The sequence below is a fragment of the Gasterosteus aculeatus genome, chromosome 8 (genome assembly GCF_964276395.1).
Source record: "Gasterosteus aculeatus chromosome 8, fGasAcu3.hap1.1, whole genome shotgun sequence".
In the NCBI taxonomy this organism is placed as follows: domain Eukaryota; kingdom Metazoa; phylum Chordata; class Actinopteri; order Perciformes; family Gasterosteidae; genus Gasterosteus; species Gasterosteus aculeatus.
In genome coordinates, this window is record NC_135695.1 from 4,931,139 (window position 1) to 5,216,547 (window position 285,409).

At 45.9% G+C, this 285,409-nt stretch overlaps 13 protein-coding genes and 1 long non-coding RNA gene across 35 annotated transcripts; 7 read left to right on the forward strand and 7 right to left on the reverse strand.

Moving 5' to 3' along the window:
- Positions 1-2,788: 2,788 nt before the first annotated feature.
- On the reverse strand, positions 2,789-6,313 carry LOC120823842 (uncharacterized). Its single transcript, XM_040184256.2, has 5 exons — positions 6,159-6,313; positions 5,747-5,860; positions 5,243-5,641; positions 4,229-4,439; positions 2,789-4,132 (listed from the first exon to the last, which is right to left on the reverse strand). Exons 4-5 carry the CDS (start codon positions 4,407-4,409, stop codon positions 3,918-3,920), a joined length of 396 nt encoding a protein of 131 aa, XP_040040190.2. The 5' UTR covers positions 4,410-4,439; positions 5,243-5,641; positions 5,747-5,860; positions 6,159-6,313; the 3' UTR covers positions 2,789-3,917.
- A 3,597-nt stretch (positions 6,314-9,910) lies between these two features.
- dipk1ab (divergent protein kinase domain 1Ab) lies at positions 9,911-17,285 on the forward strand. Its single transcript, XM_040184356.2, has 5 exons — positions 9,911-10,158; positions 14,976-15,110; positions 15,214-15,321; positions 15,407-15,583; positions 16,037-17,285. Exons 1-5 carry the CDS (start codon positions 10,105-10,107, stop codon positions 16,847-16,849), a joined length of 1,287 nt encoding a protein of 428 aa, XP_040040290.2. The 5' UTR covers positions 9,911-10,104; the 3' UTR covers positions 16,850-17,285.
- A 14-nt stretch (positions 17,286-17,299) lies between these two features.
- On the reverse strand, positions 17,300-21,476 carry rpl5b (ribosomal protein L5b). The gene is made up of 8 exons (XM_040184357.2): positions 21,210-21,476; positions 20,689-20,758; positions 20,477-20,592; positions 20,043-20,177; positions 19,747-19,949; positions 18,474-18,651; positions 17,621-17,709; positions 17,300-17,453 (listed from the first exon to the last, which is right to left on the reverse strand). The coding sequence occupies exons 1-8, from the start codon at positions 21,210-21,212 to the stop codon at positions 17,354-17,356; spliced, it is 894 nt and encodes a 297-aa protein (XP_040040291.1). The 5' UTR covers positions 21,213-21,476; the 3' UTR covers positions 17,300-17,353.
- Positions 21,477-24,224: 2,748 nt separating this feature from the next.
- Positions 24,225-49,150, forward strand: evi5b (ecotropic viral integration site 5b). Of its 12 annotated transcripts, none has more exons than XM_040184107.2 (20): positions 24,328-24,549; positions 29,972-30,198; positions 33,887-34,076; positions 35,625-35,849; positions 36,017-36,091; positions 36,250-36,375; positions 36,670-36,813; positions 37,548-37,637; positions 37,836-37,933; positions 38,261-38,321; positions 38,419-38,472; positions 39,370-39,402; positions 39,748-39,891; positions 40,810-40,941; positions 41,067-41,207; positions 41,514-41,672; positions 41,984-42,130; positions 42,386-42,481; positions 45,813-45,908; positions 47,478-49,150. In XM_040184107.2, the coding sequence occupies exons 1-20, from the start codon at positions 24,472-24,474 to the stop codon at positions 47,772-47,774; spliced, it is 2,613 nt and encodes an 870-aa protein (XP_040040041.2). In that variant the 5' UTR covers positions 24,328-24,471; the 3' UTR covers positions 47,775-49,150. The 12 variants fall into 12 exon arrangements, with proteins under 12 accessions (XP_077963778.1, XP_040040041.2, XP_077963775.1 ...); XM_078107649.1 differs by having other exon boundaries at positions 40,813-40,941; XM_078107651.1 differs by lacking the exon at positions 24,328-24,549 and adding an exon at positions 25,286-25,584.
- A 1,835-nt stretch (positions 49,151-50,985) lies between these two features.
- gfi1ab (growth factor independent 1A transcription repressor b) lies at positions 50,986-56,149 on the forward strand. Its single transcript, XM_040184108.2, has 6 exons — positions 50,986-52,993; positions 53,615-53,800; positions 54,122-54,498; positions 54,653-54,790; positions 54,938-55,103; positions 55,258-56,149. The coding sequence occupies exons 1-6, from the start codon at positions 52,882-52,884 to the stop codon at positions 55,434-55,436; spliced, it is 1,158 nt and encodes a 385-aa protein (XP_040040042.2). The 5' UTR covers positions 50,986-52,881; the 3' UTR covers positions 55,437-56,149.
- Positions 56,150-70,436: 14,287 nt separating this feature from the next.
- LOC120823687 (glomulin) lies at positions 70,437-76,518 on the forward strand. Its single transcript, XM_040183885.2, has 18 exons — positions 70,437-70,687; positions 71,127-71,252; positions 71,667-71,777; positions 71,856-71,964; positions 72,534-72,783; positions 72,877-72,967; positions 73,037-73,203; positions 73,298-73,351; positions 73,437-73,467; positions 73,543-73,632; positions 73,851-73,892; positions 73,987-74,060; positions 74,455-74,539; positions 74,667-74,776; positions 74,851-74,914; positions 74,998-75,133; positions 75,219-75,313; positions 75,388-76,518. Exons 1-18 carry the CDS (start codon positions 70,646-70,648, stop codon positions 75,481-75,483), a joined length of 1,773 nt encoding a protein of 590 aa, XP_040039819.2. The 5' UTR covers positions 70,437-70,645; the 3' UTR covers positions 75,484-76,518.
- On the reverse strand, positions 74,346-77,199 carry c8h1orf146 (chromosome 8 C1orf146 homolog). The gene is made up of 5 exons (XM_040183886.2): positions 76,956-77,199; positions 76,493-76,586; positions 76,138-76,309; positions 75,943-76,021; positions 74,346-75,836 (listed from the first exon to the last, which is right to left on the reverse strand). Exons 1-5 carry the CDS (start codon positions 77,019-77,021, stop codon positions 75,729-75,731), a joined length of 519 nt encoding a protein of 172 aa, XP_040039820.2. The 5' UTR covers positions 77,022-77,199; the 3' UTR covers positions 74,346-75,728.
- Positions 77,200-78,154: 955 nt separating this feature from the next.
- btbd8 (BTB domain containing 8) lies at positions 78,155-98,702 on the reverse strand. Of its 6 annotated transcripts, XR_013468518.1 has the most exons (20): positions 98,538-98,637; positions 97,625-97,743; positions 96,079-96,258; positions 94,823-94,947; positions 94,409-94,523; positions 92,966-93,055; positions 92,241-92,321; positions 92,054-92,150; positions 91,067-91,155; positions 89,999-90,101; positions 89,369-89,551; positions 89,120-89,275; positions 87,155-87,284; positions 86,257-86,318; positions 85,110-85,644; positions 84,570-84,657; positions 82,980-83,104; positions 81,065-82,888; positions 80,132-80,274; positions 78,155-79,011 (listed from the first exon to the last, which is right to left on the reverse strand). XR_013468518.1 is itself a non-coding variant. In XM_040183883.2 (19 exons), exons 2-19 carry the CDS (start codon positions 97,726-97,728, stop codon positions 78,521-78,523), a joined length of 4,578 nt encoding a protein of 1,525 aa, XP_040039817.2. In that variant the 5' UTR covers positions 97,729-97,743; positions 98,217-98,702; the 3' UTR covers positions 78,155-78,520. The 6 variants fall into 6 exon arrangements, 5 of the variants coding, with proteins under 5 accessions (XP_040039817.2, XP_040039816.2, XP_077963787.1 ...); XM_040183883.2 differs by lacking the exon at positions 80,132-80,274 and having other exon boundaries at positions 98,217-98,702; XM_040183882.2 differs by lacking the exon at positions 80,132-80,274.
- Positions 98,703-99,744: 1,042 nt separating this feature from the next.
- On the reverse strand, positions 99,745-108,173 carry ephx4 (epoxide hydrolase 4). The gene is made up of 7 exons (XM_040185009.2): positions 107,234-108,173; positions 105,872-105,957; positions 104,610-104,767; positions 102,918-103,046; positions 102,502-102,605; positions 101,238-101,386; positions 99,745-100,716 (listed from the first exon to the last, which is right to left on the reverse strand). The coding sequence occupies exons 1-7, from the start codon at positions 107,474-107,476 to the stop codon at positions 100,476-100,478; spliced, it is 1,110 nt and encodes a 369-aa protein (XP_040040943.2). The 5' UTR covers positions 107,477-108,173; the 3' UTR covers positions 99,745-100,475.
- Positions 108,174-108,425: 252 nt separating this feature from the next.
- brdt (bromodomain, testis-specific) lies at positions 108,426-121,891 on the reverse strand. The gene is made up of 20 exons (XM_040184946.2): positions 121,472-121,891; positions 118,386-118,654; positions 118,098-118,235; positions 117,673-117,811; positions 116,789-116,907; positions 115,978-116,328; positions 115,776-115,904; positions 114,727-114,912; positions 114,447-114,622; positions 114,073-114,362; positions 113,860-113,973; positions 113,667-113,786; positions 113,080-113,138; positions 112,811-112,991; positions 112,417-112,487; positions 111,738-111,798; positions 111,551-111,657; positions 109,788-109,969; positions 109,408-109,627; positions 108,426-109,314 (listed from the first exon to the last, which is right to left on the reverse strand). The coding sequence occupies exons 2-20, from the start codon at positions 118,575-118,577 to the stop codon at positions 109,249-109,251; spliced, it is 2,901 nt and encodes a 966-aa protein (XP_040040880.2). The 5' UTR covers positions 118,578-118,654; positions 121,472-121,891; the 3' UTR covers positions 108,426-109,248.
- A 5,224-nt stretch (positions 121,892-127,115) lies between these two features.
- Positions 127,116-182,884, forward strand: tgfbr3 (transforming growth factor, beta receptor III). 2 transcript variants are annotated; one of them, XM_040184155.2, is made up of 17 exons: positions 127,116-127,406; positions 132,392-132,544; positions 147,098-147,285; positions 156,130-156,267; positions 162,105-162,285; positions 164,551-164,713; positions 165,119-165,266; positions 166,716-166,905; positions 167,184-167,467; positions 168,429-168,584; positions 169,809-169,940; positions 170,117-170,302; positions 170,963-171,256; positions 171,813-171,939; positions 176,149-176,184; positions 176,409-176,519; positions 179,513-182,884. In XM_040184155.2, exons 2-17 carry the CDS (start codon positions 132,484-132,486, stop codon positions 179,629-179,631), a joined length of 2,514 nt encoding a protein of 837 aa, XP_040040089.2. In that variant the 5' UTR covers positions 127,116-127,406; positions 132,392-132,483; the 3' UTR covers positions 179,632-182,884. The 2 variants fall into 2 exon arrangements, with proteins under 2 accessions (XP_040040089.2, XP_040040090.2); XM_040184156.2 differs by having other exon boundaries at positions 176,415-176,519.
- LOC120823810 (uncharacterized) lies at positions 148,200-152,320 on the reverse strand. The gene is made up of 2 exons (XR_005712880.2): positions 151,830-152,320; positions 148,200-149,428 (listed from the first exon to the last, which is right to left on the reverse strand). It is a non-coding gene; the product is annotated as an uncharacterized LOC120823810 (long non-coding RNA).
- A 13,991-nt stretch (positions 182,885-196,875) lies between the features above and the next one.
- On the forward strand, positions 196,876-220,305 carry znf644b (zinc finger protein 644b). 5 transcript variants are annotated; one of them, XM_078107665.1, is made up of 8 exons: positions 196,876-197,148; positions 197,964-198,066; positions 201,961-202,163; positions 211,721-214,285; positions 215,013-215,540; positions 216,836-216,949; positions 217,125-217,215; positions 218,267-220,305. In XM_078107665.1, exons 4-8 carry the CDS (start codon positions 211,735-211,737, stop codon positions 218,442-218,444), a joined length of 3,462 nt encoding a protein of 1,153 aa, XP_077963791.1. In that variant the 5' UTR covers positions 196,876-197,148; positions 197,964-198,066; positions 201,961-202,163; positions 211,721-211,734; the 3' UTR covers positions 218,445-220,305. The 5 variants fall into 5 exon arrangements, with proteins under 5 accessions (XP_077963791.1, XP_040040669.2, XP_040040673.2 ...); XM_078107666.1 differs by having other exon boundaries at positions 196,961-197,148; positions 197,959-198,066; XM_040184735.2 differs by lacking the exon at positions 197,964-198,066 and having other exon boundaries at positions 196,888-197,148.
- A 57,137-nt stretch (positions 220,306-277,442) lies between these two features.
- On the forward strand, positions 277,443-281,079 carry barhl2 (BarH-like homeobox 2). Its single transcript, XM_040185140.2, has 3 exons — positions 277,443-278,465; positions 279,187-279,412; positions 280,410-281,079. The coding sequence occupies exons 1-3, from the start codon at positions 277,859-277,861 to the stop codon at positions 280,720-280,722; spliced, it is 1,146 nt and encodes a 381-aa protein (XP_040041074.2). The 5' UTR covers positions 277,443-277,858; the 3' UTR covers positions 280,723-281,079.
- Positions 281,080-285,409: the final 4,330 nt, after the last annotated feature.

The following is a 285,409-nucleotide window of genomic DNA, read 5'->3' on the forward strand; positions in this document are numbered from 1 at the left end:
CTAATGAGACCGGCAGCCAAGGAGTCGCTGATGTACTTCTCCATAGTCCTAGTCTCAGGGGCCGACAGAGAGAATAGTCGCCCTCTTGGGGGCGAGGTGCCCGGAAGGAGGTCTATAGCACAATCGTACGGGCGGTGAGGCGGTAGTGAGGTGGCCCGAGCCTTGTTGAACACCTCCTTTACATCGTGGTAATCCTCGGGTACGCCCGTGAGATCTGGGGACTCAGGAGACACGGAGCGGCTAATGGCAGACGCCGGCTTTAAACAAACCGCGTGACAGTGAGGACTCCACCCAAATATAGTCCCAGTAGCCCAGTCAATGTGCGGATTATGCCTCCTAAGCCATGGAAACCCCAAAATGACTGGTTGTTGAGGTGCATGAAGTACATGAAAGGTGAGTGCTTCACTGTGGTTACCTGACATCTCCAAGCGCAGCGGGGTGGTTTGATGAGTCACCCTGCAGAGTAGCCGACCGTCCAACGCCGTGGCCCGGATGGGTCTTTCCAAAGCGATTTGCTCAATCCCCATCTTGACGGCCAGGTCTTGGTCGAGGAGATTGGCGTCTGCACCCGAGTCAATCAGAACCGGAACAGTGTAGCTCTTATCCTGGAAAAACAACTGGGCATGGATTTGGGGTCGAGAGGGCATTTCTAATCTAACTTCCCGGCTCACCAGCGCCCTCTGGTTGACTGGTGAGCCCTGTCTTTTACTGGACAAGCGTTCACATAATGACCGCTTTGACCGCAGTACATGCATTGGTTGGCCTGCAGGCGGCGGTGCCTTTCAGCCGGAGCGAGTCGAGCCCGTCCCAGCTGCATTGCCTCTGGCCCCGCGATAGACTCAGAAGGTCCACCCTCGGTTGGTGCCCGTCGCGGTTCCGGCCACTGGCGCGGCGGTGATCCTGAAGCTGCGCAAGCGACCCTCTCTCTTCTCCGCTCCCGCAGACGGCCGTCGATCCGAATGGCGAGGGCGACCAGCTCGTCTAAACCAGCAGGGAGATCCCGAGCTGCCAATTCGTCCTTTACGCGGCTGGATAATCCGTGGTAGAAGGCATCGCGAAGCGAGGCTTGGTTCCAGTCACTCTCCGCTGCCATGGTGTGAAAGTCAATGGAATAGTCGGAAACGGATCGTATTCCCTGCTGCAGACCAAACAGTCCCCGGGCCGCCTCTCGTCCGGGAGTGGCATGGTCAAAAACCCTCTGCATCGCCTCGGAAAACGACGCGACGGAGGAACAGATAGAAGTCTGTTTAGCCCATTCGGCCGTTCCCCAATCCCTTGCTCTCCCTGTGAGCAAGGAAACAATGTACGCTACCCGGGACCTCTCGGTGGGAAACGCGGACGGCTGGAGCTCGAAGGCGAGCGAACACTGTACCAGGAACGGTCGACAGGAACCGGGAGCGCCGGAACAACGCTCGGGTGGAGGAAGACGTGCGTCGGACATTGGAGCGGAGGTGGGTGCTTGGGCAGCAGCGGGGGTGACGTCCGGAGTACGCGTCACCACGGCGAGGTTCCGCAGGTGGTCGCGGAGGGACTCCATGCTGCTCTCATGGCGGGCCGACATAGACTGCATGGCCTCAGCCATGAAGTGGAGCTGCTGCTCATGGCGCTGCAACATGTTGCTTGGATTCGGGGTTTCGGGCTCGGTACGTTCTTGGTCGGCTGGGTTCATGTTTGGCCAGATTGTACTGTCACGGTTACTGATACCGGAGTACGGGAGAACCCAAATGCACGACTCGTACACGATGGACAAGACAGGAGGGTTTTAATCAAGGTTCAGGCAGGGTCAAAACCGGGAGATCCGTCAGGAGGCAAACAAGTCCAGAGGGGCAGGCAGGTAATCCGTAGACGAGGACAGGCAGGGTCAGAATCAGGAGGGCACACAGACAGGCAGACAAATCCAAAACGGGGCAGGCAGGTAAATCGGGGTCGAGGAACAGACGAGGTCGGAATCGAGAAAAACAGGATGGCTTCGGGAAACGCTGGAAAACTTGGTAGAACACACAAGACAATCTGGCAGTGAGCAACAGAATGTGACTGGCTTAAATAGTGAGTGACTGACGAGGGAAGGCACCACAGGTGAGGGTGAGGAGAACCAGGTGCAGGAAATCAGGTGACGAGGTGGGAGGATCTGAAATGACAGGAGAGTTAGTGAACATGCAGTGGAGATGAATAGACTATGATGTGAACACCCAGTGAAGATGAAAAATAAACTATGATGTGGACGTATGTGTGACACAGTCTTAGTGAGGGAATACTTACTTAACACAATGAAAGAAAGGCGACCGCTGCTCTTTAGTCGTCCATCCTTCTCATCTGGTCCTGTAGTGGGCTTATCTTTTCCGTTGTCAAGGAGATCCTAGAGTAATTTTTATTCTTAAACATTGACAAATGAAGAAAAGATTGGGCTGCAGCAGAAGGGGCACTTTTCTCAGCCAGGGGGAAAAGGAAGGTGCTTGAGCACCATTAGGGGTCTATCTGTGCACGTGACTGGCACCACACAAGAAGTCACATGAATCGAAGGCACAGTGGCTTGTATACATCTTCAAACAACAACAATAGGCACAGTAAATAGACCTTCATTGTGCACAACAAAACCCACAATTAATTTCTTTGTGGGTTTTGTCATTGTCATCATTTCCTTTTAATAGGCTCTGACAGTCAGAGGTGGACAGGTCGCTCGCTAGTGAACTTCTATGTTGAAGCACACACACCATCACATTGTCTCATAATAAAATGAGTTTTGACATTGATATAAAATCAGCATGTACCCAGAAATAGTCATTGCATGGTTGTATATCACTCCTTTAATTGCATCTTTTGTTTATTGTTGGTCAATGAAGAATAAGCACACAAAGGAAACCTGACAGAGATGCGTCTCATACACCAAAACCCCTGTAAACCCCCCAGTGTCCTTAGGAGTTGGCAGAATGAGACCCTTGTGAGAGACTTGAAAGTGAGGGTGTCTATTTTTACGCCCTCGGCTGTGGGTAATGAGCAGTCTTCCCCTTGACATGGTGTTATAATTACAGCTACGGGTCAGGGTCTGTGAAGAAAAGTCTCACATGATGTCAGGCTGTGTGAATCAAGCGGTGCTTAACAAGATGTATGTGATCACAGCTCAGCCACAGGGAAGGAACAAACACACTTTTCAGCTGACTCACCGCAGGAAACAGACAAAAGCCAATGACCCCGGAGCGAGTCGAAACACTGAGTGTTTTCCTCCACCATTTAATGGTCAGGATTGTTTATTTGTGCACTCCCGACGATACATTGTAAAAGAGTTCATTTAAAAGACACATTTTACTCCCCACTTACGCCCACACAAATGGGCATTTATGTTGCTATTTTTAACATGTGCATGCATGGGCCAGGAGACTAAATCCACTTTTTTTTTGTTCTAAAATGGTTACAGATTTAGATTACAAAAAACAACACACATGTTATTGTTGGCAGGGAGGAATTCATTAAAAGTGCGTCAATAACGTGGAGGGGATCTATGTTATCTCTTTCCTGTCATAAACGGATGGACATGCTAAGCCAGAAAAACACAAATGATCATGACAGCTTCTCAGAGTATATGTTGCTTCTAAAGCTGCATATTTCAGACTTGAAGAAGAAAAAAATGATGTGTATTTGATTGTATTTTAAAACTGAGGACATCAAAAGCGTTTCGACATGTAGCCTTCAAAATATTGTATTAATAATAACAGGACAATAAAGGGAGGATAAAAGGATGAAGAAGCCACCTCAGACGTTTGTGAGAGAGCACAACCAAAGTCTGAACGTTAGATGCCAAACAATGGCCTCACCGCAGCAGCTCACGTCTCTTCCCTCGCGTTCAGTGGCCTACGGGTGTTTGATGTCATCTCTGCCCGGCGTCAGCGTGAAAAAAGGCCAAAGCCTCGTCTCGCCGCGCTTCACCTGAGCCCCGACGCCAGCTTCTCCATGGTGGCTTTGCGCTCTTCCGCTTTCTGCTGCGAGCGGCGCAAGACGTTCCTCAGCTCCTGGAGGTGGTCCAGCGTGCCCACCAACTCGCCCTTCACAGTCTTCATCTGGCTCTCCAGCATCTGTGTGTGATGGAGGGAGTTCCTCCTTTGCCGTCTGCTGGATCTTACTCTTTCCTCCAGGTCTTCTATTGCGACCAGCGGGCCAAGGAAAACAAACAGTCACTCACCACAACCACGGGTTAAAGCATGAAGGGTAACGTGTTTCCAATAGCAATACAGACCCATGTTCTCCTGGAAGTCCTGGCTCTCTGAACCGCTCTCCGTCTTCTTGTCCAAAAGGTTCTTGGTCTGCTGCAGCATCTTCTCCATCTTGACAAGCTCGGCTGCCTTGGTGTCGCTGTCACGCCGGATTTTCAGTAACTGCTGCTCCCTGCGAGTGAGCTCGCCATCGAGGTTACTCATGTTGAGTTTTAAAAATGGGAACAGCACGACCTGCAAGTCAACACCAAGACAGAGTGTCCTGCGATGCAACAATCAGTGAGCATAAGACACAAGGAAGACGCCTCTGAACACGATTTCAACGTCCAATCATGATCCACTCTGAAGCATAGATTTTTTTTGTGCTGCTGCAGCTCATAAAATGTCTTTTTTGTTTTCAAATGAGTGCTTTTTATAGCCTTTTGTAACCTCACATGTCTGCAAGTCATCTGGAAACCGCCTGTTCTCAGTACACACCATTGCAATTGACAAGTCATAAGACTGGCTGCAGGCAAAATGGATCCTTTTTACACTTACTCATTTTTGACCCGGCTCCGCTTTGGAGGATTCAAACAAAGGAGACGAAGAGGAATGAGGTTCAAAACAGCTTGCAAACATGAGCCGGCAGTATGTTATACTGGACATACCATTAGAAATATAAAGACATATATACAATAAAGACACAAAAGAAAACAAAAACATAATAAAAAGCCATGCTTCCACCATTTTTGATCATATTCAGTCAGTGTGTTACCAACTATTTAATTGTGTTACAATTGAAAGTAGTCAGTATATGTGAAAGTAGTCAGGCAGGTTGTGGATGACTGTGTCAAAGACCGTGCAACAACTTCCAGAAGGGTGTGCGGCCCTGCTTCTCTAATGGAGGCTACGGCCCTCTCTAGCCTCTATTATGTATCTGTGTGTGCTTCTGTGTGTGTGTGTGTGTGTGTGTGTGTGTGTGTGTTTATATTTCTATCAGGCACAGAGAGAACAGACGGCCCACAGAAGGCTTTGTGTGGAGGGACGGATGTTCTTACCAGTCCCTGAGAATGTAAGCGCTTTGTTCCCACGCCTCTTCATTCACCCTCAACCTTAATCCACCGCGGTGGAGAGTGTTACATTGTTGGTTAACAAACTAACAATGTGACAATAAATTGTACCTCTAACAGTAGTCTAATCATTCATATTTACAGGAAAAGTACTTTGAGGGTGCCAAACCCTAACCAAGAAAAATTGCAATTGATACTCATGCTTGTGCTAATTATTGGCAGCAAAGTGTTGTTCCTGCACGCCGTATGCTTCCAGTCTGCCTCAGGTGGCTTCGCGGATCACGGCCCCTCTGTCTTGGCTGTTTGGGCTGCAGCGTTGTGTTGGCGTCCCGTGCAAGGTGGGAATAGAGGCGCAGCCGGGCATCAATGGAGACTGTGTGACTGAAGCTGAGATTTGGAGTGTTTTGTACTCATGTAAAGTCTCTCTCTGCTCTTGATCAGTGACCACAACATATTTCCCGCATTAATTCACAAAATGTGTGTTTACCTCACCTGCTACATTTGAATCAGTAATCTGTTAGTTAGATATCCAGGATTTGCCACAAATATTACCAGCAAAGTCAGTGCCAGGAAGTGCTGTAGAGGTGCTGCAGGGGGGGATGTCAGCTGTAGGAAGGAAAAGAGACAGCAGGCACTCGATCAAACTGTCAGCTCTCCCTTGTCAGCTGGGACTCCCTCCAAGACACCCACTCCCATCACAAACATCATGTAATGACCAGTAAATGTGGCCTTCTAGTACGACAGCAGGGAGGCTTGAATGTTACGCCAACAGGTGAGCAGCGTAAATGCTCACCTGTTGGTATTATTGCATTAGATTTCTTTCTTCTGATGTTTACAACCATTAGCAATGTAAAGGCGCTCCTGATTGTAGGGAGATAGAAAAAGGCCCGTCCGTGTAATTCACCTTTCAGCTTTCCTGTGCTGTTAATAAGAGGCCCTCTCCTGCAGGGCTCCCCGGGGCTTCTTTCGTCCTTAAGCAGAGCTCCTGCAGCGTGACCAACGCAGCCTCCGTCTCCCCATCCTTCCTTCCTTCCTTCCTTCCTTCCTTCCTTCCTTTCGGCCGCTTGTAGGAACAAAAACAAACTCACATTAATTTTATTTTAAAAACATAAACCACACCTATATGAAACCAAGGATTGCGCAATGTAAATTTGATTTTTAAAACAGTCACATTTTTGTTTATTTCAGAAAGCTTGTCCAGTGGGATCTCTTCCCTGGGGGGTAATGAGCAGACCCATTAAAAGCTGTTGTGTTAGACATTTCCTACCCTTCTCTATAATGAAGCGATTGTGTTAAGAAATATCCAAACACGCACATGACCAAACAGTGAATATAGCAGTGATGATGGCGTATTTTGACCCTGATCCTGCAATGTCCACAAGCCTGACCAGCTTTGTGCGTTGTGCATCTGCTGCCGTGGTTAAAGTATAACTATACGAATTTAGGATCAACTTGTTCCAACTTGTGATCTACAAAGTCCATCACAAGGAGAGGACAAGTGTTAGATAAAAGGGTTACTCAAGATCTCATTTTTGCCGTCTCACTCAACACAATATTTTGAGGGACCTTCTAACGTTTAAATCGTCCATCATCTATCATCAATCATCTACTTCAGGCTGGAGAACACATCAACACAAACACTCAAACCATCTGTGAAGTCAGTTGTAGAGACTTTACTAAATGGATGGCATCTTGGGGTGAGTTTGCAGATTGCAAACAACTAGATACTCCTCCTCCCACTCCTCCCTTTCTGAGAGTGTGATATCGTGAGCAACGCTGTGGTAATGACGTTGGCCTCCACCAGAGGCCAGCTTTTGCAAAACAACATTATTTAAGGAGCTGCAGGAGATTGACGGGATTCAAGGCAACATGTTTTTTGGGGGGTTCATTAAAGTACCTTTTTTTGTCTAAAACTCTGCATTGGAGTCCTCATTCTGGGAACCCCACACCGCTGCGTGACAGCCACGTGACAAGGGCTGGCCCTTTAATTAAAAACAAACCCCGTCCAATAAGCAATACGCTATAAAGTAGGTCAGCCAGGGCTCATTCATTTGTTTTTAGGTTTTGTACCACAAAAATAAACAATCAAGCACGGATAGATCAGGTTCTGGATTCGCTGACAATCCTCCTAAAACAGAATGTTACCAGACACACTCTACAAAGGCTCTTCAGCTCTTAGAAAAGGCAGGAATCACTGAAAAAGTAACAAATAAATACGTTCTTGGTGTGATTTGTCGCACATTCTCTTAGCTCATGAACCCGCTTTCATTCTTATCCGTGTGTTTTGTACACAAGCTAAATATAGCTCTATGAAGTTGTAATACGGGTAAATCCCCATGAGGGGGAAGGCTAATCCCAGTAATTTAATGCAAGTCTGCTGGCTTCATCTCAACACAGCACTTTTAATTAAGGAAGCAATATTCCTTTTTAGAGGATCATTTCAACATCTGCTTTTAAATCAACATCCCACATCCCCCGTCCGCGCCATCTCTATTAAAGACAATTTGCAGCACAGGTACAAATAGTTCCAAATCAGAAATTATTTCTAGCGGGCGGTTGGATGGGAAACGTCCTGTCATTTGTTGCCACGGTTACTTGTTGACTTGCGACGGATGTGAGTGGGACGAAGAGGTAATGAGCAGGTGTGGGCTGCAAGAACAAACAAGGATTGATGGAAGGTAAACTGGCTTCAGGCGTGGACGTCTCTGTGGATGCAGTGTTGAAGCGTCGGAGAGGTTGTGTTTGTGGAGGAGGCCTTCATCACGTTGGACATTGTGATTATCTAAACCAGCCATCCAGAGGAATATTTCTGAAACCACAATCTCAGTTTTGGTGCCACATCTGCCTTCCTCTCCGCATCAAGGTTGTTGTTTGTTTGTTCTTATGTAGAAATAGATTTTTCTATCTGCCCACTCAAAGTGCCTCAAGGTAATCGGTCTTGCATAATCTCAGGAAACACCACATGTGCATCCAGTTTCCTTCATAACTCCCACATCTGATCTCTGAGCTGCTCTCCGAGTGATGCCAGCTTTGTTTCTGTCTTCCCTAATGTGGTCTCTATAAAGAACTTAGCAGTGTGCTCTGTTGTGATGGATGCGTTCTGGAGTCTGAGCAAATCAAATCTCTTTCATCTCTTACTGCAAAGACATTTTGCGTTTTAGCTTTTACACTTGGTAAAGCTTTTATCATGACATGCAATCGCAGATAGTTTGGCTGTTTTGATGGATGATAATGGGCATCGTGCTGCACATGACGATGGGCTCTATGGCTGAACGCTGGTCCATTCATTGAGAGCACTCTTACCATCTTATATGTCTTCCTTTGTAGGAAGCAGTAATGTGATATTACTGCTTTTCACATGTCACATTAATATGCAAATCTCTATTGTAAAGAAGGATGGTCTACAGATGTTCCTCTGCTCGCCACTAGTAGGATTCAATGATGGAAGAAAATACATACATGGTGGCACAGGCTAATCCCAATGAGATGTAATAAGTAAAAGAAAGATATATCAAAACAAGGATGAAGGGATTCACAAGCGTTGCTGAGACGATGGAGCCGAAGGCTTCGTATTCTTCATCAACAGGACACAAGCTTCCCTCTGAGCTGTGAGACGAGTCCACGAAGAAAACCTGGAGACATCTGGCTCATCTCCCAATGGGACTTCTTCCTGAAATTACTTTTTTTTTCACGAAATCATCAAAGCATTTTTTCCCTGAGGCAAGTTTCATTGGAAGTTGAAGTCCATTAAACAGTCTTTGATTACTTTGATGTTGTCTTGTTTCAACATCAGTACACATTCACTCTACTTTTAGGTCTGCTTTATTGTCCTGCATCTCCTTATGGTAATATGTGGTATGTGGACCATGAAAGCGACTGGCTGAGAGACACTAAAAAGCTCAGTTTAGGTGAGAAGAACCAAATATTATAGTGATAATGGTGTAGCTACGCACCAGGAGGGAAGAACTTAAACCCAAAACCCGACAAAGCAGCAGGCGACACAGAGCCAGTGGCAAGCTGCTATGCAATGTTAAAGATGACCTTTCTGCCAATCAGTGAGTAGTTCTGTGTCATTTCAAAGTCTTCCTACTGGTTGCGGCACTTAACGCTGCTTTTGGATTTACTGTTAAACTCGGCATAAAGAATGTTCAGATTTCTTTTTGCAAACAGTGCATCATTTAGAATGATGTTCATTCCGAATGATGTACAGACGTTTTACTGGAAAGATTTAGTGTTTCCATTTTCAGGAACGTACTTATCCTCTGCAGCCACTCCGAGTCAACAGGCCCATTCATCCAGATCCATACAAACGTGCATGAAGCAGTTTATTGTAAAGCACATTTGTCATATGTGTGTTGAATGCCCATATGTCATCTTTGTTTCGCAGTAAATTACATTAAATAGCAACTCACACACGTGTTTTTCACAAACTCGTCAATATTGTGTAACTTCTCTTTTTTTTTTAACCGATACAAAACACAACCAAATTCTCTGTCACCTAAAAATAGACATCAATTTGCTTTGGAAAACGAATCTGCAGATTGGCGTTGGAGTCAGAAGGCACCTGAAGGCGCTGACTGTGCGCCATCCTCTCCTCCTGTAATTGGTCGGAGCGCCCCGGGGGGGGGGGGATGAGCGCGGCCAACGTGAGTCTCACTTCGCTGCAGTCCGCGGGTCGTCGCGCTTCTTCCGCCTCCGAACGCGCAGCGTGCACGATGCCGCCGACGGAATGACTGACGACTGCTCGCAATGCGAGCGAGATGTGCAGGGTTAACCGTTTCCCCGCACCGCGCGAGCCGAGCGCCCGATTTCCTCCCGTGACGGGTTGAGTGAGATGTTCTCCGTTCGCCATGGCGAGAGGACGGTTTCCATGGGGACTCTGCAGGAAGCCGCTGCACATCCAGGTAAGCGCACCCCCCCGGTGTCCATCTGTCTGATGTCACCGCCTGTCACTTCTTTAAGATTCCCCTTTGCAAACGCATCGGTGGCTGTGTAGGCAGGGTTTTTTTTTTTTTAGACTGAATCATAAAGTCACTTGATGCACGACGGCTCAACCATCCTCCTTGATCCCCGTTGCCGTAGCAACCACATCCATGATACACGGTGCTGGTGTACACTACAGTCACGTTAAAAAAAAGGGGGACGGCAGAACTTATAATAGCACAAGTACTTCCTCGTTTCTTTGGTACTTCCTCTGGGTTGTTAACAGAACAAGAAACACTTCATCATCAGTCACCCCCACGCCGCTGCTGGCCTCGTTATCCTCATTATGTCGGCGAACGTTATGTAACGTGTTCGATGTGAGTGAAATTAGATGAAGTCCACTGTGGCTTTCCTGAGAAGTCCAATTCAACTCTGCTGCTGTAGGGTTGCTCCTCAAGAACCGGTGGAGGCCCCCAGGAACCCTCAATTAACATCCACACAGTTAGATCGTTGATAGAAGGTCAACTCGAGCACATTCCCCCGGCTGGCTGAAGTGTCTCAAAGTGTCTCCCTGCTGCTGCGTCATCACACCAGAGTCTCTGCTTCTCCTCTTTGAGACGTTCGCCTACTTTTGGTGAAACGTCTCCTCTGGGCTGCTGGGGTGTGCTTCCAGAGCACGCGTGCCCGTGCATTTCAGAGTCAGAAGCTGTCAGATGCAGTGAGTAGCGGGAGCCGCCAGTCTCCGGGGACGGTCACCCGCATGGCGCAGGTTTCTAGGCCACCTCAGCCTTCCAGGGACAACTTAAGAAGTGTCAGTCCGTGGTCCTTGGAGAGAAGCTATTTTCTCTGAAACATGAAAAGCCGACGTGTCACGCGAGCTGGTGATGTTGGTGTTGTTCCTATATGATTCTTTTTATATCCGCACCACAGAAGTCTTTGGATGAGCACAACGTCTGCGCTCATCCAGGTAATGCAAAGAGGATTTTGTTTCTGCAGTCACACTGTGTAAACGCCTCCAGTGCCAATCGAAATCTTTGAAGTCCATTCTGTTTCTTTTTTTATTTTTACTTAATATTTCAACAAGGGACACATTAGTTTCTTTAGGAATCCTTTGCGTTGCTCAGGGCACTAGTTGTGCTGTATTCACTTCATAGATGATTACCTTGTAAATGGCAATCTTCTGCATTTTACATTTAACTTAATTTATATAATTGCTTTTTGTTCCTAATCTAATTATTACTTCTTAAATCTAGGTTAGATACTTTTGATAGAGGCACACATATATGCAGCACACACAGATTTACTGAGTCTATTTTTGTTTTACACAATAAATAAATGACATACAGCATTATTATCATTATTATTATTATAGGGGTCGGTAGACCCTTTGTTAAATGCGTTGGTAGAATGCTTATATTTAACAAGGATTGTTACATATTGATATTCAAATTCAGTCAAAGAAATGTCACCAAACAGGAGAATTTCCAACCGGAATAATTTCCAAATCTACGATGATTTCTGACATATCCGCTTTCGGTTGATGCATGCATGCATGCCACTTGCATGATGCATGCATGCCACTTGCATGCCACTTTAGTTGCTCGACATTAATTGGTTTAATTAATTAATTACGAGTTTTCTACATATTCATTTTAAAAAAAAGACCCGCATGTGTTTGCCCCATACAGGAAGCCGCAGTCGCCGACTGTTTGGGAACTCCCTGCCGAGATGCACAGCAGCGTGACAGACAGGACAACGGCTGATAAAATGTTCACGTGTGTTATTGTCGCAGCATTGAGTCAGCATGGAAATGCGGGCTTTGTATGGGGGGTGGCAGCGTGTGCGTGTGCGTGTTGCCTTCGGTCTGGACTGGGATAAGTCAGCTCTTTAGTGTTTGTGCAGACAGCGTGGCATCCTTTCTTTCTTTTCTTTTTTTTTCTCTCCGCCTCTACTGGTGCAAAACTCTCTCCGGTTGTCCTTGACATTTGACAAACAGCTGGCCTCGCCCCGTCCATCCTCCGCTTCTCGGGCCATCCTGTCTTTCTCGGCTCGGCACAGCGGCCCATTAACCGGCAACCTCTGAGGAATAGCTTCATGATCATACATAATGGATGAATGGATGAACGCTGTTGCAGGCTGCGAAAGCCAAGTGCCAGGACAGTGATGTGCTGCTCTTGATCAGCTTCAATCTCCTCTCTGCCTCAGTGGTTCAACGTGGAATCAGCTTCAGTCTTACAAACTAGAACTGAACCTTCGGGGGTGAGATGGTCTGAATACACGACCCCCCCTCAACAGGCCTGTGAGTGGGTGTAGACTAGGAGGGGGTTGGAGCAGATGGAGGCCCGGCGCTTCGTTCCGGCCACAGCTCCCAGTCAGTCTCTAATTAATAGCGGTCACATCGACCACGGTCGATATCAGCTCATTAGCCATGTTTGTGTAATTCTCTCCCTTCACATGGGGGTCAATACATATTTCCGGTGATAGAAGTGCAGTTGAAATGAAAGCCACAAACCACATTGATTATAAAAAGCGATAGCATACCGTGTTATTTCCATAATACTTTTGCTGTTGATGCATTTCACCCACAGAGAGATCGATATGGAGGAACTATGGGCGAACTAGTGTGGTCATCGCTTTTACGTTTTATGTGCGCCAGCACGGTCAGATTGGGAAGTAAACCAATCAACACATAAAGCAGCCCCAACCATATATAAATAGCCAGAGTTAAATGCCTCGTCATGGACTATTTTATCATTTCCTTTTTCCCAGAGGTGTTTGTGAGATGATTAGTGTTCTATGTACAAAATTGGCATCAGTCAATTTGAGATCTAAAATGTATCGAGGTGACGAATGCAACGTGTTGCTGTGTTACTCTCAGGAGCTGTAAGCTGCTCCCTGTCATATATACATATATAAGGGACATACAGTATACTGTATAAGGGACATATATACCGGTATGCTCATTTTGGCTTTAAACCCAATCCAATATTTTTCCTAAAGTAGCTTATAGCAATGAAGTAAGATAATGTATGTTTGAAGTGTTAAAATGATCAGAAATTGGCTTCGAATCTTGTGCCACTAAAGAGTGTAAACTCCTCATGCTGTTGGATTCTCAGTTATGGAGAAGAAAACACGACCTCTGCTGGTCCCTACGGCCCTGACAGCAATGGTAGAAATATACGTTGACATGCTTTCTCCTAAAAAAACACAGAGCAACATCAGATTAAAGGCCGCTGCTTGGAAAGGAATCAGACGACAGCGCGCAATATAGATGCTGCCTAGAAGCTATATATCAGAATGATCTGCGGTGTCAACGGTACAAAATGGATGGGAGATGTAAATGTAATCTCTTAGTCAATACTGCAAACAAAACTACATTCTGTGCTTCTAAAAGAGCTTTTTTTAAATTAGTTTAAGTGCATAAAAGTGACCAATGAACCATTTTACGCTCATCTGTCAGCGCTACGAATCGAAAAGCACGAGTCTTACTGAAAGTAAAAGTAGTGTGTGTGTGTGTGTGTGTGTGTGGGGGCAGGGTAATAAAGCCGACCCGAGCTGAAGTGGGCAGACAGTGGAAGCAGGGGGAGTCCATCACTGTCAAGTACAAGAATCCATAATGGAAGCACTGTTAAAAACTCCCCTTCTCCACTTGGAAGGCCGCCATTATTGATCGCAGCAGACTGTATTCATCAGCAGGGGAATTAGAAAGAAAATTGAAAAGCCGCGGTAACAAGGCTGGAGTTGCTCTAAATGTTCCACTGTTGCTGTTAATCACGGAGCACCTATTCAGAGGCAACGTGCACTAATGACGTCGGCCTACTCTATAACACAACTCTTAGTAGCTCATTTGTAGCCCACCACCCGACTCACAGAGCAAAGGACTCCACTGTAAGCATCAATTAACACATGGCGTGTCGTCGTGGATGTGTTTTGTCAGGTTGCTGACAAAATGCTGAGCACCGATGTTCCGTTTCATCAAACGTGATCTAATAAGTGAGCAAAAAGTGTGCAACCGGATTGTTTGGGAGATGCAAACGTTACAGGTTTTACAGACTGCATCTCCCGGTAAGTGGTTGAGTCTGGACGGGCTGGAAATGGTAGACTGGGGAAAGCACTTTGATGCTCTTGTCACGTCACTATGGCAACATCAAAAATGAGGATGTGCAAGGGAGTATTTCATAAATGTTACTACCTAGGTTTTCCAGGTTCTTAAAATAAATGTTTAAAATAATGTTACCATTTTTTAATTAAAAAAAGCTTTGATGTGAAAATGAAATATTTGATGAATAAACAAGTATCTTACACCTGATTTCATGTCTTTTTGCTCCAATATTACAGGCTTGTAATGTGTGCCATCCTTTTACCTTTTATTCTTAACCTCCAGGCTCATTCCCTTTTTAACATCACATTGCAATGAATTGTGGGTAATTCCCTCGGCCTCATGGAAAGGGGTTCATAAAGGTCTCAAAGCTCACCGATATGACGGACGCACGCTGTGAAGCTTTATTCCCTGCTCACCGAGGCCTCCTGTTGGCCGTGCACGTGCACTTTGTAAAGCATCAACGTCAACACTGATTTCTACACTATTCATTCTCATTCCTGGATTGTGCTTCTCAGAATACTTGCGTCAACGATTTGCTTGAACAAACACAAGAACCATTATAAAGGCTCACTGTGAACATGAAAAATCACCTTTGATGCAATCACCCCAGAGAGTTTGATGCACCGAAACATCCACACCATGATCCCATTGAGTGATTGAACCCCCCCGCCCCCCCCTGCATTCTGTCTCCAACAGGCCAGGCTTCCCTACCTGCACATGAAGTACCTGTTCTTCTCCTGGCTGGCCGTGTTCGTGGGGAGCTGGATCGTGTACGTCGAGTACTCGTCCTACACAGAGCTGTGCCGAGGGCACGACTGCAAAAATTCGATAGTGAGTATGCACATGCGTCGTGTTCTTGCCGCCTGATGCCCTTGTCATCATCCCCCCCTAGTCCCCTTGGTGCAGCTTACCAACATTACCAGTCATTTTTCAGTGCAATAAATACAAGAAAGGAATCATTGACGGCTCGGCCTGCAGCAGCCTCTGTGAGAAGGACACGATTTACCTGGGGAAGTGCTTCACCGCCCAGCCCAAAAGCCAGGTCGGTCTTTTATAATCACATCGTTTCTCCCCACTCTGCTCGTAGTGAATCCAGATGCAGCTCAGGCCTCCCGTGTTTATTTCAGGTGTACTCGGGGAGCTGGGGGGACCTGGAGGGAGTCATTAAGTGCCAGATGGAGGAGGCGCCTCATTACGACTTGGGGAGCGAGATGGAGCCGAGGAAGGAGGCTGCGGCCTTCACGCTGCCCACCAAGGGGACGTCGGTGGAAAAGTTTAGAGAAATGATCCTAAACCACGTGAAGGTCAGGAAGCCACTTATTCAAGTTCCAGCTGGCAACTCAAAGAGAAATAACGCAGCCACGTTTGTCAGATACTTGGTCCCTTTTTGTTGGCATTAAGAGTAAAACGCAGCGGCCCATCACTGCTCGGGAAGCTCTTGAGCGCAAACTGTCAAGATTCCAATACTGGATGTTTTAGTGGACCGCTTAGCTGTAAAATGAGTAATTTTCTCATTTTCATCATGGCAGCCACGTCTCATTTAAGCTAAACAGTAAAATAAAGCATGTTTTGGAAACGTTCGAGGTGAGAAATTCCCTCATGAATCTTTCAAATGCCATTAGCGTTACAAAGCGGCATTCTTTCCCTCCGTTTATCCGCCTCGTTTACTACTGTGCAGACGTTGCAACAGTAACTATACTTTTGTTTTTAAAAGTCAAACTTCAAAGCTTTTTGTCTGGTTTCCTTTTCTTCCACAGGCTAAAGTGGGGGATCAGGCCAACATCGCGGACCTGGCAACCCAAGTGCTGTCCATAACGGACGCCAACAGAGACGGCCACATCTCGCTGCCCGAGGCTCGCTCCACGTGGGCTCTGCTGCAGCTCAACGAGTTCCTGCTGGCGCTGGTCCTGCAGGACAGAGAGCACACGCCCAAGCTGCTGGGCTTCTGCGGCGACCTGTACGTGATGGAGAAGGTGCCGCACACGCCGCTGTACGGCATCAGCCTGCCGTGGATCGTGGAGGCGTGGATCCCGGCGGGCCTGCGCCGCAGCGTGGACCAGTGGTTCACCCCCTCCTGGCCGCACAGGGCCAAGATCTCCATCGGGCTGCTGGAGCTGGTGGAGGACGTCTTCCACGGCGCCTTCGGCAGCTTCCTCATGTGCGACGTGAGCGCCGCCAGTTTCGGCTACAACGGCCGCCACGACCTGAAGGTGATGGACGCGCGGTACATCGTGCCCGAGGCCGTCTTCCAAGAAGAGGTCAGGCAGCGGCGCTGCGACGCCGACGAGGATTGCCTCTACGGGGTCGACTGCGTCACTTCCTGCGACCTCACCAAGCACCGCTGCACGCCAGAGGTCACCAGGCCCAACCTGGCCAAGGCCTGCGAGGCGCTCAAGGACTACGTCCTGAGGGGCGCCCCGGCCGACGTCAGGGAGGAGCTGGAGAAGCAGCTGTACTCGTGCGTGGCGCTCAAAGGGTCGACTGAGCAGATGGAGATTGAACACTCGTTGATTCTGAACAATCTCAAGACTTTACTCTGGAAGAAGATCTCTCACACGAAAGACTCCTAAGAGGCTGGAGATGGATTCCTCGGGTCGGGATGTAAATATAGGACCGTTTCCCCGCGTCGGTCAACCTTGACAAGTGTAACTCACGTTTTATCCCGTCAATGTCACTTCATTTTATATCCAAAGTTGACGTCAATGTACTGGAGCCACGTGAGTAGGTGAATTTCAGAATATTGTAATCAATAAATTTGACCAAACTGTTCCAGCCTGAATGGAAAGCACTTGTTTAACGCATCGCAGCTTTGTTTGTGCGCGCTTTCCTTTTTAATTCCAACTGAACAGTCAACCGGTTTGGCTCCGTCTGCATAAATCATTTTAGGACTAGTTTAATCACAAGCCTATTAAAAAAGTGCTACTTTTCAAGCAATTGTATTCAAATAACACATTGCTGTAAAATATAAAAGAGACCCAACACTTAATAAATATATGAAAAAGTACACAAGAGGCCGTGGCTCCTTTTCATTATTTATTAGAACAAATTTCCGAGGAACTGAGCAGACCGACACCTCAATCTGCGTCCTCCTGTTCCTGAGCCCGGAGGAAGCTGGCCTTCTTCTGGGCGATACGGTCCTTCCTCTGGGCCAGAGAGAGCTTGGCCCGGTTCCACCTGGGTCACACACACCATACAAGCAAACCATTAACTTTTGCACTTTCTAAAAGTCTTGATTAGTTACAGGTACTGAGAAAATTAAATGCAGTTTAGCATCTAACCAGAAGTGCAAGCGAGCCGATAAAGACCTAAACAAATGAGTTTAAGGCCACAGCATTTCTCACCTCTTCTTCTTGACTTCTTTGGGAGGCTTCTTTTCATGGACTGGATTCTCACGAATGGAAGCATGAGCCTTCTTGTACATTTCCTCAATCTGAAAGAAAGATAAGTCAACATCTGATTGGTGGATGCAGCTTATCCTTCACTCACTAGTTTAGGGGAAGCATCATTTTGTATTTTGATTCTCAATTCAAAATGTTTGTAGTTTCCCCATCAGACATTTGAACTGAAGACTTTAGTCATCTATTGTGTAACGTTAAGTTTACTCTTTCAATATTCTTCGCGTCGTCATTTACAATAACCAAGCCAGTACATCATGACGTGATTTAAGCAGCCTAATGAAGTCAATACAACATATTTAACAAAGCATTTCCTAAATGCTGATTCTTGTGCCAAGAGACACAAGGAAAACTTGAGGGGGCAAATTCAGTTTGTGCAGCAATTCATAAAAAATGTAATAACCAGGGTAAGAACGTTGGGAACGATTGACAGAAATGAAATTCTTTTAGATGACTAATGCTTTGTCAAAAGGATTATGGGGTCATGATCAATATGAATTACTGGACAAATGGAGCAGAGGACCAATTACACCGGCTGAAGCTGGATATCGTCTTTTTTATGTCCAAGTTTTATATATTTTTAACATCGGTGCAAGCAGAATCATTGTGAGCAACAACGGGAACAAACCCAGAAGAACTATTCTGGGATTCATTTTCCTGAGTGAAAGACCGATCGCTTTTCCACAACTCGAGCCCTTTCTCATGATTAATCACTAAGCCGCGTGGGAAATCTGCCACGAATGCACCATCCAGAGGAAATTCAGTTTGCACAATGTCTCGCAAAACAAAGTCCACTTGCCGAATCAGCGGTGACTCCGTTCTTGATGAAGCGCGAGAACTGCTTCTTGAAAGCGTCCTCGTCCTCTTCCTGCAGGTAGCTCATGTACTCTGACACGTTGACGCCCATGATGTGCTTGCGGTGGACCTCTGCGTTGAACTCCTTGCTCTCTGGATCATACCCAGGGAAGCGCTTGGTGCTGGAGGGGGGAATACAAATTAAACAATGTGCGCATCCCAGGAAGATCTGTAAGCATTTATATGACTTTTCATAGTTGAGCACAACCGGGGGACTTTATGTCAGGGCACGTCTCGTGTGCCTTATCCAAACAGCGCCGCGTGAGATTGCGTATGAGCTCCGTTTACGGGCGCATCATCATGACAACATCTTAGTCTTCTGCCATCAAGCTCTGCTGCCGTTCTCTTGCTTCCTCTCAAACAGGATGTTTTGACTGAGAACAGAACCTGCCACAGGAGTCCATTTGTAACCACAGCTCCAGTTTCACAACTGAATGAACAATTCAGTATGAAGTCCATGCAATTTGTTCTCAATAAATGTAATCATCTCCTAGGAAGACAATTCAGCGCTGGGTATTTTATTCAGCCAACAACTGCACAGAAAATAATAAACTCAGTGTCCTAATCGCCAAATGTGGACAGCATCGGACAGGACGAGTTGACCATAACCCTGCCCCACTTGACAAGCAACTCAATAACTTTTCACGCCGCCATTCAGCCTGTGCTGGTCCCCTTCATACAAGCGCCTCCCTCTTCAAACCCTTAGTGTTTAGATATCTCATGTATTAGAAAAGGCCCGAGAGGTTGGCAGACCCGATTACACCAACTGTAGCTCAATATCTGTCAAAGCAGTTACAAAAACATGCCTTCAATTACATTCACATCAACATGACGATGAGTTAACACCAACTAGCCACTTAATCGACTTCACCGATTCAGCCAGTATTACAAGTTCATTTATGTGCACTTGGACTGGAGTGCCATTTGAAAAGAAAGCTCACTGGAAGATAGCGTTCATTAAAACAGTTTTGACTCAAAAGTATGAAAATTAGTGCTACTTTTGTTGAGCCAAGTCTCCTAAAAGGAATCATGAAAGTAATTTACAATCATGTACACGTTGAATATTTCAACGCTACCAGCCGCAAACACTTAAGTAGAAATGATCCAACTTCCAGTGTAAACCAACACATTGCATTCAAGGTGTTGCTTAAGAAAAAAGGACAAATCTTTTCTTCGACAGCCAAGAAAAGCATCAGCTCCTGGACGCGGCAGGTTACCTGTGTGGGATGGACAGGCCGCCATCCACGGCACCCTTCAGGGCACCAAACACCTTGTTGCCAGTAGTGGTTCTGGCAAGCCCAGCGTCCAGGTAGCAGGTGAACGCGCCCGGCTGACCGTCGACGCTCTCCACGTTGAACTCGTCACCGGTCACCTCCACCTGGCCTTCGTACACCTTATCCAGGCCGAACTTGTGAAGCAGCTGAGGGTGACAAGCAATTCAAGATCAACACCCGCTACAGCGGAACTGATCTCATTCAGGGTAGCGTGTGCACACAGAGGAGCTGGGACGTACTCTACGGGCCAGCAGCAGACCGGTGGTGTAGGCGGCTGCGTAGTTCGTCAGGCCAACGGAGATCCCGTACTTTGGCAGCTCGTGCGAGTAGGCAGCACACACGATCATGTCTCCCTCAATCTTGGCGTAGGCGATCTGCAACGCAATCACAAGTAATCAATGAAAAGCACGAGTACGTTCATCGGCCACCACGACAACCGGGTATTTCCATGACGGCGCACGTTGTAAAGCAACTTGTATTGCTGCAATGATGGAGGTGTCCCAAAAACTCCATACCTTGCTTTTTATGTTTGTATGGGCACGTTCTAGTTGGTCAGAAACTAGCGATTTGGCGTCATGGAGGCCATATCAACGTTACGTCAGCTTCTAAACAGGTCAAAGCTGATCTCTGGCCTTTCAGATTAAGACACCGGTTCATCTCGGCAAGCACTCACCTGGCAACAGATGTCCCGGTTGGAGAAACGGACAATCATCCGGTACTTGGGTGTGTTGTACTTGTTCTTGTCCTGTACGACCAGGCGCTTGCGGGCAAAGAAGTCAGTCTTGCCCTCTGGATGAAAGCGCAGGAAGAATTAGCAAAAATGACACCATGCTTTACTTTGACAGGTCATCAAACCCCGGCATGGCAGTCAAGAGGGTGTCTCACCTCGCCTCCTCCTGAACTTGACCTGGTACCTCTTGAAGTAGGCCTTGTTCTTCACTACCTTAACAAAACCCTGCAAGCAGACACGCATCAACTTCAGTGTCGCGGACAAAAACACACAGCCACGGAAAACACGTCCACGTTACTGCACTCGGTGCTGTCAGAGCGCGTTAGCATTAGCCGGCTCAGCCAGCGCAAACGGACACGTTAGCACGACGGCTACGATCGGCCAAAGAGACGATAGCGAATCCGCGACGTGGAAACTCGGGGCGTGTTAAATTGGCGACTCGGTGGTCGCAGAATGGGGAAAATATCAAGGGACAACATCGCGGAGGAGAAATGAAGCGCTGGCTCTGTGAGGGCAGCCATTAGGCCACGTTTGAGCAGACCGGGTTAGCCATTAGCCGGACTCAATCTACCTTCATCTGAACATCAGCGACATGATTCTAAACGTCTGACACCACACAGCACACGATGTGTGTCTCAGGCACGGATGTAGACGCATATTGGGACAAATTACAAACCATTTTTGCAGACTTTTTGTCTCCTTAAGGAAGGAGCCCGGAGCCAAAGACAGGGCTTGACTCCGCTGCACTGGAAAAAGGAAGAGCTCGGTGCGCGTGCTCCGTAAGTAGCGCGTCACAGGATGAGCCGGTCGGCCGCGCGCCGCCGAGGATTCAACACTCTGCCCCCTGTCGACCTGGTGCTGCCATTTACCCAAATAACAGCGCTCCTTACTCCACTCTTAGGACTGCCTTTTGCCCGGAATATAATTATTATGAGTGTGATTCAAATCTGGACACGGTTTCTCTTTTTTTTAATCATCACATCATTTTTCAAATTTTCAAAGTTTTTCAAAGTGTGTTTTTTGGCAACCTATTTCACTGAAACGACAACACATGTATATCATTTATTTCATTGTATCTATTCTATTCATACTGCCAGAATGGGGGCGGTTTGAGAGGGGCTTTCCACCACATACTCATTCACAACTTTGATCAAACATTAAGCTGTTCACCCCCTTTGGGATGCGTCCTCACTCCCCGGAGACATGCCACATAGCAGCCGGCCTCAAGGCCTCCACCATCATCCCCGTCCCCCAAAAGCCTTGGATCACAAGACTTAAGGACTACAGACCCATCGCCCTGACCTCTGTAGTCATGACATCTTTTGAGCGCCTTGTCCTGTCCCACCCAAAAACCTTTACCAATCCCCTCCTGGACCCCCTGGAGTTTGCCTACAGAGCCAACAGGTCATTAGAGGACACGGAAACATGGCCCTCCACTGGTGGTGTTATAGGGAGAAGAACAGAGGGGAAAGAACGCAGGCCTGGGGGGAACCGGTGCTGATGGACCGAGAGGCTGAGACATGCCTCCCCATCTTCACGTGCTACAGGAATTCAGTGATCCACTTGCAGGTGGAGTCGGGCACGTGCAGCTGGGAGAGTTTGTCCTGCAGCAGAGACGGGATGATGGTGTTGAAAGCTGAGCTGAAGTCCACAAACAGGATCCTGGCGTAGGTTCCTGGGGAGTCCAGATGCTGGAGGATGTAGTGGAGGGCCATGTTGACAGCATCGTCCACAGACCTGTTGGCTCTGTAGACGAACTACAAGGGGGTCCAGGAGGGGGTCAGTGAGGGTCTTCAGGTGGGTCAGGACTAGCCGTTCAAAAGACTTCATGACTAGAGGTCAGGGTGACGGGCCTGTAGTCATTGAGTCCTGTGATCCTGGGCTTCTTGGGAACAGGGATGATGGTGGAGGCCTTGAAGCAGGCTGGTACGTGGCATGTCTCCAGGGAGGTGTTGAAGATGTCAGTGAACACCGGAGACAGCTGGTCAGCACAATGCTTCAGGGTGTGGGGGGCAAACGGAGTCCAGACCGGGGGCTTTGCGAGGGTTTTGAGACCAATGTGTAGTATTAATCGTGTTGTGGTTTCAATAGATCTTATGCCATGACATTGTGCATTTTCTTTAAAAAGTAATCAGGGTAAAGCTGAGGACATCTCAACATTTTTTATAATTAACTGGATACACACAGAGGTATATTAAAGGGATGCCGTGGTATGAATGGAACGTTGGAACGAAAGTTGTCTCACTTTCACCCAACCCCAAATCCACTCATCTCGCCGTTCCTTCTTTTGTTTTCTTTCAAACAAAGAGCAACACTCCTACTCTTTCAACTCGTCTGCCTCCTCGTTTGCAGCATTCATGCTGAAAATAGACTCTCAGCTGTTGATTATGAATACATGAACTCTCAGATCAGTCCCTTAATTTGAAATGGCAAAAACCTTTTGTGTTTCTATATTTATCAGGATGAGGACACATTTATTACCAAAATATGTCAGACATACAAGGAATTTTACTTGGCGGTTGGTGCATAACAGTAGACAATGGGCAACAAGACAGATAAGACGACATAGTGCAATAAAATAAAATAAAATATAAGGCTATGGGTTAGTTAAAAAATAAAGGAATACAAGTTAAAAATGAAGTGCAACAGCGAACAGATCTACACAACTGTGTTGTGAGTGTATGTGAAAGTGACGTGTGTATGTGTGTGTGCATGTGGAGTGTGAAGGGAGTGACCGGTGGGATGTCAGAATCAGTCAGTCACACGGGCTCTGTTGATGAGGAGGAAACTGTTTGTGTGGCCGGAGGTCTTGGTCCTGATGGACTTCAGCCTCCTGCCACATGGGGGCACAAACTGTTTTTGTCCGGGGTGAGAGGGGTCGGCTACGATCCTGCAGATTGCTGCCGTCGACCCTTTCTGCACTCTCATTATTAGTATGACATGTCAGTAAGTTGCAGTGCCAGTTTTAGGTGCACTTTGCAAATGAAAGCTGAACTAAAACTCTTTTGGTGCCTTCAATGTGAAGCTTGTCTTTTAGTTTATACTGAAGTATCCCTTTGTTCAATCAAGAGTAGATTCAACCGTCTACTCCTAGTGGACTCTGGAAGATAGTGTCATTGGTGCTATTCAGAGATAATATCTACCACTACAGCTTCAGGGGTCACCATGCTGAGTCAGGTATTATTACCCATCGAGCAGAAACTCCATCCTTTATTTAGCCAGTGAGCATCAGTAGAGAACATCTGGGGATGAGGGCGGGACTGCAAACAATACCAGCACAGCCACACTTAAACGAGTAATAGGTCAATTTCAAATCTAATTCCAATAAATGATTTCGGCCTTTGCTCATCTGCCCAACACAAATCTACTGATATTTGTTAGCGTTCATTTTCATTGCATTTGAATAACTTTTGTGGCTTTTAACCTGCATTACGGGCAATTAGTACTCCGCCCTGTGCTCGTAGCTCTCTAATTATTTACGTCTGTCAGACGGAGATGTGATTGTTGGGACGGGGTATCAGATGGCGTGGTACACAGTCTCCATGTTGTTTCCACCTCCAACCTCCAACGTCAGCTGCTGTTCAGCTCCTTCAATGGGCAGAGGAGTGTTCAACCACCAACAAAAGACGTGCGTCACTGCTCCCACGGAAAACCTGAAAAGTAAGCTACAAAACTGTTCGGTATGTGAGTCGAGGCACTCGGCTTTCACCAGAGGAGGGATGTGGTCACCTCATGAGTTTCAATTGACAGCTGAGTTGAAGTCAGCTTAGACGAAGAGAAGGAGCTCCTCGTCGGTTTCCACTTTACATGAGTTCATTTGGATTTCGGTTGATGGTTTTTATTTTTTGAGGACTGTCTACTGCCGAAGATCAGACTTTTCACAAGTTGATCGCCGGTTATTTTCCGATTTAACTAAGAGGATAACGTCCATTAATTGAATGTCCACTGACGCGCCGGTGTTCGAACCTCAAGTCTACCCGAACAAAAGTATATTTTTTCTCAGCAATGAACTTGAGGTAAGTGATCAAAGAGTACTAACAACGAAGCTGGAACCTAATATGCTTGGCTCAACCTTCACTTTCACTTGAATAAATCTCATAGATGGGGGGGACACGCAGTCATGTACCTGGTGAACGTGTGAGTAACAGGGACTTGGCTGAGATGCTCCCTTTTCATAACACATGGTCTCATACGCTCTGCCCTCCTGTCTTTGGTGCTACCATATTTGAAATATTGTATCCTATTGTTGACATTGAGGACAATTTCAATGCATCCCTGACATGTAAAGTTTCTAAAATTCAAGATAAAATGTCTAAATAATGTTCTGTCTGTGCTCTACAACAGTGCTATACATAGAAAAGGTGACTTATGAACCACAAAGTAAGTATCAGTATAAGTGAAGATCGCTCTGGTGGGAGCTCAGGCCTCCAGGAGGTGAATGTTAGTGGAAAACCCTAATGACATAGAACACACTCCACTAGTTACTGGTTTTAAGACAGCGATTACAGATGGTCCAACCAGGACAACATGCGTGACCCTTATTTAGATTTTACAAATCCAACTCAACGTCGGCTGTGCTATACAGAAAGAGGTTAGTTTGCGAAATAAAACACACTTCTATTTTCTCTTCCACCCACAACAACAAGTATTTTCAATCTTTACTCTTTTTGGAGAAATGAAAAAAAAAAGTGGAACTAGTTCGGGGTTTTTAAGGTGCGGTTCTTCCTCACGAACACGTGGCGGTGCTGTCGAGTCGCGTGAGCTGACTGCGCATGCGCCGTGCGATGTAAACATTTGGTAGGCCGCCGTGTGTCTGCGCTCCGCAGGCTGTTGTGTACACGTATTATACTACTGCACGGGCTGGACCGGGAGTCAATGGGAACTAGCCAGCTAACTCAGTAGTGGCTAGCTTTTCAAGTGGAGACCTAGCAATGCTAACTCTGGAATAAATAGCTAATGCATTGTGGTCGTTGGTCTGGTAGCAGTAGCTCTGTACTTCGGTGCATGAGGAGCAGACGACGTTTGCTGCTGCTGGTTTAAAACGCTTCAAGGTAAAGGATGTTCTTGGGTTTTTGGGGGTTTTGGGCTCTGACTAAGTACTGGGGTGAACACTAACTCATAAAACCGGCTGGAAGTTACCGCTTTATCAGTTGAAGTAAACGCTATGACACTACATTTAGGAAGCAGACCGAGGTCCATACCGAGCTCGTGCGTTTGGCTCGCGGCAGTATTCGCTTCGGTCACCGGCTTTCTGTGAAGCCACCGTACGCTCGGCTGAGAGTTGGAAAAACTAACGTCGGCTAATTAACTGGCCGCGACGGGCTCCAGCTATCGCCTGGAACGAAAATATCATCGACGGTCGTCGGAGATTTTTTTTTTCTTCTTCTTTTTCTGCTCGGTGAAGTCCTGTAAAGTAAAGTTAAGTTAGTACGTAGAACTTTCCAACCCTCGTGGAGCTCTGCGAGCAACGCGCTGCACGCCGTCGCTTTGGATGCTAACGTCTCCATTCGGGCTCCGTGACTTCCAGCGGCGACCCGTAACGGGACGTTTCCTGCGTCCCGCCGGAGCGAGCGGCCTCCGGCTTCGGAGCCCGGTGGACGTGTCGCTCGTGTGCCAATGATTTGAAGTGCTCGGCGGGGGCATTCGAGCCAACGATATATTTAACTTTAACATTAACAGAAGTGACTTGCAAGTTACAGCAAAGACTGTGCGCTGAGGCCCCAGAGGGGAAGCGGGCGGTTTATCGCGTTTAACACCGTTTAACACCCTTAAAACACGTAGAAAGTAACGTCACTCCGTTAATCGGCTGCCACGAAGTGTTCCAGTGAGCCAACCGGGTCTGGTGGTCCCATGTGAGGGTCGTGGGAGAATAGTTTTCTTTCCACGATGACTTAAAATACGGTACCGCTCACATTGGTTTTGGCTGTGTGTCCCACGACGTGTTGAGACATTTAACTGGGGGGGGGGGGGGGGGGGGGGGATGTCCCTGTTGACATGCAAACCAAACCAATTGCAACCACAACGTGCTGTTAAATGTAAAGCTAGAGTTGTACTGTTACTAAATGCCTCAACCCCAACCTGGTCGTTTCTGAGCTCGGATGCTCTCCATCGTGCTCCACCTGTGACCGGAGCTCAGAAGTCAAAGACTTAGTCCAGCCGATTCAACCCTGGCTGATTACACACAGATGTATTTCCGTTATCACATTACATCTGTGTGAAAGGCTTTGCTTCGTCGAGGTGCCCATGAAGCCCCACCCCCCCCTCGCCCCCCCAGAGGAGGACCGTCCCTCCATCACCCACACAAAGCCGAGCAGTCGGTGGGCTGCAGTGACCGTAGCCGTCACTCACACACCCAGTAAGCTCTCCCAAGGCTAAAGCCCGCGTGTGGGTGAGTGTACCACCATAAGGCTTTGCAGCAGTGTGGAATAAGAGCCGGGGGGGGGGGTGCACTGCGCTGCCGATTGTACGCTGGGACAACGTGAGCCTCCTTCCGAGTGAAGCGAAAGGCCTTTCGTAGCTCTTAAAGTCAGGCCGGTGTGCTTTAACACCCCCACACGGAACATGGACGGCGTGTCTCCCCGAAGACGGCCGCGCTCTCTCCCCACCCCCCTGCTGGGGGGGGGACAGGTTTGCTGTTACCCGCTGCCAGGCGATGAAAGGGAAGTAACAGCGGGCACGGCGAGATGAATGCACCCATTTTTCAACGCGCCTGTAATGCCGTTGGTCTTTCTCAGTTCCCCAATCGTCTCGAAGTTGTTCTCCCCGCCCTGCTGGGTTTTATTAGCGATGCGCGCTGCGTCTCAGGGCCCCCGGGAGTCGTTCAGCAGACAAAAGCAGAAACGGTGTCCTGCAGGATTTGCGGGGACGCCTTACTTCAGCTCGCTGGGCCGGCCAGGAGGAATGTATTGGACCTGGACGTCTCTCCAAGCACGTCCCCCCCCTGGCCTGACTAAGCACATTTGGTTTGCTGCTCATATTTTGTTCACTGAATTCAGCATTTGGGTAGAAAAACTGTGAATACGGCACACTGCCATTTGAGTTAATTATCAATAGGTGCATCATTAATCAGACCTAATAAGAGCTTCACCTCCTCTCTCTGTAACGAGACCCCTCACATGTTCCTCTTTGCTTTCACAGAGGAAGGTTGCAGTCGTGCTCAGTGATGCAAAGAAATATTCAGGTTTAAAATTGGAGGTTGTGATTTTCTGCTTTATTGATTTTTATTTTGTTAACCATATACCAATATTGGTGATTACGTTTTAACACAAATAACGTAAATCATTTTTGCTATCCTTTTTTGAAGTGAATTATTATCATATAAGTGTGTCTGTAAGATGGATTAGATGTCCTGTATTCATCAGATGGATCTAGTCACTGTATTAGTTTCTTTGTGATCCCAATCATGTATTAATGAACTGGACTCTCGTTACTGCTTTTGTTGTTCTGCTGCTGAGATGGAAAAATGTGGAGATTGACTTCTGAGTGCACCGCGCGCGCGCGCGCACACACACACACACACACACTTTCACATTGTGGCTGTGGGCGCACATGTCTGGTGCTGGTGTTGTTTCCTAGTTCTGTGAAAGGCAGTGGACTGCAGGAAATGCAAACCGCCTATTCCAGGTTGCCGTCTTGTTTGTTGTTTGTGTGAATGTACTTGACTACAAATGAGGTCTTATATTTCCATTACAGGGACTTAGAGATATCATCTGTCGTCCCTATTTCAAGACAGCAATGTTGTTTAGTTAAAGTGGAAATGTAAGTAATCAAATGAAGAGAAATCCAACCTTTTTTTAATCTCAACATTATCCAATAAAGCCCCGCAATTAAATTACAGTGACCCAGTACAAAGGTCGCTGCTTCATTAAAATGGGTTCAAGTTTTTCTGGATTGAAATGAATCCTCATGCATGTTGCCGTGATCCTCTCTCCTCCCACGGGCGCGTTGCTCCTCTGGCCACGGTGTCGTCTCTGCAGGCTCGTTCGAATGCGGCTGCAGGATGTGAATCTGTTAGTTTAGCTGCCTTTCATGTCACATGGCTGATGAAGGTCAGTAAATATCTCCCCTCCACCCCCCGCAGTGAAAGCTCATGGAACAGGGTGTTATGAAAATAATGAAGGTTTGGTGGACCAGCTTCCCATTTCTCTCCGCACCGGCAGCTAGAGAGCCCTGAGGCTCTTTTTAAACTTTAGATCTGCTCTAGAGCGGATCTATGATTTGCTGAACTACGTTTCGTGCCAGTGGTGCCTTTATTTAACATTGATGCCTCACACACATCAATGGGGAAGAGGACCTGCTTTTGTCTCATACGCGTCACACCGGGACGCCCTGTAGACCGCCACTTGTTTTGATTAAGGTTGAATCTATTTCCGTCCTGTTGCCTATGCCTGCACAGACTTCTCAATATCTGGCTTCATCTTCATCATTGTAGGGCAGCAGGGTAACAATAACCCGTGGCTCCGATATCTACAGTCTGTACTGCTGCACATTTTTATCTCCACATTTACCACCACCCCTTTCTCCGTCTCCTTTGGTTTTTATGTCCTTCCATGCTGTGTATTCGGCCCCTCAGGAGACCTGACGTTCACAGAAAGATGACTCCTCGTTCTAAAATACATGAAACGTTGTAGTATCCAGACTTCCTGTGGAGTTTTTTTTTTGCTGAGCGCACAAATCCACTTCCCCTCTCCCGCTGATTTCAGCAGGGTACTTTAAGAAATCTCGTAATCTTTAGTGGTGCTCTTTGACCCTGATGCTGTGTGATCAGCATATGACTACGTCATTTAACCGGCCGAAGGTCTGAGGAGTGCATTTCCTTGAGCTTCTTCATATTTCCATTCGTGTCTGTCCTCATGGAGTCTGTGAGCAGCTGAAAACCAATGCTTTGGGATTATTTGGAGTAGCAGGTACGAGTATCATTCACTACAGTGCATCAGGTTGTCTCCTCCTCTCTGTAGCCTGAAGCTCTGCGTGTGTGTGTGTGTGTGTGTGTGTGTGTGTGTGTGTGTGTGTGTGTGTGTGTGTGAAATGTCAGCTGTAGGTTCTTGTTACAGAGTGACAGCATGCAATCAGATGTATGTGTGGGGGTGACGTGGGCTCCTCCTCAGCAACACTGACTGTTTACATGTGAAACACCAGACTGAGTCAGAGGTAAAGAAATGTCGCTCATGTAGGATGATAATCTGCAAAGAGCATCTGACCGAATAATCAGCGGTTGCCACTCAATCCGTCACTTGAAAGACGGGACAAAATGAGTAAGTTAACCTCAGAGCATTGACCCTGGTGTTAGAAAGGGGGATTTTGATTTGCTAATGCCAAGTTTAAAGCACAGATGCTGGAACCATCCAGACCATGACGACTCTCAGCGCGGCTCCAACCAAACCAGTAATGGAGACTGGAGGGGGTCACATGTTCACAGTTTGTCTCCGTCCTCTGCAGGTGGCGACAGACAAGGTTGCTGGTAAGCTGAGTTCTACTCTCTCATGGGTGAAGAACTCTGTGTCCCACACGGTCAGTCAGATGGCTAGTCAGGTGGCCACGCCCACGTCCCTGCAGACCACCTCCTCCTCCACGTCGCTGTCCTCGCCCGCCCTCTCCCCGGCCTCACCGGGCCAGCTCAGTCCCGACGATGTGCAGCTGCTCGCCAAGCTCGAGGAGCAGAACAGGTGAGCGCTCCGTCATTTAGCTCCTCCCGCTCCTCAAAGTGTTCAGGGTTTTGGTCCGAGCGGAGGTGGTGCCGGTCAGACACCACGTCTTCAGTGGTTGGTTCCACGGGCTGGCGGATTGGCAGAGCTGTTGTGGGGGATTTGTTTAAAACGATACAAACTATGGATGCGCTGATCCGACTTTAGGATCCACGCTACCAACACCTGGGCTTCGAGCATCGGCCGGACTGAGTACTGATCTGGGCCTCGTGTTTATCTAATCGGCTGCATGCCGGTCCCAAGCTTGACTTAAACCTTGCTTTCTTAACTTTGCAAAACAAAGTGACCTTTCGTGACCTGGCTAAAGGGAGCCGGAGGGAAGCAGCTGTGCACACAGGGAGGACCGAGTGGATTCTCACCCTCCTGCTGCAGAGTGTGACACCGGTTACGAGGGCTGTGATACCACTGCACCGCCACGCCGACAGCAAGTGAAACTTCCTCAGGAAGTACAATGGCTGCTATCCTCCACTCCCTCCACATCAATTATTCTGATTGTTTATTCTAACACGACTGAAAAGACTGACTGTAACAAATGAGTTTGTCCTAAAATATTTAAATATTTTGAGTTATGTTGTGTTCATGTCAGTATTCAAACCTTTTCTGTATGTTGTTGTTTCCTCTCTGCCTTGTTTTGTAGACACACTCTCACCACACTGAGTGTTAGAATCCTTCTGCACTCATTACATCTACACAGACACACACACACACACACACACACACACAGGAGAGTGACGGCCAACAGGTCGGGACTTACCAACTAGCTGCTTTGACGAAAATATTGTCAAAAGAAAGAAATCACTGATTTGTCTGGAGTTCTGGAGGATTTTGGTGTTTGGCCGATGTTGAGAAGATTTAGAGTTTTTGTCCTTGAATTTGTTTGTGCGCTTGTTGTTGTTGTGTGCTCTTTGCACATGAAGGCTGAGTCTGTTCTGCCCGTCAGTTATTTGCTGATTTCAGGTGTTTGACCTCGGTGTGTGTGTTGTTTCTTTGGGCTATAGTCTCAATCTATGGTTTGTACTCTGGGAAGATATGTGAAGGTTAAGATCTGCAGGTTCTGGAAGGGCAGAGAAAGAGTTACTGAATCTTAAGGAGATAATTTGCAATGTGATTTTAAGCGACTCTAAATTTGAATTCTAAAGGTAAACTGGTGAAAAGTTAAGAGGCTTTGCCGCTTCGTTTCTGCTTAGCATTTTAACTTATTGAGCTGTGCTAATCTTCAGCAGGCTGAGTTGTTTTCTCTGTGGCGTCCCTGACATGCTCATTGTCCCCAGCAGATTAAAACGCTGCTGGAGGGCGACGCAACGGCCCTTTCTTGCCAGTTTTGTGAATTCCTCCTTTGCCCTGACTCTCACCCATGGCGAGTGCCCCCCTCCTCGTGTCAGCATGGAGACCAAGAGCTCAGTTCAGAGCTCGGGGACGGTGTCACAGTTCTCTCCAGCGGAGAGGACAGCAATGCTCTGTTCAAAGATGAGGTCTGTGACTCATCGCTCCGCCCACAGAAGCCCCGGCTGCACAACGCTCGCACACTTTGTGATGCGGGCGATCAAAACTGACCAGTTTGGGGTTCTCCCTCATTCCCCCTCACAAAGGTCTGAGCAGACTCCCATCCGCTTAGCAACGCCGGCGTAGCAACATCCCGGTAGCCGCCGAAACGCGCGGACATTGTGATCTCGTTTGTGTCGGCGGGACAAGTGCAACAACAGCAGGGAGGACTTTGGTTTCCAAAAGCACGGTAAAGACACGGCGGTGCATCCCGCCCCCTGCTCGCGAGGCGTTTGTGTGCTCGCTGAGGCCTTTGTACCCTACAGAGCAGATAAAAGGCTTGAGCGCTCGCTCGCTGGCGTCACACAGAGACGAGGGAGTCCGGCGCTCATCGCTCCACATCTGTAAACCTGTCAAGCTCCACAATAAACCACATTCATGAGGAGTACACCATGAATTTATCTTGGTAAGGTTAAAGGTACTCTAAGCTTGCTCTCCTGCCATATACATGCAAATTGTAGTCGTGAGATTGTGACGGTCGCACTTTTGAAAAAGGAATGTGAAGCTAATGGTTTGGCGTTTCGTCCGAGCTCAAAATTCTGTTCCTAACGTTCCTTTTAAACACCGCAAGTGCCGCTCGACTAACGCTAAATCACTGCGGCGGGTAGCTCCTCTGTATTTGTAACGCTTCAGACTTCTGTTTGACTACTAGTGAATTATTAGCAGAGGTGCAAGTATGTTCAGGTTCACGTCCCTGCGGCGTGCGTCTGTGACCGTTGGTGACGGGCGGCTGTAACTTCCTGCCCCGTTCTGGCTACAGATGTTCCCCTCTGGATATACGAGTGAAGCGGCTCCGTTGCAGGCGTCTTCCTGGCCTCCTCACACGGGGCTGTAACCCAAGCCGCTCTGGGAGAAGCCTCGGGCTCCGGTTTAAAGGCCCAGGTTTCTTTTTCTGTTCTTTTTTTTTTCTTTTTCCGAGATCAGATGTCCGAGCCTTTTGTGTGTCTGTCACGCGCTGCTCTGTGCCGCACACGTTGGCCGTCCCAGCATCCTCTGCGTGTCCGTACACTGATCCTTGACTCTGTAACTCCAGTGACCGAGCAATAAGAGTGATAAAGGGATAGATGAACCCGCTGAGAAACCACCCACAATGCACAAATTAATTTATTGGCCTCCAATACTTGCAGTTGCTTTTATAACAGACCCGTTATAGTCTGTTTATAGATTTTTATAAGCTACTCAAAGGAGTCCCAACAAATGTTTACTACCCGGTTGTGCCATCATTCAATGTGTTTGTTTTGGATGATAGTTCATTGTATACCTTATTTTAGAATGTACTTGAATGCTTCCTAATAATGGTATTGTGACTGCGGCTCAGAGCCGTGGTACGGTTAGCGCTATACCGCTTATGTTTGAGCTGCTGTGATTTGAAACAGTGTGTGTGGTTTGGCGCTTTGGCCTTTACCTGCTGTTTTGTCTTTGTTGGAGAATGGGCAGCAGGAAGGATGGGCTGGTCCCACTAAGCCACTGGGATGCTCTTTTTTTGATGAGATGGCTTTGCACAGGAGATGAACACGCGTGTTTCATAAGATGGTTACATTGTAGTTAGAAAAATTCTCACTCGACACCGGCGAAAAATCATCAAAACAGGTTATTTAATGTTTGCAAACAGGAAACCGATGGACACACATACAAGTTATGTACCAAGCTGACTCAAAGGTTTTCCTCTTTGGAGCAGGAATATATACTGCAGGTAGGGCATTAAAACACAGGGATGGTTACGCACGTACAGAGGACTGATTGTTTCACATACATCTGACCATCATCTGACCCTCATGGGACAGAATGTCACCCTGAGGCCAGTGCCCCTAATCTCGGCTGACAAGATGTCTTATCAGCTGAGGGTAGCAAAAACCTTGAGTAGTACAGCCTTATTGATATCATGACACACATTATTTGCAGTTTTTCCAACAACTGTAGTTGTGGAATTGATTGAGTTTGATGTTTCTACTGATGCTGACGATAATACAGCAACAACAATAACTCATTCTGAATCTGCTAAACACTTAAACCATTTGAGTGATTCATGTAGCATTCAGGTTCAGACTATAAGAGGAATGTTGTGTCTGCACGCAGTGGTAACGCTCCAAACACGTCTTCCCCACAGGCTGCTGGAGACGGACAGCAAGTCGCTGCGCTCCATGAACGGCTCCAGGCGAAACAGCGGCTCCTCCCTGGTGTCCAGCTCCTCCGCCTCCTCCAACCTGTCCCACCTCGAGGAGGACTCCTGGATCCTGTGGGGACGGATCGTCAACGAGTGGGAGGAGGTGCGCAAGAAGAAGGAGAAGCAGCTCAAGGTGAGAGTGGTGCAACAGAAAGACATTAGAAGAGCTGTAATTGCCTACAGAGATTATCATTTGAGAATGTCTACAATTTTAAGTATCAGTCAAAGCATTCCAGGTCCAAAATTAGGAAACACGAGCGCCAATGATATTCTAGATTGGGGGGCGGGGGGAGTGAACCCTTTTAGATTAACCGATTAATAAATGAACAGAAACATGGGGCTTTCAAACCTACATGAAAGTCCAAGAGTGGTATCTGGGTCCACTCATGATACACACGTTTCCCAAGCATCCACATCAGGCTCCGAATGCCACAATGGCCGTATCTGTGTGAGTGTTTACTGCGTCCAGAAATCATGGCTATCTTTGTTCTAGGGCACACTGCGCTTGAACTGGTTATTTTAGTTCTTGACATTTGAAGCTAATATTAGGTGGCTTGTATCCGCGGTTGCTCTCGGCGGTCTTGTGATAATCCTTTTCCCGGTCGCCATCAGTGGCCGGTTTGGTTTGAACTGTGCATGGACAGCGTGACCATAGAAAACCCTGCATGGTACTTGTAGTTTTGTAATGTACAACTGCTTAGTGCAGCCACTGGGTCACCGAGGTCATGTCAGAACATTCCTGGATACATTTAACCTCTCCTGTAATGAGCATGCATCCAGGAACTCTTACTCATCATCAGCGATTTTTCATCGGTTTACATGCAAAAGGGTTGATGCAAATGGAGGCAACATGTTCTGCCTGGGCAGGCTTTCTGAGGAATGAGGAAGCGGTGCACACCACCAGTGCACATGCATGGCGTCCAGGGCCAGATGCTTGCATCTCTGTTAATCATAACTGCTGAGGCCTCCACAAAATGTACAGCCTCTTCCCCTTTGCTTCCAGACCAAGATTCCGTTGTACAAAGCACTTTTTTGCATGTGTCAGCAAATGTTGTTTGTATGTTTGAATACCTACTATTGCTGAGAAATCTTTTTCATTTGGTGAATAAAGCAGCGATGTTCGCGTTGAGCGGGACACACAAAGAGGAGGTTAACGTAGTGGAGCGCCTCGGACACAGTGAAGACATGAGAAGGCGCTTTGTTCCAACACAGAGCTGGATTTGTCTCCGAAGAGGGATCCCCTGAAGAAAGCCAGTGTGGGCGGACCTCTGCTCCAGATGCACCCTGGACCGACCAGATGCACACACACACACACACAAACACACACACACACACACACACACCCGCAAACAAAAACCAGTGTTCCCTGTCAGCACAGGAAATTTCTCAATCAAATTACATCGGCAGTAATAGATGAAAACAAAGTGCCTCGCTGACGAGATTGTATTTGTCAGTGGAAGTGGCAGTGAGATGCACTCTGTGCTGAAATGAGACGATAAACGGAGAGCACAAAGCACGACATGGCTGTATCCTGTTGTAAGGAAGTGTCTGTTCTCCTTCTCCGCATTAAGCCCATGGGTTTTATTCACGATCACAAATGAAGATGTACGACTGCCAAATGCTCTTTTTGAATTCCTCCTAAGTAATACACAAAGCATCTACCCTTTGCTCTTTTCCCCAGGATCTCGTCAGGAGAGGGATCCCTCACCACTTTCGGGCGATCGTGTGGCAATTGTTGTGCAACGCGCAGAATATGCCCATCAAGGATCAGTACTCGGAACTCCTGAAGATGACGTCGCCCTGTGAGAAGCTGATTCGCAGGGACATCGCGCGCACTTACCCCGAACACGAGTTCTTCAAGGAAAAGGACAGCCTGGGCCAGGAAGTGCTCTTCAACGTCATGAAGGCAGGTCGCCATTTGTGTTTGAGCAGCAGTTAAATGCTAAGTGTGTGTACAGATGACGGCGTTTAAGTCTTAGTAAGGAAGAGAAAAAACGTGTGAGTACAGTAACTGCATGATGACTGGTGTACAGCAATCACTGAGACTCATCCAAAGCTCGTCTCTTACCTCAGGCGTATTCTCTGGTTGACCGCGAGGTCGGCTATTGTCAGGGGAGTGCATTCATTGTAGGACTGCTGCTCATGCAGGTAATGACCAATCTTCAACACACACAAACACTCAGAGGCATAATAACACACAGACGTGCATGAAAAACCCACTGATTCACCAGCTGCCAGAAAACATGTTTTAGAGAATAACAGTTTGAGGTTTGATTTCATCCTGGGGGTGGTGTTATTTCTCCTAGATGCCAGAAGAGGAGGCTTTCTGCGTGTTTGTGAAGTTGATGCAGGACTACAGATTACGAGAGCTCTTCAAGCCCAGCATGGCCGAGCTGGGACTCTGCATGTACCAGTTTGAGTACATGATTCAGGTAGGAACCTCCTACTTGGTTTGCTGATGACAGTGCTCATGTATAGCGCAGGGACTGTATTGCGTGTCTGAACATTTCTATCACCGACTTAAGGTTTTTGTCTGCTTCAGAATTATAAACATCGAGCGAGTTGTACCGGGCTCAATTTAGGAAATTTATTTTCAAACCGCAATTCCTAAGATGATGCAATACAGTATATCTGCCACGGTGGCGAGATATCTAAGATCTTTGGCCTTTCCTACCTGGTACAGTGGCAATAATGTGAATCCATGTTATTGTTTTTTTGCCACGCAGGAACAACTCCCAGATCTGCACATCCATTTCCAGGCTCAGAGCTTTCACACCTCCATGTATGCCTCCTCCTGGTTCCTCACCATCTTCCTCACCTCCTTCCCTCTGCCCGTCGCCACGAGGATCTTTGACATCTTCATGTGTGAGGTCAGATTAACCAAAATTGTAGCTGGAGCAACCACACACATTTTATTATAATGTATGTCTGCGTATATTCACCATTCTGTAAGGAATTAGTCTCTGCACGTCGTTGTGTTTTTTGGCTTCATTGTGCTTTTGTGTTCACGGTTGAGCATTATCATGCAACGTAGGAGCTCTCCCTGTGCCCGATAGCTGCAGACGAAATTAAAGGACATTTGTACCAAGTTAAATTCCTCTATGTATAACATACATGGAAATAAATGGCTTCTGATTGAAATCTAAAAAAAGATCAGTAAACCCTGGTGGTTTCCTGTCATGTACAGGTTACCCGTTAGCACCATCTGCTGGAGAACTGAAAAAGATAGACTTTATTGTCCTGAAAGAAATTTGTCTTGATAAGCAACACAAAAAAAGAACATCGAGCATCATCCGGGACATCCACAGACTGTCGCCAGCCAGCAGATACGTTCCTCACTGCTCGTCGTAGGACACACCTGCAAGGGTGCGGGACAGAGGAGTGTATCCACCTCGCCTGCAGAGCAGCGCCACCTCATCATGCCAAAACTCCATTCCACATTTTAAAGTGGCTGTGTGTTGCGTTTTTGCTCCCTTGAGACCTGTTGTAACAAACTGTAAATCCTCCATCTCCTTTAAAAATAAAAAAAAAACTGAACACTTTTTTTTTTTTTCTTCTTTCAAAAGAAGAGTCCTCAGTGATTACTGTTGATCTCCCTCTTCAGGGTCTGGAGATAGTGTTCCGCGTTGGGCTGGCCATCCTCCAGATGAACCAAACCGAACTCATCCAGCTGGACATGGAGGGAATGTTACAGGTACATCAGCCTCAGAACATTCCAGCAGCTCAGATTCCTGGTCCCCGAACCGCCAGCACACCCAGATAGTAGTGACACGTACCTACATGTTCACTCATGCACTTTGATGTCTGGCCAAGAGCAGGCGGCATGGTGGTGTGAAAGTAGCTGGTCTACGTGTTTGTGCAGCACATATCCCATTTCATTATTGTTCTCCAGCACTTCCAGAGAGTCATCCCTCACCAGTTGGACAGCGGACCGGATAAAGTCATCCAGGCTGCTTATCAAGTTAAATACAACGGCAAGAAGATGAAGAAGTAAGTGCAGCTTTGACTTGATCAACACCGAGCGACCTCCCACTCTGCTACTGCATTCATTTGTGTACGAGACCCTCGATAAAATGCACATCTTGGCTCGGCTCGCCGATTTTAACAGAACTGGATACTTATCCTTAATTTTATTATTAATCCTTTGTTACAAAACTGTTGCCTTACAATTGTTTATAAAATATTTCAGCCATGTCAGCCAGGTATCCTCTCCTCGCTTTAGGATGTTGAAAGATCATTTGTTAAATAGTTTTGGTGCAACGGTCCCACTTATGGAATCAAAATCACGCTCTTGTGTTCGCTGATATTTTTCTCCAGGTTAGAGAAAGAATACACTACAATCAAAACTAAAGAGATGGAGGAGCAGGTGGAGATAAAGGTGCGTGGAGGCTGTCTGAGGTTTAAAGAAATGCTCTAAGGCTCCACTCTGCCTTTTTTGTTTCACGTGATTTTTCTTTTCTTCCTGTTTTTTGCAGAGGTTGCGGACGGAGAACCGTCTTCTGAAGCAGAGGATAGACACGCTAGAGAAAGTGAGTGTCCGTCCCAGGTGCTCCGCCACTCAGACATTAGATAACCCCATCCAGCTGTGTCTGCTCGTGCGTCACGCATCTCTTCTTAATGAAGGAGGCTTGTCCTACACTAACTGGGCTCTGTTGTTTAAAGTCTTCTTCCATGGTAAACCATCAGCGGTTTGGCTGATGCAGTATGGTTCATTATGTGATTTGCGGACATATCGGAGGCGGAGTTGTGTGGCTCAAATAACAGAGACTAACTGATGCCGATCCTTTTAACGATCCCGCTCGGGACGCGGGAGTGTCTATGGCTTGATGCTGTCCAAGTCCACGCAAAGCACCGCATGCCACGTTGCACCGCTTGTGTCACGCTGCGACCTTTTCGTGTCTCTTTTTGAATGAGCGCCGTCAGGTTAAGCCACCATGCATGAGGTCCGCCATGTATAGCAAGGGCTGCGCCGTGTTTGCCTGCAGGGAGGACCACTGTGGTCTAGAGGAGTCTGTTACTTGCATCCAGCTCAGGGCCGCTGCTCTCTGACGCATCTCTGTCACGTGACTCCCCACGGACCTCGTCAAAGTTCACAGCTTCTGCTCAGTTAAACAACCCCTAACCTCTCAACGATGTTGTGCAGTAGTTCCACTCTCTGGCTTCTTCCTGTCTGAAACCCGTCACTGTTATCTGCACCGCCTCCGGCTCATTTGCACCTTTTTTTTTCACCACACCTGCATGCAATGTTCCTTTTCTACCCCTGAACATAAAAAATGGTTCTACGGTCAGACAGATATTTCTGGATGGGAAATGAACATTGCGTCTCTTCTCGTAAACAATCAATTGCTCTTTTGTTGTTGTGTGCTTTAATCTGTCGTCTGGATTGTCTCCCTCTGCTGTCTCTTGTTGATATTTCTGTTTTGTAGGAAAGTGCTTCCTTGGCAGATAGATTGATCCAGGTATATTTCTCATTTTCTCTCTTCTCTGTTCCTCATGTTGCCACTTCCTTCTTCCTTCTCTGTTGGCATTGCATGCTCATGATTAGTACAATGATGCGTAATCTAATGATTCTCCAAATTAAGGTTGGCTTGTGCTAACCGATAACATTGTTGAATGAGTGCATGAAACGGAAGAAGCGAGATGATCGCAAATGATGCTGAAGACGGCAAAGGAATAGTTACTAGAGTTAAGCATGCACATCCAATCCCTCATCTTCTCCTCTTGATTCGCCCATCCATCCCGCCCCCCTCGTTTCCCCTTCTCTGTCGTGCTCACGCCACTCCTCCTCGGTTGGTTATATCAAGGGACAAGTGACTCGGGCTCAGGAGGCAGAGGAGCTGTACCTGGTCAAGCGGGAGCTGGCCACACTCAAACAGCAGAGCGAGGAGGCCGGTGCTCAGCTGGAGCAGGCCAAGGCAACCACCAGGCAGCTCCATCAGCCGCAAGCGGTAAGGAGGGCCGCCGAGTCCCCAGCTGGCAGCGCGCACTGGCTCGGGTCCCACCCAGTGCGTGACAGGAGCTGAGACTTTTGAGTCTGGGAATGTTTCCCCCGGGTCAGTTTGTGTTGGGCCGAAAGCTCCGGCTGACCTGTTCAAGATGACGTGGTGCGGTAGACACCTGGGCCCGAAAGAAACTGGTTTCGCGACTGTGTCACGGTTACCTGCCCGGTCGACACACATTGCCTAGCAACGAAAACCACAGCGGTGGCAGAGAAGGGCTTTTCTCACTTTGCACTTCGGCTTTGGGTAATGATCTGTTTTGGCATGCATGAGTTCAAATTGGGACACGGAGTACTACAGGGCTCAGCCTCCTTACTGTCCAACTGCATTCTCAGAAATGCATTCCTGAATATGTAAGCAGTTGTCTGTCAGGCTGGTACATTTCACACATGGCACCCTGTTCACAGTGTTCTCTGGTTGCATATCTGTCGAGCCCTCAATTATTGATGGTTTCTTTACAGATGATAATGTGCAAGCGTTACAATGTTTTACATAATTTGCCGTGTTGCTTCTCAATGAGCAGTCATGAATTATTTATGTTAAGTGAAAGGGAAAATGGTTTGTGCCCGCTGCAATGAAGGTCCTCTTCTAGGTAGCGGAGACCTGTATTTTTGCTGGGGAAAGTCTGAGAATTAACTACATGATAGTCTTTTTTAATCCTCTGCATTAAACACTTGTTTATTACAATGTATCCATATATGATTTACTCACCACTGAAAGGCAGTGTGTTATTATCTAACCAGCCATAGAATATGTACAATGGACTGGTCCTGGATACATAAGTATTTAGTTCATCATTAAATGCCAACGTTGGGGCATGTGTAGCTCTGCCTTGCCCTCAGTGCTCACAAACATGTCCTGTCATAGAAGGGGGCCCCTCGGTACTCTGAGGAGTCCGTCCTGCAGCTGGAGAGAGAGCTGGTGCAGGCCCGGCTGAAGGAGGCGGAGTCTCAGTGCGCCCTCAAGGAGATGCAGGACAAGATCTTGGATATAGAAAAGGTGAGTAGCTCCAGTACACAATGTACTGCCTAATATCCGCTAAAGTACGGTGCTATTGTGTGGCCTTTCTGCATTGCTGTAAACCTACTGCTTCAAAACCTTTAATTGGTACACGCCTTGTTTAGAGGAACACGTCGCTACCTGATGATACCAATGTGGCGCGTCTACAAGACGAGCTGATCTGCGTGAAGCTGAGAGAGGTGGAGGCTCTGACCGGCCTGAAAGAGCTGAGGCAGCAAGTCAGAGACCTGGAGGATCACTGGCAGGTGAGCGCCAACACATCGATACCGCATTTCTGTTGTGAAGGAAAGCAGCCGCACACACTCGAAGATGAGTATAGGACGCCGATGTGCTCAATCATGGGTAGGAGGCTCCTGAATCAACATGTATAGAGGAGCACCTAACTACCTGACTTCTCAAACATGTGACACAGTTGGATCAAGAAAGTCTACATATTTAAATCTAAAAGGTTTGCTGTCTGGAACGCAGACGTGTCCAATGTCAGTGAAAAGGGCAGTGCACCCGTTTTAATAAGTAATGGAAATGTGACGGAGCGTAATGCCTCTGCCCAGCGTCACATGGCACGCACCGCTGGTCGCTGGAAGGACGGCCCCAAGAAGAATACGCTGTGCGAGCTGCAGGACGAGCTGATGAGCGTGAGGCTACGTGAGGCCGAGGCGCAGGCAGAGCTGAGGGAGACGCGGCAGAGGATGCTGGAGCAGGAGACGCAGGTCAGACGTCACATCCGCTTCCTAGTGAACCACATAAAGCTGAATAATTGTTTTGATCACTGTCTTTTTCCTGCTTTTTCCAATTCTTTTCTTGCCTTAAAATGGCAATAATCGGAAGGAAATTAAAGTGTGTACAGGTTTCTCTACCTGTATTGTCATTCAGTATCCTCCAGAGGGCAGCAGTCATGTTACCAACAAAGTTCTCATCTTTAAATTTTGTATATCTTCAATTTTTCGATGCAATTGATTGTCTATCAAAGTAAAAAAATATCTATGTATTAATCTTTTTTTGTTAAAAACTGCTCACACAGAATCAGATCCACAGTAACCAGCTGCGGCGGGCGGAGCAGGAGAGTCGCTGTCTCCAGGAGTGTGTGCAAACGCTGACGCTGCAAAATAAAGACCTGCATGGGCAACTGCAGGAGATCAAGCGTAGACAAGCTGAGCTAGAGTGCAAGGTACACCTACATCAATCCAAAGTATTGTATTATTGTGTAAAATACGTGTCTGCGTTTCTCTCCAGCTTGACTATATAATGTGCATTCAAGTGCTTGAGGTGTCTCGGTATGTGATCGTATTTTGACTGCTTCTGGTGGGTGTGCAGATGCTGCGAGATACAACCAATAGAAAATACTCAAATGTCGTACGCCACTTGCTTTCGTACCACAGGGCTGAGTCAGAACCGTGTTGAGCTCTTTTCTGTTGTTCTGCAGAGTAAGGAGGAGGTGATGGCAGTGAGGCTGCGGGAGGCAGACAACATTGCTGCAATGGCTGAGCTCCAGCAGCAGATCTCCGAGCTAGAGATTCAGGTGAAGTCCCGGCCCACTCGTTGTTGTGGTTGTCTGTCATGTCATCTTTTGATTTCCTCAACTCCTTCGCAAACCAGATTAACACATTTAAAGTTCCCCCAGCCATAGACAGCGATCCAGAAATAATTGTGTATGAGGTATTCTTGCTTTTCAAAGGAGACTTTTAGATTGTCAGCGTGTTTCTTAGTGACACCTACGTACATATCATTATCTAAGTTAGACAAGAAAGATTTTTCTTTTTGTGGTTTGTTCTGCGCTTCTCTAGTTCATTTGAAATGGGGAAGTCATTTTAATCTGATAGTGTAGCTTGCTTCTGTTGCCAAGGAAACCCCGGTTTAAATTAAATCTGATCAAGCCGCACTCAGTGAGTCATTAAGAGTTATTTCATGGTTCTTCTAACTATGATTGCTTGTTCATATGTAAAGAAGCACAGCAGATAGTCCTGCACAGTGAGCAGCAGACGGGAGGAGAGAACTTTCAGTTTAGTGAAAACTCACCTCTAACAGAAGTTTTCCAAAACCTGAAGGTGAGACTTTAAAGTGATCATCTTCTCTCCTCCTGAGATCACATTCCTGGCATTTTCTTGACCAATTTAACCATATACTTTTTTTCATATCAAAACCATATATCTTTTTGTCCTGCAAACCCGATCAAATAAACCGAATGTAATATTTGATGATATTAAGATCGATTGAGTTTATAGATTCTGACACTGCCGACACTCTGCAGTTCTGATTGATACAGTTGTCCCCCCAAAAAAACCCAATAATACACACACGCTTGTTTGTGGGATCAACGAGCACAGCTGTGCAGCAACAGGCAGACGCGACTGTTTGTGTCGTTCTTTTCTTTGTCTGCTCTGTGTTTTGCACCCTTGTGGTCTTCCATGTGTGTGAAGGCTGTTGGAAATCATCCCTTTGACGTGGGGTCGGGCTGAGCGGCTGCATGGAAGAAAGAAAATAACAAGTAAACGTCAAAGAAATATAATATTTATATCATCATTATCGCAATAATTGATAGTCGTAAAGAAGATAGTGGTTTAATAACGTAGATGTTGACACCTCTAAGTGTCCTTGTGGACCCCTATAAGTAGAGGCTGGTGTAGAAGGACAAAGAATGACAATGTAGAAAAACCCTGTCTGTAATATTACTTGGAGGGGTGGGGGGCTCTATTGGAAAGACACTGCCAGGGGAAGTGGTTTTTGTAGAGTACCGTTGTACTTCTTAACCTGTAGACTATTTATAAGTATGACACTTACAAAAAACCCTCCCCCTCGTCCCCTTCTGAGACACACACACACACACGCACACACACACACACTGTGGTCTGAGGTTTTGTTACTACGGAATCGTGCATCAACACTGGAATCGCCACTACCGCCCTCGTGCCTTTCAGAATCGCATAATGATCCGTCAATAAGCATTGCACTTCATTTATTTCCCCTTTTTACTTCATCCAATGATCAGTTTACATCGTCACAGGGGAAGCTCAAACGTTCTGAGCCTAAATCACTGTTTTCTTCGTTGGCATCTTGGTCTGTGGTTTGGTTACTTGCTCAATAAGTTGTGGGTAAGAACCGTTTCATTTAAAAGAAAAAAAACGAAGAAAAGCGAGAAATAGATGTGCTTCTTGCCTTCCTTGTCAGCGATGGTGGGACGCTTGTTGGCGGTGAACATCTGCAGGCTGCGTCCTGAGGTGAGAGGTCACCTTGTGATCCTCATTGACCTTCAATAGCAACACGGAAGATCACGCAGAGATTTAATCAAGAGATGCGAATGGGTGGAAAACATTCGCTGGCCGAAACTAAGATGTGTCGAGGTTTAGGTGTAGGACTCTTTCGCTATCACAGCCGTGGCCTGTGCTAAACTCCAGAGTCTCTGGGCTGGTAGGAAGTGGTTTCTCGTGTCAAAGCAGATGCGCCAACCAAACGGGACATTTTGTCTTCGTATCGTGAGGGACATCCTCACGTCAAGAGATTCAAAATCAAAAGTTTGTGATTTTTCAAATTTGGGCTTCACAAAATGAATTGAAATCTTAAGTCGTTCATCTCACATGTTAAATGTGCTATTAAAAAAAAGTCAACCCACTTACACATCTGTGCTATGATCACAAATTCTATAAAGATCACTTGGAAGGGTATTTCCATGCAGGTGGTTTCTGGTCTTTATTTAGCGGCATTGATCTATTGGAAGTTTAATCACACTACAAATCTAACTATCTTAAGTCACACATTTTCACACATCCTTCACTGACGTCTTTGCAGATTCAAAATAAGCTTCCCGTTGCCACAACAACGGAGGTGCACAGAAAGTGTAGAAATAAATGTGACATGAATGTTGAAACTGAAACATGGCTATGACGACTTGTCCAAAGCGACTTTCAGTATAAGTGCATTCAACTTGCATTCAATCTCTTTAAGAAAGAAGTGCCATCTTAATCGCTACTAAAGTGCTACCCGTTGGAGGTATAGATGGCAGAGGTGTGCTTTTTAGTTTGCGCCTCATGATTTGACATGATGAGGATGTTTGTGACAGAAAGTCCTCTGCTCAGTTCACTGCTGTTGGTTTTCGGTAAACAAAATCAACAGATTTTCTTTAACCCGCCGGCCGTTCCCTCTATTCCTCCGTCTGTTGGAGCCTGACGTTGGTTCCTGACACCTGTCGATCCACGCAGCTGAACGCGAGGAAGTCTCTGCAACCGCCTGCGCCTCATTGCCGCAGGCTTTTTGGAGGGACAACACCTCGAAAAAACATTGCTTTTTGAAATCCTTCTCTCGGGGGGAAAAAAAAAAAGCCTACTGGGACCTGCCATGTTCGCCCCCACCGCAGGAATCAAAAGCCCCCATCAGTATTTTTAGGGTGTTGGCCAGCCAGAGTAGACTCTGTGTCCCCTCTCGGCTGTGGACACAATTCTTCCCTTTTTTCTCTTTTCTTTGCCCGTGTTGTCGTGCTGCAGCCTGTGGTTTGAGCCGGTCTCCCTGTAGAAAACAGCCATGTTCATGGGTGCGATTGAGGTTTGAAATAGACTGCGTGTTTGTCTCCAACGCCTGCAGATGTCTTCACTGAGGAAGGTAAACATCACATGGGCTGTTTAACTGCTAAAGCTAACAGCGTGCCGCATCCCTTGGGCCCCAGGGGGAAATATAGCACACATGACACTGTTTTTGTGTTCCCCTCCTGACACCTGTCACTCTGCCGGGCTGCTTTTGTTTTTGAACAGTGGGGCTCCCGTACCTGTACCTCCGCTACAACATCTAAACCCTGGCTGACTCTTATCATGTGCCAGGTTTAACCTCTGAAATGTGTCTCCACCTGCCTCCTCTCCTAACAGAAAGAAGAAGGAAAGGTCCAAGGCCAACTGAACCACACGGACTCGAGCCAGTACATCCACGACCTGAAAGACCAGATAGCAGAGCTAAAAGACGAGGTGAGACTTGCATCGGCTCCCTCAGTAGTATAACAACAACTCTGCCTCAGTGCTGGTTGCTTTGATGCTAACAGTAGAAGTGTTAGCTACACCCGGAGACTTCCTGTGCAGAGTTCACAACGCATGAGTCTTTCACCCCACTGATTGCCGAGCACAGCCGTGATATACACCAATGTAGATAGAGTCCATGATTATTCAAGTCCCCGCTGTGTGTGATGCAGCTACAATGCCAAAAAGATGTTTCTTTTTAACGCAGACTGATGACCTCGTTATTTACTCCAGTCTTCACAGTCGCAGTCACAGTTGCCCGCCGTCTCGCTCGGCTTCTGCCTTGTGGTCGCTCTGGTTTAGGAGCGGCCTGCTATGAATCACACCAACGCCAGTCTCTGCAGCGAAGCCAAATCTGAAAGTAGCGAGTGGTGGCTCAAGTGCCGCCGTCGTCCTCACGTGGCCATTTGGGTTCAAAACCTGCAACATATTGCGGAAATCTGTGACTGCGGCCACTCTGGTGTCGTTTAGATCCCGGCTTCATTTTCCCTGAATGGCAACAACAGGAAGGCCGCCGCGCTTAGAGGGCCGCAGGTGAACGTGGGCTGGTTGTGTTTGTCTCGTGCTCTGAATGCCTCTCTACCCACATGTCTGACTGCTGCCGGGCAGACCGACCCAGGTGAGTTGGTGCAGATGTGTCACAATCATTCTGACGACCATCGCGTCGCTCCCACTTAGGGGGGTCTTCCGGAGTGTTTCCACCGCACAGGTTTAGAGAGGCGAGGGCCAACAGCGGGTCAAACCAGCCAGTTGGTTCTCACCATTTCACTTATTTGTTACTCACCAAACATCCTGTTAAAAAAAAAAAAGACCAACCGGAGAGTCCCATCTTTGCACAGTTAGTGCAGCTAGAATAGAGTCTCATTGCTCCCCCGTGTAGCTGATGAAAGGGGGCGGGGGGGTGACCACATCCACCACAGCTGCAGTTCAACAGCGATGTGTGTTTTTACCTATCCCCCACAAAGTGGCGCGGCCCCTTCTGCCTCGGTGCAACGGGAAGTAGGTGATGTACCCGTAACCTCATTTTGACTTGCCCAATAAAGAGGAGATTTGCGCCTCATCAACGGAGTAAAAGACAGGATGAGGACACATTATTTATCAGCTGAGAACAGACACTGCTCAGAGCTTTTATGGGGAAAAAATCCAAGACTGAAACAATTTCACAAAAGCTCTGGCCCAAATCTGTACTGCATTCTCATACCGGCAGAAATGGCGGGATGTAAAATAATTCGTAATAACATACGGTGCATCTTTGCTGGTCCATTTCTCCATCTCCTGTTAGTGATGAATGAATGATATCTATTCATTGTATACTGGAATACGATCTGTACGCTGGGTAAACTGGCCTGTAGTGTTGGGATACAACGCGTCCTATGAAGGACATTGTTTGTGGTCAAATCTACGCCTGCATGTTGAGTTTGTGAACCATGTGGTGTTCGTACACGTCGCATCACACAGTCCTCGTTTTACCGCGCTCTGCCTCCGTTCGCCTCCTAACGCTCCCTTTGCCCGTTCTCACAGATTCGCTGCTTAAAAGGACAGCGGGGACGGCCCGGTCAGCCCACTTTTGATGGGATCCACATCGTCAATCACTACGTGGGGGACCACGGGACCTACCAGTCCTCAGATGAAGATGCCGTCAAGGGCCCGAGCCTGCAGGAGACCCAGCAGAGGAGCAGGGTCCGGATCCGGCTGCCCGCCAACCTCGGGGACACGGACAGCGAGGAGGAGGAGGAGGAGGACGACGATGAGGAAGACGAGGAGTCCCTGCGGCTCACTGTACCCCCGAGTGGCAGCCACAAGTCCACCACCGTGTGACGAGCGGCCGCCGAGAGGCGGGGCCAAGGGCACCCGGCGCTCGCTGAGGAAGAGGAGGCGTTTCCTAGCAGCCATTTCAGAGGAGAAGCTCTGAGTTTCAGGGGGGAAATGCATCATCATTTCATGTCGAGAGAATCATACTTCTGGATTTAGTTTGTTTTGTTTACCTCCCCTTTTGTTTCCTCTCTGCGGGCAGCAAACACTTGTTGTGCGTTGTTTACAGACCTTTGGTGTCTTTCGTATTGCGGCGCGTATCAATCTCTTAACGCCCTCCTGTAGGTACAACACACACAAAGACCTTTCATGTCATACTGCGCACTTAACTGTGTTTTTATATTTTTAAAGCGTTTTATAAATGGACATTAAACACGCATTGATTCCGTTACTACAAAGTGTCCATGATGCAGAGGCAGAATTGTTAAGGCGTCCTGTGTGTGTGTATCGATTGTCTTGGTCAACAGCCAATATCAAAGCTGCCTGTGTTGACGACGTGGCCTTAGCACGCGCGCATGCCTACAACCAGTTTAACGTCTATACCTGTAGATATGTAAATGTGTACTTGTTTGGTGTTTTTCAATTCCTTTTTGAACTTGAAACCATGTATCTGTTGCATATCTGATGTGTAGAATATACAGTAAGACGCAGAAAAAAAGGGACGGATGGGTTAGTTTAATGTGGTAACACAAATGTCCCCGTGAGGAGAGTTGCTGTTTTTCATTCTCCATGCAGGAAGGGGAGGGGGGGGGGGCGGCAGGTTTATGTGGCCGTTGCATCGGCTCCCCTGAAAGAATCCAGCTTTATTTTCAAAAGGCGCCCCGCGGCGGGCAGATCGGCAGGCGGTTGATGGGTCACACCTTTTGCACGGGGATGGATGGTGGTCCGAGGAAACTCAAACTGGGAGAAAACAACACCGTACACTTTGACACAAACTGGGGAGGAATGGAGAGTCGTCGCGGGTTACCAAAGGAAGCGCTACCTTCTGCATCGTGCTCGTCCACAGGCCATCCCACTCCATTTCATGCAGCGAGGACCCCCATGGTGTGTGTGTGTGTACGACCTTTCATTTCCTCCGAATGTCTGTATCGAACACTAACTCCTGCACGCTGTGGTCTGGTCGGGGAAACGGAAAGGACTGTGACTTTTGAGTTGGTGGTGATAATGTCCCGCCGATGAGCGAGTGTTGTTCGATGGGAGAAGAACACTTTATGGCACTTTTTGAGTCTGCAGTGCGGTGAGGACATGCATGGCAACACTATGGAGCAGATGGCACACTAAACAGACTAAATGTGTGTGTGTATGTGTGCGCGTATGTATGTATGTGTGCGTGCGTGCGTGCGTCTGAGTGTGAAGAGTTCACAATAAAACCGTTTATTAAACTTGGCTGAATGATTTTTGGTGATCGTGTTGAAGGCAGCAGACTTCTGCCCCTGGCTTCCTCAGTGCTCCGATGACGTAGAGCTGAGTCTCCACGCTCGCCTTCCTCTGCGAAGATTCTTCTTAAGATTGACTGCTTTCAGGAAGTGATTTCTCGCGGTTTTTAAAGCTGAGCCTCAACTGCTAATCAATTGTGCAGAAACCACATTTAAAAAAAAGTCAGTTATCACCAAATCGCTGCTGCTGCAGATTCTAAAGGGTTATTTGTAAAGTCTATAGCTGTGATGGTCAAAGTGCTTTGCCTGATATCAGACAGAGGTTTCATCTCAGCGGAGTGGGTGGATTAAAAGGGCTGGACCCAGACAGCGGGTACTTTTGTATTCATACGGTACGGGATGCTTGACATTTTGAAAATGCATTCGGGGACATTTTGTTCACATTATTTCAGGCTGCTTGTAAAACCGAGGAACTTTGGGAGAACCTTCAGCTCGACTCATTTATGATCCTGCTGCCAAAGGCCGCCATTTCTGTCGCCTCATGATGCCTTTAATCTTGATTACACATTTCATAACTACCTAAATTTGGAATACTATTTTTATTAAAATACCTAAGACTCTGTAGGATTGGTTTCATTTGGTGGTTTCAAATGTTTTCACGGTTGAGTTTCAATGAAAAGCAAGAGTCATTTTAATTACTAAAAGTATTTTTGTTTTACAAACTCTTATTGTTAACCTATAATTAGTGTTATTTACATTGAAATTTATTTTATTAGCATTTTTATAAGTAATACTTTATAATTAGTTTTTTTTCATGCGTCGCGGCAGGATGCCGCAGATCACCATGAACCGTCTGCGCCGGCCTCAAGGCTCCGCCTGCTTCCATCCTTCTCGGGCCTCATATCTGCACCAACACGGCGTCCGGATGCAACGGTCACCGTGCGGCGTCTAATCGAGCCTCGGCATGTGGCGCTTTGATTTCCTGCCCCACGTGCACTGATGGGTGCTGTCCTGATAGTGAGCGTGCACATCCAGGCCGAGCCGGCCTCCAGTAGTGTCTGTTCGGTGCATTGTTACATGGGAGAGTGAGCTGATTTACACCTGAATGTAAAATATGTGGAAGGCATTAAATGCAACGCCTTGATGTAAAAAAATAAATAAATAATAATGGGACAAAAGAAGCGCAAAAATAGACAGTGACACCACTCCAAAAACGCCTTGCATTCATTCTGGTGGGTCTTGGCCTCACGATAATTAAAATCCACCTCAGGACTTCACAACGTCAGTCTCGGATCTACTTGTTGCAGCTGCGGTGGATGAAAGGCGCCAGGACGCACGGCTGTGCGCATATGCCGAGTTGGTGCAATAGTGACCCAGCGATTGAGTTATAAAACAACCCGAATTGGGTTATTTTTAACCCAACCTTTTTTTAGTGTGTAATGACGCTTAACCTGCGCTACATTATGCGTCAATAAACAAGCGGTCCTTTTGGAGCATAAGATCCAGGGTAACATGAAGCTGTCCCCGCAGGCTCTGAGACGGCGTGAGTCTGTCATAATTATCTGTAAACATAATTACAGATGCAGACCCGCAGACCAGGAGGCTCCAGCGGACCTTGTCGTGAGTGGATTCAAACACAACGTATGTGTATTATACTGGATGACTTATTGGCAATTATTGCGTATACGCTCCTGTTATCTCATTCTATGGTGTTTTAGAGTGTGGGGGGGGGCGGCAAGGCCAAGGGGGTCAATTAATGTATTCCCATGTGCGTATGATCTACATTAAGCATAAGAGGGCTGTTGATTCAGAGTTTCTCTCCACCCTTTTTTTTTCACCAGACACCCTGGGGTGCGCCTCCACATTTCCTCTCCCAATGTCGGATTGAGCAAAGCGCTGATAAGGCCTGTGTCGTTTCTCCTGATTGCCACGCGCTCCCGTGGAGACGGGAGCCGCGTTCTGATCCGCGCGGAGGGGCATCGGCTCCAGGCTGGAGCCGAGCCAACAGGAAGATTCTGAGCGTCAATTACTGTCTTTAAAGTCACCCGCTGATGATTCCACACGGGTGTTTTTCTTGAAATCGTGGTCATGTGTGTTGGGGGAAGTTCTGATATGAGTGATTTTGCAATTGAGGTGAGAAGACGTCGCCCCCGCTGCAGACAGGTTTCCTAATGCCTGTGAAAACCGCACGACGCGCATGCAAAACACTACGAGCGCCATTTATCTTATCATATAATAAAATGTATGTAGGCTATAATGCATTATTTAAAAAAATAACACGATTAAAAAAACACTTAAATAAATAAATGTATATTAGTAATGTTATTAGTAATGTTAAGTGTATGTGAAATGGGGGAGGACCTTCAGCTAAACAGGGGCGGGCTGGGGGTAGAAAGTGGCCCGTGAGTTACTGTCAGAACGGCCCACTCAATGCGCGGCGCGTTGCCCGCTCAAAGCACTGCACATTTAGACCAATCAGTGGCCTACTTGGAAAATACCCCCACATTAACATTATTGTGAATGATTACAAATGAGTGACAACATATGTTGTTTTTTTAATAACATTTGGATGCACCAATTTGCCTGGATGGACACACGGAATAAAATGCTGCTGTAACACTGCAGGTACAGTTAGATGGATTTGCTTCTGTCTGGGTTACCATCAGGTATATATACTATATACGTATATCTGCAGAGCCTTAAGGAGTGAATGTCCACAGAGAAACTACAGATAATGAAGACACTGGAATCAGTATGAACTATATTGTAGAAAGGAACAGAGCGGGACGTGTGGACATCAGTGGAATCAGTGTTGCATGCTGGGTGTGTGATTGTGTGTGTAGGAGTGTCGAAGGTGCACAGCAAAACAATACGTTTTATCTCCAGTCCCTGGTTTCCCAAATAAGTCAGAGATTCAAACATTATTTTGTGGCATCTTCGTCCAGACATTTCTTCTTTTAGTTCCACCTTGAAAGGATTTGGGTTTTGCTGTTGTCTCGCGCTCCATAGCGCAGTGATGTCACACTCAATCACAGAGACGGACAACATTAGAAACTTCCCTAAATATCAAGATATCCGATACTTACGATACCACAATTCAATTCAATACCCCCTTCATGTCTCCCCTGCGATCCGTCGTTGTGAGCGCGCGCCGGGCAGCCCCGCCTCCTTCTCCTCCTGAGAAGTCGCTGGATTTGTCGCGTGTAGCTGTTGCGGTGCCTTCTGGCACTTTTAATATCAGCCGTGTGCGTCCTATTGAACGGCGGGCCAGTTATGATCGACATATGACAACTACTCGTGGGCCGGAGTTAGACTGACTTATTTAACAGATTAAATGAGCAGTAAAGAGTGAAGCAGATGGAAACCATGAGTTGGAATCCAGGCCGCGAGGCGTCGTGTAAACATCAGTCTGAAATTCCTGCCTCTAATCATTAAATTGACCGTGATCAAGAATAGATATACATATATGTTCGTACGTTTTCCTTTGCAGTGCGCTGAGGAGTCGTAGCACTGACACCTGTCCGCGCAACACCTGGCAGACGGGGCGGGTGGTGTGCGCATGCGCATGCGCCGTCGTCAGGTCGCGCGTCTCTTAAACCGCTCGGCTCGGCACCTCCCCGTCAGTGGAGATCCGGTCTTTGCGGTGTTTGCAGCGGGCAGCGCAGTCCACCGTCGAGGTCTCCGCTCCGCACGCAGCTGGACGGATTGTCCGCGCCTGGCGCGCGCTCCCATCCGAGATGCCGCGCTCCTTCATGGTGAAGAGCAAGAAGGCGCACAGTTACCACCAACCGCGGAGTTTGGAGGATGACTACAGCAGGCTGGACACAATACTGTCGCACATTTGCTCAGGTGTGTGTTTTCAATAGTCTTCACCATTTAAATAATGCCGTTCGATGTTAGATATTTATTTTTTGTGCCATTTCACTGGTTGAAAAACTGAAATTTATTTCTATGGTAAGAATGTGTGTTGCAGTAGAATAGTTGTTCTAAAGGCGTATTAAATGATGTCACACTAAGCGAAATTGCACGCTGATGGTAAATCACTGATTTTGCAGGTTAACAGACTGGAACAGGTTGAGTAGTTTATTGAAAGAAGGATTGGATTATTTTCTAAAAATCAAAGTGATATCTCGGAAGTTTGTACAACTGACACATCTATTCTGAGATTTGACGCCACGACAGTGATGCATCTCTTTTCTCTTTTTTACTGTTTCACTATTTTATTTGGGTTATGAGTATAATGCCTTTACTGTTTTGCGCTTAAATTATTTCTGTTAATTAAACAATTATATAGCGCCATGTATTCAATTAACGTGTGGGACTTTTTGTAGGACATATTATAGTTTTCAAACCTCCGAAACTAACCGGGTGGCAGGAGATTACACCTGATGTTTAAAAACAAAATACTAAAAACATCCCTCGAACCTTCTCGTCCCAGTATTTTGACGTCCCTGCGTGTCCTCCACTCAGACTCCGACAGGCTCCAAGAGGACTCCGACGTGTCGGTGGACAGGTACGGCCTCTCTCCGGACTCCCACTCGGCCGACGCGGCGGATTTCTCCCCGAAGTCGCCGCTGAGCCTCGCGGACAGTGTGTGCGGTCGCTCCCCGGTCTACGAGGACTTCTGGAGGCCTCCGTCCCCCTCCGCGTCCCCCGGTAAACACCGCCACCATTCTTTCAGCAGTGCATCCTCCGACCTCTGCTTGGGGATCACAGATGAGTGTTGCTGCTGCAGCGTCCGGGCCCCTTTCTATCATAACGCTGTCACATTTCACGTGATAATTCTGTAACTACTTAATTATAATCGGGTGTTGCTTGTTTATTTATAATTGCATTTCGGCCTATCACTTCATGCCTACCTGTGATGTTTCCCCCAACGGCATCATTATCTGCGAATTCTCTGAAAGAACATTGCATCTGTCCCATCGGAAAATGAGTTTGATTCCATTTTCATCCGGCCTCTATCCCCTTCTCCAGTGGATTCTGAGAAATCCCTCTCGCCTCTGGTGGATGAGACGCGGCCCTTCGCCATTCCCTTCCGGCCGTATGCCTGGAGCAGCTACACGCCGCCGGGGCTGAGGCCCCTGGTGCAGCAGAACCTCCACACGGGGATGGAGGCGGAAAGGGCCCCGGCGGCGTTGGCCTTCTACGGGGACAGGAGCGCGCACTCGGCCCTGTACGCAGAGCGGACCATGGGCGAGGAGACGTACGGTGACTACAGGAGGCACAACGCGGCCCTGCTGTTCCCCGACGGAGGCCTGCACGAAAAAGCGCGCAGCGCGAAGGCGCAGTCCGACCTGCTGTGCTCCAGTCTGACCCTCAATGGCGCTTACAAGTGTATCAAGTGCAGCAAGGTGAGGATGGAGGTCTTCTCTGGTCAGAGGTCCAACTCTGACCTTTCTGAAGGGATCATCTAGAGATGAACTGATTTCAACAACTGAAGCTATTGGCGACAAAATATTTGTATTTATTTTGTTCTTAAACGTTCTACTATTTTCTTTCTACCAGGTGTTTTCCACTCCACACGGGTTGGAGGTTCACGTGCGCAGATCGCACAGTGGCACCAGGCCGTTTGCGTGCGAAATCTGCGGCAAAACGTTCGGACACGGAGTCAGTCTGGAACAACACAAAGCTGTGCACTCTCAGGTAATTACGCGTGCACACACACACACACTTTTAACCGCTTCCTGCAGCTCGCACCTTTTCTGCGTGTTGTTGTCACCCTGCTTTTCGGTCAGGATGGGCGTGATGCTCGAAATCATGACTAACCCGCCGTTCTGCGTCGCGTTACAGGAGAGAAGTTTCGACTGCAAGATTTGCGGCAAAAGTTTTAAGAGGTCGTCCACCCTGTCGACGCACCTGCTCATCCACTCGGACACCAGGCCGTACCCCTGCCAGTACTGCGGCAAGAGGTTCCATCAGAAGTCCGACATGAAGAAACACACGTTCATCCACACAGGCAAGTGGAGAAAACGCGGCTCTTAATGTAAAACAGCGGTGTTGTTTCTGAATGCCAAAAATGCCAAATCCGCCAGATGTGCACGATATAATTGTTAAATAAATCAAACAACCATATTGATGTGTTTCCTATTGTTTTTTTGTTTTTTTCCCAGGTGAGAAGCCACACAAATGCCAGGTGTGCGGGAAAGCGTTCAGCCAGAGCTCCAACCTCATCACGCACAGCAGGAAACACACCGGCTACAAACCGTTCTGCTGCGACCTGTGCGGCAAAGGCTTCCAGAGAAAAGTGGACCTGAGGAGACACAAAGAGACGCAGCACGGGCTGAAGTGAAGCCACCCCATGCGCACATGACGTCATGTAATCTGACTTTTGTATTGGACTGGTTATTCTTGAAAGGAGTGAGGACGTCTGACGGAGACATTTTTTTATTCCAATCGCCCCGTTTGAGGATAATCCCAAAGACTCACTTTGGTCCGCTTCGGAAAAGTCTTAATGTAAAGAACTGCGATGGGAATGTACATATATAGCTCTCTCTCTATATATATATATATACAATTGTCTCCTCCGATAGGCAGATCAATTATTTATTTTAATAAAGAAAACTCACGAATAAGAGTTGTTCTGACGGAGACACTAATTATTCTACCATCCTGCTGATTGTTATAAAGGTCCATAAAACCAGGGATAAGCTGTGAATTGTGCTGAAGCGTAATTAAATATATCATGAAAGAATCAGCCATTGGGCAATAAACCCCAAATAGTGAAATGAAAGAACCGGATCGACGAGTTGAAGCCAACAGAGATGGAAATCTGGGTTTCTTCAAATGATCGACGTCTTTTGGTTTTAGTGTGGAGACATGATGGCAAAACAGACTGTGTGATTTAATAAACAGGAGGGTTACTGCCTTACTCACGAAATTTTCCATTTTGCACATTTTATTGACGTGATGAATAAATAGTTTCCCCAGGAAAGAAAATCAGAACATAGAGTTGTTTTGTTATTACGATTTAATATGCAATAAAATCTGAAAGTGAAAGTGAAATGATTCAACATTCATTGTCCTTCCAAATCAATCTCCACAGATTGAAAATACTCATTTAATGTGTCAAATTAGTGCGCCGAATTTGTACATTTTATATAATACAAACGTTGTCAGCAATGCATTTCGCTGTAATGTCTTTAATTAAACTGCTTCGTTATAATATTCCACATGCAAAACAACACTTAACGTGTTGAGGAAAATTCCAACGTTCCACCAACAAACAAAGAAAGAAAGAAAGCGCCGTGACGTTATAAAGCACGTTGTGATTTACCCGGAGGCGCCCTGTTTGTTTTGACCACTGCAGCCGTGTGTTTGAACCCAAAACAGCCTGAGCAGATTTAACCGTTAACCAGATGCCTTTTTACCACCATGGCTGTTTTTTTTTTTAAATAACAAGGCCAAAAAACAAAAGCTGCAGGCAACCCCCCCCCCCCCCCCCCCCCCCTCCACAAACACACACACACGCGCACACACGCGCGCACGCACACACACGCAGCAGCTGCGATCCGCTGCGGATTTCTGCTGGTGGGCCGCAGAAAGTCGACGTTGTTGTGATTTAATCGGAGCCTCTGGATGGATAAAATCGGACACACTTATGAAATCAGGAATTAATAAATCAAATGAAGATGTTTATTGAAAGTGGCGCATCTGATGCGCTGAAAAATGATTTCCATTCAGTCATCATCAGAAAGTTAGTTAGGTTTTTATGAAAGCCGTTAAAACCATTTTGCATTGAAGCGCCTGAGTTCCGCACATTGTCGTCATTTTATCCTTTCACGGTTTCATCGTGTCTGACTCTAAACAAGTTACAAAAAAAAAACAGGAACAATCGGTCACTCAACTTCCTTTGACATTGCTTGAAATCACTGACTCACAAGGATTTGTTTTTTCACGCCTCACTTCCTCCCTGAAAATCGTACAACATTCAGGCCTGAATATTTCAAACCCCCGAGACAGACAGACGGACAGAAAGGAGAACAGGAAAGCGCCTCAGTGCTGCTGGCCAGGCCGCGTCATTTACTCTGTTGGAATAGAAATAAGCTGCTCCTGCAGTGTCCGAATAGAACGTTCATGTAGAATGAGCATGTCCATCTATGAGCATGTCGTTTTATCAAACCCTGATGGAGACGTGTTTCTTCTTACTTATCATCGGGTACCAAAGGATGTTTGTGTTCGCTTTTCCTCCCCGTCACATCCCGGTAAAGTGCCAGGTATATAAGGTTTGATGTCACACGTCAGATTTGAACGTTTTTCATGAACATAAACTCACAACTGAAGTCGAATCCCGATCGGACACCTTGCCTGGTTCCACAAGCACAATCACAGACAGAAGCTTTCCCAGCAAAAACAATCTCTTAACGAGCCATTAGGCTCCCCAGATTTACTCCAAGGGCACGAGTGGATTCTCCCTTGAAGCATTACCCCACTGCCCCAAGGCATATCAAATATAAATAAAGACGGCTCGATCGATCGGAGTGGGCCAGCAATCAGAGCACTGCAGTCCAAAGGCTCAGAATTTAGGCCTGCACCTTGGTCCAGAAGTGCACACACATCTGTGTGCACGGCCACGCGTGCACACACCCAGAGGCACCACTGGATTCATTTTTCTTGACAGACACAGTTGTGCAATTAGAAAGTTCAGCAGACTCGGTTTTGTGGTTTTGGAGTGATTCATTATTAATGCAAAATTAAACATAAATAATGAAAGAGAGATTTTAGAGACACTTTTCTATCTGATTTTGATCCCCCCCCCCCTAACTATTTGGTGCTTTTATTGCGCCTAACACCTCACAGATAACAATAAATTGATCCCGCCCACACAGCTGACAGTAGTAAATAGGTGGGGACACCTGCCGCTCTTCACCACTAGCAGAGCCAATGTGACTGTTTCCCCTGAGGGCCGAGCGGAGCCGCTGTGTATATTGTAATAATAATGCGCTATTTGCTCTCACGCTCCGATCAGCAGATTTCACACAGGTTTGACGAGTTGCAAACGCAGAACGAGGTGCATGATTTCTATCAGCAAGCGGTGGAGAAAAAGCACTGATTATTATGCTCCGATAGGGGAAGGGATAAGTTCTTGTCGTTTAGGGAAACTTTCCGCAGCAGAGAGACTTCGCAGCTCACCTGTCCTCCCCCACCGCTTCCTCCCCAGAGGGCAACCCGCCAGCTAGGCCGGGACGGATGAAGACAGGCAGGGCACATATAGGACATAGCTCTTTTGTTGCAGAGGCTTATTCATTATTCACCTGATCTGAAAAAAAAAAACAGACTGTGAAACCAACTGCACAGCTGTCATCAAGCAACAAGGCGTGCGCACAAATTATTCATGACTCTGCAAAAGAAAAGGCAGCAGAACGAGAGGGAAATAATAACAAGAGACACCGGCGAGGCAGCCGACAGGCGCTTCTTGGGCCTGCCAAGCGTCCTCGGCCCGGAAGCAGCCAAGAGCCACTTCCCCTGAAGCCCACCTGCCAAGCACCCACTACGCCACGACTTTTACAGTGCGCATTGGTTGCTTTGGATTTCTTTTACAGCATTAAAAAATAAAAAGAACACACGAAGTTTCATAAAGCAAGGTCAGGTGACTTGTGAGTTTAGTTTCTAGTTACTGCAGTCCAAGTAAGGGTGTAACCTTACTCTTGCCCATTGCATTCTGGGTGAGGTGCCTCCTAGAACGTGCACTGAATAAGGTTTTGGCAGTGATATTCAGATTAATGTTACAGAAAACAACTATTTGTTATGCAAAGATGTTGGAGCATTTACCTGATCACAGAACTTGTGTCCTGTGGGCTTTAATCTTAATGTTAAGATACTTCTAGTTTAATAAAATCTGATACAAACGTGCAGATCAATGCAAGTGTGTGTGTGGAGAAAAGGGGTAGGAGGGGCCAAGCAGTGTTGTTGTTTTCAGTTTTTGGGCCTGTTTATAATGGCGTGTCCCAAAGTGTTTGTGCGTGTGTGTGATTCTAAAGCCATGACCACACACGCAGAGATGGGTCCGGCCAAATGAGTGCGGACATCTCTGTTTCTTCCTCCAGCCGTCTTGAAAGCTTTCCATTAGCCGGCCTCTGTGCTGAGGGTCTGGGACCCTGAACAGCATGAGTCCATGGGGGGATGGCGGTGTGTGTGTGCGAGGGGCGAGTGGAGGGGGGAGGATAGGGACGCACAGGTTTGATGAAAGAGGGTAGCGGGGCGGTGGTGCCAGGGCTGTCCGCTCATTTAAAGACGTGTTTATCCGGTTCATTTAGCATTACATATCACTAGACAATTTGGATGTGAGCTGTCACTCAGGAATAAAAAAGGCTGCTCTGCCGCCACTCAGTCAGAACTTGTGTGTGTGTGTGTGTGAGTGTCCCATCACCCTGCTGCTTGTTTTTTACATGTATTTTATATTATGTAGCTGTATAAAAAGAACCTATGTTCAACCCTTTGACCACCTCTCTCTCTCGCCCTGTTGGCCTGGTTTTGTCTTTTATTCAAAGTGATGTCTAATAACATATGAATCCTAAAGGTGACATTAAAAGGATCCGCCGCGGCTAAAAGCACTGATAGCAAAAGGTTCCCTTCTCTTCAGGGGAACAGAAACACACAGAAAGGAATTCCTCTGAATGCGAGTGACAAGATTGAGAGTTTTTCAGCCTTTTAGTGAGCAGCTGATATTCTTGTTCGCTTGTAAAAGGCTTTACATCGCTGGGTTATTGGACATGTGGAGTTTAAAGCAGTGAAACAGGCCATACAGTCAATGTCAGAATATGACTGGGCTCTGAGCTGCAAGAACAATACTCTCAGGGCAGGAGATTGAACTTCAGTACTTTTTCGGTAAGTATGAAAAGAAAATGTCACGGATCAAGGTTTGGACAGTATACCTGCTCATTAATTGAACGCATTAATCTCTGCGATTAATGTGGCCGAGATTAATGCAACAAAATATTTGAACGTAGTTAACGTACATTTGTTTACTTCCGGTTTATTTCCGGTCCTGGAAGTAAACGGGAAGTTGACCGCGGAAACGAAACGTCCACTAGCTGCAGTCAGTTAACGTTACATGAAGATGGAGAGAGCTTTTTGCATTGCAAGTAAAATAAACAGATGCACTACATACAGTGGAGAACTGTGCAGAGGAATTACTGTCAAGCAGAAGGGGGGGTGAGTGACAAACGGACCACTTAAAGCACTGCTATGCTAAGCTCGCTGCTAGGCTAAGCTAGCTGCTAGGCTAAGCTAGCTGCTAGGCTTCTTCCATCTCAACATCTAACGTTACCCTGCGCGGTACACAGTCTGCAGAGGACCACGACGGTGTCCTAAAACATGTGGTTTAAAAACGTCCTGGCTAAATGTAGGGAGATTAAAACACAGCCGTTAAATGATGGAGAGTTGAGAGCGAAGTGCATGAGGACAGCAGGAGGAGTTACTTGTTCAACATGTTCCACCTGGTGAAATTCCGCCTCCAGGATGATCAAATGTGTGTAGTTTTGTGTTAAAATAACATTAATAACTAAAAAACAGTGTCTAAAATACACGTTTCTAAAGTGATTACTCAAGATTTAGTCTGTAGAAGAAAAATAACATTGTAACAACAACAACATTCATTAATCGTCATTAATCGTGATTAATGAATTTCAAAATGTGCGATTAATCAGCTAATCTATTGACAGCCCTAGTAATTATATATGTTAAAGTAAGGAGAATATTCAGTATAATGTCAGTACTAAAAGAGAGGTATTGTATTTTATTGAGTATCAAAACATTGATATGTGAAGGGTCTGACTTTAATGTTGTGGCAAAATCCAAAGGAAAACTGAACATCCGCCATAAAGAAACGTGAGTGAGAGTGTGACAGCTGTATGTCAGCCCGAGCAGGTCGCTCTCAAAAACAATGTTTACGTCCAGATGTGGCCAAATCAGAGGCCAGATCTCAATGCAATTGATATTTGGTGGCTGGGCTTGATTCCCATGCAAAATGAATGAGCTGAAGCATTTTTAGAAAGAAGAAAGATCAACTTTGCAGGGGAATATTTATGCACGCATGTATTTGGCATTTGTAAGTTGTTTAGATCTACTTTAAATTTAACAAGTCAATGATATTTCTAAATAAATGCACTGTGTGGGGAATATGCATGAATAAACAAACCATGTACAGTGTGATCCAGCGTGGTGTAGCCAAAATGTAAAAGCAGTAGAGGCAGAGGAACGTTTAGTGTGTCTATCCTCTCTGTACAAAGCGAGCGTGGCAGCCGTACGTGTTACTTTGCGATACAGACTTAACCATTTCTGATTGCAGCTATAAATTCTTCTAAAAAATTCATAAGATCTGTTTCAGAAATGACCAAGCCAAGCATGTGCCTGTATCCAAATAGCAGAGCGAGAGAGAGAGGCGATGCAGATCTATAAGAGGAGCCCGCAGCCAGAGGAAGGAGTACAAGACGACAAAGATTTATTCTCAGCCATGATCAAATATTTATGCTGAGGCATTCAAGTAAAGTTACTTTTTGTGTTCTGATTTAATGAATGATTTGAGCAGTGGCAGTGCTGGGAGGCACAGATGTTGGGTTTGCTGAAGCCTGCACTAATGCCCATTCAGGGGTCTGTGTGGTCATGTGTCAGACTGCAGCAGGATCAAAGCACAGTAATGACATTGTGGGGATCACAGCATAGAGGAGTAGGAGGGAAAGTACTTCCACAGCCCCAGAGGTTTACACTGGGCCGCGGCTGCGGAAGACGAAGCGAGAAAGTGGCGGAAATAATTACTGTATTTATATGTTGTCTTTGTTGAAAAAACCCTCTAGCAGGAAAGGTGTTTTCCCTTTTCGGTCCTCGGTGAATAAAATATTCACTTATCAAAATGCAAGCGGACACTGCACGCTTCTCCGACACAAAGGAATTAACCCAATATCTGGGAATCTTTTTATCTCGTGCCAGTATGTTGCCAATCACTCCATTAGAGAGGAGCCACTCTACAACGCGGCTGTGTTAGGAGGGATTGATCCAGAAAGACAAAGCCACAGTCAAAGGAAATGGATCGGGGCAGTGCAGTGACTCTCCCGTTCCCCCTCTGGCATCCTTTGAAACATTAATGACCCCAAGCTGAATCTGATCCGGCCTCGTTGTATCTTTACTCAGAACAGTCTGCCCACTGATATAAAGCTATACTAATTATATTCACTTAAAATCTTCTGAAATACAGATGGAGGACGGCATTAAACCTGAGGGTCAACTTTAGGATAATTACCAAAATTGAATCATCACAAAATCAATACATTGACGCCAATATTAATGAATGACACTGCTGTAGCTAATATTTGACCTTAGCATTTAGTTAATATTGTTTTCTACAAAGTTTTTGGTTATGAGTTGGGCAGCACTTTGGGCACCTGGTGGGTATATATAACGGAGTAGGCAGGTAAAGGACCAGCATGCACTGGGGTGGGCTTATGGGTTTCTTTACCAGCGCAGGAGAGGCAACACCAAAAGTTTTCTCTGTTTGTTTGTTTGTTTGTTTTGTTGGTCAGCAAGCGATAAGAAAAGCTAAACTCCTGCATGGGTGATCTGCGTAAACCACAAACCCACAATGCATCGACGCCCCTTTGATTCATGTTTGTTCTCGATTCATTGGACAAAAGGCCACTACAAATACAACATGTGAAAAACAACTCGACCTTCCTAAGTAGTAGTGAAGTTTTTTAATTCTGTCAATTCAAAGAAGGGTCCGGATCAGATGACCTGAAAGGAAGCTGTGAGTGGGCAAAATGTGCCAGGAGACATCTGTAGCAGGTTAAATGATGCCACTTGAGTGCACACTTGAGCGGATAAAAGGAGTTTAGGAAGAAAAAAAAAAAAGGCTAAAAGCCTCCATCACTTCCAAACAAGACATTGGTACCCCAAACACAGTGTGTCAGCATCTTTAAACACCGGAGAGAAGGGGGGATGACAAAATCGTTTTGACAGCCAGTTCACATGTAACATCTCCGATTCGTCCACCTCGGGGAGTTGCCGGGCAGTTTTTCCCCCTAAGCTGCCGGGGGAAACCAGGCACCGTGTGCGACGGCAGCGCCCGGCCTGAGCGCCGCACGCCTCGCTTATTGATCCGAGTCGGACAGGGTGTCAGTCTCCCCAGCCCAGAGATACAGCGAGGCAAGCAGCAGTTATCTGTGTCTATTAAGACGTCCGCTCTGTGTGTATTGATTGGCAACAGCTCGACACAGGGACTTGTCATCGAAATGCCGGTTTACAAAAGGCTGAGTGGTGGAGTCTGCGCGGTCCGGGCAGGATATGGATTCGTTTGTGCGGTTTCCTCCCAGCGGTGGACAACGCGGCCCGGGCCTTCGTCCCACCTGGGGAGCTTTCACCTCGTGGTACACTGGTGCATAAAGCAGCTCCACGCCATGTTGAAGGATGTCTGAAAAGACTGGACTACATTACCGCCACATCCAGAGCACAAACAAATGTCCGGGCGACATGCTGGCACGCTCTCAGACCCCAAAGCCCCTCCCCGCCATTGTTTGCTACAGGGCCAAAGCTTTTACAAAAAGGGGCCAAGGTCAAGATTTTCCCTCGTGAGACGTCCGTCTCCATTAGCTCTCAGTTCACTGGGGTCCGTCCCTCCTGCTAAACACGTGGAGATATTCCAGACCAGTGTGGTGGGGGAGAGAAGAAGAGAAAGGAATAGCATACAAAGCCGGACGCATACAAATCGCATCCGGCTGAACACCACTTCGTCAACCCCTCCCTCTCCGAACTACACTGGCCTTCAGGTAACATAGAAATATGAAAAGGCCTCTCGGAAGTTATTACTCCTTGTCTGCAAAAAGAGGTCCCTTCATCCTACTGGTTCATTTTTGAATGCAGGCGCTTTACTTGTTTTGGGTTATTTACGTCTGAACTGCTTCTGGAAATAAATCAAATCAAATATAAGACTGCTTTGTTTAAAAGTGAGCCGTACCAGTTAAATGACATTAGCAACTTTCTGTGTGATTTTGAATTTATTCGAGATCCTATTCATCGCAGACAAGCAGCAATCACACAGCAAATCTGAACGATTTAAGAAACATATATCTGGCTCAGAAAGCAGCCCGGGGCCCCAGGGAGAGGCCCTAAACATGGCGGTTCTTCCTGACAGGCACAGCGGGGCCCGGGGAGGGTTTTGGGCAGACAGGAGAGCCGGCAGCAGTCTGAGGAGGCCTCCGGGGGAAGCCGGCTGGATAAATAGTTCACTTAGAACCTCTTGCTCTCTAAGAGGTCACCAAGGAAATGTAGGACGCAGAGAGAAAATGGAGAGGCTTTACTCCGCTCTCAAAGGATTGCTGCTTGTTTGTACACTCGACTTCCCCATGAATAAATACTGCACGGCTGAAATGATACACTCAAATACGTTTTTTCTTTCAATCAAAGAACAAACTAACGCGCCTCTCCGTCTTAAGCCGCAAACACACTTAATCGGAAAAAAAGCTGCGTTTAAAATGAATGCCGCTCACACTGAGCCCATCAACCGGAGCTGGGACCCGCACAATGCCGTCCTCTGGACTCTGTTTGTCGCAGACCAGCGAATGAAATATACATGGAAATGCGATATCAGTGACCTGAGATACACGTGTGCCTCTGAACACCGCCGACCGCTCCCCACATGCCGAGACAGCACACAGACTGTCATGACGTGTCTTCACCTGGCTGGACTACCGCTCGGGATATTCATTCGTGAAATGGATCCTCACGTCGGGGGTTACAAATAAATGCCCCTGCTGATGAACTGCAGGCGTAAAGCAGCAGCCTGTGGGTCAGATTTCCCATCGGAGCGACTGATACAGGTGCAATGAGTCAGTTAGTCATCAAACGCCACCAAATCCAGGAGAAAACATTCACCTGAATGTGTTCCAGTAGATAGAATCTCTAACATCTTTTATCACAGGTGGGAATATTATTTTTTTATGTAATGTACCTGGTCACAAAGAGGGAACGGGCCTTCTTTGTCATTTTGTTCAGCATTGTGCAACTCTCCACTTTTCATTGCTAATTCTAACTATATGAATAGGAATTCCATTCAAGTGGAGCATAAGAGAAGGAGGGTGAGTATCACCTGTACACAGTTGGAAACTTCATCAATTAAATAACATGGTTTGTATACTTAACGCTAACGTTTGTAGTGAGACCACAGCGAGGCTCATCAGCAGCTCATCAAAAAGATGTGAAAGTATTGCTTTAGTCTGTAACTGTATTATTATATTATATTTAATAGAAAATACAATCATATACCATTAACAATATTAATATATTCTCTCATAAAAATAGCATACTATATGATTCCATACAAATGTCACGTTAAAGTCTTAACTTGTTAAAACTGTGTGCAGTGTCGGAGATGTCTTAGTATAATAAGCTATGAGGAAGAACAATATAGTACTTCATGAAAATGTCATACATTAAAATACTAACAATACTATGTCACTGAAAAGTGTCACATTACAGTGTGTCATAAAAAGTATTGTATATAAACACTGTGGTGTAACGATGCTGGCGGTAGCATACGTAAATATAGTATTCATGCCTTTGTTTTCATTAGTGTTTAATCCCATAAAAAATAAAAATGGTTGAGTTTTCGTTACCCAACAGCGAGGATACTACGTATAGATAGAGGGAGTAGGACCTCTTCGCTGTGCGCCACGTTGCTACAAAGCCTTCTACAGAAGCCCAGAACGGACAAATCCCACAGCGGCCTCCTGTGTGTTCACGTCGCCTGCAGGCAGACGCAGTTCTCCGACGCGCTTGGAGAGCGGTCGGTGTCTCAGAGGGACAATCAGCAGTATGCTATCTGCCACCTCACCACTACGTCCCTGTAAACACACTGGTCCTTTAACAGGAAGGTTGGCAGTTTGATGCTCGTCTCCAAACTGACACTCAACCCAGAAATGCTTCCTCCCCGGTGCTTTACAAGCTTACAGGTTTTAAAAGCAGGGGTTGAATTTTAAATGTATGTGTATACGTACTTGTGGAATATTTCATACCAAAGCATGCAAAATATTGTTGTTTGGTTTGCAATAAAAAATCATTAAATGCCACATAATGTCATAGTATATTCAGATATCTATGGCAGTGTGAAATAGACAAATTTAGACAAAACAAAATAATGGAATTTCTAAACAAGGCTCTAGTATAGTGTGTCATTAGAAATATCATAGTTCACATAGTTCCCAAGAAATATTATAAAAATATCGATATTGTATATTGTATACATATATATGATATATTGCCGCAATAGGAAGCCATGAAATTTACATATAAATGTATTTTTTTTGCCTTATTGTGTATGTATCATAAACATATACATGGAAAATACAATAAAAATGTCATCCCAACCTGAATGTCTTATTAAATATAACGATGTCATGAAAGGTCATATAGAACGTGAGAAAAATAACAATATAAAATAGCATGATACATCTTGCAGTAAAGCGTGCAATAAAATGTTGTTATTAAAGTCCATCAGCAGCTTTCTGCTCAATTATTTTCAGATAATTCATTCCTAGCAGTGGTTCTCAAACGTTTTATGTCCGAACCCACGTTGTACATGTTGAATTTTTATTGAAGTTTTGTGACAAATATCGGAAAAACGAAAAAAAATGCAAAATAACATTCTATCTGTGTCAAAAATGAATGCACAAACTGTGCAGAACAAATCCATGCAGATATGTATGTATGGGCCATCTCATACTGATGAAACCTTTTATCAGTATTATTGGCTGCAATGAGCCGGCTTTCCACTACAAATCTTTTCAAAACCGGGTTGCAGACTCGAGCCGCTCTCCCACTCACTCTCAATGTGTCCTCGATGTTGAGCTCATCAAAGGAGGTACGGCAGTCGGTGTACTTTGTACTTTTGTAGGGATGGGAAGTTCTCAATAAAGTTCTAAAATAGTTCTGTAATACCACTGCGACCCACTAGGGGGTTGCGCCCCACAGTTTGAGAAACACCAACTTAAGTAATCAGTTGTATCCTTGAGTGGAAATTATGAAACACGTTTCCATCTTTCAGTTTCTTCACTTAGTTCGTCCAGGATGGCCGTCAGATTGGGATGCAAAATACCAATAATAAGGGTTGTTGTTCTAGTACCAATAATTCTCTCCCTCCCAAACAACTGGAGGAGATCCGCATACTCCCTTTGTTTACCTACGAGGTGGTGCACACTGCTGTCCTCAGAAAGCCAGTATTCAAACACGGGACACTTACAATCTGGGGTCTCAGCGACCACGATGCTGCTGCCACGCAACTAAAACTATTCTCTTTGTGTGTGGGATTTTTTTATGTTCTACCTGAGAATTCAATGCACCACATAAGAATTCAGCACCCAAAAGTCTCCAAACCTCTTCTATCATTTGACACTTTTAATTATATTTTGTCACTTATTGGACTTCTTCTAAAATTACCTTTTCAATGTTTTTTGTTGTAGCCAGCCCAATATTTTGACATGAGACGTTTGTTGGAGTTTTCAGCTCATAAAAAGGCCTCAGTACCGTATGACATATTGCTGTCATTTCATAGTAGCCATAAAGTGATTCGTTATGTTGAATGTCGTTATAACACTGCAGCATTTCTATATCAGAAATGAGATGTGAGATTTGGATTGGTTAAAAACGTATTTAATAATGAACTTAAATCTGTGAATCTATGCAGCAAGTTCTACAGAGCTCAACTAATAATTTAACCTTTATCTATTATTTATAATTTGAAGCTGTCTGATCGGTTCGTTCTTCAAAAGTGCTCTGTAGGTCTCCAACAATTATTTATTGATGACTTAGTATTCGGGGAGAAAATCCAATACTTTTGTAACATTGCGTTAGATTCATTTAGCTGAAGCTTTTATTCAAAGAGGCTTCTTTTAAGTGAAATCCACCATGTGGACCAATCAAAAAATGTGGAGAAACATTGGAAGAAACTACCTTAGCAAATATGCTGAACCAATTCAAGTACTACGTTTAGAAAAACAATTAGACCCAGAGAAAGATTTGAATCAAAATGCTGTTATTATGTATTATTTAGTTCCTGATATCAAAGAAGTGATCTGCTGGCATTAATGAATTCATCTTTCTACAGAGCACTTCTCTTTAAAAAGTTACAACATGGTTTTCAGATGTAATTAAAATTGTCCAAGTCATCGTATTTTAGATAAAAAAAGTATCATATAATATGTCAAAATAATGTATGAAGTAGACATAGAACAACATGTTCAAATGAGTCACAGTATATTAAAAAACGTTTGAAAAAAAACTATAGCATAACATGTCAGAATAAGTAATATTATATTATTGTTGAATGTTGAAAAAGAGACACTGTATAGAATGTCCGGAATTCTTTTTAAAGTGTTATAGTGTAGTGCAATGAAAAAGGATATAAAAGTATGTAAAAAATATTAACATTAAAAACATCCAAACTAAGGTCATGGTATCAAAAATAATTAAAAAGTGCATTGTTTGTCCATAAAGGATAACATTTTGTGACATCTACTTATTGCAGCTTATTCCATGATGTTGCTATTGTATCATCTAATACATTCGTTATGATGACATTCTTTTGGATTATTTAGATTATTATTCATTAAGATATTCGCAAACTTTTCATCTTATATAAAGGATACTGCACTACGACATATTTATTTTTAAACTCAATTTCAAATAAATGATTGATATTTCATCCATTGAAGGCATAAGAAGAAATAAATAATAAACACCTACTGATGTTATTTACTTTTGTGTCTTATGCACCCAGCATCCTCTGTCAAAACTAAACCTCATCAGCCAACAATTAAAGATGAAAAAATCAGGCACAAACACGGAGTGAGCGGCAGTGTGCGCTCTGTTTGCAGAGTGTGTCTTTTGTCTGAAGGCTTTCATCACACAGCAATACAGAGAGCAAACCTGAGCGGCAGATGTCTGCTAAATCCGACCGTTCAAACACGCTTCTCGCCCTATTCATCTCAAATCAGGACTTGAGCTGCTCCTTTACTGAAGCTGTCTGGCTGGAGCAGGAAGCCAGTGATTGTACTTCTATCATATTACACATGCACGCAAACGCTGGGGGGGAAAAGATGATCTGAGCCTTTGAAGCCTTTGTGCATACAAAGGGAAGCATGTTGTCATAAGGCAATTGTGGAAAGGGATTCCTAATCCGAGTGCTTCTGTGCACAACAGGCTCTCCCATTTAATTAGGAAATGAATTTGGTTTCCCAATAGTCCGCACGAGTCACAGGTCAATTTATTAGTTAATATACTTTCAAATTACAATGGGGCTCAGATCAGTGCTGCTCATGTTATAATACTAAACAAGAGACTCTTCTGTTAATAAAATCAAATTCATTTAGTCTACCTCGACCTTTTCTTAAATCTTATTCCAATATCATGTACACTAAGATGCCTTACGATTATATACAGAATGTTGTATATATGTATATATATAGCACATGCTAAAAAATGAAAACATTGTCTCAGATAAAGTAACAGTGTGCACCATTAAGGAGGGTCTATTGGCACAGATGGAAGACACTATCAATGAGTATATGTGAGCTATTGTGTCTAATCTCGGTGTAACCCTGCATACGGAGCGGGCTACAGAAGCCCAGAAAGGACAAACCAGACTACACCAGAACACACTGGTTCAAGAAAGAGAGAGATCGCCATCGACCCCCCTTGATGCAATCTGCTTCGCCACTTTAATGAACAACTTCAGCGCAAAATAAGCACGTGAAATCGCATGGAAATAGATTAATATTTCCAGCTAGACAATGTTTACATGCAATGCACACATGCAAAAAACAGATTGATTTAAATACATTGGCCTATACCCATCAGCAAAATAATTATCTGTCCAGGTTCGCCAAGAATGTTCAGCTAGTGTGTGCTTGTTATTTTCAGCCAACGTAACAGTCCGGCAAGTAATCTCGATATTCAATTCATTACAGTGGCTTAACGATGACACACAATAGATTATTAAGTGGAGTTATTGCTCTGCCCTATTTAAAAAAATAACCTTTAAGCCCATATACCATAAACTAAAATGTTAAAACAACACTTTCATTTTCCCACATGTTAGATAAAAACATATGAATTGCTGTTCTTTGCTTGTCTTCATGCTGGATGAGCACTAACTAATTCAGTTGAATGGGTTTGAAAACGTATGCGAGGTCCATCCACAGTTTTACCTTCGTTTTACTGAACCCAACGTGTTATTCATCCAGATCCTTCCAGACAGTTGCACGTTTTCTCGCACTCTGGTTTAATCCTATTACATGTCGGGCACAGAGGGACATAAGAGGCTTAGGTTCTGGTTCCCTGCAGACAATCTCTCTCTGTCTCTCTCTGTCTCTGTCTCTCTCCTTCGCTTCACCACGAGACCTCCACATTTGGTCATTTCGGTTCTGGTGCTGAAACTGGTTCTTAGTTACCACGGCAGCCATTGTGGAGCCTTCAATAAAGACATATTGGTAATAGGATTGCCCCGAGGAGACGCTGATGGCTAATGAAGATCAGGTGAAGGATATAATCCACAGATGGGTAAGTCACCGATATATTCTTTATTATTTCAATGCAACTTATCTTAGGCAATCATGCTCATCATTCAATTTGTCGTGATGCCAGTGGGGAGTGACCCATCAAGCGAGTGGAACTTTTGTGTGCACTTTTGAGAAATAAATCCAATAACACACCCACTCGGCTCCATTGGTGGCTGACAGTCTGCAGTGCGCGGCCTCATGCCGTCTTCGTCATTCAACTAACATGACGAATAATGAAACAGAAAACAACCTATTTGATCGTATATGGGCTGAGGAGTACGTCAAAGTGTAAATCCTCTAGCCAGCAGGTGGCGCTGTGTCTTACAATATGAAGTAGGCTCAGGCCTGACCGAGCATCGCTCATATGAAATTAGGGGCAGTTTGGATAATGTTCCTTGAATTTACAAGAAAACAATCTAATTTAAATATTTCTGCCTCAGCAAAGGACCCCGGAGGACGATTTGAAGCCGGAGGACTACCAGCAGTTCAGGGACGTGGGATCTGCCTGTCTCACCCAGGGGGACGCCGCACGCCTGCTGAGCTTCCTGCAGGAGGAGGAGAACCAGGTACGGCTCTGCTCTCCCTTCGGCCCCCCGACTGGTCCTGCTCACACCTCGCACACGCCGCCATGATGATGGCGTTCAGCGTTAAACTGTCACACGCCACTAAAAGCACCTACGCAGCCACCCGGCTGCTGCCGACCTCTTGACCCCGAGGTGCCGGGAGAAAAACGGGCAGATAATCAGTCCGATTTCTCGCTCCACTGGTAACCCTCTCTCCACACGGCGCTCCTCTAAGTGCCCCTTGGTTTGTCGCTCCGCTCTTCACTGGGTTGCGTTTGCTTTGGTTTCAATTATTTATTTTTCTTCCGTCAAGGACGTTGTTATTTCCGTAGTTACAGTACGTCATCATTTCACGGTGTGTGTTTTATGTAATTACCGGGACATTTATGTAATAATCACCATTCATCCCTCTATTAGGGGATCGTGAGGTCCATGGGCTGCGTTCTCGTGTCGCCTCTTCTCAACGAAGTGATCAGAAAGGAAAAGAGTCTCGCTCACTGCCAGGCTGCCATCACACATCTGAGCAGGGTACGTTCAAACAGACGATCCACACAGGCGACACATGCCCCCCTGCACGTTGGAGCTAAAGCCCGTTCTGTTGTGCAGACGTGCAGGCCGAATGAACTCCTGCGTAGCTTTCTGCAACTAATTGAAGACATTGATCCAGGGGCCATTTCTGAGACCATCTTGGCCCTCGTTCCGCATCTTCAAACAGGTAACACAACACAACGCTGCAACTATACGCAAGGCATACTCCTGCGGCACTATGCTAACATAAAACAGGTTGATAAGCATTTCTACCAATAACCACAGTGCTTTTTATCATGAAATATTGGATTGGCTTATAATCTCCATGATGTGTTGAAGTTGAAAAAATAGTATCACACAATTCTTGTGGGCTAATGGTCCCTAAACAGAATGTATCTTTTTATTGAGATGACATGTGAAGCCTGCAGCCAGCTTATCCCTTAGAAGAGTTTCTACCCGCCTTGATAGAAATGGGCTGGACAAAATAACAGAAACAGTCAAATGCGATACGATTCCACAAGACATAAAAGTCCAAGATACCGTTCAACAAAAACAGTTCAACTTTCACAAAGGTGGCGGCACTGTGCTGTCGAACTGCATTTACTTTGGCTCTACGGTGAACAAACCGGCATCCGACCACCACCTCATGTCTTCTACTACTGCAGCAATCGTTCCTTTCTCTTTATACCACGGCGGGGGTCTGTCTCCCCCTGCTGTGCATCAGTGCAAACCCCCCCCCCCTTGTGTCTCTGGCAGTGCTGCTGCAGCTGGGGGACAGAAAGGCCTCCTGCCTGGGCTCAGCTCTGAGCCGCCTGCAGGAGCAGCTGTCCCGGCTGCCGGTGCCTTACAGCCGGCAGCAGGAGGAGGCCGATGAGCACGGCCTGTGCCGCTGCTGCGCCGCCCTGGCTGAGCTCACCCGGCCGTTCGTAGAGGAGGTGAAGGGGAGAAATGGAAACCACGCTCCCACTGCTGAGGATGAGGAGCTGAAGGCCGAGCTTCTCATGTTGTACGTTTCGGTGCCAATGTTATGGGCTGGTTTGCAAGCTCAGTGGTGGGATGGTAGTAGATTATTGATTCATCGGTTGTGATTCATCTGCAGCTGCATGAGGAGCTTGAGGGAGCCCTTACTCGAGGCCGAACTGAACCGGGACACAACATCGCCACTTTGGCTCTTTGCGACCCAAATAATGGTAAGACAAAGTTCAAAATATGCAATCGTATTTAGTTAATTTAGTCCCTTTGACCGCGTCCCCCTGCAGGTGACGCTGCCTGCGATCCGAGAGCCTCCGGCAGAGCTCCTGCTCTTCAGCCCTCTGAAGAAAGGCACCGAGAAGGAGAGCCGTGAGCGCAGCGAGTCGAGAGCCTGTCTGGCTTATCTGCTGTTCGTCCAGCTCGTGGGCATCGACAGCTTCCCGGCAGTATTCAGGTGAGTGCGACCCGACTGGCTGATGATGCACGTTGAGCGACACTCAGAGGAGACAGCGCTCATCTTTACTGTCCCCTGTCCCCTGGTGTTCCAGTCCTCTATTTATCCTGCAGTGCAACATGGACTACATCAATCAACTCCTCAGCAGGTACGCTGTCAAGTACGACATCAACTGAGTGATTTTTAAATGCATCGATATCACCGTGTGATCTGTAATCTCGTTTCCTTGACAGCAAGAAGGAGTCGCACCTGCTCAAAGGACTGGTAAGACCACGTCAACGCGCAGAAAGACAAACACGGGGTCACCTTCCTTTCGCTAAGCGTGCGTTTCCCGCGCAGGCGCTGTACGCAAAGAGCTTGGAGAGGGTGAAGGACAACAGCCTCCCAGTGAGTCTCCTGGAGCTGAGGAGCTTCCACAGAGTACCAGAGGTGAGACGCGCCTCAGAGACACGGTCGCCTCATTAGACAGGACTAAAGTGAGCGTTTCTTCTGCACGTTGTGTCACTCAATGTATTTCAGATCCGTTTTTCAAAAGATGGTTGAATGAATCACAACTGCAATTGTGTCCAAAATATCAGTAAGCAGAGCGAGGCTGCTGACCTGCAGGCGTAACGGGTTCCAATGAACCTGTGTGCTGTAATTCACAGAATCTGAGGCAAGTTCTCACTGACTGCCCCATGCAGCATTTGGTGAGTACGCACTTGTGTTGGATGAGAGGAACGCGTCGGACGTCAGTGGTCAATTTGATGCCTTTTCTTTTCTGCGGGATCAACGCCTCGCCAGAGGGAGTCGGGTCTGCAGGTTTTCCAGCTCTTCATCGATAAGTTAGATGCTGAAGCGAAGCACAAGTTCTTCAGGTGAGAGGATCACCGCGGAAACAGGACGCCGGCCCAAACATTCCTGTGTGTGGACGACACAAACAGTCGCCGGACGCTTTTATGAGGGTGCACGACCGCTGTGGACTAGATCATTGGAACGCAGTACATTTGGCATACGATTTTATTCCACTGTCAAATGTGTTCAGAATCTATGTCTATGAAATTTATACTGATATTAACATTTCATTGAAGCCATACATTTCCATCAATATGTCCCAGTTAATGTGCTAGTGAAGTACAGATGAGGAAAATGACCATTTGACAGGGATTCAACATTGTTTTTATTTATGTTTATAATTTCCTTTGCCGTATTCTCCTGTTTTTGTCTAATGTAAAATTGATTTGTCCGAAGCAGTCTCACTCTCTGTCGCAGGTGCATGTTAAAAACCAGCCACCATGCAGGAGTAGAAGGCTACATAGTGAAGAACATCAAGAATCAAGTGGAATGTTCCATGAAGGTGAGACAAAACAAGGAGGCTCACAAAAAATCACTATGGTGATAGTTCATATAGTCGATATTTCCCCGTCGCCTGGAGGCGTTTGGTGATTTTATTCCGTCGTTTAGTCGCGTCAACTGTCCTCCAGTCAGGTGCAGCGGGTAAAGGCTTCCTGGGGGACCAGTTGCTCTCTCTGCTGGGACTTGTGTTCAGTTTGCCACGAGGTGCTCAGACCGACTTGCTGAACACTATGGACAGGTAAGCAACGCGAGCAGCCGTCTACTCGCACCGTGGCTTCCTTCCCCTGAGCACTGCTTTGTCCGTTTGTTCAGGGTGATGGAGAGTCTGAATCTTCTGCGCTACCTCCTCCTCAGAGACAAAGAACTGAGGAGCACTGTAAGTCTCACTGATCCGAAACCTCCACAGCTCCTCAGGCGGGTTGACGCGGCGAGCTGATGCTCTCCTCCGCCCGCTCTCAGACAGGTGCGTGGGAACAGCTGAGCGGGGTCAAAGACCAATACGTGAAAACCCTGCGTGTGTGTATCGGCATATCGAGGGGGTATTATTCCGCTGAACTGAAGGCGGTGAGGCAGGATCGAAAGCTGAAAGCAAAAGGTCAGCAACAGCTGCTAATCGGCGTGCGCCAAAGCGACATTGAAATGACGGCTGGATAATAAACGGTGAGCTTTTTCCTCTCCAGAAGCCAGAGAGGCGGCCCGATCCACCGGTTTATCAAAGAGGATGATAGTGAAACATGAGCAGGTGTCCAATATGTCCCCAGAGGTCCAGCACCAGGTGAGGACACTTTCCTTCCTTTTCCCTTGGGCCCCTCTCAGGACCAGCAGGCTGACCGTTCTCATGCCTCACAGGTGCTGCAGAGCGCCTTGGTGACGTTGGACCTGATGGAGAGTCTTATATTCCGTATCGAAGAGATCACAGAGGAAAAGCGGACGATCCCAAACTGAATCCAGGACCCCAAGAGTCACTTCAGACCGCCGGGTTATTGTCTTATTGTTTTATTTCTTCTTTTTTTTATGTCAAAATGTGAAAGAAAAATAGAACAAACCGTACAAACACATTGGAACACATCTTTTAAATTTGCTTATGAATATTTGCCAAGAAACGCTTGTACTGGTTAGCAGCGAATAAAACAGAACGAATGTTACGTGTGTGTGTGTGTGAGAACAGCTGCTGGAAGGGGTGCTGGGCTTCAGAGAATGTCCCTGAGCATCTCCCACACGGGGCTGCTCTCCACGACGTGAGCCCGGGCGTGGGACATCCGAGTGCGGATCAGGTCTACGTGGGGCTTACTGGTGGCCTGCGGGCAGAAGGAGCCTCGGCTAACTCCGAAGAATCACGAGGGAACAACAGCGGGTCGAACTTATTATCAAGAGTCACCCCGAGGACCTCTGGGCACCTTTTACCTTGGCGATTGTCAACATTCCTTTGACAAGCTCTGCGTTGTTTCGTACAGGCAGGATCCTGAGATTGCTGCCAAAGAATCTGCAAGAGTGAGAAACGAAGTAACAGGAGTCTTAGTACAATAATGTCACCATCGCCACGTTAGTGTTAGTCAAGCCAAACAAGAGGGCAACGCCCCGCCATGAATCACCAAGTACCTGTGTTGAACCATCGATAATATTTCCATCTCCTTTTCCCCGTTAAAGGGGGCGTAGAGGAGTAGGAAACTGTTCCTGTGTACTTGCACGAAGCTCTGTATCCTCTCAACGAGTCCAGACTCCTCCAAATGTCCGAGGACGTCTTGGGAGTCAACCAATAGAAATGCAGTACCTAAGTGAAATTATATAAACAGTAAACCTCATTCAACACAAACTGGGGGCATCACATCCATTACAGATTGTAGGAAATCATCAGTGCAGAGTCCAACGGAGCCGATGTGGTACGGTGGGTTTGGAAATGGAAGGCTCGTGTGTTGGAGAGTTACGGGTCATGCAGATAATGCAGCAGGTTTACCTGACAGAGGAAAAATAAAGGCTCCAGACTGAACACTGTCCGAAAACCTGACTCTGTGCTGCTGGCCGCTTAAGATCCTGTTGGTGTCGTGGTTCTGCTCCAAACAAATACAGATCATTGCATTCCTTTATCTTAACACACATCTAATCTAGACAGTTGAATGAGTGACATGTCAGCAGCTGTTATGCTAGCATACTAGCACACAGCATGCAGTCTGTGCTACAGCTAGCTCGCAGCTAGCTAAGTTAGCTAGAGAGCCAGAGTTGGAAATTAGCATTCAAAGTCAGACAAGTTCAGACGCTTTCTAGGTTTCATTCCCTCAACAGCCAGAACAAAACAAACAATGACAATGAACGGAGCGGCTGCTGGATTTACGAATAGTGGCATGTGGACCAAAAGGTGGTCTACGACCTGAAGCAGACTGTATGTCCACGTGTCTGAGGGTTGAAGGGTGGACTTGAACCTGCAGCGAGGAGCTGACAATGATGGTTGTTTTCCACTCGGGAGTCTTTGCTTCGGACGGAGACATGACGCAGGCACGTGGAATAAACACCACTAACGTTACAAAACGTGTTTGTTTTTTGGGGGGGGGGGTCTCGTAATGTCGTCACGGTACATTCGCACGAGACAGCCGCCTCGGCTCGTGTCGTGCCGGCCTGCCGCCACGAGAGGGCGCCGCGGTATCCATGACAACACCTCCTCACCCCACGTGACAGTGTCGACAACACGCATACAACAATTTTCCATTTGTATTTGTAGGTTAGTATTTTATTTTGAGGTAACAAAACGTTTATTTACTAGTTGTGCTGAATCTTCGACATTTTAACTCTAATGTCTCAGCAAGCCAAAACAAATGAGCCAATGAGTTATTCATTACATCCGTGAAATACACAAACTGGACATAAATGAGTGAATTTTCAAGGTAAAATGGGGCACAAAGTGTCTCACTTGGTGTCAGCGGTGGTGTCCAACTCTTCTCTTTAATCTCTTTATGTCCAAACAAATGAAAACCTGTAATACTGATTGCAGGAATGGTAATGCTCCATATTACATCTGCAGATGATCTCGTGGTTTTCGGTCCATGTTGCTCTTCAGGAGCGGCGTGGTACGTGTGTATTACGGGGAGAAACGTTAAAAAGTGTTATCTTGATCTGTAGAAGCAAAGAGGACAAAGGCAAACCAGTCCTTGACTTCTTGGTGTATCTGCTGAAGTAATATATTGTGTTCATTTCTTAAGAGAACAGATGATGATGAGATATCTGGGCATGTTATAGGATGTATGCACACGCTAACTCTCACACGCTACTTCACTGTGAAGCAAGTGTAAGATTTCTCTGTTTAGAGCATTTTGTACATCAATCGAACCTCAAGAAAAACAAGCTTACAGAGACCTTAAGAAGCTTCCAATGACGCCATGAGAATATTATTAAAGACCCAGAGGGAGAAGTCCCAGTAAATGTGTGTGGCTGCAGGACTCTTTCCAAACCCTCCTAAGGAATCTTAAGTATAAATTGAGATGAAATAATGTTGGTTCGCTTCTACACGCTACCAGTCCCAGCTGTATATAGTCATTTTATTTCTTTTTCTGTTTGTCTTTTCTCATCTGGACCCCGAGTCTGAAAGTTTGATTGATTGTTTCACATTCGAGACAGTAAGTGACACTTTCTTTTTTTTCAATAAACACAGATCTTTATTTTCAATGACACTAAATGCAAGCCAGTAGGCCAATACTATTTTTTCTTTAAGAAATTCAGTCAACCATATTATCAGAAGACTGCCAAGAGAAAGAGGTGTTGCTTCTTTCGTATATTCAATTAAACAGACAAACAAAAAATATCAGCATGCATAACAGCCCATTTGTAAAAAAAAAAAAAAAAGAAACTACAGGGAGGGCATCATGGGAAATGTAAGCTGTGTTCTGCAGAGTCCAGAAAAAAGGCGTGATAACCAATGATGATGAATTAAGACAACGTTGACGTAAAAGGCGCTCAGAGGTCACGGGGGAGGTGCGAACTGTCCGGCAGCCGCTCAGTGGTGCGTCTCCAGCTCCACGATGGTCCACTCCCCCTGTGGAGACGCCGCGTCCTCTGGGGAGAAGCTGGTCACCGTGATGCTGGTGGACGAGTCCTCCATGGGCGAGATGAGCTCGGCCCAGCGCTTGAACGTCTCCTTCTCCGGGGACAGGAAGCCCTGCGAGTCCAGGCAGTCCCGCGACAGGGACAGCGTCTGCTTGATGAGGTACTGGGCCAGGTTGAGCTCCTCGGGCACGGGGTTAATGACGCCCAGGGTGGACTCGTGGTCCGAGAGGAGCTGCCTGAGCAGGCTCCAGTCCCCCTCGGCAAACTCATTGGCTTTGCCCTCGTCCTTGTCCTCCTCGGCCTTCGCGCTAACATTCCTGTCCCTGTCCGAGCAGCGCTCAAACGCCTCCCCCACGTCCGTCTCGTAAATGGGAGAGAGGGCTTTGGACGGCCGGCGCTCATGTTTGCAGGTTTGATCCATTCTGTCACAACCATTGTCCCCTAAAAACAATTGACAATACTGCAAAATGACAAACTGCTCGACTCCACCACAGTTCTTTTTACACATTTCAGCGACTAGTCGACTGCCGTCTACAGTAAAACACTCAGGACTGCACGTTTACTCTTAATGCAACTGTGTCCCTCGAAAGACCATCCGCAGGGAAGGACAGTAGAGGAGAGGTGTTAGTTAAATGGATAAACCAGCACAGAGCTTTAAATCCATCCGTTTGACATTCTCCAACTCCAAGTGTGGAGGTCAACGGAACACAGCTGCTTTAAAGGTAACGCAGGGAGGATCGCTGGCCTTGATGCATCTCTTTGTCCACCCGTTAGAGCAGAGTGAGCCGTGCATGCAGGGACAGCAGCAGGGAAGCTGACACTGCGTGTGGGCGTCAGCAACAGTGTTGTGCTTTTTTTTTATGGCAGATTATACGTGCAGGTCTTTGAACGGGCTTAAATACTGACACAATATGCAAGCATCGCTTCACAGAAGATGACACACCACCAAGCTCCTCCTGACATTCTGTGTTTTCTATTCTTATTTTGCAAAAAGGCAAAATGACGACATGTCTGCTGTTTGGTATTGAAAACAAAACGGCATGGAGCCTCAGTGGCGCTGCAGCACGATTTCATATTCTGAACGCGCTAGTGAAGAAAGAGAAACATGGCAGCCGCTCTAGAAACACATCACATACTTTACAGAGGAGACTACTGACACTAGACAAACCTACTGAACAGAAGCTTAGAGACAACCAAACACAGTATTCTTCAAAAGTAACACATATGCGTCTACTGGGAGTGACAAAAAGGTAATGGGCAATGGATAAAAAAATAAAACACACACAAAAATGACTGACGGTTGAGGGAAATGTCAAAATAATGTAATTGCATGCAATGTTTGCAGAGCAGCGCAAAATAAAATGTACAAACAAAATGAAATCTCAGGAACAGGTACATTCTCGCAAAGAAATAAACAAAACACGAACAGCAAGGAGATGCAAGGAAAACCTTTCCTGAGAAGCAGTGGCAGTGGTTTTGTTTATTTACAACCGCCTCTTTGGATTTGACCTCAAAGTCGGGTGTTCACTCAAAAAGAATTTCAGGGACGCGCGTCGTTTACCTGAACACACATTTTGAAGAGGTGCTGCAAATAGCAGATTAAAGCAGATATCATCACGCCGTTTGCATATTCCTCTTCTTGGTGTCATGACCGCGAACCCAAAGGCCGTCACCGAGGAGCCGGGCTTGTGTTTCTCAAAACGGCTGGAACACATGGAAAGACACACACGCGGTCACCTTCGACGAGGAGGCGGAACGAACAGCAACGCGCTCCTCAGGGAGTTTGTGTTGTCGGGGTTTTGAGAAACACAAGCTTCTCCGACGTCGCTGCGACACAGCGGCGGTCAGCGTGATGGGGATTATACCAACAGACCACATCGGGTTTGGCAATGATACGTCGATGTTTCAGTTAAATTTAAAGCACCGTCGACTATGTCGAATTATGTATGGCTTGAAGAAAAAGAAAAAGAAATAATAAAAGGCCAGATACTGTTGCACTGCATAAACGAAATAATGACAGATCTTATTTTTATGTACATGAAAAGTGCATCGGTATGACTAAGTCACAAGCCTCGTCGCAAGGCAGATTGTTTTTGACAAATACAATTCTATGATCGGTCCTAATGAAATGGACAGTGAGTTGCCCCCGTCTAACGGGAGCTGGGGCGCTTTAGCTGCTTTGCTACGATGAAACCAATCTCCATCTATAAAAGGATATCGATGTTGCAAATTCAAATTTACCGATGGGTTGAAATGAGAGGAAGCTGTGAAAATATGATGGCTGGTATTTGAACTTGTATTTGTGAACTGCTTTCTGCGCCGTATCCTTTGTTTTCCTCAAAGAGGGATGGGCATACGTTGGATGTAGGGGGGTTGTCTGGGGATCAGAGCGGAGGAGCATGGATCTTGCAGGGATAAACTAAACCTTTACTGATGGAGATTAGGGGTAAAATATGGGGGGGGGCCTAGGAAGGGTCCATAGATCATACATTACCTGCTGGAGATTGGGCAGCATGTACAGGAGGGTCTCCTGTCAGCTGAGGCTCATTTAAGTCTAGATGGAAATCGCCTTTCCTGCTTTCTGACGTATTGGAGGGGTTTCTGCGCGGCCCCCCGTCGTATTGTTCGGTGTGCCGCAGGTCCAGGTGGCACGGGCGCTCCTGGGGAGGGAGGTCCCTGGCTTTGGCATCCGGGAGGGGCTCGCCGGACTTTGGTCCACCGGCCTCCTCCTCCGCCCCCCCCCGGCCCTGCGCAGGCTCCCAGGTCTCCGTGAGGAACACGGAGGATTTTTCTCGCGGTTCCTTGGGCTCCGTGTCTGCGCCTCGGAGGCGGCCCGGCCGGTGGTGCGGTTGGTCGCCGCAGTGGGCGGGGTCGGACTCAAAAACGTCACAAGGAGTTGCGGCGCCGTCGGGCCGTCGGGGCGGCGTCTGGACGGCGGCCTCCTCCGAGGCCAGCTCCTCGCACTCGTCGACGGAGAGCAGCACCGAGCGGCGGAAGTTGGAGGCGGACTGGTAGTCGTTCTCCTGCTCCACGCCGTCGTCGAACGCCAGGTTGACGATCCCCTGGAAGACCGGCGAGGGCTCAGTTGGCGGCAGCGGGCCCGGAATCACCTCGACCTCGGAGCGCTCGTCTTCCGTGCCCTCGTCGTCTTCGTCTTCATCGTCGTCGTCGTCCTCCTCCTCAGAGGAGAAGAGCTGCGGGTCGGGCACGCTCCTCACGGTCACCTCCACCTCCGAGTGCTGCTCCTCCTCCACGGGAACCTCGTCCCTGTGCAGCCAGGAACGAGGCCGCTGCCTCGCCGCCGCCTCCTCCTCGCTGGTGGTTTCTGCTTCCCTCCCACGCAGCCGCACCTCCACCCTCAGGCCGGCGCCGCCCTCGCACGTCTTCAGCTCCTCCGGGGTGCTGGTGTCGCTGCTGCTGCGGCCCAGGAAGTCGTGGCAGCGCATGGTGCCGCACTTGGACACGCCCCTGTCGTTGGAGCAGTCGTCGTCTTGCGAGCCCCCGGCGTCGTAGTCCTCCGAGCGGGGCTTGATGTCGTCGGAGGACGTGGTGTGCGTGCTGCCCGTCTCGGACTCCGGGCTGACCTGGTGGTGGCCGTCCTCCAAGGGAGCGCCGGTGCTTCCCGCGCTGCGGGGGGGGTCCGAGGAGCGCGCTCCGCCGACGTGAGCTGGGACGCCGCCGCTGGGGCAGTGCTTCGCTTTGCTCCCATCGGTCGGCCTGCAAGTGTCCGCGTTGGCACATCTTCCATGGGGCGGTTTGCGAGCCGCCGCAGCACTCGTGGTGCTTAGTGGTGGTACTTCAGTCTCTTGGAGACTGCGCTCGGGGCTCGGGTCTAGTTTAAGGCGGAGTGGATCCCCCCCGGCCCGGCCCGCCGGCGGGTTAGTGGGCGCTGCGGGCGGGTCAGAGAGCGCTCCCTCCGTACTTCCTGTACGCCCTGCGACCCCCCCGCTGCTCTCCCTCGGTGCGGGCTCGGCTTTACAGTCTGAATTACTACCATTCACTGCCTCTTTTGCTTTGGTTCCAGATTTCTTGGAGGCAGATTTCGGAGGCGCTTTCTCTGAAGATAAATCGGCGGCACTTTTCGGCCTCGGTCCACACTTGGCAGCTACAATTGAGGATTGCTTGGAGGGGGCTTGAGAGGCTTTTGGCGGCTTAGCACTGGATTTAGCGGAGGCTCCAGTCGCCGAAGACGGTTTCGTGATCTTCTTTTTATGTGCTTCACTGGCTGCTTTGTCTGGTGCCGAGGATTTCAGACCGTCTTTGCCGTCCTCTTTCCTGGGGGAGGCAGGCTTTTTGGTGGAGGATCCATGTTTAGAGACTAACCCAAAGACATGGACAGGACAGGACATTAAGGCGTTGCTACCGGATACTGTCAGACATTTGAATCCGGCGGCTCGTGAACGTCTCACCATGGTGGTCCGGCGTGCCTCTTCCTTTGGGCTCTGCCTTTGCTGACGTCACTCCGGTGGACGTCTTCTCTGCTGCACCGCTCCTCAATCTGCCGCTTTCTCTGGAACTGGACTTATTGGTTGGGCTGTGATTGGTCGATCAACACACAAGCAAAACACAAGAGTTGGCCCACGCGTTTCCAAAAGATCCCACATAATGAATACCTCTGGCTCACATAGTCAATAAATCATATCTATGAGAGGAGTAGCAGGGAGGGTAAAACACACATTCACATTCAACACCAGAGGGGGGCGGCAAAGCCTTTCCTCCCATTTTGTCGAGGACAAGCTTCTCAGACATGAGCTGATTATCAATGCACGGCATGTCAAGGATGTTCTGCTCCGGTTATGAACACATTGTGGAGGAACCAAGAACACTTCTGTAAAGATCTGCCGTTTGCCCGAGGCTGATGGCTCCTCGTTATGTGGCATCTTTGTGAGTCTACTCAATAACCTTTGATTAGAATCTACCTGAGATTGTCACGACAGTCACGAGTCAGTTGAAAAAGAGGATGGAGGAGTGTTCAATGTCAACTACTCTCCCAGAGAAGCAAACTTTGGCAGATAAATCCCCCAAAATGTAATCTGTATTCTCCACAGATGAACTTGTACCTGCGCCATCTGTTTCTTTGCACAAGACAGCAACACAAAGATGTTTTATTTGGCTATCAGCTATTTGTTGGCTAGCTGGCACGATTGCTTTCCAGGGAGACCGTTAAAATATTAATGTGCTCCCATGACAGATGGAGTTTGGATAAGGCAGATTGTGAGAGGGGTATTTATAAAACTCTTTGAAGGACAGATAAGAGGCTTGTCAGAGAACGCCACACAGATGCTTTTAACCTCCCCAACAGCCGCACGTGGCCTAAAAGCATCAACCGGGCGATGCCGCCGTCCTACTTGTCCTGCGTGTGCATGACTGAATGTACCGAGGTGGGTTCGTTTCTCTTCCTAGGCCACGAATGCTTCCAGATAAAGGACTTGGGCGTATTGGCATTGAGCTCATAATGGAATATTCACCTGGACACGATGAACGGCCGTCAGACTGGTTGAGACCAAATAACAAGCGGCAGTGGGACCGCACGCCAACAGTGAAGATGCTCAGTTGAATGGATTTCAGTCATTTTAGAGAGGGCGACTTTGGTCAAAAATGTTTGGTGAAAATGAGAAAAATTGAGATTATCATGATATATTTTTGGCTTGTTGAAATGTTTGTCCTTCTGATTGATCAATTTATCAAGTATGCCATCTGTACTTATAATATAGAAATAAGGACTAGCTCATTTATTAGTATTGCTTATTTACATTTATATAACGCTCTTTCATTAATTAGGAACCGCAAGAGTTAGCTGGATTGTTGAATCTCCCAAATCTTCATTTGAGTTGCATGTATTCTTAAAGGCCTTGAGCGGTAGGAAGGAATCTCAGGTGGATCCACCCGAGCGGATGGTCCAAGGGGAACATTAATCGCCCTTTAATGATGCCCGTAGCCTTTCCCTAAATACACAAGACAGGGGGAGACAGCACAGCGATAAGCACCATAAACCTCACCTGCCGGTCTTTGCAGTATCTGATTTATGAGGCGGTTTGGTCAGCGGGGACTTGTTCACCGCCTTCGCCTGGTGTTTGGACTTTGCACCTAAAAACACAGACCGTAAACCACATGCACAGTAGTTAACAGAGCTTTGTCCCAGGCCGCTTTGTTTGCATCTCAGTTCACTGAAGAGGAAATCTTCAGGGTAGCAGAGATATTTAGTAAGGTAGCGTGACGTGCGGTTACAGCAACGCGTGCACTTATTGTGCCTGCAGGCAACCCGCCTGCTTAACAGCATCGTGCCTGTGTGATCGGCTGCTGTGCAGTTTCGTCGCTGCTCCTCGCCGCCTCCTATATCAACATTCATACGTGGCACCGCCCTTGTCCCTCACACAGCCCTCTTGGCCAGCACACAGCATCCATCACACTTATTAGTCCGCAGGTCCTTGCCGCGGTTTTACACTGCGATGGTCGACACTTTAGCTCGATGTCCTACATTGTAATTGGCGCCCGTCACAATGATGAGGAATGTAAAGAGGTCAATAAAGACACTGAACCTGGGACGGAGTGGGCGTCGTTCCGAGGGCTGCTGGCACCGTTCTCTGGCGAGGCGCTGCCTGATGTGGAGGAAGCACTCGGCTGAGCTTGGCGGACGCCAACGGGGCTGTCGGACTTTCCCGCGGTGCTCTTCGCTGCCCCGGTCTGGCTTGTAGATGTGCAGCTCGGGGGGGATGTTTTAGGCCTCGCGCCGGGGTTCGGCTTCTTTTCGTGCTCTTTCGTGCCGTGAGCGCTCCGGGGGCCGTTGGCGCTGGCTACATCCCGCCTGGCGCCAGCGGCTCCTGTGCCGTTGACGACCGGCGTGCTGACTGGCGGCGCCTTGACCTTTGCCGCTGCACTCCGGTCTCCGGGCTTCTTGGCGCTCTTTGCCTTGGACGTGTGACCGTCTCCCGGTTTGGTAGCTGTGCCCAGTCCATCAGACTTCATGGCTGATGCAGCACTTTGAGAGGCGGGAGGCGTGTTCTGGGACGCCCTCTGTGTCCTGAGCACAGGAGGACTCTCAGGTGCAGATGAAGGGCATTTTACGGCCTTCGACTGCAGCGGGAAAGAAGAAATTACAAAATTGGTCACGTAACTGTGTGTTAATCAGCAAAGAAGCAGATGGTTGTATGAAAGTGGGAAACTTCAGTGCTAGAAAAATGCTGAGTAACACCAAACTACTACTGACATCTTGTTGTTTCTGCTAAAGAAAATGTTTTTTTAATTGGCTTTTAACAATTGGTTTCTTACTTTAAAGTTTTAAAGCAGAAAGTGGTTAGAAGAAATAATCCCTCTGTCTGTCAACGATCTAAACAAACTGGGAACTCATAAAGTGTCCGAGGAACAATGACTTCAGGGATTCGGGTTCCAAGGTTAAGTTCTTGTTTTGACTGCGTGGGACCACTTAACCAGAGACCTCTTAGCCTCTCCTGTCTGACATGCTGTACATCGGTACCGAGGGGCCCTGCTGCTAATTCTGCACTGTATCTCTGCTGTTAGGGCGGGGCATGTGGCCTCTGATGGCCGCAGGCTGTCATCACTGACCCTGATCATCATCCCAAGTGCATGAAGGATGAAGTCGCATAAAACTTGATCGTTGTCTGGTTTCTGAATCAAAACTAAAGCGTAAATAAACCATATGAATGCACGTCTGGATGGTAATATTACCTGTGCGCTGGTGAATAAAGGCTTTTTCCCAAGTCTTCGATTGTCTCCTTTATCAATGGCCTCTGTGAGAAAAGGATAAAAGGAAGACCAAAGATCATCCGTCAGCCAGTTAGTGTCGTCTACGAAACGGACTGTTCACATACGAGAACAAAAAAGACAAAAACGGCTGCACCAATTGAATTTCCAAGATGCTGCTTTGCATGTGAGCAAGAGGATCCATGCATTCACAAATTCCCATTTACCGACCCTGTGTTTACCCTTTGGGAAGAAAACAATGAATCAATGAATCGATCAGTCAAGTAAGGACTACTCCACACAAAGCACAGACATTTCTTTACTTAATACAGTTAGATTTCAGATGCTTCAGATTTATTTTATAATCAAAAGTGCTACTTGACTCATGTTTGCATGTCGGACGCGGGATACGATTTCACAGGCAAGAAATGTACCAGTAATAGCGACACGGTGATACCAGCAGCCAAATAAATTATTCATGCAGTGAATTTCAGCACATTACAGCAAAGAAAACAGCACATTATTTGTAATTGTGGAAGCTTCTATTCGTGGTCAAAGCCTCAAACACAGAGATCCAGCCCTTTCCCTCCCAGCCTTAAGAACAAGCATGGCGTGTCTGCTGCCTTCACCGCGATAGACACGCATCTGCACAAGACAGTTGAAAAGCTGGCTCGCATGAAGCAAAAAAACAACAACTGTATATGTGTTTGTAGCTGCCGGGCCGCTAAATAGAAAAAGAGGGAATTAAGTATCAATTCGGTGCATCTCCAACGATGCAGAGCCTCAGCGCCAGGTTGGGTTTGGGGAGGAGGGGGAAATGAATACACAGCGCAGCATCCACATCCAGCTGTGTGAGACTACAAAAGGAGATTCCCTCCCTTACCTGCCAGTATCCGCTCTCGGTGTTGGGAGGACAGGGTCTCCCATCCCTGCGTGTGGCGGACCGCGTAAAAGGTCTGAAGCAGGAAGGTCCAGAGCCGACTGCGCAGCGTACAAATCTGTTGCCTGAACGGCTGGCGGTTACACAGAGGAGAGAGTGAGTGAGTGAGCAAGAGCGAGAGAGAGGGAGGGAGGGAGGGAGGGAGGGAGGGAGGGGGGATGGAAAGGGGTGCGCTAAGGCACAAGCGAATCAGCAGCTGCTTGGAGAACCTTTCACCATGGCAACAAATACCCCTCCCTCTCCTCCTCTGCCCCCCCCCCCCCCCCCCCCCGTCTCCATTGCAGAATCCACTTGAGCTCCCGTGAGCAAAATCAGTGATGTCAGTGGCCGATGCCCATTCTGCTGCTTCCACGCCGGATTATAAAAACAGGGCTGGAAGGCAGGGGAGGAGCTATGTCCACCTCCTCCGCTGCACTGACCCCACACACACACACACACACACACACACACACACACACACACACACACACACACACACACACACACACACACACACACACACACACACACACACACACACACACACACACACACACACACACACACACACACACACGAAGATTAGTGACGGCTGCTGGCACACGTCACAGTCTCTCTGGGTCTAATCCATTGTGCCATACTGTACGGTACTTACAGGGGTCATGTGCTTTAACTCAAGCAGCCGGGTCCCTTTCTCCTGGAAGGCAGCTCGCGGGATTGACCTGCCTGCTCGCGCCATAAATTTGGCGATTTTAAGCTCTGGGCTCCCACCAAAATGAACAAAGCTTAAAGTCTGAGACTTTTTAATGTATATCACCTTCATTTCATAGTCAGTCGTTTCTCCGGCACGTCTCCACGTTTGGTTTCTCTCGTCCACACGCAAATGCGTCCGATACAATACAGCTCGAGCTTTAAGAGATCAACAAAACACTTTGTGCTGCTCCTTATTTGACAGGCGCAGTACATTCAATTACACACAACAGGGCGGGGAATATGCTCATGATGGAGAATAAATGAATATGGCAGACGTTCAGAGAAAGCCGTGTTCACCCTAACACACCGAAGACCCGTCTCACATCCTTGCAAACGCATGCTGACCCATTCAGACCAACCCTGCATACGCATCCCGAGCTCCTTGGTCTGAGTTTTGCTCCTCCGAAGCTTCATCCAGAATGAACTAAAGCACACAATGACAATGAGGATAAAAAAACATTACGGTTGTTCAAAAGGATTTTCAAGTAACTCCAGTTGAAGGCAAAGCCGCGTTCGCACCTGTGGGTTGGTTTGCTTGCTGCAGACAAAAACAAAAAGACCTGTTCCGGGTTCAAATGGATTCACCTCCTTCTACAAGATGGTCATCTATGGTCGACGGCGTTGAACTGAAGAAACACACATTCCTCAGTGCACGCTATACTGACTCGGAAAGACAATTTCTTAGCTTACAAACATGATACACGCATGCCTTTGGCCAAGGCTGCTACAGAGGAATTCAAAGAAGTATCTCAAGGTCCAGTCACTAGCTTTAGGTACCAACGGCCTCTCAGTTAAATGGTTAGAAGTCTCTCTGGAAATCCCACCACTGGTGATCCAACTCTGTAATCTCGGATTCAAATCAGATGGTTGCGAGTTACTTTGTCCAAACATCGTACTCGGAGGAAGATCAATGGCAGCAGTTGAAAGCTCTGGCAAAAGTAAATATTGATTTGTTGACAGCGTTTGCTACGAAGCAGGTCACTTTTTTAGGCAGTTTTAGAGCAGCTGTTTGGTCAGAATTCAGGTTACATTGACTTTGTTGTCCCTGATGTTAGTGAACAGGATCAAATGGGACCAGAAGTAACAAATTAGACGTGAGCAAACCCTATCGGCGCGTGCGATGTCTGATTTGGAAAAGACAACTGGTTCAGTACAGAGAACGTGCTTCATTTTCACCTCCTCTTGTTTCCGCCCCCCTTCCTCTCCCATGTCATCTCCACACAGACAGTGCACGGCGGCGAAGAGATCACAGCAGTTGTCCACGGTCACACCTTCTCGGACGGCCGAACACAGCTTTTTCAACGACGCCGGCTCGCGGGTAGACTCTTCCCTCTGCAACGGAAGGCAACGGTGACGGAAAAAGGAAACGTGGAGACCCGCGGCGAGTACGTCCCGCGCTCGTCTGCGTGAAGGAGGCCGCCTTACCCTGCAGAGGTCCAGGAAGGCCTGAGTGCGGATGACTGTGGGGAGATGTTGGACAATGACGTGCAGGCTCTCCTCCTGCAGCTCCGTGGCGAGACTCCTCACCTGCTGGGCCCACTTGACTTCTGGGAGGCTGCCGATCAGCTGCTTGGTGCCGCAGAGCATGGTGACCGCGTTGTGCACCGTCTGAAAGGAAGCATCCATCAGCTAGAGAAACTCTGGCGAGGTGAAGACACAGAATGGAGTCAACCCTTTTATCTCTGCGCAGGGCATATTGATCGGTGGAGGGAGTCCAGGAATTGGTTCATGTTTCTCTGAACAGATCTTTATAAGAAAGTGAAACAATAGTACGTTTGTTTCGCTTTGCTCAGAGAGCGCAGTCAAACTCTTTGGAAGTGACGAAAGACAGAAGGGAGATTGAATTATCAATTACAAGGCTGGATCACTCCCCGCCTGTGTGCGTCCACATCATAATCCTAAATGAGTCCGTCTTTAATAACGGACAATTCAATAAAGGTCATGTTTGATTGGATTATGTGCCTTCCTTCCTGTGGAAAAAAACTGGCAAATGGGTTGACGATATTTGCGCTATTACATGATTACATGCTGCAGCTGACGACTCTGGGAACTCACCATGGTCTCAGTTACGGCCGTCAGACAGGATGAGTGGAGCTCCGGGGACAGGAGGGAGAAGTTCCTCTCGCACCAGGTCTTCACGAAATGATCGGCAACCCACCTGGAAGTGCACATTGGGGAGAGCATCTGCAACAGGGGCGCCTGGTTTGTGGCCGACTCTACCCACTTCCCCCTCAATCAGTCAAACAAACGCACGCGGGCCCTCTGCCACGTCCCTGCGGTGTGAAAGCGAAGGCGTCTCCGGCCCCCGAGGCTCGAGGCGGCGGTCGGCAGAGCTCCTCTCGAGGGGCGAACGGAGCGAGGGAGGGCGGCGAGGTCAGCGACGCGCTGCCGCACGGAGCGGCGCAGTTCCGACTCACCGTCACACTCGCATGACTCATCGAGACTCGGCAGAACCCCCACCCCCCCTATTCCCCCACAGCACAACCCGAATCAGGAGCAGTGTGCTTGAGGAAGCTTCTGCTGCAGGAGAAGTGAAATGTTCCCAGTTTGTGCGCATTTGATTGAGACTGAAGGGACAAAAGCTTTGAAGCGTACCGAGATTAAAGGCGTGCCAGCGCAGAGGTCTCCACTCATGCAGGAACAGGGCGATACACTCGTGTCCATCTTTACATGTGGAATTAACACGGATTCACCGCACTCAACTACAGCTTATTCAAGTTAAAACAACACTAATCCATCAAGACCCACAAGAAGGTGTGTATTTATGCAGAGTAATTCATTTCAATAATCACAAATATATGTATTACATTTTTACTAGTCAGAGCAGTGCAGTCAAAGACACATTAAGGCCAATTTTATTACGAAAGTAACCCTAAGCAACTTAATAAAACAGAAGTATGAACCCACTTGCCTTGTTACCTAGCAACAAGATGCTGATGTAATGTGCAGTGGCGAGAATGGAGGCGGGTTAATGTGTTGCCCTTTTCAAATTATACAAGCAACTCATAAGGTCAAATCTAAATTGTTTGAGGATTAATTAAAACAGAGTGACTTTTGCAAATGTTTACGCTCAGCAATTTCCTTCTGTAGGACATTTAGAGAAAAGCAGCAGCACGCACTCACCTCTTACACAGCACGTGGAGGTTTTGAAGGCCTAAGGCGTGCGTGAGGGACAGACACTCCAGAACCGTTTTCTGAACCCCGTCAATCGGCTGACAAAAAGGGAAAACAGCATCACTGTTGGCACTGGGCATGCACACGGCATATCAAATCAAACAAGTCGTAAGCCAAAGGAATGCAAACGGGATTTGTGCTCAGCTGTGACGCTCCTCGTGCTGCCGTGTCACTGTTGTTCTGGACCACAAAGGGATCACTGACATATGAGGATTACAGAGAATATTCTAAGTAGGAAATCTCAAATCGTCATTTAGACTCGATAACATTTGATGAGGTGCGTCGATGACTCTCTGCATTCAGATTGCATGATAAATGGATCACATCACTCTCTATTGACAGCTTTTATCTCCTCATTACCGGCTGTCGTACCTCAGCAGCCGTGCGCGCTCGTGTAGGTTTCATATCTGTGAATAACGTGTACGCGATGTAACTCAAGGCCACAGATTATTGTGGTGCACCAAAACTAATTCCGTGGCCCGCAGTGATTAAATGAATGTAACTGAATTTTTAACGACCTTGACAAACAAAGACAAACTGGACCCATTAAAGAGGTCAGTAGTGGTCCAAATGTGACGCGGTGTGGGATGAACCTGGTCTCGCTTCACAAACCCATGTGCACGTGGGTTGTTTACGGAGGCGTTGGATTTTTTCATCTGGCCACATGCTGTGTTGGCATATGCATTGATTTTATCCATGCTTGCGTTTAGGACGGCACACATAAAAGGATTTGAAGAAAAGCCTTATTTTGATTTTACAAAGATGAAGTTGCAACGTAACGTTGGAATTCAGGTTCATATTGAAAATATCAATATTCGGAATATTTGAAGAATCAGATATTCTGCACATGTGAACTCACCTCACACGTATCGCAGCTATCTACATATAGATTTTTTCTACTCCTCCAATGGACTAGTTTTCATGACGTATGCTGACCTTGGGGAAGAAGCGGCAGTAGTCTCGGGTCAGAACCATCTCCACCACGTCCTTCAGTCCCTCTAAACCCAACATGTCTGCTGCCAACACCACCTGACTATGGGACAGAAGACACCCCATCAGTGTTTCCTCCACCATTCTTAGGGCCCTGCATGCTCATTTCTGACAGTCGGCTCACATATAGTACCTGGCACTGGCTCCGGGTGGCAGGTCCACAATGGCCCCATACATGAACTGGAGCAGGACCTCCATCTCATCTGGCCCCAACCTGGAACGGTTAACAAAATAATAACTCATGTTAACACACAGAATTGTCCCCAAGCCCAACCTAATATCATCTTGCTGTGTCCAGGAACACCGTGTTTTACTCTGTCTGTACTGGAGAGGCCCCCTCCCCCATCCTCCCTCCCTCCATAAACGCAGCAGCGCCTTACTCTGACAGCTAAGTCTACTCCTGTTACCCTCAGATCAGAAAGGCTGAGGCGGCCACACGTCTCTCCCCGGAGGAAAATAGTGAGTCTCATTTGCTTTCCCCCGCTTGGAACGTAGACTACAAGACTGGCGGGAAGGCGGGGGGCTATTCAGCAGGCGTTGGAAGAGAAGATGTTTATGTGCAACCTTGCATGGTGGAAAATCTGAGCGAGCCATTTGCAATTCCACCGGTAGTGGATGGCTGCGAGTATGTGGAGTTCAAACATGGCTTTGTGAGAGACCCCCCTCCTCTCGACCCCCAACCCCCCCATACTGTACGCAGCCATCTCGGCTGCGAGGCCTGAATAATTAATGCGGCACATGCAGTAATTCAGCCGTGTCGTTGTAAGAATGAGATGTAGCGGTGCTGGACCAGGAGTGGAGGTGTTGCGATCGACCCGTGTGACCCGATGCACTACTAACCCCACGCGCCAGTCTTACCCTTGCAGGGTGATGCACTGTCTGGAGCTCTCCATCCAACTTCCGCTCAGCATGGCTCGGAAGTACTGGGACCGCGCACACAGCACTGCCCTACAAACCCCAAAAGCAGGCAGTTGCATGTCAGATCCACCCACTGTTTTAATATTTCACGTGTCATCTGGCGGGCCCGTGTGCACTTGAGTGGCTTTGAACAGACAAAAATATTGTGTGTGTTCTGTGGTCTCCTGAGACGGTGTTTTTTTCAATCCCCTTCCTCTGAAGATTGTACCCTCGGATATGGAAACATACTACTCAATTAGCTTAAGAATAAAACTGGTGATGTTCTAAATCGCTAAAAGCAACGAGTCAAAATGTATCGCTGTAACAATCAGCACGTGCTCCTCGAAGCGTGACGCGTTTCATTCCTCTGGAGCATCGAGGACTATTAAACACGCAATGAGCCGTATTAGACAGACATAAATGTGACAAATGTGGACTCATCTGCAGCTGATCGATTGCATGCGCACTATTTCCCTAATTCTGCTAGAAATGCCTGTTCCCCTCTGATCTTAAATTCAGACTAATAACTTGGTATTTTAATTTGGGCACTAATATCAGTGCTATGAGAAACATTCAAAATCATTTTCAATTCCCAAATATCCATTAAATGACACATCAACATTATAACCCCATAAAAAGTATAATACATTATTCACCTCACGACCAAGCTCCACTTTTTATAATGTGTAACTAATTATAATAATAAATTCTTTCTTAATAATATGAATGAATCAAAGTACATTCGCGAGAGGTCCCCTAGATTAGGTTTTTATTTTCCTTATTAACCCAAGCCACAGTTTTTAATCTGTCCTGGATTACGGTGACTTTGTCTACATGCACGCGTCAAATCGTTGTGTCAACCAGCACATGGATCAGTCTTCTGCTCCACACTGGTAACACACTGACTATGGATTAATCCATGATACAACATCCCTTCCATGAAAGGGAAGTTTACTCACACTTTCTCACATTGTCGGGCCTTAAACCCCTCATTCAAAAGGCCTTTTAATGTGAACCTGACTGTTTGAAAGCTCTCTATTTTATGCCGCTGGGTCCTATGATCCTGTGCCATGTTATGTCACGTTATTGTGCGATCAGCCTGGACTAACCCCCCCCGATTCAGTCCTCGTGTGCAGCACCTCACACCTTCTCGTTCAAAAGGCCGGAGCTGCGGAGCAACAAAAGACGAGCTCTCGCTGGCTGGCTACTCCCCTGAGCAAGAGCTGGGAGAAACCTGTCTCTATGGTTACCGCCTGCTACTGCTACCTCTGCATCACTCAATGACAGATGTGCAACCTCGGAGACGCTCCCTCCATGATGGCATTCGTAGGATAACGAGAATAACGCACACGGTGTGCTTTCTGCTTCCAGATACAATGAGAGGCCGGCAGGAAAAAGCTCTACCTGTGGCAGGAGAAGACCTGCTCCGCTACTTGGATGGTGATGTCACACTGCTCCCCCCTCTGGTACAGATCCAGCAAGTCAGCTCCGAGGCCCGAGGCCGGCTCAAGAGCAGCCTCTGGAGGGACGTCAGGGTGGATCATGAGGGGGGGACGAGAGGAAAGAAGAGAGAGTGTGAGACACGTGACATAAGCAGCACAGCTCTGATGAAACCTCAGAAATATTGCTCACCGTCAGCTAAAACTTAAAATAAAGAATCCATAGTGTGGCCATGCTGCAACTAGCTGAAGCAGCAGCTGGGATCCGACTGAGATAAATGGATTACGGCTGGGATGATGCGATGTGAAGAGAGGGGGGATTGAACGCAGGCGAGCAGCCACATAACCCAGAATAAGATAGCGTTGTTCATCTGTTCACCTGAGTCAGAGGAAGTGTGAAGGTCCGCCGGGTCGGGAACAGGCGAAGACACGGGGGGTACTGAGCCCTTCGTGTCTGGGATTATCTCACACGACCGCGTGCTCTGGTCCGAGGTGTACAGTCGCCTGCGGCGGGTGGAGGTGGGGTTAATTAGAGGTAGGCATTTATCTAAATTACAGTCTCATTTGATGCAATGTGACTTCGGTCACACAGAAACGAGCGGGGAAGTGCGCAGGATTTTCCTAAAGTTGTCTCCTCTTTCTCGTCAACCTTCTAAAGTGACTTACATTTGCCGTGAGCGCCGTAGCCTCTCTGCTTGTTCTGCCATAAAATTCTGGCAATGCAAATGAAAAGATAACCTTCCCGGGTCATGTCTGTCAAAGGGTCTTTGACCAATGAATTACATTACAAATGTTACTCTGCTAATGCAGCGAGATCCATCAGTCCTGTGGATTCGGTTTTATTGGAATAATTCATCAACCATTCTGTCAATAACAAGTCAGAACATTTTCAAGTGCTTTCAGATTGCGTGTTCTCTCCGATTAATTGTCCAAGACACAAGGATATTAAATTTATATAAAACACAGAAGAGAACAAATAATTTAGAAATCCTTTTTTTGGTGAGAGTAGTTTTGAAAATTTGGGGGATTGTATAACAATTCAAACCAAAACAATGACCTGTGCATGCAAAACAATCCGTCTATCATGGATGCCTGAACTGGGCAATGTTACAATGGGGAGGTGTTAAAAGAGCTCTAAAAACACTTTGGACTTTTACATCCATGATAGATTGACCAAACAATAACGACTCTTTTATCTTGTCCTCACTTTAAACTGAGACAGTGGATCAAAGGCCGTGACGAAAAACGGCTACGCTGAAAATCCACAGAAGATCATAAACACTGACACACTTCAGGATCCCGACATTGACGTGAAAACCAGATGCAATATTAAATAGCTGCAGCAGCATTAGCGAAGGCCCTTAAAACAACATGCAGACCGCAGCAGATCCTGCAGACTAAAGACGCATGGCGCCCTCTGTCAGGGAGTCTGGGTAACTGCAACACCACAAGAGAGGGACAAACCTTGTCTCTGAAATCACCTGCTACACGGCAGATGTGAAGTTATTGCTTCACGTGAAACTACTGAGTGGCATTAAGAAAGGTTATTAAAGCGTTTCGTCTACGCGGGCAAAAATAAATCTAAAAAGAGAAAAAGGAAATGGGTAATCCACATTTGACCCGCCCGCCGCCTACCTGAGGAAGTCTTTCAACCCGGACAGCTCATAGCCGGACAGATGGACAACGGCGGGGTCTTTGAGCGTCCGTCCCTGAAGGATGTGAGGAGCTCTGGCCAGCAGCACGGCTCTGTGGGCTCGGAGCGAGCCGGACGCAGCACACAGAGACACATCGGCCTCCAGCTCCTCCTGCAGTAACCTGGGCCGACGCATGGAAAGACTTTATTCCCGAAAAGGGGAAAAACATCATTACCGTTGACTGGGGGAAAAAAAGGTTTACGCGTAAGAGACAACATAGAAAATAGACAATAGAAAAACAAACAGCTGCTAAGCTAAACGCTAAAATCCACAGGGTCTATTTTTGCTGAGGAGGTCCGTTCCTTCTTCCCCATCAGTATCTCTCGTCCCGCCTCCACGACTGATCTGGGTGACCCAGAAACTAGTTGGCTCAAGGCCAAAAGGGCGGAACGGGATTCAATTGCCAGGGCTGTGTCCATTACTGTTATACTCTAATGAAAAGTGGCACAATTGATGCGGAATCACATCCATTTTTCCTGAAGCCCAAAGAACCACCGCAAAGGTCCACGTGGGCTTTTTTTCTCGAGATCTTCATTTTACAGGCTTTATTGTGATGCTGCTCAAGTTTCCTTTACTGATGTCTTATCTATAGTAATACTAACATCTAATTAAGGTATATTACATTTCCTAAATTGAGACAAAGACCTGTATTTTCCCTGATTATTGCATCTCGCTTTGTGAACTAATTAGTGTTCTTCTGGGAGAACCCAGTTTGTGAATGCATGATTGAAAGAACATTACCTTTGTCATATATATATTCAAATTGTATAGTGTTTAAATGTTTTTACTTACTTTTTTTGTAGAAGAACTACGGTGGCCCTCTAGTAACTTAAAGGAAGCCAAAGGCTTAGGGGGGGGGGTTCCGTGATGAACCAATCGATATAAAAGAAGACACAACTCTCCTCTGTCAGAAGTGGCCGTGCATGTGTGGAGCTGCGAGTTTGACATGTGTGCTCTAGAACCAATGCATGGCCTGTCTGTAATTGGCTGAATAAAATAGAGAGGATTGACAGCAGTGCTACCCAACCCCGTGAAGAGGACTCCTCCCTACGGAGATATGATGGGCTCATTCTAAGTTGATGAAAAAAAAAGCAATAATGCAACCCAAAAATAGATGTCAGGAGATCCACCCAATGAAATAATCTGGGTTATTTTTCTAACTTTGTAAAGAAATTTTGGGTCAAACCTTTAATTCAACACCAATGGTTCTGATCAAACTGGATGAACCAGCAGGTGCAGTTCAGTCCTACTGTATAGAGGACAGAGGGCCATCCACAGGCTTCAGATCAGAGTTTTTCCTTTTTACAGCCCTGCATTGATTTGACTACAAAGGGAAACGTTAAGACACAGGTCTTTAAAAAAGAAATAAAAAAGAAATATATATATATATATATATATATATAATATATATATATATATATTTACATTTTTGACCAGTGTGTTAACCTTTGCTCTTGCAGCTCATCGCGTGGTGTCACACACCTTACCTGTAAAGGTCTGCAGATAAGGCAGATGATAAACATCTCCTCAGCTGCTCTTTGTGTTTGCGCGCTTTGGCCTGGAACTCTCTTACAGCCTCCGTGGTGATCATGGTTCATTGGGTTCCCTAAGACAGAGACGGACAGATATGACGTCTAAAAAGGCTTGGGCCAATCAAGCCAGTCAATCTCATAGACTGGCACAGGCAACATTCTGATGAAAAAACTGACACATATTACTGGAATACAACAAATCAGGTCAGGGGAAATTCAAGGCTATACTATCATGTTTTAATCAACTTCACCCGATTGGCTGAGCGTCGGGGTGCAACACCATCTCTCACCACACACACCGACTAACGTTTAGCTGTGTAGCGACCAAGAGGGGCGCTGTTTTCCCCATTTCAAGAAAAGAACTTCAAATGGGAAGGTTTGACCTCGGCAAACCCGACACAGACTCAACTACTACCGTGACTAACTTTGCCTTCAATACAATGATTTAACGGTGGCGTTATTGTTAGCGTAAATAGCCTGAATATTAGAAAACCAGGTCATCCTTATCTTCCAAGAGAAAATCACTGAAAACATCACCAAGACTTACCAGCTTTCCTCTTTTCCATATTATCGTTAGTTAATTTTTTACACAATAAAGCACATTCATTCAAACATAACGTTATCTATTTTATTAGCTTTTTTTGCCCGAAACGTTGTGGTGAAAGCGGAGTAAAATGACTAAAATGATCCTATCGTGGCTAGCATGCTAGCGCTAGCTAACACGGCTGACGTTACCCCTAGTAACCATAACATATTTTTTTTCTTGAGCCCTAAGCGGAATACCAGGTGCTAAAAATCAGACCCGTATAAATGAAGTATGGCTTCATAATGAACTCGAGTATCTTCTTTAACGAGCCGACCGACTGACCGATGTTGTTGACATCCCCGCTACACGCTTTTCGCCACCCGCTGGGGCAGGATGGGCGGACAAGTCGTCATACACGGAACCTACTGCGCATGCGCAGTGTAAACGAGGGCGGTGCCGTGCCCATGTGGCCTCAAATGATGTGTTCACGTGCTGCTACTAACCTCGAAATTCCAACAATATTTAAAAATCAACGCCTCTGATGACAAATGAGAAAGTTATGTGATTTATCCGACCTATCTCGTCGAAGAAGGCCTCACGGCCGTAACGTGGGTCTGAATCGATTACTTGGCCTATTTGCGCAGTTCAAATTGGATTCAGCTTGTTACGTTTTTTAAATGCTATTCTTTTGTTGTGTAGGTTAAGGTCATACAATGTACATAGTCAATTAGTAGACTGAATTAGCCGAATCATTTAATAAAAACGGTGTCACACAAGCTCAAATTTCTGTCTTATTCATTTATTTTAAATGAAACAAAGCAAGCAAACAAAATAGGCTAATGATACTGCTTATGAAAGGTAAGATAACTTCTATACTCGAATCTATACAATATTCATATTATCTTCTGCTAAAAAACGGTCATAAGAATATCGAACTGAAGAATCCGTGCCTGCAACAACATTTCCGACTGCCTGTGAAGGCGAACAAAGAGTTTGCCCCTAACAGGCGCGGATGTCGTTAGCCTCTCCTGCATCGTCATTCCTAACTTCTGATACCAGCTCAAATGAAACTATGTTTGAATCAGCATTAAAAATCAAGCAATAACAAACAAAAAAATCTTTGGTTTATTTTGTTTCTGATGGTTTGAAGTAGACATAATCATCAAGCACTGGCTGAAGGATCTCAGCAGTAAATATGTGTGCCGTTGTGTGTCAGCGCATCAGTAAAATCCTGTTTATTTAAGACCGAATACACACCCTGTCTAATTCTATATCAACAATTCTTTTGCCAGATAAATTCAAGGATGAATCTAAAAAGAATCGTGTTTGTTCTACAGAGGAGACCCAGAATAACCAACGTTAACTGCAATGCCACTCAGCGTTCTATATTTAAACTGCACCATGACTATTTCTGGCGTTTTTCATCTATTCTGCTTAACAGCTCAAAGTGACAGTTTGGAGACGGCAGCAAAAACACAAGAGGCGTTAGGGCATGTCGCACAGCTTCAAACACACGCCCGTTATCATCCGCCTAAATAAAAGAGCAGTGTTAGATTGACACTTAGTTTATTTATAAAATCAAATGGTGTAGAACTGGCTCAGTGGATTTCAAAATGCAGTGTGTAGGAATAGATACAAAAGAGCACAATGGTCAACCACATTTCTATACAGGAAGATCAAGATAACAACATTCTCTACGTTCCTCTAAACGTACCTCTGAAGAAAGAAAATACGTTAAAAAAAAAAAATAAAGAAAAGAGAAATCTCCTCCGGGCGTCACTACCTGATAAAGGGAGAATGAGAGCCACGGCTCCCAGAGGACTGTGCCCATAGAAGAGTGCAGCGACCCAGTGTAACGCACAAGTACAGCAGGACGACACCGCAGGACGCCGCATCCCGCATCCCGGCCCCTCCGGACATCTTTACAAACGCGACACCTCCGAAAGTTAAAAAAGACACCATACAACACAAGTCTCAAGGAGATTTTGCAACACATTTTGTAACGCTGTAACCGACAAACTTTAAGGCGGGTGTCATGTGCAAAAAAAAACATCTCGACTGTGTGTCACACATGCTGCGCAGTGTCCTCTCAGGTGAAGTGTGCTCTTTGCTTTACAGTTTAAAAAAAAAAAAGTGAAATGTGAAAGGTTTAAAGAATGGTTGCATTTTCCGCATGTCGCTTGGCGTCGCAGGCATATTCCAGGCTTCCGGGGGGGTGGCAAGCGTGGGAGGGGGGGGGGGGGGGGGGGCGGGGGAGGAGTTGGAGGCCTCGCTGAGGATTTAGTTCCTGTAGCTTTTGCGTCCCTCTCCCTCCTTGAGGAAGGTCCACATGAGGGTGTTCACAATGTCAGGCTGGTCCTGCTGCAGCCAGTGACTGGCCCCAGAAATGATGTTGAGGCGGAAGTGATTCCGGATGTACAGGCGGCATGCCTCCGCCATTTCCTGCTCCAAGAAAGCGTCCCGCTCGCCCCACAGCAGCAGGACCGGGGACCTGACCTGATTCTGGCTCAGGGGGAGGGAGCTAAGGAAGAGAAGAGGGGGGAAAAAACCTGAGTGAATTCAAAATGTTGTTTTAAAAAAAACTAAAAACAGAAGTACTTAACAAATTACATTTTTTAAGTAGTTCTGAAGGCCGTTTTTACTGCCAATTAGTCTCTTATACGGTCTCCATTGTCATGTGCTTATGTTACTCCGGTGTTACTGCTCCCGTTTCTGAGATGTGATCTGCAGAAATTGGGTCGATGGGTGTTTCTCTATTAACAGAACATTTACTGTGTGTTCACGTATATGTGGGAACTACTATGGAGAGACAGATCGTACACGGGTCATTGGAACCTCTTTTACGTAAGCACACAAACGCTATTCTGAGGTAACTCATTGTTGGGAGCAGATGGCGCACTCAGCCACGCGTACAGTTCACATCTGAAAAATACATATATTTTCTTCGGAGCGCGTTGCGGTCTTGTCAGATGATGGGAAGGCTTCTTTCACAGGAGGTTTACAAAACGGCCTCCATCTGTTGGGGAGCGACGCATCGCTCACCTGAAGACATTCCTGAAATAGTTGAGGGCTCCGGTCAGAGCTCCCGGCTGTGAGAGCGCGTGCACATAGGCCTCCAAGTCCTCTGCAGTGAGCCATCGACCTTTCCTCCCGATCCCCGTGTTACGGCTGGTGAACAAGGCCTTCAGAGCCTACGGGAGAGACGGCACAAAGCACACGGGTGCATACGTGTTATTGTACTAGATTTGATTGAAGGAACATTTACAGCGGAGTCCGGAAAGGAGTTTCAGCGTTGAAATGGGTCCAGATTGACCTTCCAACGCAGTTCTGGCACCGCTGTATACTCACTATGGCTCAACAACACGACGCGCGGTGCTTTTACTTCTGGAAACTCAAACTCGGGGATGAATGGAAATGATCCAATAGTGCGTTGAATGAGTAGATGTTGTCAGCCCGTAGAAAGGCAGATGTGACCCAAAGGCTGTGAAAATAATCACCGCAAGTCTTTTTAGATTAAAAGAAATTGTTTGAGTAAATTATTGAAAATATTCATCGTCCGTTCCCCTCTGTGTCAGGTCTTCATGCTAAGCTAAGCAGCGCCCTGCTGCTGCCGCCTTCAGGTTTCATTCAACCCCGTCATATCATATCCTCATATCGTCCCATCCAACCCTCGGCATGAAGGAAAGCATTATGTCCAAAAAGTCAAAGAAACAAATCACAACACAGATGTAGCATCTTTAAAACCGTCCGATACTTTGTGTTGGAGCCATAATGCAGGTGTTGGTGATTTTGGTTATGTTGAGGGAAACACTGGGTGAATTGGGACATGCAGTTCCTACACATGAACACTGGGTGGCAGATCACCATAACAATGCATTTAAGTAAGTGCCTGCTAATGAGCACAGGCGTGGATGGGAAGCAGACAGTCAACGCGGCGTGCATCGTGCCGTGAGGCACTGGGAATTGTACGCAGACTTAAAGACACATTGGACAGTGAATTTACACATACAATGGACATGTGTTAGGCCTCTACCCTGTGCACATGACATGACTAAATTTGGGGCACACTCTTCTTCGAGGTTCTCACCAGCACGCCTTCTTCGTGGCAAAAACGCCATAATCCATTTTAGCGTGACACTTGATAATAATCTATAATTGAACTTTTCCACAACAATCAACCTCTTTCAAAACCAACACACACGTCTGCGAGCACGCACACTTGCAGACACAACACACACACACACACACACACACACACACACACACTTGACCTTGAAAGCGCTCAAGCCCACATGTAACAGACCACCTTGAAATCATTGATGGAGAGCATGAGCTCCGGGAAGCGGGGCAGCTGGAAGAAGAAGAAATGGCTGGATTTCAACAGCTGGCTCGGGTGACGCAGCGCATAATCTGGAGGAAAGGAGAGGAGAGGAGAGGAGTTCAGCTGCTTCAGACGGTAATTCAAGGCTGGCTGCAGGATCAGGAGCACAATAACTCGTTCCAGTTCAAACGGCTGTTCCGGCCTCCCATTAGCCTCCTGTAATTAGCTTCTCATCATCTTCCCTTTAAGGCAGAAGAGGATTTGCCAGATGGAAGCAAACATGGAACTGGAGTTATGATGCTTACAATTAACAATAATAATAATCACAGTAGTAATCCAAAAGCCAAACCCGGGTCTTTATCGAACTAGTAACTAGTTGTCGCTCATAATCAACATCCTACCTGTGAACACAGAAGGATGGGGGCTGTTCAGGACGATGAGTTTCGTCACCATCTCTGGGTAGTGAATGGCAAACAGCCAGGCTATGGTCCCTCCCCAGTCGTGGCCAACAAGGCAACATCTGTTGTATCCTTGGAAGCAAAGCAAACACACATCAGATATTGCAGCAGAAGGGCATCGAGGCATGTCAGTGCCTGGAAATCAATAGTTCTCACTTCTTCATCGCTGGCTTCCTCCTTCAGCGGACATTTGCACCCATCAAATAGATGTATTTCATGACATGCAGTCAAGGTCAGGGCATTAGCGTGAGGTGGATCTGATCACATCGTCGTTCCAATGACTGCAAACTAATCCGCTTACCTTTGCTGGTGGCATTTACAACCGCCGTTACAACCAGCACGCCGCAATCTCAACATCGATATCGCGCGCTCTTCAAAAAGGGATCGTCGTGCAAGCTAATCGGCCGCACCGATTCTGCTGCCGCCCGTGATGCCCGAATTCAAAAAGGGCAATGCTGCTTGCCATGCGTGGTTAAAGGCCGAACCTCTGAATGGTAATGGAGACCATGTGAGCTCTAACAATATGGTGAAAAATCGACGTCCAATCACAGACCAGCGGTCATCATGCGATCAATGCTTCCACTCAAAAGGCTTTATCTCCTGAAAGCAGTGTCAAGAAATGAGCCATAGACAGCTGGAACACTGTGGAGCAACGCAACATTACCTTTAGAGGCCTCTCAAAAGCACTTCCTGGGAGAATGTAAATATTTAATAAGAAATGTGTGGCTCGAATATGCACAGGTCATTATTGCTCCACTTTGTTAATATTGTGGACTAATTAGCTAAAGCCCAATATAGCAGACTTTGTGTAAAGAAAAACAACGTGTAGCAATGAACCCATAGAGAATTATCACCGGTCTCTGCAGTCCCCCTCAGCTCTATAGAACAGAGTTTATTTTGATGTTATTTAAATAAATAAATCCTGTCTCCAGATGCAAGAACCAGTTGTTTGTAGTGAAAAAACACCAGACGTCTGAACACCAGACTTAGAAATGCCAAATATACATCCACACAACTTGCAATAGATGCTTATGCGTCTGGATGTCATGCAAAAGAAGACGCAGCGGTTTGCGCACCAATGACATTGTGATTTAAACCAATTAAAATGATATCTATTGTATTACTAAATGATCTCAATTTATTTTTGGATTTACTAGTATTGTATAAATTATATATGTTGAGTTCTTTAGGAGGGCTTCTATTTTAGGTGTTTAAAATACATTTCCGCGCCGCACTTTGATATGAGGTGACAGGTGTGAAGGAGGAGCAGTACGGAGTTGGCGGTCATCAGAGCACCTTTAATGACGTGTCATGCATCCTGTACACAGTGCTAAAACCGTGATAAGGCAGCCAGGAGAAAACGTCTCTGTGGCCACTGGTGTGTGTGTGTGTGTGTGTGTGTGTGTGTGCGTGTGTGTGCGCACAGCCTCGGGCTACAGCTCGCCGCTAGTGTTAGCATGCAGTCAGGGGGGGCTCGGTATGAATGAGTCACAGGAAGCTGGTCACGCCGTCCTGCGGCCCCTACGGCTTAAGATTGATAAACAAGTTTATTTTTGACTGGAGTCGCTGTGTAAAACGGCGCCCAGTCCTCTGGGGCATTTCACGGTCGCAGCCGCAGCGCCGGGGTTCTCTCACCCAAGTACTCCACGATGTCCTTGACGTCGGTGACCAGGCTGTCGAAGCGGTAGCTCTCGGGGGAGAGCGGCAGGTCGGACTCCCCGTAGCCCCGCATGTCGACGGCCACCACGCGGAACTCGCTCTTGAACTCGCGCAGCTGGTAGCGCCAGGAGAACCTGCGGCACACAGACGGAAGCAAAGGAGATTTGACTTTTCGCTATTCAAGAGCCGTCCCTGTAAAAAGAGGGGGGGGGGGGGGGACTCCAGCGAAGAAGTCGTCAAGCGATCATGACTTTTAGTGAGTGTCGTGGGGGTCAAACCCCCAAAACATGGGCTCATCCATCCCCCATGATGCAAGTCAAGGGTGTCTTTCATTTATTCCCTCCTGCCAGGTGAATCTGCAAGTCCTTCCAACTTCAACCCCACAGTTTGCAGCACAGTCTTTCTGTTCATCGTTTCTCTCAACACGAATCTCGGAGCCTTTAAACTCATCAAAACTATCCAGAGACGTTTTTCTCCAAACCAGCGCTCTTTTTCTAGCAAGAAGGTCGCTGCAGCATAATAGAGGTTGTTTAAGATTCTAATCTGCCCACTGATCATGTGGACCGGAATCACTTTCTAATTGGAGATCTTGTCTGGGCGACTCCTCATCAGGCCCGACATCAAGATCATCCTCCTCCTTGGAGAAGTCCTGGCTGTGATTCTGATGAGTCAGCGTAAGACCCCAGCACTTAAACCCCCCCGATCTTAGAACCTAGATGGGCTTTAAAGCAAAGAAAGCCGCATGACTCCCTCCTTCCTCCTCTGACACACACACACACACACACACACACACACACACACACCTTCCTCATTTCTGAGTGGGAATTAGCACTTTTTGGAGGAAGCGATTTGCCCGGCCATGTTCTCTCGGAGAAGAGGAAGCGGGAAGTGAGGCAGAAAGAGCTCTCCTCTCCCGTTAATGAATCCCTGTCCTGTCAGCAGCTTAGATAGCATGTTGGAGATATGCACGGGCTTATAGCTCCTGACAACCCCTTTGGCCCCGATCCACGGAGCAACGCTCAACACCATCCCCTCCCCCGTCCGTATCACGAGGACGAGATCTTAAATGCTTTGGACTTTTTTTTTTTCAACCCCCGATGGCAAATCTCGAACGAGGCTGCGGAGATTCACCGGTCGAGCTGAAAACGTGACAGCTGAGGAGTTCTGTAGCGAGGAGGACGCTGTCCGTCCCCCGTCCCACCGTTCACATCCTGATTTCTTGTGTTTCTTTGACCTACCAGAACTCCGGGAAGCCGTGTAGAAAAAGCATGAGCGGCTTTCCTCTCTCCCCAGCAGCAACATAGTGGAACCGGAGGCCCGACTCCTGATGGGGAGAAAAAATAAAAGGTGTGTTTTACTTGCTGAACACGGCAGGAAAACAAGGCAGCATTTCTAAATGAATGGTCCCGAGTGAAGCCGCCTTGAAAACAGCTGGACAATCATGTCACCATCAGGCAAACACAGGAATTGGCTTATTCACTTGCCGTTATATTATCACAAAGATCTCCCAGACGCGTTAATATACACACTGCTTTGAGCGATCATTCGTGCCAGATATAATTGGTAACTGCGAAATAAAAAGCGTAAGGTCAATTAACATGTTATTTTTTGGTTGATAGACAAAATCCCTTGAACAGAATTATTTTTTCATGGTCATGTTTGACATCCATAAACCGTGATAGTGCACGGACGATGTCTCCTGACGGTGGAGACATGTTGGCATGCATGGACACATTATCCTTCTCCTTTTGTTTGTCTTAACCATGTTTCTTGTTATTTGGCTATAAAGAAGACATCTTTTCATCTGCATCGTGTGAAGCCACAGCAAGAACACAGCAAAGTCCTTGGAGCTAAAGTTATGGATAAATAACTCTAGACCAAAGAATGTAACTTAATACATTAATCCTACTTATGTGCATTCTTATTACTTATTCTAATTTTACTTATTTCCATTTTCTGCTGCCTCGTTGTTCCATTTAGCAACCTTTAAGATGTGCATGACTGTATTGCATATATCAAACAGCTATAGTAAAGTTACTTTACATATGATGTCTTATTAGACATTAGGTTTACCTCCAGGACAGAATGCGCAGTAACAACGCGCTCACCCCGAACACGACATTTACATGCTTCATGTATTGATAATCCAAAGCAACGTGTCAATGCAACAAATGAATAGATGTTTACACAGAGGATACTCGAGTACTTTTAGACTCAGGACTGAATGGATTTTAGTGTTCATATTCGAGTACCTTCGTCCTTCGTAATCCGAATTAATGATCTATATATATATATAAAAATAAATAATTGTGATATAACTAACAAGGTGAGGGGTGTTTTGTGTGCACCAGACACGGCTCGGTGTTAAACACATAACGTTAGTGGCTGTTGGAGCCGAGAGGCGGAGGAGCTGCTCCTTCAGCTCCACCTGCGCGCAGCGGAGAAAACAAAACGTCTCCGAAATAAACAGACGCCCCACGATGTGCCCGCAGACCAGACCGGGCCCGTCGGTCTCCCACGACTGCGACACACACACACAACACACACACATGGGGGACCCCCCCCCCTCCCCCTCCCGCCCTACGGGGACAGGGTCTTACCTTGATCCTGACATAACAGTGGGTTCCCAAGGACGAGTCATTGAGACACGCCGGGGGAGTTTCCCGCACCGTCCATCGGAAGGTGGCCGTCGGCCTCAGGGCGACGCTCCAGCAAAGTTTGAGCAGGAACACGGCGCTGCAGAGCGCGCAGTAGCCGTAGACCAGCGACCAGTAGCCGCAAACTCGGATTTGCAGCGCGAGTCGGGTGAGAAATAACAGCAAGTTGTGGAGCCCTCTCGCCATCTTCACATCGCCGCAGGGAGAATGAATGAGTTAAAAAAAAAACAAGCAAACCACGGATGGAGTTGCGTATCGATCGGTGCCGGAGAATCGGTTTAACAACACGGCCCACTGACGATGCCGCCGCGTCGGTCACCAGCGCACACGCACACGCACGGCTGGCTGAAGGGAGGGTCCCGGCGAGCGACGGAGAGGCGTCGCGTCACATTTCACGCCTGCGTGTGACGGCGCGTCGTCGCGCGCGGGGGGGGTGTCGTGACTGCGCGAGGCGAAGTCCGAAAAAACCCGTCGTGCGCGCTCGCGAGGAAAACAACGCACTCAACACACAATAAAATCCCTGCGCAGCAGCGGGGCTTCCAGCCGTTGCTATGGCAACGAGAGACAAGCGTGCACGTGCTCGCTGTCCATGGCGGCCAGTGAAGTTGCGGTTGTTCGGGGGGGATTTCATTCGTGTCTTTGCGTCAGACGCGATGTGTGTTCCGCTTTCTTCGTGCACTACTATGATGAGAAGATCAGAAGGATCCCAAAATGTCTTGTCCTTTAAGAGGAAAACCTCTCGGGCCTCGGGGGCCCCGCCCCTTTAATCAGCTGTCAATGCTCACACGTGCGCTTTAATCAGTGAACAATTCGCGTATCGATGACTGTCGTACAATCAGATTACCGTAATCCCTCAACTAACTGCACATGCGGCAGATTAAAGACCGCTATGTGGAGCCACAAAGATGACCAAGAGAAGCACATTAATAAGTAATATAAGTATTATAACATGAATAATTTAACGCAGACAGGACAATAGCATTTTCCCTGGCAGGTTACTAGCGATCTGGTTCATTTAAATCCTAAAAATATTTGAATAATCGCAGGATACAGGTAGAGATATTGTTATCATATGTATGTATTTTACAATAATATAATCATATTATAGTGCTATATAGTCAGAAGGGGATGAAGATTGCTTAGTGAAAATAGCTTTATTAGGAGTAAAAAAAATAGAAGAAATAAATTCTTATTTATTTAGCATATACAAACTGTAACATACAGAACATGTCAATAATCTGCAAAAACAGCCTTGGAGCAGTCAGAACTGTATAAACAACAAAAGTGCACAGCGTGTACAGATAACGCCTGTATGGCATTTTCAAGTAGTCAGGTAAATAAGGAACTGAGATCCTTAACTTCAGTTCAACTCCGGAAACTGGACGGAGATCTACAACATTTTGTATTTACTATTGTGAAATGACAAATAAAAGGTGCAAGAAACGTAAACATATAAAGTGCTTTGTCTACATTGTAGTCAAGATGAACCGAAAACTAGTGGTAAGGGTTCATCAAATGTAATAACGTGGCAGAAGAACCAAACAACGCTGCACGTTCCAGCAAACAGGACAAGGTGACACTTGAACTAAAGCGTGTGCATGCAGTACTTTGCTCGTCATACACAACTGTCACAGAAGGAGCACTCTTCTGTGAAAAGAACAGAAAAACCCACTTTAAAGATGACATCCGGGTATGGATTATGACAGCGAGACACCCCAATAGTCTCAAAATCAGGAGCGCAGACATTAGGACATCATCCAGTGCAAATGCTAAACAAGGGCCTATATATGTATATATATATTATGTTTTATTGAATGTCCCCCTCCTCCCCCACACTTAACGTTTTGTTTTCTAGTCCAAAGGACGAACACGTGGTCGATGCTGACGTTGGCCTTTGTGTCGGAGAAAGAACCAACAGCTCGAGCTTTGATTTCGTCGAGACGACTCTGAGGAGTTATTTAGTCCAGGTTAAGTTCAAATGAGGTCATGATGTCCCGCTGCCTCGTCATGTCAATACCGGACATCTAGAAGAGAGAGAGAGAGAGAAAAATGAGCCGCAGAACGGTGGTCTAAAAGCCGCGGCAAAGTCACCCGGGGACACGGGCGGCGGTACTCACAGCCTCTCGCCTGCGACGTTCCTGCTCCTTCCTGCGCGCCAGCTCCCTTTCCCCGTCCAGCCGGCACTGAGGGGCGAGAGGCGGGGCTCCTGCGGGAGACATTTGTCTCTCTACAATTTTTGGAGCATCTAGGGTAGCTTCTGTGCAGATACTCCCTGGCGAGTCGGGAGCGTCCTTAATGGGCTGGGGATGCGTTTCTGCTCTGCATGGCCCTGGCAAGCTAGAACGAGAACGCCTTTGTTGATCGGAAAAGGGTGTTGATGAAATGAAATACTGCTTTGGTTGATCAGGACTGTGTTATGACACTTGAATGATGTATTTATCCAGGAAAACATAAAGAGATTACGTTCAGAACAAAGTGTGATGCATTCGCTGACTACCTGCTCTTTTCAGCAGTGCTGTCCTCCATTGGTTTGTTCTTCAGAGCTTTTTCAAGTTCCTCCTTTTTCATGGCCGCCCTGCGGAACTTCTGGAAGCTCTCCTTAGACGACTTGATTGCAGTCGCACTGACTGACTGCTGCACCACTTTCGCCCAGGACTCTGCATTTTTCAGAAAAATGTCCTACACGAGACAAATCACCGTCATGTTTATTAGACCATTTCTAAACCAGGTGAATAAGATTTGGATCAGGATTAAAAACACGTTTAACAGACTCCTGAAAAAAACCCAAATAAGCAAATGTTTTAAAACTCGTTTCCACTTGCAGCTTGATGCCGACAGGCAGAAAATGCACCCCCCCCCTCCCCCCCCCCCTCTGCATCCTGGTCTGCAAAACCAGCTCAGGACTAACTCATGTGGTGTTGGAATGTTCAGGAAAGAACAGCTTTCCAGACTGAAATTTCCCATGAACAGTCCCTTCAAGTCGGGACAAGGAAATGTGTTTGTTTATTGCAGCGGTTGGAGTTTGAACGCACCACTAGACAGTTTCCATGGTCTTTGAAACTCTCAAAGACTGGAAACATTCATCGACGTGTTGTTCAACAGCCCTCAGGAATAAAATACAACACATCTGTTCTTTGGCCTCCACGTTGTCTCCACGTTGTCTCCACATTACGATTCCACTAAACAAAACTTGAAGAGCGTGTGACCAGGGGAGGACTGGCCATAGGGGACACCGGGGAAGCCCCTGGTGGGACGACGTGGTGTTGGACTGGTCCAACTGGGCCAACTATACTCTCTGCTTCATTGCTCATTCTCCATTTAATCTGTTCCGTCAGTCTAACTTTGTTTTAGGTGTTCGGCCCGCGGTTCAGTTGTCATGTCGATCATAACTGGCCCGCCGTTCAATAGGACGCACACGGCTGATATTAAAAGTCCCAGAAGGCACCGCAACAGCTACACGCGACAAATCCAGCGACTTCTCAGGAGGAGAAGGAGGCGGGGCTGCCCGGCGCGCTCACAACGACGGATCGCAGGGGAGACATGAAGGGGGTATTGAATTGAATTGTGGTATCGTAAGTATCGGATATCTTGGTATTTAGGGAAGTTTCTAATGTTGTCCGTCTCTGTGATTGAGTGTGACATCACTGTTGCTGCCCACTCAACACTCGCCTCACGCGCTCTGGAGCGCGAGACAACAGCAAAACCTAAATCCTTTCAAGGTGGAACTAAATTATAATTATAATGTTTGAATCTCTGACTTATTTGGGAAACCAGGGACTGTAGATAAAACGTATTGTTTTGCTGTGCACCTTCAACACTCCTACACACACAATCACACACCCAGCATGCAACACTGATACCACTGATGTCCACACGTCCCGCTCTGTTCCTTTCTACAATATTGTTCATACTGATTCGAGTGTCTTCATTGTCTGTTGTTTCTCTGTGGACATTCACTCCTTAAGGCTCTGCAGATATACGTATATAGTATACATACCTGATGGTAACCCAGACAGAAAAACAACCTATGTAGTAACTTCTTTGTAATCATTCAAAATAATGTTAATGTGGGGGTATTTGCCAAGTAGGCCACTGGTTGGTCAAAATGTGCGATGCTCTGAGTGGGCAACGCGCCGCGTATTGAGTGGGCCGTTCTGACAGTAACTCACGAGCCACTTTCTACCTCCAGCCCTGCGTGTGACTGCACCACAAGACGTTAACACTTCTTGCAAGAGGAAACTGAGTTCAAACAATGCCAACCTTTCTGTGAATTTGGGTTTTTTCCTCTGTAGCAGAGCGACTGGCTGTGTTGGTGTAAGGCACATTGGTCAGCAGGCTGTCGGGCAAATCCTCAGGGCACCTGGAATCTGGCACAGTCCGTTCACCTTTAAGTATCCAGCTGAAGGATTAGCAACAAGTAAAACAGAGGTGTGTCGTGGTGACTTACTGGACCGGCGGTCATCTGTGGACGGCAGCGGGCTGTCGCTCAGAGGGGACAGCACCGGGCCCTGTTGAGAGGCACGATTTGTCAACATTGGTTGACTTTTAATCTTGACATCAATCTTTGAGTTTAGGGAAGTGCAACTATAAGTCTGTTGCTTTGGGGGATTTATTCTTTTTTCTTTTATTTTTCCTGAAACTATGAGTCTACAAAGAGAGATTAAAAGTAAAGTTACCGAGTAAACACTGAGATACAACTTAACATAAAGTAGCGATACAGCAGAAGAATTCGTAGACGAATCAACAATAAGGCAATTAATCAGTTGCACTTTGTATTCCAATAATCAAAGATGATCTATTTCAAGATATAGCAACTGTGATAAACCAGATAAGGGGTGTTCTGTTGATTTACTGTAAAACAGATGTATGAAGTTATAGCATCCAGGACGTGTGGATGTTTAGGTTTATCACGCTGTACAGTGGTCAGTGGTACCACAGAAATGACACCTAGAACATTTGACCATTATACTAACTGATCTCACTGATAAACAGCTCATTTGAAGGGCAAAGAGCGTCGGTAACGCGATTCAGCACGATAAGCATGCGTCGCAATTCTTTTTTTAAAGTTCTCTTTTTAACAGAGCAAACGGTGTTTGTGTAAAGTGTGGCTGTTCCATCAGAAGTACCTCGAACCTGGTGGTGGTCCAGTCCAGCATAACTCCCGGAGACACCATGGGGGATAAAAGGGCAGACAGATCTGTCAAACGGCAAAGGGCACTCATTGAAATTCAACACATGGAGACCATGCGAGAGGAGAGAGTACTGAGCCTCCACTCGATAGAGAGAGCGAGACTACAGTTGGAAATAATCCGAGAGCAGCGTGAGAAGGATACTTAGGATACAATACAACTATTAAGAAAAGAAATAAATTGATATAATATTAAGCATGGGAACCCCCAAGGAATACTGACTACCATTTCTGAGGGTAAAATCCATATTCTGAAAACAGATATTTCCCTTATTGCACAACAGAAAATAAGTGTATTAATTCCCTCTTCGTCAAGGGACACAAAGCAGTACCTGGAGGAGATAAAGGCAGCTCATCACAGGTCAGATTCACGTTACGCTGCGTTGGGTGGCCTTTGGTCTCTGGCACAGAGGACCGCGCGGTCAGAGGGGGCTGGTAATACTTGAGCGAGGCTTTAGTCAAGACTTTCACCTCCGATATGTGCTTGCCGCAGGCTGCACGAGCCGCTTTTGACTGAAGGAGAAAGGATATTCTTACTTTTCATTCTAAGCAGTTAAGCGAACTCACCGTGAAACTCACAGTAAGCAAACACTGGGTTTACCTCCGCCGCCTTGACCTTTTGGCAAGAGTCTGTGCCCTTCGTCTTCTTGGATTTTGGCGCTGAAACACAAGCAAATTGACAAAAAACGTACAGGTTTCTCTTCAGTAATAAAGAAATAAGGATAAACCACGATAATCAACTTTTACATAGATAGCTGACAGTGTGTGTGTATATATAGTGCTGGGCAACGTTTCCAATTCTAAGCTTTATTTATGTATTCCAAAACTATCAGGCACTTCCTGGACCGTCGGTTCTGAACGCAGATGACATCGGTGGGTTATTAGGAGCATCGCTTTGTTTTTTTACTTCACTTTAACTTGAATAACTGGGTTCTAGCGTCGCTGAAAAAGAACCAACTCTTGCTGTTTAGAAACCGCTTCATTTATCAGCAGAATAATCCCTTCCAGAATGCAGCACATCCTGCTTGTTATTGCAGATGACCTTTTCTTGTATAAAAATAGACAGTTCTTTAATTTGGTGTGCAAACAGGAGAGGTGTTGGAAACATGAAGCCTGTAACTGCTTACTCGTCTTAAGGACAAGGATGAACTAACGAGGTATGTGAGGTGTGCTAGGAGAGCAGCTAACCTGATTCAGAGTCGCTGCTTTCTGAAGTGCTATAAGTACTACTGCTGCTGCCTCCACAGCTGGATGACGAGCTGCTGCTGCTGCTGCTTTCACTGAGGACAGGAGCCTCGAGGATTTTAGCTGTCGACAAGAAAAAAGGTCATTTACATAATGTACCACGTGGACGCAATTACGCCGCTAATTCATTTCTAACCTAGCGGCTTCTTTTTCTTCATCAAGGGCTGCTCTTTGCTGGCATGCGGTGGCGTCCCAGCATGCTTTAGTTTGCCAGGCGGCAAACCTGCTGTGGGCTTCACCAGCTGGTTCTCTGCAGGACAGAAGAGATGGTAACCCTCCAGAGCATCTCTTTACTTTGGGGTGGGGTTCCTCACTCGCGCTAAGCTAAGCAGGTTTGGGCTTTACTCACTGAGGATGTCCTTGTTGCATTTCTTCAGACACGATGCAACAAACCTCTGCAGGGTTCTGAGCGTGGGGGCCTTGAGCACCTCAAAGTCGACCTCGATCTCCTCCGGAGCCGAATCGCGCAGGCAGGACTCCCTGGCCTGAATGATTCTCACCAATTTGCCCAGTTTGTCACCGGGCAGCTTGTCGATGTCCAACTTGAGCTGTTTTTTCTCCTGGTAAGTGACTGGCATTAACGCGACGTCGCCCTCAACTGCTGAAGTGCCCCCACGAATGTTGTGTCTGCTGCCATGCCTAGACAGAAAACATGGAACACCAGCCTCAGCACACGCGGGACACTTGTCTCAGCTACAACAGATGATCCCTATTAGAACTTACAAAGCAGAGCTGTGGCGGTTTGCCAGTTTTTCTACATCAGACTTGTACTTTGAGGACTTGTGCTTCAATCGTGCGATATCCTTTTCTTTGGCTCTTTTTTCCTTTTTCAACTTGTTTTTCTTCTTAGGTCTGTTCGGGGGCTCTTGTGTTAGTCTTTTCAGCTCATCTCGGACAGCCTTGAACGGAGAAGCCACCCACCAATGGGCAGATTAGGTCAAACGCACAGAAAAGAACTCCTCAAAAGTCATTTGCACGAGTACAGGCATGAATGTATAGCGACCTGGTCCTTGAGATTGGCCAGCTGCGACGCCTGCTCGAAGGAGGAGGAGTTCTCATCCTCTGAGGAGCTTCTGCATTCAGGGGTTGAACTCTGAACTCTTTCTTTTTTTGCCTTGTCAACTCGCTGATAAGGTATGGCACAGCACTCTTCTTGGGGCACCTTCAGATATCGGGCCTCAAAAACTTCCTGTTCATGCAAACACTGATGTTATTGTAGTGGCAACAGAAATTATTCTATTGAGACCAATGCGTTGATGACATTGCAAACAAATAAAAAGTGACTGAATTCACAGCATGTACAAGGCAGGCAAAGTACATTTTATTCTCAACAGAGGAGGTGCAGTACTCCACCTCTACTATTTGGTCCATAGAGTTTTAAAAGGCCATTATTACGTAACTGCAGGGCAAAAATAGGCCCAATTTGACCAAAATGCTAAAACTCAAAATAACTTTGTGATCATTTTCACCCGTGACATCGGCCTATGGGCTGCGTCAGCCATCTGTGTGCTCGCTTCACTACTAGTGGGCAGTGTGCTCGCCTCCAGCATGGAGGGCGGATGAGACGTTGTTTCTTTACACTTTGGATTCAATCCAACACATAAACTATCACATCTAGCAGGGGCTGGCGGGTTAGCATGCCAATTTTAGTAGATATAACTGCAACACAGCACATCGTCTTTGAGCAACGCCGTGACCTCTTTACATCGCGTTCATAATGCTAGTTTGTGTTTTGAATGTTTTCAAATTAAAACTATTTACAGTTCCAAATGTTGTTAGTTATCCGTGTGGGTAATGGGATGGACAGTCCTGCAGGTGGTTTCAACCCATTCTACCGATCGACAGATGGTGGTGGTCAAATGCCAGCAGATGGAACAATGTGCCAAGGAAAGGAAATCGGGGGGGGGATGAGCACAAACAACGTCAGTTTCAGTCTTTCTGAAATTGGTTCTGCAATGATTGATGTAGAGGAAAGTACATGTGTGCTTATATGTATATCACATCCGAGGACTCAATACATTTGGGTGGCAAAGTTATATTTGAAATCAGTACCTGCAGTTTTCTTGCCATGACAACCACCTCATGAGTTGGTGGATTGTATTTATAACAGTTGGAGAACATGAGTCGGACATCAGCGGCAAATTCCTTTGGATTTACATACTCGCGTTGATCCATTTTCCTCTGGGGAAACGACACTTGATGAAAAAAAAAGATGTGACTGACATTAAAATGGACTATATTGTAGTCATCTTACCCGTATGCCGCTCAGATCCATAGGCTGCTTGATGATGTCATGGTAGTCGTGCAAGCCCAAACCGAGCGCATCAACAGGGGTGTAAAAGGGCCATGCGTATGCGTAGTGTCTCTTGGAGAGCATCTCCTTCAGGATGTCATTACAGCACCGGAGCTGCTCAGACAGTCGGGTCTTCTTGCCCTCTGAGGCGGGCAAGTCTTTCTTCGGAGGTTTGATGGGCCTTCTACTGCCTTTCCGGGAGAATAGCGTGCAAGGCGCTGAATGATCCCCAGTGAGGGAAACGACGCCACTGGTGAGGACGGAGGGGGTGGAGGTTGTGACATCTGCTTTCCTCTTGAAACCCTTTTTAATCTGAAAATTAAAAAAAAAAGTCACTACAAAAGTTAAAGAATTTGCAATTGGTTTCACTTTTTGACATTTAAAAGTTTGGTTCAGACACTATTTGGCCATGTGAAAGACAACCCGTCTACTAATTTCCTGCAATAGAGACAACGAGCGTGAGAAACATTTACTGTAGTCTGTGGTCACTGGAACGGTTTGATCACCATCATGCCGCCACAGAACGAGCTACTACTTCCAATGTAAAAGTCAAACTTTAAAATGGACAAAAAAAACAGGAACTAGAATATACATGTCAACATACTGTGGTTTCTTATCTTACCGAAATAACCAACAAAGTGTTAGAACACGATGACAACGAATCAAAGTAACGATCTAACCAAAAAGCTCAACAACCGTTGGAAGTTTTCACACCCTTAGAGACAGTAGATTGTTTAAAGTCAAGTTCTATGCAAACCAATAAAACACTCACTGTAGCATCCATTTGGGAGAGCTGAGTGGGGGGCTTGAATTTACTCAGATCAGGTGGAATCACCGTCACAGTCTGCTGGAGAACAACTTCTGACACGGGGGATGTCTGCTTTATGGCACCTACACGACAACAGGTCAGAAGACATATGCACAGGAACTGAATATCATTTTTATTGGAAAATTAGGCTGCACAATTATCATCCAAACATTATTGCATGTGAATATTTGAGTGTGTTTGGAGGCAGTGACAGGTCCCATAATGTAAAAAGATTTGCTTTTTGGTCAAGCAGTTCAAGAAACTATATAAATATCAATATTGTATGGAAACGCTCAATCCGCCGAGAAATGTACAGAGCTTGTGTTCAGAAACCGTGCCTTTAAATGAGCAGTCAAGATTGACTTAGCAGTTTAGCTAACGAAAAAAAGGCCAGTTTAAGGGTATGCTATCTTTAGAATATATTCCAATGAGGAATGAAAGTGAAACTAATCTATATTGTTTTCATGAACCGAGGAAGCTGGTTGTTTTAACGAGTTTCCCCTTTAGTTCAGACCTCTGCAGGTAACCGCTATGTTCAAGGTCGGCCTGTTTTAAAAAGGTAGGTTTTGCTGCTGCTCCCTCCCCCTCATCCAAAGCACTATTTTACACAGTGGGGGCGAGTTGACCGCCGACTACTGGAGTAATAAATTGATTATGGAGAAGTACTGCATACAACCCCCCTTCAAATAAGCCAGACTGCCCCTTTAAATACATGATTGCTGCAGACTGATTTAAATGTACTTGTATTTGCAGATATATACACATCTCAGACACACAAGATATTGATGTGTAAATATACAATTATTATATTGGACCTCATCTTTAGGGACTGTTAATGTGTAAGATACCTGCATTTGTCTTCCTCCCTTTCACTGGTTCCTTCGCAGTGATGGCTGTAATGTCACACTCGTCCATAGGCATTGTGGTCAGTTTCTGCAAAAAGAGCTTCTCCAGGGTCTGCGCCATGAAAACAATGTCATCTCCAGGCTGTGGATGGAAATTGTATATATTATGACCTAAAAGTTGTCATGCCAATCTTGCTCGAACAGCAGAAATACCCATCAGCCCTGCTAAAGCCTATAAAGAGTAACGCTGGGTCAGTGGGTGGGAATTACCTCATTTAGATTCCAGTACGATAGAACAGCATTGAGGATTACGAACAATATGTTAGTTCATAGACCAGCTGTTTCAAAACACCTCCACGGCTAATTTTGTGTGTATATTATTGGGCAGTTTGAAATGTGTTTTAGATAGACAGCAAACCCGATCTTACCCGATTGTACACATAGCAGTTGGTGAACATGGTATTGAAGTCTTGTATACACTGAAGTGCTTGCCAGTAGTATTTGTTCTGAAGACGCTTCTGAATAGTGCCCAGGTCCATAGGCTTTGTTATGATTGTGTAATAATCCTGAAAAACAACAAAAACACTGACATGAATAAACCAAAATCTCTCCACTCCAGATCGCAGTCTGACGGAGTCCCTCTGCAGCGACCTACTTTGGGTTGAAGCACTAAAATATTAACACACACATTTAGAGCAATTCAAGCTCCTACTTACTGGGAGACACAGTGCAACTGCATCAACTGGCTGGCGAAACGGCCACGAGAAGTTATGCCTCCACAAAGCTTTGATCACCACCTTCTCCAGGTACTGCAGCTGATTGGTCACTCGTCCGGGACCTTTGGAATTGAGGACCTCCGGCGGCGCGGGGTTTCTGCTCGCAGTGGGACGGACTTTCACATCAGTCATCGTGCTTTTCCCGAGGCCATTGATTGAACAGTGGGTCGGATTCTTTGCTGCAACTTAAGTGTTCATCACACGGTTTCCTGAACAAAAGCAGTGAAGAGTCCCCGGGGCATCAGTTCGGACGTAGATTAGGAATTACGTTTGGTAAAAGAACAAAACCAGTCACAATTGTGGAGAAGAGTCTCTTTAATACATCAGTGTGGACAACCCTGCTGCCTTAAATCTGACCTCGAGTCCACAATAACTTTATGCCCAGACAATTTAGAAAATAATCAAACAACTTGAATTTCACAACTGTATACCTTCACCAACAATTCATAATAGAGTTTACATAATGTCGAAAACTCATCTCTCCGCCATTGTATCCTTTTTGACATTTGTGGGAAATAAACAAACACATACTTGGGTTGAGAGTAAGAACGGTAGGAGCTAACCGGATCGGGCTAAGTACCAAAGATAGATTAGATAAGGGAAGACGTAAGTCTTCAGTATAGGGTTTGACAATAATGTTCAGGCAAAATGATGAAATGTTTTATGGCTGTCCAGCTACTATTCTATGTGGTCCTTGTGAATCATATGATAAACGGTTTTGAACTCATTTAGCACGTCAGGATTTCACTAAGGGACCAAATTTAAGAGCAGTCACTCATAAAACAGTCAGATCTTATCGAGATCAACGTGACACTTCAACGAGCCCACATGTCAGCTCATGATCACCTGTCATACATGATCCGGTGAGAAACTACCTTATCGATTACAGTATGCTTCATATTGATGACTCGCTATAAAATAAAAGTCACTATTAATTATTCACGGAAAGCGATGTTTGGCCGTGACATGAAGACAGGAAACACCCGGCACCTTGGGGTAATTTAAAATAACCAACAACATTGCAGATTACAGCGTTTAAAAAAACAACTCCAATTTATTTAATCTGGACACATTTTGTTGACAGGATGTGCTTTAATTATGTACTTTCACTTTAAATTTAGCTCCCCAATGAAAACAAAAAGAAAAGAAATCGTACGACAATATAGCCATATTTAAATTGCCGGTGGACAGAAACACACAATGGCACGTTTGAGGCTGGGGAGCATCTTTTCTTCTAAACATAGGCAACACTGCCACCTAATGCTGCCGCAGAACGTGTTGCTCAGCAAAAACTAACCATTATAATAGACACGTTTCAAAAAAGCTTGAGTATCTCAAGTAATAAAACACTAACGCCGTAACAGAGGACGCGCCATGCACCACCGAGACTTGATAGTGCATTCAAGTATTTTCTTATTTCCATTTTATTCTTTAAAAAAACAACAAAGGAAAAATGAAGACAATACATGAACAAATTCCAGTGAAGTCCAGCGCATCATACTGTTGACCTTTCTTTGAGTTGATATAGGCCGCACTCCAGAGCCTTAATGACGAGTTCATCAGTCATACAACCATCTGGTAACGAGTTTGTCATTAAAATGAAAAATTGAGTGTCAAATGCTTCTAGACGTTCGCAATCATCTCAAACAGGAAGCGCCATTCTGACACGTCTGGTTCTGCGCACAGTAAAATTATTTGTCAATTCATATAAGAGAAGTAATCATACTCATAGTTTTTGTTTAGGTCAAATTGCCCTGCAGTTACTGGTACCAACTTCTACCATTAGATGTCCTGCTTCCATATCACTGTTAGGAAAACATCAGACTATTGGTTAGGGAAGCAATTTGCCATTGATTGAAAACAGACAGCGGTGAAGCCAGAATGTAAATCAGTTAATTGAGAACAATAAATAGTAGATAACGCCAATCATTTTATTGCAGAGCTTTTAAAAAAATATAAGAGACACTCTTATACTGTTAAAGCATGCAAAGGATAGTTTGACCTCGATCGGGGAGAAAAACACCGCCAGTGACAAATCTCAATCAAAAAATTATTTCTAAACACAATGTTATACTTATGCCGGTCAATTTTCTAAAGTAACATTATGCAACTTGGTAAATAGAAAACGTTAAGCTCCATCTCCTATCAAAGAATCGGCATACAAACTGTTTTAACCAAACTAAGACGGTGCAAAAATACGTCATGAGTACAAAAACTATGCTATAGTCAAGAGGTAATCTCCGAAAACCCCTAAACCATGGCAGATAACACGTAGATAAAATAAGCTATGACAACGTCTTACTATACAAACAATAAACTCATCAGCAATATTGGAGCATATTAAAGTTTAAGCATTGACGGTGGAATGAAGTAAGTTGTTGCACGCTCGGCTCTGCACGTGGCGGCCCGCCGCGCTGTTGACAGCGCTCCGGCAAACACGTGACACCACGCCCACCGGTTCCTTTAGCCGCTAGCGGTGGGTTAGCCACCGTTAACACGGAATAATATATCGGTATGTGTCATTCACTTTCGTCCCACGACGTGTGAAAGGAACGGTGACCCGGGCGTTAGTTAGCTACCGGTACGAAAGAGAAATACTGAAATATCTGAATACCTGTTAAGCGCTAAGGTTGCAAGACAACTCTGACCATTAGCCAGCCTGTTTGCTAGCTAACCTAACTGACATTCGGAACTGCAGTGACTATAAAATAGCGTTATCACTACAGTTGGACTGGCAAAGGCCAAGTGTTTTCAACTTTACACCACGTCAACGACTACGTTGTATCCAAATCGATAAGGCCGGTACAAGTCACTTTACGCCAGCATAGCTGACTAGCTAACGTCCAGCAGCGTTAGCTTAGCTGTTGGGGTGCGGCGAGTTAACCTAAAGGGCTCCATGACAATTTACGGCAGCTTTGTAAAACGTCCCGCACAGAAGCGTGTCAACACTCGAAAGCCATCAAAGAAGTCTGCATTTTGTAAAACTTGGCATTTAGTTGACAATGACAGCATCGGGCTAGCATTACCTTACGAGATATCACCGGCTCTTGCGTTCAACGCTTCAGTTGCAGGCGTCTCTACAACTGCCTCGCGTTTATACCCCTGTGCTCGAGGCGCTAGAACTGATTGGTCAGAAGCCGAGATACACGCGTTACGCGTTGTTTCTCTGCAGAAAAAAAGGCGCTCGAAACAGTCTGTTAAAAAAAAAAGAACGAAATATAACTGTCTCCTGCAAATGTAAAGCTACCCGGGTTTTTAACGCAATAGGTAAATATTTTGGTTGTGTTGTTCCAACAAAATGCCAACTCGACGTCATGGGTGGATCCTTCAGGATTATCACTTGGTAAGAATACCGACTGATGGGTGTAAAGTCACCGACCGTCCTTTTAAATGCGGTCGGTCGTTTGGGCGCATCCCCGCGCGGGCAGGCAGCGGCGCTCGGACTGACGGCGCAGGGGGAATGCGTGCAGCTGCAGGGAAGGGAAGCGGCGCGTGGGCGGAGTGGTGCCTTCACGTGCTGACCCAGAGGCGGAAAACGTAGTTTCACTGAAGACATTACAAGACACCAGTCCATATCTACATGGAAGATTACCACATACATAATGTGATATGACTTGTGCGCCCCGTTTACACGCAGTTAAGACGGTGTGTGCGGTAACCTCAACTTGCATAACTCCTTCCCTATCGCCAGAGAACATGTTATAGGTGTTTCTGTTCTAGTGCAGGTAAGTCGAGACAAGTGAGACGTTATCTGAACCGACATGTACAACCACACATGTTTGGTGAATCAAGTAGAATGAAATAGAATCAATGTAGAATCAATGTAGAGTTCCCAGTATTAAAATGAAGGGGTGGTTGTGCACTTTACCTGGTTAACCTGAACTAGCCGTGCGTTTACTTCCTGTGAGCCGCAGACACCGAGGAGCAGAAAGTCAGTAAGTAGAAATTGGTGAAAAACAGCTAATGACAAATAAAACTTTGATGAGCACAAATCCTCATGGTCAGATGTCAGAAGGTCAGATCATTCAGTGAATTCACTGTTTTATCACATTGAAGAACAAAGCATTGGCGTATCCAACATGTTCTATGAACACGCACACAACAAACTGATAAATCATATAGGCTTACAATAACATTGCACTATTGAAATATTATTTTAGCTAAAAAATGAAATCACTTCAGATGTATGATAATCTCAATGGCCACATTCTGGCCACACGATGGAGCCACAAGCAAGCAAAAATGTGTGAGTTCAACTTTGCTGCAAGAGATGTGTGATATCAGAGGCCTGGGGAATGTTGTTGTAGTTTGTGTTTCTGATATCCAAAAGCGGTTGACTGAAAACACTTTTGTACGTTTGCACAAAGCTAGAGACATTTCATTGTGATGTGGCCGAATGCTATTTCATCCCCAAAGCAACACAGGAGGTTCGTGTAAACTCCATTTGGAATCGTTCAGTCCGTCATAGAGACTGAAGAGAACGGGAGAACATTTTAAAAACTGTTTACACTTTCCCTCATAACTCACAGATTACCTCTCCACGCATAACGAACGCAGGCCGGGTGCACCGCAGGTCTGTAGCTCAGCAAATTTCAGATCAACAGATTTAGAAAGCGAAAGGCTTTGTCACATTACCTAAATCAGTTCTGAATGTGCCCGTAAATACTGACACAGTGTCTGTTCCCCTGACAAAGACAGGAAGCTCGTTCAGAAGGGAGGAGGTCATACAGGAAAGGGCTCTGCCCCCCGATGTTTCGAATGTGAGGAGTAACAACAGCTATTTGTTTTGGAATGTATACATATAAACTCCTCACACCAAGTGGGGGAACGAGCAACGTTTACGTTGTATGATCTGACGTTCACGATCTGAAGTGCAAAATGCTGAAACGAAAGGAAATATTATTGGCTACTCTCGAACATGCAGTACGCTTGAAGACACGAGAGAGTGTAAACATGTGAGTACACTCCACTAACTGCACATAAACATTGAGCAGGTGGGAGAGATGATGACTAACAAACACTTTTCTCACTTTTAATGACTAACTGGAATAGACAGGGGCAGCACAACTCTGTTATTAACCCGATTACTGTCGGAGTTCATTCATGATGTGCTCATTGTGTTTTCATGGGACCTCTGCTCAAATAACTAAAGTCATTTAAATGGCATAGTTAGTACATGGTAGCATGTGCTTTGGTCTCTAAATGAATTAAAAGGACAGTCAAAATTAGAATTTAATCCAGTTGGGTTCCTGCTTCGATTCAGGGAATAAACAAAAACAAGCAGCACTGAAAATCACCTTATATTTTCCTGCTGCCAATAGGGGTTTTAAATAAAAGAGAGAACAGAGACATTCAAGCGCATGATGGAGCACAGAGAGAGACGGCTGGAGTAGTTGTATCACTGCATTTACCTCTTTTATTGTGGTCGTTGTGATTGAGAGGGTTCTGTTAACGTCCTGCAGCTGAAGTAAGCAGCACTCTAATAACAATCTCGGCCCAAATCAAATATTTAGAGTGTCCCGAAGACGATGCTGGAGACGAGACAAAGAAAAGAGGACCCTGACAGTGACGATAAGTTATCATGAATATTTGAATTTTTGTCTGTAAAGATTATGATTGGTTTATTCGTATGAGACGTTGCTTTACACTTGTATTAAAACATAATTTTCTTCTTCTATTTAATCATTATGGATTAAATTTGGTTTAAAATGCATTTCTTTGACTTTTGCAAAATGAATGTGCTGCCCATGCAATTCAGATTTAGCAGAATAAAACACACCCTCAAGGTGAGCTGTGCTCACAGTTTCATCTCCTCCCTACTTTCTACCGTACCTTCAATAATGTCGACGATGCATCAAGGCTGATATTAAGATCAATTGATCCGTTATAGTTGATCTCATTCACTGCTTCTACTCTAACAGCCGTACCCTGTTGCTAATAACATTAAGACGTCGTCAAAACGTGACACTTGTATAAGTCTACTTACTTCATTGGCTGCGATGCAATCCATCCAAATACTGATGTCGTTTGTTATTCTAGACCACTCGCACACAGCAGCTCGACCAACGTCCCACTAGCAAAAACTGTGTGTGTGAAGTGTTGCCTCTCCTCAATGCCGTGTCACCTCTTTCACAGCCGTTGGAAGTTGCACTTAAATAGTTAATTAGTTTGGGTATTAAGTTTGATTTTGCTTCCCGCCTTCCGCGATCAGAATCAGAACCATTTATTTGGCAAACAAGGAACTTGTCACGGCAGATGGCGCATACATGTCATTTGACGATCAGGCAATAATTTGCAATTAAATTAACAACAGGATATAAAATAATAAACATGGGGGAAGGTGGGACTGCGTTCTTCCTAAAATCCACAAACATCTCCACTGTCTTCAGAGCGTTGAGGTTAAAGTTGTTATGACTGTATTATTCTGCAGATTCTGATTGGCTACTACTCCCTGCAGAGGTGTATTGCTATGAACCAGATTGATGGAAGGTAATGACAGCCTTTTTGTGTAATGCTCTCATAATTATATGCATTGTGAGATAAGAATGACTAATTCTATTCTATACCTGTTAATTTCCAGGTTATTGCTGGCACTAACTAAGGCACATATATAATGTTTACATTTTAAATGGTTGCACAGTTGTGACATCACAGCTCTACACAAATGCTGAAGGGCAAAGGCTAAAAAATGTTCTTGGCTTCATGGATGAAGCCTTTTGATTCTTTCACATTGTTTGTAGCTGCTTTAAATAAAAAAAATGAAAATCTCCCTTTTAACAATAAGGGGCCTTTAAAAACAATGGGACATATGATGGATGGAATGAAGTAACAGATCGGTGGGAGATTCGCATTGTGGCATCATTATTCAACTTTTGGTTAACCTTGCTGTCAATGTCGAAGACACTTTCAAAATGGGTCTTCATGTCAGGAAGTTGCCCGTCGCTGTTCTACAACTGGTGGGACGCCTCATGAGGGGACCCCCCACTGCAGAGCGTCGTTGGTCTTGACAGCGACAGCGATCAAGTGGGTCAACACAGACTCAAGAACTGCGGTTTACATGAATGGATGGTGAAGATGCCTCAGATTGTGTGTGCGTGTCTTTTGAAGCACCGTTACGGTTTCTATTCCCCTTCCTCTCAGCTGTACTCACAACCCTAACACAGTGCAAATAAACAAAGTGGAACACTTTAACAGAGACATACATATGTATGAGATGTAAAATAACATGATCCCTTTGAGCGTTTTGCTTGTCAGCTCTCAGAAGCGGCGGCGTTTGAGCGTGTGTGTGTGCGTGTGTGTGTGTGCGCGCGCGCGTGTGCATGTTTTTGCACAACAAAAGTTTCCTTCCTTCTTGTCACAGGTGGCATCTCGTTAGCGGTAAATCACTAAGCTGACATTTACGTCGAACCCAGTCACGCGGCATGTTCTTTTCACTGGAAGTCTGATATCACAGCGAAGCAACGTGGTGTTTGTTCCTGGAGAGAGTTCACACGTGGAAATCATTCCACACACAGTTTAGTGCTTCTCGTGAGCGTGGGGTGGTGACAATTCACAGCTTGTGACAAAATGTCTTGTGAGAGCTATTTTGTTTGCATTCTAATATTAGAAGGCACCCAAAATATAACGTGGCAGAAGCCAGGATACGCAATTGGTGTTTATTGAGTTTACATACGCAATAAGGTCTGTTCCTGCATGAGAAGCAAGTTGCCCTGCACTCTTCTTTGGCTTAAATCAAAAGTGTACAAGCATTTATAAAAAGTTGAGTGCATTTATTATGGAAGTTGAGTAATTTATTGTAAGTTTCTTCAAGCAAAAGCATCTTCCAAATGATGTAACGTAAAAAAAGAAGAAAGGAGCGAACAAAACAAATAAATAGAACATTTTAGTAAAATAAATTATATGTATACTGTTTTGTGTTTGATGTAATAAAAGCTAATTGCCGGATGGATAAGATACAGCTTTTTCTTTTTCTTTGTATTATATTTTCCAGGTTTGATCTGAGCAGCAGTCAGTGCTCTTTACTACATTTGAGTTCTGATCCTGCTGTGTGTATCATTTGAACAACTTCATAGCTAAAGGTTGGATTGAGCTTCTGTATTTAGTATTTACCATGGTGATGTTTGACGTTTCAATGTGGTTCTTCATGTGGTCGAACATGATATAAAATACACAGTAAATATACTTTGGTCCTCAAAGAATTGCGTTTTTAAATCACCACTTTAATCTACAGCAACGCATTGGGTTCTAGAAACTAATCTGGGACCATTTCGGGAGAAATCAATATGGAAAAGTAAAATACAACAGTTTCCTTTCAAATGCGGTGGGAACAGCTGCCTTCAAGCCGAATGGTGACACGAGTCTTTAGTTTAGCCAGACATTCCCATAATCTGGCATCGAGGACCCCCATGCAGATTGAGATTGGGCCCCCTTGAGATAAGAGTGACCTGCAGCGGCCCTTTACAATAACCGTTTTGGGTTGCACATCTGGAAATGGCGACTGAGCGCCAACACATTTCAGCACGCCGTCATGCATTCTTAACTTTGGACTAAAACGTGTTTTACGATAAGGAAGAAGAAGCAGCCCGGAGGAGTCGGGAGGAGGCCGTGCGTCCCGCGTCGGGAGGGCTCCCCGGCCCGGAGAGCAGCGCCTCTCCTCGCGCGCAGCCTCCTCCCCCGACGCCCCGCCCACAAACGAAGCCCCTCGTGAAGCGGATAGACAGCAGCGAAGTGTTTGAAACTTTGAGCGAGAGTAGCGTTACACACGCACACACACGCGCCCGCGCGCGTTGGCTTTTAAATACACGCACTAATAACACGCCAGCCTCGTCTGCTAGCCGTTTCCTCTAAAACCGCGGAATTGTGTGAATGTGGAGAAGAGGAGAGAACAACGACGTTTATATCCGCCTCCGCCGCAGCGCCTTCGCCTTCTAACCAAAGCGGACTTTCTGGAGACTCTTCGTGGTACGTTCTTTGGATTTAATAACGCTTTGAATCGCCTTCACCCAACGTTCAGAAGATGTTGTCGCTAGAGTTTAAATAGTGTAGCGGAGAAATGTAAGTGTTGCGTTCACTGAGCCGCCCACAGATCCAGCTGTTGCATCTTGAACGCGTCGACGCGCAGATTTCTGCTTTTTGCGAGCGTGTCCTTAATTAGATGAAGGGAAATAAAGACGGGACGATTCCAGACGCGCTCCTGTGTGACGAAGCGAGGCTTCTAGACGAAATGGGGGTCAGCTAACGGGACTTTATGGGACAGGGTAGACAGTGCATTTGCTAGCAGTAATGTGAGGAGGACTTTGGGTTGAGATGGATTGTCACTTCTTAACAATGTTATCTATCGGATGTGCTGCACTGAGGAAATGTCTCGAGCCTTACTGCGGATTACTGATGCACACTTACTGGGTTACTGTCAAATCTGTTTGCGGAGGAGCATTTGAATGCATCACTTTCATCAGTTACGTCTAGTATTAATACAGAGCTGCACGTAGCATTCATTATTTATAAATGTGTATCTCATTACACAAAGTCTGGAAACAATGCAAAGAAGCACACAGCGATGCTTTTCCAGGTACGTCTCATTTGAGATGATGAAGTAAGGAAATTTTGGTCATAAAAAAAAAAATATATATATTATAACGATATTAATAATATACAGTATTTATAGTATTCTTAAAGTAGTTGCATATTGTTAGTAGTTGCATATTGATTCCCTGTCAATCAGCAGAAAATGTGTATCAATACAAATACTTTAAAGTCACATACACAAAGCGAGAACGTTTTTTATTGTTTGTTTTGTAGTTCACACTTGGTCAAAGCTCCATCTGCACGCTGGCTCATTTGGCGAAAGGCGCAGGCAGTGAAACCAGTCCAGGATGTCGTGTTTACTGCAGCTGGTGGCATCTGCTAGGAATGAGGCCCGTGATCAGTCGGGAAGAGCTCATCTGAGGTTTATTCACTACGACCCAGGACAGCATCAACATATAGATAAACATGTCCCACAAGTCCTAAGGTTTTACGCACGCACCACAAAAGGCTGCTGTGTGCACAGACACACGCCGCCTCAGCCTTTAGCTCTCCTCGCTCACGGCTTTGTGATTACGGTAGCACAGTGTGTGCCCCCTGGACCTACCATCACTTAACTGCAGCATACGCATCCGCGTTGACACCGATACGAGCCTTTAACATCCAAGTGACCACAAGTATGTCGCTCGGTTTCCTCCGTGTGCGGTGCGCTCAGTCCGGGGCCTGGCGTGTTTTGATGTACTTTCCAGATCCTCCTCCCGGGTGGAATAGTGGCTGGGCTTAGACGGTCGGGGTGAATGAGAAGTCACATGAGGCGGTTTGAGCTGTTGCTGCCACAGAACCAGCGGCGTGGTTAAATCCTGCCCACCCGAGCCCTAAACAAATCAGGAGTCGGTACACTTTGCTGCCCTGAATGTACTTTCACAGTTTGTTCAAGTCGTCGGTAAATATTTCCAACCTCTCAATAAAGGTGAGAACACCACTTTGGATGAGCTTCTCCAAAGTTCGACCCCGGCCTCCACCGGCAGAGTGGGAGGCCGCTGTCTCCCAGTCCTTTGATTTGGTCTTTGCCTCTCACCAACACAACAGTTTGGCCTTCGCTTTGTCCAGAGAGGAGAGGAAGGTCAAGCGGCGGCGTAAATCAAAACGAAGGGCGCCGGCTCTCCTTGACTGTCCGAAAGTGCAATATTTGTCATGATCTTCCGAAATGACTTCCCCGGCCCTGCGGCTTCCGCACTGTGAAAGGCCCCTTTGTCCTGTGCAGGCTGCTGCCGCTGCACGGAGCGATGCACCTCGCTGCTTTGTGCATCGCTTCCCACACACACACACACACACACACACCCTATATGGGTCAACCACCAGTCAGATAGGCGCACATGTGTTTGCTGCTCGGTGAGCTGCTGCAGTTCGTGTACAAGCAGTTTCACTGCACGGTTGTTGGCATGGAGCCCGAAACATTGTTTTTAAAATGATTCACCAGGATACATTTGCACCTATTGCATCTTTGAATAATCCCTCTTTGATCCCTGGTGGGCGTAGATTGTTTTTAGTAAGAAGTCCTGTATTATTTTGGATATTATATTGGTCTGAATGTATACTTTTCAGCCCTTTAATGTCCTCACTAAGAAAGTAGTGGAAACGATTTCTCTGCATTTCTACTTTCTGGGCAATATGAATCCAATATGTTATCTCGCTTGAAATGACTTAATCAGGTCACGTTAGGATCAATACATTTTTCAGTCATGTATAATTACTCAAAATGTGCTCTATCAAACCGTAGCTTTTCTTTAAAGCTTTCTGGAAGTCACAGATCACCCAAACAATAATTCAGTGGGTCCTGTGATCTCCTATCCTTTTGATTTGAGTTGATTTGAAGAATTTTATTTCTTGAACATGTAGACACCAAATAATAAAAAATTTAAAAATCAACATAGACGTAGACCACAAAATGAGAAAATACACCTTTTGTTCAAGAAAAGAAGTAGGGGGAAGCAAAAGCTTATAGATACCCACCCCTTTCTTATCCATATTCTCAATTAGTATATATTACTTTGAAGATTAATATCATACATACATACACACACTCACACACACTCTCACCCACACACACGCACGCATACTCACACGCACAAATAAATACAATTTAAATTTCCTTCACTTAATATTTTCACAGATCTCATATTTGGCTAATGTGTATAATTTAAGATGTTTTTTGAACTGTGCAATATGTTTACAATCTTTGATCTTATCTGGTAAGTTGTTCCACAACTTCACCCCACAGACCGATATGCACCTGCTTTTGAGTGTAGAGTGCACCTTTGGTTGCCTCAGTTTCAGTCTCCCTCTTAAATTATAGTCTCCTAGTCTGTCGCTAAACCAACTTTGAATGTTTCCTGAGAGTAGGCTGTTTCTTGCTTTAAATACAATCTGTAACATTTTAAAATCTTTCAAGTCCATAAATTTTAATATATTTAATTTCAGAAATAATGTGTTTGTGTGTTCATAGTACCCCACCTTATTAACTATCCGTATTGCTTTTTTTTGAATTGTGCATATTGCCTGTAGGGTGCTTTTGTAGGTATTACCCCACACTTCCACACAGTAACTCAAATAGGGGGCAAACAGTGTACAGTACAGTGTATGCAGTGATTGTATATTCAATATATGTCTGACTCTGACTAGTATCCCTACACATCGTGCCAATTTTGATTGTACACGAGTGACCTGTGGCCTCCAGCTGAGCTTGTGGTCTATCTTTACACCTAGAAAGGAGTATTCAAACACCCTTTCGATTTTTATATTATCGATCATTAGTTCAATGTGTGTGTTTGCTTGTGTGTTACTTTTACCAAAGACCATAAATTTGGTTTTCTTTACATTAAGTGATAATCTATTTATATCAAACCACAATTTCAGCTTGGTTAACTCAGTCGAGACCGCCTCCAACAACTGTTCGAGGTTCCCTCCTTCACAGAATACATTTGTGTCATCTGCAAAAATAACATTTTTCAGGATCCTGGAAGCATTACTTATGTCATTTATATAAATAATAAATAGTTTTGGACCCAGTATTGATCCTTGCGGCACACCACAGGTAATATTTCTTAAGGTGGACTTCTTATCCCCTATCTGTACAAACTGTTTTCTTTGTCCTATGTAACTTTGTACCCAATTTAGTCCAACCCCTCTGATCCCATAGCTTTCCAGTTTGTGTAGCAGTGTATCATGGTTTATTGTGTCAAATGCCTTCTTCAGATCTATGAAGACCCCTATTGCCATCTTTTTGTTATCTATTGTGCTTGTCAGTTCTTCTACTAAGTCCATGAGTGCCAATGATGTTGATCGGTTTGGCCTAAAACCATATTGACTATCTATGAGTAATCCATGTTTATCTATGAAACTGTCCATCCTTGTAGCAAATATTTTTTCCAAAATTTTGGAAAATTGGGAAAGCAGGGAGACTGGTCTGTAGTTATTGTAAAGGTTTTTTTCACCTTCTTTAAAAATCGGAATTACCTTAGCAGTTTTCATTTTGGTTGGAAAGAAGCCCGTTTGAAGTGAAACATTGCAGATATGTGCTAGGGGATCTGCTATATTAATAATGACTTCTTTTACTATTGTCATATCAATACCATTCCAGTCTCTTGATGTTTTTTTTTTGAAGTTATTAACTATGGCAATAATTTCATTTTTATCGGTGTCTTTCAGAAAGATAGTATCTGGGTTCCTCTTGCCCAAATAATGTGCTACGCATCCCCCTTGAGGAAGGTTTATCTGCTCAAGGGGGATCCTTCAATAGGATATTCGATAAAAATGTCTTTCTTTTGGCGGTATGATATATGTATTATAATTTCTTGGCAAACCCCCCCCCCCAACTTTAGTAAGTCACATCATCACAATCATTCTGTCGCACACAAGTTCAATTTGGTTTACGTATTTCTTTTTTTTTATGTCTCTTCGCAGGAACTCCACGTTTTCAGTGTATGAAAGTGCACAGACTAATTACAGCGTAGTTTCAGGATCAGATTACTTAAGTGAAAACTGGAGGCGACGTCATGCTGATTAGCACAGTGCTACTAAGCTGCTTACTCAAAACCCCAGCGGAGCATTCAGTGCTTCCTGGCGCTCTCAATCAACGTGCCGTAATAACCGGTGGCGTGCTCCAAAGGGGTTTCCCACCCGGTCAACCGTCCCACGCTCCTCACACACTCTGACTGGCGGGGAGCACGGGAAGGTGGCCGCGGTATGCGCGACCCCTAATTAACCCTCCCGGATTAATCCCCCGGGCGCCGAACCTCAGCCTCTCTCGTCTCATCTCATCACACCCACGGGGTTCATTAAGCCGAGCCCCGGTTCCCTGCTCAACACAACACGACCCCCCTGCTTCTCCTGGTTAACGCTCTCTGCCTTTGTTCGCTCTGCAGCCGCCGACTTCCCGCCGACTGCATCGCAGAGAGGGAGGCGCTCGCGTGAAAGGTGCCCGTCCAGTCACCGTCCTCCTACTGGAAGCTGCAGGATGGCTAGAAGACTCCCCATTCCCTGGTTGCTTTTTGCCGCCTTCTGCCTGGCGTCTGCAGGTATGTATACGGCACCTACTGTACACCTGCAAGCCGATGGAGATTTCGCATTCACATTATGAAAATCATGTATTGTTAGTAGGCGTCAAACCTCACGGTGAGTGAGTAAGCAGCGAGCCCTGCAGCGTTGTATTGTCAGACAACCACAGCCCTGGGATTTTCCACTGTTTCTCCCAGCATGCCTTTCTCGACAGTGCTTGTCAGAGTTGAGGGGGATTTACATTCAAGAAAGCGCTGACAAGTTCAATCTCAGGATGCAAACACTAAGCGGGCTTTCGTCAAACTGATTGGAAGGAGGCTCGGAAACCGCCAAATGCCTTGCAAGTTGACAGCAGCTCAACTCGAGGCCGAACAAGAAGAGAGAGAGAGAGAGAGAGAGAGAGAGAGAGAGAGAGAGAGAGAAAGTAACCGATGCAACAAAGGTGAAAACAGGAAATCTATGTGCGCTATCGGTGTGTCATATCAGTAACGGTGAGGCTCTGGCTGATGTCACCACTCACCCCGTAGGAGCTTTGTCTAAGCGATGAGAAATAGTGTTCCTCTCACTTTGAGGAATGAGCATGCTACTTATCACCTTTATACTCCCAACAGGCACTTATGAACATGAGCAACGGGTCCCAGAGTGCTTAGACCTTTGTCTGTGACACCCTACCACTTACTTTACTTTGTCCCTGTCAACTCTATCTTCTCCACGTCGCACGCCTTGTTCCTGCTCATCGCCGAGAGGCAACGTCTGGCTTTGTTGTCAGAGCGCTAGAACGTAGGAGCAATGAGTGTTGCTTGGAGCTGAAGGCTCAGATCACCACACTGACATGCTCACAGAGACAATGCCATATAATGTAATGTCTAACTTTCTCATTCGTTTAGTTTGCACATTAACATTTAGTAATCAGCAGTGTCCCAGTTCCATACAGTGCGTCATCCTGAGGTTGAGTTATTTCTTCACTATAGAAAAGAGACGTAGCTGTGCTTTATTTCACCAGAGCAAGGAAATTTGATTTTTTCCCCCTCATGGCTGCAAAAAACCCATTTAGTTAGTGTTGACATGCCGCCAGAAGAAGTTCATAAAACACTAACTAAATTAAACGCTAAACATTTGGAAAAACGCTTTACGGTTTCTTTCATTTAACATAACAAAGTTTTTGTTGTTGCATAAGGTGTTTTGTTGTGTACTACCTGCTGAAATCAAGTCAAATAGACATTTGTATACAGTCAATAAAGGATCAAATTAATGTGGATTTGTGACAGCTGAATCTGAAGCCTAAAATATCAGTAAAATTGAAATTGGACCTGGTAATAGCGGCAGATGAAAGGCAGAGAATCACCTTTGAGCGGACCTGCATCTCTCCAGGGAGTTTTATATCATATAGTTGTGGAAATGTTCTACTCTGAATCAAGCCCTAGCCTATTTGATTAAGATACATGCATGTGTGTACTGAATTGTACCATCTTTCAACATATTGGCAGACGCTTCATCCTGAACCGAAATGTCAACCTGCTGGAGGCGATAGATGAAAGTCAGGAAGTCGTTAGGATGCATCCTCTGGGGACCATTAATGTCTGTATTACATGACAGGTTGCACATTATTGCTTTAACATTACAACCTGTTCGGTATGGTAATAGAAACACCAATACAGGCAGCCGGTGTGGCTTTGCCCTTCCATGGCAAAGCCCAATTGAAAAGGATCATTCAGCATTGTTGTTCTCAGCAGTAATGACACAGTTGTCAAAAAAAGGCAAATTCATTCCTTATTTCATTGAAGTTCTTAATGCGTAAAGAAAAGTTGTTTCTGGAAGTTGTGGCCATAGATGTACTTTATAGAAATGGTCCAAAATTCACTATCAGTTGTAAGCGCTTGTTCAAAATGTGCATTTTTTCTGACCTGAGCTGACATTCTTGATGCAAAATCTGTCGAGCTGGCAACAGTCGACCACTCTGCTGTGCATTCCTCTTCTTCAAATTGAGATTTATCGTTTGCAGAGACGGGTTTCACAACGAACGCTTCGGACTTGAACTCGCTCCATCTTTAATCTGCAACATCCCGTGTTGTTTTTCCACGGTAGTACGGGAATAATTACCCCCCCGTAGGAGGCGTGACGCATAGCCAGCGCTTCAAAAACAAGTGTTTGCGTTTTTTGTCCAGCCCTTAGTCTGATTGCCGCCATAGGTTATTACTCAGAGAGTTCTTTTCTCCTCTGTGGAGGCTGGAGCTGCTCTCCGGGAGGCTGACCGCTCCTCGGACAATGGCAGGGGAGTCGGCGTGCGCGCTGGGCAGAGCAAACATTAGTTCCACCACAATGCCAGGATCTCCCGCACAATAAAGTCACGTATGAAGTTTTCCTCAATTCTTCCTCATGCGGCGCGAAGCATTGTTGTACGGTGTCACAAGGGACAGATATTTACAGATTGTCCACCAAATGCCCTTTCCCCCAAAGTGCCCTGGCAGCGGGAGCACTCTGTGATTTATGGACAACATTTCAAATGCTCTAAAGCGGATATTTTTCAAATGGTTACGGGGCAGTCCAATATTCACTCATTTTTTATATTTTAGATATTTTTTCCATTAAAGTAACTTTCCCTCTATTTGTCCAAGTGAATTGTCAGCCTTCCAATTTTGTCATCTATTTTTTTCTTTTTTTTCTCACACTAGCACTCCAGCTCTTTCACATCTCTGTCTCTCTTTTTCTGCCTATTTTATCTCGCAGCATCTGCGTAAACAGTCACATCTGCCCACTAAACTTGTCAGGAGGGCTTTTACGTAATGTTTAGATTAGTCTGCTATGAGTCTTCTCTCGGCGTGATGCCATCCAAGATCCGGGCCTCCCGTAACCCTTAAAAGTCGGGCGGAGAGCACCGTGACGTCCGTATTTCAAGGCTCCGTTCAGCCACTTCGCTCTGTGCTTTTATTTAGCTCTTTATAACTTGCCCACTATCAGTGGTTGCCTCTCCCCAGCTTGAGGAAAAAATGTATATAAACATCTGGGCAGAGTTTGGGTTTCACTGAGGAGAGTCTTGCAGGAGCCATTGCATGGTACTGATTGGCCAGAAACAGCAGCGGCAGGATGCTGGTTGTACTGGAGGCACGACGGCTGGCTGGTGAGTCGCTGAAAAACACATCAGGTTCAGCAACAGATGAAGCACTTTCCCCTCCTCCTCCTCCTCCTCCTCCTAAAGCCTCATTCTTCTCCTGCTCATTCTTGATGATTGATGGAGCTATTAGTGCAAATGTGTCTTCGGCGTACTCATTGTGGAACCTCATAGTCTTACGGGATTGTTAATAAAACAAAAGCTGGAAAAGGGTATTTCGTGTTGCACACAATCACAGCGCGTATACACTCAGCGCATTAACGTAAACCAGTTTCTCTCCATCTGCATTTGTGTATGCCGTTGGCCGACACCAGCCACTGTGATGCCAAATGTGGATTCCAGTTCTCCCCGTGCCCCTAAGAGCTTTGTCTCCATATGCACAATGCCTTTAAAAAAGGGCCAGCAAGAGGGGGGACTGCCTAAAAATGAATTGTGCAACCGCTGTAATGTGAGAGTGAAGGGGGGGGGGGGTGCTGGCGGGGGCCGGTCTGCTCCAAATCGACACACTCCACACACGTACAGCGTGCCAAACCGACAGAGTCCCTTCCAGCGCGCTAAACCAGATGTTGCCCCCGTGATTGATGCAGAGGAGCCGGAGCGGCGCAGCACAGAGTTTGGGATGTTTACCTAGCAACGGGAGTCTCGGGTCTGGGTCGTATTAAAGGTCTAGCCCCCCCCCCGCGGAGATGGCTCCATCTCAACAGCACTGTCGCGATGGTCCTGTTTGTGTCTTCTGCTTATTGAATGAAGGTCCCCCCGGCATTACCCGCTTTCATTAGCAGCAGTGCACCGATGAGATGGTGGATTATTGACTTTGACTGTGTCTGGGAGAATGAGCAGACCGGTGTTTCACGGAGAGAAAAGTATCTCTCGTTTATATCTCGCCGGCCTCCTAAGGGGACGCTAATGCAAATCTGCTGGAGTAAACTGAATCCCTCCCCCTTCACTCTCTCTATCCCCCCCCCCCTCTCCCTCCCACTCTCCCTCTCTCTCTCTCCCTACTTCCAGTAAGCAGGCGTGTAAATAATTTTGGTCAAAGCCAGTAATGGGAGACAGCTGTGGCGATCGTGCCTTTTCCATTGTGTTCTATAAAAAATAAAAAGGCAAAGAGAAGGCTGCTGGAGAGTTAGAGGCTCGTGCAGAGTGTGACTTTGTTATAGAAAGAGAGAGTAATTGTACTAAACTCCCTCTAGTCAGACAACCTTCGGAAAAAAGAATCCTTTATGCTGCTGCGTCGGTTTGGTTGTTGTTATTTCTCAGCCAAAACCAGGGCGCGTTTACTAGAACTGAAGCTAATGAAGCTGCGGAGGTGCCAACTTTCCAGCGCACGACTCGTTATCTGTAAAATAAGTCCTAATATGGGATAGTGGGCTGCTGAGGTTGTCTCTCCTCCTGGGGCCTCACCTTCCCCACTCCCTTTCCACCAGACGAGTTCCGCCGAAAGACCATGGCCCACATTCAGAGTGGCCCTCTGGAAAACAAGACGGTAGGTCCAAAAGATGAATTTACGCCCCTTACTTTGGCCGAACAGACATTTGGGTTGGATGACAAACACACTTGGAAATGAACAAAATTGCTTTCCAGTTTCTAATAGACAGTTTTTGTGGTTAGCCATTAGCTTCAGTGGTATGGCCTTTGAGAAGCACTGTAATAGGCTGTTATGGTAGCTGGAATATAGCCCTGTCCTTATTTGAAGCATCTGCACAATACAAGAAATTCATAGAAGTGCCTATTTAAAAGCACATCACTGTTTTGCACATGTGTAGAATCCCCTCAGCCTTGCATAAATCATCTACTATCTTTTAACGTTTTTGCTGCTGAGCGTCTATTCATAGTGTATTTATGGTCTAGCGTACGTTGCACTTTTCCGTTTGTGAGCTGTCCAGGGAAACCTTCCCAGCGTCCTTTTGTACGTGTTAAAACACGACGGCCTCGCGGCATTTGACAAGTCATTCTTCTCTCGTTCGCCCTCCCTTTCCTGAAGATGAACCCTGGAGGAATGTAGTCCCCCTCCGGCTCGTGTGAAAGCGCTGTCCGCCTTGCCCCTTCTCACCTCGCTGGCTCCTTCGCACCGGCGCTCACACACTGGCACTAAGGGCCGCCATTGTTTTGCTCTTTGCTTTCTGTTAACGGCACCCCGCTGCCTCTCAAAGGCCCCATTATCGCCTCTGAGGGATGATGTTTTTGTAGAATATCACAACATCGCAAGAAGGACTTCTTTTGTGCGATTGATGTTTTAAAAGGGGGAAATAAATCAATGCATTAAGTGTGCTAGATGTTATTTTTTTGCAAAAAAAATGAACTCGTGGATGATGGACTCCAACAGAAATGGCTAAATCAGGCTGTCTTCGGTATCTGGAGTCGTTTCTCGTCTGGATCATCCAGTAGGACCTGACATGGATGAAGAGTCCTTGCAAATGTAAGTGCATAATGGTTTACAAAGTTGTGGAGGCTCTACAGCATACAACAGGCTTTTGGAATATAAGGCAACGGGACCGGCGTCCTTCAAACTGCCAGCGAGCCATTAACCCAGTCAGACAATACCTGCAATCGGTCCTTTTTGCGCCCAGTAAGGGTCCTTCGAATAACGCAACCTGCGACTGGCGCCACTACTGCAGCAGCTACAGAAGCTAACCGCTAACAGAGCAAATCTCCCCTTTGGTCGCAGATATAAACAATAAGTTGGGAGGAGTCCCTCTATTGTTGAGAATGAAGAATGAACCTCATTGGGAAACCGCTGTATAGGGGCTACGGTAATTAGACAGCCAGTGGGACTCAAACGCAACTTCCGTTCACACGATGGGCATCAAACAACGACTGCTGTCGGTATCACTTCGAGGGCCCTATTCATGTTAAACACAGCTGCTAACTTTTGCCCATTAGTTTTTAATGGCTGACGAAAATTGAAAATCTGAACAATACATTTCATGTTTTACATTCTTAACTAGTATGAACTAAACGTCATACTCCAAACTGTACATCTTCACTGTACTGACACTTAACCATTTACCACTCCTAAGAGACACCAACAGCGAGTCCTTTCGTAACATTTTTGTTCTTTAATATTATCGGTCCAGACAGCACATGTCAGCGGCCGTCAGTAAAGACACGCAGCGACGGCACAGCCAGTAAAGTCTTTAGTCGAATGCACACATGCTCAGCCGTCTCACTTTACACAGTGGCTCCTGTGTTCCTCAGGGAATTAGCCCTGTCATCCATTCCTTCAAAGCCCTCTGATTTATGGCTGCATTTAGAGGTACAGAGAAACGCACCCGCTTCCATCTCCTCTGCTTGCCCGCGGCTTTCTCAGGCCGCTCGTAATTGGTCAGTTCTTTTTGTTTGAACAAATGGTGACGGTTTAGCAACAGGTGCCCGCGTCATCTGTCACGGCTGATGAATAATAACCAGGCTCACTGTCAGGAAGAGAAAAATGTTTCACCTGCTTCTCATTTCGTATCACGACTGGATCTTCATCAAACACAATAGTGTTATAAATAATGGAATCCTTCGAGTAAATCCCTCCTCGGCAAATCGACCACACTAATATGACGCGGTTACACCGATGTTTGTTTGGTTATCTTTGCACCAATTTTTACTTAACCAGTTTAGATTTATTAAAAAAACACACCAGCCAAACTACTGCTACATGCAGATGTTGTTATAAAACACAAAGCTACGATGTGGCAGTGTAGTAAACATACCTTGTCATTGTGAGGATGTTAGCATGCCGACGTTAGCATTTAGCTCCACTCAGCTGGAGCGTGGCTGTAATGCTTTGTTTTGTTTTTTGGAAATTATCATCATAATGAAAAGTTTAAAAAAACTTTTTTTTCCCATTATAAGTCATTTACTGCATTGATTAACATTTATATAAAGGCCTGAATTATGAACCTTTCCACTTGTAATTCAGTGCTACTGATTGTTAACAACACTACGGCATCTACGTGCATGTGATGTATTTTAATATGAGTACAAACTGCAGAGAAAGCTTTGCCTGCATATTCTTTCCCCCGTCTTCTAGCTGTTTCTCCAGTTGCGCGCCAGCTTACAAGATTGTGGTCAATGACCAGTGGAGTGTGCTTGGCTGATATTGAGTTACAGGCATGTTTGCAAGATATGCAACTGCGGATTCCACACTGTGCGAGTTTGCTGAGTTTATGACTTCCCTAGTGCAGCTCAGGCTCAGCCTTTCCCTCCTCCCATCATCCCGTTCCAGCTTCCTCCTCTTATGCTTTCAAGAGATAAATCCTTTTCATAGGCAGGCCGGTGAAGTGAACCTACGCTGCCCTTATGAAAGGATTTGCTCACTTCCTGTAGTAGTGGCTCGAGGTTCAGGGGTGAGTGGGCTGCGCTAATGTCAACACTGCACAGCCAGCGATTCTTTTAGTCCAAAGCCCCTTAGGAAAACAATAAGCGGGCAGAATATTACGTTCCCTAAACGGGTTTGCGTAGTTCATGGGAATCATGCCCTGCAGTAGAAAACAAAGGAGACGAGAGGATTCATTTAAGGCCGTAGTTCATATGGGAGCTGTGATGTATCAGGTATAGAGGGGGGATATAAATAAGCAGAGAGGCCCCTTTTTGTTACTGTCATCAAATTGCCCTTCATATCTCTGTATTATCGGACACTCGTTTTGGAAAGGCATCTAGTTTCATTACTGTCCCTTTTCCAGTAGTAAATTATTACATTGTGTTTTCTGTCGACATGCGTGAGGTGATCTTCACTGCTTTGACTTTCTTATGAATCCGGAGAAACACGATTAGCTTGCATGCGAATGCTGGGAACTCAACATTTGAGGATATCGAAGCACACACACACACCCACACACGCACGCACGCACGCACGCACGCACGCACACACACACACACACACACATGCACACACAGGGAAGGTTGTGTTTGTTTATCTTCGGAAATGGCTTTGTGGGAATATCACATTAGTCCCTAACTGGCACACAGAGTGACATCACTTCCTGCGCCCAAATCTTGGCTCAGCGCCACAGTGTGGAGGGTGTACGAGTCCTTTGGAGTTGTATCTCCCAAATTGACTAGAATTATTTAGTCTAAATGTCAAATGATTTATTATTGTTCAAGTATTTCAATAATTGTTTAATTTCTAATTGTAATACTTTAAGCAAAAAGGCTTAAAATCCACTAGTTACAGCTTCCAAATTGGGACAATTTAATGTTTCTCTTTGTCTAATGTGAAAGTAAACTGAATATTTTTAGGTTTTTGGACTATTAGTCGTTTAAAGACATGGACTTTAATAAACTGTAATTGGCTTTCTTCTGAATTTTAAGATACATGAAAGGTCAAATGAGGACAATTTCTTAAGGTGTTAATGAGGATAATTTCTTAGAAATTATGCATATTGATTCCTGGAATTTAACCATGATGTTTAACATTACGTTAAGAATATAACGTTGAACATCACATGCATTTTTTTTTTCTTTTTTGTTTGTTCATCTTCCGCACACTCATTTGCGTGTTAAGGGAGCATCAGCCTACACATTCACTGGAAAATGATTTCATGATTTTCGATGACTGCAGGACTACCAGTAGCTTTTTGTCCGTTTATATAGCAGTTGGTTTGTTCCCCTGAGATGATACCTCTGTGGTTTGTGACAACTTGGAAGTGATCACCAGCTTCAAATCAGCTGCACTTTGAAAAGCTTGTAGTCTGGCACAACGGTAACACATTGGCAGGGCTTTTAATCACTGTACTTTTATCACCAGTTGGAATAGACTGTATTACAACATATCTGAACGAAATATCAGCACTTAAATCATAAAAAAGGTTAAAGTCCAAGAGGAGGCTGCCAGAGAATGTGGCTAATGACATCACCGTCTGAATCTTTCGTTGTTCAAATATTTTAACAGCGACTATTTATTCAATGCTCCCTCTTTGGATTTACTATACTCACTTCCTGTCTTACCTCCAACACTTGCACAGTCAAGCGTGCATGTATAATAGGTGGATTTAAATAAATACTTACTTTTGTTACTCTGCCACATGGTCTTGTAATGCCAAATCCAGTGTTGCTCTTAGAATCAGCATGTGTATATTTAGTGCAGATCCCCCAAAAGGCGTAACTGGAGAAATAAACCTTTAACTGTGGGTGGTTGGGGGGGAAGGACTTTAAAGTACGTGGCAGTCACACTGTTCATTTTTCATGTCCCTTACGTCTCGTTTGGAGTCACAGAGGTCATGAACTATGCCGGAACAAACCACCAAAAAAAAAATTTCACTTTTATTTCAGTAACTCTAGTCTCCTACTACTTCCGCTTTAACTCATATCAAATGTTTCAAAAGGAGTTTTCAGCAGCACATGCATTTATTTTGAATTTTCCCAGTTTATTTAGCTTCTACGTTGCACAGCAAGCCAGGCAAAATGTGAAATTATTATAAAGAAAGGTCTACAGCTACAGGTGTGACAATCGCCCATTTTTTACCTGATCCTGAGTATCCTGATCCATCAAGCAGCTACTATTTAGCTATATTGTTCATGATAACCGGGGAGGCAACGCTTCAAGAGGGCGGCAAACTGGAGTGGAAACGTAACGGTCATGACACTGAAATCTCCCTCTAACGTCTCACTTTTCCAGCCAAAACCTGGTCTGATGGTTTTCAACTCTTTTTTTTTCTTCCCGATTTAGACTATTCCCGGGTTAAGATATTTGAACATTTCTAAAACTCTAAAAAGTTTCTAACTTTGCAAACATCACAACGGTAGAAATGACATAGCTTTACAGATATTGTGGTCTTCCTTTGAACTGGAAAATTGTAAAAATAATTAAAATACTTGCAATCTTATTTGCTATTACGATGACAGCGTCATTTAAATGGTTTGTGAATGTGACTTCACAGCTGCACGCGGCTGTGATGCTGCAGGGATGAGATGTGGATGTTTAGTCTGCTGGGCTCGGATGACCAGGATTCTGAATGTCTCGTCCACATTGGCTCTTCTTACAGTCTTGCTGTTGCTGATTAAGACAAAATGAAAGAGAGAGTAATTGTATCAACAAAATGAATCGAAAGTTAAGAAATTGATCGTTTAAAAGAAGAAAGTTGGCCATATTGCTATTGATGCACAGTATAGATGAAGGTATGGGATCATTCGTCTATCGACCAGTTGGATAAGGAATGACCTCTTGGTAATCCATCATGTTTCAAAATATTCTATTAAAGAAGCGACGGTTTGGAGGTATAAGTCTGTAACTCACCGTAATACAGTTGCACACTCAATTTACAGCAAAGATTTTAGCACTCAGTTACCAAAAGAGGTGAGCTGCAAACTATAAAGGCTGATGAACCCAACAGATTTTTACTTTTTGGATATTTCATCGTAGGATGGAGTTAGGGTTACTCGGTCTGCCGTTCATTTATAAAAGACGTTCAATAAATTTGATAGATTGCTGTTACAGCTGGAGTATCAGATTTAACCTCCCATTTGGCTGTACCTGTGGGGTCAAGGCGGTACTCGCGTGATATTCTGCAGAGCGTCTGGCTGGACTTGTTTTTCAGGCAGACCGAACAACAGCTCCTCTCATTCCTCCGCTGTGGGCGTTTGGCCTGCCCTGCTAAAAGGCACTAGCAGCAGCTGGACAGGACGTACTCTGTCCTCCACCGATGGCCGAGTGAGACAGGAGCGTGGGGAGAGACGGGCCGACAAAGTGACCGAAGATACAAAGCTGTGGCCAACGGTTCTCCTGTTCCCCTTCCTTTTCTGTCCTTTGAGGCTGATGATGATAGCATGTGTGAATTGAATAGGAGATAAAGGACCCGTCGTCTAATAAAGTAAACATGCATGGTTCAGTTAAACGCATCACAGGAAGTGAAATGATAAACAATGCAACACAAATATGTGTATGTAAAATAGGATCACTTTTGGTTGCTCTGTATCTTCTAGATGTAAACGGCCGTGTGCTAAAACAGTAACACTATTTGAAGATGGCTTTAAAGTCAGTGTTGAGGTTCAGCTCGTCGCAGCTTTAGGCTAACAAATGTTGTAAGAGTGGCACTACAGTATTACTAACCACAGACTTTAAAAAATGTCTTGTGGTAGCAACAAAATAAGGGTGTTTCCGGGCTGATTGCTGGAATCAACTTGAGTCAATATGGATCAGCGATCTTTTGATCGCTGTCAACCGTTGCATTCAAAATACATCTATATCCATATTGGAAATAGCCTTGTGTCACAGATGTTTGTGACTTAAATGTAATTCAATTCAATTCATTTTATTTTGTATAGCCCAAAATCGCAAATTACAAATTTGCCTCAGAGGGCTTTACAGTCTGTACACATACGACATCCTCTGTCCCGAAACCCTCCATGGGCACAGGAACAACTTCCCAAAAAATGAAAAAACCCTTCCAAGAGGGAAAAAAGGGAAGAAACCTTAGGGAGAACGTCAGAGGAGGATCCGTCTCCTGATGGACAGACTACAATGGATGCCATGTGTACAGAATGAACAATGTCTAATACATGCAACTATATGACAGAAATGATTCAAGTAATTGTGAGTAGTAAGACAGGCGCACATCAGAACCACTGCAGGGACAACACCATCACATAGAACCACCATCACATAGAACCACCATCAGATAGAACCACCATCACATAGAACCACCATCACATAGAACCACCATCAGATAGAACCACCATCAGATAGAACCACCATCACATAGAACCACCATCCACAGAATCCTGTGGGGAGGGAGAGCACAGAGATTTTAGGAGAGGGTAATGTCGGTTTATGAGTAAAGTAATATGATTAATATCTAAAATAATGATGATGATGATGATGGCAGCAGCAGGTGTCAGCATGGCCACGGTAGGTGTCAGGACCAGGGTCCCGAAGGAACCACGATCTATGGAGACCTGATAGGGGAGAAAGCACAAAAAAACTCCCTGAAAGAAGCTGAATTAGTCATGTGCATTAATAAAACGTGGATTATTGTAGAACGAGAGCGTGAGAGAGGAGCTTGGTGTGTCCTAAGAAGTCCCCCGGCAGTCTAAGCCTATAGCAGCTTAACTAAGGGCTGGTCCGGACTAACCTGAGCCAGCCCTAACTATAGGCAGAATCAAAGAGGAACGTTTTAAGTTTTACATTAAAAGAGCTGACCGAATCTGCCCCCCCGGACTGAAAGTGGAGGCTGGTTCCACAAAAGAGGAGCTTGATGACTGAAGGCTCTGGCCCCCAGCCTACTTTTTAAAACCATAGGAACAACAAGTAACCCAGCATCTATGGAGCGCAGCTGCCTTGTAGGGCAATAAGGTGTTACAAGCTCTTTAAGATACGACGGTGCCTCACCAGCAAGTGCCTTGTAGGTGAGGAGAAGTACCTTAAAATCTATTATTGATTTAACAGGGAGCCAGTGCAGAGCAGTTAATACAGGAGTCATATGATCCCTTTTCTTAGTAATCTGTGAATACCGATTAAAGAAAAGTCATAAAAGGCACTATCATGACTTACTTTTCTATATCCACGGGGCCCATTCTGTTTCCTCCCACGCGCCACCCATTCCTGTTGTATTTTTAAGCATGAAAAAAACGTACGTGCTCATCGTGTGTATTGTAATGTTTTGGCAGTCTCCCAGAAAGAGCTACGATTTCTTTGTTTTTCCTGCAGTTGTTTGTTATTCTCCGAGTGTGAGGGGAAAAAGTGAGCTGGAGAGCCCTCTGACTTGTTTGTGGGAGCGAAGCTTGATGTCATAGTTAGGCTTTCGTCCTTTGGGAGGAAAAGGGAGGGGGGGTTAAAGCGGGAGTTGAAATATTGATGCACCACGGGTTTTTGCCATTAAAAGACCCTGGGCGTGCTTTATTATGTACGTATGCTCCCAGTAAGAGTTTATCTATCGGGAGAGATTCACGTGAGGCAGCACAAAGATCAGGTCGAGACATCTGTCCAGGGGTTGGAATTTGTCTCGAGAGACAAATATGGTAACAATAAGGCCTCTGTTTTTTTGGTTCTCACAAGGAGGAGAGGGGAGCTATGCCATACATGATCTCTGGCTTCATGCCGATGTACCATGGGCTCATTGGAAAGCAAGGAAAGAGAAAACAATAGCTATGTGTTCTGAGCAACAACACAGAAAAGGTTCCCCCCTTAGCTGCACCCCGCTGTTGAGGCACCGTGTTTTTGGAGTGAGTCGGGGGAGAATTCAACATTGTTATCTAACTGTCTCTCACTCAGACTTTAATGATTTCCAAATGTTCCATCTGATTGCTATCGGCAACATTTTGCAGGTGAAGCGTGGTGTGTTTGAAATGTGAGCGGGGCCTCGGCTGGCACAAGGTTGTTTGGGTAAAACGCAAGGTCTCGCCCCATGAGGGGCAAGAAAAGAAAACGTGGCCGCAAACGTCCTTACCGTACACACGACCCTCTAATGGAAACGGCCTGTTCGCTCCCACACTCCAACCTCGCCCTGTGTTTTTTTTTTGTGCGAGACGTGTGCATGTTACATCCTGAATGTGTAGGGCACGAAAAAGCTCTCTGCAGAAAGATGTCAAGCTGTGGCGAAAATGCAGATGTGTAGTTCCATCTTGCACACATCAGTGAATTACTTGTTTTTAGGCCACGTAGCCCCGGCGTTCACAGGTCACTTACTCATTGCGACTCACTGTGCAGTAGACAAAGCCCTGCTGGAGACCCGACGCGCTGAGGCTCGGCGCCGGTGCTGCTCTGCTTGGTTGAGCGAGCTCCGTTACTGTTCTGTGCCGCTGGGATGCCCGCGTCCATCCCGCACCAAATAATGGTTACTTGTGTGATAATTAACAAATTGTTATGAGCAAATAATATTTGATACTTAATAACGTTTGTTATAGTTATGAGAAATGACTTCTGAGGTGATCAGAATAAAGACTGAAATCGGTCAGAAAACCTATTGTCAACGTGTAAAACCTCTGACATGTGACCTTTTGAGAAACGTTATACAAATCTGTTCCCTGAAATTCCCTGTACAGCATTACTGCTGTAGTGTAGACCACACCTTCATCCAGGATCCTCTCGCATCTCCAGGGCAACGAGTGAAGGCCGATGGTTACTTACAGGCGGAGTGCACCAAAGTCTGCTTCTCCTCCAAAGAGATTAAATGTCAAATTGGACCATTCTGGGAAAATAAAACTGGTTGAAATTGGCCGAAGAGAATTAAAATTGGAATGTTGATTATATGTCTCACATGTTACTTAGCTTACAGGTCAGACTGAGGGGAAAAAACTACTTTTTAAGGACTGAGACTGAGAATTACTTGCTGTTAGTTGGTTTTTACAATGAGGATATTCTTGTAAAAACCCATTTAAAGGCATTACAAGTTGTCACCTTGTCACTTTTTCTTTTTTAAGTTCCAGTTGTTGAAAAGATTTTTTAATGTTGAGGAGATTATTACAACAGTGGTAAATGACCGCAGCTCATAAACTATTAACCCGAATGAATAACAAACTGTTCTTCTCTTCACCTCAGGGCCGGTGTTTCGCAGCCCGTGTGAGCTGCTGCCCGTGGGGACCGGACACCCGGTGCAGGCCACGTCCAGGAGCTTCACAGTCTTGTCGGGCTGCGCCAGCCGGGGAACCGCCGGCCTCCCTCAGGAGGTGCACATCATCAACCTGAGAGGACGTCTTCCAGAGGGACCAGGCAACGCCCCGCCTGAAGTGAGTTGTTCTTCCTTAAAGATCTAAACCTCCCACCATAATTAACCCCTCCTTAAAAAATGTGAAACATGGGCAATTTTAGTTGAGAGAAGAAGAAGAAAAACAAAAAGTCGTGAACAATTCCTCTCCATTTCTGTGAGACTTCGATTCCGGGTCGCAACCTCTACTTCTTTTAGTCTGTTTACTTGTGCCACACTTTGCAGACTGTTTATAACCCCCGAACCAGGTGGTGAAAATGCACCAAATTCTTAGTTCTTTGCGGGAAACTTCAAACATGTATCTATTCACAATTCGCATTGAAAGGAAGCATGGCGACTGGAAGCGCCACCATCCCCAGTACACCTGGTGACCAGATGAGCTTACCTTACCTAACAGACACCTAGACAGCGATTAGTCAGTCATTTAGATGTCTGCACGGAGGTATTTTCCAACCACTTATTTGTTTGGAGCAGAGCTCTTCAGTGCGCTCAATCAAACTGTCAGCACATCTCCTGATGCTGTTCCAGGGGTGGATGGCGGTTTCTAAAGCCACTCCCTGCCCTCAGGTGATGGACGTCACCTCTCATGGTAGGAGAAGTTATAGCCATAGTTGTGGGATGAATCATGGGCCCACGGCCGCCGATTTGCCCCCCTCGGTCCCAGCGGTGTGAAAAGCAGCATGCACACACTTGTCGCTGCAGTTTCGCTGCTGATGCGTCCTTAAACATCACCAAGGCTGAATACACAAAAACACAGTTTGCGTTTGCTGCATCGGCAGGTACATAGAGAGAGGACTTTTGGACTTAAATGAGTTCTGTGATCAGAACAACTTTTTTGTTGTAATTTAACAGGTTTACCCTCCACAGCTAAATGTGGAGAAGTTAAACCAGTGTCAGCCATTGTTTTACATTTCAGATTAGACAGATCTTTTAAAATTACAATCTTTACATTTTATTTTCATCATTGACAATGCAATGGAACAAAACACATTATTGCAATAAGGCCTTATGTGATACAACATTTGAACTATTTTTTACTTTTAATTGGCCTTCAGACAAGCTGTGTGATCTAGTTGATATCTTTTTGTATTTGCATGAATACAAGCAGTCACAGTTATTAGGAATGGACTGTTTCTCACACAGAATAAAAAGTTACCAAACATATAACAAACATACAGTTACCTATGCAGGAAGGGGCCCCAAATACATTTGCGGCCATGCAATTCCTATTGCAAAGACACAAATGTGTCAATGTCAATTTTCCATACATTTATTCAGCTCTAAGTCTGACTAGTGCGTCCTGCCAGATCAGGTTGTGCTTCTTCTACAGCAGCTACATTTGTACTTGTGTCAATGTGCATCATAAATAGACAGAGACCGATATTCATACAAAACTACAATTTTGGTTTGATAAGATCAATCACATGGCCTTTTATAGGAAATAACGCTTTATTAGTTTTGACATTGGAAGCGTTTGGAAGCTGCCACAACCCTGGGGGCTGTTGCAGAAGCCTGGTCAGATATAAACAGCTTTCTGTATGTTTTTGTTCATCTTGTCCAAAGTGAAATAGGTTTGTCTTTAACAAAGTTTTCATTTTTGTGATTTGAAGCCAGAGGGATGAGGCAAATGGAAGAAATGTGGTCACCTGACTTCTAAAAAGTATTTGTTCTTTTGGCTCTGTGCTGAATCTAAAATGAAATTATTAAAAAGTGGCATATTTATGTTTAATCACATTCATTCTAAACAGATGTGTAGAATAATTTGCTCTGTAAATGACCACTCGCAGCGTAACTGTAATAGATCTAGATCCAATAGTCCAGTAAAGCCTTCTGTGAAATCCATCCCTTCAAGTCCATTTATCCAGCTGTTGGTAACCCGTCTACTGCGTGAAGTGAGGACTTGCGGAGGAGGCAGACATCCAGCTGTCGGTTCCCCCCTGCCCACAGCCTTGGCCGTCAGAAGGTCACTCCAGCCCTGCGTGAGATTAGGTGGCCCGGCAGAAGCTCTCTCCGTGATTGGAGGTTCCTGCTCGTGATAAGATCCACCCTGGTCCTTGACTGGATTGCCACCTGGGTCTCTTCCTTAAGGGCTCAGCCTTCAACAAGACCGCGCTGGAGGGCACGCGGTGCGTCGCGCCGTCGTCTCATTGCCGCTGATCTGTGATCTGTGAGACAGGATGTTCTCACGTAAGAGAGTGTGAAAAGAGAACCACAGCGCACGTTTATCTCTGATTGACCTGGTTCGGAAGTATGAACCATACTGCTGAATTCTAAAGCAAAGTAAAAGCTTAGTAGTGTTGGGAGTAAGGAGGTTCATCTCTTCCAGTGGAAGGTTTCATTGAACATACCTTCATTGCCACAGAAGAAGAGGTTTGAATGTTAAACAGTAACTCTCCTAAAAGTCTATGTGATTCTTTGCAAATGAAAATAGCTGCTGTCATTTTGGACTCACAAGAGTTCCAGTGGGTTCTTCCCACATCTTGCTGAAGTAAAACGCTCCCGTCAACTCAAACCCCCCATCTCTCCTCTGTCCATCAGTTTGTACACCGCTGCATTTATTTATTTTATTTATTTAGTATATTCCAAAATGTTGAGCTACTCCTTTAATTTCAGTACTTTACACAGGCCAAGTGGTCGCTCGCTGCGACGTGTGAGGCCTGCTTCGCATCTCGCTCGCGTCCACGTGTGAAGGTGGCGCCTCGCGGTTTGCAGTGAAGACGTGAGAGCGATGAATTGCTTCCTGTCGGCACCAGTGAACCCATTCAGCGCGGGTATTAACTCAGGGGTACGAGCTGTTGTCCGCAGAGAGAAGCGCACAGCTGGACCCGACTCACAATACACACTCTGGCTTCTGGCCAACCTTCACGCCGCGGCCGAGTTATGAGGTGCAACGGAACCCCTCGGCGGTGACTGCGCGTCGCTGTTCGCCCGGGATACGATCACACTCTCAGGGCCCTCGGTCACCGGAGAATCACACAGCAGAAGGAGGAAATATGCGAATCATCTACTCAAGTAGCCCAAAGCTAGAAAACCCGCCGTAATATTTTGGGTCGTATTTGTTCGACTTACAAGCCACTTGGTTATTGTTGTTGATTCGCCATCATTAAAGTATGATCACCAGTGCACATGTTATTTAATAAAGGTGCTGCTGATTTAAGAGGACGTGTAACAGATGTCAGGCTCTTGCACCAACATTAAATAAGGAATTACTTTTGCAAGCATTGCTTTTATACAAATCACTCAAGTCAAGCACAGCATCCAAACTGCTGTTCTCGAGTACCGTGTTTAGTTTCCAGGTTACGGATCTTGATGTCCGCCAGTGAGCACGTCTTTGTTGTTGTCGTACTGACAGCACTGACAGCACTGACAGAATTTAACAAATGTCTCATCCTGCATATGTTCTTTCTCTGGCTCTTCGTTTGGATTTTGAGCGGTTACATTTTTTTTTTTTATATGCTGATTACATAGTTGAAAATTACTTTGTGTCAAAACATCTGTCATGAATTCCTGAGGTCCAGCGGTTTTCATCAGATAAACAGAAGCCCTTTTCTTTCTTATTCCCTTATGTGTCTCTAAATGAAGTGAAGAGTCGATATCCTAATAGGAATAGTAACGTGACCTGGCCACTCATAAGGGCTCTAGTGCCAGGCTTGCATAGCGGCGGTTAGGGATTTCCTCATATAATGGTCAAATCCTTTTCACATTTTCACTAAAAAAAGATTTAATCTTCTAGAGAGGGGGAGATAGAAGGAATGAGAGTTACTGTCAATGGGAGCTCTGCTGTCAACTTGATCTACTTCTCGAATTTCCGCCAAGCTTTAAACCCCTCAGGAGGCGAAATGCCTTTTTGGCGGTTGCCTGTTGACCTGAAAGTGTTGGTGTTTTACCACTTAAGCTCAACCAAAACAGTGACTTCATGGTGAATTTTATTTCTTCTTGTATCAAGTTTAAACATTTTTCCACATGTTCCTCCTCCTCAAGTGGGCTTTTGCGCCCCGCTAAGACACCACCTCCAACACCAGCTCCTGGTGCAGAGCTCGGCACGCCAGCATCCACCTAGTTTAATGCAAAACCAAGCGACCCAAACCACAAGGCCTGCCTCGGGATGCAGCCTGGTGATGAGGCAGAAAATAAACACAAGGGGCCCCTGGTATCGCAAATCTGCCGCCTTCCACTAATCAGCTAACCAAAGGCCAACATCAAACACAGCCGCTGGCTGGAATCAGGGTGAGGCAGAGCAGAGGATTGTTTTATCGGTTGGAATTCGCAGATATCTTTTGACTGTGTGAGTGACTGGCTGGAGGAGCTCACCGGGCACAAACAGCTGGCGAGAGCAGTGCCAGATAAGAGGAGGGCCCGCACACAAACACACACAAAGCATTTTCATTTAGACTTGTTTTTAGGGTTTACTCCATGTAACACAGTGATACAGGTTTTGCAAGAACGCTCTCCTTGGATTTAAAAACGTATATTAGAACAAACAAATGCAGAGGGGTGCTTAAAATCCCCACCTCGACGCTGTGTTCCTTTCCTCAGCGTGTCCTGCCATTCGGCCATATCACTCACAGATTGCTATCCAGCCGGTTCCCGTCCCACTTTGACGTCTTTCCAGGCGGCGTTCTTGCAGTTCGGCGCTCGGGCTGCGTGCAGACTGATCGCCATCGCAGCTCTGCAGAAAGGCTCCAGGTAGCGTCCCCATCGCGCTGGAATATGTGGGTGGCACTGATAACAGCGGTCAACTGGGCTTTGGTTCCGGGCCCCCACTTCCCACTGTAAGACCTCGGTGATCCAGAAAAAAACCAAGATCCAGACAGACAAGACACACGCACATGCGCAGGCATCAGATAACACGGCGCGATTGGTCCCAGGCAGTGTGCCTCTCTCCTCTCGGAGACTCGGCTTCTCGGCTCTCAACCCGCCGTCTCTGTTTTCTACGCTTGCAGCCTTGGATGTAGTTCTATTTTAAGTAGATCCTATTTAAATTGTGCAACCCGGTCGTTGTTATTCAAACTTTGCTCCGTGCGTCTCTGTTTGGTGCCTTGGAATACACTGTGGTCCCTTTTGATTATTTTTTCCTGGGAGGGAGAGTGTGTCCCTAGATTAGTATCGCTTTTTGGCTAATTAAAGGATGTTTGGGGTTTTCTCCGCATCAACACCGGATCATCAGGCACTTAATCAGCTCTGTCAATAGAGGAAACCCAACAGAACACTAAGCCGGGCCCGGCTGCAAGGTGTCTGCTGGGTAATATTGTGAAAGTGTTGCATTGCGACGTTGATGCAAAGTGTTTATGAAGTGCGCTTGAACCTTAGTGGGATTTAATTGGCCCGAAAGGTCGTGAAATTGCAACCACATGCTCAAGACAGGACAAACAAAGCAGGCGTCACAATTACAGCGCCGCGGGCATCAGCGCGTTCTAAGTCTGACCATGTGGCTTCGCCGTACAGTTAAGACCGGGTGTGCGGGTTGTTGCTCCATTAGGCGCTACGTTTGCCGTATTGTTTCTTTCTTTAACAGTCCGTTTGTTTACACACGCTGCTGCCACCACTAATGGAATGCTCTGTGACGGGCCCAGCTAGCGCTGCTACAGCTGTCGTCCCTTGTGTGGAGTGGAGTTTCAGTAACGTGATAGTAGACAAGGCTCCGTCCGTGGCTTCTGGCAAAATGCACCCCCGTGACCCCCCCCCCACCCAAATCCCTGTGCCAGCCTCCTGATCATCAATCAGACGTGGAGGTAGCTGCCGGAGCGACGGCTCAGCGCCACCTGATCCAAAGCCATTAGAGGCTCCGGGATGCCTGGTGTTCCTGCACCTCGTCTCTCCACACCCTCTCTGTGTGTCTTTTCGATGTGGCTTCCGCTCGTCCAGTCACGCTGGGACGCATTGAATGCCAAGGCTGTGTGGCCCCAGCATCGGGTCCTCCTCGAGTCTGGATCTGAGTTGTCCAGACCACATAAGGAGGTTGCCTGGCCTGTACAGCGTTTGGATCGCAGTGAGGCGTGGACAGCATCTGGGCACAATCTCGAATCCTTATCAAACATGTCTGTCACATGATCTTCCCCCCAACACTCGAGTTGGTCTCCTCAGGAGGGCAAAGGTAGGGAAAACCAAGGCTGATTCCTGTAAGTAACTGCCGATGAACCCAACACACGCACAAATTAACAGTTTTCAATCAATGAATCAGCAGAGCTTGTCAGCGGCAGGAATGTAGCGTGTGCACAAAAAAAGAACACTTTTACTTTTACTTATTTTACATAATTTACAAGAATTGAAACTTGTAAACTTGTTCATCAGCCGCTCTATTGCCCACGTAATATACCCGATCTGGTCAGGCGGGCTGCGTCGAAGTGTGGACATAAACATTTGCACACACGGCTTGTTTTCCAGTATGATCACAAAGTGTAACCACGGCCAAAGGTCTGTGGCCAGACCTCATGACGGCATCTCGGCGGGCTGCTTCCATTGTGCACAACTGATCAAGCTTGGTATTATCACTGTTTACTTGCAAAGACCTCAAATAACGAGTGGATAATTGCCGCAGTGTTCTCTTTTTCCCCATTAAAGCCTCTTGGCTCTTCCTCTCCACTGTGCTCTGTTTGTGCGTCTGTGTTTTCAGGTGACTCACGTCTGCTGGAAATGTTTCTGTCTGAATTTGAAGTTCCTTTTCTTTTAAACCTCTTTTAAATCACTCCCACTCCTCTTCTACCTCTCTCTGCCATCTCTCAAGCCAGGGCCTCAAAGCCAAGCCAGGTAAGATCATATCTTGGTTGTTGTTATTCCCAGAAGAGCAATGTGCTTGCTTTTTCCATAGTCTGGGCTCAGGAGGAGCAAATATGCAAAAGCAAGAAGAGAGGGAGAGAGCAGTGAGTCTCTGATATATTTGTTTGGATCACCATCCAGTTATCTCCATGAACAACAGTAATTTCTTCCACTTTCCTCTCTCGGAGGGACGTTTTAATGATTTGTGCAGCACTTTCATGGACCACGGCGCTAAACACCCGTTTGTGTGGCTTTCCTCCAGGGCTTACATCTGTGGAGGGCTGGTAATTAGGCTTTGATGCTTCACATTCACTCTGTTGGTGCTGCTGGTGTCTCTTGTGAAATGGCTTCACGCAGCATCACAGTGACAAGTCTTTGAACGCTGAGCCTCTGCCAGAAAATACAAATCACAGTAGACTATGACACTTACTGGAAAGAATAGAGCGCAGGAGTCTGGCGTGCAAAGATAACGCGTGTGTGTGCGTGTGTGTGTGTGTGTGTGTGTGTGTGTGTGTGCGTGGGGAGATATCAAGAGCAGTATTTGTCATATCTTGTCCACTGACAAGACGTTATTTATGGAAGATAATTTTGCCTATTTGAGGTTCATAGTTCACATTTGACCTTTGACCTCAAACAATGTTCCCCGAAGGTTAATTTCATTGTGATTCTGGAGCTTTTGATCATGTCACATCCTCCTCATCAGCAGATGGATTTGAACGTGCAATTTCTTTTATTTTTCCATGAGCAACCACAAGGGAACCACTTTGTTTGGGATACACACATTATTTAGTGTTTTATTCTCAGAGCTGATGAAAACAGGTTAGCTTGGACAAAGTCCCCCTACCAGCACCTCTAAAGCTCACACATTGACATGTTTTATATTGTATTACCTTCAGGGGTCCACATTGCATGTGGCCTCTAATGATACGATTTACATCTCTGAGATTTTAATGTGAGATGGTATTAGATGCTTAAAACGTTAAACTGGCGGATTCAGAATACTTGTCATCAGATTTCAGTAATTTAGCAATTTACACTGATGTGTGAAGGACTTAATATTGTTTTTACGATACAAAAGCGTCTCTGGCATGAGCAGCACAGACGCAGATTAACAAATAACATATGACAGTAAATGGGATTAATAGCACTGTAAAGTCACACAGTCAAGTATTTCACTGGTCAACTTCTGAAAAATCAACAGCACATGATCGTCATTACAGACCGCTGGTTAACGCATCTGTAATAAAGGTTCCATTATCAGCTTCAATGGGTCTCTTGGCTCGGCTTGATTGACTGAGAAACACGCTGTGCCGGCGTGTTGGGGAGCTGTGACTCGTTAAGTTACTGTAGGGGTTGTGGTATCTTATAATATGAATCCTTGTGGGTTGAATTAGTGATTTGCATCCTTTCCCCCGTTCACACACTGGATGGAGCGAATACGATTAGCGCTGGAAGTACGATCCCCGTGGCCTCCGGAGAATCCAATCGAGGATTCTTTAACAGCTACGGCAATGGTAGCGATTAAAGAGTACTATTTGAAAGCCGCGCTTATCGGCACGGACACCGACAGAAAGCCAGATCCTTGGCCGGGAATTAGTGGAAGTTGCGTGCGCACTCAGGACATTAACCACCCGACTAGATTTACTCCAAATGGGGGAAACGAGAAAACAACAGTTTGTGTCCCACCGCACATGAGGTTTGTTTTCCCCGCCTCACTACCAGACTGTGAAAAATCCATTTTAAATGGCACGCTGAGAACCAAAGGCAGATAGAGAGATAGTAACAGGGGACCCGCCGCTTACTATTTTTTCCTGCTGCTGACAAAGACTCCTCTGTGTGAAAGTTCAGACCCCGCTGAGGCTCCGCATCGGCGCTAAACAAGTGCCTTTTAGGGAGAACACAGCGGGCCGCCTTAGTGAGTTTATCAGCAAAGGGAGTGCGTGAACAACCGAGGAGCCCGATAAAGAACAACAATCACAGCACAGCAAAAACACCAGGACAGTTACCGTGCCGCACGGCGATTTCTGTTGTGTGAATTCTCATCGCGGTCACAAAACATCCGCCTGTTGTTCCTTTGTGTGACTTCGATCCCTTTCCTTTGCCTTACCAGGTTGAGCTGCATCTGAAGCCGATCCAGTCTCTGCATCGCCACCAGAAGCCACTGGTCTTAGTGCTGAACTCCCCCCAGCTGCTGATCTGGAAGATCAAGACGGAGAACCTAGAGCCGCACGTCAAACGAACCTTTCTTGTGAGTCCCAGCATCACTCAAAGCCTTTAAATCCTACTTTCCTCACATAGTAAGCCGTGCTTCCGCTTCAGTAGCCTTCTCACTCAGAGGCGCGCCCCGATAACGGTGCGTGCGCGCCCATCGTGGCGAGGCGTTAGTTTCTGCATATACACTCGGGTTTTTGCTACAGATGTGCACTCGTCTCAGAAGTGTGCAGACGCATTCTTAGCGTTTTATTTTGTATGATCGAATGTTTCTGATGAGTACAAGTTGGATTATTATCAGCATTATTATCAACCTTCGCACGTTGGTGGTAAATATATTTACATAAAACAATGTAAGGTCCCGTGTCAGCTTTATTCAACCCCTATAACCACAGGGCCGCGTCCCCGCCACCTCACTCCGTCCCTCCTGTTAGCAGTCTAGTTGATAACCTGGCAGCTGTTCAAATCCGACAGGGCGTATCCGTATACCACAAAACCCCTGACAACGGGGAATGTGTGGTAGCCAACGCTAAACCACCGAAGCTCTGCTGAGCAAGGAGTCGTTCCCTCACCCAGGGGAATTTGCTGAAGTCCTGAATCATCATCTCTTTTGTAAAATGGTTCATCTCAATAGTTGCACGTTGGTGTCCAATCTAAGAGGAAACTGATCCAGATGTGTAACATCAGCAAGACAGTTTTCATCGGGGTCGTCTAAGTGGGACACTGTGACTGTCCAGCACCGTGTGTCTGTAATTTACTCTCCATGTCCCCTTTTCTGCATCATGTGTGCTACAAGAGCACAAGTTGAGAACACTCATAACTGACTCATTCGGATCCGGTTTGCTAAGATTAGCCGACATAAGCTACCGGTCATTTTAACATTTTAATTTGTAGGAAAAGTGTTCCTCCTTCAAAAGGGATCCTGTACGTTATGAAAATCAGAGCAGTCGGCGCCCCTGGAGAGCCGGTAGTCTTTTTTTAGCAAAGGTACCAGGGGGCCTCGCTGGGAAACTTAATAAACAATGTAAAAATGGACGTCTTCATTGACAATGTTTAAAGCCTGTGTATCATATGAGAAAACCAGGAGACCCAGAAGCTTCAGCCTTGGCTTAACTTTACTATATTGCGGTGGAAATGTCCGAAAGGCTTTTCTATATTTTTGGAGTAATCACTTTCAATTGTATGTTAACACCACAGCATTCTCCAAGAATGCCGTATCAGGTACACAAATGATTTCCACATGGGGCCCAGTGGCTCCTTGCTTAACCCTCTAAACACTCGGCCCCAACATGGAGAAAAACATTCATTCTGTTATGACTCATTCCTACACACGCACATGCATATAAAGAGCCCCGTGCTCCACATTGTCTTTGTCCCAGCCCATTTGTGGGTATTTGCAACTTGTTGCATGTAACTCAATAAAATATTAATTAACAATCACCTCTGCATTGACACATTTCAAGAATTGTTGCATAGCTAAAGGACAGAGCTCTAACTAAAACAAAACCTGTTGCATTTAAAGATAATTTTCCAGTGCACGCGTAGGGCCGCAGCTGTCAGAGAACAACATAAAGACACGGGGCCCAAGTGTCTCCTTAACTAATATTTCCTGTACTAATGGAAATAAAGGATCTCGTGTCAAAGGAATGTGTAGCATATCATGCAGATGGATGTCTAGTGTATTTTCCTAAGCCGTGATAACGTGTGGCCAGTGATGTGTGTGTTTTGGTGGGGACCAGCAGGCCTGCATCTCAGTAAATGTCTCCCCTTGTCAGTGGTGGCAGACGGAACACAGCTGACAGCCGTCATGTGACCCTACAGAGCTGTTGCTGTGTGTCTAATGAGGTCGGACATCGGGGCTTTTGCAGAGCCAAAGACTCGTTGCATCTTGGGAGTCTCTAATGAGCAAGAAGATGCAAAACGGGTACACAGACGCTAAGACAGCTTAAGTAGGCTTGATGTATTTTGTGTTTGAGTGACACGACCGAGCGCTCGGGCGGGGGGCCGGGGGGACCTGTCGGTGTCATATCCACCAGCCTGACCACACATGGACGCTTCTCTCCCCATTGACCTTCTTGAAATGACTCTAATACATCGTAACACGCTGCTGGATGAACGATCCCCAAGCCAAAAATGAATGAACCTTGTTCAAATTGTTTACAGGATATCTTTCAACCGTTGTTTAATCATAATGCATTTGTACAACTTTCCCACCACCAAATTACGGACTGAGCCTGTATGCAGTTTACATACTGTAATAATGGGGACAGATTAACCACACCTTTAAAGTAACTTAAAGAAACAGTGACAATGACAAAAACATTTGCAGACTTAATAGCTTAATAAGGGCTTTTAGATATGCCCTAGATGGCTGCATACATGATGGGAGACTACATTTAGTATCCTTCCCAGTTAATGATCAATGAGGAAGCCAAAGTTAATGTTGTCACCAGTAAACACATGACGGGAACTTTTATTTTTATATTTATGGTCTCCCAAAAAAGGACACCCCCGTCCAAATTCTATAAATGCTGAGTCTCTACGCCTTATGCACACCTCCCCAACATATGGTGAAGTCGTAGGCAAGCATGTTTGGTAAACTATGGTGGACAGGCCTGATGCAACAATCTCAACATGTAAGTTATCATTTCCCATTCCGTCCCTCTCAGGTGGCAAAGTCGCTGTGGTGAGATGGTGGAGTAACAGAGTCAAGAGGAGCTGGTTTTGAGCTTAACACTTCAGAACAGAAAGCCACTGCCAGACCTCCCTCGCTCTGCCTTTCCATCTGAGAGGCTGTTTCCGCTGGCTAATTGGACTCTTGATTCGGCCCTGCCAGTCCTAGTTTCCTGGTCCCAGTGCTGTGGGCTCGCTGGAAGCAGACTGGGGCTGCCTGGAAAAGCTTCACAGCACACAATTGCCGTTGGCCAGCGGACCCTGCCGCTTTTCAAAATGCCAGAACCCAGACTTTTGTTGTAAAACATGTTGTTCCGCTCAATACTCTGCGTCAATCAGCATATGGAAAAGGAACGTGAGGATTTGACCAAGGGACGCTGTGGTTCCAAGTGAGACGCGCGTGCAGAGAGCGCTGGGTTGATTTGTGGTTGAGTGCATACATTTCTGTTTTTGATGGTTAGAAGGCCCGTGTCGCATCGCTGCTTGAACGACTCGATCCGGATCAAGTGTTTTGTGACTCTGGACGGAGCAAGCCTGTATAGTTTTGCAGTTTTCTCGCCTTCACACTCTGCAGCGCTTCTGTGGTTAGTCTGCTGCTCGTAGGATGAGCTCTCCTCGGCGTGACGGCGTCGCTCTGGTGCTGGGACATATGCTATTGTTCCCCCCAGCAGAGAGCCCGCCAGTTCACACGAAGAGACGCACGTCTTGCAGCGAGCGGCGTGATCAGCCCCCCCCCCCCCCCCCGCCTCCCACCAAGAAGACCCACAAACATTTATCACGTTGATGTCATCGGAGAGTTTATGCATTCTCACATCATCTATCAAGCGCTTTGCATCGCCCCTCCTCTGTTTGCAACACTTCCTAATTTATAAACAGCCTTTTGCTGCGGGTGTTGCTCGGCGGAGTATTACAGTTGTATGATAATTGATCTCAAACATTTGGCAAGCGTTCTTTTCTTTGGCTGCTCATATGGTTCTACCATGTTGATGGAAACCTACTGTTTAATGTCTTCTTAGCATTGACTTTAGACGGATATGATACTGAGCCAGCAGTGGGTAAAGCAAAGCCCCCGCCTGCAAATACCATCATAAACATATGTTACATGACTTTCTGTCATTACGAACATGAAAGCTGGATTGTCAGTGTCCCGTCGTACGAAACCAACTTCTCCTCTGCGTTCTTTGTTTGCGCTGCTAAGTCTGAGGAATTCCTCTTGAGTCGATGTTTCATGTATTTCTTAACCTCAGATCACATTACGAGGCCTTCACAGTTCTACTGTCAAGAAACGTTCTGGCAGTGATGGTAACAGATTGCTCCATTCTCACATAGTGGGGTTATTTAGTTGGCAGCAGGCTGCCGCTGGCTCTCGGACCTTTTGGCCTAACTTTGTTACAAAAGTAACAGCATTCACAGAGTGACGGCTTATGTAAATAGTCAGCACTACAGTATATTTATATGTACAGTATATATTCCTCTTCAACCAATGAAAGAAATTGTACTTCACTTTCCTGCACTTAAAGAGCTCTTTTTTTTTAAACGTTTGCACACTTTTTGGTGATGAGAGGTGGGGAGGAAGACATTCTTAGAAGAAGGAATATAGGAGTAGTAGTTGGAGTCAGTACCAACCAGTCCCCACATACTGTATATAATTAATGGATGTAGTTCCATTGAGGTTTGTTTGTGGACCGGCGTCTTGAGGCCTCGAGTGGTCTTTTGGCGGTCGGCATTTGTTTTCTTTTGCAACCAGAAGAGACACGAGATCTAAGAGGAGCAAAGCACAACCGTACATTCATTAAGAACAAAAGATTAAGATGAACTCTCATCAACTGAAACCGCACTCTGAAAGGGTTACAGTTCTAAGCCGAGAACAGACAACGCCGCCGCTGTAGCGACCTGTCAATCAAACGGTAGCCCCGCCCTAAAGCATACCAGCTTTATGGTCTATTTCACTCTAAATGGGACCATGATTTACAAAATGAACATCATGGTGCATTGAAGAGGACTCCGTCATATTTTAATAAAATGCAAACAAGAGATTTGTAATGTGAGGTTTTAAAAAAATGCACAATGTCATGTAACATTAAATTGAAAAAGATTTGAATGATAAATTAAGTTTTTGTCATGCAGCTGTGAGCAGAGGGAAAGACAAGTGAGCACAAGCCGTGAAAACTATCTTCCTCCGCAATCTGCACTGCAAGTGCGTTTTTCTTTTTGTTTATTTTGGAGAAAGCTGCTTGTGTGCGTGTGCCAACTAAAGCCACCTAAAATCATCTCGCCCCACTAAACTGCGATAAGACGTCTTATCGCAGTTTAGTGCCAAATTGACCACCAAAATTCCACCACGCAAACTAATCATTATAACGCAGCGCCTCTCCTCCCTCCTCGGCGCAAACACTTTTATTTTGTTGCCGGAAAGCCACCAAACTGGGGCAGAGATTAAAAAAATAATAGAGCTGCAACAAAATGTGAAAGTATTTGGGGGTCCGTCAACGGAGCATGCAGCAGGGGAGACGGAGGGAGAGAGTTTGTTAAAGCCCACGCTGGGTGCCACACTTCCCTGGATCAAATTCCTGAGGTTTTCAGTGCTTTGGGAGGCCTCCAGCTAATTTAGCTTTCAGGCTTTCCCCTCTAATTCTTTGCGACTAATTATAGTCTTATTCCTGCAATTACACTGATAAACTCTGCTGAGCTTGGCAAGGTTAGCTGTTACCCTCCCCCCTCCTCCCCCCTACTAGGGCACCGCCTTCCGCCATCTTTCCCTTTGTTGCTTCCCGCCGCAGTAAATACACTAAAAACAGAATCCACCTGAGTTCTTCAGCAGAGCCCGTCTCGTCGGCCCCATTATTTACTGCCTCTGGTGACACGACGAGAGGAGCGTCTACCGGTCAGACAGATGTTGCGCAGCAGGGGGATTTGAACTGTTTTATCTGCAAAAGCTCAACAACACAAGAGAGATATTATTGTATTATCGTTCAAGCGCGATTGCAATTTAGGGACAACTTCGTAACATCATCGCCAAGAAGTGGTCTTACGTATTCATATTGGATCCGATTTTATGTCTTAATTAGGCCCTCCAGCTCACGCACACAGATAGGACACCGAGAGAAGCGCAAAAGCACGCTGGGAGTTTTTTGCACAGAGCTGCGATAAGAGCAGCTCCGTTTTGTCCTCAAACACTTTTAACGCTTTCTCTTCCTCAAGGTGCCCGAGGGCTCAGAGGTCCACTTCCAGTCGGGGAGCTTCTCCCTCTGCCAGATCCAGAAGGAGACCCTTCCCCATGGCAACGAGCACCTCCTCAACTGGGCCCAGAAGAAGTACGGGGCCGTCACCTCTTTCTCTGAGCTCAGGGCGACTCAAGACATCTTCATCAAAGTCGGAGAAGGTGTGTGCTAGATTCCCAAAATTCCCAACATAGCTCCCGGGGCCTCGAGGCGCGCCTTGCCCCCCTGCTCCCCTTCAGCTGCTGTAACTTAACTTAGCTTTGTGTTTGAACACTGGCTAAAGGTTTACGGGCGCAACTCTGGGAAAAGAATTTCCTTCCCTCAGCGGGCATCCGCCCTTTTACTGTTTCACAGGACACGGTGGTATCAGGGACAGTAGTAGTGAGTTCTGAATGATGAAACATATCCATTGTGCATAGTTATTCATGAAGACGTTGAGGCCTGCCTGACATGAAGGTGCACACTGGAGTTTTGTCAGAACACAATTACATTTAATTGCCACAAGCCATCGTTTGTATGCTCGAGGTCCACGTCGGCTAATGGATGAACTGTGTGATCCCACGAAGCATTTTTCTGCCCTTAACTCAAGAATTGAAATGTCAATGAAGACAATTTCACACAGAAAACTAACTACAAAACCACAATAGTGATTTAAAAAAACACAGTAAAATATTCAGCTATTTTTTACTTTAGAGCAGAGGTCTTCAACAGGGGGTCCGCGACCCCCAAGGGGTACGCGAAGGTACTGCAGCGGGGTCGCGAAATTTTTTAAGACAAATTGATAAGACAATTTTTTTAAACCAATTTTTTCCCCCACAAATGTAAATGTCTTCAGAATCAGAATTTTATTTATGGTCTTTAAATACACATTAACATGAATCCAACATATTGAAGCGAACGGATAAATTGATGGAGAAGACGTTATCCGTCAGTGCGCAACACACACATCCAGCTTCCCTCAGCAGCTCTCAAGCTGGACACCGGTTCACTCACTGCTCCTTTCATGCGAATACGACAGCGCAGGCACCAGCCAATGAGATCACGTTTATGCTCACGTCTAAAGAGCGTGAAGCTCAAAAATAAAAGATGGCGGACCAAACTCTGTACAATAGGGGGTCCCTGCTCCACCTCGCCATCAGTTTGGGGGACCTTGGCTTGAAAAACGTTGAAGACCTCTGCTTTAGAGTGTTAATTTGGTATCAGACAGAAAGATTGGAAATGTAATTAGTCTCTCTGGTGGTGGTATACTGATTACCGATATTTTACGGCTGTATAAAAACAGCCGTAAAAAGCTGAGCTAACACATCAGCCGAAGGGGCCTACATAGGTTGACCAAATGTCACCAGAAAAGAATACGCAGGCAAGAAGGGGACAGATCACCGGCACCATATTTTTCCTCTGAGTATGGTGGAGCGGAGGGGGAGGTAGGGGGAATGAAGAGGGGGCTGAGATAAACCTCCTCACGTGGACTTTTCTTTCCACTGGCCGGCCCATTATTCAGGGAACAGCACATCCCGGCTCTCAGACGGGCCATCTTGACTTTCAATGAGCATCCCTCACCACGTGGAAACAAAACAAGGCCCACGTCTGCAGAGGAGGAGCGGCTGATAAGCTCTCCCCTCCCGTGCTGTCAGTTGCCGGGGAGCACTGAGTGGCTGCTCAGCCTGCGAGCGTTTGGCTTGTGTCACTAGCGCGGGCTGTGGTTTGGCAACAGCCCAGAGCGCCGTAGTGTTCAAGCAAAGAGCCGTAGTTTTCCACTGGTCGCTCTGCTCGGCCACCAGAACTGCGGCGGAGGTCTTCACCTCATTGCAAGGGCTCCGGAAAAAAAGGTGCCAACTGTCACCTTGTTTGCCAAATAAGGAAGCAGCTGTCTTGTGTTTTTCTCTCAGTGCTGAGAAAGGGTGGGATTTTTTTTTGGAGCATTTAACACATTTTGAAACAATCATGAAGGTGGAGGAAAAAAAACACCACCACCATGATATAAAAATGTGTTAATGAATATCATTGTCCTGTTATAGTTGATCAATTCTGTTCAAAACATTGCTTACTAAAGACCAGAAAATCCATCTGTCTGTTGATAAGAAGGCAGGTCATGCCAAGCCGAGCGTGGGCGACCTCGCCCACCGCCCCCGGCCCCCTCGGTCAGTGCCGAGGTGATGGGAACACCAGCTGCAGGCTGTGTGGGGAAGTGAGCAGGGAGACTCAGCTGCAACCACGCAAACATGCACCCGGCCCAAGTCTCCGAGAGCGGGGCGTCAAATTCCTCTCACAAGCAGAGCAGAGAGGGTCGGGGGGGCCGGGGGGGCGCTCCGTCGTCAACCTCGTGGCTGGGGGAGTAACAAAAATGCTGTGTTTCTCCTTATGGGAGGTCAAAATAGCCTCAAGGAACCCCCGACCAGTAACGCAAACAATCTCCCCTCTTTCAGATCCGTTTTTTTCTGACACCTGCAAGATTGATACCAAGTTCCTGTCTCTGAACTACCTGGGCGGCTACGTGGAGCCACAGGCATCAAAGGGTTGTGTCTTATCCGGCCCAGACAAAGACCAAGAGGTCCACATCGTTGAGCTCCAAGCCCCCAACTCTAGCAGGTGAGCGGCCAAAGCCAAGAATCCATGTTGTTATAGTTTATTTTCGAGGTCAAGATGCTCTTACTGAGCTCCAAGATGTTTGTTTTGGAAGGCATCTCACATGAGGCAGGGGGAGGGGGGGGGGAGGGATTGGTCTTCACTCCGTGTTCTTTTTGAGAAGGATATTTCAAAACTGAGTGTCGGAGTGCCAGATGATCTCCTCACTCCCCCAGTGGAGTGATGATTCAGTTCTTCCAGAAGAAAGCAGGATCAGTAACTTCTATCTGGTCTGTCTTGCATAAGTCTGCCTTTTTGGGGGGCGGAATGTTTTTTTAATTAGTTGGCCAGACACCGGAGGAGCGATAAGACCACGTAGACCTCATCGTTTAAAATTAATTTCTGTTCCCTCCCCCCTTTGTCCCGCAGTGCTTTCCAGGTGGATGTCATAGCGGATCTACGACCTCTGAAGGACGACGTCGAGCTGCATCGCGACGTCGTCTTGCTGCTCAAGTGCGCCAAGTCGGTCAACTGGGTGATCAAGGCCCAGAGGGTGATTGGAAAGCTGGACGTGGTGGTAAGCATGGCAGCACAGTAGCTCCTCATTCAGGTCCATCTTCACCACTGAGATTTAATGCCGCAGCGGCTCACGTGTCACGCCGCAGACAGAAATGGCTTCACAATTTTATCACCCCAGACTTTTTCGTGCGTCAAATCAGCGCCTGCTGGGGATAACGGGTTGCAGGGGAGCTGTGAAATTCCACGACGGCACCTCCTGGCATTGTCATCAAAATCAGAGAGACCGGGGGGGAGGGGGGGAGAGGCAGAGCGAGAGTGCTGGGGGTGTTACACGTGTTTTTCAGAGCCAAGAGTGCTGCTGTACTTCAGCCGCACACAGAACCTGAGCTGCTGAATCCCGTCAGTGTCAACCTGAGATACCACCTCGCCCCAGGCGCCTTCTGAAGCTGCGAGGCGCACACAGAAGATACACAGCGGCTCATTACTGCGATGTATCAGAATGGCCCCTACTTAGAAATATGGTTTTATAATACTTATCAAAGCTGTGTGGGAATATGCAGTTTTGATAGTAAATCTTTATTAGTGCTGCTCAACTCTCCCATGTCCCTAAGGAACTATAAGAATACAACACCTATGTACACTTTGGGAGAGTAGTTCAGCTGTAGATTATGTTTTTGGGGAATTGGAATCTAAATACTTTAAACTGCTCCAGGGATGGAACTTTAAACCTTGGCTTTTCTACACTGCATTAATACCAAAGGAGACTCACCAATGTCACATTTATCCAAATACTTTTGGTATTTTCCGATGGACTGCCGTCGCTAGGCCTGTGCTAATTTCAGCAGAGGTGTGCGGGGGGGTTTCCTCACTGTGTAACTCCAATGCTCAGCCATGACTCTGCACTTTTACCGGGCGCAGAGTGTTCGTACAGCTGCTGAATCGCCGCTGTGCCGCTGTGCAGAGCCTCGTTCCGCAAGGACGTGATGCCAGGCCAAAGCCTGTCGTACACACACCAGCACAAGTGGATCGTAGTGCTTCTGGTGGACACGGATTGTGGTGGAAGTTTTACGTGAAGTTACTGAAAAACGTGAATGCTTTGTTCAACTATTGATGTGATTTGATAAGCTCATAAACGTGAGCCCTTGCTTCTGTCAGAGAGCTGGTTCTCCTCAGCATCTCTCAAGAGACCCGAATGTGCGGGAAATGGCTGTGAGAATTAATCAGTTCTGCATGTTAGTCGGCAGGGCAAGACACGACAATTGGGATCAAACCAACGTGTTGGGTTCTCGACACGGATCGAGCGCCAAAACGCCCATTAGCTCACACCCATGCACATGATTCACACGTGCAGAATGAGAGCAGGACTGTACTTGAAGTTGGAAAAAACGGTGAAGCAGTGAATCATTTCTTTTGTTCGTCTTAAAGGAGCTTTTGTAAATATGTTCTCTTTTAGAAATGACAACTTGTTCTTACAAGATAAGTTACAAATCTGCTTTGTTCTCCACAGGCCTCTGATACCGTGAGTGTCAGTCTGAATATGGAGCGACTGATGCAAGTGTCAAACTCCCCCAAACAGCTCTTGCCATCGGGGCCTCAAGCCTTGATCAAGTGGGCAGCGGATCACGGCTACGGCCCAGTCACGTCCTACACCAACACTCCTGTGGCTAACCACTTCAACATCCGACTCAGAGAGCCAGGTAAACTGAAGAAACACCCTCAGAATGATGTTGTTCTAAAGCAGATAAACAAAAAGCATGGACAGGTAAACAATAGCTTGACATTTAGCAGCTGCTCCAACTAGCATTGGACATTTTACAGTTCTTAGCCAATATGGCAAATAAAGCTCAGTCTGATTCTGATTCTTATAGAGGAACTAGCGTGAAATCGTGAGAGGGTTTTATATTCGTGGTCACGTGTAATTTCCCTCCCCCTGTAAAATCAGCCTCATGAGGTTCCAACTATGTGTGCCTTCCAGATGTGGTGGATCTTCTGGAGAGCATGTTGCCTCCAGAGCTCTCCATCCTGCGCGACTCCAGTCCCCATCCAAGACCCGGAGCTGCAGCCCGGCGCTCCAGTCTGCCCTTCCCCCTCCACCTGCCTGCGTCCGACGGTCGGCCCTTTTCTCTGCCCTCCTTTTCCGACCACCCGCCCTGGGCGGGCGGGGAACCCGACAAGCATCAGGGCGTCCTGAGTGTCGGCCTCAGCGTGCAGTGTGAGGACACGAGGATGGTGGTCAGCATCAATAAAGAAAGCCTGCAGGTGAGCGGTTTGCACAGCAGAAAAAGTACAGACAGCTGAAACCAAAAGCATATTGTCATACAAATACCAAATAACATTAAAGAGACCGTAGAATTATTTACTACCAAAAATATAAATGTGAGAAGATTTTTTTTTGGTCAATCAGCTATTTAGAAGAATGTCCATCCAGTGTGACATAGACAGATGCGTGATAACACTTTATCTGAACAAAAGAAAGGAAATATGCCTTTTCCCAGACAAACGTAATGCAGTATGAATGAAAAAGCTCATTTCGGGGGGTTACGGTTCAACTCACAGTTGCCACTGTTGTCTTTTGGGGGATTTGTTCACTGTCTCTGTTCTTGCGACACAAACTTGATTTGACAAGCCGAGACAGAAGGAGCAGAAAACAACAAACACGGAGGACACAGTGCCAGGGTCAGGACCAATTAGGGGGCTGAATGAATGCCTTCTGCACTGCGATTACAATGCCAACACAAACCTCCGTGTCGGACTTCTTTTGGGTATCTGAGAAGCGACTCAAGCTTGCACTTTTTTATACCGCAATGCCAACGCATCAAAAAGTTTACTTGGAGATTGAGAAGAGGTCCTTCAGCTGCAGAGGAACTGATAAATAAAGTTTCAGGTCTAAAGAATAAAAATATAAAGAAATCTAGTGTAGAAGTGCAATAGCAAATGTTGTCATGGTATGCAAAAGCTAACATTGAAGCGAGAACGACGTTTCCCAGCGTTTGGCGTCAGCGCAGTCAGCCCACATCACAGAATGGAAACTGGCATAGACTGTAATTAGGAGAAGCTGTGGCTGGAGCTAGACCACCTTGTGGGATTTGTTTATTCCTGGGAACTCAAAGCCTCACACAACCGCGTTGGCATTATTTTATTCTGAAAATGAGTTAATAAAGGGAAGGCTTGTCTTTTTGATGCTTATCCAATGTTGCCATTTTCTTTTTCTTTTGCTCAGGCGAAGGGTTTTACTCATGCCAACCTCACTCTCAAAGACCCAGCTTGCAAAGCAACAGTCAATGCCACCCACTACACTCTGGAGACACCTCTGACTGGCTGCCTGACCACCGTGTTCCCCATGACGGGGAGCCCAATGGCCTTCCACCTCAACTCTGTGAGTACCGCAAAGTCACACATCAGTCATGCAGATAAAGCTGGTTTACCTGAAGCATTTCAGAATGGCCGGACAGTTTCAAATATAATTCCAACCGATGCAAAGACTCATTGTGTTTTCGTTCTTCATGACTGCATATGGAGCGGATCTTTTTTTTTTAATCACTGGGTTTTATAGAAATAACATCACTTAGATTCCAACATGGAAAATCTACCACCGATGCCAACATGCTTTACTAGTCGAACTAGGTGGAAACGCCTCCTGAGTGGAAGCTAGTTAGGACAGCTTGCCAGCTTCCGTCTGGAACGAGTGCAATACAAACGTCTTAAACCGCCGATGGTACATAAACAAGGCTTTGTGGCCTTGTGGAGGACGAGGTATCAAATGACATCCTCCAGTCGGCAGAGGGTGACGGAAGTTGGCAACGTGGTTCCTAGCGTGGCCAGCTACCGGACGTCAAGAGCAGCCACTCGTGGCTTGAAGCTTAAACACATTTCCACAAATAGGCTTTTCTTTTTCTTTTTTTTGGATGAATAGCAAATGGAAAAATATGACGAGTGTTACATTTTCATGTATCGGTGAACAGGATTCAGCATTCACTTCTTACATCCCATTATTGTGGAATGCATTCATTCAGTGAGTTTGTTCTAACAAGCAAGGATGAATCACATCCTCTCTGACCTTTTGAGATCTTTTGTGGGGAGAATTTGGAACAACACATTCGCTGTGCAATGCATTAGAAAACGTGGGCACTTATCCAAGGTCATCTTTTGTGTAAGCACTTGGACGCAGGGATAACCTCTGACCTCCAGTCAAAAGAGAAAGAAATGTCCCTGTCTGTGTCCCTGCACATCAAAGACAGTGGGTTTAATTCAGCTGCGGCACCAACGGCTGATCGGCTAACTCATTTGTGGCAATAAGCGGCGGCCCTCGTGTCAGACCCCCGACATTCCTCCGCTCTACTAAGAAATGAAAAGTATGTTTTGTGTTTCTGTCCAAGACGAGTCCCCCAGCCGAAGCCACAGGACATTCCCACATTTCAAATCCAACTCATCGGTGGCAGAATGTCTTTCGGCTAATCCTCTCAAAAGATTCAAATAGCTCTGTCTTTGGCTCACGGAACAACAACTCACATTTGTTTTAAACAGAGAAAGTCTGGAAAGGATTTACTGACGCTGCTTAGGTTCTCGTGAGTAACGTTCTGTACGTCTGTGTGGATTGCAGGTTTGGATAACTCGTGCTGAGATCAAGGATGGGAGTGGCAGGCCGCTGGATTACGAGGATCTGGAATTTGGAGACGCGGTGGAGGCAGGCAGGACGTTCACGGAGCCGGCAGAGCAACCGTCAGTCATACGGGTGAGATTCATTGTGGCGTTTGTCCCTGTGAGAGCTGCAGCCCTTTGCAGGATGAAGTCAAGAACAACCTGGCGTCCTAACGTGGTCAAACACTCACCGGCGAGGTGAAGGTGCTTAGCACGGCTGTCACGATCCCTCTTGATGCTTGTGTTGCCGTCGTCCCATTCTCCTCCTAGTTCAACTGCACGTACCGTAAGAGCCAGGAGACCTCAGCAACCCGTCCCAGGATTGTACCGGGGCCAGGAAGGCAACCGCCGAGCAACATGACCTTTAACATGGACTTGTACGACACGCCGGCGTTCAACAAACCCTCCCGCCAGGCCTTCTACACCGTCTCGCATCAGCAGCGAGTCTTTGTGGAGGTAAGCCTCGCATTTCTAATAAATGATCGTCTCATGTCCAGGCACGTGCCGAGCACGTTTTGCAGATTAATGCCATGTTTGTGTTATGCGACGTGTACTTTTGCTCCCAAATGAAGGCTTTAGTATGAAGACTGCTTTCTGTCTTGGACTTTAATCGCTTTGATCTCTCAGCGCGGCACCAAAATACAAAGTCAATTTGTATTTTGTACAGCTGCGGCTCAAAAATCTACAACGTACTTTCACCTCCTTGTATTCGTGGTGCCTCGCCCTCTAGTCTGTCTCTGTATGCTCAATTATGGTCATGCTGCAGATAGCAAAGACTTTTACTCTAAGGTAACTTGACAAGTTGATTTATGATTATATCAGCGGGAGGTGCTTCACTGAGTCAGATAGTTACAAAGGATCGTCTGTATCTGTGTGCCAGACCTTTTTCAATGTGTCCACCATCACCGATATTTTATAAGAAGGGGGAATAATAACTTAGTGGTAGGTGGAAGGTGGAAAGACATGAATAGCATTCTAACAGAGACACAATTTTGAGAAGTCTGTTGTCATCAACGCTCTCTATAGATGTTGTTACCAGTCCAACAGATTCGTTTTGAGTCCACCCTGTAGTAATAGTAAAATGTTCCCTTTTAACTTGAATGTTTTCTTCTCCAGGTCTCATCAGCTGCATCAGATCCGGAGCTCGGGTTCATCCTCGTATCGTGCTTCATTTCCACCAACTCCGACCCCAGTTTGGGCTCCGACTACACTCTCATTGAGACAGTCTGCCCCAAAGACCAATCGGTCACGTTCTGTCCTCAGGAGGATCCCCCTGTCCTTCACACGCCGGCCGAGAGGCAGAGCTTCAGCTTCACCTTCAACTCAAACTTCAACACGTCTCTGCTTTTCCTGCACTGCGAGATGTCTCTGTGCTCCAAGAGACCCCAAAGCAACGGGAGACTACCAACGGTATGCAGGATGGTTCTATCGATGATATTATTATTATTTGGCCCGTGCAAAGATTTATATGATATGAAGCATTAGTAGTGTGGTTTTTTGGGACGGTCTTAAGTTGGTGTAGTAGTGCGCCAGCATTACTCCGGCTGTCCCGGGCCGTTCAGTATCAGGTCTGCACCAAAGGCTAAGCAGGAAACATGAATCAATGTCAGGATGTCCAAGCATCCGGCTGCAGAACCACATGAGCAACTTTCATCATTATTACTGTGCTACTTGTCAAACTCATCCAATGTCTTGCATGCACTCAGCTATCGTTTTTGATGCCTCTCGTCACAAAAAAAAAGTAGGGATAAAGTTGTGGCTAACTTATGACGTCAAAGCTGATTTTGCTCATTAGTTTGTTTTCTAAATGTATACACCTGTCGGATGTGGCAATGGACATTTACTAGAGAAATGTGAATGTTTGCTTTTTTCCCCCTAAAAACAAAATCACAGAGCCTTTAACTCCTTTTCCGAGTTTGTTTTCTTCACTGTACGTTTTTACTTGAAGTACATTCTGTCCCCACAGTGCTTACAAACCGGTGAGAGCTGCGATTCCATTTCCATGGACAACATCCTGACAATGATGATGAACAAAAAGACGTCTACCAAGCCGCTGGTTGTGGTGGACGGACCTGGTCAATCCGAGGACATGGGTGAGTTGAGAGCAAAGTTACTCAGATCTCATGGCACGAGTTCAACACACGTTGGAGTTTGGTGTTAACAGCGTTACAAATGATGACTTAAGCTCTGACTTCCATTGTTTTGATTATAAAGTGTGATAAGGATACTGGAGTGAGGGAAGAAGCTGGCCTGAGGGCAAAGCAGCCAGAGAAAATGTACCATTAGCCCAAAAACCACAAAAAACTCCACATCACTTCTCCACATCTGGTCACCATTAACTCCATCATGTGCGTGATTGTGTATGCGCCCACGTGTCTGTGTACATTAGCGCCTGTACACAATACTGTGTGTCTGGGCGTGTTTGTCTGTACATGCAGGCGTGTGGTCGACTGCATTAAACGGGTCCGTGCTAACGCTGAGGCTCGGCTGCTGTGGACCGGTCCGTGCTGAGGGAGAGGTGGAAAAAGAAGCAATTATACAGCACCAGGCGCCAGTTGTTTTCACTTACGACCTTCACTAGGGCCTCCCCTTTCCACTAGAGAAGGAGAGGAAGGGTGTGTGTGTGTGTGTGTGTGGAGAGGGGAGGTTCTGCTTTGGGACTCCAGCCAGACCCTAAAGGCCCCTGGACCATCACTCGTTGAGTCCCTCATGTATTTCCAAGTCTGGAGCAGCATGCGGATTGGGGGCGGAATGAGCAACCACAGTTACAATGAAATAATTATGATCTAATGACATGGGGTAATATCATGAGTGCCCGATCTCTGGCGGACTGCTGGAGCATTTCAGATCAGCATCCCCTCTGAGCAATGACATCAACATAGTGGTCAGTTTGAACTGCACTGACTCATGGTTTTAATATAAATCACATTATTTTAATCAGTGTGAGCCGGAGCATGACTAATGTATCAGCACAGCCGATACTGGTCTGTTCAAGCTTAGTGTGGATATATGTATCGCATTGGTTTGTGCTTCAGCTGATGGGGACACAGACACGTATTTCACAGAGTGTCACATACATATCTGGCCGTCCAGAGAGCACTGACGAGCGGGATTTTTTGAAAGACACATTCTGCATAAACGGACCCGCACAATTCGGTTGGTTTTCCCGAGGAAAGGCCTAAGCACGTTTTCCAAATGAAGATGATGTCATGGCAGCTTCACGGGGCATCGCTATGGCGATCAGCTGAGAGTGAAATGAAATAGAGCAAAGCACCCATTGTGCAGGTGAACCAGGTACTGGAATTAGGCAATTGGCTGTGATATGACCTGAATAGCTTTTGGGCTGTTAGTGAGCATTTCATCGTTTTCTCGTGAAGAATCAATTAAACAGGTATGAAAATGAAAAGAAATTGATAGTTGTAGCCATACAACATCATGTTGGCAAACAAATCCATTTAAGGAATATTTTTAAAGCTAAATATATATATATATATATACTGTTAAATATCAGCCCAGGCGATCCAGTATCAGTCGGCTGTAGCGTGAGCTGAGACAGTTGTACAGTTGATCACGGGGGGCGTTCATGTATATAGCGGCAGTCCCTTTGTAGCACAGAGGTCCCAGTGTTGATGTTAGAGAAGCTGCGGAAGGTATTGCTGCAACTTCCAGTAATGAGTGAGTGGGCGAGCCACACTGCACCGGATCAGGTACTGCCAACCACGTTACCATGCCAAGGCTGCAGGGTTTATTTTCCATGGTACAGATAAAGTAAACACAAAAATGCAATTAACAGTGAAAAAAAACTCCTATTTAAAATGTCTTGTGCTAGAAAGGTAAGCAAAACAAGCTGCCTTTTTAAGGGCTACGGGTCAGCATTGGACACTATCCCAATGAGCTCAACTTGATCTACAAATCAAAGAAGGACACTTTTAGCCAACGTGGTGCATGGAAAAACATAAAAGCCTCAAAGTAGATTTAATGCTTCACAATACATTTTACTGGATCTGCTAACATTCAGGAAAGGTTAAAAAGTATCATGTGGGAGTCTGGCAGTTGATTATATTGTTGCACCATTACAAGTAGTGTTTCTGTGAAAGCCTGCAAAGGAAGAATATGAAAAACCTATAAGTGTGGTTTATTTAAATTTAACTTTAATGTGTACAGTAATGTAATTTAACTCAGTAACAGGGTTCATTTAATCTATATGCCAGGACGAGGCTGCAGCGGTAAAGTGTACTTAAATTAACACGCGTAGATTAATGTGTTGAGATTGCTCTTCTGTGATAGATATCAGGACAGTGGCAGACTTTATTTTTCACTTTTTTCCACTTCCTTGCAGTTTGGCTTTCTTGAAGATTTTTTTTTTTTTTTTTAAGTGCGAACAAAATTGGCTAAACATAAATTTAAAGTCTGGCTGTAAATCCGTACACCACCACATAAGCACGAGTAAACAAGCGGGGCGGGTCTCTTTAACCGCAGACCTTATCTCAGCCACCAAACCAAAAGACAATAAAAAGAAACTGGATTTTACGGACAAGGTAACCAAGAGTGCAAAAATGCTGACTCATTTCCCTGTTTTAGGACTCAGTCCAGCAACACTCTTCTGTCTCATTGTCTTCGGTTTAAAAGCGACAGTGAGGAGAGTCATGTAAGCCTCCCCACACTAAACATAAGGTTTTGTTGGCCTCCTCTTTGTGCCCACACTGACCGCTCCCTGCAGCCTTCGCTAAGTCACATGGGACAGATATTGCGGGGGTGAAGTGACGAGGGGTGGAAGTTTAGCAGAAAGGACGTCCTCTGGCCATCGTCCCCGATGATATTAAAGTCCCCTCGGTTGACCTGTCATCATCCCTTGTGCGATAAGAAGACTCAAAGGTGTCCTGTCCGAGAATAGTGCCCATTGTGCCAGAGTCTTGGGCACGAACCAGACTCGCCTCTTGAGTTTGCCCCGTACACAAGCGCCTTTGTATTTTTTTGTTGAGACATCATCGCAGCGGAGTTCACTTTTGCAAGCCTTCCAGATGGCTTGAAATGAAGCGGTCAGGGGGAGTCAGCAGGTTCATCCTATAGGAGCCTTTCAGCTCGCAGAATAGCTGCTCTCTTTCAGCGTTTTTTACTAGTTCGGGTTTCTGTGTCACATTCCTCACAGAGCTGCTCATCAACACAGGATAGGGGTGTAACGATTCATATTAACAACGATTCGATTCGAATCGCGATTCATGGTTGCCGATTCGATTCATGGACGATCTGGGTTAATATAGAACGATTCGATTCAGTGACTTGAAATCGATTCAGTAACTTTACTGGACAGTCTGAGATCCCTGTTGATCCCTGTTGTTTCTTGTAAGGAAATCAGGTTTAAATTAATTATGGATATTATAAACAAGCAAACAACAATTAATGGCAAATATATTAACCTTTTATTTGAATCAAGTGCCATTTTCAATGTAAACATTACACAATATTTACACAATGTTTGGATCAATTTACAGAACCCCGGATGTTCAACCTCATTGTAGGGTCGCATGTCTTTACAGGTAAACAATTCTTGCTGTAATGTTGAGTTTGGTGCTGGCGAGGCCTGAGGTGTCTGCAGAGCTGAGTTACCTGCTGCTGCTGCAGCGGTGACGCTGCTAGAGGTCCTGACTGTCGGCGTTGTTTAATCCCACGGCGCCTTAGTAGACGGCCGGAAAGATTCGTCGTGTTTCCGTGTTTTTTATTTGGCTTCTACATATTCTACAAACAGCGACCGACTTGTTTAGAACACCTCCGTGTTTGCAAAAGCCAAAATGTTTCCACGCGCTGGATCGATAAGTTGGTTTGTAAATGTCTCGCTCGCAGTCGTCTCCTCCACGCTGTGTTTTGTTGTTGTTCTGAGTTTCGCGCGGCTGCCGCTGCGTACTGATGACGTCACAGACAGGCAGACTGAATCCAGTAACGTTAACGTGTCTAAAGTGCTAAAAAACAAACAAACAAACAAAAACACATCCATAACTTTTTTGTGCTTAAATCCAAAGTGCAGTTTCCAAGTATCGATACAATCGATTATGTACCATTTCAATCGATTTGTAATCGATATATGTCGTCCGGAATGCCGATTTGCGGAGCACAGATCGATTCAGTTGGATCGCAGGAATATAAATGGATTAATGGATTCAGTGAATGAATCGTTACACCCCTAACACAGGACCATATCAGTAAACTGCTGACCTCTGGCCTGGCTGACTTCATCAGTAATTAAAATGAACAATTCCATCTCTGCAGCATCCCTTGAATTATCATTATTTGTTTTTGTTTTGCAGGAACTCCTTCTCACCCACACGGTCCTCCCGATGACGGTACGTTACTGTTTTTACTCGTTCATGTGTTAATGGAATATGGAAACGCAACCTATTTGCATTTCTTATGTCAAAAGGATGCTTAACATTTGCTTGAAACATGGCTTAAGATGAACCAAGAAATAATCAAATGATTTCAGAAATTAACAATGGATTGGCTCATTACAACTTTACTCATGTAATTCTCTTTTGTAATTTCCCTGTCCACGTGTTTGTCTCCCCAGCTGAAGCGCTGTCCGTGCTGGACACTCCGACGGTGGTGGGGATCGCCTTCACGGCCTTCGTGATCGGGGCTCTGTTGACTGGAGCCCTGTGGTTTATCTACTCGCACACAGGTAGGTGCCTCACCTGCTGCTCCGCGGCCCCGGCTCACCTCGCCGCCTTAATGAAAAGATAAGACTCAAAGGAATGTTTGAGGGTCCCGCTGCCAGAAATGGGCCGCCGGGAATGCCAAACATCCTGCTGCTGACGGGGGCCAGTTCACAATAACAGATTGACTCCTCCACTGTAAATATATCCTGTTGGTCAGCAGCGAGGGCTCCTCTCTTTCCTGCCTTTGAATGTTTTTTGGAGCTGCGGGGTGGTCGGCGGGTATTCTCAGTACAATGGCTGGAGACGAGCTGGAAATTCCCCCCTATGGGTTCAGTGGCATTCACAGGAAAAGACACACAATCTGTCCATAAGTTGCCAAGATCTTCCCCATCGCCCCAAGCCTGCCGACCCCAGCTGACCCCGGGGAGGAAGTATGCTCCCGGCGGCGCATAAAGCTCCCTGTTGTTGTTCCGCCTGACCGCTGTACTGGTGATCCGCCGCGGCAGTGACCTGTTGACGTGTTCTCCTTGAAGGTCTTTCATTAACCTATTTAGGATGTTTTGAGTCAGGTTCTTAAATCGGCGTTAAATGGCTCGATTGGTAAATGATGGCTTTGAGCGGGGCAGAGACCCCGGCACCGGCCCGAGCTAAACTCCAGCTTCCAGTCATGCTGAATCACATTGCTTAACAGGATTTCATGCAGCAAAAAATGACAATATTGGTACGGGCTGCGCTGTAGAAAGCCACATGATTTAAGCTCCATAGGTTTCCTAGAGGGCCTCATTGGCAGCTCGTTGTAAGTGAACCCGCTCAGAGAAGCAGGTGTAAGGATTCCAGTCCAGAAAAAGACTGTCACAACATGTTCCTGGTGTTGTTTTTAAAGAAGGCTCTTCGTTGGGCACGTCACGTTTCCTTGGCTGAAATGACCATATATGGCAAAATTGGCAGTTTCATGTAAACCCCAAGAATGTAGATCCCCCAAAACAACCACCAAAAATATCAGTCCAAGTGTATTTTAAAACTACTGCGGATGAAACATGAAAACAAAATCGGGTATTTCCCCCCAGGCTCTGAGGACAATGGCCTCTGGAGAATGAAACTTGTTTTTTAGGTTAGATACCCATTGGCATTATATCTGAGGTTTGGATCCAGTTTCATTCCATGTAAGGCAGTTAGCCGAAGAAGTGACCCGAACCCTACGGTACATTATTTGACAGGGTTGCTCATTATCTTGGCAAGTACAGTTAGTCTGCATTCTGCATCCAGGCCCACAGCCGTGTCTGCCAAGATATCTGCTCAAATGATGAACGAACATGCACATTAGTCTCGCCCATTGTCAAAACAGGCTGAATCATTTATTCAGGTGGTAAAATTTCACACATTTTCTGTTCTGAAGTGCAAATACGGAAAATATTGGTTATCACACACTGCACAAAAGAGTTGAGACTTTGGTGATCTGCTGACCTTTCCAATAGTGCCTCTTATCAATTGCAGTTTGGTAGTTTGGTTCCACTTGAATCATCAACGTATTTCGAATCAAAATGGCAATTTGTTCAAAACGTCTGACCTGCAGAACTAACATTCCAGTCTAGCTCGGCTTCCATTTTTTGTTTAGGGGTAAAAAGCGAATGTTAGCATCCTGAGAGCGAAAGCTGGCCTTTGCGATCGAACGTGGCTCAGTGAATTTTGTATTAATATTACAAACGTAGTGGCTGGACAACCGCATCCATCAACCATAAAAACTTTCACTTTACTCAAATTTGTCAGTTTGAGAATTGCCGCGGCCTTCAAAGGCCTTTTCTGTGTTGACACTTTAAGGCTTTGTAGCTTTGGAGCGTCAAGTGTGCCGAGAGATACTGAGAATGCTTTTTGTGAGCGAGGTTGAGAGCCAGACCCCTTTTTCCACAACCGCGTGAAGCGTTTTCATACACATTATGTTCCCGGGACATAAAAGCAGCCTCGGTGTCTCCTGTCTAGAAAGATAATATTGGACTCTGGGATCTTACATTTCCCCCGACGAGTCCCCTTTGTTTGGTACGGCGCTCGGCCCTGGGAGGGAAAAGACTGCTGGCCGCTCCGCTCTGGTAAACATTAGAGAGACGGAGGGGCCCCGATAGAGGGAGCGCCCTGCGGACACGTATGCCCGTCACACACGCACAGACACGCACAGACACACAAGTCTTAGTACAAACCAAACTATCGATTGGAAAATCTTTGTCAAAGAGAACGTGCCGGGAAACAAACAAGGCAAATGCTGCTGTAATAACTGCGCCAAATGCTGAAATCAAACACAGACGTGGCTTTATTTGCTCTTTGTCTGTCAGAGACGTTTTTGTAAACATTTGTAAGCACTTTCATTAGCCTCTTCAATTGAAGCGTCAGATCCCGAGAGTCCAGCAAATCCAATGCTTATTTAGACAGAGAACGATAATCCAGCCAGTGGTTTGAGCTTCAGGCAGAAGGTCCTCTCATGCGTTTGTTCTGCTTTATCGACTCAAACCAGGCTAAATAAATGAGAGATTACGAAATAAAATGAACTCCGTGAACGCGAATCATGTTCAAAGTGTGATCTGTCGTAGAGCATGTGGCTGCTGGTTTGTGGGCTCGGTAAGCTGAGACTTTTTTGGTCCCAAGCTTTTAAAAGCACTTTGTGAATCTGTGGCGGATTATGCTTGCAGATGGTAGAGTCCGAGCTAACAAAGCCCAGAGTTGCGTGGCTTTGCCTGGTCGCCATGTGCTTTGTGCTGAAATCTGTATTTTACCCAAAACGTTCAGATAAATCATTTTCATTTTCAACTAGAGTGTGAGGTTCATGTCAAGTAGTGACAGTCATAGCAAAACGTTTGCAGATCAAACAGTCCTTTTTTTCAATGGAGGTCCCAGCATCTCAGAGGAGTGCACATTGTATCTTTAACCAAACCAATTCACCATTTTCCTGCCAACCTCTGCTGTTCTGCAGTTCATACACATGCTTTCCCCTTCCTCTACCTCTCTCTCTCTCTCTCTCTCTGTCCAGGTGAGAAAGCAGGAGCACAGCAGGTGGAGAAGCCCCAGCCGGTCTCAGAGAACAGCAGCGCGGCCCACAGCATCGGCAGCACACAAAGCACGCCCTGCTCCAGCAGCAGCACGGCGTAGCCCAGGACGCTGCCCGGCCGCTCGCCGGTTCCTTCGATCTCCTTCCACGAGAGGAACTATATTTTTGAGGATGTGATATAAAGGAGACAAGAGAGTAGTAGGATTTGGAAAAAAAAAACCACACACAACATCACTTTTTGCATCCTTTTGTAAATTCCTTTAGTGCCACTTCAAGTGTGTGCAGGCAAATATAGTGTCCTGTTGCTACTGGGCTGCTGGTGAAGCAACCCCACCTTACCAGCCTCACCTCATATCCAGTTAAACCAGTAAAACTACAACAAGCCAATGTAAGTTCAGGCACTTCTTTCCATTCAGACTGCTTTTGTTTTGACCCTAAGAGGTGAGAGTCGTGCTGTTTGTAGCAGTGATGTCAGTACTAGTAGGTGTGATATCAATGGCCTGTAACACCTCACAATGTGCATCCCTGAATGTGGCAAAGGAGCAAAGCAACCACTATTAACATGCGGACAAATGTGCAGTATGAACAGAAGTCGTCATCTTGATACACAGAGAGCGAGAGGGGGGGCGGGTGGGACTGGCTTTAGAAAGACAGTGTAGCTGTGAATGTATACAGAAGAATAGATGCCAAAAAATGTGAAAGAAAAATGTGAACGACATGCTGTTGAAATGGCACGTTTTGTAACGTGCGCATACGTCCCTCCTAATAGATTTATACACACATGTAGTAATGTCATCTAGTAGACGGACCTCTGAGCCTCACGTTATACATCCGCAGAGTAAAACGTTGGATAACACAAGTACCGAGCTTGTAACGGCGAGGGATTAGCTTAGCTTAGCATTAGGGCAAAAAGTAGAGTTCACGGTTCAACGTTTCTGAAAAAGAAAATGAGATGAAGGGAAACTATTCGCCACGTCTTGCTATTTGCCCCCAGCTTCCAGTTGTTATGCTAAGCTAAGCTAATCACCTCCTGGCTCCAAAGTCCGTGCTCAACATACAGACATCACGTAGTGGTATCAATCCTCGTATCTCACTCGATTCTGTGAATTCTCCAAATTGTTGCAAAGCAAAGTGCTGCTCCTGTACTTTAGATCAGTCAAGGACATCACACACAGAGTGACGGAGGAGTTGATGCAGTTTTGGTCCTAGTGTCCTTCACGCTTCTGTCTTTATTATTGACATTTTAAAACAGCATCAAATCTTGTTTGAGAAATGTTTCAAAATGAACAACAACCTTATTCAACATTACCAACTAGGTGTTTTACATTTAGCGACTTTTGGAGCCAGCGCTGCTTGATTGGACAATTGTTTTTCAGTTGGATCAATTTTAAAAATGCAGCACACTCTTGCCGGTTCCTCAACATCACCGACCCCGTCTTAAGCTGGTGACTATTGTTCTGTACACAGTCCAATTCTTCTCATCCGACAGAGTTGATTGGTTACAGCATAAAGCCAGACAGTGTACAGAATCATCTTTTTGGATGAATCTCTGCGCTGACGGTGTGTTGTTTTAAAAAACCCTCCACGGCTTCCCCACCGCCTAGAACGATATGAATGTTTGCTGCCTTCCTCTGACCGCGCGTGTTCTTTGGAGACTGTGTGTGCGGCTGACGAGGCCCTTCGAACTTTCCCTGTAAAGACCTGAACAGCCACCAGAAAACCAGAATGTATATTATCTCAAAGCTTTCCATGTTTGTTTTTTTCTTTCTTATGTAAACATGTGTCAAACTTTCTACAGAGGAAACAGAGTCTAAATATATATTTGTGCATAAAATTATATTTTGGAATATATTTACCAAGAGAAATGTATTGTCTGCTATGTGTGTATGTACTGTGAATGTGCCACAACATAATACGTGTTCATGGGGAGTTCATTCTGTTTAATTAATTACAGCTTCTTGGCACGTTTTGTGACACTCTAAAGGATGAGCATTCAATTATTATACTTATTGCAATAATTAAAGTAATGTTATAGTACCTTTCAGATGAATACATCAAATAAGAAAACACTTTTAACACGCATTAGTAAACGGAGTGAACTCCTCCCAGACTTAAAGGGAAAACTTTTCTGTGGGCGTCCGCTCTGTGTTGATGGTCGATGTGGTCAATCAATCTGAACTACGGTCACTTTGAAGGGAGGTGAGAACTGCAGGCTGCAATGCATCCTGGTACACGTAGGCACTGCTGGTGTGGCTCGCCGTGAGCAACGTGTACGTTTACCATCCACGCTGACCGGACATGCACGTGCAAAGTGGCAAATTCTCCCTTTAAGCGTTCCTCCTTCGGCTGCCGCAGGGTCACATCACAACAAACCCCACATCGAGTATAGTCACAACGACACAAACCCCCTTGAAAAAAAAATGAAAAAAATGTAAAACAATGCTGAAAACGACAGCAATTAAACCAGAAAAGAAAGCAGAATGCACAATAAGCGTGTCCTGTAAATGCAGCGTGGATTCAACCGTTAACTCTGCTTCTGGAAACTCAACTGGTTTCAATAACCCTCGAGAAATAATTGTCATTGAGTATTAAAACCACTTGGTTCTGTTTGTTTTCTTCTACCGGGCCGGTCGCCATGTCTGTTAGTGCCAAAAACCTCAGTTATTAGATAAATATGCGGCAGCGACACGCTGCTGTCATGGGGCGGCGTGTGCAGGGAAAGGTCCGTGCTTGGAAGGAGCGCCGGCGGTCATTGTGGGAACGAGGCTTTCTGACATTCCTCCAGTCGCTGCCTTTCTCTTATCGACTGCGGCGAAACCATCTCCTCGGTGTAATTACCGCTGCCCTCCCGCTCATCAGCGTGGTTACGGAATATGGAATAATGACGCTGTATCAGATAAAAAGGAGCAGTATTCTAGTCGTAGATCACAGGATGAAACAGTTAATGCTGACCTGAAAACAGCTGTAATCGGAATGTACGTGGTTATCGATTGTATTTTTTTTAACCGTTTGACTACCTCATGTTTCTCTATGAATGTGTAATGTTCGTGCTACGCTGCGTGTCTCTTTTCTGTACGTCTGTAGATTATACCGCGGTTGGGGCCGTTTAGGGGCCCCGCGTGGTTTTGTTGCAGTTTCCCGTCTATTCTTCAATCTCAAAGCAAGAAGAGTTTAAGCTTTCCCATGTTGCCAAGATGGATTTTTGTTTTCTGTGGGGAGGGGAACGTTGTAAATTTGTAAAACTTTGATAAGCCCTTGATATTTTCCTTCAGGATTTCGAAACCTTTTATATGCTGTAAATACGCATGATACCTGTGTACCCGTTATGTCCAATAAAATCAGTGTAATAACGTACAGCAGTGTCGTTTGATGGTTTCCACAGGATGGATGTGTGATGTGTGGGTTTGGAACAACGAGCTTTAATAGTGTGCTGGCGCTTGGCTCCGTGACGGTGAAGTCGTGACCCGTCTGTGGTGAGCTCATAGCGTGATACAGACCTTCCCCTCCCCAGCAGGCATTTGTTCCATCTTTGCTTTCGATCACAGCTCCTTGGAGGCGCTTTCAAGCAGCGTGGCCCCGTGTGAGCGGCGTGATTACAGGAGGGGAGGCCTCTCGTCACGCCCCGGCGGACTTCATGTTGACTGCTCCATGTGACCCCCTTCCAGGCCCGTGCGATGCCACACTGCACCTCGCCCTCCTCCCGCTGCGCTGTGCAGCCGATGATGACTAATATCGATTCCCTAAACAACTCGCTCCATGATTGTCATTATTTTTATTTCCAGCTCTCTCAATTGGGGTTCCTGGAACACACATTTGTTTTTTTGGCCTTTGCGCTGCGCAGATAATTCATGCAGTCATTGATTGCGTGTGCCCCAGACAATAGCGCATGACGAATGCAAGATTCTATTAAAAAGAGCTTTTGGGATTTGTTTTGTTTTATTTCAGCTGACAGGACGCCAAACGGTGACGCCGTACTGATTTAGAGCAGACCTTTGCTCCTAAACACAATTACTCAAATTAAGTTAAGAGCGACGTCTTGGAGCTTTTCTGTCTGAGGAGGATGAGCGCATGTTCACAGGCTGTGTATGTGTGCACCAACCCTCCCTGCGCCTCTTCCTGTCCCGTGGCACATAACTGCAAGGAGGTCAGAACAATAACAGCACGTCATGCTGGAGACGCTCTCTTGCTTCACAGCGTCACAATTACACTCACAATTCTTTTTTGAATTGTGTGGGAAATTACAACCTTCAAAATATCAAAACTAACGTGGTTTAGTTATTGTTGTCCAAAGTTATAATTTGAGTTATTTGCGTAAAAAAGTACATTTTCCCTAAAAAAAAAATGATGTTACCATTTTCAGTTTAGCTCACTGTTGTGCAAAGTTGCTCGAGCTATTTTCAACAGTTTTTGTTTTTCAAGCTGTCTGTAGCTTCATATTTAGCAGACAGATGAAGATGGTATTTTGTCAAACCCCAAAATATTGAACTATGGCTTTAAAGTTAATACTTTTGTGAATTTTTCGAAATCCTGAATTTCAATCAAAACACTTGAATGGAGACCCAAAGTTCATATTTTGAAAGCATGCATTGGTGATTCGTGATTAGTCTTCCCATAAAGGAAACAATGGCCTTTGGATTTCCCATATTCATGCACATAGACAGTACGGATGCTATTCGCTAACCGCCAGGTTGGAACTTCAGCCTCCTCTGACAGCCGGTTCTTATGCTGCACCAACATACGACTTTGCAGCGTTTTGTTTTGCTGCCAGAATCAATAAAACATTCTCATTTTGCTGAATTGCAAACCGTGTTTTCACTGAGGCACATGGGTACAGCGTGTGTGTATTTTAGACATCTGAGGCCCTGAAACTTACTGCTGGAAAACACTTGCATGTTTCCAGTGGGAGGAAAAGAAGAAGAAATTAAATCTCTGTAGCCTGAAATTGCATTGGCCATAATGAAAAGGCTCAATTGTTACTAGCTTTACACCACAAAGATCTCCCACTCAATTCTTGTTCAATTCTCATTTCTCCTTCATCTCCGAGCTAGAAGCTTTTTCACCCCCCCACTCCACAAAAAACACAAACAAACACAAATCTCTTCTTCTATGCACTTAATCGTACTGACTGGCTTGCTGCCCAATCCACATATCTGAATTGACAACAAAAACAAGAAGAATTCGCCATGCAGCGTTCCCTCTGGCTGTTCTCTCTGGACAAACTGTGTTATCTACGTGAGCTGTTTGTACTTGTACTGCTTTTCAAATGACTTCAAGCACCAACAACACAAGGGGACACCGACAGTGTCACAGACTCATAAACTCCCCATAGGCGTCATTTATTACTCCTTTCCTCCAGATGCACATTTCCACATCTCCACTCGTAGAAGCTGGTGATTGCATCAACCTAACGTATAGTCTCCTGGAAAACAACAGAGGTGGTTGGTGGTTGGAGTCCTAACTTTTGAGGAGGAGCTTATCGGTGCGGCTTGTGCAGACACATCATTCATTTACACTTGGCAAACTTGTGGCCTCGACCCCAAAGTGCCTCAAACCCGAAACGTTTATCATGGGTTGCAGTGAGCCTCGAGTCTCTATGGGGACCTCGCGCCCGACCTCGCATCTAAATACATGTGTATGAGCATTTCTGCCTTCACACAGCTGGCACGATAAAATATGTACTGCATATAAATATGTACGTTGTTAACTTCATGTGTGAGCCCATCATTCCAGCTTAGGATCAACTTTTAAATACTAAGAAATGGGTTTGTGGTTTTAAATTTAGTCTTTATAATTAAGTAGAACTCACATTTATTTTATACAGATCCTAGTTTATTTTTTAAACATATTATTAGGGCTGTCAACATAAACACATTAATCTATGCAATTAATGTGGCCAAGATTAATGCAACAAAATATTTTAACGTACTTAACGTACCTTTGTTTACCGGTAAACAACAAGAAGTAAAAAACAAACAAAAAATGGATGGTTGTTTCCACTGTGGGGATGGTTTAGCTGTTCCATGGCCAACATGACTGATTGGCCTCTTGGCATGAAGAGAGGGGTTTGAGAATTATTGGCATTTTGGATAAAATTATTTAAAAAATAAAGCGTATTCTTCCAAAACCACAAGAAGACTTTTGACTGGGGAGAACGTATTTGAGTGTAAGATATCACCATGAAACTTCCTCTTCTGCAAATGCAAATGATGTATTATGCTATTAAATCATTGCTCATTGCTCATTGCACATTTCCACAACAGAAGTCTGAATATTGAGAAGAGCTGCAGGTTCAATATGATCATCTATTGGTTCATTCTTTAAAAACATGTACTTGTATATTTCCTTTTTTTTCACTCTGTAGATCCATAAATACTTTTTATGGAACATAATGCTGTATAACCCAGCTATGAATGATATATGAACAAACCCACGGGCACACATCTAATAGAAATTGGATTCTAAATGGAAAGTTTGGTTTGTGTGACTGAAGCAGAGATTTCTGGCTCAGACTGAGAATTTACTCATTTTGAGAAAACCGCCCTTAAAGATTTGTGTTGTAAAATCCAGTAAATGTCAAAGTGAGTTAAGAAAACCTCTACATGTGTATTTGGGGTGTTGTATTTCCTCCGGTCTGAAAGACGTTATAGAAACCAAATGGCTCAAATTCACAAAATTGACCAATAAAAATGTTGATGAAAACGCAGCCCTCCCTGCCGTCAGCGGCTCGCCCAGAGAAACGCACGGGATGCAGGAGGGAGGAGAAGGCCGGCCCTCAGTAAGACCCCTTTTTCCATCCAGAATCCTGCACACAGAACCGCCTCGCCGAAATCAGCACTGCAACCAAACCAAACAAGCCCGGTCCAAGTACCCGCTCCTAAATGCAACCAGATGTCTGCCCTCAGCTAACAAGCAGAGAAAAACACAGAACCTTGCTGCCGTTGGTCCAGTGGAAGCCCCAGCTGATCAGTGAAAGCTGTCATCCAGAAACAGATGTGTGGACTGTGTGCGTAGAAACTACGCTCGCAGCCCGAGGCAGCACTCAAAGGTGAATGGACCAGAGGTGTAGTTAAAGAAAATAGTCTAATACGGCGTGGAAAGGAACGCTGTGCCCCTCCCAAATAAAAAATGAATCTGCAGCTGATGTGGAGAGAAGACGAAAAGCGCCTTGGTGGAGGAAAAATGTGTTTGATTAGAAAATTAAATCCTATTGATTAAATCAATTTCACAACAAAATGGATTTAGGTCAGTTGACTGGAACCCCAGGGCCTGATGGATGGACCTGCACACACGACAGACCATAATGACAAATAAAGCTCCAGAGGCTCAACTTGCTCACAATGAATGAGACAATTTAAATATTTTTAAAATATTATTACGTAAAAAGTGTGCAGCAAATGACATTTCCTTGAATCCTTCCAACAGCGGACAATCCGCTAGCAGGAAGGGCGGGAGAAACAGAGGATGCCTGATCATCGCATCAGATACGAGGAAAATGTGACATGCAACACAATTGACTCCGTAATGGTTGCGACCTTCATTTCTGCACATTGACAACACGGTTTCCCTACTGTGAACATGTCAAACAGCTTCTGGTCTTGTGAAAGGAACACGAGGACTTGAGGACTTGAGGACTCTTAGCCAAGACCTGAGACATAGCTGTCACTTGCAAAAAACGGTGACTTTATCTTAAAAGGGCCCTAAAAGCAGCTTGCAGCAGAACGCGCTGCCTCGTAGGTGAACGCTGGCGTCTGTTTTTAGGGAAGCTCGTGGACAGATGTTGAACTTTTTTTTTTTTTTTTACAATATCGGCCACAAAGAAAAACATCAAGAGTGCATTCGTCAAAGGTATGTCCCTCAAAGGGGCCCTGTTGGCCCAAACTCAGCTGCATTCCACAGGCAGGCTACCATAAAGCCTCCCTGAGGAGTTTTCATCTCAATCTTAATAACAGACTTCCATGCGGCCCAGCCACCACAACAAGGTCAGACCTGGCCGTGGTCGGCCTCCGTCTGCTACTGCAAGCTCCTCCCCCTTTTCACCAAAACACAATAGCATTTGTCTTTTATCGCAAAGTTGTGTCCTCATTACGAATTGCATGAAATGTCTGACAGCTGGACTCGACGACTCCCCCTGAAAATCGGGCTGGCGTGACGAGGGGCCCCCTGTGCGCCGCATTGCGACTCTGAGAGCTTTCGGAGACACTTTTTAGTCTGCAAGCTGTCAGGAGGCCGAGAAAGATTCTTATAAAAGGCCTGCTGGCCTGATTGCTCCGGTGTAAACAGATCCAGCCACGCTGTGCTGCCCTGCAGAGAGTCCACACCCTACATGGTCAGCGTAGTAAAAACACTCAGGGGCCAGGGGCCGAAAACGAATGATTCACAGGGACCTCTGTTTATGGAGGTGTCACCGTCTCGAGCTTTCATGTTTTTTTTTTTGGGGGGGGGGGGGGGGGGGGGGGTGGTGTTCCTGACGTCTGGCTGATCGCAGCTGCACAAAAGTTCAGTCCGAAAAACAAAGGAAAGTGAAACACGTCTGCACAGTAGTGGGTGTGCATTCATCGACTGTACTAAACCCCGCCCACGAAAGGTGTGAGTCTCCGATCAAAGTCACAAACATGTGTTGTCCTGCTGGTGTCATGCGTGTTTATCAATGCGCTCATTGACGAGAAGGTCATGTTCTCCTCTTGGGCCTGTGAGTGCAGTATTCTCTTTATTCCTTAGACATGGAGCTATTTTTTCTGTATAATTGTACATGACACTTAGGTAGCAATTGTACAAATAAGGTATTTAATGATGACTCCTGTCACAGCTGTGGAGGATGAGCTGTGCTTCCTGTGTATTCAGGTGCTGCTGGGAAGCGGTGAAACTGACTGTAAAGCCACAATGTGTTTCGTTTTGGACATGCAAAGGTAGGATAGTGCACATCCACTCCCTCCGTTCTTACCTTTCACAATAAAAGCGCCAGACAGACCGTATATACTGCAGAGCTGTCTACCAGAGGGAATTCCATCCAGAGGCCGCCAAATTCTACACACTGTTCCTTTCATTATTGGAATTCTGATGTCTAAGTAAATATCTTTTTGTTATCTTCCTCCTTTCGTTGTGAGATAAACCGGGGGTACTGTGCAATATCTACATGAGAATGACTGTACACATACATTTGAATCCTCCTCAAAGGATAACAAGCGAATTAAAGAGCTGAAAAAGTTTATCACTTACCAGCACATGAACTTGTATATGTTGCTTTGGCCCACGTTGTGAGCGTGTGGACCCACGGACTGACGTGTGTATCACTTGTGTGTACTTGAGATTTCAAAGCAGCCCTTTGAGGCATCTCAGAGCGTTAGCAGCTCTGCTGTCCTCGTCATCGGGGACACACTCATTCCACTGCAGTCCTTCAAGATCTCCGTCGGTGCCCTGCAGGAGCTCCATGCAACCCCCCCACTCCTCATCTCTCACTGTGGATCCAGAGACTTCAGTGGTCAGTTACTCGCAGATGAAACGTCTCTGTCATGGACTGTATCAAACATTCAGCGACTGTCCCACAAATTCCCTCTGATCCGTATGCTGTGAACTTTCTTTGACACTTTATTGTTAGTCCTTAAGAAGGGTGCCCTTTAAAACATTTCTTTCCAAAACCAGTTGGTTAATAATGTTACCCACAGCTTAGAAAATTAAATAGATGCAATCTGTGGTTGGATTCTAAATTAAATCAGCTTTTAGTTGAAAGTGTATCTTGATGGAACTAATTAATGACTAATGACTATGAGGATTTTGCCGTTCATGTTTCCTGATTCCTGAAATCTGCCTCACAGCCTGTGAAACGCTGCGGTGTACGAATGCCGACCGCGTTCAGAGCGGATGGGGGGGCCTCCTTAGTGGCCATAAAGCGGGTGCATAATGGCGCCGGCGATGCTCGTGTGGTAGCGGAGCCGCACCGGGTCTCAGTTCCCAAGAGTAAAACGCCATCACGCGAGCGAGCGTTACGATTCTTGGCTCTGTTGTGATGAAAACTGTGGCTCACACACAACCCCCCCTCCCCCCACCCCCTGTTATAAAGCATATTTAGACCATTAGATAAGCCACAACTGACAATTAGGCTGTTGGCTGTATCCCACACACATTTTCCTGAGCTTGACTCTAAACACAATCTTAGCAAGTAAGAAATGTTGATTCTGCGTCGCAGTGAATATGGCCGTTGCTATTGGGCTTTAAAGTGCAGGCGTAGCTCGTCTTATCTCAGCCAGATGTTTCCCGGTTGAGGCCTTTTTTCGTTCATGTGACTTGGAAGGTGTTAAGCAGAGGAAATGACATCAGCTGTCCTCGGCTTCTCAGACTGCCCTCCGATGTAGCATCACATTCAGCAGGAAAACAGGAAATCGATCAGGAGAATCATCATTAAAATCACTTTTCCGTATAAAAAGGTACATTTTTGTAAATGCGGCTTTTGTTTGAGACCTTTTGGAATGTTCCCAGACTGGGCTCGTGTACCTGCAGTCCGGTGGCCACCTGCTTTTCCCCACAGAGCAGAGAAAAACATCTGCGCTCCGGACAGACTTGGCTGCCGGGTGTAAGCCCAGTGAGCAGACACCAAATCATACAAAGGGCAGCAGCAGGAGATAAATTTGGAGAAATGAAGAGGGTTTCACAGATGTCGCATTGCTGAGTAATGTTAATAACCCCAAAGCAAGGAAAGAGGAGAGAGAGGGAGAGAGAGACAAAAAAAAAACAGCTCAGTGGTCCAGATGTGTTGAGGAAGCATCTCCCCGAGGAATGCTGTCGGGACAGAGAGGAATAACTCATCCTCGCATGGGACGCTGATGGAGGGTCGGCGTGGATGTCTGGTGCTCAGCCTCAGTTCAGCTCATCTCAAAGTACTTTCAAAATAAAAGCACAGAAGCGTTGGCTAAACGGTGTGTTTATTTGCTCCAATCTAAGCCCAGTTGTTGGAGGGTCTTGTTGCAAACACAAGAGCACGTGATGAGAAAGCAGCAGTCGATCATCATGATTTTATCACGACAGTAGTACACACACGCCGGGTCAAACCTACGCAACACTTGTGCAGCTTAACAGCAAACTAAAATATGCTTCTGAAAACAATGAGGTGAGAAATAGACTGTAACATCATGCAGGTGCGTTTTATATAAGAACTACCTAGTTTGGCAGTGTGAGTTCAGTGTGTGAGATCAGCGTGGGGTACAGAGATTGACAGCTGGGACTGATGGTGGCTTTTTTCTTTAGAGCTGGAGGAATTCTGGAGAGAGGCCATAAGGAGCACTTAAAGGAGGCAGAGAAACCTGATTCTGCTTCACGTCTTGTGTAGAGCAAATGTGGTATTGATAAGTGACACCTACCGCAACTTTGCCCAACTAAACTATGTTTATGGCGCAGTGGGTAACATAATGGTATCCAGGTTTTTCAAACCAGATTAAGATGTTTATATCCACACCACACGAGACTCCAAAAGGCTCAAAGAAACTAAGCTAAAAAAGGCAACATATCTGCAGTATTTCTCTTCCTGCAGCTGCTCCCTGAGGCCAGCTGGGAGATCCGTAGTCCGTCCACTGAGTCCTGGCTCCGGACCAGCCTTCGCATCAGGCCTGTTGTGCTTGGCATCATTAAACACCTTGAAGCGCATTAGTTCCTAATAAGCACTTCAGCCTGCCATCACAATTCGGCAGGATCATTTACCGCCGAGGGGCGGCGCAGGTAACGTTCCAACACAAACAAACACCGTGAGTGTTTACTTGTCATTTTACATCTGTTCATAATGAGGGATCGGTTACTTGTTCATTGCAGAGAGAGAAAGCCTCCCCACCCGGGGGGTTGAAGATGGCACAAGGCGTGGTCTCTGCTGCAACGTGTTCATTGGCACCGCAGAGGGCCGCGGTGACACTCTGGAGATGCAGAGGGGGTTTGTGTTGGACGCAAACCAGGACAGAGGGTTACGCAACGTTGCGCAAGGCTCAGGCGCAAGGCCTCTCTGCGTAATATCTGGGATGGGGAGGGACAGCGGCAGCAGAAAAAACATCAGCTTGGAGAGTTATGAGGAAGGAAACGTGTGTGTGAGGGGGGGTTGAAGCTGTCCCGGGCCACCTCTTCCAATAAAAGATGATGAGTGGAGCGTGACTCAGGATCAGGATTCAGGATCAGATGTAATGTGTCTACACGTGGAGACACGTGGGGGACGTGGGGAACGTGGCAGGAGGTGAAGCTGCCACGCTCATCTTCAGGGCAAAGTGTGACACAATGAGTTTGCACGCACACACAATCAGATTTCTCCCTGAGGTCAGTGTGGTTACGCTATAAAACTTTGGCTCATCACCGCCAAGTTCCGGGGGGTGCACCCGAACACCACACATGCGCGCACTCCAGACACACACACACACACACACACACATGCTTGCCAGATGCATTTGGCTATAGAGAAAACATTTGTGCATGCATGCATGCACAAATGTTTCCAATCGACATACTCACACGTGCACCGGTGTGCACAAAGATAATTCAACGATGCGATCATTACTGTATCTTCAACGCCGCCATATAATTTGTGTTCATTATGTACAGTTATTGCAGCATCTGCAGAGTTCAGGTAACCGTTGAGAGGAAGGGGAGCAGGAGGAAGAGGTCAGCGCTCCTCTGCAGCCCCCTCTGGTGGAGACAGAGTGAGACGACAGGAATGGTTCAGCTGTGGCACCTCGTACACAGCAGGACAAAGCATTTGGGTTATTAGCGCGATTGATACCTTTAGAAAGTGTGTGAGTCCATAGTGTGCTTGTACATCTTTGTTTTCTACATAATGTAGGTGATACCCGATAAAAGGGAATGAGTGTGTAGTTAGAGTGAGTGTTGGAAAATAATGTACCGAAAGGCCGTAGGGGCCTCCTCCCTAACGTCATTTAATCATTATATCATTACATTATAATTTACCTTCAAACAGAACTGAGACAGTTATCTTCAAAGTGTTCTTTGAATCCATGCACGCAGTGCAGCAAGCCGTCCTGTGAGTGAAACGCTCGAACAGACACAATTTGTACTTTCAGATGCAGAGTTGAAGTGGATCGAAGCCCTCCAGCACTGACAGACATAAGGGACAGTGGGATGTCTGTCTCTGTCTGTGTGTGTGTGTCTGTCTGTGTGTGTGTGTCTGTCTGTGTGTGGAGGACGAGTGGAGACTGCGACTGAGAGCCAAACGTCTGCATTCCACGGCTCCTCTGGCACCGTCCGGAGCGCTGCAGCGCGTTTATTGCAGCAGCTGAATGTGCAGGAAGCTGCTCGGCTCCTTTACTCACCGAGTGCTGCCTGATGTTTCACTGACGAGGACGATCGCCGCTGCTTGTCATTGTGAGATCAGAGTGCAGAGAAACTGTTCACTGTGGAGCTTCTAAGCAGAGGGAGAATCATTAAAACCGCAGTCCCGTCACTTGATACCTCCCAACCCCCCCGTGGCAGTACTGGTCCTATATCCCATTGCTTCTCAATTAAGTTGAAAGCTTGCAGCTTGCAAGTGCAACAGTAAATAAATCAACCCAGCGAAGGCTCAAAGACTGTCAATCAATTATCCCATTAGTGAAGAACCTTCCCCAAACAGCCCTCGTTGTTCTTGCCTGTGATTACCGGCTCAAAGCGGACCAGCGCGTTCTCATCTAGTCCGGGATAACAAGGCCCCAAACCAGCTGTTTTCTCTTGCGTGCAGAAGCATTAACTTAACAACAGAGCCAGGGGTGATCCGCTATTCTCTTTGCAGAGCAATCAAGGGAGCCTAAATGGGCTTATCGCGATAATGAGCGTGCACGCGCCACGCCCTGACACGCGAGATCGCTCTCTCTCTCCCTCCCTCCCTCTCTCTCTCTCTCCCGCTTTGAAGAGAACAAACACGTCGGTGAAAACTTTTAAGCCTTCCCTCTCTGTTTCTCTCCCTCAGATATGTTGCGAGAAGCAAACAAATCTCGCTGCCGAACTCCAAAGCGCCGCCGCTCTCCAGTGTGCAAAACTAATCAGCCCGTGTTGCTCGCCCAAGGTCTTCCCGCTCTTTTTGAATGTTTTTTTATTAGCAGTGTTTGGCCCCCACAGTGAGGCAACATGAAAGGGAAAGCACGGGCGCTCCGTCTCTCGCTATTTGTGTCAATCTCGCCTGCTTTAGCGTGTTTACAGAGAGATCAATTCCCCAGCGCCGAGGGGCGGACATTGTCACAAGTGAATAATTTAATAACGGAGCTTGTTTATTTCGTGGTGGTGACGGAATAAATGTATTTTTCGGGTGACATTGACCTTCAGTTGTCAACAGATTTGGAGAGGAAGCATTGAGGCCATGACGTCTCCCCGTCTATCCTCCGCAGTTAAAAATAAATAAATACGTTTAATCATTTAAAATGAGTTCAAAGTTTCCACAGATTCATTTCTACTCCTCTGCAGCATGCGGGCAGCACCGTGCCACTCGGTTGGACCCCTCCCCGCGTATCAAAACTACCTGAGATTGTCGGGATGTGGGTATCTGCTCCCCGCATGGCTCATCAATGAATTATGGCCCACCGCTTTCCAACAGACGCCGCCGTGTGAGATCTGCTTAGCTGATGAAAAATTACATCAACATCAAAGAAGTCCTCTTAAAAGAGCAAGTTTAGAAGAATTAATATTTGATGGTGCTGAAAGCCCGCATAAGCACACAGGCAACGGGTGCCTGGTAATCTCTTAAGAATATTAAAAGCCTTAATATGCCATATTTACCGATATTAAGGATTAAAACAGCATATAATATGCGTTTAAAAAGCGTTTTGCATATCAAAATACAATTTGGGAGCAGTGATTTAATGGTAAGACTCATTTCAAAAGGCATAGCAGGGGTGGACACAGCAGGCGTCCCTCTGCCCCCTTGTGGTCGGCTTCGGTTACTGCAGGGGAGGAAGGCCGTTCAGACATCATGACGGACCATTTATAAATGACCAGGTTCATTTTTAGGAGTATTGCTCCTCATTATGATGTCTTCTCGATGTAAAGTCTTCTTTTATCTAAACCAAGTACACGTCGCCTCAGATCGCCCTCCCGATGTTGGAGGAACTGCAAACTGCCGTCACGCTAGAGTCTTGTGTTCAGCTCTGGAGGATTCAAAGTTTTATTAATTAATGTCTTTTTGTTTGTCATTAAATGATTCAACCTGTTTGATGTGTAGTTGTGTTGGTTCTGTTTCACCGATTGTGTTCTCGGGAGGGTTTCTTATTCTTATTACCAGGTCCTGGTGTGAATCTGGGAAAGAGCATAATGTGGCCCAACTTCCTAAACACATTAAATGATGGAAACCGATGCTGTGACCACAGTTGACGGGTTGTTAAAACGAGAACTTCTGTCATCTTTTCAGTCAGATCACATTTTTACCCAAAGTATCGGGGCCCTTTTATGGACACACATCATGACATGTCACAGTAGGAAAACCATAGGTGTAAATAATACATGAACACATGTAAGTGAGTCAGAATGTAAAAAGGTCATCCCTGTGGCTCAGCCCGTGCAGACACGGGACCCACGTTTGAACTGGGGCATCATTTATGTGAGGAAAGATGAATTTTAAGCAGCAAAAGAGCGGTCCGGGGCCGACCTTGAATACAAACGAGGCCTGAAACAGCCTTTCATTAGCGCGCCGCCGCACCTGCGCAACCAGAGAGAGGCCGCCTCGTCTGAGCGAGTGAACTCAGTAATTCCTCGTACTGTCTTGTGCCCCCGTGATTTAAACTTCTCTGCCTCTCTTTGTTAACTAGCTTCAGCATAATGATGTCGTTTTCTGTGATGTTCCAACACCATGGCTGGAGGCAGGAGTTTAGTCAGCAGCATGCAGGATCAAGAAAAAGAAAATGAAAAAAAGTGAGCCACTGAAAAATGGAGAAAAATGGCTCGCAGTACCCCAAGGTAGGAAATAAATTGCAGACGATAACTAGTGAAGCGAGGCACAAACGGCATAATAAATTGTTCAAGATTTTTGCTCTCATTTCGCGGCGCAAAATCAAACTTTGGAGTGCACAGTTGGCAGGCCATTAAAAGAATTACTTCATGCTCTGAAAACAGAAGGCTTGTGTCAATCCCTATATCTCCACTGCAGAGAGACAAGGCACTGCTCGCGATTTGCTCTGTGTTGTCTGCCATCTGGGCGGGAGCTCCGATGAGCTCAGATCACAGTGAGCCAAGCACAAACACAGTAAGTGACTTGGAAACCGAGCTGAAAGAAACACATCTCTGCTGAACGAGGAGCTAAAGCGAGTGCTAATACACACTGGCGTGGAGTGAATGAATATTAATGCACAAATATTTATGTCTTACAGTTTCTCTCAATACATCAATATTAATGATTAATGATCTGCATTCCACACATTAAATAATTGAGCAAAAATAAATAAGTGATATTTTGCCCAGTCTAATAAATATTCAGTAGATTCGGAGAGTTGTCTGCAGACTATTTTGTGTTGATAATAGCGGTCGCTGGAGCAAAGTACATTCAAAGATTTGTTAGTTGTTTGCTTAATCCAATCAATAATTTATGTGTATGAATATGAGAATTACCACTCCAATCTACCACTGCAGAGACACACACACACACAATGTGTTTTCCTCAACGCACAGCAAATCCTACGCACAATACAAGTATATCATGGTCTGCCTTCATGTTGTTGTGTTTTTGTGTGGCAGGTTCCGTCGTAGCATGTAGGTGAACCAGGCTTCCACTTTCCACTCAGTTTGACATTTGACAAACATGCATCCAGACATTTGGATCGTCTTCTAATAAGATGGAGAGGACATCCGATTAAATGTATTGGTTCATCATTGCGTCAGTCAGAAACAAAGCAAGCCAGGCCTAAAGCTTCTGTTCCGGTCCGATGACAATCACGTTGTAATAAAGACACACTCCGGCTGACATGGCGACGTTTGAAGTGCCTGATGGTTTCCAGCAGAATCATGAAAATAACACAGCTGAAAACTGGCACGTGACGTCATCAATAATGTATTGCATCCGCATTCTGCAATCTAAATGAGGGTTAAAGCGACACAAACAGTACCAGTCAAATGTTTGAATACATATGCAAACAGTAGCACATTTTTCTACCACGCAGTGACACTTTTATTTCCTTTTTGGAATCTCAGATATTGGTCACTTTTGTGTCCACATCGGTTTGTTATTGAAAAACAATAAACGGAAATCATATTTTTTGTTAAGTGTTGGTGTATTCACGTGAAATCGACACTTTCCGTGGGAGAAAGTAGGCCGGCTGTTAAAGGTCAATTATGGATTCATGTTACAGTCCCAAGGTCATGCCCCCCCCACCGCGCGCGCACCTCGTGAGTGCTCGTTAGTTACCGTTAGTTAACTTAGTGGTTGCCGAATGGCGGGAGGTGTTCAGAAGGGGACACAACGGACCCGCAGCGCAGTTTGGGTGACGCTCCCTCCCCCACCTCCCCCCCGTGCGCATCCCTCTCTCCTCCGGACCGCAGCGCAACCTGCCCGACTTCTCTTTTCTTTTTTTTTCTTTTTTTTTGGTGAAGCAAAATGGCGACAGTGTGAACGAGGGGAAGACGGGCAAACGGCGTGACGGCGCAATGGCAGCCGGGAGGAGGACGCGACTGGCCGTCCTGAGGTGAGTGGCTCGCGGGGACGCGCGGGGAGACGTCGCGTGCGGCGGCCGTCGTGAGTCGGTCACGTGTCCGTGAGAGGGAACAAAAAAAAAAAACCCCGCCGCAGTGAGCGACAGCGGCCGGAAGCTGCTGCAGCCTCAACTTCAGTCGGGCCGCTTTCGCCTCACAGCGTCTCTTCCATACTGTGTGTGTGTGTGTGTGTGTGTGTGTGTGTGTGTGTGTGTGTGTGTGTGTCCGCTAGCTGGTGTCGCATTGCCTCTCTCAGTAGTCCCCAGCTGTGTGTGTGTGTGTGTTCAGAGTCCAAAGCCAATCCCTGTGTTCTACATAATACACTATATTTACTTTACCACTATTCCTTCGCTTCCATCCAAAGCGACTTACGTTGCATTTTTAACACATGGCTTTTTTACATTTTTGCCCAGGGAGCAATTAGGGGTTAGGTGTCTTGCTCAGGGACACTTCGACATGGGCCATGGGGCAGCCGGGACTCGAACCACCAACCCTGCGGTTCCCAGCTACGAGCCCTGTTATTTCCATCTACTTTGCACTAACAAACCCCGAAATGCAATGTGTCTCCTTCTGGAGATACAGTCCACGCTACGCAGGTCGTTCTGTTTGCTCCTCTTCATGGACTGGAGCGTCGTCCATTATGCAGCGATGGGACTGAGTTAACGAGGGAGGGGTTTTTAACACCGAGGGTTGCAACTGGCGATGCAGTTGCAATACATCTGGTGTGTGCAGATTTATTTTTTTTCCAGTTATTTGGGTCACAATGACTGAATTTGCTGAATCCCCGTTTTGTCCCCCTCAAGCGTAGGTCAGGCGCCAGTGGGAAAACAACGTTCAATACTTATTTTCTCTGTCGTGGCAGTGAACACGACACAAGGCCCCACCAACAACGGCGCTACCATCACAGCTTGGTAAGAAATTAAAGGCTTTAACCGTAATAAACTGCATCTAGTGGACCAGGTGCTAGCAGAGGTGCGCGTTTCAAAGAGACATATATGTGCTTTGTGACCAAACATCAGCAGACAGGGATCTCTTTCATTTAAAATGGTGATCCATCCGTCTCCGTTTGGTCTACTGTCACCACTCTTTTCATCGTCGTATGGGTAACGTGTGAAAAACAAGGCAGTAACTGATTTTCTGTGACCGTCAATCAAGGTCCATCGATCTTCATTAGCAAGGGAACTGACAGCAGAAATCAGCCGAGTCAAATTCCTTGTATGTCCAACGTATTTTGGGTAATAAATGTTCCTGATTCCTGATGACGAGCCCGGCGGGAAAACAATGGCCGCCACACCGTCGACATCCCGACATAAGCGAGTCCTTGCGCGCCCTGCAGGTGTCTGAGGGAGAGCTTAGGTTTCCACGGGAGGGGGGCCTGTGGCAGCTTAGCGGCCCAGTGTCGGTCGCACTGCATTAGTACACCGCCGAGAGTGAAGGAGTCAACCGCTGGGCTGAATAAATCAGATGGTTGAGGCTGATGTTATCCACAAATTGATTATGTGTCACTTGACGAGGTCAAATATTTTAACCAAGATGCCTGAAGTCCCCGAGTGCTCGGCACAGCAGACGGCTATGGGTTCTCCGCTTACGCAGCTATATAAATGAAGACACCCGGGACTGCTTAAATGGGAGAACACTGGTCGGAATTAGCAACCCGTCAGTAATCAGGTGGGTCCACCAAGAACACCGCGGTCTGCAGAAACACATGGGAATCGCTGAGGGGGATGGAGGGGTGAGGTCAGCTTCTGAGGATCACACTCGTTAAGTAATCCGCATTAAGTGAACAACGGTCGCGGTTGTTCCTCTCAGCGACGAACGCTTTGAGCAAACACCAGAGCTGCAATCAAAGATATCCATCCTTCTCGTGTGGAATTGTCAGAAAACGGAGAAAACACAATTATTGTCTTGTCTGAATAACAGTCCAGAAGTCTGTTGGCTATCGCCTGAGGCAGCAAATCCACACACACGAGCAGCAAGAACAACTGATTTATCTTTTCCTCATCGGAAACGTTAGTAACTCCAGTGGGCCCAGCACACGGCCTCGGTGTGCAGCGGCGGGGGGGGGGGGGGGGGGGGTCGCGCGGGGGGCACGAGCAGGACAATCGCATGACGGGCGATGAGTGTGTCCTCCCGACACAGCTTCCAAGTGTCGGGTCGAAGGCGGCGGATCTGGGTGTGTTCACACCGGGCTGGTCGCTGCATGAGCCCCCCCCCTGAGGTCCTGGCTGAAAGAGCTTCTGATCCTGCATGAAGTCCTGCCCAGGTGGCACCAACGAGAAGCTGGAAAAAGCCCACCTCCTAGCTGACGGTTTCTTTTACCTTTGAGAGGTCCAAGCGTTAAACCGAGGCTGCTTCGTAACCGTTTAGTTCCTACGTAAGGTTTCTAACTGACCTGCATGAGTTTTCCTTTTGGTCTCATTTCAACTCTCAACCGTAATATTTTCCTACACTTAACTGGGACTTGTGAATTCACTGCGTTAAGCACGCATGGAAGTCTTTCCGACTGCCCTGCGCCTTGGAAAATGAGTGAGAGGGTTTTTGCTGCAGCAGTGGGGTCCGCGTGAGACCCCGAATAATCACTAATTCAATGTATTAATGTCAAAACAAACACAAAGGCTTGAACATCAAGTACTCCCTTCAGTTCGTGTGCCGTGATTCCTCGCGTGGACGTTCTCGGCTTTCCCTTTCGGATCCAAAACAGCGTCCGGGTACCGGAGGACGGATTCCCTGAGGCCGAGTGTGTCACGTGTGATCACAAAGTCTTACCGAGACCCGAAACGGGGGAAAGGATGGAAACGAAAGTCTCAGTTGATCTGTGTAGCGAGCACAGAACTTCCCCCCCTCTGTTGCAGGTGTGTTTCCTCGCAGCCACGCGGTGGAGGCGGAGCTTCGCCGTGAACTCGTGAGTACACGCGCGTTCATTTCATCGGCCTCCTGTTCGACACTCTGCACCGTCGCCGGAATCCGCCCCTGCTGAAGCTCGACAAGCGCGGGTGGTATTAGCGGAATACCGCCTCTCATTAGAGGCGCCACTGTCAACGCAAGACCAGAATCACAACAAGATGACCCGCTGCGTGGCGACGCGCTCTCACGACTCGCGACTCGTCCGGATCAGCCCGCTGAACTGAAATGACTAGTTAGTATTTGAGCGAGCGTTGATTAGCGCTCAAATGGAAAAAGCGAGACAAACGGGTGTTCCGCCGGCGTTTAATGCTCCGGTTATTAGCATTATCGTCATTATAATCACAATGGCAGAGCGCAAAGCTAAAACGTGGCCCCGCTCTTCAGAGGTGTGATCATTCAGAGGCACAGTTCCACGTCTGCTCGCCAGCTTGACACCTGAAACCGCAGCTCCGAAGTGTGAAATGCTCCGAAACCACGTCTGGGTGTGATTACCAGTCGAATTAAATCGGAGACGTCAGTCACATGTGCCCGCGCTTTTCACTCCTTCACTCGTAGGCAGGTTGCTGGGAGTGACAAGCCGGCTGTTGATTAATCTCCAGCGTGAAACGAAATCCCTGACACACAAGTGTTTACGACGCGCCGCCGTCTTTGTTTCAATGTGTTTTTAAAATGCCCAGCGGAGGATTTCGATGGTGAAACGCTGCGACCGCAAACCCAAAGTGGGTTTCAAATATTCCCCCAAGCTCGTTTGATGTGATGCACATCGTTATTTAAATATTTAATTTGGCAAAACTATCTACTAAATGGTTACTGTGTCTTATATCCACGCTGGTGATGACTGGACATGTATGTGTAGAAGCTACTCTCTTGTTGCATGATGTTGGCCTGTTAAATGAGGATCTCTACAAGGGCCCCGATTACACTTTCTCAACAAAAGAAAATGTCATCATCATTTCAGTCACATCAAACAAAAACCAACAGATTCTTTCATTTAAAATGTCATTTCCTGGCCTCTGGTGAAACATAATTAAGTATCTTTGAGTTTAAAGGTCTTTGCAAACGCTGAACTTTTCTCCCTGTTCATTAGAAAGGGTTGTTGTTGTTCACTGCCTACATAACTCTATTCAACCTTTTATATAAAGGTTTGATTTGCTGCTGGTGTGAATAGTTTTGTCTCGTTGTTTATTAGTGACTGTGTGTAGAGGCCTTCAGACTCTCGGTTGAACTAAACATTAATGAATAAACGTCATTGAGGCAACGGACACTCTTACATATTTAAACGATAGACCAATAAACGTTCAATCAAAAGTATGAGTCTGATTCTTCAAATGAGAATAACCATTGTAGTGCAGATACTTCTCAGCTTCCCGTATACAATCTCGCTACAAATACGTTCAAAATCACCACACCAAATGCACACAAGTACCACGCAGGCAGTAACGCCGTGTGTGTAAATTAACAAGGCCTCAGAGTACAGATGCATTTGGAATCCCTGCGTTGCATCAGTGAGGACCATCTCAGTGTAACACACTTCGTCCAGAACAACCTGGAGCTAATGGAGTGGTTTTTTCAGGCAGGGTTCCATCAGTCCATTAGTCCGCTAACGGAAGCGAGCGGCAAACTGCACGAGGACGAGGACGAGCCGGGTGTTTGCGGGTGAGAGGGATTCTACGAGACGTATTTGGGGTAAATTTCCAGGGATCAGGGTTCGTTCTGTGGTTTGTGTCTCTGACTCTCGGCAGCCTGATTATACAAAAAAAAACCCCGGAGCAGCAGCTCGTGAAGCCGGCGCGTGTCACGACATCCAGAACTGAGATTCCCGCTGTCTTTTACATGTAAACTCTGCGACACTACACTTTTTTCAAATGATTTCTTCTGACTTCTTCTGAATTTGTTTTTAGGTGATTTCAGCTACCCAGGCGCCGGCCGGGTGAGACCGCTTGGGTCCACCGAGGCCCGAATGAAGCACCAGGGCCGAGAGGGGCCGACGTCCCGGGCGCAGCGGTTATGGAGCGCTTCCTCCACTAAGGGGCAGGATCGGATCACTGATGCACTCGGCCCTCGCTCCAAGGGACGAGGCATCGGAAAGCAGCGCCGGGAAAAGGTGCGCTGTGCAATCTCATTAAAATGAGCTGATGAGGAACAAACACAACGAATAGATTCATATTCAAAACTTTTATTTAGAGGCTTGTCGTCATATTAAAAAGTGCCTGAATAAATAACATGCCGTTCTGACTGAGGAATGTACTGACAATAGGATAATAATACAAATGCTGCCACAAAGCAAAATTAACTAAACCAATAATTAAATCCGGATATCCAGGGCCGCATATTTTTCCGAATTCAAGGTATGATCAGAATGCTGAATCTGAATTCATCCCCTCAGAACATCTCCGTCCAAACAGCGTCTATCTCTGAGATTGTGATTAGCGAGCTTCTTTTGTGCATGAGCTGCGAGGCGGCTAACCCTTCCTGTGATGCCCATCCCAGGTTGAGCTCGGCACTTTCCTCATTAATTTCCCACTTATTCTCCGAGTCGGCTGTGATATTCACGCGATCGCAGCAATGCAGGGCACAGGTTAGGCGCGATTATGCTGACGGAGGGCTTTTTACAGCTATGCTCAATGAAATGTGGAGTGCGGGATTAGACGCGTAGGAAGTTATATAGTGATTAACCTTCATTTGAGTCCCCTCGGTGATCTCTCCGGGGCAAATCCTCCCGCCGTCAAGCTCCTTTCTCCGCCTTGATGAGTGACCTTCAAAATATAAAAAAAAAAAAGATGGATGGAGGCGTTGCTGCTTCTTTACGCTTATGGAGCATTTGTTTGGCTATTCGGGGCTTTCAAATGCTTCCTTAAACCACACGCACCACTTTGATTCCTTTTAGCCGCCATTCAGAGGCAACTCAAAGTTTCCCACGTGGTTTCTGACCCCTGCAGGCGCCACGTAGCCGTGCGCCCATAAGTTGTCCTGCTCAGTCAGGTGACACGGCATGGTGACTCCAGTACAGTGACGTGCGCTGATGTCAGTAAGAGTTATGGAAGCCAGATTACACGCACACACACACGCACACACAGTAGTTATTACTTAATGCTTAATAATGGCACACCGGCCAATTATGTCTGCCAGTCAGCGTCGATGAAAACACACACTGCTGAATATGAAGGCAAATGGCTCGTAGTCGCCATTTATTCAACCACACTCATCAAGTCGATATTAAGCCCGAAATAGTTTCTCACTCCTCAATCTGTAGATTATTTGTACATAAAATCGGCCCGCCGCTGTTTCCTCCCGAAGACCTCGATCACAGCGTTGTAAAACCCGTCTCAGTTCGGTGATGTCGGCGAACGCCGCTGCCGTCATTTTGACTTTTTGAATTTCGCGGGGATTACGCTTACAACGTAGGTGGTACGTTACTGGACGCCAGCCGCGCAAATGTCCAGTAATGTCTCAATTTTAATGTTTGATACGCAACGTAAATGATTACTGGCGTAACCTATTTACGTCCAAAGGCACAGCGGAGTTGTGCTTTTTGTCGTACATGTTGTAGAATACAGTATTCAAAAGTTCTGCAATGAACGGACCTTAAAAGAACCGCTTATTCTACCACTTCTTTTATAATTGATCATGCGTAACGTCATTTGTCATTGTGACGTCTAAACAATTGGAATAACACACATATTGCATATATAACAGTAAAAATACAAATACAAGTTTATTAAATAAAATGATTTAATAAACATTTCGGTGGAGTTTTGGCAGTGCCTCATCCTATGTTAATTTTACACGAGTTCCGATGGCAGCAGGGGCCGTCTGTTGGTAGCGTTTGTTACTGACTGCTTGCTGCGCTGTATAGATTATAGTATATATACTGTAATGACTGTGGGGATCTGTTCATCAGTGTGAATGCGGTTGATCCGCACAGGGTCAAATGTTTGTTTAAAGACAACAGGAGCAGCGTTCAGGCACTGCGACGAACATCTCCATCTCAGAAAGGCATTTTGTTTATTGACAGAAACAGCAAGGAGACATCTGCCGGTGGGGTGAAGATTGTTTTAACCACTTTCCTCCACAAATCCACTTGTTTCATGAATTATCTAGAAATAGATGTCAGTCATTTCAAACAAGACACGATAAAACAGATATCTGCACCAGGAAACAACATTTTAACAAGCTTCTTTCTGTTTGAAAAAATGTTACTCCCATCTTTCATTTGTTTGAAGAAAATACACATTTTTATTTTCTTTGTTGTTTTTTTTAGGTTTCTGATGTGGTATCAGCCGTTATTGTTAGCAATCTCACCAATAATGGCTAAGACTGCATGCAAATGATGTCTTCATTTCAACAAGCTAAGCGTTTGTGGAAAAAAGAAAGGATTAATGAAAGCTTGAATATCACAGTTGCTAAGCTCCATTTAATCAATTAAATGTATCGGTGCCATCATTTTCTAGTCATTATGCAAAGATATTTAGCACTACCCCGGTTTGATTTCATATTATTTCATGCCACGGCACCCTATTCCCGCTAATCCATTCCCCTCACGCGCGGCACGGTCTGGCGAAGCCGCTCCTGTCCGACGCGGCCATGCGTTTTCCGCGTGTCCGTGCGGCAGGGGCCGGCTTTCTCTCCGCCGCGCCCCTTTTTTCCGAGCGAGGACATTTTTTGAGCCCCTTTGATTCGGCGCGATTTGTTTTGATGTGAGGAGTGAGTGGTTTTTAAAATCTCCTTAACTCCCCGGGCCCGGCCCGGCCTCCCACAGGGCTAATGACCGCAGCCTGGCCCCGCGTTGAATAATACAGACGCTGGCGAGGTGGAAGTGGGGAGGAGGGCCGGGGGTTAGACGCGGGCCCTCCTCCTACAGTACACCTCCATTGATAAGATTGCATTAATTGGTATGAATAGAGAGGAGGGTTTTTTTTTCTTTCTTCCTCTCCCTCTCCTTGTATACATTTACCATTATACTCATTAGCTTCCCGTTGCCTCCCAGCGAGCTGCTCCTCCACATCCCCCGGGGTCTCCTGGGAGGCAATTTGCATCTCTCCATGGTGTCCCTCTGGGGTTATTGAGGAAATATTAGCCCCTTTTCTTCTGTAGCCCGACCCCTTTGATTTATTTGGAGCCGGGGCCGATAGAGTGGCACTCACATGTTAATGACTGCCGTTGATACAGGCCCCTGGTGCAAGACGACTCATTGATCTGGGTTGAAAAGGTACAATTGACAAGCAGCGCTGAATAATCGCCTTACATGCGTCCGGGTGTGTGTGTGTGTGTGTGTGTGTGTGTGTGTGTGTGCGCAGGCGGACCTTGGGAAATGACAAGGGGAATCGCGTCGCTGACAAGGCCGCTGAGCTCAAGCTGTCCACTTTCCCCCCGATGGAGTAGGACAAATGGGCGCCTCTTTTGTCGTCCTTCCGCATTCCCAATTCGACGTGACTCCCTGGCGGCCGCTGTTTTTCATCTCTCTGACCCCGCGCGTCCGCCTGTTTGAGCCGCTCCGAGCTCCCCTAAACCCAAATTAGAGGCAGCGCGCAACGCGCTTGATCCAGATACTGTTTAGAGTTGTTTGTCCCGGGCTAATAATAGAACCCGAGGTGCCTGCTGAGGACTGACTACGGTTGCCATTAGTGACTGCGAGGCCCGTGCTCGCAGCTCCACCCCTCCCACCTCGCTCGGTTCCTGCTCTCGCATTATGTTTTAAAGAAAGATAATGAGAGGTTTCATCCTAATGCCTGCGATACTTGACATGCCTCCGAATTTTTAAGCTCACTGATGTCTGCTGAGCAATGTGGAGCCCGTCCTCAATTTGGAGAGCAGCTTGACACCGACTGCCTTTCATCTGGATGGTCACATGTCTGCAGCAAAGCGGCAACAACATAGTTTGATATTCATATATATATATCAATGTGTATATATTAAGAAACGCATCTCAACCAAAGAGGGAAGCATCCGCCCAATCCCGGCAACAACTTCTGTCTGTCTTGCGTCGTGTTTGTGAACTTTCGGTTCATTCATTTAATAAAAGTCAACACCTTGACTGGAGCCAAACAAATACCCTGTCCCGGCAGTCGCTGCGTCTTCTCTGCGCACGCTTGAAACAGGTCAGACGTTGTGTGCATAATTTGCGAATTTGCGTATTATTACAAAGGGGCGGAGCACGGTGTGTCATCCCAACGAGGCGGCGCTGCGTGCCAAAACGTGGGCAGGTGGGTAGCGGTGGCGGTGGCGTGTTCGGGGTTTGTTTTCCTCTCGGCGATGTGTATCTAAACGGAGCAGATAGGATGTTTATGAGAGCCATCTGCTTCGGATGCCCGCTGCCCTCCTCAACGTGAGAGCAGCCTCATTAAAACGGTCACATGCCTGAGAAATTTCTTCTTCCCCTTTTTTTAATTTTTCTTTTTTTTTTTAAAAAGGAGTAGAGTTTAAAACTAACAAAGCCTTGGGAAATCCCCATCAGACACCCCTCCCTTAATCCATTTAATTTTGAAAGGTATTGTTTAAAGCTTTAAAGTTTATATCGTTTAATCCCCCTCCAACACTACGGGCAGCAAATGAGGCCGCGTCAGCAGCCTGAACAGACATAATCTACTCCACACAACAGAAATCCTCCTTCAAGACAAGGTTGCACGGGGTTTCCTGTGAACTCGCTGTTTGATGTTCCTACCTGCTATTGAACATGACTTCTGTCTTAACCCGACTGTCACTCGCTCCCTGTCCCCTTTTATCACTCCCAATGTTCTCGCTTCACCTTTTTTCATCAGTAAATCTTCAGCCGCCTCTCTCGTTCCCTCCCTTTTTCTTTTCGGAGAGAGGGGGCGAGCGAGAAGTCTATCGTGAGCCGGTTCGGGAGAGATTTTTTCAGTGATACTTGCTGGACGTTGGTTCAAGGTTCACTCTCACCTGTTTAACCCTCGTCCTGTGTGTCCTTTTTATTTTTTTATTTAGTATACCCAACGTCCTTTCACTATAATCTTTGACATTTATTATTTGAAATGATACACATTTGAAAAAATAGTCTTTTTTAAAAAAAAAATTTAGATCATTTTTCTTTGCAAAGCGTTTTATGAAAAGATTGATGCCACTCTCATATGTGTCCGCTAAATATGAAGCTAGATCCTCTAGCTGGTTAGCTTAGCATGAATCTTCTTAGTGAGGAAACCGCTATCCGGCTCTGTCCAAAGGTATGCCGACTGAAACTTGTCATTTACTTTTCCTCTGTAACTCATTGTAGTCTCTCATTCTGCACTTGGGTGGCAAATGCAGGAAGATTTTCTTTCTTCTTATTAAATCTGGGAAGGCATTAATAGCTTGAGGATTCTACTGTAATAGTTCAATGAATATATATACTGTTTAAGTATATAAGACTATTAGACGTGCTTGGTATGTTTTTTTTCTTCTGATGCTGAATTTTTGGTTAATAACGTAGTTCAAAATTGTAAGCGAAACTTTCACCTCAGCTCTTTATTATGAACTTGTGTTCACATTTCCACCAAAGGTGTAGTTTTTGAATAGTATCAGTATTTATACTAAAGTAATCTGACTGGCTGCTGACGTATTTAGCAGATGGATTTTATCGTTATTTCATTTTATCAATCAACTGCGCCTTCTTAAAGTTCCTTTATACCTTTTGTGAATCTTTTCTAAAACAACTTGAATGGACACCCGATATCTTTAAGAATACATTAGTGTTTAATTTTCTTACGATAAAGAACAGTGTTTTCTTTCTAACACCACTTCTGGCACTCACTCGTTTTCCTTTAATGCATAATATGAGTCATATAACACTGTTTCTATTTCCACTCAAGCAGTAAATTACATTGTTTAGTTATCAAAGGCTTTGCGTAATTACATTTGTGCAATTCGGGATGACAGGGCTGATAGTGTCTGCACAAGACGCTGGCATACATAATCACAGCCAGAATCCCATTAGGGAGAATGAGCCCATTATTATGGAAATGACCTATGGGTGACAAGAATTCAGTGGGATGAAAGAGAGCGTAATCCAGAGGCAAAGGCAGCGTGTCAAGCTCCTCTCTTTATTTTCTCCTGTGCAAATTTATGAAATTTGGGGTGTTTCTTCTGTTGCTGTGTTGCCGCACGTTGTTGCGTGAGGAGAGCGAGATTTGGCTCGTGGCGTATTTTTGTTAATTTGTCCTTTCTCCTCTGCTGTTTGATACTGCGGGGAAGAGGCTGCGCGGGCGAAGAAAGTAGAACAAGAACTTTGCGTTGTTTTTCTCTTCTTTTTCTTCTCCCGCCGTGGCACCTTCTCTGAGAGAACGCACTCACCTTGGGATTACCGGAATGTCGAGGCGAATCTCCGTCTGTTTGTTTTTGAGCCTCGCTTTGATACCCTCGCGCTTAAGAGGCGGCTTCATAAATTCACATTGTGTCAAATAAATCAATAGATCCCATTAGCCGGGGAAGTAGTGTAGTTCGGTACTTGAGGGACCGCGGCTCCCCTTGTTTAGACATTTCTTCAGCAGCAGGCGATGGCAGAGGGATACGAGGTTGGCTGTTGATCCGTGCAGACAGCTCCAGCGGTTGAAATGGTTTTGGCTGACTGGTCCCAGTTGGTTTTTAGCGCTGTCTCCACTGTGCTGCCAGCCCGGGTCCTCGGTCCAACAAGGAGAAGGAATTTGCTTGGACACTCACGGCCCTTTACGAGCCCACAGTGCCGCACTCGATCCGTGTGTTGTCCCTGTTCTGAGTTTGCCTGTTTCACTGGTTTACGTTAAATAATTGATGAAAAGCCATTCCGCCGTGGTGGAATCTTTTTATTGTTTATGTTGCAGTGGACAGCACGCTTTGTCTTGGGTTTGCAGCTTAATTAGTTTCTTCTTATTGTTAATTGGAGGAAATGTGTTGTGAATGTCCATTGCTATGGATCCCAAGGTGTCCTGGTCTATTGGCTTGTTTTGTTCAACCAACAGTCTAAAACCCCAAAGCTTCCATTTGGAATTGTTGGAAAGGTTTGGCATCTTTCTTATGAAGTAACAAGTAATGATGATAATGTCAATCGAATAATCGGTTAATGCACTATTGTACACGAGTAACTGTATCCTTCTCTTTTTTTCATCCTTAAAGAACACACAATATATACAGAAGTAATTCTATGTACTCTCAGACTTTCTTTGTATCGAGTCAAGCGTTAAAAGAACCTTGCACCTTCAATCATTGCTGCGTCCATTGGTAAGAGAAAAAGCAATTGCCAATTTTGACCTATTTTCTGTTCCAAGTATTGATCTTCCATTCAATCATTTACATTTTTGGCACAAGTGATCAATTGACATGTACTTTTTATTAAACTGATAGTTTTTCTTTGGTGAATCAGACGTAACCAAAGTCGTACATCAAATTTCTGGGGTTCATTCAAATGAGTCAGGTGGCTCATGGATAAAACTTCTGAAAACGTTTTCTTAATGTCTATTCACAGCACTGAAATTCAAATACTATGTAAAAGAACCTCATACAACCCCACTTCAGAAGACCCAGACCATCCGCACAGCTTCCCCCATAGTCCCAGACTGGTTTTGGGCCTCACTCAGGCCCCTGCGGCTTGTATTAACATGCATGTTATCTTACTACACGGCAGCTACTGTTTTCTTTGTCTTGCTCAGAGGCCACTCGCTCCATGTCAAGTAAAGTCCTTCAATGATGTTGACTGTCTGTTGTTTTTAGAGGGTCATATTGTGCGCGGAAAGATGTTGTTACTTCCTTCAAAGAACAAAAAATGAATTTCTTCCAGGCAAAAGTACAGCATTTTCATGAAATGAGACCGCGCAGAGCAGAGAATGACTGCAGGATGAAAGAGAACAGGGCGTGACGAGCGCCGAGGTTGTGTGCCAGACTCAAAGCCACGCTGATGTGAGTACATGGCACGAGTCCCGGCCCACCAGCTCTCAGAGAGAACGTGTTCAACTGCATCTCTTGAAGTGATTCAGATTTCTTTCTCTGTGATACAAATTGAAGCTTTTATTGTTATCAGCCCGCAGTTTATCAGGTACACCTGCAATGCAATCCAATGCAACGGCCTAATGAATCCGGTCTACATAGAGGCAGAGCTGAGCACATCAATTAGATAACGTGACGTAATAGCCTAATATTGTCCATCTTGGACACATCACTAAGATGGAAGCATTCGTTGCATTGGATCACATTGTACGGATGTACTATATTGAACCAAAGGTTAAGAGCATCTTTAGAAAGGTGATTCTTCAACAGAGAGAAGAAGGTAAAAAGACGTGGCCAAATGCCTCTATTGTCTATTCTGTTGTCTAACATGCACAATGATAATGATGCACCTCCGAAATCTCATATACAGAAACAGAGAAGATTGAGGCCAACGTCTTTGTGAAAATAGCAAACAGGGTTGGTGAAAGCTCACAGCAGATCGATGGCTGCATACAGCTTAAGCGTATTAGAGCTCATAATCCCTGTAAATATCTCCAGGCAAGGCAAAGTCAGCCTTTTAACATCGACTAAATGAAGCTAGCGGAAGCAAAATGAATTCATAAAGAATTGCATTGGCGGTCGAGCCCCTATTCTTTATATACATACATATATATATTTAGCCTCCAGTTGTGTGAGTCGGCTGCTAATGATGCTTCGCACACATTTTGAACCAAGATATTTTGATGGTTCTGCCTCCCCGCCGTTTGGGGGGGTCACAGCGAAGTTTGCTTTTAAATGGAGAGCGTCTGTTCCCCCTCCGAACCTTTTGACACCACAACAGATGGGGCGAGTATGGAGCTCGGAAGGTTTTACCTCGGAGGTGGTAACAGTGAAGCCACTCATTAACACCGAATTTACCACTTCGTTAGCAACGCAGCTTCCTGTAGAGAGCGACCAGCCCTGGATGTCAAAACCCACTGAGCGCACGCTTTGAACTAAATCAACTCTGGACGGCACGCTTTAATCTGTGCAGTTTGAACATGATAAATCATATTCTGATCATGATCCTATTTAATGACTAACTCCACCAAAATAAACAAGTGTGTGTGTGTGTGTGTGCCGAAAGTCGTAATGTTTTTCTTTATGCAGGCCCATGTTTGTGTTTTAGACAGATTGTGTGCCTGCCAATTTGTCAGGATTCGAGTAACAACAGTCTCATGCTGGGATCCGCGTTGGCACCATCACAGAGTGATAAGACGCAATATGATCTCATTGGAGGTGTACTTTGTTCCCATGGAAATTGGTCAATCTTAGCAGACGACTGAGAACTTTAGGCGGAGAAGCAGGGCAGGTTGAGTCCCAGGGGTACGCTCACATAATTAAGCATCCTCGCCAGGGTATTCAGGGCTAACAGCAGGGTTTGTTGTGAATAGAGGTGGCGAAAAAGGGTGTTGGGGAAATCATAATGCGGCGCAGAATAATACAGCTCTGGTTTTATGGAGAAAAATAGGGCTTCTTTTCTTTTAACAGCATCACATTATCAGTGTGGAAAAAAATGAGCTAGACTTTTTGAAACCAGTTGTGCGAGAGTGTTTCATTTTGTAATTTACATAGGCATTACCTCTTTCTGCAAATTGTCTTCGGATGGTTCGACACTGCACCTGAAATAAATATTAGGCTGATAAGCAATGCCGGCTTCACGCGGCCGGCTTGCAAATGAGCAGAAATATGAAGTGCACTTGATGAATTTGTGATATTCTTTCATGTTTTCAGAACGTATCGGCGCTATGTCTGATCTGAGAGGAAACGCACCAGAGGACAAAGACGTGGAGCGGCTGTCTGACAGCCCAGGTCGAACTCAGGAGCCATTACAGAGTCACACATTCTCCCCGAAGAACAATGCTGCCGGTCTGTCCTCGGATGAACACGAAAACCCTTTAAATGGAACCCAGCCGAATCCATTTGTATACAGCGGGGCCCCCGCTGTTCCCCATGCAGGCAATTCATTGCCTTCAGGAGCACTTGTTAATGGACCTGGTTCACACCCCAACTCAGAGGTACACTGTGTCCTGAACAAAGGCACTGTTTTATCCAACAATGTCCTGGATGCCGCGTGGCAAGCGGGGACGGACACGAGCCCCGAGGTGTTACCACCACCTAGTGAGCTTCAATCAGACGCTTGGAAGAACACAGCGGGGCCCGTCTTGAAAACACTGGCCACACAGCCAGGTGTCAACACGCCGCTGTCTCACTCGCCGGAGAATGAGTCCAAACTGGCCCGTCCCGCTCCGTCGGGTGCAGGTGGCGCGGAGCAAATGCGCATTAGCCGACCCTTGACAAAGCAGACCACGAAAACAGGATCTCGCCGGGACGCGGAGCGGTCCGAGAGCTCCTCGGACGACCACGAGGACGCCGAGGCGGTCGGCTGGGATTCAGCGAGCGAGCGCTTCTTGCACAGTGACAGAAGGCTGGAGACCGGAGTGATGCACCGGGGGGACGGGAAGCACAACACGCATGCAAAAAGCATGTCAGCCTCTCTGGAAAAGGTTAACAGCAGCTTAAACCACACACGCAGACGCGCCTGTTTCTGCAGCGATGCTGGAAACGTTGACGTCGCCGACCAAGATGAGGTTGTGGGTGCCCGATCTGATATTAAAGACTCTGCGGTGCCACTCAAGGATCTTTCTAGGAACACCGTGTCAGACTCTCTGCACTGTATTTACAGCACGGCAGCACAGGCGGGCTGTAATGAGCAAAATGACCCTGAAGATGAACACAATTGCACCTCTGAAGAAGACCGTTTGAGGACGGAAAAAGTCCAACGAGATCCGCTTTTCTTTTCATGCACAACATGCAATGTTAATTTCAAGGAGAGGAGACATTTCCATAGACATATGATGTATCATTTAAGCAAGCATAATCAGGTGAACAGTGAGAACGTCTCGCTCCCCTTTATATGCAGCGAGTGTGGGCGTTTGTTCTGCGATAGCAGCTCCCTCATGAGACACATCGTTATTCACCGAGACGGGCTAGAAAAAGTTCGGGGGGGAATCAAAGATCTCAAAAACGCCGAGTTGGAAGACGGGGGCGCCACAGTGCGTTGCCCTCGCTGCACACCTGTGTGTGATTGCCCTAAAATCTCCGTCCAGCACGCCAAAACGCGCGACAATCTCAAGCACTACTACTTCTGCGAGGAGTGTAGCTACATAACGCTGACACAGCAGGCACTCGAAGCACACTTGGACACGCACAGGCTTCGACACAGGGAGATGCCTCCAGCTGACGATGCCGAGGAAGCGGGCCGCGTCCGGTTTTGGCGCGAAGCGCGCTTCTTCGCGGGCAGAGACGGCGTAGCGCCGGGAGGACGTTGCGAGCTGGAGCGTCTGCGTTCGCTTGGTAATTGCCTAAAGGTCGCCGACCAGCCTGATCCGAATCTGCATAGGTCGACTTTTGTGGAAAGGCCCCATTTCCCCAAAAGGGGGGACTTTTGCATCGGGACGTCCAACGACACAGCTGTAAATCCTGCTCTGTGTAACGGCGGCGTCGGCTGCGCCGAGAACACGCCACCGCCGCGTGTGTGGAGGGTCGACCGGCATGGAAAATTACTCCTGCAGACCGCAGCAAAATTAGATGCAGCAAAAGATCTCACCTGCATGGAGGAACACAATGACTGCGAGGCTTTTGGCAGCTCAAAGCGGGCCGGCGAGTTCTTACCATCAAGTCCAAAATTAGTTCAGAAGCTCCATCAGGGTGGCGAGAACGTCCCGGCAAGCCGGAGCCTGCAAGCGCGAGCAAACCCAACTTCTCTGTCGACGGGAAAAAGGTCAACGCCCCTGAAAAACACTGGCGCCAATGTGAATGGCGGTGACGCCGGGAACGCCGCAGGCCGCTTCTTGGGAAGCGGGAATGCGAGCAACCCGTACGCGCGGAGGTATTTCACAAAGAGGCAAAGGTTTTCAGCCAAAGACCAAAGCCCTCGCGTGCTCAAGGACGAAGAGGACGGAGGTGAAGACTGTAGTGACATAGAGCAGCTCATCATCAAGGAGGAGCACTTGGACACCACAGCGTGTGACGGTTCCCCAGAGTCGCCCCCAACGTCCGCGCGGTACAGCTTTGACGTTTTCGCCTCACCGGCGCCGGAACAAAAGCGCTGTCCCTACTGCCCGGCCTCGTTCGAGTCGGGTGTGAGCCTGTCGAATCACGTGCGAGGGCACCTCCACAGGGTCGGCTTAAGCTACGACGCCAGGCACACGGTCTCGCCGGAGCAAGTGGCACTGCGGGACCATCAGCCACGCGTCCGCAGAAGGATTCCCAGTGGCACGAGGAGAATGATGAAAGGTACGGGTGTTGATTTTACTGTGACGCTGTTGTGTGACTCTGGGTTGTGGAAGATGATCTACCCTATCGCTTGTCACGCTTACACACAACTTCAGACTGTACATCATGTACTTGTACATCTGATTGGCGGATGTTAACGTGCTAAAGCGAGCGTGGCAGCCATTCTACCTGCTTGTAAATATGTTTGTGTTGTCATTGGGAGAAACTCACTGTGAAGCTTGATTCTCTGTATCTTTGCCCTTAACGACCCCTTTCAGATCGCCATTTGGTTTTGTTAGTCTAAACATTAAGATGAAAAGCGCTTTAGATGTAGATCTATGTTAAATGATGCTGTTATTGTAAATGTACTAAAAACAAAGTTCAGAGCATATTCATTGCTTGCAAAGCATAGCAGGGCTCATCCGGCAGCTAGCAGCTAACGATGCTAAGAGTGCAAACAAGGACGGACAGAGCTAATGATGTTGGGCGCTACGCTTCTGTGAGGAAGCCATCGGTCGGGCCGCCGCTACCAGCTGATAAGTGTGCGTTGCAAAGTGGGGCCGCCAGCTAACCAAACTTACATGTCCCAGATGTTTAAACAAAGCACTAGAAGTTTGGGTTTGAGCACACACAGAGGGCGAGTGACTCCCGGTAACAAGCATTCCAAAACAGTACATCTTGAATGTCGGATTGGTGTTTTTTGTTCTTTCATAACTATGTTTTTAACAAATCTCATCTGAGATTACAGCTGTTAAGCCAGAAACCCAAGGAGAGCACAAATGTCCCCTGTGCAGAGGTTGGTTCGATACGAAGACCGGCCTTACTAACCACGTGAGGGGACACCTGAAGCGAATCGGTACGAGTGTCGCCAGCAACGGCAAGTCCCCGCTGTGCATCCTAAAGGAGCTGCTCCGGGACCAAAAGGAACATCAGAACACCCTCCAGGTCCTCGATAAGAGGAAATCCCCCTCACGCATCAGCAGCGACCGCCTGATCCTGATGCACGTGGCCGTCCCAGTGAAAATCCAGTTGGAGATGAGGAGTCCACGTCCCGTGTCGGACAGCTTCGTGGCCAAACAGGAGGCCTTCTCGGATAGGAGGCTTCAGGTGGCGGCGCAGCGAGGCCCCGAGGCCTCCTCCAGCACTCTAGTTGAACTGCTCAGGGTGAGACAGAGAAGCATGGAGCTGTCGGCGAGAGGAAACCAGGAAGACTTCAAACCCAGGGACCTCTGTGATTTCCCCAAAGGTTACACGGAGGCACCAAACTGGGCTCATGGTATGCAGTCTCATTAGAACGGTTTCATAAACATGTGGTTTCAGCATCACAAGTCTCTGCAGGTAGAACGAGAAGGCGCAGTAGCAGATGGACGGGCATTTATGTAAAGTGTAGTGCATTTGTAGATCTACGGAAAGATACATTTCAATACCTCACCCTTTTGCTGGAAAGCAATGGCTACTCAATAGCTCGTCCATGTGTTATTCCTCCACAGATTAAGCACATTTAGCTCTGTTCTCTAACAGGGAAGTTCACTACACATTAACATTCAGTCCATCAATATTTTATGAAAATGTTTCCGGTGTCTCTTCTCAGATAGCTGTATGCTGCAGATGGATGCCAGTTTTTAAACAATGGTCTTTTGATTTTTTTTTATGGTAGGAAACAACAAACAAATACAGTAGATTGAATGTCGCCAAAGTGCTTTTGAAGTTCCTATTAAAAAATCATGAGATCCTATTGATGTTGAGTTGGAAGCTAGTCATCCGTGTTCCCACAATTTTGTTTAATGTCTGTCCAAATCAAACTTTCAGTGGCGGCACGGAGAAAGATTTAAACATCACATTGCTCTCTATAATGTTCTGGATATCTTTCTTTGTCCGTCCGGCCCTGAAAACTTTAGAGCACGCTTCGTAGTACGCCGTTAGGGCTGTGAGGAAAATACTTTTTCATCACCGTCATTAACATTTATCACTTGCAAATGAAATGGAAATATAAAACAGATTTATTTCAATCAATATTTATAGATGTTTTTGGGAAATAATCACAAAATACATTTTTATTCTGAGAGATCTTTTGGGATTCCTACTTAGCAACTATTGCGGTTAGCAGGCGATGGGGCGCAGCTTCGCCAGTTTTCTGTCAGAAGACTAACACGTCTGTGATATGCCAGAGTAGTTTATGAATCCTCTGTGACTCCGGTGTATGTGAAAACAGCCCCCTCCCCCCCCAAAGACACGCGATTGTGTTAAACTTCACTATGTAACACTTTTCAGACAGGAGAGTGCAAATCAGATGCTTAGAATGAAAACAGGTGGAGCAGCACACTGGGAGTAACAGTTTTGCTTGATAATAAAATTACCGCGTGAATTTGCACACCACCCCGCAATGCTTTATTCCTTCAATAATACAGTGTCACCACTACTGATGATCTCTAGACCTCTATTGGAGATATTATGTATCAGGTAGACTGTATTAAAAAAATATACTCACCCGATTGAAACCTAAACACTTTGATCCACTTGTTCTAGTTGAGATTCATTTTTTATTTTTTTTTCAACGTTCTAACCTTTCAGGGGCGTGTGATTCCAGTAAGATTTGTATTGAGTGTAACGGCGCCGTCCCCGGGCTTCCGGCTCATCTTCAGGCCTACGCACACAGGAAGAGGACGGCCGCATTTCAAGGACACGGTACGTCGATGGCGATGAGCGTGCAGCAGAATGTCAGCGTGCTGTTTGATTGAGGAGATTTTGTGGACATTAGATGGAATAGTGAACATCAACAATGAGAATATTTATTCATGCCTCTTCTCAGTAATTACTTGATGCATTCCCTCAGATGAAGTATAGCGTTTTGTCTTTTTAGGCTGCGATTACCAGCCGAAGAAGCCGAGGCCTGGGCCAAAGAAAGACGTGCCACCCTCCCTGAGTGCTGAGGATTACACCTTCACCTGCAGGTACAAACAAGCAAAGGAAACCTATGCAAGCGAGAGTTCTCTCTACCCAGTTACGTGTCTCGTGTGTAGGCCCCAAATAAAATAGATGAGGAGATGTAGCAGCACAGCAGCGTAAACACTGACCAGCCACTTCTTCTCTGGGACCACACAGAACCTTCACAGTAGCTCCAAGCACTCGCTCCCTAAAAGAAAACCACGTTTCCATTGGCAGAACTGGTGAAATGTGGATGGGATCAGGCGGCACCTCCGGTTCTGAGAAAACGACCACACTTGATTTAGTGAACCTGGTGAACAGGAGTTTATGGTCTCAATTTCCACTTTCAAGACTAAATGATGCTCCCATTTAGCGTTAAATAGGCACGAATGCTTAAGGGCGGGTCTACATTGTGATTAACAGGTTGTCACTGCAGTATACAGCATCTACACGTCAATACTGCACATTCCCAATATGGTCACTGTACTTTACTGGGTGCAAAAAAACAAGGCAGAAGTGGAGACTGGGAAGTCCAGCGTTTAGAGGTTTAGGCCAACATACTTTGGGTCCGTATACAGAAGTGAGCAATCAATTAATTGGCCCACTTAAAAGCTTGAAAGAGCCTTTTGGGAGAAGTGTTGGTTTCCACTTCAAGTTGAGGGTGTTTTGACACCATTTTTTCCTTCCTTCCTTCCTTCAAATACCTAAAGTTATATATCGACCCACACCGAGGACCGATCTGATGTCCGTGTGTGTGGGAAATACACAAATTCCACCAATCATAATTCCTTCTCAACAAACTATTTCATATGGGTCCTTCAAACGTCAAAGCTTTCTCACCAAAAACTTCAACTACCACATCATGATAAGTTGACAATACACCTTTGCGAGATTGAAGACTAACACCTTAAACGCATCATGAACTCTTAAGCCCCCGGCGTATGGAACATGTAACTGGATGCAGGAGAAATCGTAATGCAACCAATGCAATAAAAAACAATCTAACATTCCCCGCTGAAGAAGACTGTTGTGCGTCGGCTGTAGAAACAGTAACTGGCTCCTCCTCCCTGTCTGCAGATTCTGCGACCTCGTCTTCCACGGTCCCCTGTCTGTCCAGGGGGACTGGATCAAGCACCTGCAGAGGCACCTTCTGCACACCGGCGTGCCGCACTCAGGGACCGGGATGGTTGAAGTTCTGGGTCTTGGTCGTGATATGCACATGAGTATCTGCCGTGAGCGCGCAGATCTCGACTAGAGTTTTACCCCTCGAGGACCTCCAGCGGCCTGAATTTGCACTTTGTTTTGGACTAGTCCTGCAACTGTTTTTAGGAATACATAAGACTGAATCCAGACAATGTAATAATAGTAGTATATTGATAATATGATATATGAACTATTAGCCAATCGTTTGTGTTGGATATCTAATACTCTGCTTTGCTTTATAAATTTAGCTAATCCAACTTTTGGGCTTAATCTTCTTGACTGGTTTGCAGAAGCTGGTCTGGCAGTGCAGAACTGCCATTGTTGTAAAAACATCTGTCGTGATAAAGAAAAGTGCCTCTTTAAAAAGCATGTTCAAATGACAAAACATTCAAATATCTCAATTTCGTGTAACTTTTTAATGTCATAAGCAGAACATTTCTCATTATAAAAAGAAACATTTCTCAATAGCTTACTCTCTTTTCATGAGAACCTATTTTTTTGTCACAACAACAAAAGCTAAAAGGAGCATGCATATATTGGCAAAACACACGAGCATTTCAATTGAGTTCACGCCTCGCTTTCTTCTGGAGACGACATCAAATCAAACGGCGCTCGCTCCCGTCGCCGAGCGGTGTACACGGGGCTGTCGTTAGCTGCCGGATGCTTTGTGGGATTTCACCTCCCTGCGCCTGCATCAGAGCGAGCATCTCTCTTAATCAAAGCGACATTCATTATGTTGGGACAGCTTGTTCTGTCACTGTTCTCCTGCTTAACCTTCACCCATCAGCGCAGCTTCTGAAATCCGGCTCTCATTACAGCCGCGATAGCAACGTCTTTTTATAATGAGGAATACTCTCTGGTTATAACCAACAAGCGCTGCCGGTTATAACAACGGCGTGTGTTGTTGGAATTACTCTGTACATGTGAAAGCTTCGTTCGTGGTCGGGTTGATTCTTATTTTGTTTTTGTATTAATGGAGAGCTACGCTTTGTCTTTCTATGTGTTTATCTTCCCAATTCTGATCGCAACATTTTTGTTTCAAGTTCAGAATAAGAAAGTAAACATTAATATATACTATAGCAACAATATGAATGTATATGTTTTATTCAGTAATGCAATATAATGTTAGAATGAAGGATTTAAGTAAATCAATAGAAATAATCAATATTAATAATAATATATATATAATATTCAACTTTTAAAAAAATGTGTAGACGTGTAGAGCGCCCTTATGCAGAATTAAGCCTTTCTATAAACTATTTCTATTACTTCCTTACTCAGGCTTGAAAGTTTTTAGACTTGCTCAGATTCTGATACACTTTGTAGATGTTTGTATAAAAAATCTGTGACATTGAACTTGCATGATTTTAAAGTGTAACTAGATTAAAACAACAAACATAAATGATTCTTAAATCAGCCGCATTTATTAGTGATGCCCCGCTGAGTCCAACGTGTAATGTAGGTACGGGAGACATTGACCGTGTATAGAGAGGAGGTCCAGAACCGACCCGAGGGCGGCGGCGGACTCGTCAGGGGTCCACTGAGACGTTGGTGGAGCCGACCAAAGGTTTGGCTCCAGTGAGCAGCCTGGCTGCGATTTGGAAACCAAAAAGCTCAATTTGCAACAGAGCAGTGAGCCAAACGTCGTTGGCCAGCCGAGGTCGGGGTGAACAAGAATGCCGGTGAATTCATAGTTGAACGTTGGCTGCGCTGAGTTTCTGATTGATAGATTTTCATTCATTAGGTTTCTGTTTTGGAAACTCGATATGGAGAGCCGACCAGACGCGTCTGAAGGAAAAGGACGCTCTCCCTCTGCACGAGCTCTGTTTTTCTGTTTAATTCCGATAAATCTGTATGAGAATAAGAAGTCATTAGTTCATGTCAATAAATGATCATAATGCTTCCTTCAGTCACTCTTGGCTGTGATCGGTGCTGACTGAGTTTACATGAGCACAGGAAGGGATGCATTTACTCATTTGTAACAGAAAACACACATTTCCGCTCATCTGTAGCGCGTAGTTGATCTTGATATTTTGGTGAGTTTTGGAGAGCCGTAGAGATGTCTTACTTCTCACGACATGAGGACAAGATGCCAGTCTGGTTTCAGGTTCTTAAAGTGCCACAAAAACAAATACATTAAAAAAACTCCACAACTCTTTTTCAGAAGCTATGACGCCGTTGCTACCGATGGTCCGAGTCCGAGTGCTTGTCGTGAGCAATTTCATGTTGGAACTCTTTTTTTCAACCGTATATGAAACTGCGCATGCAGATATCATTGAGTCCTGGAAGACTGAAGAGAAGGCAGGCATCTGTACCGCTGTGGCCACATTTAGCCAACTCACAGCAAAACAATGTAGGCTGATAAATATCCATTCGGGGAAATTTGTGTTTGGGATTTTGGTGTCAACTGTCCCATTTTAAAGAATCTTTAATCATCGCCATCATGAAGAAAAGATAAAGATAATACTGGCGGCACTTGTTACTACGGCATCGGATGAAAACTGTGTCATTTTAAGAGAAAGTTCTGACCCTGATTGACGGTCCGCTGCCCCTCTGCCATACGCTCTGCACAAGAAGTGGACGTAGTAAACGTGAAGTCGCCCATTGGATTGTGGACTGCCGTTACGAGGCCTCCAGTTTGCAGATTCTTGTCGTTGCCATCTTGACTTTTTAACCGCTGAACGGAAGCCACCACACTTGAAACACAGAGGAGCGGCTCTAGTAGCCAAAGTCCACCTTAAACAGGATTCACTAAATGAACGCCAGGAAGACTTGGAACTACCGACTGAGATCATAAGGTCTCGTGCAAATTGTTTACTGAAGTAATACATCAAGTCCTCTAACTTCCATTTAATGGGACCTTCCTAACCCAACTAGAGGAGTTGCCCCCTTCTGGCCAGAAGACGCTTTCACATCAGCTTCTCTCGATCTCCCCGCCTGCCCTCAAACACACGGCCCCATTTAATTTGTTGCAGTTATTTGGCCAAACTCGCAGATTCCAGTGTGATGTTGCACCATTATTCCCAACAGGAAGGTATTTTAAGGCTGTGTGCGGTTTTAAACTCCAGTTTTTAGCGTTCCAGGCTCAGTATTTGATGTATCCGCCGCTTGATAGCCACTCCTGGGTTTTCTACTTACCAGTGGCAAAGGGGGCTAACCCCGCAGTTTATCTTGGGTAGTATTTAAAGCAGCGATCAAAGCTGTACAAACCAATTGTCATCACACGTCTCCGGAGGGAATTTTGAAGTACATTAATGCTCCTTCTTTGGGAAATAATTGTGCCACTCTGTGACTTCATTAGGTCTCCTGGCTGTTTCAAAAGATGTTCTCTCTGGAGGTGGAAAGCCACATCGCTGGCAGACAGCATCCCAAGGGGCCAAAAACAAAAAGAAAAAGGAGGGAGATTTTAATGAGATTGAGTTAGCCATGACCAGAATTGGGCTTTTCATTATTCCAGTGGCTGAAGAGGGAGAGGGACAAGGCTGACATAAAGAAATGTGTTGTTGCAGGACCCACACTCGCCATCTGCCACAGGGGTCCAATGGTAGGCAGCCAATGCATGCTTATCATCGCCACGGGTATCAAAGGGGCCTTCTCTCTGGAGAATGCTCCATTAAAACTGCAAATCTAACCCCTGCATGCACGACTCAGGCAACCTGCAACACTTTTGATTCATAGCATTCAAATGGGGGACGATGGAAAACTTTGGATAGCTTGTTTGTTTTGTTTTTTTATCGGTCAATGAAATGTGATTTAGATGATACGTTTATAAATGATGCCACGAGTTAACTATGTCTGCAGTTTTTGTCAGTGTTTATGTCTTTCCCCTCGTTCAGCATGCACGTGGCGGCAGCGGTTTCTAGAACAGGACCATTGATCACGACATGTCCTCCTGCCAGTTGTCGAGCAGTGCCACGGGACCTGTGTGAGAAAGGAAGAAACCAAAAAAAAAATACCAGGAAAAAAAAATCAATAAGTTTCCATTATCCGGTCGGCCAGTGTCACTGGCCCGTCAATGATCCCGTTACAGCGGCGGTACAAGGGGTGACACGGGCCCGCGCTCGATCGCTGCTGACAAGAGGGAAACATGCTGACAGGCACCGGGAACAAGTTGGAACACAGATTTGCACTTCAAGCAGCCGTCCGAGGAGGCGCACAGTGCAAGGCCACCGCGCGGCAAGGGGGTCGAGCTCAGCTGGGGCGGCGTGGGGGGGTTGAGAGGGTGTGTGTGTGTGGAGAGGTTGAAGGGGGAGGAAGAGGGAGAAAGGGGGGCGGGGGGGGAGACTCCTTCCACTGTCTGACTGTCTAGCTCTCTGCCACAAACGCTTTTATCCTCCTATAAATTATTCACCTCTGGATACACCAAAGGAAAAACTCTGCTGCACTGATTGTGGCTGAGGGGAAATTCATATGTGAGAAACCTGAGGCCGGTCTGCTCGGGCCACTCCTGCAACAACAACAACAACAACAACAACAACATCACCTTGCAGCGTGCCGCATGTCAAGCACCTGCTTTGCATTGTGCGGTACGCGCGAAAGTCCGTGACGTCATCTTTTGCAAAAAATAATATTATTTCCGGGGGGGAAATGTTGCATCATATCCCAATTGCATGGCAACGTTTGACTTTTGTAGTTTAAAAAAATATATATATATACGTGCAGCCATTATGTGCCTCACGAGAAGAACACGAGGGTGCGTCAGTCGGTCCAGATGGGCGGTCAAAACATTAAGGAAGACATCAACTGTCTCTCAAAAGAACACGAATCGATATATTTTGACAAGGATCAAATGTGCTTTAGATGAACCCTTTTGCCCCCCCCCCCCCCCCCATCACGTCCAACCTCTTTACTTTTGTTTGTGGGTGATCAGATGACTCCTTCTTGTCGAGATCGCATAACAGGGCTCAGCCTATAATTATCATAACAGATGTACGTCAAAACGGCTTTCATTCAAGCCCTTTATTGTCTGGATTCACAGGCCTTGGGACATTGTGTGACCTCGCTCTGCCTGCCTGTTAATATACAGTTCTTTTTCCCTTTTTTTTTTTCCAATTACACATACATATGTGTACATTCTCCCCTCTTTGTGCGGTGCACATCAGTCCATAATGACTGGGGAATTCAGGTTAATATGTTGACAAGCTTTAACAACAGCGGGTCATGTTGCACAACACGCATGGCTGGCTCCGTTCACTCCGGCAGCTGACAGGTCCTAATCACGCGCTGCCCCGAAGGCACCGGGGGCAAAGAGGGGTTTTAATCACTGCTTTACAGGCCGGCGAGAGGCTTCAAATAGAGACGTAATTAAAGTCAAAGTCCTAATAATTGTTTCAGCTAATTGGGCAGACAAGTGCGTCATGGCTGTGGTTACGTTATATTGCTGTAATAAGCTGAGGTGAAGGATTGCTATTTGTTTCTTCTAAAAATGATATGACACTGGGTGCATGGAAATGAAGTAATACAATAATAATATTAATAAAAGATCAGTGTTATTCCTAGCCTGACGACACAGCCGACGGGCTGAATTCATGTCATTATTTCATGCCAAAAATTCACCCAAAACCTTTTCACGATTCAAATAATCCCCATATTAATTCAGCCGAGGCTGAGCATCATCACCGTCAGTGTCAATGTGTCATTTACACTAAGGGGGGGGGGGGGATTAATAATGCAGCCAACAATATGCCTCGGCCTCGACGTGCTCGGTGGCGACGCCGCACCTTTCGGCGCCATCATTATTATTTCCTATTAATTACTCGCCAGGCGGATGCCGGCGGACAGGGAGCCGCGGTAGGTGTGACGCGGGAGCTGGTCAGAGAGCAGCTGCCCTCCATCCCGCCGGGCTCAGCCTGACCTCCTTTTGCTTTTTTTTTTTTACATCACTAAACTGGAGGCTTGACAAGCCGCGTACGAGCGAGGGGGCTTTTTGATCTGGATGAGGGGAGAAATGTAGAATATGAGCCAGAAATGACGAGTCGGGCACGATTTCCGCTATACGAGTAAATTGACGAGAAAAAAAAAAGAAATCATCTTAACGTGTCTGTTTTGGGGCCAACGTGTCCGTAGTCATCCATCACCGGGATGCTTTTAAAGGGACTCCCATCCACGTTGTTCCAGTCACATTCTGTCCACTTTTGTACCGATTGCTGTTTCACACTGCAACAACAACCGCAACAACAACACGCGCAACGAACGTCACGTGCTGCAAATCCCACGATCGTTCACACAAAAAGTGAATGTTTATGGTTGTGATTGCATCTGGTGATCACTTAGAGGGGCGTGAAACGGCTCGGTGGGATTTAAAGTGTTTACTAACCGCTGGGGCCCGTGAGCTGCATGCGTGCTGATGCCACGGTGCGGTTCCCCCCCCGCTTCGGACGCCAGGGGGCGCTGCTCGTTTCGTTCTGAGAGCCAAAGGAAGGGCGAGACACAAAGTGGTTACATTGGCATCCGAGGCAAACAATAATGACGGGAGACATGAAAGACGAAAGAAAAGAGGATGGTTATGCCCACAAAATAAAAGTCAAAAATCAGGGGCAACATTTAATTTAATTTTAATTTAATCTGTTCATTTTCTTCCCTCATTCTTATGCTCTGAGCATGTTTTTGTGATTTTTAACAAATATTCCTAGAACTCTCTCTCTCTCTCTCTCTCTCTAACCCGCACGCTGCATCCCTCTGCAGGTCGAAGGACGGCGGGTATCGCGCACTGATACACGAATCTGGTTCCAGCGCTCCTTTAGGGCCCTTCCGTTTTAATATTTACAGGTGATTCCTCTCCTTTGACTGAAAAGCGTTCATCCCGCCCTGCTCTCAGGACGCGGCAGCCTGCAGGAGCTGCACAGATTGTCTCAACATCACATCCGTAATCAAACAAATCACATAGAGAGAGAAAAGTCTGCGCCTTTCGTTGTATTTTAGGGAGAAATGTAATTACAACCGCGGGTGTAGGTATTGGGAAAGAAATAGCAGGCGATAAACGAATATACAGAGCAAATGACAAAACGTGAGGGGGAATAACTGACAGATGAAAAGACGGAAGGATGTGCAGCTAACAGGCAAAACGCGCCGGTACAAAGACGAGCGCACCTTTTGAGAGCAGGAGTTTGTTTTATTGCACATCTCCCGGGTTGCATCTTCCTGTCGATTTGCAGGAAGAAAAAGAAGTAGGAGGGGGGGCAAGTGAACATGCCCTGTTTAAGAAACAAACATGCAGATTAGATGGGATTCTGACAACACCTGCCGGCCTGTGCAGCCGCCGCACGCATACACACACACACACACACACACACACACACACACACACACACACACACACACACACACACACACACACACGGAAGCCCGCTTGCGGATGTGATATATAATTTAAACATGGAAGAATGACAAGTCAGCGTTGGTCTAAATACAAAACGCAATGTCATTTATAGCGTGGGTTATGTGGGTTAAATCCTCCTAATGGTTGATTTACAAATGTTAGAAATGAAAAATAAAAAAAACGGTATAAGGTAAATCATCTATATTTATTTTCCGTCATTTTATTTAATTATATGTGTAAATATATATACATATATATATGAATAGAAAATATATATAAAAGAAAATTAGTTTACGGACTTACTGACGTTTAAAAAAAATAGAAATAAAAAACCTTGTTTTGCCATGACCATCGCCAACATCCCGGAAACACACGTTGTAAGAGTTCCGGCAGTCACACAAACCGAGAAGTCGTAAAATACAAGTTTAAACCTTAAGCCCGTGGCAGGCGCCGTGTTGATTGACTCAAACTACCGCGCGCACATCGCCCCGGTTTGAAAAGCAGGTGGCGGGAGTTGTGAGAAGCTGCTAATTGTCATGGCAGCGCGGCCGCCATGTTTTGCCGGATTTACTCACGTGGACGCTGACGGGAGCAGCGGATTAACAGAAGGTAATGCAGCATCACAGCCTTCTGCGTCAACACGGTGGCGTGGAGCATCTGCTGAAAGGGGGGTGCTCAAGTTCAAACTCATGTTCTTGCGTGTGCAATATGTGCGTTTTTGTGTGTGACATCTGGTTTGAGACGTTCCAACATGCGACTTAAACAAGTGTTATGTGGAAACTTGTAGCCTCCAGTGCACATCCATTTTATAATTGAAATATATGTTAGTTTGTGGATTGTTGGCAAGGTATAAGGTTTGATGTTTATTATTTTTTTATTGCTAACTAATTAATGGAAGATCTGAGCGATTAAGTGATCGTTAGCACCACTGCCCTAGTCTGAGAATCAGCTATTACACATTACAGAATAACAAGCACATCACAAGAACGTGAGCTTTCTCTCCATCCAGATTTTGTTTCCAGTCATCAACTAATGAAGCTTCATCGGACCGGTGTCCAGTAATCTTTGCACTGCGTTTTAAATCTTGCTAATTTGTGTTTTTTTGTGCCCAATGTGGCCCCGTGTGAGCTGTAACAGCAGCGTCCCGCACAGGCCTGAGCGCTCATGGGGCCCTGCATCAAACCTCCCCCGGCAGCCTCATTATTCTATTCTCCTCCACTATCCAAGGTTGATCTAATCGCCAGATCAACAAGCGGGATGTGTGAGAGAACAAATAATGGAGACAAAATGAACAAATGATTAGTATGCTGTGAAAAGTACAATACGTTTCTTATTTAGCATTTAGATAACTATCCATCCTGAGGAGCAAGCTTCAAAGTTGAACTCAGTTTAGGCGAGGGGGATTAATTCTCTCTGCCGCATGCTTCATTGAATCTCTCATTACCAAACTTTGTCTGTATTGATGTTAGATTTGATTGAAGATTAGAGCATTTAGCGAATCTTGCTTTTCCGCGTGTATCAGGCTTTTCCGAGCGCGGCACACCGCTCGCTGGTCAATACCCTCACTTTTATCCAGCGTCTGCTTCATTTAAACTTAATCAACTCCGTCAATGAACTGGAACAGCGAAACGTCCCCTGGAACAATAGCTTTTGTTGGATAATGCTTTGGTCGTATTCCCCAACCGGGCGGCGATAAACCCGAAATTACACTATGATGAACTATTTCAATCAATATGATAATGGAAATTGGCTTTGGTGACTCTTTGCAGGGCTTAAGGAGGCAGGCTAAAGCCTATGTGACATTAATACATCTCCATGCTCTCTCCCTGCTGTTGCCTCCCCCCTACCTCACTTTATTGTCCCATCTTTTCAGTGACATTGACTGCACCATATTGCAAAGCGCCTGCTAGTTTAATGATCTATCTGCACGGGGGAATGCTTGCGTGGAAATGGATGCACAAGTCGACGGTGCCACGCATTGTTTTGCAACTAAATTATGGGCCTTGTACTTTGTTTCCTGGAGTGGCTCAGCGGGGTGTGGATCCATCATCGATGGCACCGCCGTAAAGCAACCACAACGCCACTTCTCGCTGCTCATTTGGACATTTTGTCCTTGTGTGGGATCCACTGCCTGTTATAGTCTACGGTTCATCATATTTATACTGCCACCAAAAGAGCAATTTCACAAGCCGCGGCAAGGAAAAACGCGCGCTCCCCATCTGTTGCATAATAATAAATATGCCACCTTGTGGGACAATCCGGGAGTGATCATGATGATCGACGGCCAAGTGATGCGACTTACCATAAACCTGTTTATTTGAAAAGTTTCCCCATAGCCAATAATTGTCAAATTTATTTCAGCATCTATTACCATTTTCTGAGGTGATTTATAAAAGCAGCGGCGTTGTTTTTTTCCCTCCACGCCTTTTCTCAAGACATTTCATTATCCTTTCAGAGAGCGCCGTGGCCACACGGAGACGGATGCCGTTGTGCGTTGTTTTCACGCAGAACTGAACAGTTATCGCCGGAGCTGAAAGTCCCAGCTGTCCTTTGGTGGGGAGTCGCTGATCCGCTCGATCTCGTACGATTGTCAGGCGGCGATGGAGCTGCGGTCATGTTTTTACAATCGAGTCGAAGTTGCATTTAAGCCAGCGCCGTTAAAGTGGTGGAATATCCACGCACGCCGGTTGGTGAATGCGTCACATGTTCGGCACATTTGTATTTCTCGCACACTGACCACCAGGGCCTCCTTGAATACCTGAACTGAGAGAGGCCTTGGGCATGTCAGTGCCAGGTTCCCTTATAAAATTTGTAACAGGAGGAGTGTTTTGAAATACAAGAGTATACAGAATACAAACTCACCGAATGGTATGAAATCATTTTTTTAAGCAAGAAATAAAACACATGATTTATTCTGACAGTGAAAGCCGCTCTGACAAAGTCTATTAAAGTCAATAAAGGAGGGCCAGTCGATTTTCTACAACATGATCTTACAAAAATATTTTAAATACTCAAGATCCTCTTAACAGCACAAGGATGGTTCGTAACAAAGATGATACATTACATGCAGTTTTATGTGGTTTGCATTTCCGCTTTAGACTGACGTCGCTAACATGCGTCTCCCGCTGCATCAGAACTACGTAGTCTACGTAGTCTTTCCTTGACCCCATGACGTTTTCCACAAGGAGGTCAAGGAATTGACCATTTGAATCCGGCCCAGCCAACGTTCGTTGCCACACCTTGGTGAAAGGCCCAAACTAAGATACCTTTCGCTCTGGGTTGATGGCCTTAAAAATGCAATGTATTTGGAAGATATTTGTGAAAGATGGGTCTAATATTTACTTTTACTTTTAGGCAAAAGAATCCTTGGTGATCTCCTAAAGTCTGCTGGAGGAGCGAGGCCAGTGGTGACCCATCTGGTTGAACCAAAAAAAGATCCAGGCAATGAAACCACTTTTAACATTATTAAATCCAACGCGGCTCGGCTCTAAAAGAAAAACGTTAAATGCGTAACTGAATCTCGGACATCGATAATGTCACTTCACAAAAACTCAACACTACTTCCCTCTAAACGTTTAACTTGCGTGTCCACCACGACAAACGATCTCTATCATTTCGCCTCGCCACCACGTAATGCGTTGTTTCATCTATAGAGAGAGACCAGCCTGATCCACTGGCAATGTAGACATAATATATAAAGAGTACACTAATGCAAGTCTTTGTCCATTTGCAACAAAACGCGCATAGTGTAGATTCTCCTTTTAGTATCCACAGTCTAATGAGTTGGTTTTCGGGTGGAGGACGGCCCTTGACAGTGAAGGATACTCCCTGCCTGTCTCTAACCTCTCGCCTCCCGCGGCAGCCCGTGTCAATTAGCCCGTCCTGCCTCTTCCCCCGACTGCAGCCGCTTCCATGTCACAGTAATCCAGCTAACATGAAACGGCAGATGTGTCGTTTGACACTTTTGAATATGTTGTTTGCCTTTGTTTCCATGTTTTACTCCCAGTGCTGGAAATGATTTGAGAGGACAGACATGCACAACAGATACAGCACCTTGAACATCAAAGGACTCGCGCTGCAGTATTAGAAAGGGCGTGTGTGTGTGTGTGTGTGTGTGTATCTGCTGTAACACAGGCGCACACATAGCTGCCATCCGAAAGCATCCGAGACAGCCCAGAATACAAGAATTTACAGGCCTTTTTCCTCCTGCTTTGTCTGTCTTCTTTCCCATTCTCTTAGGTGAACGGGGCCTGAGCGATGGAGCCAGAACTTTTCATCTCGCCCAGTGAGTGTAAATAGCTGTCATGTTTGATTGACGGTCTGACGTGCACATGTGTGATGCCCTGGAAGAGGGGAAGACGCTCCGCGAGAACACGGTACACGATTGGCTGCCCTGTCCTCCAACCAAAGATGTGATGAATGAGTAATTACACAAAAAAAAACCAACCGCATTTCCTCACATGAGATTTCTCAGGGTTTATGCAGAGACATTGGCATAAATCCCATAAAGGCTTACAAATGCATCCAGGTTATTGACCCTACGTATAATCATGCTAATATAGTATATATGTTTGCAGACTTTTGATGATGTTTAAGTGCATATAACAAACCTTTTTCACTTTGGCTCAGTTGAGGTTTACATATCATTACTATTAATCAAATAAACCAAACATGGTTACATTATAAGATCATGTTTTGTTACATTCAAGCTCAAAGTGATTCTGTGAAATATATTGCCCCTTCCACAAAGCAAAAGGGCACAACCAAATGGCAAACTGCGCGCCACATAGAGGCCTGTAAACGTGTCCTGGATCCGTGGAGTTATTGACCAGTGGCGGATCACAGGCGCCATTCAGCTGAGTTATTGTGAAATGGAAATAGATAAGAAGTAGAAACCGTCCAGTCTGTCAGAAGTTTGAGAGACTCCTTTTCTGTTGCTCCGCAGATTACAACTGAAAACGCTGCATCGCCCGGCAGCGTCTCCATGTTAAGCGTGGCGCCCAGCCTCCAGTTCCAGGTAAACGCCGAACGCTTTGCAGGCACTTGGGCCCTTGTTTGCTGTTAGCACCGAGAGCCAGGAGAATATTAGCCACGCAACCAATGTATAAAAACAGAAATGTCATGCAGTCATATCAATATGATGAAAAACATAAGGCTGTTTCATTAGTTTAATAAAAGAACAGGAAAGGTAACCTTCAATTACTTCTTGTGATCTGGTGCTATAAACACTAAAAACACTCTGAGGTCATTGTTTGATTTAAAACCTACTCTACTGGAGGACACAACAAATTACTCATGCAATTCTATATATTATGCAGAGAGCGTTGTGTATTTTGACACACATTTCTTTGTTGGGCCTCACAGTGGTAAAGCCGATGCATTTCGCGATGAGCTTTGGCTTTGATTCGCCCCACAAACAATAAATAAAAGCACTGCAGTCCAATGGGCTGGAACTGGCAAGAAGGAAACTGTTTAACTAAAGAGAATATATGCATCAAATGAAAAATATAAAAAAACACGCAATTATGTATGTGATTGGGTTAAGTATTTCCCTGCCAGCACACTGCTGCTACCATTAGAAGCTGTCCCAAATGGGCGGCTTCCAGGCCCGGGCGAGGCCCCAGAAAAACGTCAGCCCAGAATGGTGCCGTCTCCCGCTACGTCTCCCTTTCCTCAGATCCAGGGCCAGTTGGTCCCCCTCTTTCCCCCTCTCCTCTTTGCCGCGTTCAGCCCCTCTCTGCGTCCCAGATAATGGAGCTCAGCTTCTGTCTGCCAAAGGGTCCGTGGCTGCCCGGGAGTAATGACCTGAGGGGGTACTTTGTCACAACCAGGGTATAATAATGCCTCCAGCCACGGACAAAGCAGACCCTTGGGGTCAATTTTTAAATTCTTTTATGTTTTTCACCGAGGGTAGGAGTCATTTGTTTTTATTGCAGGTCATATACCACAAACACACTGCAAAAACAACACATTTATTCCCTGTAACAAGGAATATCAAGTGTGGTAAATATGGTTTATTTCAACGAGGCGTGGTTAAGTTCTGACGGAACCACACTAGTGCCGACCTATCGCTTCCGATGAAATGTCTTCCACTTTTCGACAGAATTTATCCGTCAAATGTCTGTAGGCCTGTTCCTCGGATCGAAATAGTTTTTATTGAGGCACGCAAGGGAGCGTGGAATCACCTGCCAATGAAAGGCTTCTCCTAATAGGTTAATTGTAACAAAAGCACAGGGTCTTGCCCCATTGAACAGAAGAGGATTGTGGAACACAGGCCTGTGGAAATGAAGTCAAACAATGTGCTGCCTGCTCTCCCCTGCAGGGCCGGAGTTAGTCTGTCAGCAGTTAAATGCTTACCTCCCACCCCTCCCTGAACACTCAACAATCAATTTACCTCCTCGGGGTCTATGAACCCAAAGATTTGACCTTCCAGACTCGGGCTTTGTTCCCCCACCCTCCCCTCATGTCTCACACCTCAAACAGTACTTATTAGAAAACGGACAGAGGGTTTGGAAGTTGCTTTTTAAATACTCAGAGCAGATTTACAGTCAAATGTTTCTGTCATCAAAAATCATTTGAAATTGTAAACATCTTTTAATGAATTCAATTTTGTATAGAAACAGTTCACTACAAGTCACTATTTTATTTTTCTTTGCTTTCTTTCTCCGTACTGCCATGATGTCATCAATAAAAAAAAGGGTCTTTTGAGTGCCTTTTAAAGAGCCATATAAATAAAATGTAGTGTTATTGTTGTTATTATATATTGCCGTTTTCATAGAAGTTAGTTGAGAAGATGATCCACACCATGATGCTACAGCTAGCAGCTAATTAGCATAGCTTAAAATCTGGAAAACAGGGATAAGCATCGAGCTCTGTCCTACGCAACCATTTCTAATTAAACAAACAAACATAACACACACAAACACCCACACAGTGGTATGAATATTCCTATTTAACTGTCATTTCCTTAAATATAAACCAATTTCTGGAATGTAATATTAGAAAATCACAGCATACACACTTTTGTTTTGGCAGGCTGTGCTGACAGGGGAAACCGTGAAAGAAGTCACTGCTGACTCCACCGCTGCCTGCCAAGTCTGCAATGACACGGTAATACGGAAACAAAGCCAATTCCTGACAAATGACTACTCGGTTAACTGCAATGGCCTCGTGAATAGACGCAAATGAATCCATCTCACTGACAACAACAAAAAATGTATGAAAACAGCAAAGCAGTTTTCCGTAGCTTAAGATTTTACAGTTGATTTATCTTCTGGTTGATGGGTACACAGCCCCGGGATGTCTTTGTGTCAATCAAAGACTTCAAATCCCAAGATTTATTCAGTCCCCCTCCTATTTGTACAGTAACCAATGGTGATAGTGCAAACCCAGCAAGGTGCCAGCTAATTGGGCATACTGGGAATAAAAAAACAGAGAAAAGCCGGCACCGTTTTCTCTCATGTTATTGAAACTGTTGATGGTTCAACACAAATCTTTCTTTGGAGTGTGCAAAGACAGCTTTGTAGTGAAACATTGTATGCTCTCAAAGATTATATATAGGGAGTTTTTCACTTCTTGGTTCATGGTGTTTTAGTTCATAGCAGAGTAATGGCACCATCACCTGCTTCCAAATCAGTCTAATCCCAGACACGGAGCTGGCATATACCTTTTCCTTTCATATTTCATCATCTTTTGAAGGAAGTGTCCTTCAGAGACCCAGAAGAATGTCGGTTATCTACTGTGTCTTGCACCAATAGCAGGTCAACATTTTAATTTATCCTATAAAATGTATAATTATCTACCCTACAAACATGCGTGGTTCCCATGACTGCCTTTCCTCCACATTAAGGTTGACATTTTGGAATTTGTCCAGACATTACATGTCACTTAGCTGACGCTTTTATCCAAAGCGACTTACAATAAGTGCATTCAACCATAGGGGTACAAACTCAGAAGAGCAAGAAACAAGAAAGTGCCATTTCCTCAAATAAGCCAATTTACAATTTGCTATAGATAAGTGGCGTTACAAGTACAATTTAAGTGCTACAATTTGTTAGTCTTTTGGGGGAGGTAGAGTCTGAAGATGTGAAGGCTCTCTGCGGTCCTGGTGTCTTCAGAGAGCTCGCGGGTATTCTGTGTTAACTGTGGACGGGTACATTCCTAGCCTTGTGTTCTCATCAAAAGGTACTCAAGGTACTATATATGTAAAAATATAAAATAACAAAATAAACAAGGTTGGTGGCTTAACAGTAAGAAACAAGAAGCATCTGAGGTTAAAAGCAGATTTAGATACATTTGTTTCTGTAATGTTGCTTTATATTACACACAATTTCAGTGCTTTTACTGGTCAATAACCAAAATGAATGTTTTTAAAAATAAGTTACCGCATACAGCCCACATGTCTACATTGTTTTCTCAATTTGACTTTTTCCTAGCTCCTGGCTTTTGTCAGACCGAATAGAGGAGTTCGAAGCGTCCACTGTTTAATTGCTTGTGTAATAGCAATAGTAAAGCCTTTGACATCGCTCTCTGACTTTCGTGAGGAGGCTCGGCCCGCGCTAACCGCTAAGAGAACACCACGTAGTTTGTGTTGGTGGAGTTTCCAGTTGCTGAGGGGAAGACGGAGCGGTCGAGGAAGTATCCGCGTGGGGGAAGAGCTGCAGCAGCAGAACTCAGCTGGAGTGGGTTACTTGAGGGAACGCTTCGGGAGTGGGAACAGAGCCAAAAGAGCGAGGGAAACATACTTCACTTTATTGATTTTGTCGATCGTCTTAAATGAGGGGCACTCCAGGCCAAAGGCTCACCTCTGCATTTTCTCTCTTTGCTGCTCTGGCAGACAAGAAGCAGCCGGTGCAGGAACTGGGAGAGAGGAACTGTGTGTATACAGCGTGTGTGTGTATGAGAGAGAAAGGGCACATTTTAGTCAAGTTCTTGCTTACTTAAGTTTAAGATTTGAGAAGGTGTTGTGTGTGTGTGTGTGTGTTTGTGTTGTATGAACCTTTCGTTGCTGTTCGTGAGGCTGTGCTCAGCCTCTGGTGTCTGTGGTGTGAACGAACCCATTGCTCGGATCACATGCATCATCTTGAAGTCTGGAGATGGAGATGGAGTGCGTCCGCAAAACACACCCACATGTGCCCCCACATGACCTTCTGTTTTACACCAGAGATGCGCTGCGCGATTGTGACTTATTCATCAACCGTGACTTGGTTATGAATGGCTTCTTGAGGCAAATATTGATTAAGTCAAGCGCAGCGTCACTTGGTTAAAGCAAATGTCCATAAGCAATTACGACTTGCGGTCTCGTAGTATTTTCCATGTTTGCTTTGGCTGACATCCTCATTTGTTTCCTATTCCCATACGTCCTGTCAGGTGGGACAGGATTTCTTTTTGCGTGCAGTGTCAATAGTTATTCAATATCCACTAACCGGAAGTTTTCCCCTCTTTCCCTCGAGATGCAGCATTTGAGTCACGGTCACATTGAAGTCAAGACCTGTTACGGTTTTAATATTTTTCTTTTTAGCAACAATTTTTAAATATTATAAGAACCCGCAAGAGGTGAATAATATAGAATAATAATAAATATATATATATGTATTTTCACTATTGTGGACATTCCAATGAGGACAAAAGACTGGATAATAGCTATATCATGAGATTTAACAAGATTATTGTTAACAACAATTCAATTATTATTTCCGCCTGATAATATGCCTAGAAGGGATCTCCGAATACACAACATTCTATTTCCACGTTGCTGTAAATCCAATTCTGCTGTAAAACATTGTGCCACAGAACAGAAAACTCTTAACAGCTGAGGAATTTCTACCGACTCGCTCTCTCGCATTACACAACACAGATATTGGTGACTACTGCGAACGGCCGTCGCTGCTTATATGCAGATATCATTAGTGGTTACCATCGTAACTGTGAAATGTAACGTGAGCGTCTCAAACTGAGTTAACTTAATGACCACACAAGAAGGACTGAGCGATTAATTCAATATTCTAAAGTATCGTCCTAATAGAATCGTACCCTGATGAAATCAAGATATCGCGAAACACATCACATTGTCTACAATATTAGCAATTGTCTAACTCGATGATATAGGGGGAAAAACAGTTGAGTTAACGGGATTACTCATGCATCTAAACTAGGGCTGCAACTAACTGCAAGATTATTTTGATAATCGATTAATCGTAGATTATTTCTTTGATTAACTGAATCAGATAAAACAGCATTTAAAAGCTTTAATTTCCAACCATTTATTCTTAAACAGAACTGCAAATTCACATTGCAAAAATACTTCAGAAAGTCAAGACAGGATTTGTTTTAACATCAGAACGTGTTCTCTATACTCACTTAAGGCCTCAAGTACATTATTGGTTTTAAAATACAGTTACCAGCGAATTTAAAAATAGTAAGTAAATAGCTGTCTTTCAGTACAAAACCGTTGTAGCCACCAAACGTTGTGTATCTCATTTCAGTACTCTAGATAAAAAATAGTCCCCGTACGTGCATGCAAAAGGCATTGGGTCTCGCACCATCTCATTCATTCACATCGTTGATGACGTCCACCTCAATTGTACGGTGGCGAAAGCTCGCATTGCCCGAAACCGATCATTTGTGGGATTTCCGGGTCTTATTTCGGCGATCTGCACCGAGCTAAAAGCTAAAATGCCAGCTAACAGTCTCGCAGTGATACAGAACGCTGGATTTCATCTACCCGTATTATAAACTACCGTGTATGACAGCATTAAAAAGTAGAACATATACAAATATATTTGTCAACAATAACCTAAATGGGACAAAGCATGAAATACAAGACAACAGATTGAAAAATGAACGCTCCAAAAAAGGCGAGTAAATAAGAGCGTGTCTTAGCTCGCTAATAACAGCAGTAAAGAAGTTAGCGAGCTAACGCTAGCTTGTTGCCTGCTGGAGGCTCCTTATGTTCCTCGCGTAAAAGCGGGACAACGTGGTGGTTCCGTGCCACATTACGTTGACTATGCATATTTTGCTATTGACACTTTTTTAGTTCCTTTAAGTGTGAAATGCTCAGACACCTTGGACGACTTAACTCAAACAGACTTTTCTGCCTACGTCGTGTGACAACAGCTGCTGGCTCCTCTTTCCTCTACATCGGCTCGGCTCTTTTTCATTTTTTCTCAGCGCGAATCTCCGCAACTCATTCAGTGACGTGATTATCGCTAATGAAATTTGTGAAATTAAATACTTTTAATGATCGATCTTTATTGATTTCATCGATTCGTTGTTGCAGCCCTAATCTAAACGTAGTCTGTAGCGGGAAATATTATGTTCTTCTTTATAATTCCCCTTTGAATGTGTTGATGAAATGTACATGAAATGTATGATGAAGTATTATGATAAAATGTGTTGTATTAGCAAAACAACACGCTATATATCACACAAAATATACATAATTAGATATGAAATGACTTCCGTGGTGAAAGAAGATTTTGACCATATTGCCCAGGCCCCAGTCATAATGCTCCACATGCGTTGAGTCAGTGCAACATGCGACCGCAGTAATCAACAAAATTGTCACACTGGAGGTGACTGCCGGTGCAGCTGAAACAAGGAAAAAATCCTTAATTTCTGTGATAATTCATTAATTATTCAGGTTATTTGCTGACTCGGGCTTCCGAATTGTGAGGATTTATTTAGCCTTTTCTTATTCTCACATCATAATACACATAATATCCTTTTTATAGATTTTGGTGCTTTGATGGACAAAACAAGTAATGTGTTACTGCGATGGGCATTTCTTATTATTGCTGCAGACTAATGCACGATTAATCTTACTCGTGAAAATAAAAGGCAGATTATCCGTTGATGAAAATAATCTTTAGTGGATGCCTTGGAGCATGTTTGGCTCTTTTCTACTAATTGCCGCAAAAAGTTGTATTTCATTACAATACATTACTGAGCACTCACTGCCTGCAAACCTCAAAGATTGAAATCCCTTTCAGGTCTTCATTTGCTCCTCCTGCAGACTTGTGCCTTGTGATAAATCACACTGCGTTGTTACTCTGCGGCTGCTATTGTTGTGGATCGTGACATATGTTACAAGGTGAATGTTTGGTATTGAACCTGTTTTTATCTCTGTTGGTTTTGAATCTCCCTGTTATCCTTTACGATTGCCTTATCTCAGACAATAACAGTTTAGCTGTGTTGAGGGAATTGATCATATTGCTTTGCCCCCCCCCCCCTCTGCAGCCTCTTGTTCTCGTCGTCCTACTTCTCATCTTCATCTGCGTCTCTGTTAAAACTACCTTAAGCTCCTTTATCTTTAGTTCCTCTCATTTCATTACGCAAAATCCCAGAGAAACCACCGGGCAGGATCAGTCGGTCCCACCCAGCTCAACGGTTTCCGCCTCTTCTTTATTAAAGTGTAATCAAACATCGGTTTAAGTGGAAAATAAATATCCACATCTAATAAGCTGCTCAGCCGGATCATGTAAATGCAAATTTTCAAGCTGGTTCCAATCCGTCCCGCCGAGGGGAGAACAAGCCCCGGCAATCGCCTCCTCTGCCCGCGACTCTAAATCAAGGGAAATAATGGCTGGATAACGACCGGTTTGCGGTCTCAAGCAGATTGAATGATAACTAAGGGCGCGTGTTGCATGCAGCTTCCCATTTAACATCCTATCACAGGGAAAGCTGTGCCTCATTAAAGGGGGTTGTCGAAAGCCTGCTAAATTCCTTCTTTTTCTTTTTTTTTGCGGTGCACAGGGTGGAAAATTTCACAAGACCAACTTCCTGATAGGGGAGGACGGGGTTTATATATCGACGTCCATGGGGGGGCCTCCTGCACCGAGGCGGGGAGCCCGAGGGGCCGGTGGGGCCGTCCGAATGCATCGCAGGCGTCTGTTTTCTACTGTCAGGGAGTAAGAGTGTGAATGAAGGAAAGAAAAAAAACCCACTTAGACAAGTGCTAAATAATAATTTATAAGACATATAAATCGCCCAGTTTTCTTGTTTGCGGAGATGCTGATTTAGCTGCTAATTGGTGACAGAAACTGTCAAACGGGTGCCAGGTAGTGGTTGTGGTGGCTTCTGTCAGGATTAGGGGAGAGGCAAGAAGAAGAAGAAGAAAAAAGGAGCTTTCTTCTGGTGAAGGCAAAAAGACAATATGACGGCAGTCACCTCCCTTGCCTTGTCTGATATTTACCCAAAACACATTAAACAGATAAATAAAAGGGAGACGAGACAATAAGCTCCGGATAACGGACCCTGTCTCTTTCCCTCGTCTCGGGCTCTCGTGTCTTCCTTTCTTTTTCCTCCCCTCTCTCCTCTCAGCTGTCGCTTTGATTGATTAACGTGTTTGTTTGAAGAAATTCACAATGTTTGCTGGCGCAATGAAAAGGAATAAAACGCACACACGGGCGCAGCAATATGTGCAGGGTGTGCGCGGACGCGAGCGCCGGGCACGCGCAAAAGACAACCGGGCTGGGCTGCAGGGCGGAAGAGGCAGCGGGGGAGAGAGAGAGAGAGAGGGGGAGAGAGAGACGGATAAAGACTGACTGACTGATCTCTGGAGGGCATCCTCCTCTAACCCTGCCTTGACTCCCCTCCCTTCTCTCTCGAGCATTAAAGTGAACAGTAATTAGGCTTTGATACTCTGGCAAATGAACAGTAATTAGAGTGCAGCTACTGTGGATCTTCTGCCCGGGCCGCTCATTGAATATTCACACCGTTATTGAACGTAAAGATTAGCTCGCCGCTGTTGTGCAGGAACAGCGCGGCATGGCAACGGCCCTTTGCAGATGGCGTTAGGGGGATGGTGGCGGCAGTGTGTGTGTGTGTGTGTGTGTGGGTCTGTGTGCGCGTAGACAGGTCGCCAGAGCCCGGCGGACCCTCAGAGGGGATTTTCTGGTTATTAGATCCTTGCCAGATCATGGGCCAATTATAAAGAAAACTGTCAGTCAAGGCAAAGTGGCTATGTGATTAGCGGAAAAGGACAAAATCAGGTGAGGAGTGTGAATCTTTCTGGAGGCAGCTTTGATTTGCTAATAAGAGGGATGGGGAGGGGGGGGAGACTGGGGCAGGGTCCCCAGCTGTAGTCCTGCTTTGCTCTCTTCATTTTCACTGTGACCTTCTTAGCACTGCCGGCCTAATCTGCGCTGCAGAGGAGACATAAAGAATGGCTCTCGAGAGGGTTTCCTTTTTTTTTTTTTTCTGGGTCCTGGCTCCCGAACGAGGCGCAAGGGGTTTAGCCGCCAAAACACGAGAGCACTACCCTCTAGCCGGAGCCAGAGGGACATGAGTAATCAAACAGTTCCTTGAGTGCGACAGGGGCCAAACGCTGCTTAATTACCCTAACAGTTTTTAAAGAGTTTATTCATTTATTTTTTTGACTCCCGATAGAAAAAGTGGAAAACACTTGAAGCTGTGTCTCCGAGAGAAGGAGGAGTGAGAGGATAAGAGGAGGGAGGGAGAATCGCTTGTCTCCGGGAGCATCTGCAGCAGACGGCGGCTCCGTCCCGCTAATTTCTATAACGGCGCCACTGATGTATCCTAATTCAGTGGCGGGTGACCAGGGCTGACATTGAGGGCCGTGGTGGAGCCCCTGTTTTCTTCTGACATGGTTTTATTTATTTTTTGTTGTGTAGCTCTTTCTCCCCTGGTTTGTGGCTTTCTCAGCTGGGGAGAAGCGAGCGGTAGAGGGGAGACAGGCAGCACAGTGCCGGCGATATAATGAAGCGCGGCAGACAGCAGGCCTGACAGCTCTGGCAGGTGATGCATGGGGCCCATGCTAATTCTTCTGCGAGCCGGTGATGGATCCTGAAATCTTGACCACACATCCCATTAGCCCCTGTCTGTGACAGGAGAATAAAGATATTTAAAAAAAAAAAACAGGAGAAGTTTGGAGAAGAAGATGGGAGGGAGGGAGGGAGGGGAGAGGGGGAGGGTCACAGACAGCCAGTCAAAGGACCTTACGCAAACCTCTGAGTCCTCGGCAATATTTCCAGCAGCAAAAGTTATTGATGACTTAACCTCTGGGGGGCAGGTTATGGGTGATGGATACCGTGCATCCGCAGCACGGAACAGCAGAGGATAACAAGGTAGACAGTGAATCACCTGCCTGCACCTGGTAAAAATAGAATATGACATGTGGTGCCACGTACACGCGGCATTACTCCCACCGCAAGTTCTAAAGAGATGAGCCAACCCGGGCTTTCCCGTAAATAGATTAGCTCAGAGAATGGGTGTTTTTCCGTGGTCTCAGCCCGTCCTGTGCGTCCCCACCGCTGCAGCGCCGCGAATGGGAGGACTGTTTATTAAGGCTGTCCCCCCGCCAGCTCCTCTGCGACCTCCCCCCTCCTCTCCAGGAGTACGAAAGACTCCGGGAATAGGAGCCAAAAAGGAGGACGGAGGCTGCGAGGAGCTCCTCGGCCGTCAAGCACTCAGGTGTGTTTACCATACATCTTTTGTCTTCCTGTGCAGGATAAGGCTGATATTTGTGAGGGAAGTTTTCTGTGAGATATAAATGACCCAGTCCCGATACAAATAGGGAAAACCGAATCGCAGCCGGGCCCTCGGAGCCCCCCCCCTATTTTCCTCAGGGTTGACAAATGGCGCCGCGCGAGTTCCAGGGGAAACTGAGAGGTTACTGTGACAGACAAGGAGCACAATTATCACACCATGATGAAAGAGCCGTGGCGAGCGCGCGCCGCGCCGTTAATTACCGTCCTTTTTCCACCAGCCTCTAATGTGAGGAAAAACACGCGATGACAAGTGTGTAAAAGAGCAAGCACTAAATTACTGTCAGGAAAAATAAACGGGAGGATCGCGCCGGCCTGCGCAGTGATTTACGGGGGCAATTAGTCACCGCCCCACGGAGATGCTGAGGACAGCAGTGCGGCGGGAGTGTGTCAGGGAGAGCGGGCGGGAGGGAGGGCGGGAGGGAGTGTGAGACGCACCCCCTGCGCTGCACCCACACTTCTAAAGAAACAGGGAGGCGAAGTGAAAGAATGTTCTCCGTGCTCTTGGCTGCGTGACCTTTTTTTGTCTGACACAGGGGGCCCTCATCCGACTTTTCCCCGGCATTAAAAGAAGTTCAGTAAAACGCGTGATCAAGCGAGCGACATGCTGCTTCACACCGCTGCCACGCAGTTGCACGTATATGCATCACGATGGAATGAAAGGAGCGACATCAATGGCCGATGTGCGGCGAATGTGGGTCACCGCCCGCTTGTTTTACGCCGAAGTAGGTTGATCACGGCGCAGGTGTAAGACAAGCTAAAGCAATGTCACTCATTACACCATCAGTGGGATGCAGCCTCCAGTCCCAATGTGTCAGCGTGCTTGAAATGCTAAACGTCTAATATGAGCACCCCCCCCACCCCCCCAACCCCCCCCACCCCCCCAACCCCCCCCCTCTCCCTCGGTCCGCCATCAAACATCAACGGGCTCTAATTGTTTCTAAACGTGACACAAGTGAAGATACTTCAGTTTAAAGCCTGTCGTCGCATCTCAGAAGTGACGCTTGATTTCTCGTCTCGGCTTCTGAGATGAAGCGGGGGCGAGGGGGGGGGGGGGGGGGGGGGGCGCGTCGCCGTCGTCACATGTCCCTCACGTTTCACGCTCGGCCGCCAAAGGAGCCCTTTCATCGCGCATTAAAATACCTGCTGTACTTTTAAGCAGAGAGCGAAACCATTGGGAATACGCCCGAGCGGCGCATTGATTTGTAATGGCCGATGACAGATAGTGTCACATCATCTTTGTTAATTTCGCTCATTCGGAGCGCTTGAACAAACATGGCGTGCCCGTTGCTTTTTCTCTGAAGAGGGAAATTTCTGAAGTGATGGGCCATTGTCGAATAAATCTGAAGTGTGCCTTGTTAAGAAATTGTCACACCGTGTGATATCTTAACAGACGTGTGATGAAATAAAGTAGAAGTGGGGAAGAGGGGGGAGGGGGGCGGGTTATCTTAATACATCCATCACATCCAACTAAAGACAATTACAGTCGAGCACCTTAAAGTAAAACCCTCCAACATAGACTCTTGACTTGCGAGGCTTTTGAAGCGTTCACTTCACTTACCGCTGACACTCGGCGCTCACGTGACAGAAATGCTTCCGAGGACATTGGCGCTTTAATCTGCCTTGTCATGCTCGTATACATATTTAGACCCGGCATCCGCACATCCATTTTAGGGCAATAATAACACTGGCAGTGAGCTGAGCTGCTATGGGCAGTGTGATGTGAAGTAGGAGTGGGGGGGTTCACGTTCTCCGGGCCATACAAACCCAGTAGGGGCCAGTGAGTGGGCTCACTAGGTTGAGCCACGTTTCCAGGTCAGTGGCCTTGAGCATGCTTGGTTACAGCTGCCTTGCCCATTCTTATTGGCAAAGGTGCCATAAGACGGGGTTGCGAGGGGCCTTAAGTGGTGAGGAGGAAGAGGCGGAGAAGCTAACCAGGAGAGGACCATATGCATGTGCAGTAGTCTGCTCCCCTCAGGCTCTCTCTCTCTCTCCACATCCCCTCACTCCACTGCATCATCCACTGCTTTGCCAGGGCTATAAGTGCCAGGACATCAGACTTCCTCAAGCTGTCAGCCTTGCTTTACCCCCAGAACAACACCACGTGAGATTGGTGGAGAATGGAATAGGAAGTGAAAAAAAGGAGAGGAAAAAAAACAGCTGGTGAAGCTCAGGAGAGCGATGAGTAGAAATGCAGAGGATTTGAGCTTTAGCTGCTGTCAATTAAATGACATCCCCCCCCTCGTCATGGACCTTGTGCTGCTCTTGCTGTTCACATAATGCTATAAAGTGAGACAAATATTGTTTGTATTGTATTAAACAACATTCAGTCTCTGTTACGGCCTTCTGCTAATATCTGTAAAGTCATTAGGGTCATAAGACGTTGGCCGCTTTGACTTGAGTTTCTTTCCTGTGATCAATCAAAAAAGCAACCCAAGGCTGCCGATACTTGCTCTGTCATCAGCTAAGCTAAGCTAACCGGCGGCTGGTTGAAGTTCCATATTCAATGGTTGGACATGAGCGCGGTATCAATCCTCATGTAATACTGGCAATAAGCGTACGTCTCAAAGTGTTCAACTTATCCTTCATGCTAAACACTTTTTACACAAACCTTGGTTTTTAACACATTGGTTAAAGCCAATAAATGCCTCCCACTTTGTCAAATTCAATTTCTTGTTGGCAAAACCAGCGTATTTTTTGTTAGTAAATGTAGAGTTTGTGTTTAAAATATACTATGCATACAATCTTATCTAGGGTCATAATGAAAATGCACAAAGCTTTTTTTTTTTCAACATCTTGATGCAAATATCTCTTCTTATGTGCAAATCCGTGCTTCTCAAAATATTCTCCACAAAACCCACATTGGGGATTTCAATTCAGTATTTCTTTAATCAATGTTAAGTTAGTCCTCATCAAATGATTTCTCTACCCTTATTGTAGATAAGCCTTTGTGTTTTCTTGTTTATCAAGATAAGCTATATTTGAAAATGTATTGAGGCTTTTCCTCACAAAAGAGATGCAAGTGTAAAAAAAAACACTGTTCCACTTTTTATGTCTTTATGGCTCCTGGTGTTCTGCAAAAAAACAGGCTTTGAAATTAGACCCACTAACTGGCTCTGAAATAGCAGACAGCCAAGGAGATGAGGAAAAAAATCGGGTATATGAATCAATATGGGCAATGGGGGAAGGCCAAATGCAATAAATAATACAATAACAAGCCTAACTAATGAGCTGTTGCGACGGTGCGGCTTACAGAACCGTCCCTTTGTATGAATCCCTGCTAATAATCTTGGGGAGCCGGCGGATGATGAAGTGTTGCCATAAGGCAACACCTGTGCAATTAAAGCAGCGGATTCTTTTGCACGCAACATTAATTTCAGCTCTTTATAAAGGCCCAATGAGCACACTAATAATCTAATCTACTTGACTCCGTGTCTAGCTGAAACAGAGCATCTAATTAGGTAAAGGTAATTAATTAGAGATAAACGCAGCTAATCAGGGCCCGTTAGCACTCCCACTTTCTTGGCATTAAGACGCGGAGCCTCCCGCTCTCTCATTGGCCGTAGTCTGCTTGGCGAACATGAAAAGGACATGTTTTTAGTAGACGCGCTGCGATCTGACAATGAAGCGGCCTGCTCCCTCAAGCTCCAGATGTCGTTCTTCTGCTTCTCTAATGATCTCCTTAACCGCTGGATTTCTTTGCTAAATTGCCGTATTATTAAATGTGAAGCCGCTTCTCTTGAAGTCTAATTGGGGTTAGTTGCATAATGAAATGCGACGTATTCATAGCAGCAGAGACAATAGCACAAAACGACTAGTTAATCAACATGAAGTGAATCCACAATTATTTTTATCAGTGACTGATTTCAAGCAAATAACCAAACAAGTTCACACTATTAATGACGAGCGTGTGATGCTTTTCTTTGTCTTGCATGATAGAAAATAGACCATTTTTTTATGTCAACGTTTCTTGCCTTTTACCCAGATCAAAGTTGTTAGGCCCCCCGATTGTAAAATAACATTTCTTTTAATACATACATACTAAAATGAAACATCCATTTAGAAAGACCGAGGATACCGTGGATTTCAGCCCTGAATTGTGCAGCCGGTGATCAAGAGTGTAATATATATCACATGAAATAACATGAATGTGATTTGTCTACTCTCCTACAATGTTTCACGAGGGAACTGTAAGCCCCAGACAGCAAACATCCAACTTCCTATCTTTTTTTTCCCTCTAATTATAATATGAAAGGCAAAGCTGGAATGTATGCACAGGGATGGAGCGGTTGCTTTCGCATCGCGTCGACGCAACAGCAGCACGAAGACCCCGGTTGCTTCCACTCGTGTACCTATCATGTCCAATTTCGTTCCAATACATATTCCAGTCCGCGATATACGTGCAAATACTGTTTGAAAGTTGAAATTTAATGGTTATTGTAATGAATGTTGACTCGGCAGATCAGAAAAGGCAGGGAAGGAAAGAAGCACGAGGGATGCTGAGAGGAGAGGTTTGTTTAGATGCTCGGGTGTCGTCGGGTTTCACAAGAAGAAATGATTTGGGGGAAACATGATTATTATTTTTTTTTCCCCCTTCTGCTTTCCCTTGTACACAGGGGAGTCGTCTGCTGCAAGAAGGCAGGGCGCTCCCTCGACACGCATCATTAGAAGGTTTTTTACAAGCGACAAGCAGGCTATTTGGCTGTCATTGGGATTGTTTGAAGAGAATATGTTTCTGCACCAGGCTCCAGGGAGCCCCACATCAGGAGAAAAGTAGATCACCCTTGAGCACTTGACACTTGCTGTTATGCATTTGTCAATATTAAGGCTAAGAGGTTGGTCCAGTGTGTGTAAATTGGAGGTCTGGCGCCGCCGCGCGCCGCACGCGTGAGTTGACCCCTGACCTGGCGTGTCACTCAATCGCTAACCTTGTTTCGGCTAATTGACGCGTTCAGCCTCGTCAATTATACCAAAAGCGGCGGAGCGATGTGTAAATACTTTTCCAGGGCAGAATGCTAGTTAGTTAGTGATTTAGCAGGTAAGGATAACAGCGCATGCACAGCATTTGGCTGTTTTAATATCAGATGTAAAACATGTGTCCAACTTTCTCAACGCAGCTAAAAAAGGACGTTTAAAATAAACCGCACGAGACGGCGGTGAAAAGTGGCACGTGGCGCGGACGTGATGGACTGTCGTATCCTGAGCGCGGCCCATAATGCAACCATCACCGGTCCAAAGTGCAGGGTGTGTGCAGCGCTTACAATTGAAATGAGGCAGAGTGTCGACACGGAGAATCCTCATTATATCGTTTCCCCAGAGGGCCGAGGGCAGCGTTTCAGTCGCCGTGCAGGGAGAGACGAGTGCGTCCTCGTCGTTCCACAACGACAGAGACGAGTAACAGTTTGGTTCCAACACCAATCTCCAAATGGCTTTTGAAAGGCGAATGGAGACCAAACACAAGGGGTTGGGGGGAGGGGGGTGGGGGGGTGTTAGAGATTTGTGCGATTCTGGTTCATTTGTCTGCTGCTCACCGTGGGCAAAACAGGCAGACATGGCACCCGGGTCACATCTGATTCCCCGTTGGAGACGAGACGGTGAAAGGATGGCAGCATTGCAGCACTCCGCCGTGTCCAACGGTATCTGCGTCAGTGAGGCTGATTGTGAGGCACCCGCTGGCGCTGTTTAGATAGTTTGACTACATCAAGCTCCCCTTCCAGACGCCTCTTACTGGTGCGATTAGAGGAGGGTGAAGATGAAAGGTGTTCGGTGTATATTTAAAATTGTTGATTTTCCGTGTAATGATAGCTGGCGCAATTAAGCGCTGGCTTCAGGCTCTGCATGTCCTTGTGGAAAAAAAGGGAAAGAAGCTCCTATTTGTGTGTGTGTGTGTGTGTGTGTACGTGCACATGTGTGTCTATGCTTTAGATAGATTTCCTACGTTGATATGATACTTTTTCCTTACTTGGTTGACTTATAATACGTTCTGTTTTATAAAATGAGATATGATGTTATTAACCCCAAAAGAAGTTGAAAAAAATGAATTAAAAGACAACAATTGTATAAATGAAGATGCTTTCTGGTGTCCCATTTCCATGCTGATGCTGGTGTAACTGAGCCAACAGCAGTGTCCTTGTGCTGGTTCCTGAAATGAACTTGCCTGGCAGCAAATCTTTCCTCTTGGATTGAAACATAAGTTGGCGTTTTCTTTGTTTTCCAATGTATATTTTCACGGTATGGATGACAAGACTTTGTGTCTGCGTTAAAAGTGATGGGGTGGGGTTAGGGGGGCCGGGGGGGGTCAAACCTGTAGGGGAGATTGTCAAAAGGACTAAATTTGCCATGAGAGCATTTGCGCTCTTCCATGGCATTCACTTCTGCTAAATGTAATCACTTTAAATAATGTCAGTGACATCTTGTGAAGTATTTGGTGGAAGAAAAGGCACTATGTAGGGCAGCCATCTAAGTGTGTGATCCCGACTGTCTGTGCGTTATCTTCTCTTTCATTAGAGATGAACAGCCTCGGGTTGGATTGGCGGGAGGGCGTAAGGGGGGGGGGGGCGTTGGATGCAGGGGGTGGGCAGTGGGTGCGGGAGGGGGTGGCCTCCCTGGAAACGGTAAACAGGATTATAAAGCGGGCAGCAGCGTTGCCTAGAAGACAAAAGCGACTGATGATTAGCTTAATATTTGCTGCACAATGCAACACTGGCTGAACATTGTGAACATTTACTGCCAGTGCCAGGCACTATCAGCAGGCATTTCATCACACCCAACTCTGGCCCTGTGAAATCCCTTGTAATTTCACAAACAGTCCGTGTGTTCGAGTAGCAGCAGGGAGAGAAGAGAGAGAGAGAGAACATGTTATCGGCGGCTGCCTGATGTGCCTTCTATACCTTCAGGCGCGGTGCTGGAAAATTCAGCGTGAACTTTCGACACTTAAATGCTAAAATGCAACTGATTTGGGATGATAATAGGCGCCCTAATAGAAGCTGATCCTTTGCAATGGCTTCCAGTCTTATAGCACGCAGCTGTAATGCGATGTGAGTCGACAGTTCGGAAGGGAAAAAAAGAAGGGGAAAAAAAAGTGGAGAAAGGCACAGATAGTGAGAGATAACACAACACACAGCCCTCCTCGCTGAGGGAAACATGCAGCGCTCCGCTATGCATCAGGGTCGGTCCACGGTAGCGGCAGATTGGAGCGAGGGAGCAGGAGACGGGGCGGGAGACAGTAAGTGGAGTTGGCAGAGTGAGGATCCAGGCAAAGGGGGCTTGACGGTGTAAGAACGGAGCTGACCCCTCAGCCTTCCAAGATCCACAAATGGATGGAGGCGTTGGACGGGGACAGGCCTGGAGTCAGAGACCTGCTCAAGGTTGACAACAGCTGGGGTCAACCTTCAGCGAAGCCGACTGTAAACAAGCTGCTGAGAGCAACCTAAAGGGCTCGGGTCATGGCTGCTTCCCTGGTAATTCTTCACTTATTGCCGTGCTGAATCGGCCTCAGACATTTGAGGACTGCCTAAAAGGGAACACTCCTGTAAGTGTTCCGCACTAGTGTTGGCCGCAGCTGCAGCAACAGTAGCATGAAGGTAGTAAGAACTTTAGATACAAACCTTAAAGGTTTGGTTCATCTACATTACATATTTTTATGACTTTATGACTACAGGTATTTCAACATTATATAAATTTGGGTTGTATTGGAGATTTCCTCCTGTAGTTTTATTTAGTCATTTTTTTTGCTTTTTTACTGTAAAAAACACGGGCAAATTTCCATTTACCTCCATTGAGTGTTGAGGCTGGAATCTTTCGATTAACGATGAATTCCGAAATACAGCGTTAATCCTTGACTGTGGCCGGTGATTAGGCCGGTGTTATTCTCTAGGGCTGTTTGTCCTATTGACAACAAACAAAAATTGTCTATGATTTACAGACTTCTATGGCTGGTCTTGGCCCCAAGCCATTTGAACCCTACAGAAATGTATTACTATTATTTATTTTTATTCATTCTGATGAAACCACTTTTTTCCAAAGATTGCTCAATAAATAGTAACATTTTGAGAACTATGTAAGGGTGGATTAATACATGTATGGTGCTGTTATGAAGTGTTGTGGTAAAGGAGCCCATAGTTATGTGAAGCAATGTCAGATAAGAATGAACCCATTTTTTTCTAATATAATTTGGTAAAGCAAAATTCTCTCTGGAGGAGAACGCAACAGAGAAAAATGATATAAAGACAAAGTGGGACCGTGTACGCGTTGACAGGCGATCCGCTCCATGAGAGCACATTCACACAAGACTAGCTGTCCTTACTTCTGATAAACCCAACGAACGACACAACCAGGCTCAATTATTGTCGAGATAAATGCGTCTGTCCTCTGACAAGGAGGAGAATGTGTAAAAGCCACTTCTGGACATGTGCGTCGTTCATCATCTCATCAACACGTGAGGTCCGATGGCGACCATGTCCCAGCCAGACACTTTGTCACAAGCTTTAATTAGTAATGGGGCATCCCCAGGAGACGTGTCTCATGTGCAAGTGTGTCCAGTGAATATATGCATGTATGAAAATCTTTCTTTTCGTGTTGGCTGATGTGGAACTACACAGTATTTCACCAGTTTTAAGCATCGTTGCCACAAAGTGGCTATTAATGCACACGCACACATCTCGCCTGACGGAAGCCACCAGCAGTGACGCACACGCTTGCATTATTATTATTTCTGATGCATTTAATATCCTCGGTTTAAGCTTTGAAGACAATCTTTGGGGAATATTGAATCTAACCAGTCTCTTTTGCCCCCGATTCCTCTCTTAGACAAAACTTTGTTAATTAGCTCCATACCTATAGGCAGATTTTTCATTTTTCCCTGATATTATTAAAGATGCTGCTGACTCTTCCCACCCGGCCTCTCCTCCTCCTCCTCCTCTGTTGTCTTGTTATCCGACTGTGCCAATGGCGTTTTCTCGCATGCAAATTTGGGCCAAGCGTTTTTCCAGCATCCTCCCATCCCATTAACGGTTGTGGCCCACGGTTGGCCCTCCGCGCACGTTGAAGCAAAGTCTTTGACTGTTCCTGAATGTCTCCTTAAGGCCCTCTTAGCCTGGTCCACACCAGTGCTGTCTTTGCAGGAGTTATCGCCGCACCCTTGTTCTCGAGTAGTTCAAAGTCTTCACAAATCCAGCTGTCAAACTAAAGTTAGGCATGGGACCTTTTAGAATGTATTTTAGAAATCAATAGGGCTTCCCAAGCCCACCACCTCCCCGTTGCTCCTCGTTTTATAAACTTGCCACAAATTCCTTCACAGTCTGACTTCATTTTGCTGATGCTTTTTTTTTGTTCCATTCCGTTTTTTTCTCAGTCGAATTAGCAAAAACACTGTTTAAAGATAGTTTGCATAATGTAGTCCTTTGGTATGCTACCCAGATCACAGAATTGTGTGATTTATCTTAATATACATATTTAGGTATAAATAATTATAATAATAGTGCTGAGAAAAGATGAAAAAAATGAACTCAATTAATCCCATGATTGTTCTGTTATTAATCACATCATTTAATAATACATTTTATTAATTTATTATTTTCTCTGAGCAACGGCAAGTTAACATACAGTATATAAATATTTCTGAACAGGTACCAGAATAAACGATGGTCTTTTATCAGGAAACATAATGCAGCATATGTTCAGTAGTAAGTAAGTGGTCTTGCACACAAAAAAATACTTTTTAGTCTGTAAAGACTGTGAATTTACTTTTAGAGAACCTCAGTCAAAGAAAGATGAAAAAAACACTTTCAGTGATGCAGTCACACAATGACAAAATTAACTTTTAACATCTACTCTTTTTATCCATTCCTCGGAATTTTTCTTTCGATGGTCTGTCGATACTTCTCGCGCTTTTCCCGCTACTGGAAACCAAATTGTTTGGATAGCACATTGGCTGATGCTTTGTGTTTCCCCTGCCATTATATGGCGGTGGGGGGCGCTCTCGCTGAAGTGTTACTTCAGGCTCGTAGTACTCCAGCGGTAAGAGAACTGCACCTTGCAGTGGTTACAAATAGCTTTGCTTTTAACGACTACGCTGTCTGGTAGAGATTCATTAGAGAGATTAGAGAGATTCATTTAAATGAAAATGTCCATCTGAGAGTGCAGTACCTTTCTCCTTTTTCTTGGTTAATGTACGCGGCAGTGTTAAGCCCCTCCCAATAACTCCACCCCCCAAAATGCTGCTAGCCATGATACAATCCTTGTCAGTATTAATGGGTTGCTACGTTAATGCATTTATAACACGTTATCGCGCCCAATCCTAATTTATAATAATTTCTGTATTACCCAAATCAGACACCTTTCAATGTTTTGTAATAATATTGGGATATGCTGTGTTTCCATTCAAGGGAGTGAAGCCCGGAAAGGGTTAAGATACACCTGATTGGACATAATGTTTATGTAGAAATGGCTTTACACACTCAGGGACGGGATGAATAAACAACAAATACAAACTACCTGTCAGCAAATTATACTTTCAGTGTAGAAGGTTGGGACGGGTTTTGGGGTTTTTGTGTTGACATTCTTTTCATGACTGTGAATACTGTTCGGACAAATTATATCGATGTGAGAATTAATCATATGAAAAAACGTCCCCTCGGTGTAAAGACCTTTTAAGTGAACTTTCCGCAACAACGTCACCTTTGGCCACGAGTGACAACCACAGTATAATGCTTAATGATATATCAACAGTAACACGTCTCAGTCAGCCATCGAGCTTGGCTGCCAATAGCTGCCATAAAGTCTTGGTCATTCCAGACCACGTTAGGCTGTAGCAGAAGAACAACTGAGTGTATAAAAAAAGTTCTTTATTTTCTTTTTTTCCCTTGATTCCACAATTTTTCTTTATAAGAGGTAGTGTTTTCTGTTTCAAAAGATTTAACAAACTGATTTATTGAATGAGTTTGAACACAAACCGCTGTAAATTACACTGCGAAGCCGTTTCAATTTGAAAACTGTCCACGATATTTCCATGTTGTTCCCGAATGCTTCTCAACATCACTTGTCGAATGTGTTCAGCGCGGCTGCTGGTTGTTTCTCCACTGATAGTGGTGGTAGTTGTTGTTGTAGCCCTAAGAGGCAGCGGATTATTGGGTAACGGGTGCAGTCAATTGGCCAATGATGAATTGATTCAGTACCTTGTAATATCGGAACAGGAAAAGTCTATTTCTCGACTGCAGACTCATGAGGAATGCTTTAATGAAGCAAATCCATCCTGTTTACAGAGTGCGCTCGCACAGTGTTTCTTATGCAGCGTAGAGACCTTGCAGCTCATCTATGAGCATTACATTACTAATGGATCACTAATAACATGATTCAAACTATTAAAGGCACTGCTGCAGATGAGTTGAATTTAAATTGTTTAGCTGGATGAACTCCCACTTCTACAAAACAGTCGAGTGTCTTTTGAATAATTACGTTCTCAGGCCTTTGATTTGCCTCTGACTTTAAGAATATGAAGCGATAACCCCTGGCTATGTGATTCGCACTAAAGGACTGCTTTACATTGCCAAAGGGGCAATGCGGGGTTCTCCCCCATCACATGAGCGGATGTTATTCACAACAATATGCAAAGTGCCAACACCTGGGACTCTCAGAAGGAAGTAGACTTCAGCATTAAATCACTGGAAAGTCATTATTCAAAGAAGTTAGATATATTTTTTTTGTTTTCATAGCACACTAAAATGCATGATTTATCTACATTGAATAGGTAATATGGTGCTGCATATCATAACCCTGGGCGAGCGCCGTATTTCATGTCGAAGCAATTTTCCAGCATGTAAAAGCTGTTGTATCACGGGCGCCGTAGCCGCATGAGGGAACATTTTATATGTGGGTCTACTCCGTCTGTCTAATGAAGAGTGAGAAGTCAAAATTCTCTGTTGCTCACGGCCCTGAGAAAACACGGACCTTTTACATCCCGTCTCGCCTCGGTGGCTCCGGGTATCACTTTGCAAAGTGCTGGTCAGTTTTGTCTTTAGGCGCTTGTGTGCAGAAGAGGTATATTTTGTAACCCCCTGATCTAGACAGAGCGAAGCGGAGCGGGAGAGAGAGAGAGGGAGGGAGAGAGGGAGAGAGCGAGAGACATTTCTTCACGCTGCACCCAGGCAGGCTTTAACAATGCTGTAAAGCATAATGACAGCCGCTCTCAACAGCACCGTGATCACAGGCAGTAAAACTATGCAGATGGTGGCAGATGATCACTACCCTGTGCGCAGAATACAAATAACGTCAGTCTGATACAGCCAACCGCTGGATCCCGGTAGGACAAAGCAGCAGTAATGGCCACCTCCGGGATAATACATAGCCGTCTGCCTTTGCCGTTTTTATGGCTGCAAACTTTTCATTTGTGCAAAGTTATTGAAGTTATTTGGAGAAAGTTGCAACAACCGTGTGTCGCCCGTTAAATCCCATGTGAAGGTTAAGTGTGTTCCCATTGTACGTCCTATATCTGTTAATACAGCTGGATATTTACTGAGGCAATTCGGGTTAAGTACCCCTACATACACAGCAGCGTCCCAGCTGGGATTACAACCTTCTGGTCCCAAGTCCGCTCCTCTAAAACATCCCTGCTAATTGGGCTGTGAGTTAGATTTCATAAAAAGTGTTCAGCAGACGAGCTCTCCCCCACTCGCTCTGTAACAAGTACACTGTTATACCAGGGTTATAACACGAGGTCTAAAAGCGTACATATGTGAGTATATGACGGCCTTAATCAGCAGAGGCTGCCACAAGAAGATTAAGTTAATTTGGTTGCGCAGTTGAACACAAATTGTCGCCAATCCAAATTCTTTCCAACACATAAAACATCTCGATACTATATGTGCCTGATATTTCTTGTTATAGCAGTTTCTTCTCTATAAAGCAGTTTGCATTGTCACTGGCTGCCGTCACTGAAGCTCAATTGGATTTTTCGTTCACCTGCACAGAAGACTGGCAGGAGACGAGGTATGCAAGCGCTGTGGGAAATGCGTGGATCGTAATTTTACGTTTGTTAAGTAACAAGGGGATCCCAAAAAGCACAGGAAATGCATATGTGTAGCTGTAAAGCGGTCTTTAAAGACGTTCCATCCATATTGATATATATTTGCTTTTTGAGTGAAAACAAAGAAATTGTGCTTAAAATGGAGCCGTTTGGAGTTTTTATTGATGTAGGAGCATTCAAGTATTCAGAATTGTATGCTCAGTTCTTTTTTTTGTATATCGTAAAACTGTATTACAGTATTGTTTCCCGGTATGAGAGACAACCGGTATATAATATTGCAATGGTTACCGCAATCCCCATTGTGTCACGTCCTTCGGCACTCCAGAGGTGGAGGCCTGGATAATGATTTCATGGAAATTTCTGGAAATTTGTCATTTTAAAATAATTCTGGGATTGTGTTCCTAAGACGTTTATAGCATTTGCTAGCTCCGCACAGTTTAGCCAAATAAGCCACAATGGAAATCTTGAGGATTATCCATCATTTAATCAGATTTTAGTTTAGTACAACTCAAACACATCGACATCCAGCTATAGAAAGAACTCAAAGGCCCCTCTCCCCCCCCTTCCCCTGAAATCTCTGGTGTTTTTGTATAATCTAATAAAGTGTGTTCTGGGATCGGTCAATTGTCGTTCAGTGAATCCAAACAAAAGTGCTTGTTCTGTCACATTGTGTCAATGCAATAACACTCCTGTGATTGAGCTCGCACCGCTGTGTTGGTGTGTAACAACCCTTGACAAAAGCATGTGGCAGAAATGGGTCACGGTAGTTTTGTATCGCAAATTAAACAATGGCCGATAACCTAAAGCCGCTATGCTAGTCTTCAGGTTGCATTGAAATCAGCAGTCTGTGTCTCAAGACAAGGGAGAGTCAGTGCGATCGTCACACCTCACTGTCCTGTTTGATGGAAATGCATTTGTTTCTCGTCACTAATTAATACTGTACTCAATGTTTTCATCGAGCACAAACACAACCTCCTGTTGTAGAACAAACATTATCCTATTGCCAAATCGTCGTTGAATTAGTGACCCCCCCCCCCCCCCCCCCCCTCCCTCGCCCCCACACACAGCTATCTCATTTGTACCGCACATCCAGATCATTCTGAAGCGTGTGACGCGGCGTTGCAGTACCCTTTGACCCCTCTGACTGAACTGTGCATAATTGGTTGGTCAGCCCCTCTGCTAATTAGCGTAGCATTAATGTGTGCGGCCCTGGGCGAGTGTGGTGCCAGAGCTGCCAGGGGCAGGGCACGGCGGGGCGGGGCGGGGGGGGGGTAGTGGGGGCTGGCGTGGCTCTGTGGAGCAGCCACCATTAACACCGGCCTCCAGGCAGCCTGCTGGGAGGTGAGAGCGCTCTAGACCCCCGTCCGGCCCCGACTCTCCGAGCGAAGGCTCCGAGCTCCCCTCAGCCCTGGTCCGTATCTGGGATGTCCTTGTAAGGGGGCGCGGGCGCGGCAGCGGCGTCCCAGAAGCTACCTCCTTGGTCCCTTCCGCGCTGTAAAACCCATGACAGGCATGCAAGCCACGCCACTGTTCAGCGGGCCGCCCTCACCGCCGCCAGGGCGGCGCGAACGGTGACTGATGTTGGCACGAGACGTGCTGCCAAGTGCCCCGGCCCGTGTGTCCAACCATGGATGTTGATTTCAATTAGCTCAATCTCATGCTCCAATACTGACCTCCCACATTCAAGGGCTCCCGCGTCTTTAGTTGCATTTTATCCACGCCGCACGTTTGCCTCAACTGGCCGCATTCAAATCGCTTGGTGTTGGTGCGGCTCCAGGTGACATCTCAGCGCTGGTCTGCCAGGCCTTGTTAGTCATCAGGAGATAAGGGGTAAATGAGGCGGGGTTGGGCTAATGATGTAAAAGCTGCCCCAATAATCCGTCTGAACAGTGGTTGGTCCTGATGGCTGGTGGCGGCCTGGTGGCGGCCTGATTGATGCTGGCCTGCGTTACCATACGCAGCGCAGCCATGTGGACCCCACTGGGTAAACACTGCCACTGTGGTGAATCTCTTAGTTCCTCAAAGCCCGGATCAGTGGCAGGCTTTGTAATCTGCAGCCGTGACCGGGAGGAGACGTGTAAAGGGGGGCCGGGGGGCTCACAGGACTGGCACCACATATTGGGTCGAGTTTGAGGGGTTTCACGAGGTAAAAGACTTTGGCGTTAGTGCCATGGTTTTACATGTAATTCTCTCGAGTTATTTTTGCCCCTCCATAAAAAATATAAGCGCTTCCTTACCAAAGACCTTTTATCGTGCCTCAGTCATAAATTGCCTCGGTAGCGGGGTCCATTGTCTACGGCCCAGCGGGGGGGGGGGGGGGGGGGGGGGGACCGTTTCTTTAAATATCCTCTATGTCATTGGCGTGCACGCACAGGTCGGCTCTGGGGCCCTCAGAGCAGAGCTCCCGTCTTCCGTCCCATCCCAAACGCTGAAGTCACAGCCAGAGATAAGTGCTTCTCCAGAGATGGCCCCTCTCCCTCAAATTGCCTTCCACAACTGTGTAAGAATGTCCACGATGTGCATGTTTAACATGTGACCATTAATCACAGCCAGACAGTCAATTAAAGCCATCATGTCGCCGTGAGGGGCCGGGTTAGCCAGGGGCCCGTGCTGGCATTATGAAATGCGGACACTTCAGAGGATGCGTTCTGCTTTTTGTGTGGTTTGCAATGAACCCCTAAATTGTCAGTGGATGTGGAGGTCGTCCATGGGATGACCTCCGGGCCGGCGAGGAGTGGACAGACTCCCGCTGACCCGTGATTTGTTTGAACAAAGGGAGTTTTTCAACATCACATTTTAGTTAGTCCGTCTTTTTTCATGTGTTAAGATTTATTTTTGTATGTTGCAGGTCTTGACAGTTACCGTTGCCAGGTTACCACGGCCTACTATTTTGAGAAATTGGCAACCAAGCCGCAACCACTTCTAGGATGTAAGAAATTCTGTTATTTATTAGATAGAACACAAACTTCTAAGAATTCTTCTTACTTTTGATTTTCAAAATGTTTATTTCCTCAACAGTATGAAAAGAAATAGAAAGCAGTAATTTAGCAAGTTGACTCAACTTTAATATAATCATTTAATTTATTTTTCTCTATTACTACAACATTATAACAAAAATAAACATCTGTCACTGTCGCCACGTTACTTTGGTACCGTCTTACTTTGGTATACCGCCTTTCCCTTAAATATTTATCCTTAACCGTAGTGCAGTTGACGCGTAGTAGCGTGCAAAACCTTCTAAATTGTACAAACATTAACATCAGATTTTAAAATAGTTTGAAAAAGTCTTCCTCACGTAATATTTTTCCCTAAAAACCCAGAGAATAAGAAGTTTAAACGCCACAAAAACATGTCAATCAAACCGCATGAGCGACATTTAACCACGCGGTTAAGAAAAGATACCTCTCAGGTCATCAGTGCGGCCCTGCTCTTTTATTTTCTCTCTCCATCTGTCAGTGGGGCCTTTGTCACGGGCACTGGCTATAGATAGAGATGTCAAAGTGGGACGTGTGGGTTGCCGGGTCGACAACCTCTTCACTTCTGTTGACCTTCAGACAGACAGATTTATACCCCGTCAGGCCTCGGCCCGTGTCTCGGGCTCCTCCCGACACGGCCGCGCCGTAATAAAGACGTCAGGCTTTGACCCCTGTCACTCTTCATTTCACCGGTAATTGTCACGATTGCCGAATTACGCCCCTATTTCAAACAAATGAGAAGACTATGATGGGGCGCCGCTCCGTCCGCCTGTCACACGGCGCGCCGCCTTCACTCATTTGAAGCCAGAATAACTGCAGCAAATGACTTGTGGCTCATTTGCAGATTACAGGAGCCAGCGCAGTTTACCCATTTGACATGTTAGCCCCCCCCCCAATTTGAGAGCCGAGCAGCGGATGCCGGACTGGACAAAACCCACATGGCATGTAATATGCGCCATGTTTCATATGATAGGAAATAATCCAGGGATCTTTTTTTTTCGGATGAATTATTGTGTCTGTGAATAAACAGCGATCACAAGACCAGAAGGGCTCAAGCTAACAAGCTAACAGCAAACGTCACCCCATGTGGGAAAACAAGCGGTCGACACAAGTTGATTATTAACTAGAAAAGGCATTTCCTGCTGAAAATGCGTTGGAATGCAAAAAGCTGAAAGCTGCACTGAATATTTGAAAATAGCTGAAAATACAGAAAGTTGAAGGGAATTTGAATACATTTGCTGAAAAGCTGAAATGAATTTGAAATTGCTGAAAATACAGAAATGGGAGAAGCTGAAAGGAATTTCAATAGATTTGCTGAAAAAGCAGAAATGAAAACAGCTGAAATAAATTTGAAATATTGCAAAAAAATACAGAAATGAATATTAAAAAATTGCTGTTGATAGAGGCATAAGAATAGCTGAAATTATTTTAAAGAACTGCTGAAAATACAGGAAGTGGGGAAGCTGAATTTCAATAGATTTTCTAAAAACAGAAGTTGCAGGAGCTTAAATTTGTTTAAAATTGTTTGTAGTAATATTAGTAGTAGTATTAGTTATAATTGTGGTATTAGTAGTACTAGCAGTATAAGCAGTAATAGTAGGTTTAGTATCAATAGCAGTAGAAACAGCTGGAATACTATTAGCCATAGTAGTATTTGTAATAACATTAGTAGTAGTTGTAGTATTAATAGCAGTAGAAATACTAGTAGTATGGTAGTAGAAGTATCAGTTTTAGTGTAGAAGTACTAGTAATATTCGTAGTGGTTGTAGTAGTATTTGAAAGAGCAATACGTATTTCAACGAAACCGCTTCATGGTTAAGGTACAGATAATCATTGAAGCTTTTAGTTTGTAATGATGGAATTGGGTGAGGGGGGGTTGGGAGACAGAATGTTTGTTATTCAAACTAAGAAGTTTTTAATTAATAGGCCTCATCACAAACATTACAGTAAAAATTCCCTCCATGGGGCTTTTATTTTGAAATTATTGGATTGGGTGGGGTGGGGGGGTGTAGATAGAGGGAGGGAGGGTGAGAGGGTGAGGAAGGGAGGGGTGGTGAGGAAGAGATAGAGGGAGAGAGAGAGGAGGAGAAATAGACAGACATACTGACTGAGAGTGATTAACAGTGAGCAGAGGTCAGGGTGGAGGGGGGAGGGGGGGCGAGTGTCTTTATCATATTGGTCTGTTGACAGAAAGCATATCTGCGTCATGTGACTCCACTAATCAGGTCACAAGGAGCAGCTGTGAGTCACAGACAGATCCTGCAGCATGTGAGTGCTCGTAACCACGACAACGACGCACCTGTGATCATTAACGAGCGGCTGCAAAAGGCAGAGACATGGCAGCGAGTTACACAGAATCCACACCTCAAACAAATGAGAACCAGCGCAAAACTATAACAGCTATCTAAAAAAGACTACGTTTGTATGAGACCCAAGACTCTACCGAACGCGTGGATGAGCTTTTTATGTCTGTCCGGTAATAAATACGGCTCCTATGGCCGTTTACAAAACGTGTACCTTGTGGATTTTTGTGAGAAATATGTCGGCAGATTTGTATTGGAGCCTATGGGGCTTTTGGCAGAGGTTGTGTCACTCAAACACTCCTTGCGCCAAAACTAAAAAACTCTGGGATTCCATGAACACATTAATCCAATCAGCACAACCATACCCTCATTAATCTGAAGAAATGAAGCCTCTAGAGTGTATACTTTGGCTGCAAGGACAGAAGTTCCATATTTTTTTAACCAGATTCCTGCGATGCCCCACACTCTAGCCTCGAGCTCTCCACTCTAGCAGACGCAATACACACTCATGTAAAAGTCAGAAACGGAGCGAAGAACTAGTGAAACATAATCAGTGATTATGAAAAAAGTACAATAGATATCAAGAAGCAGTTTTTTTCATAAAATAGTTGAGACTTGTGTCAACATTTGAAAGTTGAAATGATGTCTGTAGCTGAAAGATTGGCGAAGCTGAAGAATCTGAAAGTTGAAGAAGTTTAAGAGGATTTGAAAAACGATCTCCATTGGAAAACCATGTTAAAATATTAATGATTATAGATTTATATAAATTCAAGCTTAAGAGCTAAAAAGCTGAAAAGTCATAGCACCCCTCTCCTGAAGGAGCTGAATAATTTAATATTTGAATGGTTTTAATAGCTGAAAGTGTGAAGGAGTTGAAAGGCGGCGCGGAAGAAATAGAAGAAAAATAATAAGTCGGAATAAAGATTCGAAGAACAATACTTGGAATGCATCTCAATGCATTCCAACAATTAAACAGGATGCAGAAGAGTGTGCGGCACGGAAGAGTCCCTAAAGAGAGCCCCTAAACAAACGGGGCATTGAGCCGGTACCGGTGTGACCCCCCCCCCCACACCTCTCCCCCCCTGCCCCGCTTGTTCCCAAGAGTGCTGTCTGTTGTGAGACTGCCGACTCGCTAATGAGCTGTTTGCAGAACTGGGTACACAGCGACAGTGACCCCGCGTGACCTTCACCCCCGCACACCGTCTGGGGAGCAGCGATCGGGCTGGAGTAGAAAAAGCTGCTCCTGCGCTCTCTGCTCTCCCGGTCAAACGAGTTTCTGCGACTCCTCCGTCCTCGACTCCGAACCACCAGAAGGAGCCGCCGCGGCCTCCTCTTCCTCGCCGTGAAGATTGACCCCGCCGCTCCTCTTAATGTCAGCGCGTTAGCCGCCCGCTAACACTGGCTGGGCTGCTCCGTCACTTACATAATTACTGTTGTAATAAGACCATAATGAAGCGTATCGGAACACACGACCTTCAGGCTCCTTTCTTTTTTAATTATCCTGGTCATGCTGTAATTTTTCTTCTTCTCCCTCTTCTTTACAGAGAGCGCGTGAGACACTAATGACCAGGGTGACAGTTTGATAGCGGGGAGAGAGGCGGCGTGCGTTTGAGGTACGGCGACGAGTAGGCCCTCCGAGAGCCCGGCGACAGTAAAAACCCATCTAATTAACCCTCCTGGTGTGACATCATGTGATTAAATTAAACCACATCATCTCCCCCTGGGCCCGCCTGGAAACGCACCCCACCAACAATTCATTTGCTAAGCTTTAATTTTCCAAACCTGTTCCAAAGGGCCCCGATGCAGAGATAATTACCAGCTTCATCTCGGGTGGCTTTCTTGTTTCTTCTATCCGCTTGTTCATTAATAACGATAAGAGGTTGCAGGTTAAAAACTCATTTAATTGCCTTTATATTAATGACATTATGAATGGCCGGGACTGAGGCATCTAATTCTGTCCGGTAGTTAGTCTACATTGCAGGGCCCCCTGGAGGGCCGCTCATTTTGCCCGAATTACAGCACTGCAAAACTAGAATTAATGTGCGGCACACTCCGAACAGCGATAACAAACATGCTCTCCAGCAATGAATTATCTTGAGAAATGGCTGCAGAGGGACACACTCTCCTTCTCCCTGCACCCTCACCTGCTGAAATTGCATCGTTGAATCCTCATTCTGTAAACAGAGTGCAGTCCGACTCATTCTTTGGTTCTTTTTTTGTATTATTATATTGCCTTTCAGGGCCGCAGTGCTAATTAGAGTCTCTTTAACCCTCATATCCCGTAGAGGTGAATTCTTTCCCACCTCTATAAAGGACTGGAAAACAAGTCGGGCACTGATGACTAAATTGTACTCTACTTAGGAATAATGATAATGCAAATGCCTCTCAGCCAAGCTATTTCACCCATGAATATTGCAAAGAGGTAATCTAAGCGAAGCGTTGGCATTTTAACTCATTTAAATTCCTGCAATCTCTCTAATATTTTTTTTCTTTTGCTGGTTTTATGGTAACTGGAGCACATTTAGTTGTGTATGTATTAAGGCCGCCAGAGCCCAATGATGCATCTGCATGCTAATTGAACATGTGAATAATCAGCTGACATGGCGGTGCAACGTGGCCAAAGCTGCTGTGCTGTATGTGATGCTAACAGCTAAGCACCCAAACCAGAGGGGTTTGAATATGAGCTGACTTTTTTTTGTTTGTTGTCAGCCCTCTACAGAAAAATATATTATATCAAAATAAGTAAACCGATTTTAGTTGGTTTCTTGTACAAATCTTAAAATATATTTCTGTATATTCTGCTCCTAAATTCATACTAAGTCAATATTTATAATCTCTAAAACAGTGCATGATAAAAGTGCCTACTTAAAATACAAATGTCTTATGGGTAAATCTGTAAATAAGACTACGATGTAAATGTCAATCTCTCTTCCGCAACATCCTCCCCACTCTGTATGAACACAGCAAAAGTTCCTGAATTTGTAGCATAATGATCCAAACTAAATAGCACACATAACTTATTAGTTTACAAGTACCACCAGCCAGAAATGAGGCCAGGGGGGGGCGGATGATGAATGAGTGCATTTCCCCAAGCAAAAAGCTGACCTGGATACTGCTTTTCTTCCTCCCCTTCCGCGGTGCCAAGTGGGCCACCATTTTTCACCGGCCTCACACTTAGCACGCGGTAAGGCGCATGCGGGGGCCGCGCGCTAACGGCAGCCCTGACCCCGCCGTCTTCCTCCACCTGCCGGCTCCATCCCAAAAAGAAAAAGGAGGGGGAAAAAAGCGGCTCTAATCCCTTCACCGGGGCCCCGTAATTTGATCAAATAGCGCACACCCTTCCCCACCACTTATTGGCCAATTAAGTCAAGTTCTCACGCAGGGGGTCCAGCTGGCTCGGTGTTATCTGGGGATGAATTGATTGAAGCCATTCCACGTCTATGAACCCTACTTTAATGATGTAGGTGATAATACTTGTAATTCTTCTCAGTCAGGGGACTCACAGGCGCAGCTGTTACCGCGGTAATCCATGTCCTGATACACTGAAGTACCAGCGAGGCATTAATCTGTCTCTCAGATTCTCCTCCGCCAGGGTTTTCCTCCGGCGTCCCTGCCTCTGCTTATGCTCCGTGGCTAATACCACCTCTCTGAAATGTGACAGTGAAGTAGAAGGAGAATGAAGAAAGCGAGACGAGGCGTGACGGGTGCTCGTTTGCGGAGGGATTGGATGTTAATGATTGCGCACCTCGCGTTCTCCAGTTTGTGCCCCTGACCACTTTGTTAAAAAAAAAAAAAAAAAATCTCCCCCTCCCTCCCTCCAACTAAACCATGACAACTTAAGAAGGATAGATTTAGCGAAGAATCAATAAATACATGCATTAGTTCCAAAAGCAGACATTAACATTCTTAAACTGACTTCTCTTATAATCCTGCCTCTAGCCATTCAGTCAAAATATCAAATTATCATAATGAGGTCTAACTGCATATAAATGCCACGCATTAAAATCAGAGAGGGAGGTTGCTCATAATGCCATACATTCTTTATTACACATCCCTTAACATATGCACATCCCCATATGTTCCCCTCTTAATATTGTAGCATTACTTTGCATTGCAGCACATTCGGCGGTCGCCAGCACTCTCCCCGTGACAATGGGAATAGTTGATGATGAAGCACAAGCCCATGGTCTTGCTCGCTTTATCAAAAAAAAAAAGAGTAAAATACAGCAGAAGACCTCAATTTTTGTGGGGCTGCATTATGCACAAAGGAGTCAAGCGTGCTCTTAAGAGTGTCGGCGGCGTCTTTTAACTCGAGATCAGAGAGTGAGGGTTGCATGGGAAATGAGTCTCCTAGTGGAAGTGTCTCGGCGAGAGGTGGGAGGTGGAGAGGCCACGCTGACCTTGGCCGTGTTAGCCTGTCAGTATCTCCAGCTCCACACACACATACAAAGCAGCAGCTGATAACGTGCTCCGAGTCCCCATTACGTCACCATTAGGATCCTTGGGGCTGCGAGGTCAGGGATCGCCAAAAGTCAGCTGGGGTCTGGGAGAGATTCACCAAGGGAATAAGCTCACGGAATAAGATCCCGTTTGAACGAGATCACATTAGAAGAAGACCTCCAAGCCAGCTGGAAGATATGTGACGGCACTCACCTGCCAACAGAGGAGAGGTTTCCGCGGAAGCGCGTCGCGCCATTAAAGTGCATCTGCATGGGCATTTAGTGCCTGTAATTCTTAAAACAATTCCTGAATGTTAATGTTTCACCAGGCACGGCATCCACTTATCTGTGCCATTAAATTAACATCGCCATCTTCTGCAAAATGTATTCCCCTCAAAGCCATTGTGTCTTGTAGGGAAGCATGAAATCTTACATTTTGCATTATGTGTGTAAACTTAAGAGAATACCAATGGAATTAGCAAATCACTCTGAAAGCGCCACCGAATGGTTGATGAATAAAACATGAACGGCGAACAAATTAGAGGGAGCTGCGGCCGTGAGTCAGTCGATTTGCCACCAAAGATCTCAATGTTGAGGATGAGAATGTGGGCGAGTAAGCAGCAGGCAGCACCAGCCAGCCGGATCAGTCTCATGGTAAACAAATTAGGGCGGTTGGGGGTTACGGAGGGGGGGGGGGGGCGGGGCGCGGCAATTACTGCTTTCAGTCTCATTTAGAAAAAGCCTGTTGGCGCTCGCGGAGCGTGATGTCACGGCGATGGCGGATGCGTTTCTGGATTCGTCATGTGCAGATATGAACAGCGATTTAAGTGACAGGACGGCTGAGCTGTCATGCCAGCTTTGAACACTTCCTGTCTGCCCCCCCCGCCCCCCAACCCAACCTCTGTTTGTTTTTTTGCTGCTCCTCTTGTACAGCGTCACGCCTACTTTTGTCTGAACACATATTGCTCAGTTTAACTGCTACTTTTTTGGCTTACGCGCGTGTGTGTGTGTGTGTCAAGGAGCAGTAAATGATAAGCAACCTTGAGGTCTGTCTACGTCTTGGGCTGATATAGCGGGTTCATTGAAAAATCCAATGGAGGAACTCCTTATGTGCATTTATACGTGGAGCATTAGCCAAGCAGAGCTGTTTATGTGTGTGTGTGTGTGTGGCTGCAGGATAAAATAAGCAACAAGCATTTTGGGCTTGTAAACACGAGCGTGGAGGAGCGTCTGTTGGTTTCTGCCCTCATTATTTTTGGCAGGGTTGCATATGTTCCCCGTGCCGAAGCCGCGCTTGATTATCATCGCAATCAGCGGAGGTGGAGAGAGTCACATTAATTTGTAGTAATTAACAGTGCCGCCGCGGTCTGACAGCGCATGCTAACGAGACCCTTTGATTGTTTGGATCTCTAAGTGTGCCTCTCCTTGTTTGCGTCACCTCGGAGGAATTGGTGATATCAAAGCGCCGGCGCTCTCTGATGCTTGTCAAAATGCAATTCATAAAAGTTTAATTCCTTTATTGATTTAGTTTAGGTTTGATGCCTGCAGTGTCAGCTCCCCTGGTAGAACTTAGTGGATTCAAATGCTTGTCACCAGCTCGGCCTCTTTTTTACTGAGAACAATTGCCACAGGCCAGCCCAACAGGCATGGTTTAATTGCCATTAATTAAAAGCATAAATCTTTTTCTTCAGTTACTCTCCTCTTAAACAGGGCTTTGCGTTGCTGATTTTTTTTTTTTTTTTCTTCCTGTGCTGTCAGAATCCCTCCTGGCTAGTCAGAGTTCAACCCCCCCCCCCCTTCCCACACACACACACACACACACACACACACACCCTCCCCTATCCTCCTCCCTCCCTCCCTCCCTCCCTCCCCTCTCTACACCAGACGTTTCTGGAATCATCGTTTTTCTAGCACACTCCTGCATGATCTGACGTGAAGCGCGGGCAGCATGGTGATATTTAGTAAACCGGCTTCCTTCTTTATTGATGTATAATGAGGTCAAATGAATCCCCTCGTACGCATGCTTAGATGGCTCCTCGCCTCAAATCCTTTCTGACAGCGAGTAAAACAGCCGGCAAACACAACGCCGGCTCCCAGAGACGTGGCGGTGGAAAAAAAGAAGGAAGAAGCTCTTTTAATACCGTGGCAATTTCCCTCCTGTCTAGTCCTTAATTAGACACTTATTACCCTCTGAACAGTATTGCTCTCAGGCTCTAAGCCTCTAATACTGCAAATACTGGATGGTAGAATTAACATTGATGCCAGGTTTATTATCAGAATGACGGCTATATTTACTTAAAACAAAAAAAAGGGAAGAACCACGGTTTGCTATTTACTTATTTATTTATTTCAACTGCAGCTTGACGCGTTCAGGTGGTAGCGTGTCGCAGCAGAAAGCGAAACGTGATCTGAGACCACTGGCGGCGTCGACACATTTCCGTCCCCGTCCCCTGCGTCCTCGGCCTCGCTGGGCGGCCCGTGACGGCCGTCGCCACGGAGCCCCGCGCCCCTTTTGCACGCGCGCGTTCGACTCTCGCCGCATCCGCTAACGTCCGCAGCCGCTCCCCCGTCTCTGAGTGCGTCATGGCCGAGCCCTCCCCAGGCCTGATTAAAGCCAAGAGAGTCTTTCAGTTCAGGGTCAACGAGAGAGCGCAACACATAAATATGTTAGGGCAGCGCTATCAGCCGGTCAGTTTACTCGAGGAGGGGTCCTGGGGGGGGTGGGGGTGATCGATGATGGTCCCGGCTCACTCGCAGCCTAACAAACATCCTAAGCGGATGCAGGTTTTTTTGCCTAATTGGGAGCTTTTGCAGCTCAGATTCCGACTTATTTGATGTTGATGATGAAGTCCCAGGAAAGCCGGGTGGATTCTTGTAAACTAAATGTGTGTGCGTGTCTTCATTCGTACGCTGGTCAGAACTGTTACCTGTCAATTTGACCTGCATAGTTCTCCTCCTCATCTGGGGGGAGTACGCACGCACACACTTACACATGCACACACATGCCCTGAGCTCATTTTTAATCCGCGCGGCTCACCGTGAAGGCAGGAGGAAGTTCCAATTAAAATTAAAAAAAGCTCTTTTAACGGTCTCTTAAATTGACAACTGAACAATGATTTTCGAATTGGTATCTGTCAAAGGTCTCGGAAAATCCTCAGTTGATAAGGCCCAACGCTTCCAATTAGTAGCCGAGCAGGGCCTCAGCCAGTAATGATTTCCAGGTCCCTTAAGATGTGGCGCGGACACTTATTGCAAATTACTGACAAAGAGCCCTGCTGTATTGATGAGGGGGAGAACAGCCAAGTCTCTGTGTTCCCATCAGGTGGACGAGCGCCGAGAGGGGCCCGGAGCAGAGCTCCCTCCCTCCCTCTCTCCTCTGCAGTAATGTGGCCTCGGCGTGCAGTGTGGCTCATACACATAGACCCCCCCCCCCCCCCCTCCCACACCCCTACATCACCCCCCCTTACCCCCCGCTGACACGGGCTCCGAGAGACCGGCCCCTCTAGAAAGGAGAGCAAAAAATGCTAATGCTAACGCGAGGAAGGTGTCGGCAGCGGATCATCAATAATGTCTGGAAGTTAACTGCCCCCTTCTAATTATAGCTCCCATCTCTCAGGGCCGCAGGAGGCTGCAGGCCGGCTCCTTAATTGAGCCGAGCGAGATTCCCCCCCCCCGTCACATCGTCGGCCCTTATTGTTTACAGTCCTTGAAACCGGACCAAAAGATTCACGGCGAGTCGGCGCAGAATGCATTTGGTATGCGGTAAGAATGAATAAGAGGGGGAGGATTCTTGCTGGTCAGGTAGGGAATTCGATTTGAAGGCCATACGGTAGCCAGAGGTCACATCATTTATTCTCCGCGTTGGTGCCTCTGGAAGGCCGTGTGCGCCGTCCTTTTTGCAGCTCCGTGTTGTAGCTTAGGTTGCTACCTGAGGGGCAAATATGAGCAGTGGCTGTCTGGTAACTAGCGTTTTCACCTCAATTATGGGAGTTAATGAGCAGATAATCACATGTTTCTTTTGCATCTAGATCGGCTGCGCGCGTAGCGCTAGGCTAACACATGTCCCGTCCACGGCCTGCGCCGCGCGCGCTGTGGGGTCCGCCAGGCTGTCAGGCCATGTCCAGTCCCCCGATGTTTACTCCAGTTCATCGCGCTGTAGGCCCGGCAAAAATGTTGTTGACCCCGGTGACCCGAGCCCACCTCAATCTTTCTGCGCTCAGCGCTCCAGGGTCTAATGGTTAGTAGTTTGCGGTTTCCTCCAGTTAGATGCTTGCTGCAAACGACAGAGTTTGCAACAACCATCCTTGCTGGATTCGGGTCCGATAGCAGAAGAGTTCCGCAGTGGGAGGGCATCGTTTTGTCGAGTTAACACGTATGAGGTATGAGTTAGCACGTATGAGTTAGCACGTATGAGGTATGAGTTAGCACGTATGAGGTATGAGTTAGCACGTATGAGGTATGAGTTAGCACGTATGAGGTATGAGTCAGCACGTATGAGGTATGAGTCAGCACGTATGAGGTATGAGTTAGCACGTATGAGGGATGAGTCAGCACGTATGAGGGATGAGTCAGCACGTATGAGATATGAGTCAGCACGTATGAGGGATGAGTCAGCACGTATGAGGGATGAGTTAGCACGTATGAGGGATGAGTTAGCACGTATGAGGTATGAGTCAGCACGTATGAGGTATGAGTTAGCACGTATGAGGGATGAGTTAGCACGTATGATTCACTCGTCTCTAAGTCTTTAGTGGTGGTTTGGACACCTTAGCTGAGGTCTGAGTAAACACAAGCTGAAGATGATTTGACTTTTGTATTACATAAAATCAGTCAGTACATATGCCAATGAAGAAATGTAAGGCAGGTAGCTAAATGAGAATACAAATTGGTCATCACTCCAACCGGCCTTTAGCTTCAGGGTGGCGAGGGAAGGTTACGTGACCATGGTGTAGTTTGGTTGTAGCTTAACTTTGATTGCATTTACACTTCAAAACCATAAAAGCAGTGTTCATCTGTGAGAACGATGTATCGTCGTTAGTTTGTCCCAGAGTTTATTTTATAATCCAACGTCCAATATAAGAAATCCCATTGGCCTGCTGTCGAGGGAGCCAGTGCGATGCTGACTTCCGGGTTCGGCCTCCGAAAACACGTCGTCCCCGCCTGTCAATACGACGCCACAGTGTAATTCCTGGCTGCCGATCTGCATCGCCTCGTTGTCTGCGTGCAGCCTGTAACCTCCGCTAAGCTTGTAGCCCGCTGCACGTCTGTGCTCCTGTCAGATGAGAGGCAGCTTTGATTTCCCCCATCTTTGTGTCACGCTGACTGGCATACCATTTGACAGGTGGAGTTAAAATAGAGAAAATTGTGGATGAAAATTCCTCAGTCTCAATCTCTTGCCCTGGGCTGTAGGCAGCGGAGACAGAAGCCCACTGCTTTGTGCCAAATGTTTATCAAAGGGCCTGATTAAATTGCTGTGTTCAGGTTAACAGCCTAATAGATAAAACAAAAGAAGAAGAAAAATGAAATCGCTATACCTCTGCGAGGTCGTGTGCGGAATAAAAGGTGCCAGAAGAAACCTCTGACCAGCCAGCTGTAAGGGAGGCTGGAATATCATATGCCCTTTGTTGTGGCACAAAAAGAGACGCAAGCTCTGAGATCTGTTATTCTCACTTTCCTCTGTCTTCTCAATCATTCCCTTTTTTTCACCCTCTCCATTGCTGGAGGAAATAAACCTGGCCCCTTTTTTTTTTTCTCGCCGAGGCCGGGCTGGCTTCCCCTGGCCATTCCTCTCTGTTTTGTTTCAAAAGGGCAAGGCTCTCCAGCCTGAGCAGTTTGCCCCGCAGTCCCACGCCGGGGGCGATGCTTGCCTCAGCTGCTTCATCACCGGGGGACCGGGCTAACGTCTCCTGACTGCACTTAGCTGTGTTTCTCTGATACGGTCATATCACATCAGCCCGGGCACATGTGACATTGCATGCTCCTCCTAACTTTGCACAGTTTTCCTTTGCTGTCGACGCTCTCATCTCCCGCTTTTATCTCCCGCTTTGCACGCGGTGTTGCAATATTTCCTGGCAGCGGCGATGCCGCTCATTTGAGTCGGATAACAGCCCCCCCCCACACCCGCCGGCCGACCGACCCAAGATCTCTCGATCAGGCCCTTTTCCCCCCTACAGGAAGCCTAACCCCCCTCTCCCCCCCTTCCATCCCCAGCCGCAACCCCCCCAACCCCCGCGTCTTCCGTCTTCTTGATTTTTTTTTCTCTTTTTTTTTTTTCCTTGCCCCCGCATTTGAATTTCTAGATAATAGGCTTTGACTTCTGGCTGCACGTTTATGGGTCTTTTTATGTTATCAGCTTAGCTCATAGCGTGGAGCTGAAGAACACAGACTCCTAGTGACAGGCCAGCCAGTCAGCAAGGCGAGCCTGTCAGGAGCTCTCATACACTAATGATTTCCCTTTAGTCTATTTTCTGTCTCATTGGCCGTTTCCTTCAAAAACAAAATTGCTCATTTAAATTCTCATGCCTGGGGCATTTTGGTCTTCAAATATTGTTGGAAAGTGAAAGGATTAGGCAAAATATGCTTTTTTAAAATGTTAATATATTTTCTGGTTCACTTTCTCCTCTGAGGCCAATTAGGGAATTTCTGCTGGCTGCATTAATGTCAAACTGACATCCCCGGCTATAATTACACTGTGCTTGAAACCTAACTTTCACTTGTGGGTAGATGAGTGTGCCTCGCAGTGACACAGACACTCGCTCTGCCAGCTTTTGATCATTTAATCATCGCTTGCTTTCTTTCTCTCTTTTCCTCCCTTGCTCGCTGATGATTTCACCTTTTATTCTTTCTGTTGCAAAATGCAGCGGTGCGTTTCATTATTCACCGCCGTATGGGTTTTGCTTTTTTTGGCTTAGTGACATCATGCCTCGTTTTTGCCTGCTCCAAGTAATGCGACGAGAACAGCCCCTTTGGCCCCTTCAGGTGTGGACCATATGTACGTTGTTTACTCACTTGATTTTCAATTTACGTTGTGTACTTTGTGCTTACAGCGCATGTTTTTATTCCTTTTTTTACGACGAAGCAGTGGCTGTCAGGAAGTGAAGTGCGGGTAACACGTGGCACCAGCACGCCACGTCTCTGCCAGTCGTTCTCACGCTGCGCTTCTCTGTGAAGACCAGGGAGGCGGCTAATGACGGGTAAAGCTCTCACTGCGAATATGAAGTGCGTCTGAAACCGTAGGGCAGATTACACTTGGGATTTGGGCGCCGAAAGCCAGTCGCCATGGAGCAACTGATACTCATAACACATTCTAAATATCTGTAGATTGGCACGTTACCAAGATAAATATTGATGATATGCATAATTTAGAGGGACAATAAAGCTGTAGTTGGAGGTTTGAGCGTGTTTGAATGAAAGAAAAGTTGCATTGAGATGTTGAACTCCCACAAAGGAAAGAGTCCTTCAGTGACACGACAAAGCTTCTTATGGGGCTGGAATGCCCATGCGATTGATTTCCCCTCGTTTCAGTACCTCGGACGCGGACCCGCCAATCATAGCGTCGCCTGGTTCTCGCCTAGGGTCCGACGACCACATTGTTTAGATATACTTAGTTTTCCGCTTGTGTTTGTCAAACTTTGTGTAGTGGTGTCCTTGTTACTGGGAGACGTAAAAAACGAGATGTACTAAAATGTTATGTTTCTACGTTAAATCCTGCGGGGCTAACATTAGCCGTTAGCATTCCCTGAACTAGCAGTAGCCCGCCTCTGGTGTGCTAGCTACTAAAGGTGTTTAGAATGTATACACATGTTGCTTTTGCTTCTTACGCTCCTCTCTTGTAACGTTAAACCCTGGAAAGGGCGTAGAAAGGATCAATTATGAAATTTCACACCAAATCGGAGCAGCGATTTGAGCTCTGGAGCCACTTTCAGATGCCGAATGTTGCCATCAGATCAAATGAAAGCCGACCCTTGAAAGAACTACACCCCTTCCTCATTTAGCCTCCAACGCCTCAACAATTGTGATGCCAATCAACTTAATGACCCAGTGATTGTTTTGAATACACAGTTTCCCATGTTGGACACCATCAAGCTGTTGGACTATGTGCTGTTACTGGCTCAGGGCAGGAGGGGGATAGCGAAGGGGAGGGGGGCCAAAGTGCATGCAAGCGTTCCTGGGCTATTCGTAACGTCACCCCACCCCCCCCTCCAAACACACACACACACCCTCCGTCTTTTCTCCTTGCCTCACTTGCATTGTTTGCAGCCCTCGCGCCCGGACTTCAGGTAATAGGAAATGGCACTGACCCCTCCTGATCCCCCCGATTACCTTCGTGAAGCGTGAACGTGCTACGGAATCACACATCAGGAGACGAGTTGTAATTATTTTTGCGATGCCATCAGCATGGATCAATCACTCAGGGAGGCTGCTAGTGGAAAAGCCGCTCGCAGCCATGGACGGAGCCAGCAGCGACCCTCTTTGACTGACAGCTTTGGTAATTAAGTGATTGTACGGACCCCTCCGACTGTTATAACAACCTTGTCAGGGCCAGTCTGTGTTTGGAACACACTCGAATCAATGTGTTCTGCGCTCCCAGAGTATCTCTGATCGTGCACCTCAGACAGAGGGAGGAAAAACACAATCCTTTGCAGTGAATATTTGTGATGGCAGCAAATGGCTCTATTGAGTGGCCCAAACGTTTTGAAAAAATAAACATAGAAGGTAGATTTTTATGATAATTTATTCCCAAAGCCGAACGGAAATGCTCATCCTTGAGGGAAACAGAATCCGACTTTACTCTCCATACTGGCTCATTACATTTTAAATCCCAATGCATGGAATAATACCATTGCACTTCCAATTGAACTTGAATGTCACATGTTTCATTACTGCATAAGTGGAAATGACGTCTAAAGGATGAAATAACATGCAGTGTGTCCGTCCTAAATGTCACATTGCTCTCACCTTTCATTCCAAAGCTCCTGGGATGTAATTTAGTATTGAAATTTGATTCCTATTGCTGCGGCGTATTAGCCTGACACCAAAATGATAAAAACAAATGTCCCGCATGTTTAATCTGATCACCGATACACTTCAGAGAGAATAATTGGTGTGAATGTCCCCTGCAACATTTACCGCACTTAATAGTGTTTGGATACATACGAGCTCATTAGAGTGTGACGTGGTAATCACTCATCGGTTTGCTATTACAGTCACCTGCTTGGTTTTTTATTTACTCGTTTGACAACTTGGTTTAGTTTGTCAAGGCGAGCAGAATATGCAGGACAAGCTCAAATCAACAAGTCAGTCACAAAGAATGCTGAAACTAATTCAACTCACTACACATTGTAATTTCTAGTAGCCCCTCCCTGGTCTATTTAGCATTTATTAGCAATTCATATTAATAATTGGTATCATTACACTGTAGTTATACACAAACATTACGTCATTTTCAAGAATTTTGAAGTGATCGTGAACAGTTGTTAGTTGACACATTAGTGTGTAAACAATACGATATAACTGATATTATATGACACATGTATATGTATGAGTCTTCCACTGGTTATGAAGCCTGAAGTATTCATCTACAATTGATACAGAAAGAGCAGTTGGATTTATTATATTCTTTACTCAAGTATCTTCTTGTTTGATTGTTTGCTTTAGGAATACTGATAATTAATCAAGTTGCCGTTAAAATGTTAAAGTTACATCTTTTGGATACAGTGATACTTCAAGCTCAACAGATGGAAACCTGCCCGCATGATTGATTCACAAATGTTAAGTATAATAATAGCTAAGTGTTTATATGCACAGTTGTTGTCAGTAATACTTGTTGACAAATGCATTGATATAAATGTCCTTGTAGAGCGCAACAACATTCAAGTTTATTGTACTAATTGATTCTAAATGGAATGTGGCCAAAGCTGTCATGGTTAATTAAGTCTTGGTCAAACTGGCTTTTCTTAGCCTTAGACGCACAAACTTCACCACAAAGGAATCCTCAGGTCTGTTAATGTACCCGAGACCTCCCAACACAACATGTTACAGCAGGCAGTTGTTCTGGAAATGAAGTGTCATTACTTGCACATTTTTAAAAAGTCATCTATGCAGTGATTTTAATCCATAAATGACAGGACTTTGTTTCTTTAGCTGTGGCAATGATGCATGTAAGCACATGTATCATGACGGCGTTTTATTAAGAGAAGATAAACCTAATAAAATGCGCCTGCGCGACGGCCCTGAGATGTTGCCTCTGTTCCCGAGTGCAACAACAGACGCTTTCAAAGAATTATTTATTCCAATACTTTTTGCAGGGACCAGCATCCAGACACAACACCTGGCATGGCATCAACCGTGACTCTATATGTTGAGATCTGCATCTAAATATGATATGATATGAGATCTGCATCTAAATATGATCATTGCTTGCCTTCTTTATTTCTAGTAAATCAAACTCCTGTGGAAATGTCATTATTATTTTTCCCATCTGAATGTTTGCTCATAGGTGACCATTTTATGTATTGTTCCACAAAACGTACAATTGTTTGACTCTCGGTAACCACTGAAAAGCTTGTGAGATTTCATGACTGGGATTCATTCTTAAATGTAATAGATGACAAAAATATATGTTTGTAAGAAGACTTTTCTGTTTAAAAGTGACAGGTGTGTGATATTCTTTACTGGTGCATGGAAATGTAATAGTGTCACATTCTGGCCAGGGGGAGATTTATATGTATTCAACTGAAAGCTTTCCTTAAAAGCTACAAGAAATACTTTTTTTTTTTTTTTATATTTGACCAATCACCAACTCCCTTCATCATCTCTCCTGATAGGATCTTGCTTTTCATGACGTTGCTTTTTAATTAAAGAAGAGGAAAAAGAGAGAGAGAGTGAAATGGGGAGAGAGACGGCGCCTTGACCACGAAGGCAGAGAACATCCGACCACTTTATAGAAAAGTTATTGTAACCCTGAGCATCCGTCCCGCTCCTCTTCTGCTTAATGACTGACAGTCTAAACGCGCGCTGTTTCTCCTTGTAAACCCCGCCGCTGTGCAACCCCAAAGGTCGCCAGCGGTGAAGTGACAGCGCGCTGCGCCGCCGCAGAATCGATGCGGATGCGCCGTTCCATCATCGACCATCAGCCGAGGCCAATAAGACGACACCGCTAACTGGTCGCATTCAATCAGCTCCTGCGGAGCCGCAGAGCTGATAAAGCGATTGATTTCTGCTGCTTGCGGTGGATGAACAGGCCGCGCGCGCACACGCACACACACACACACGCACACACAGACTGACATGTTTAAGCATCGCTTCGATGTGATCCAAGCGATTTGCATGGGGAACAGGGCTGATGAGAGGCCCGATTATTGGCTAATTGTGGACACAGTATTCTAATTGGTTTCCACTGTGGAGATAATCTTTAATGTTTGCGCCATAATGTTTCTGACCGTCACTTTGATTCAGACTCCGGCGGATTGGTGCGTTCAATTCGCCTCTTTGCGATGTGATATAAAAGTATTTTTTGCCTTTATGGAAATAGGGGCAGCCGAAGCCGAGGCCCTCGGCTCGCTCGTGAGCGTCAGACTGCAGCAGACTCTCTCTGTCGCCTCCTTGTGCTCGAGCGTTGCACGTCACGCGTGAGAAAAGTGCCGCTCCGGTCCAAGTAAAGGCGTCTAATCTGTCCGAGAAATAAGAGCCGACTTTACGGTCGCCCTATACGTTCCACAACGTGTTCGGACATTTAACTAAAATATATTGATTTTATTTTAATTTAATTTAACAGAGTCTTTGATTTTGTAATTTATTCTTTTTTTCAGAACAAAATACTGAAATTGAAATGCGCGACTTCTAATGTAATTGTTCCACAGACGATGCAAGGGAACAAAAAAAAAACAGCCGAACACTGAACGTTTTAGCATATGTGAATAATCAAAATATTAATGCTTTTAATTAGAGGCTGCTGCTCTACAGCTTGTTGGCTGTTCAAAGCATTTGAATTATTAATACAAGTTCAACCATTTTTATTTTCTAGCGCAAGCATGTCTGAGTGTAGAGAGATATTTAAACGGAGTTAAACATCTGAAATACATTCAAATAAGTCATATGGATTTTTTTTAAATTACAGTATATTTATTGGCCTTGTCTGCATGCAAATACCAATCGAATACAAATAAATGTATAATCAGTACATGTCGTTCGAACTGTTAAAATCATTGCGATTCAAAAAAGAGGAATTTAAATCCCAAAACAAACCTACGAATCCGGATATTCTGATTGTGAACAGCAGCATAAAATCTTCATCCGTCTCGCATCAATAATCATCGTCAACCTGCCGGAAAGGGAGATGTGGGGGGTGGTGGGGGGGGGGGGGGGGGGGGTGAAAGAAACCAACCGCAGCACTAATAAGATAAACCCGCTCTTTGATTCATCCTCAAATTCCGGAAAAAGTGCACAGTGCGAAAGAAAAATCCATCTGATAGAAAATTTCAAGTCCGCCAAAAAAGAAAAAAAAAGAGGGGAAGCGGATCCCCAGCATACATTCACCTTCCTGTGGAAAGTGACATTTCCCACGAACAGACATCATCCGGAGCGCGTGCAGACACTCTGTCAGCTGAACGCGACGCATATTTTCCCTCCACTTCCTTCAAATCTGCTCGTCGGCGGGGGGAAAGTGGCCGATTCCTACTACCTTTGAACGCTCATTAGCACCTCATAATTACTTTACTAATTAGGATGACATGGTTATTAACTAGATGCGCTGTCATGACAGTCACCAGCCCCACTCCTCCCCATCCCTAAATATGTCGACCTCGCTGCTCTTAAGAATACATCCATGAAGAGATGTCATCATGGCCTCAAATGGGTTGTTTGTAAAAAAAAAAATAAAAAAAATAAAATTTGAAATGCTGTAAATTTGAATATGGCAACAGCTGAGCCTTTTACTCGTTGGGCAAGTTAAATGAAATAAAGACTGAATGAACTCGAACGCAATCTGAAAATCAACGACGTATGCCTATAGGTCGCCGTACCATACAGCTCAAACTGCTGCACGGTCATCGTGGATTTCTACCTTTTAGTTCGACTTCAGCAAATTGTTCGGAGCTCAGATTTGAATGTCATCTTCTTATCTAATTTGTATTTTATTTTCTTCCTCCCGCGCGGTCTCTCTGTCGCAGCTCGGATATTTCCTACAAAATAGTTTACAGCGTGGCCTTAAAGCACACGGATGCTTTTTTCCTGCATTCTTTTTCTTTTTTTTTCTTTTGGTCAAACGAGCTATTCTAGAATAAAACTCAACTCAACGGTTGGCTTGAACTATCTCGATAAAGAAACAACTCCCTGATTGGCGAGGCGCCGCAGCCGGTCATGCTGCGAGCCAATGGCGGCGCAGGGGGGTGGGGCGGCGGGTTACGGCAGAAAAGGCGTCGAGTGTTTATTATAAAGGAGAAAATATTAATTCCCCCCCCCCCCCCCCCCCCCCCCCCCCCCTCGCCGTGGGCCGTGACGTCAGTATAGGAAGTCATTGTAGAGCAACACTGGAGCGATTAGCAGCAAAAAGGGGGAGCCTGATGTCGAGGAGTCAGCCCTATGTCTATCTCTCTATACGCCGCAACTTTTAACACAAAGTTCAATATCCAAACACAAAAAGCGACGTGGACTACGCAGAACCCCGCACTTTGCTTCCCCGCATGTTCACTGAATGTAACATCCCTGGACCATCCTGAGCCGCTTGTATTCGTGGATTTTCTCTCTTGGGTTTTTATTGCTCAACTATCCTTTTTAAATTTTTTTCTCAAATTTTTTCCTCCTGCAACTCGATTTCGTTTTTTCTGACTTTTCTCCCGCGCTGGCATCGGATACGGAGAGGCGTCTCGCTGGTGTTATGACGACTCCATCACTCCTTTCTTAATATGGAAGGATCCAGCGGGTCGAGTTTTGGGATAGACACTATTTTATCCAGCGCGTCGAACTCTGGCAACCCCGTGCTGATGAACGGAGATTTTCGCCTCGGCGACAGCAGGAGCGCGGATTTCAGGAGCCTGGCCACCCCGTCGCCATGCTCGGAGATAGACACCGTGGGAACGGCCCCCTCGTCCCCCATCTCGGTCACCATGGAGCACGCCGCCGATGCGCATCTGGTGCAGGACAGCCTTCAGCAGCAGCAGCAGCAGCATCACCACCTCCACCACCACCACCACAACAATAACCACAACCAGCCGCAAAGTTTGCCGCTGTCGCCTCAGCAGCAGCAGCAGCAGCAGCAGCAGCAGGCGCTCGCCGGGGCCGGCTGCGCCCCGAGGAGCGCCACCTCCTCGTTCCTAATCAAAGACATTTTGGGCGACAGTAAACCGCTGGCCGCCTGCGCACCTTACAGCACCAGCGTGTCCTCGCCCCACCACACGCCAAAACCAGAAAGTGCCACGGCTCCGGACGGCTTTCGGCCCAAGTTGGAACAAGACGAGAACCGGGGGAAGTTGGACCGAAGAGACGACATTCAGAGTGAACTGAAATGCAACGGTAAGAGCGCGTTTTGGTGTTTTGCGCTGTTGTTTTGGCGTTTGCTGTACGCGTATTTGAGGTGGAATGTTATGGGCTACAATAAAAAAAAAAGTGTAGCCCATATAAATACATATAGACTAGGGACACAGCTAAAAATGTATATATTGAAAAATCACGAATAATGCTAATAATAGTAATGCGTCACTGTCTGATTCTTTGTCTGAGTCGCAGCGTCCTTTATTAGTGTAATAGATGTGAAAACAGATGTAAGCCTGGTGATTTTCCCCGTGTGCGAGGCCTCCCTAGTGGGTCAATTAGAGAGATTATTGTTCTTCCTAGAGGGGGGATCATGGTGCACTAGAACCCAGCTACAAATAGAGATGGATTGACATATCGATTTCTCGTTTTCTCATAGAGGCAAAATAAATAAATAAAACTTCAGGTGACAAATACACACAAACGTTTTTCTCGTTTTTGTATTTGCTTTTTTTTTTTTTGTTGCTCTCGCTTCGGTTTCGTGCCACACGTGTGAGCAACTCTGAGCAAGTATTTATAAAGTTTGACTGGAGGCATGGAGGCTGAGCGTTGCACCTGCTCGTGGTTATTTTTGGTTTATTTTAATGGGCTCAGCATCAAAAAAAAAAGTAGAATGAATCAAATAAAAGCCGTTTTCTTGCTGCGGCAGCGAGTGAGGAAGTGCAGGCCTGACTGTTGTGCTTGTAATCCCGCGGCCTTTTAGGAGCTAAAGAAGAAGGCGACCGGGAGATCTCCAGTAGCAGAGACAGTCCTCCGATGCGCACAAAAAAGCCTCGCAAAGCACGGACAGCCTTTACCGACCACCAGCTCAACCAGCTGGAGAGGAGCTTCGAGCGACAGAAATACCTCAGCGTGCAGGACCGCATGGACCTGGCCGCGGCTCTCAACCTGACCGACACGCAAGTCAAGACGTGGTACCAGAACAGACGGTAGGTCACCGCGCCGGCACATGGCTGCAGACACCGACATCCCAACAACAAAAGTAATAACAAGTGATCCATGGAAAGAGAGATTTTCTTTCCAGTTTCAAAGATATGTTTCTATTAAAAAATGTAGTTTATCCATCCCAAAAATATTTGGGATGGATTTCATTTTTACTTTGTATTTCGTTTTGTTTAGAATTGCTGAATATTTATTTTTTATTTTTTATTTCAGCCTGTCATGATCAATTTTGCATGTAAGACAGTCCTTTAATTTCACACTGCCATATCTGATGCATGTGTTCAGCAGGCTTGTTCATCTTGTATTCTAAACGCATCACATTTTTAGCATTCGGAATTTTGAGAGGGCAAAATAGATTTTATTCAATTCACTTAATACATTGTAGAGGCCTGCGTCATTTCAATTTCAAAACTAAAAGTCCCGCTTGGTTTTATGAGGTTTTTGCACTACTTACTTTTCAGAACATTTTACATTAGCATTATTTATTTGGCTTGCACTTATGTTTGTATCGTAACCGGACCTTTTGCTCATATTATAGTTAATCAATTAATTCCATTTCAGTATGTAACGAAACTCTTATCGTTCTGGTCAAATCTGTTTGTGATGCACATGTTGCCTCCTCGGTAATTGAAAATGTAGTAGTTAAATATATATATTTCTTCACCCCCAAACCGTCTTTTAAAATTCCGTAACTTTTATTGTATCTGCAACTCTTCAAAATAAAGACTCGTTTACTTAAAAATACTTCATTCAGATACTTTGTGCAGCTGTGAGACAAGTGCGCTTTGATAAGTTTGGACCAAAGCAGATCAGCACTGTGCCGTCTTGATATGTCCTCCTTTGCCTAATTAAACCTTAACCAGAACGCGGTGCCTGCAATAATTAGGCCCCTGCATACCAATTAAAAGGGCCGTTTGGGGAATTAACGAGAGCGCATGAGCTGATTCAATAATTCATCTCCTGTATTTTGATCCGATTCTCCAGGACGAAGTGGAAGAGGCAGACGGCGGTGGGATTAGAGCTGCTGGCCGAAGCAGGGAACTACTCGGCCTTACAGAGAATGTTCCCGTCGCCCTATTTCTACCACCCGAGCCTGCTGGGCACCGTGGACAGCACGACGGCGGCCGCCGCGGCCGCGGCCATGTACAGCAGCATGTACCGGACTCCTACCGCGCCGCATCCCGGCCTCCAGAGACCTCTGGTCCCGCGGGTGCTCATTCACGGCCTCGGGCCGGGGGGGCAACCGGCGCTAAACCCCCTGTCTAACTCCATGTCCGGCACGCCGCACCAGCGGTAGAACTCGATAGAAGACGATACAAAGACGGTGAGACCAGAAACCTGGTTGAACGTGAGATGTGAGTAACTGCATCGGAACCGCATTGCAGGACTTGTTCGCTCTCTCTCTCTCTCCAAAAAAAAGAGACCCGTTTAAAGACATTTTACAGAAGTAAAGGAGGTATTTAATATGGGCCCAAATAGCCTGAGGCCAGTCCTAAAGACTCTCTCTGTCCGGGCCAAGACAGACCACGAGGACGGTTCATGTCTGATTGTTCGTTTGTTTGTCTTTTGTACAAATACACTTACATTAGCAAATAAACTTATAAAGTTTATTAGATGGAGAAGAACGGAATGAATAAAGAAGTAATGATACTAATTGATTTGCAGACGCTTCTATTCGAACTTGAGTCCAAATTTCCTTTTTTACGCAAACTTTCATACAAGAGAAGGATTTTTTCGCAATTACACGTTGTTGATTATACACGGAGGTTGATGTTATCAATGGTGTCATGGCAGTTCAATATACTTTTTACATTATTAAAAAAATAATTTACAGCTACCATATGGTGCTAATTTTATTCATACAGCTATACAATAATTGCATATATTTATTTACATTTTAATTCTAATAATCAGGCCAGCGGGGTGTTTTACCCTCATAATGTCACTTCACCCCTTTTTTAAGGCTGACGTAATTTTTTATGACATAAATGGATCAACGTAAATAATTAGTTGTGAGAGCATATGGTGTTTAAATTGCAAGACGTTGCATTTGGTCTCAAACCGGTCATTTTCCACGCCTTTTAATACATGCCTCTTGTTTACCGGCACACATACATATGGATGCGCAGCAGCTGATTGGTGGTGGGATGAATGGCCGCGATGAGTCGGGTTTACTGGGAATGTGGCCTTGGCTTAGCAGCTGTTCCCTGGGAGCACAGCAGACAATACGCCTGAATTTCTCAGCATGAGTGATCAGGGAGAAGAACCCTGCAAGAAAGAAGAAGAAGAAGAAAAAGAAACTTGCTGATAATCTGCGCCTTCTATAACCATTTACGGCCAAGGAGCTATTTTCGATTTTAAAAAGCGAATAATATCACTGCGCATTAAATCATTTCCTAATAGTTTCTCCCATACGTCATTAGCAATTTTTGCATCAGCATGCTTTAATTCCTATTTGTAAAATAACTACGTTTGGCGTGGCGCTTCTGTTTAAAACGTGCCTACTACGGTCCTTGCGCGCGTCCGCACTGCGGCACGACGCGTCTCCGGGAGCAAACTAAAACAAACAAACCGAGCGCGGGTCTGGAATTAAGTGTTATCGGAATCCTTTGTTATTTTTATTTAGCCTCCTGTAAGCACGCACCCGGGAGAATAGGCCCATGGCGGGGAGGCGCTTCGTCTGAATTAGCGCCTCGGGGCCCGCTTGTTTGGGTTTCTTTTCTATTTTTCTCTCCCCTGAACCATCGCTTATTGCAGTGAGACAAATTGACCTTTGCTGCCTCATAAGAAAGAAAAAAAAACAATCAAACGGGTAATGCGTGTAAACTCGCACTTTTATTTGACTTGTTTTCCCCTCTCCAGACATTCTGAATATAGTGTATGATTGCTTGTTTATTTCATTGGAAATATTTCACATTTTTCAATGTTGCGACCAGAGCCGAACACACGTTGCAGCCAGTAAACACCGGCTTACGTTTCTTAATACTTGGAACACATATAGATGTCGACTGTTTAAGCCGACCGCTTGTCAGTCACTGCATGGGCTCTTCGGCCTGTCATTGAGTGTGTGCAGGGAAGTGGGGGGGGGGGGGGTCTTTCACTTCTTGCAGCATGCACGGACACGCTGCATTCATTCCATGGCAATTGCAATAAATACAATTATGACGGCGCCTTTCTCGTGCGCTGCGCAGCGTTCAGTGTGCTCGCGCTGTGCGCAGTGTGTCGTCGGATACCACGGCGTGCGGATCACGGAGCGAGGAGGCGGAAGCGGAGGGAGAGCAGGCCGTCGGAGCGGGAGACGTCGCGCTCTTCTCGGCCTTGTAAAGCATGCGATTGCATTAAAAAGAAAACTGCGCTGGCGCATATCTGCGGTGTAGGAGAAATATTAGCGTCCCATACTGACCCTCCAGCGTCTGCCCATTACTGCAGTATAGTGCCGACGCATGTTGTTCATATGCATGACTTCTGCAGCATTATTTATTTATCGCACTCTGCGGGTGGGAGGGGGGGTGTTGGGGTTTCTGAGGTGCTGCTCCAATTTATTAATAATAGCCTCAGTCGTGCAGCAGCAGCACTGAATTAACAGGCTGCTACCACCTCCAACTACCTGCTAATTCAGGGCGTTGCCATCAATTTTATTTATTTAAATGTGATGTATTCATTTGTATCATTGCTCAGAATGAAGCAGCGTTCAGTCAGCTTGGCCACAACTGGCAGCTTACTTTTCTGCCTTTGTCTCTGGCAGTACGAACAAAGATTCATTTTTTAAATTATTTTTACAGCTTGATGAGGTTTAAGTACAAAAGTCTATGTCATCTGATTGCTAAAATCTAAATACGACACGTTCTATCAAGATTTCCTGATGATATTATTTTGACAACAACTCCCTGTGAATGCTCTGCTGAGGCCAAATGGCAGTTTATTGGGGGAAGATGAGCAATACTTGAGAAAACACAATCACTGGTTGAAGAAAAAAAAAAGGGCAGCGGACTGAATAAAGAGGATTAGGCCTTTCTTTTACATGGTGCATATTATCCAGAACAGATGGGCTTTAGAGAGTCGTTTTCTTCTACTTGCCTCAAGGAACCTTGTTGGGCACTTTAATTGCCACTTTTTTTCCTTCTTCTTTCCCCAACTGATGTAATGGTGGGATATCTTTTTCATTACAATAATGAGGTAACACTTGCTCTCCTTGGCCTCTCATTATCACATCTCCTACATCACTCACTAAACACAAATTTAACCCCACCCCTTTCCCCTCAAAAAAAAAGAAAAGAAAATAGAATCCCTGGTGCCAACTTCTCACAAACATCTCTACTGCCCCTCTGCCTTGCCTGTGTGTCCACGAGTCCTTTTCATTTGACACCTGCAGGAGAATTACAAGCTCTGCCAAATGATAGTTAAATCAAGGCAGGTTACATTCTTAACTGGTGGCTCTGAGTTTTGGGGGGAAAGCTTCAGATTCCCTATACGTTGTGTAGCATTGTGTGCACTGGTGTGCATGCACGCAATGAGGGTCAACCTTAAAATTTTCTCCGCTTCCTACTTTCCCCAATCATCAGCACTCGGTGAAAGAAAAAAAGCAGGAAATCTGAGGATGCTACAAACTTCCTTGAACATGCAAGCCTCTATAGCCGTGGTGTGATGCTAAGGGGTGCGCTACATATTGGTAATAGTGATTCAAATATTTTCACTAAGTCTTCCAAATAGCATGGAGGTCTGCCAGATCGTCAAATAATTTAAATAAAAGATTCAAAACAAAAATGATACAGAAGGACATCAATATGCTTTCAGTTGACCTTTGACGCTAAAACACGTGTATATGTATTAAGGCATTATACTGTAGGTCAAAACATATTTTTAGGCTCAAGCATTATGCACTTTTACTTTTTGTTAAGATTTTCTATATCTTATTTTATGATTACTCAGATTTTCTGGGATCTTTCGTAACAAAATGGATTTGTCTTTTGACACCTCTTGACTTATTGGCCCGTATCAAATGAACTGTAGATACATTCCTAATTAACTTTAATTATGATTGTGCAACTGGAAAATCCCGTAGGATGGACTGCTGGGTCTTGTTGACACGCTAGTTCCGTGTCTATGATACTGAAAGTGCACCGAGACCATCAGAGACGCTTTGGTTTCCGTTGTGTGTCCGGAGTTGCCGTTCGACTCTCACCCGGCAGCATGACATCTCCAGTCCGTCTGTTACAAATTAGCGACAGGATGTATTTATGATTTTAATCCTGACTAAAACTGCTCCGACGGTTCGGTTGGTAAGGATGGGCGAGTAACCGGGGCACATGCTTGTTGACGCGGAGGCTGCACGCCATCCACTCGTCATCCCATGAACACCCACCTCACGCCTGGGCCCCCGACAGGCGCGGACATCTGCAGTGGCCCCGCTGAATGATGCCGAGTCGCTGCGACACATCAGAGTTTAAATGGCCTCATCATTTCAGCAAATCCGGCCAGTTTCCCCTCTCTCTCTCTCTCTCTCTCTCTCTCTCTCTCTCTCTCTCTCTCTCTCTCTCTCTCTCTCTCTCTCTCTCGCTCTTTCTTTTTTTGTCATGTGACAGGACAGCTGATGGCAGAGAAGCTCCGCTACCTTTCAAGTTTCAACCAGGCGCCGTCACCATGCGACCGCACAACCGAGGAGAAGAAAAAAAACTCTGTCAGCAGTGATGTCAAAAGCTTCAGTTTTTACAGAGCAATTAGGGGTTTCATCACAGCGGAGCGATGTCAAGATTCATTACGGCTCAGCAACAGCTAATTGCTTCAAGGTTAAAGTAACAGATCTGACGGCATTATATTTTAAGTGACAGACTCAAATCCTGATGGTGTTTCACAGAGCAGCTGACATTAAGAGAGTGTGCTCGGGGAGGATGGGCGGAGAAGCAATTGATATTACTGCACATTAGGATTATGATTGGTTGGAGTCGCAGGAACATGCACTGAGTAATTGGGTCTACCTCTGTAAA

Coding starts and splice junctions, on each gene's coding strand:
- tgfbr3 (XM_040184155.2), top strand. CDS start 132,484: ATGGCTAGAAGACTCCCCATTCCCTGGTTGCTTTTTGCCGCCTTCTGC. Junction 147,286..156,129: donor CAGGCAACGCCCCGCCTGAA/GTGAGTTGTTCT, acceptor TTGCCTTACCAG/GTTGAGCTGCATCTGAAGCC. Junction 170,303..170,962: donor AGCAGCGAGTCTTTGTGGAG/GTAAGCCTCGCA, acceptor TTTCTTCTCCAG/GTCTCATCAGCTGCATCAGA.
- rpl5b (XM_040184357.2), bottom strand. Junction 20,593..20,688: donor CAAGTTCAGGAGGAGGCGAG/GTGAGACACCCT, acceptor GCTTTCATCCAG/AGGGCAAGACTGACTTCTTT. Junction 19,950..20,042: donor GTCTGCTGCTGGCCCGTAGA/GTACGTCCCAGC, acceptor TGTCACCCTCAG/CTGCTTCACAAGTTCGGCCT.
- brdt (XM_040184946.2), bottom strand. CDS start 118,577: ATGACTGATGTGAAAGTCCGTCCCACTGCGAGCAGAAACCCCGCGCCG. Junction 115,905..115,977: donor TGGATCTGAGCGGCATACGG/GTAAGATGACTA, acceptor TCGTTTCCCCAG/AGGAAAATGGATCAACGCGA. Junction 113,974..114,072: donor ATGCAACAAGGACATCCTCA/GTGAGTAAAGCC, acceptor TCTGTCCTGCAG/AGAACCAGCTGGTGAAGCCC.
- LOC120823687 (XM_040183885.2), top strand. CDS start 70,646: ATGGCTAATGAAGATCAGGTGAAGGATATAATCCACAGATGG. Junction 71,253..71,666: donor TGCAGGAGGAGGAGAACCAG/GTACGGCTCTGC, acceptor TCCCTCTATTAG/GGGATCGTGAGGTCCATGGG. Junction 71,778..71,855: donor CCATCACACATCTGAGCAGG/GTACGTTCAAAC, acceptor TCTGTTGTGCAG/ACGTGCAGGCCGAATGAACT.
- c8h1orf146 (XM_040183886.2), bottom strand. CDS start 77,021: ATGTCTCCGTCCGAAGCAAAGACTCCCGAGTGGAAAACAACCATCATT. Junction 76,587..76,955: donor TTGTCAGCTCCTCGCTGCAG/GTTCAAGTCCAC, acceptor TGTTTGGAGCAG/AACCACGACACCAACAGGAT. Junction 76,022..76,137: donor TTATCGATGGTTCAACACAG/GTACTTGGTGAT, acceptor TCACTCTTGCAG/ATTCTTTGGCAGCAATCTCA.
- barhl2 (XM_040185140.2), top strand. CDS start 277,859: ATGGAAGGATCCAGCGGGTCGAGTTTTGGGATAGACACTATTTTATCC. Junction 278,466..279,186: donor GAGTGAACTGAAATGCAACG/GTAAGAGCGCGT, acceptor GCGGCCTTTTAG/GAGCTAAAGAAGAAGGCGAC. Junction 279,413..280,409: donor ACGTGGTACCAGAACAGACG/GTAGGTCACCGC, acceptor CCGATTCTCCAG/GACGAAGTGGAAGAGGCAGA.
- gfi1ab (XM_040184108.2), top strand. CDS start 52,882: ATGCCGCGCTCCTTCATGGTGAAGAGCAAGAAGGCGCACAGTTACCAC. Junction 52,994..53,614: donor ACTGTCGCACATTTGCTCAG/GTGTGTGTTTTC, acceptor TCCTCCACTCAG/ACTCCGACAGGCTCCAAGAG. Junction 53,801..54,121: donor GTCCCCCTCCGCGTCCCCCG/GTAAACACCGCC, acceptor CCCCTTCTCCAG/TGGATTCTGAGAAATCCCTC.
- btbd8 (XM_040183883.2), bottom strand. CDS start 97,728: ATGATCACCACGGAGGCTGTAAGAGAGTTCCAGGCCAAAGCGCGCAAA. Junction 92,151..92,240: donor CCACCCGGAGCCAGTGCCAG/GTACTATATGTG, acceptor TCTGTCCCATAG/TCAGGTGGTGTTGGCAGCAG. Junction 90,102..91,066: donor CTCCACGTGCTGTGTAAGAG/GTGAGTGCGTGC, acceptor GTGCACTTCCAG/GTGGGTTGCCGATCATTTCG.
- evi5b (XM_040184107.2), top strand. CDS start 24,472: ATGTCCACTGACGCGCCGGTGTTCGAACCTCAAGTCTACCCGAACAAA. Junction 39,403..39,747: donor TGGCAGATAGATTGATCCAG/GTATATTTCTCA, acceptor GGTTATATCAAG/GGACAAGTGACTCGGGCTCA. Junction 41,208..41,513: donor ACCTGGAGGATCACTGGCAG/GTGAGCGCCAAC, acceptor GCCTCTGCCCAG/CGTCACATGGCACGCACCGC.
- LOC120823842 (XM_040184256.2), bottom strand. CDS start 4,409: ATGAGTAACCTCGATGGCGAGCTCACTCGCAGGGAGCAGCAGTTACTG. Junction 4,133..4,228: donor GGACTTCCAGGAGAACATGG/GTCTGTATTGCT, acceptor TGGTCGCAATAG/AAGACCTGGAGGAAAGAGTA.
- ephx4 (XM_040185009.2), bottom strand. CDS start 107,476: ATGGCGAGAGGGCTCCACAACTTGCTGTTATTTCTCACCCGACTCGCG. Junction 105,958..107,233: donor ACTGTTATGTCAGGATCAAG/GTAAGACCCTGT, acceptor TCTCCCCATCAG/GAGTCGGGCCTCCGGTTCCA. Junction 103,047..104,609: donor GGACATCGTGGAGTACTTGG/GTGAGAGAACCC, acceptor TTTGCTTCCAAG/GATACAACAGATGTTGCCTT.
- dipk1ab (XM_040184356.2), top strand. CDS start 10,105: ATGGCGAGAGGACGGTTTCCATGGGGACTCTGCAGGAAGCCGCTGCAC. Junction 15,111..15,213: donor ACGACTGCAAAAATTCGATA/GTGAGTATGCAC, acceptor GTCATTTTTCAG/TGCAATAAATACAAGAAAGG. Junction 15,584..16,036: donor TGATCCTAAACCACGTGAAG/GTCAGGAAGCCA, acceptor TTTCTTCCACAG/GCTAAAGTGGGGGATCAGGC.
- znf644b (XM_078107665.1), top strand. CDS start 211,735: ATGTCTGATCTGAGAGGAAACGCACCAGAGGACAAAGACGTGGAGCGG. Junction 215,541..216,835: donor GGCACCAAACTGGGCTCATG/GTATGCAGTCTC, acceptor CTAACCTTTCAG/GGGCGTGTGATTCCAGTAAG. Junction 217,216..218,266: donor GATTACACCTTCACCTGCAG/GTACAAACAAGC, acceptor CCCTGTCTGCAG/ATTCTGCGACCTCGTCTTCC.